The 238,556-nt window shown below is 41.5% G+C and overlaps 1 protein-coding gene across 2 annotated transcripts; it reads left to right on the forward strand.

The window, feature by feature from the left end:
* The first annotated feature begins 64,779 nt into the window (after window positions 1-64,779).
* SLC23A2 (solute carrier family 23 member 2) lies at window positions 64,780-209,563 on the forward strand. Of its 2 annotated transcripts, none has more exons than XM_055431922.2 (16): window positions 64,780-64,879; window positions 118,548-118,794; window positions 134,658-134,756; window positions 155,282-155,398; window positions 157,880-158,037; window positions 172,472-172,560; window positions 173,582-173,652; window positions 174,625-174,806; window positions 187,258-187,378; window positions 188,041-188,197; window positions 191,538-191,685; window positions 192,966-193,071; window positions 199,075-199,204; window positions 200,259-200,396; window positions 203,312-203,407; window positions 205,198-209,563. In XM_055431922.2, exons 2-16 carry the CDS (start codon window positions 118,687-118,689, stop codon window positions 205,428-205,430), a joined length of 1,953 nt encoding a protein of 650 aa, XP_055287897.1. In that variant the 5' UTR covers window positions 64,780-64,879; window positions 118,548-118,686; the 3' UTR covers window positions 205,431-209,563. The 2 variants fall into 2 exon arrangements, with proteins under 2 accessions (XP_055287897.1, XP_055287887.1); XM_055431912.2 differs by lacking the exon at window positions 64,780-64,879 and adding an exon at window positions 103,246-103,434.
* The last annotated feature ends 28,993 nt before the right edge of the window (window positions 209,564-238,556 follow it).

Raw genomic sequence — 238,556 nt, forward strand, 5'->3', positions numbered from 1 at the left:
CCAATATTTTAGAGATGCCAATCATTAATATTCAGAGTATTAATGTTTTGGAGTACTTGTGGTTTTGAGGGGAGTGTTAGGGAGAAGGCATGCGATTCAGTTCAGTTCAGTTCAATTCATTCATTCAGTCATGTCTGACTCTTTGCGACCCCATAGACTGCAGCACGCCAGGCCTCCCTGTCCATCACCAACTCCCGGAGTTTACTCAAACTCATGCCCATTGAGCCGGTGATGCCATCCAGCCATCTCATCCTCTGTTGTCCCCTTCTCCTCCTGCCTTCCATCTTTCCCAGCATCAGAGTCTTTTCTAATGAATCAGTTATTCGCATCAGGTGGCCAAATTATTGGAGTTTCAGCTACAAAAGCATTGCTGAACCCCCAAAATAAAGTGCTATATGCAGGGCCAGCTACATAATAAAGCACAAAATGAAAATGCAGGGTCCCTTGTTTTAAAATTTATATAATTTCAAGATGGTGACCACAGAACATAAACTATGCATTGGGTGCTTCTAAGAGTGGGTCCCTCTAAGATTTCATAGACTACACATCTGTGAAGCTGGCCCTGGCTATGTACAACTGATGTGGCTACATCCTCCCTTTTCTCCTGGCACAATTTCCTCACTATGCTGCCTCAGATTATACTTCCACAGGGCAGTGAGGCTGATGTTTGTGTTTCATTCATGAAGTCTTTACTCCAATGTTGCCTTCTCATTTAGGCTAACCTCCGTCCTCCATACTCCTTATTTATTTTTCTCCTGTAATACTTTTCACTATCCATCATGGTATACATTTACACATTTATCTTATTTATGTGTATCTCCCCTACTAGAGTGTAATCCATGAGGGCACATATTTTTGTCTGTTTTGGTCATTAATGTATCCTCAACACCTAGGACAGTGCCTATCATATAGTGATTACTCAGTAAATATCTATTGAAAGAGTGAATAAATGAATTTAAAGGATATCAGTAAGAATATGTAACAGGCATCCACACATTATTGGTCCACCTGCTCAACAATAGTTAATGATTTTGTTTCAAGTCACAGTATCATGTTATCCCCTTCGAATGGGGTAACAACTGCACCAAAGCATTCCCTGTCCAATAACAGAATTGGGTCCTTGGCCCATTGCTGGAAATCCTGACAGTAATTGTGAAATTGCTCATACACAGGATGTCATGAGGTTGGGACTCTATAGAACAGAGGGTCCCCGCCCCTCAGTCCTGTTAAGAATTGGGCTGCACAGAAGGAGGTGAGCAGTGGCAAGCTAGCAAAGCTTCATCTGTATTTACAGCTGCTTCCTATCACCGCCTGAGCTCTGCCTCCTGTCAGATCAGCAGCAGCATTAGATTCTCTTAAAAGCACAAACCCTACTGTGAACTGCACATTCCAGGGATATAGATTGTGTGCTCCTCATGAGAATCATCCTGAAACCAACTTCCACCCTTGCCCTTATCTCCAGTCCACAGAAAAAAATCATCTTCCATGAAATTGGTTCCTGTTGCCATAAAGGTTAGGAACTGCTGCTACAGGGAAAAAAGTCTTTTTTTTTTAATTAATTTTACTAGGTTGTAATTTACCATAAAATGCACTCATTTGATGGAGAAGGCAATGGCAACCCACTCCAGTACTCTTACCTGGAAAATCCCACAGACAGAGGAACCTGGTAGGCTGCAGCCCATCAGTTCAGTTCAGTTCAGTCGCTCAGTCGTGTCCGACTCTCCGCGACCCCATGAACCACAGCACGCCAGGCCTCCCTGTCCATCACCAACTCCCGGAGTTCACTCAAACTCATGTCCACAGAGTCGGTGATGCCATCCAGCCATCTCATTCTCCGTCGTCCCCTTCTCCTCCCACCCCCAACCTTTCCCAGCATCAGAGTCTTTTCCAGTGAGTCAACTCGTCTCATGAGGTGGCCAAAGTATTGCAGCTTCAGCTTTAGCATCAGTCCCTCCAATGAACACCCAGGATTGATCTCCTTTAGAATGGACTGGTTGGATCTCCTTGCAGTATAAGGGACTCTCAAGAGTCTTCTCCAACACCACAGTTCAAAAGCATCGATTCTTCGGCGATCAGCTTTCTTCAGTCCAACTCTCACATCCATACATGACCATGGGAAAAACCATAGCCTTGACTAGACGGACCTTGGTTGGCAAAGTAATGTCTCTGCTTTTTAATATACTATTAAGGTTGGTCATAACTTTCCTTCCAAGGAGCAAGCGTCTTTTAATTTCATGGCTGCAATCAGCATCTGCAGTGATTTTGGAGCCCAAAAAAACAAAGTCTGACACTGTTTCCACTGTTTTTCCATCTATTTCCCATGAAGTGATGGGACCAGATGCCATGATCTTTGTTTTCTGAATGTTGAGCTTCAAGCCAACCTTTTCACTCTCCTCTTTCACTTTCATCAAGAGGCTTTTGAGTTCCTCTTCACTTTCTGCCATAAGGGTAGTGTCATCTGCATATCTGAGGTTATTGATATTTCTCTGGGAAATCTTGATTCCAGCTTGTGCTTCTTCCAGCCCAGCGTTCCTCATGATGTACTCTGCATATAAGTTAAATAAGCAAGGTGACAATATACAACCTTGACGTACACCTTTTCCTATTTGGAACCAGTCTGTTGTTCCATGTCCAGTTCTGACTGTTGCTTCCTGACCTGCATACAGGTTTCTCAAGAGGCAGGTCAGGTGGTCTGGGATTCCCATCTCTTTCAGAATGTTCCACAGTTTATTGTGATCGACACAGTCAAAGGCTTTGGCATAGTCAATGAAGCAGAAATAGATGTTTTTCTGAAACTCTCTTGCTTTCTCCATGATCCAGCGGATGTTGGCAATTTGATTGATAGAGTGCCTGATGAGCTCTGGACGGAGGTTCGTGACATTGTACAGGAGACAGGGACCAAGACCATCCCCATGGAAAAGAAATGCAAAAGAGCGAAATGGCTGTCTGAGGAGGCCTTACAAATAGCTGGGAAAAGAAGAGAGGCGAAAAGCAAAGGAGAAAAGGAGAGAGATAAGCATCTGAATGCAGAGTTCCAAAGAATAGCAAGGAGAGAGAAGAAAGACTTCCCCAGTGATCAATGCAAAGAAATAGAGAAAAACAACAGAATAGGAAAAACAAGAGACCTCTTCAAGAAAATTAGAGATTCCAAGGGAACATTTCATGCAAAGATGGGCTCGATAAAGGACAGAAATGGTATGGACCTAACAGAAGCAGAAGATATTAAGAAGAGGTGGCAGGAATACACAGAAGAACTGTACAAAAAAGATCTTCACGACCAAGATAGTCACAATAACGTGATCACTGATCTAGAGCCAGACATCTTGGAATGTGAAGTCAAGTGGGCCTTAGAAAGCATCACTGCTAACAAAGCTAGTGGAGGTGATGGAATTCCAGTTGAGCTATTTCAAGTCTTGAAAGATGATGCTGTGAAAGTGCTGCACTCAATATGCCAGCAGATTTGGAAAACTCAGCAGTGGCCACAGGACTGGAAGAGGTCAGTCTTCATTCCAATCCCAAAGAAAGGCAATGCCAAAGAATGCTCAAACTACCGCACAATTGCACTCATCTCACACGCTAGTAAAGTCATGCTCAAAATTCTCCAAGCCAGGCTTCAGCAGTATGTGAACCGTGAACTCCCAGATGTTCAAGCAAGTTTTAGAAAAGGCAGAGGCACCAGAGATCAAATTGCCAACATCCGCTGCAGCCCATAGGATCGCAAAAAGTCGGACATGACTGAGCGACTTCACTTTCACTTTTCACTTTCATGCATTGGAGAAGGAAATGGCAACCCACTCCAGTGTTCTTGCCTGGAGAATACCAGGGACGGGGGCACCTGGTGGGCTGCTGTCTATGGGGTCGCACAGAGTCGGACACGACTGAAGCAACTTAGCAGCAGCAGTAGCAGCAGCACGCATTTGAATGGTATGGTTTGATACACTTAGATATATGTATATACTTACATTCTATGTTGTTTTATTTGGTAAAAACGCACAAAATTGTTTACCATAATAACTAGTTAAGTGTGCAGTTCAGTAATGTTAAGTATATTCGCATTGTTGTACAACAAAGATTCTCTAGAATCTTTTTATCTTGCAAAATTGAAACTGTATACCCACTGAACATGAATTCCTCCTCCCCAGGGGAAAAGTTTCCTTTTAATTCACCCTTATAATGAAGCATTCAGAATGCATAAAGAACTCCTTAAAGTAATCTCAAAATCGAACTGCTTCCAGAAAGAGTCAAGGAATCATTTAGTACTCTTAAGTGTAAAAATAAAAGAAAAACTATCCAATTCAAATCAACTAATAAATTAGTAAAAAAATAATTTAGAGGCTCCTGTAAATAATAGTCTTCTATCTGGGACTCAAATGATGGGGCCAGGAACAGCTTCTCTTTGCATTTCAGTTCTGTCTTTAGGTGTTATTTCCCTTCCCAGGGTGGTGGGAGCAGCACCAGCCAACCCTTTCTTCCTGGGCCTTGTGAGGAGGCTCTTCCTTCCCAGCAATCCAAACAGACGACTCCTCAATCTAATGGTAAGTTGACTTCCCATTAGATCAGTCTGGTTTCCTGCCCAAGATGGAACTAATTTCTTGTGGGCAGAGGAATGGAGTCTCTTGATAGTCTTTTTTTATTATTATTTTTTATTTTTTACTGATACACAAATGTCCTCTGAAAGCTTTTGCAACTGACAAAAAAGACCAAGAGGCCCACATGTTATGATACATTTTGTTAGTCTTAAACCAATTAGGATCCATGTGGGAGCCTGGATAGGAGTCTACCTTCCATGCACTGACTGACTGAGAATGTGAGAGCGATGATTTTAATTAAGAAAATTGAGTGCAGGTGATAAGAGGGAATGGCTGCTGGGGCAACATCAGAAAGTCATCATTGCTATGTACTTTATACAATTGTATCAGTCAATTACTTAGTATTCAGTGAGTTCCAGTTACAAAATAAGCACCTTGATGAACTTTGGTGTTCTGGATCAGGTTGTACCTGACTTTTCATTTAGGGTTTATGAAGGAAGTGTTCCCAGGAGAAACCTGTAAGGTGGTGAGGTGGGGGAAAGCAGGACAGGGAAGGAGAGGAAGCCCAGCAATAATGTTAGCCCTGGCCTGATCATTCCAGAGCTGAGAGTAAATTACACACCCAGGCAAAGGAACTGGGCTATTGTACTCCCACACCAATATTTGTCTACTGGCCATGGAGAACGGGGGAAATTCCCAGGTACTTCCAGCCCTCCAAGTAATCACAGAGGTACCTATACCCAAGGGCACTCTTCTGAGGGTTGCTAGTGGTAGCCATTCACAATGAAACTGACTGGAGATAGATGCACAGAGCTGGTCAAAGGTGGGCTTTCAACAGAAACCACTGCAGAACAGATGTGACCATGATCTTCTGTGAAAGCTGGTGCCAGATGAGGAGGCTCAGGGGTCCAACATCAGGGCAGAGGTCAAGCATTTTACCTTGAGAGGAGTTGTTACCAAAAGTGCCACACAAAGGAGTAGGATGGCACTGGGAACAGCCACCGTGAGCCTAGAAGAATGTAGTTGTGGAATAGAGAAGAGTGAAATGCAGGTGTCAAGAGGGACAGCCAGGAGTGTGTGGGGGGCTTCCCTAGTGGTCTAATGGTTAAGAATCCGCCTGCCAATGCGAGGGACACGGTTTTGATCCCAGGTCTGGGAAGATTCCACATTCGTTTTTGTTCAGTCACTCAGTTACGTGTGATTCTTTGCAGCCCCATGGACTGCAGCATGCCAGGTTTCCCTGTCCTTTACCATTTCCCACAGTTTGCTCAAATTCATGTACATTGAATCAGGAATATCATCCAACCATCTCATCCTCTGTCATCCCCTTCTCCTCCCACCTTCAATCTTTCCCAGCATCAGGGTCTTTTCCAGTGAGTCACCTCTTTGCATCAGATGGCCAAAGTATTAGAGCTTTATCTTCGGCATCAGGGTTGACTTCCTTTAGGACTGACTGGTTTGATCTCCTTGCTGTCCAAGGGACTCTCAAGCATCTTTTCCAGCACGACTGTTCAAAAGCATCAGTTCTTCAATGCTCAGCCATTTTTTATTTTCCAGCTCTTACATTTGAGAGTCCAACTTTGAAGGTCAGCAGGACTTGATTACAGAACTTCTACAAGACTGGGGAAACAGGGACTCTTGGAGGGTACACGCAAAACCTTGTACAGTAACAGCAGAAAGTAGCAGTAACCTCACAAAAGACTGAGCCAGACTTGGCTGTGTGTGCTTGGGAGTCTGGTGGAGGTGTGGGTCAACTTGGCCTACCACAGGGTCAGGGGAACTGACTACAACAATCCTGGGAGGCCAGCATGCTGGCATAAATCCCTTTGAAGGAGGTCACCATTGCCCTTACCATTGCCTCAGGTCAAACTACAGGGAGGGAACACAGCCCCATCCATCAGCAGACTTACTGAGCATGGCCTTGCCCACCAGAACAAGACCCAGTTTTCCTCATGGCCAGTCCCTCCCATCAGGAAGCTTGCACAAGATTCCACATACCCTGAAGCAACTAAGCCTGTGTGCCATAACTACTGAGCCTGTGCTCTAGAGCCTGAGAGCCACAGTAAGAGAAGAAAAAAGTGAAAAGTGAAAGTGTTAGTCACTCAGTTGTGTCCAACTCTTTGCAACCCTGTGGACTATAGCCTGCCAGGCTCCTCTGTCCATGAGATTTTCCAGGCAAGAAGAGAAACCCCTGCAATGAGAAGCCCATACACCACAATGAAGAGTAGCCTCCACTCACTGCAGCTAGAGAAAGCCCACATTCAGCAACGAAGACCCAGCTGAGCCAAATAGATAACTATAAATAAAAAAATAAAGCAAATAAATCTTTCAAAATTTTTTTCCTACTTCTTAACAACATAACAAAAATGTAAGGACAAGATAGTTCTTTTTATATTTTCTCACCTTGCACCATCAACACTCACCAACCCAAGCCTCAGATTGGCCTTGGGCTCATCCATTCCTGAGCTTGCCTGGGCTTGGCAAACTGCTCTTCATCTGGGCTCCAGAGATGCTCTCCCAATGTTGTCACTGGTGCAAGGCCTCAGTCTGAATCTTCAGCTCTATCCCTCCAGCAGTGCCCTGACAACACCCAAGCCCTCCAAGCTGGCTCCAGCAGCTAACTTTCCAGATAGTAACTTTGGCTGTGCAGCAGTTACTATCAGCGTGGCATCCAGATCCTCTGGCAGTCCTCTCACTGGTTATGTGTGCCCAGCCCTGGGGTTTCTGTTCTTTTTCAGGCCTGTGACTTGCAGGGGAGGACTGTTCTGGACTTCTTGGCGCTCTTCTATAAGCTCTAGGATTCTACATTCCCTCTGTGCTAAGGCATCTCAGTTGTGTCTGAATCTTTGTGACTCTATGGACTATAGCCAACCAGGCTGGGCTTCCTCTCCTTCCCTGTCCTGCTTCCCCCACCTCACCACCTTACAGGTTTCTCCTGGGAACACTTCCTTCATAAACCCTAAATGAAAAGTCAGGTACAACCTGATCCAGAACACCAAAGTTCATCAAGATGCTTATTTTGTAACTGGAACTCACTGAATACTAAGTAATTGACTGATACAATTGTATAAAGTACATAGCAATGATGACTTTCTGATGTTGCCCCAGCAGCCATTCCCTCTTATCACCTGCACTCAATTTTCTTAATTAAAATCATCGCTCTCACATTCTCAGTCAGTCAGTGCACGGAATTTTCTTTGATCCCTGGGTCAGGAAGATCCCCTGGAGAAGGGAATGGAAACCCACTCCAGCATTCTTGCCTGGAGAATCCCATAGACAGAGGAGCCTGGAGGGCTACAGTCCATGGGGTCTCAAAGAATCGGACATGACTGAGTGACTAACACTTTCACTTTCTTTCAAATATCTGCAGAGTTGGTTAATGTCAGATGATGACAGACCAGGAAAATAATTTGACTATCCAGCAGACACTGAGGAGCCCTTGAAGGTTTTTTTTTAATGAGGGAAGCAATACAATTAAATTTGTATTTTAACAGGATTATTTCTTGGATGGCATTACTGATTCAATGAACATGAACTTGGGCAAACTCCAGGATACAGTGAGGGATGGGGAGACCTGGTGTACTGCAGCCCGTGGGTTTGCAAAGAGTTGGACATGACTTCGTGACTGAACAAGTAGGTGTGACAAGTTGGGGATGAGAAGAGGACATACAAAGTCAATGAAAGTCACTTTCGGAACCATCCAAGTTTATGTGGTATCAGGCCCAAACGTTTCTCTATTCCATCCACCAGTTTTGGCAGATTAGGAGGGACCTTGAAGACAGGACAGTGCAACTCAGCAGGCAGAGCCACAGCCCTTTAGGAATGTCCTCAGAAAATAAGCTTCTATTTTCTGGAATTAAGGTGGACCCCAGGTCTGCAGTTTGACCCATCTTGGTACTTGTTCTTCCACTGTTTCTTGGCCTCAGCTCCATTCAGAGCTTTGTCTCTGTGGATATCCCTAGATTATTAATATCCCTCGCCCTGATTCCTGGACCTTGGGAGAGGTTAAGTTGCCCTCAAGAGTATCACAAAGGTCCATGCTATTCTGGGCATATAGATGGTCCCAATACAGACCACAGAGGACCAAAGTCTACTGACTTTGTGCAGCCCAAATATTTACTTGTCAAGCTCCCTAAAATGAGGAAACAAGAGCATAAATAAGTCAACGTGTTCTTGTGTTTATTTTTTGACCTAGTTTCCTACAGAAAGACTCAGAAAACCTCAGTGTGGCCAACTTCTGCCTATCACCATGCTGAAGTTGCTCCAGTGAGCTTAGAGGCCAAACTAAGTGAATTCTGGGTCTTGAGACACACCAAAGCAGACCACTCTTCCTGCTTGGGTGAGCCAGAATTTTAAATTTCAGTGTTTAACTTCCTCTCTCCTTTTTCTCCTTTACTTTTTAATTGTTGTTATTGAAAATAATGCAAAATTTTAAAATTGTACATAAAAATAATTACCCTCAGGGAATTCCCTGGTAGTCCAGTGGTTAGGACTCAGAACTTTCACTGATGATGACCTGGGTTCAATCCCTGGTCAGGGAACTAAGATTCCACAAGCCTTGTGGTGTGGCCCAAAAAAAAAAAAAAATTTACCCTCAGCCCTCTCCCTTAACACAATCCCACATATTTCATGTTTGATTTCAGTTGTTGTCATTTGAATATATTTTTGTATGTAATTGTATTCATAGCACACATGCTATTGTGTACCAATTTTTAAACTTGCTGTTGATTAATTCCTAGGTTGTTTGAAAATATAATCATAGTTTTTAAAGATAAGATAACCTAATGGTAGTAAAAAAAATCAAAATTAGAAATACTCTTAGTATTACCAGCTCTCTTAACTTTCTATCCCAGTCTTGTCTCAAGAATTTATTTTCTGGAGTCAGTTAATTTGGGGCTCAAATTCTGGGTCTGCCACTTAATACTTTGTGTAAGGTTACAGAAATTACTTGACATCAGATGTAAAGTTGACATAAAGTTATGAGAGCTCAGTTGGTAAACAATCACCTACAATGCAGGAGACTCAGGTTTGATTCCTGGGTCAGGAAGAGCCGCTGGAGAAGGAATAGGCTACCCACTCCCATATTCTTGGCCTTCCCTTGTAGCTCAGCTGGTAAAGAATCCACCTACAATGCAGGAGACCTGGGTTTGATCCCTGAGTTGGAAAGATCCCCTGGAGAAGGGAAAGCCTACCCACTCCAGTATTCTGGCTGGAGAATTCCATGGACTGTATAGTCCATGGAGTCACGAAGAGTTGGACACGACTATATGACGTTCACATTCACTACAGTTGTAGTAAACAGTAAATAAGAGAATGTACATGAACTATCTGGCACATTTTTTTCATGGTGAACTTTCAAGACATCTGAGTTCCTTTTCTTTGGTTTTACTATACACACATATTTCTGTAGAGTTGCAGTTATGAAATACTTGTTAGTTTCCCATTGAAATTGTATTGTAACTAATTTCAGTTACCGCAGTTTTCAGAATTACTATTTAGAAGTGGTGGAGTTAGGCTCTGAAGCTAAGCACTTCAAATCCTGCTGTCCTACTCTTGATTTTTTTTTCCATCAAATGATTTGGAAACTATATATCTCATCTTTATTTTATGTGATTACGTTTGAAATTTAAAGACATCTGAACTTATATTTTTTAGTCAGATATCGTCAATGAAACAAAATCTATTGCTTTCATTTGGTAAGGTAATTTAAGCACAATTTTTCTTCTTTCCTCTTCTCTTGCCTCCTAGTTTCTATTTAAATCATTTAAACTTTTATTATTCATAGTGAAAAATTTTTAATTATTTTAATAACTATTTTTAATCAGTAATGTTTTTAATGGTAACATAAACAAGAATTACTTAGACTTAGTTCAAAGTTTTATTAGTTTCATTGTTTATCATTATTTCTTTTTTTAAAAAATTGTAGTAAAGTACACATAACATAAAATTTGCCATCTTAACCATTTTTGGGCTTCCCTGGTGGCACTAGTGGCAAAGAACATGCCTACCAATGCAGATAGATATAAGAGACACAGGTTCAATCCCTGGGTCAAGAAGATCCCCTGGAGGAGGGCATGGCAACCCACTCTGGTACTCTTGCCTGGAGAATCCCATGGATGGAAGAGCCTGGCAGGTTGCAGTTCATAGGGTCACAAAGAGTCGGACATGACTGAGTGACTTCACTTAGTAGCATTAAGCACATTCACATTCTTGGGCAACCATCAGCACCATCCATCTCAAGAATTCTTTTCTTTTTGCAGAACAAATTCTGCACCTTTAATGGGTGCGCTAACTCCTCATTTTCCCTCTCCCCAGCACTGGCAACCACCATTCTAATTTCTGTTTCTTTTAATCTGGCTACCCTAGGTACACTATGTAAATGGAATCATACAATGTTTGTCCTTTTGTGAATGGCTTATTTCACTTAGTATAATGTCTTCAAGGTTTATCAGTTGTAACATGTATCAGAATTTCCTTTCTTTTTAAGGCTGAATAATATCCACAGTATGTGTGTAACACATTTTGTTTATCCATGGGCTTCCCTGTAGCTCAGCTGGTAAAGAATCCATCTGCAATGCGGGAAACCTGGGCTCGATCCCTGGGTTGCGAAGATCCCCTGGAGAAGGGAAAGGCTACCCACTCCAGTATTCTGGCCTGGAGAATTCCATGGACTCTATAGTCCATGGGCAAAGAGTTGGACATGACTGAGTGACTTTCATTCACTCATTTATCCATATTCAGCTCTTTCTTAAGTTCTTTTTTAAAAAAAGTAATTTATCTACTGAACTAAAAGCAAACAAATACATTACTTAAAGTTATTTTAATTATTTAGAACTTTAATATTACTTAACACTATTTTAATAATTTTGTATGTGCTGAAAATAGCACTTTGAGTTTTTTTTTCAAGTAGGGCATTTGGTTCATCTCAAGTTGAATATTTCATGCCTGGCAGAATTCTAAAGATGGATTCCCTCCACCCCAGATTCTCATCCCCTGGATAGCCAACAAACACTAACCTAGGTACTGCTGGAAGGTGATGTTGCAATTATTAATTAAGTTTCCCAATCCAGAGGAGCTTTAAAATACAGAGGTTATCTGGGTGGTCCTGATCAACTTATGTGAGCCTTTTAAAAAGCAGCAGAAGGCAGAAGTAAAAAATGATTCACAGAATAAGAATGACTTTACATGTCATCCCTGGCTTGAAGACTGCAGGGATCACATGAAAAGGAATGTGACTGGCATTAAGGAACTGAGAGAGAAGTCCCTGGTCATCAGCCAGTGAAGAAAGAGCCCTCAGTTCTCTAAACTGCAAGGAACTGAATTCTGCTCACATCAGGAATTTGGAAGAACCACAGTAGAAACTCCAGAGAAGAATGTAGCCCTACTCCCACCTCGATTTCAACCTTGTGAGACCCTGGGCCGAAAAACAAGTCAAACCTTCCCAGATACCCGAACTATAGAGAAGTGTGAGATAATAAAGAGGTGTGTTTCAAGCTGGTAAGTTTATGGTAATTTTTACACAGAAACAGGCAACTAATACAATGCTTCACTGTCTTAGTTCTCCCACGTGGTTAGTAATAACTTTTTCTTTTAGATTTATTTTTTACTTAATTTTTTTGGCTGTGGTGGGTCTTCATTGCCGCATGTGGGCTTTTCTCTAGTTGCCACGAGCAGAGCTACTCTTCACTGGGGTCCTCCGGCTTCTCTTGCTGCGGAGCCCAGGCTCTAGAGCATTGGCTTAGTAGTTGTGATGCACCGGCTTAGTTGTTCCATGGCATGTGGGCTCTTTCCAGACCAGGGGTCAAACCAGTGTCCCTTTCACTGTAACGCAGATTCTTAACCAGTGGATCACCAGGAAATGCTGGTTAGCAATAACTTTTGATGCTTCAAATAACAAATCCTTCCTCAGAGGATAAAAATCATTTACAATAAGATGAATCCATTTTATTATGGACCTATTTGTGTACTATCATTAATAAAAGAATGTGCTGCAGGTTTTGAAAGTAATGTGCATGTTAAAAAGCCTTTCAGGATCAGAAATACCCACAAAAAAGCACTACTCTGTCCTGGAACAGCTTGGTTTAAAATTGGATGTTTATCAAAGATGGTCATTTGTTGATAGTAACTATTTCACAGAAATAAAACATAGTTATATTATTAACTATTTGGGACCATGGACATAGCTTTAAAGATTTCCCCTTTTTCCTAATGATGGAAGCCCTCTACTTGCCTTGATACCCTACCTAGATGTGAGAAAACTGAAAGTGTCTGTTAGTCTGAAGCATTTCCTACATAATGTTTTACACTTTTTCTGTATCTTTAGTCCTGTCTTTTATTTTTTAAAAAACAATCTTTCTTTTGCACAAATGATACACAAATTCATTTTAGGAAAACTAGAATGTGTTTGCGGAGAAGGCAATGGCAAGCCACTCCAGTACTATTGCCTGGGGAATCCCATGGATGGAGGAGCCTGGTGGGCTGCAGTCCATGGGGTCGCTAGGGGTCGGACACGACTGAGCGACTTCACTTTCACTTTTCACTTTCACACATTGGAGAAGGAAATGACAACCCACTCCAGTGTTCTTGCCTGGAGAATCCCAGGGACGGGGGAGCCTGGTGGGCTTCCGTCTATGGGGTCACACAGAGTTGGACACGACTGAAGTGACTTAGCAGCAGCAGAATGTGTTTGATGAGCAAAAGGGTAAAACTTCTACTTGCAATATCACCATATATAGGGAAATAAACTCTCATGTATAATACTTCTTTACACTTTTCTGTTTATATCTCTCTCTATATTCATGTCCTAGTCTTTCTCCCGGAGAAGACAATGGCAACCCACTCCAGTACTCTTACCTGGAAAATCCCATGGGCGGAGGAGCCTGGTAGGCTGCAGTCCATGGGGTTGCGAAGAGTCGGACATGACTGAGTGACTTCACTTTCACTTTTCACTTTCACACATTGGAGAAGGAAATGGCAACCCACTCCAGTGTTCTTGCCTGGAGAATCCCAGGGACGGGGGAGCCTGGTGGGCTGCCATCTATGGGGTCGCACAGAGTCGGACACGACTGAAGCAACTTAGCAGCAGCAGCAGCAGTCTTTCTCCAGCTGCCCATCTCCACACCTGTTTCTTTATCTGTCCGGATAACTGTGTGTTCTTGACTTGCTCCTGCCCTGGATTAAGCCACACATGGTTTAGTGATCCATACTTTCTGAGCCAAGACATTCCCTAATGACTGGAGTCAAATATATTGCCACTCCAAGTTTTACCATCTGAGTTTTACAGGGCATCTAAGGATATGAACATCTGATTTCTGAGTACATCCTGACAACCACACCTTTGTGGATCACAGCCTTGTCATGACCAAAGGGCTTGTATAACTCAGTAAAGCTATAAGCCATGCCACGTAGGGCCACCCAAGACAGATGGATCATAGTGAAGAGTTCTGAGAAAATGTGGTCCACAAAATGGAGGAGAAAATGGCAAACCACTCTAGTATTCTTTACTTGGAACCCCATGAACAGTATGAAGAGGCAAAAAAGATGTGACACCAGAAGATGAGCCCCCCAGATCAGAAGGTGTCCAGTATGCTCCTGGGGAAGAGTGGAGGGCAATTACTAATAGCTCCAGAAAGAATGAAGTGACTAGGCCAAAGGAGAAATGATGCTCAGTTGTGGATGTGTTTGGTGGTGAAAGTAAAGTCTGAAGCTGGAAAGAATAATATGCATAGGAACTTAGAATGTTAGGTCCATGAATCAAGGTAAATTGGATATGGTCAAGCAGGAGATGACAAGAGTGAACATTGACATCTTAGGAATCAATGAACTAAAATGGATGGAAAAGGGAGAATTTAATTCAGATATCCATTATATCTACCATTGTGGGCAAGAATCCCCTAGAAGAAATGAAGTAGTCTTCATAGTCAACAAAAGAGTCCAAAATGCAGTACTTGGGTGCAGTCTCAAAAATGACAGAATGACCTGGGTTCATTTCCAAAGCAAACTGTTCAACATCACAGTAATCCAAGTCTATGCCACAAGCACTAGTGCCGAAAAAGCTGAAGTTGACCTACTACATGACCTACTTCTCTCATGATCTACTTCACTGAAGACCTACGAGACCTTCTAGAACTAACACCCAAGAAAAAAGATGTCCTTTTCATAGAAGACTGGAATGCAAAAGTAGGAAGATACCTGGAGTAACAGGCAAGTTTGGCCTTGGAGTACAGAATGAAGCAGGGCAAAGCCTAACAGAGTTTTGTCAAGAGAACACAATGGTCATAGCGCACACCCCTTTCCAACAACACAAGAGATAACTCTATGCATGGACATCACCAATGGTCAATATCGAAATCAGGTTGATTATATTCTTTGCAGCCAAAGATGGAGAATTTCTATACAGGCAGCAAAAACTAGACTTGCAGCTGACTGTGGCTCAGATCATGAGCTCCTTATTGCAAAATTCAGGCTTAAATTGAAGAAAGTAGAGAAAACTACTAGGCCATTCAGGTATGACCTAAATCAAATCCCTTATGATTATACAGTGGAGGTGATGAATAGACTCAGGAATTAGATCTGATAGACAGAGTGCCTAAAGAACTATGGACAGAGTTTCATAACATTGTCCAGGAAGTGGTGACCAAAATTATCCCCAAGAAAAATAAATGCAAGGCAAATTGGTTGTCTGAGGAGGCTTTACAAATAGCTGGGGAAAGAAGAGAAGTGGAAGGAAAAGGAGAGAGGGAAAGATAGACCCATTTGAATGCAGAGTTCCAGAGAATAGCAAGGAGAGAAAACAAGCTTTCTTAAATGAACAGTGCAAAAAATAGAGGAAAACAATAAAATGGGAAAGATTAGAGATTTCTTCAAGAAAACTGGAGATATCAAGGGAATATTTCATGCAAGCATGGGCACGATAAAGGACAGAAACAGTAAGGACCTTACAGAAGCAGAAGATATTAAGAGGTGGCAAGAATACATAGAAGAACTATACAAAAAAGGCCTTGGTGACTGGGATAAGCATGATGGTGTGGTCCGTCACCTAAAGCCAGAAATCCTGGAGTGTGAAGTCAAGTGGACCTTAGGAAGCATTACTACAAACAAAGCTAGTGGAGGTGATGGAATTCCAGTTGAGCTATTGCAAATCCTAAAAGATGATGCTGTTAAAGTGCTGCACTCAATATGTAAGCAAATTTGAAAAACTCAGCAGTGACCATGGGACTGGAAAAATTCACTGTTCATTCCAATCCCCAAAATGGTCAATGCCAAAGAATGTTCCAAGTAGCATATAATTACACTCATTTCACGTGCTAGTAAGGTTATACTCAAAATCCTTCAAGCTAGGTTTCATCAGTACATGAACTGAGAGCTTCTAAAATACAAATCGAGTTTAGAAAAGGCAGAGGAACCAGAAATCAAATTACCAACATCCATTGAATCATAGAGAAAGCAAAGGAATTCCAGAAAAACATCTACTTCTGCTTCATTGACTATGCTAAAGCCTCTGATTGTGTGGATCCCTGAGTTGGGAAGATCCCCTGGAGAAAGGAATGGCCAGTATTCCTGCCTGGAGAATCCCATGGACAGAGGAGCCTGGTGGGATACAGTCCATGGGGTCCCAAAGAGTTGGACATGACTGAGCGACTATCTCTCTCAGACATTCAGATGATACCACTCTAATGGCAGAAAGTGAAGAAGAACTGAAGAGCCTCTTGATGAGAATGAAAAAGGAGAGTGAAAAAGCTGACCTAAAACTCGATATTCAAAAAACTAAAATCATGGCATCTGGTCCCAACACTTCATGGCAAATAGAAGGGGGAAAAGTGGAAATAGTGACAGATTTTATATTCTTGGTCTCCAAAATCACGGCAGACAATGACTGCAGCCATGAAATTAAAAGACACTTGCTCCTTGGAAGGAGACTATTACAAACCTAGACTGCATATTAAAAAGCAAAGACATCACTTTGCTGCCAAAGGTCTGCATTGTCAAAGCAATGCTTTTTCCAGTGGTCATGTATGGATGTGAAAGTTGGACCATAAAGAAGGCTGAGGGCCAAAGAACTGATGCTTTCAAATTGTGGTGCTGGAGAAGATTCTTGAGAGTCTCTTGGACTGCAAGGAGATCAAACCAGTCATTTCTTAAAAATCAACCCTCAGTATTCATTGGAAGGACTGATGCCGAAGCTGAAGCTCCAATACTTTGGCCACCTGATGGGAAGAGCCAATTCATTGGAAAAGACTCTGATGCTGGGAATGGAGGAAAAAGGAGAAAGGGGTGGCAAAGAATGAGATGGTTAAATAGCCTCACCAACTCAAAGGACATGAATCTGAGCAAACACTGGGAGGTCATGAAGGAGAGGGGAGTCTGGCGTGCTGCAAGTACATGGGGTCTCAGAGTCAGGCACGACCTAGGGATTGAGCAAAAACTGACAACCACTCCGTTGCCATTCACCTGGAAACAGGACTTTGTCAGCTCCTAAGCAATAAGAAGGAACAAAAAAATTCCATACGTCTTCTGAGAAGTATATTTCTTTTCCTCTGCCACACTTGTTCCCAACAACAATAACAACAAACAAAGCCTGCCAGATTATTTGCCCAAGAGGGACAAAAATCCTTCTGTGCAAATAATTTTTAAGTCTTTTCCCATTCAGTAATTACCGCTTTTCACTTCCACTTGGATGAGTATAACCAATGTGGTGGAAGTGTGCCACCTGTCACCTGCTGCAGCCCTTAGCGCACCTGGAAAAGGGGTATGGTAGAGTAGGTGTTGGGCTGTGCTTTCTCACCAGTGAGATTCCTGGTAATCAGGACAACTTCTTCAGGGTTCTCCTCTTTAGATTTCCTGCTTTCCATGTATCACTTCCCCACTTCTTCCTGCAATTACTTCCAAACTACTCATACCTAGATCCTATCTTTGTTGGGATTCAAACTAAGACTGGTTGGACGTCAATGGGTGCACCTAGAAGTTTCAAACAAGGGCCTAGATGCATGAGAGTTGGCAGCTAGGGGCCCTAGAGGCATGGCCAAGAGATGGAAACAACAAGGTCAGTCAGGAAATGAAGACATTCCTGTCCAGGAGGGGTGATGAAAGCCAACCCAAGTTCTGTCTAATCCCAAAAACATTCACAGTAATTTAATGAATCACAGTAGGGTGTAACTCTGGAAGGAGGTTCTTTGGGTATGGTGGGGGTTTTGACATTGCTTCCTAGTCTTGCTTTTCCTGGGATGCTCCAGAACCCTAGGAGGACAAAACACCATTTCATATGCTCCATCAGGGAAAGCAGCACCTTGCAAAGAAGAATGATTCCATCCTGACAGGCCAACAGAGTGGTCCAAGGTCAGTCCAAGCCCAGTCCCTAAGAAGGCTTGTCAGGTTGGCAATGATGTGTCACCTACTTGGTTTACTGGCCTGACCATGACTTAGCAAAGCTAAGTGAACTTTTCCAGTCTAAACTAGTGTGGGTACATGGGCAGAACAGAGCAGGGGGTGAGGGCATAGGCCTGAACAGAATGCCAGAGCTGGGAAGTTTTGTGGGTGCGTTCTACTATTCCATAGCTTCTTACTCAGTTTGGCTCCTGCTTCTCTGGTCCTCAGGAATGGGGTTTCTGATGCAGCCCATCCCACATCATGGTATTGCCATCTCCAATGCAACTTCAAGCTGACCTATAATTGTGGTATCCAGAACAACAGGGGCACCACCTGCACCCCAACAACCAGTGAGTCACAGCCTGTGTGGTCCAGTGTGTGGTCTGATCACTCCATGTCCTTCATGCTGGAGCTCTGCCCCCAAGTTCAGTCATTAGATATGCCCTGGTTTTAACCCAATTATTTCAGAAGTATCCCCACCTGAGTCCAGGGGACCTAAGAACCTGGTAGCAGTTAGAGGTGTCTACTCCAGCCGCCAAGCCTCCCCTAGGCCAGGCAAACAGGCCATACCAACTGCCTCTCTTCCCTGCCTGCTAGTCTCTAGGAGATCATCAGAGTGACTTTGCTGTCCATAAGAATAAGAGCCTTTTGGTAAAAACAACAGACTGCTAAGGGAGGTAGATCAGGGAAATCAAAGAAACAGAATTCTCTGTTTCAGTCCCTCCAAAAGCACCAGCCTAATCTCCTTGTCAGGAGCAGTGTCTGATCCATCTCTCAGAGCATCTCTCAGACCACATGTCTGGTTTCCCTCTCGGGCACAACTGAGCCTGAAATGTTCCCTTCCTTAACAACAAAGGTCACAGCATTCATGAATCATTCCCGTTTGTTATGAAGTTATTCCTTGTAATGAAACCAAACTTGCTTTCCTATATTTTCCATCATTTCATATGTTTACTGTATATTTGTATTTCATTCACAAAATATTATGTTTTGTTTAAATTTTTAAATTTATTTCTATAAAGTTGTGCCAATTTTTAAAATCTATTCATATATCTATAGTTTATTCTCTCTCATCCATCATGAGGGATATTTGTTCCCTGACCAGGAATCGAACCCACTAGACCACTGGGAAGTCCCAATAATTTTTTCTTATTAACATTGTCAAATGTTATTTTTGTTTTCTCTTTTTTGCTTTGATATTAATAATACTTTTCAAACTTGTCTACTTTATTGTTTTTCCTCCAGTTAATTTTTAGTTTTCTTTGGGGATTTTATTTGTTTTCATTTTATTCATTTATGCTTTTACCTTTAGTGATTTCTTCTTATTCTTCCTTTAGATTTATTTTGCTATTCACTTGCTAACTTCTTAGGTTGAAAACTTAAATCATCTAATGCCAGTCTTTCTTGTTTTGTCCTTAATGCATCTGTGGGTATGCATTTTCCTGACTACTGCTTTGACTACATGCCAAGATGCTGACATGTAGGTCTGTAATTATTGTTTGTTTCTGAATAGTTTATTTAAAATTCCTTTTGCAAACAGGAATCATTTAGAAAACTTTTACAAAATTTTTGGAAATAAATTTTTCTTATTTTTTAATTTTGTTGCATGGTGGCCAGGGAATATGGCCCATGTGAATTTTCACTTTTCTATAACTCTCATCCACCTCAAATCTGTTCTTTGATCCCCCTCAAAGAAACTTTAGTTTCTTTTTCACGGAATGTTCCAGTGAACATGTGCCAGCAGTTCATGTGGAAGGAGAGGGGTATGGTTCTCCCCTGGAAACTCCTTCATGGTAAGCTCTTCAACTGCCCACTTTTCTGCTCTCTATCCCATCACTATCATGTGTTGACCCAGGAAAGGAAAATCTGCTCTTAGACATTCACAGTAGGACATGTGTGGTTTGCCTCTACTGTCCTGGGGCTCATCTCTGGAGATGTTTCAATCCCTCCTCAATAAACCTAGGAAATCAAGATGGCATTCATTAGTTTTTAGGACACTGGTGCCTCCTCTCTTTGCCCTGAAAACTATACTTCTCTTAATTTGTTCCAAAAGCAGCTTTCTCTTTTTCATGGCGCAGACCATAAACTAAAACACAAGCCAGTATTTCCCACACTGTGTTCCATATATCCTTCCTGAAGATATTAATAGGTGATATACAGAAAGGGTTCTGTTTGGGCACTATTGAATTAAACAAAGAGGAAATGACCACTTCAGAGCCTCTGTATTTTTTAGTGCATTAACTGACGTAATAAAAGGACAGAAGAGCATGGTTGTATGCCCCAAACTAATCTGGAAGGCAGCCTTTCTGTGGGACAACAAGGGCAATGTTTCACAGCAGACACTGTATGCCACTGCTATTTTCTTTTTTATTGTTGTTAAACTTTTTTTTTAAGTGCAGTTAACTTACAATGTTGTGTTAGTTTTAAATGTACAGCAAAATGATTCAATTATGCATGTTTATATGCCACTGCTATTTTCAAATATGCTCCTACAAAGTCTTTCAGTTCAGTTCAGTTCAGTCGCTCAATCGTGTCCGACTCTTTGCGACCCCATGAATCACAGCACGCCAGGCCTCCCTGTCCATCACCAACTCCCGGAGTTCACTCAAACTCATGTCCATCGAGTCGGTGATGCCATCCAGCCATCTCATTCTCTGTTGTCCCCGTCTCCTCCCACCCCCAATTCCTCCTAGCATCAGACTCTTTTCCAGTGAGTCAGCTCGTCGCATGAGGTGGCCAAAGTATTGGAGTTTTTTAGTCTTGGTCAAATTTTATTTATCCCAATGGTTAGAGCCAGTCCTTCACTCCACACTCTGAATGGGCTTGTATCTTGATTCTGAAATCCAGTGTTTCTGCTACCCCTCTAGAATTCTTACTGTGGGTATATCAGATCAGCTTGCCATCTATGTTCTCATGCAGTGCACAGATAACTGCTTGGGAAGGACAGGACCAAGGACAGTGCCTCGCAGTGTGTTTCTGGGATAGGGAGGACACACACATTTCATTGATATTTTTCAGATAATGCCTAAGCCATCACTTCTCATACTTACTTGTACTTGTGATCATCTGGGAATATTCTTAAATGCAGAATCTGGAAGATTGGACAAGAGTCTGGTATTGTGCATTTCCAACAAGCTCCCAGGAGACGCTAACGCTGCATGCCCCAAGACTACATTTTAAGTAGTAAGAGTTGAGGTGGATTCTAAGGCTACATTTGTACTCAGTGAGAAAGAATACCATGACTAATTAGTAATGCTTGCCATAGACAGAGGAGTAAGTTGTTAATACATGTCATCTTTGTCCTATAACTCTATTTTGAAAATGAGGTATTATTCAAGAGAGTAGAGAAAGAAGAGTCATTACATCCTGGAATGTGAAGTCAAGTGGACCTTAGGAAGCATCACTATGAACCAAGTTAGTGGAGGTGATAGAATTCCAGTTGAGCTATTTCAAATCCTAAAAGATGATGCTGTGAAAGTGGTGCACTCAATATGCCAGCAAATTTGGAAAACTCAGCAGTGGCCACAGGACTAGAAAAGGTCAGTTTTCATTCCACCCCCAAAGAAAGGCAATTCCAAAGAATATTCAAACTATCGCACAATTGCACTCATCTCTAGCACACACACTAGCAAAGTAATGCTCAAAATTCTCCAAGCCAGGCTTCAGCAATACATGAACCATGAACTTTCAAGCTGGATTTAGAAAAAGCAGAGGAACCAGAGATCAAATTGTCAACATCCGCTGGATCATCAAAAAAGCAAGAGTTCCAGAAAAATATCTACTTCTGCTTTATTGACTATGCCAAAGCCTTTGACTGTGTGGATCACCACAAACTGTGGAAAATTCTGAAAGAGATGGGAATACCAGACCACCTGACCTGCCTCCTGAGAAATCATTATGCAGGTCCAAAAGCAACAGTTAGAACTGGACATGGAAAAACAGACTGGTTCCAAATTGGGAAAGGAATACGTAAAGGCTGTATATTGTCACCCTGTTTATTTAACTTATATGTAGAGTACATCATGAGAAATGCTGGACTAGATGAAGCACAAGCAGGAATCAAGATTGTCAGGAGAAATAACAACCTCAGATATGCAGATGATACCACTTTAATGGCAGAAAGGGAAGAGGAACTAAAGAGCCTCTTGATGAAGGTGAAAGAGGAGAGTGAAGAGTTGGCTTAAAACTCAACATTTGAAAAACTAAGATCACAGCATCTGGTCCCATCACTTCATGACAAATAGAAGGGGAAAATGTGGCATCAGGGACAGATTTTATTTTCTTGGGCTCCAAAATCACTGCGGACAATGACTGCAGTCATGAAATTAAAAGATGCTTGCTCTGCAGAAGGAAAGCTATGACAAAGCTAGACAGAATATTAAAAAGCATCACTTTGCCAACAAAGGATCATATAGTCAAAGCTATGGTTTTATCAATAGTCATGTACGGATGTGAGGAGTTGGACCATAAAGAAGGCTGAGCACCAAAGAATGGGCACTTTCAAATTGTGGTGCTGGAGAAGACTCTTCAGAGTCCCTCAGACAGCAAGGAGATCAAACTTGTCAATCCTAATGGAAATCAACTGAATATTTATTGGAAGGACTGATGCTGGATGAAGCACAAGCTGGAATCAAGATTGCTGGGAGAAATATCAATAACCTCAGATATGCAGATGACACCACCCTTATGGCAGAAAGTGAAGAGGAACTAAAGAGCCTCTTGATGAAGGTGAAAGAGGAGAGTGCAAAAGCTGACCTAAAGCTCAACAATCAGAAAACTAAGATCATGGCATCCAGTCCCAACACTTCATGGGAAATAGATGGGGAAACAATGGAAACAGTGACAGACTCTATTTTGGGGGGCTCCAAAATCACTGCAAATGGTGACTGTAGCCACAAAATTGAAAGACACTTGCTCCTTGGAAGAAAAGCTACGACAACCTAGATAGTATATTAAAAAGCAGAGACATTACTTTACCAACAAAGGTCCATACTGTCAACACTATGGTTTTTCCAGTTGTCATGTATGGATGTGAGAGTTAGACCATAAAGAAGGCTGAGCACTGAAGAATTGATAACTTTCGAACTGTGGTGCTGGAGAAGACTCTTGAGAGTCCGTTGGACTACAAGGAGATCAAACCAGTCAGCCTTTTTTTTTTTTTAATTTTTATTTTTTTATTTTTTTTATATCTGTTCAAAAAAAAATAAAAAAGAATTTTATTAAAAAAGCACAAATGCAAAGAAATGAACAGAGGAAAATTTATGCGTCGAACCTGGACTGGTCACTTATGATAATATACATGCTACAATTCCATTCTCTCCAATCATTCCACCTTCACCCTCTCCCACAGAGTCCCAAAGACTGTTCTAAATGCCTATGTCTCTTTTGCAGTCTCTTATACAGGGTTCAGGTTACCATTTTTCTAAATTCCATATATATGCGTTAATATACGGTATTGATGTTCTTCTTTCTGGCTTACTTCACTCTGTATAATTGGCTCCAATTTCATCCACCTCATTAAAACTGATTCAAATGCATTCTTTTTGATGGCTGAGAAATACTCCATTGTGTATATGTACCAAAGCTTTCTTATCCATTCATCTGCAGATGGACATCTAGGTTGCTTCCATGTCCTGGCTATTATAAACAGTGCTGCAATGAACATTGGAGTACATGTGTCTCTTTCAATTCTGGTTTCCTCGGTGTGTATGCCCAGGAGTGCGATCGCTGGATCATATGGCAGTTCTATTTCCAGTTTTCTGAGGAATCTCCACACTGTTCTCCATAGTGGCTGTACTAGTTTGCATTCCCACCAACAGTGTAAGAGGGTTCCCTTCTCTCCACACCCTCTCCAGCACTTATTGCATGTAGACTTTTGGATAGCAGCCATTCTGACTGGTGTGAAATGGTATCTCATTGTGGTTTTGATTTGCATTTCTCTGATGATGAGGGATGTTGAGCATTTTTTCATGTGTTTATTAGCCATCTTTATGACTTCTTTGGAGAAATGTCTGTTTAGTTCTTTGGCCCATTTTTTGATTGGGTCACTTAGTTTTCTGGAATTAAGCTGCAGGAGCTGCTTGTATAATTTGGAGATTAATCCTTTATCAGTTGCTTCATTTGCTATTATTGTCTCCCATTCTGAAGCTTGTCTTCTCACCTTGCTTAGAGTTTCCTTTGCTGTGCAGAAGCTTTTGATTTTAATTAGGTCCCATTTGTTTATTTTTGCTTTTATTTCCAATATTCTGGGAGGTGGGTCTTGGAGGATCCTGCTGTGATTTATGTCGGAGAGTGTTTTGCCTACGTTCTCCTCTAGGAGTTTTATAGTTTCTGGTCTTACATTTAGATCTTTAATCCATTTTGAGTTTATTTTGGTGTATGGTGTTAGGAAGTGTTCTAGTTTCATTCTTTTACTTGTAAAATAATGAAACCAGTCAGCCTTAAAGGAATCAGTCCTGAATATTCATTGGAAGGACTGATGCTAAAACTGAAACTCCAATATTTTGGCCACCAGATGCGAAGAGCTGACTCATTAGAAAAAATCCTGATGTTGGGAAAGATTGAAGGCAAAAGGAGAAGTGGGCAGCAGAGGATAAGATGGTTAGATAGCATCACTGACTCAAAGGACATAAATCTGAGCAAAAGAGAGATAGTGAGAGACAGGAGAACCTGCCTGTGCATGGCGTGCTGCAGTCCATGGAGTTGCAAAGAGTCAAACATGACTTTTTGAATTTTCCATGACTTTTTCAAATTTTGAAATTTCCATGACTTTTTGATTTTTGAATATCTTTAAGAAACCACAGTTTGTTGTGATCTACACAGTCAAAGCCTTTGGTCTGTACTCTTGCCTGGAAAATCCCATTGATGGAGAAGCCTGGTAGGCTGCAGTCCATGGGGTCGCTAAGGACACGACTGAGCAACTTCACTTTCACTTTTCACTTTCACACATTGGAGAAGGAAATGGCAACCCACTCCAGTGTTCTTGCCTGGAGAATCCCAGGGATGGGGGAGCCTGGTGGGCTGCTGTCTATGGGGTCACACAGAGTCGGACACAACTGAAGCGACTTAGCAGCAGCATAAAGCAGAAGTAGATGTTTTCTGAAACTCTCTTGCTTTTTCAATGATTCAATAGATGTTGGAAACTTGATCTCTGGTTCCTCTGCCTTTTCTAAACTCAGTTTGTCCTTCTAGAAGCTCTCAGTTCATGTATTGATGACACCTAGCTTGAAGGATTTTGATTATAACCTTACTAGCATGTGAAATGAGTGCAATTATGTAGTAGTTTGAACATTCTTTGGCCTTTCTTTGAGATTGGAGTGAAAACTGACCTTTTCCAGTCCTGTGGCCACTGCTGAGTTTTCCAAATTTGCTGCCATATTGAGTGCAGCACTTTCACAGCATCATCTTTTAGGATTTGAAATAGTTCAACTGGATTTCCATCACCTCCACTAGCTTTGTTCATAGTGCTGCTTCCTAAGGCCCACTTGACTTCGCATTCCAGGATGTCTGGCTTTAGGTGAGTGATCACACAATTGTGGTTATCTGGGTCATGAAGATCTTTTTTGTACAGTTCTTCTGTGTATTCTTGCCCCCTCTTCATATCTTCTGCTTCTGTCAGATCCATACCATTTCTGTCCTTTACACAAACACTTGTATCTTTTAGCCTATTCCCTCTAGAAGATTAATGACTATGAGTGATCACGGTGGTTTTTCAGATGTTCAAAAGATTGAAATTAGATCCTCTGAAGTTTAAAGAAAATTCCAAATGGATGGTTAGGATGGAAAGGACTGTCTCACACATTTCCACATAGGTGGACTCTTAGATGAGGGATAGTATGGTTCCCTGTGGGGAGGAAGAGAATGAAGTTTAGAAGAGGGAAAAGGATGCTGATGAGGCCTACTCAGTGATAAAAGGATTTTTTCTTACTTAGTTTCTCTGCATCTCTTTCCCCATAAGCCTAAAGACCCTCCTAGTCTGGCCCTGGAGAGTAGATGCAGGACCTGGAGAAGTGTCTACATTTCAGAATGGACTATCAGAAACAGGGAAGAGGGAGCATTTACTAAGAGTGACTGAGCCATGCATGCTTTCTTTTTTAAAAAAATAATTTTATTTATTTATTTTATTTATTAATTTTTGGCTGTTCCAGGTCTTTGTTGCTGCACAGGCTTTTCTCTAGTTGTGGCGTGTAGGGGCTACTGTCTAGCTGCCATGCACAGGCTTCTCATCACAGTGGCTTCTCTTGTTGCAGAGCACAGGCTCTAGGATGTGTGGACTTCAGTAGTTGGGGCGATGTGGGCTCATTAGCTGTGGCTCCCAGTCTCTAGAGCACAGGCTCGGTAGCTGTGGCATACTGGCTTAGCTGCTTTGTGGCATGTGGCATCTTCCCAGATCAGGGATTGAATCTGTGTCTCCTGCATTGGCAGACAGACTCCTTACCTCTAAGCCTTATGCATGCTTTCTAATGCAAGGAACATGTGAGTTTAAGACTTAGAAGACTAAGTGGATCTGAATATAGGCCTAGCCCATGGGAATTGCCCTAAAACCTGTGTTTTTGGAGCTAGGCCAGGGGTTGGGAGGAGCCTTGGGCTTCCCAGGTGGCACTAGTAGTAAAGAACCCACCTGCCAATGCAGGAGACATAAAAGGCTCGGGTTGGATCCTGGGTAGAGAAGATCCCCTGGAAGAGGGCATTGCAATCCTCTCCAGTATTCTTGCCTGGAGAATCCCCAAGAACAGAGGAGCCTGGCAGGCTACAGTCCACAGGGTTGCAAAGAAGGACATGACTGAAGTGACTTAGCACACTGGTGTTATTATCTGATGTACTAACTGTTCCTTCAACTTTTGAGTCATTTACAATTTGATAAACATTTCTTCCATTTTTCATTTCAAATCACTGATTAATACATTAAACAGGCATGAACTGTACAAGCTTCCATGGGCACTTTTAAAGAGTATGAATGTAAGCCTCCATTAATAAAAGATCCACACAATTCCTTGATTATGTTCACAAGGGTATCTCAAATTCAGATAGCTTATTATCAGGAAATGTTGGGATTTGGCTTGCACTAGTACTCTTGCCTGGAAAATCCCATGGACGGAGGAGCCTGGTAGGCTGCAGTCCATGGGGTGTGAAGAGTCAGACACAACTGAGCGACTTCACTTTCACTTTTCACTTTCATGCTTTGGAGAAGGAAATGGCAACCCACTTCAGTGTTCTGCCTGGAGAATCCCAGGGACAGTGGAGCCTGGTTGGCTGCCATCTATGGGGTCACACAGAGTTGGACACGACTGAAGCGACTTAGCAGCAGCAGCAGCAGAGGATACTATGTAAGGCTATGGGCTTCTATCTTTGAGATCCATGAGTATTTTGAAATATTGTTTAGTAAATGATAATATTATTGATTAAGCTTCCCTTGTGGCTCAGATGGTAAAGAGTCTGCCTGCAATGCAGGAGACCTGGGTTTGATCCCTGGGTTGGGAAGATCCTCTGGAGGAGGGCATGGAAATCCACTCCAGTATTCATACCTGGAGAATCCCATGGACAGAGAAACCTGATGGGTTACTGTCTATGGGGTCCCATAGAGTCGGACATTACTGAGTGGTTAACACACACACACAATGCTGCTGCTGAGTCTGAAATTCTCTCCTCCTCTGGGCATGAATACCATTTTTTCCAGCCCTCAAGATTATAGGAACAACCTTTGGAAGGTAACGCATAAGGTCTACTAATCATTTGGTTGTGTTCTTTTGTTTCTCTTATCATGTAGTTATATAAAATGATACATCATATCTCTCAGTCTAGTTGTAGTCATCAGCCTTGAAGAGGGTCCTCATGATAATCACCTCATGGTATTCATGCCCTTGTGTAATCCCCTCCCAACCTGAAGCAAGCCTGGCCTGTGTGATCAGTAGAATATGGCAGAAGTAATGGTAATGGTGGATGTCTTCCAAGGCCAGATAAGAAAAGGCAACACTTCTTCTGCCTTGGTCTCTTACTTTGTTTTCTCTGGGAGAAGCCAGCCTCCATGCCATGAGGCCATTCAGCAATTTCACAGAGAAACCCATATGGAGAGGAACCAACTTGTCAACCATGAGAGAGCCTTGGCCAAGCTTCCAGGTCACTGCAGTCCTGGCTGACTGTGACCTCAAAAGAGATCCTGAGCCAGAAACACCCAGTGAAGCAACTCCCAAATCCCTATATGGCAGAAACCATGGGAGATGCCACTAAATTTAGAATATTTTTCACACAGCAGTAGTAATTAGTATATAAGTCCTTGAGTTCATGACATTAATCAATCAGTATCATAAAAGATGAAGATTTTGAAGGGAATAGTACAGCAAAAAGATACAAAGCTAGTTTAGGGACAAGCCCTGCTTACCAGCCTTCCCAAAAAAATTCTCCCAGCAGTTCCAAGGGGGGAAATCAGGTTCTTTCTGCCCCTAAAACATGTTCAGTTCAATTCATGAGAAATTTATTGAGCACCTGCTATGTGGCAGGTCCTGCATGAGATTCTGGGGTTTCAAGGACAAAACAAATTGCTTTTCCTCCAAGAGCCCACATTTGAGCTGGAAAGGCAGCCTCACATACAACTAGTAAGTGGGTAGTGAAACAGCGATTCCTAGCATTCTGTGATAATGAGGTTGGGGGGCTCAGGCAAGAATGGGGGCACACAGGTGGTGAGGCTGTGGGGAAAAGCAAATCTTCCTAGATGAAATGGAGTGCAAGGGCAGGAAATAAGCATTCATTTTAGGTAGAGAGGGCAGGCAATAAGCATTCATTCTAGGTAGAGAGGGCAGGCAACAGGAGTTAACACCCTGTGATGAGTCTGGGGGAAGGTTGAGGTAGAGCCAGTCTAGGAAGGGCCTTGAAGGCCTTGCAAAGGAATATGGACTGTCTCCTGTAAGCAAAGAAAGGTAAGTGATGAAGGATGGTATTAGGAGCAAGCTGAGTGATGGGTATTAAACAGTTTTAAGCTGGATTAAAGTTTTAATCCTAACAGTTTTATGAAAAGGCACCATGCACCACTGTACTTTAGTTGAAGTTAAAAAGAATAAAAGAAAAAGTTATTCAAATGCTGAGTTAAAAAAATTAATATCAACAAGACATATGAACAGTAAGCTTTGCTGTTATAAACAAGCACTTCATATACTATATAGCGTTTTGGGTCAAATACATTTAGGAACATTTATACTTTGGGTAGCTAGATCATTAATATTGATATAAATATATAATCTTTGTCATTGCATTATAATAAAAATATGATACACAATTGAGCTCATGAACACCAAATATTAATTTAGTTAATTTATTAATATTAATTTGGTTTACTATCTTAAACTGGTTCAGGTTCATCAAATTGTTACTGTTAAGTAGTAAAGTGAAAAAAAATTCTAAGGAAATATTTATTATAAGGATATGAGGTACATTTTTATAATGCAGAAATGCACTAGGCTGCAGAAAGGAATTGGAACCAGAAAGACAGACAAGTCAGGAATCCGGGCCACAGTTCCTCTTTCATCTTGGCCTTTCTTTGCGTTATAGCCTTCTTCTCCTTCTCTTTTGCTTCGTCCTCTCTCCCTTCCTCCTCCTCCCCACCCCACCCCCCACTTCTTTATCTCTGTCCCTGCAGATTGGCTTTCTCTGCTTCTTGGGCCTTGAAGCTGCAGTAGTATGTTAAAGTTAGCATCTTACGGATTCTTGAAAGCTAATTGCTATTTTCAGGAATTTTGTAGGCTAGTGCTTAAACACTCATTAAAAATTGTTATATAAATTAAAGATAGACATATTTTATTAAAGATAAAAGTAATAAATACTTGAAAGTCATCAATTCTTAATTATGTATTTTACTACATTTTCTATTGCCTATGCTCTGGAGGCTATTTGTGTCTATTTTATTTGTATGTTGAAAATACAGTATAATGGTATAGCATTATGCATCTCTTTCCAGCTCTGCATTTCGTTACCTTCATGTCTGTAGCCTGAAATCAGCTATAATAGGAATTTTTTCACCACAGAAATTGGCAAAAAATATAATTGATTCATTGTTTTGTTTATTGTCAAAACTTAGGAAATTAATGATAAAATGCTAATAATGCAGAGAAGACCATGTGAAAGGATTACCCATTCAAAAATTAAGCTTAAAATAGTATTTTTAAAAAATTTATTTGGCTGTGCCAGATTTCACTGTGGCACACAAGATCCACCATCTTCCCTGTGGCATGTGGCATCTTTTGGTTGAGGCATGGGGGAATCTTTGTTGCAGCATGTCAACTCTTAGTTGCTCATGGGGGATCTAGTTCCCTTACCAGGGATCAAACCTGGGCCTCCTGCATAGGGAGCTTGGATTCTTAGCCACTGAACCACCAAGAAAGTTCCAAAATAGTATATTATGAACTATAAAAATAGTATACAATTTACATATTGTTTATATGTAACCTTTGCACTGAGAATAGCAGAAAAATTTGAGGAAATATTTTTCCAGTGTTCAAAAACCGTTGTCTTTTTTAGCAAAGAAGTTTTGGGGGTTTTTTGGCCACTTTATTTTTTTAATTGAAGTATATTTGCTTTACAGAATTTTGTGGTTTTCTGTCATACATCAACAAGAATCAGCCATAGGTACACTCATGTCCCCTCGCTCCCAAACCTCCCTCCCATCTCCCTCCCCATCTCACCCTTCTAGATTGTCACAGAGCCTCTGTTTGAGTTTCCTGAGTCATACAGCAAATTCCCATTGGCTATCTATTTTACATATGGTATTATAAATTTCCATGTTACTGTCTCCATACATCTCACCCTCTCCCTCTTCCCCCTCCCCCAGGGTCCTTAGGTCTGTTTTTCTTTGTCTTTTTCTCCATTGCAGCCCTGAAAACAAATTCATCAGTACCATCTTTCTAGATTCCATACATATGCATCAGTGTAAGATATTTATATTTCTCTTTCTGACTTACTTCACTCTGTATAATAGGCTCTAGGTTCACCTACCTCATTAGAACTGACTCAAATGCATTCCTTTTTATGGCTGAGTAGTATTCCATTGTATTCATGTACCACAGCTTCTATATCCATTCATCTGTTGGTGGACATCTAGGTTGCATCCATGTTCTAGCTATTGTAAATATTGCTGCAGTGAACATTGGGGTACATGTGTCTTTTTCAGTTTTGGTTTCCTCAGGGTATATGCCTAGGAGTGGGATTGCTGGGTCATATGGTGGTTTTATTTGTAGTTTTTAAAGGAATCTCCATACTGTTTTCCACAGTGGCTATATCAATTCACATTCACACCAGCAATGCAAGAGGGTTCCCTTTTCTCCACACCTTTTCCAGCATTTATTATTTGTAGACTTTTTGATGATGGCCATTCTGACTGGTGTGAGGTGGTATCTCATTGTAGTTTTGATTTGCGTTTCTAATAATGAGCAATGTTGAGCATCTTTTCATGTGTTTGTTAGCCATCTGTATGTCTTCTTTGGAGAAATCTGTTTAGGTCTTTTTCCCACTTTTTGATTGGGTTGTTTGTTTTTCTGAAGTTGAGTTGTATGAGCTACTTGTATATCATGGAAATTAATTCTTTGCCAGTTGTTTCATTTGCCATTATTTTCTCCCATTCTGAGTGTTGTCTTTTCACTTTGTAGTTTCCTTTGCTGTGCAAAGGCTTTTACATTTAATTAGATCCCACTTGTTTATTTTTGCTTTTATTTTTTATTTTTGAAAGTCACAAAGCTTTTTTTTTTCAGGATTGATGGCAATGTATATTTTATGGGGGATGAATTTATATAAATATACAATCCATTTGCAAAAATTCAGCAAATGAACACATAATCTTATGCAGTTTGTTGTACATATATTTTATATAAAAAATTTGTAAGCAAACATTGAACTAATTTACTCTGAAAACTTTTTTTTTTAATTTTTAAAATTAAAAAGAAATTTTTTAAATATAAATTTATTTATTTTAATTGGAGGCTAACTACTTTACACTACTGTAGTGGTTTTGCCATACATTGACATGAATCCACCACAGGTGTACATGTGTTCCCCATCCTGAACCCCCTCCCATCTCCCTCCCCATCCCATCCCTCTGGGTCATCCCAGTGCACCAGCCCCAAGCACCCTGTCTCATGCATTTTTGCTTTTATTTCCATTAATCTAGAAGTTGGGTTCTAGAAGATCTTGCTTTGATGTATGTCATCAAGTGTTCTGCGTATGCTTTCCTCTAAGAGTTTTATAGTTTCTGGTCTTGCATCCATTTTGAATTTATCTTTGTATATGGCATTAAGAAGTGTTCTAATCTCATTCAGAAAAGTCTTCTTATCATTGATAAACCTGTCAGGTGTTTTTTTTTTTAAAGTTCTAAAATGTGTCTTTGTTGTTTACTTTTGTCCTCCTTGGTTACATAAATGAAAATTCATATTCATAACATTCATATTGGAGCTATCAGTTCAGTTCAGTCACTCAGTAGTGTCTGACTCTTTGTGACCCCATGGACTGCAGCACAGGCTTCCCTGTCCATCACCAACTCCTGGAGCTTGCTCAAACTCATGTCCATCGAGTCAGTGATGTCATCCAACTATCTCATCCTCTGTCGTCCCCTTCTCCTCCTGCCTTCAATCTTTCCCAGCATCAGGGTCTTTTCTAAGGAGTCAGTTTTTCACATCAGGTGGTCGAAGTATTGGAGTTTCAGCTTCAGCATCAGTCCTTCCAATGAATCAGGACTGATTTCCCTTAGGATTGACTGGTTTGATCTTCTTGCAGTCCAAGGTACTCTCAAGAGTCTTCAGCACCAGAGTTCAAAAGCATCAATCAATTGGAGCTATACTCATTTTTAATTGCAACTATAGTTTTGCTACAAATACAAGGGTTCAGCAAAAATCAATGAAAGTTTTCTGTTAGAATCAATTGGCTAAGTGGAATTTGCAATAAACAATATTGTATATTTTATTATCTATCAATTTTTTGCCACACATCCCTTATGTCAGAATGGTTTGTAATTAATTTATGTATTAATACATTATAAGCATTTATTTTTCATGAAGGCTAGTAAACATCTACCAACATACCACTTGATGGTCACCTTATTTTTACTTTTTATTTCTTTGGTGGTGCTGGATCTTCATTGCTGCACTCGAGCTTTCTCTAGTTGCGTGTGGGGGCTTCTCATTGCAGTGGCTTCTCTTATTGCAGAGCACAGGCTTTAGGTGCACGGGCTTCAGTAGTTGCAGCACTTGGGCCCAGTAGTTGCTTCTCTTGGGCTCTAGAGCATGGGCTCAGTAGTTGTGGCCCACAGGCTTAGTTGCTCTGTGGCATGTGGAATCTTTCTGGATCAGGTATCAAACCCATGTCCCTTGCATTGGCAATTGGATTCTTAACAATTGTATCACCAGGGAAGTCCTGGATGGCCACCTTACACTCCTCAAATTTCCAACCAGATTAAAACACTGCCTTTAAATTCCAATTTCATATTTCCATGGCAGGTAATCTTTCAGTATGAGTCAATTGGTTGCCTTTGGTTTAGTCAGCTGAACTGAGGATGCTGGTCACATAGTATTTAAATCTTCCCTCAAGGCCTGGAAACCTTTTCTTAGAGAAGAGAGGCGGGCAATGGGCTAAGCAGGCATTCCAAAAAAAAATGTGTACTCTAACATACTCAGTAGACAAACTCACATTTCTTCAAAAAGTAAGCAAAAGTCACACAGATGGAAATGGCTGAGATAAAAAGATAGTAGGATAAATTAGAAGAGGAAAAATGGATGAGATCAGAAAATATTGCAGAAAAACTAAAATTTAAGAACAGAATTAAAATCCATTTTGAGAATGACCTTTAGAAGCTGACCTCTAGTTTTGCTGGAGTTCACATTAAATACATTTTACCATCTCCCTTAAAGAAAGCTGAGTGCCGAAGAATTGATGCTTTTGAACTGTGATATTGGACGAAGACTCTTGAGAGTACCTTGGACTGCAAGGAGATCCAACCAGTCAATTCTAAAGGAAATCAATCCTGAATATTCACTGGAAGGACTGATGCTAAAGCTAAAGCTCCAATACTTTGGCCACCTGATGTGAAGAGCCAACTCATTGGAAAAGACCCTGATGCTGGGAAAGATTGAAGGCAGGTGGAGAAGGGAACAACAGAGGATGAGATGGTTGGATGGACATCACTGACTCAACGGACATGGGTTCGAGCAAGCTCCCGGATCTGGTGTTGGACAGGGAACCCTGCTGTGCTGCAGTCCATGAGGTTGCAAAGAGTCAGACACAACTGAGCAACTGAACTGAACTTGCCCCCAGATGACATTTATTTTTATGACATACTTCTGTCCAGTGAGATGTAAGCTGAAGTCTTCTGGGAATTACTGGGCCAGTTTTGTTTTCCTGATTTAGGTGCCATCTCTCCCTTCCTCTAGCTTCTTCTTTTTGTCTTGTTGAATTATGGGTTTCACGCTCTTTATGAGAATTTAATGCCTGATGATCTGAGGTGGAGCTGAGGCAGTGATGTTAGGATTGGGGAGTGGCTGGAAATACAGATTATCATTAGCAGAGAGGTTTGACTGAACAGAGACCGTAGTAAATTAATTGCTTTCAGACTCATATTAAAACCCTAACAGTGAGGAGCAAGTGACAATTAAGCTGCATCTGGTGGCAGACTATAGTGGCGAGTTTGATGTATTCCAGTTCTACAGTTGCATCTGCCGGGAGGCTTTAAGTCAGAACCTGAAACTTATTTTAGAGTGTGTGACCTGCCCATTATTTTACTTACCACTTCTGCTGCTCTTTCCTGCAGTGCACACTTGTCTCAGTCACAGTTTTGGCAAGCCCACAAGCTAATCCTAGCCAAAATATAACACCCTGTAGATGCTACTGTTAACACTAGGCTGATATTTGTTTCTTTGTTGATATCCTTGTCTTTTCTACCTGGACCCCATCTATTTTCTCAGATATTTTTGTTGTTTTTATTCAGGACACGGTAAGCTCTTTTATCTGCATATTTCCTCATCTCAGGATAATTTTATTCTCATATAATTTCAGTTACTAGGTCTAATCCACTTGTTCTGGTCTCCTTCTAAGAAACTAATTATAGTCATGCTAGCACAGCAGTCAGGGATTTTGAGTTCATGTTTCAGAAAATTTGGATTATTAATGGCTTAAATAAAATAGGAATTTATTTTGCTTACATAATGACATGTCCAGTGATAGGTAGTTGCTAGTCTTGGTCCGGTGTCCTAAAGAACCTAAAGCCTTGATTCTCTTGGTCTTTTCCCTCATGGTCAGAATATTGCTGCTCCAGCACCAGCTATCACATACCTAGATCCCTCACATATGCAGTTCACAGTAGGGTTCATGCTCCTATGAGAATCTAATGCCACCACTGATCTGACAGAAGGTGAAGCTCAGGTGGTAATGCAAGCAATGGGGAGTGGCTGTAAATACCGATGAAGCTTTGCTCACTGGGCAGCCCAGTTCCTAACAGGCCACAGACCATATTGGTTTTGGTCCATGGCCCAGGGCTTGGGACCCCTAACATAGAGGACAAAGCAAATGTCCTCATATTTATTGAAGAGCTGATTGTAATACCAAACAATAATGCCAAAAAATTGAAAGAATACATATAATATAATAATTCAGTAATAATCATGTTGCTCAAAAGCTTGGATTACATTATACATTTTATTTAAGATAAAGTAATGTCATTCCTAATTCTAACAGAAGATAATAGATTAAAGATTTTTATTCCCAAAGCATACTTTATTTTTATTTTTTATTATTTTTTAAAAAGTTATCTTTAACTTTTAATGGCAGCATAACTGATGTACAATATTATGTAAGTCTTGGGGTACAATATAGTGAGTCACAATTTTTGAAAGTTAAATTCCATTTAGAGTTAATATAAAATAGCAGTTGTGTTCCCTGTATTGTATCCTCATAGATTATTTACTTTACACACAGTAGTTAGTACCTTTTAATTCTCTACCCTTCTCTTGCCCCCACCCTCTTCCTTTTCTCCACTGGTAAGCACTGCTTTGTTCTCTATATCTGTGAATCTGTTTCTTTTCTGTTATACTCACTATTTTGTTTTATTTTTTAGAGTCCACACATAAGTAATATCATACAGTATTTGTCTTTCACTGTCTGACTTGTGTCACTTAGTATAATACCCTCCAAGTCCATTCATGTTGCTGCAAATGGCAAAACGTCATTCCCTTTTTTATGACTGAGTAGTATTCCATCAAATTGCTGACATCTGTTGGATCAGAGAAAAAAGCAAGAAAATTCCAGAAAAACATCTGTTTCATTGACTATGCTAAAGCTTTTGACTGTGTGGCTCACAACAAACTGTAGAAAATTTTTAAAGAGATGGGAATACCAGACCACCTTATCTGTCTCCTAAGAAATCTATATATGGCTCAAGAAGCAGCAGTTAGAACTGGACATGGAACAATGGACTGGTTCCAAATTGGGAAAGGAGTACATCAAGGCTGTATATCGTCACCCTGCTTATTTAACTTATATGCAGAGTACATCATGCAAAATGCCGGGCTGGATGAAGCACAAGCTGGAATCAAGATTGCCGGGAGAGATATCAATAACCTCAGGTATGCAGATGACACCACCTTTATGGCAGAAAGTGAAGAAGAACTAAAGAGCCTCTTGATGAAAGTGAAAGAGGAGAGTGAAAAAGTTGGTTTAAAACTCAACATTCAGAAAACTAAGATCATGGTATCCAGTCCCATCACTTCATGGCAAATAGATGGGGAAATAATGGAAATAGTGTCAAACTTTATTTTCTTGGGCTCCAAAATCACTGCAGATGCAGCCATGAAATTGCTCCTTGGAAGAAAAGCTATGACCAACATAGGCAGCGTATTAAAAAGCAGAGACATTACTTTGCTGACAAAGGTCCACATAGTCAAAGCTATGGTTTTTCCAGTAGTGATGTATGGATGTGAGAGTTGTACCATAAAGAAGGGTGAGCACAGAAGAACTGATGCTTTTGGACTGTGGTGTTGGAGAAGACTCTTGAGAGTCCCTTGGACTGCAAGGAGATCCAACCAATCCATCCTAAAGGAAATCAGTTCTGAATATTCATTGGAAGGACTGATGCTGAAGCTGCTCCAATACTTTGGCCACCTGATGTGAAGAGACAACTCGTTAGAGAAGATCCTGATGCTGGAAAAGATTGAAGACGGGAGAAGGGGATGACAGAGGATGAGATGGTTGGATCGCATCACTGACTCGATGGACATGAGTTTGAGTAAACTCCAGGAATTGGTGATGGACAGGGAGGCCTGGCATGCTGCAGTCCTTGGGGTCACAAAGAATTGGACATGACTAAGCGACAACAAAACTGATACGCATACCAATTCCAAATATGTGAAATTCTTCAGGATTTTCCCTAAAGACAATTATATTATCTGCAGATAATGATAGATTTGTTTGTTTGTTGTTTTCTTTCCAATGCTTTCACTTTTCTTCTTTTTCTTTTTTGATCTTTCTTTACTGTGAACAATGTGCTGACAGAGGCTATTCTTATTTGTATCTTTAAAGGTAAAAATTTTTCACCACTGAGAATGAGGTGTTTTTCTTTTGGTTTGGGGTTTTTTCACTTGTTTGTTTTCTTTATGGTAAAATTCTTAACAATGAAAAACAGGTTAAAGTAATTAAGTAATTCTCTTCTGTTTCTAGTGTGCTGAGTGCTGCTGCTGCTGCTGCTGCTGCGTCGCTTCAGTCGTGGCCGACTCTGTGTGACCCCATAGACGGCAGCCGACCAGGCTCCGCCGTCCCTGGGATTCTCCAGGCAAGAACACTGGAGTGGGTTGCCATTTCCTTCTCCAATGTGTGAAAGTGAAAAGTGAAAGTGAAGTCGCTCAGTCGTCTCCGACTAGTAGCGACCCCATGGACTGCAGCCCAGCAGGCTCCTCTGTCCATGCGATTTTCTAGGCAAGAGTACTGGAGTGGCTTGCCATTGCCTTCTCCGGTGCTGAGTGCAGCCCCTTCCATATCTTACAGCTTCAGGGTTCCTAGGCCCACATTCAAATACCAGAATCAGCCTCTTTGGGGTTGAGGCCTCCCCTGATCCCCCCAAAACTCAGGAAGGATTCTCTGCCCCAGTGAAGAGAATAGAAGGCTGGACTTTCTGGGGAATCACAGGTCCCCAGATCAATAATCAAGCAATGACTTTCTTTTAGGAACTGGACTATAAATCCCCTTGTTCCTTCATCCCTCTGATGGGATTATTGTGAGGGTCTGCAGTTTGTTTCCATAAAATGGTTGTTGAATTTATTATTTGTGTGTTTTTTTTTTCCTGAATCTATTGAGATGATTTTTTGCTTTTCAGTCTGTAGCTGGGTAAATTAATATTGCTATTTTCTAGTGGCTAAATGGCATCCTTGTCTTCTTGGGATAAACCCTCCTTGGGAACATTTGTTTTCTACAATTGCTGCATTTAGTTTGCTGTGCATACGTGCTCAATCACTCAGTCATGTCCAACTCTTTGTGACCCCACAGACTGTAGCCCGCCAAGGTCCTCCTCTGACCATGGTCTTTTTCCAGGCAAGAATATTGAAGTGGGTTGCCATTTCCTACTCCAGGGGATCTTCCTGACCCAGGGGTTGAATCTTCATCTTCTGCATTGGCAGGCAGACTCTTTACCTTTGTGCCACCTCGGAAGCCCCATTTGGTTAGCTGCCACTGCCGCTGCCGAGCCACTTCAGTCGTGTCCGACTGTGTGTGACCCCATAGACGGAAGCCCACCAGGCTCCCCCTTCCCTGGGATTCTCCAGGCAAGAACACTGGAGTGGGTTGCCATTTCCTTCTCCAATGTGTGAAAGTGAAAAGTGAAAGTGAAGTCGCTCAGTCGTGTCCGACCCTTAGCGACCCCATGGACTGCAGCCTACCAGGCTCCTCCATCCATGGGATTTTCTAGGCAAGAGTACTGGAGTGGCTTGCCATTGCCTTCTCCGCATTTGGTTAGCTAGTGGTTTATTTATACTTATTACATCTGTAAAGTGAAACTGAACTATCAGTTTCCTTCTTTCACTGTCCTTTCTGATTTGGTGTGAATGTTACACTAGCAGTGGTTAGTGACCTGTTGTCACTAATTTGTCTCTGACTCTTTGAGACCCCATGGACTGCAGTGGGTCAGGCTTCCCCATCCTTCACTATCTTCCAGAGTTGTTCAAACTCATGTGCACTGAGTCAGTGATGCTACTCAACCATCTCATCCTCTGTTGCCCCCTTCTCTTCTTGCCCTCAATCTTTCCCAGCATCAGGGTCTTTTCCAGTGAGTCGGCTCTTTGCACCTGGTAGCCAAAGTATTGGAGCTTCAGCTTCAGTATTAGTCCTTCCAAATCAGGGTTGATTTCCTTTAGGATTGACTGGTTTGATTTCCTTGCTGTCCACGGGATTCTCAAGTCTTCTGCAGCACCACAGTTTGAAACCATCAGTTCTTCAGCAGTCAGCCTTCAAGGTATATCTCACTTCCATACATGACTACTGGAAAAACCATAGCTTTCACTATATGGACCTTTTTGGCAAAGTGATATCTCCGCTTTATAATATATTATCTAGGTTTGTCATAGCTTTCCTTCCAAGGAGCAAGTGTCTTTTAAAATCATGGCGGCAGTCCTGTCTCCAGTGATTTTAGAGCTCAAGAAAATAAAATCTGTCATTGACTCCACTTTTCCCCTTCTATTTGCCATGAAGTGATGGGATCGGATGCCATGATCTTTGTTTTTTGAATGCTGAGTTTTAAGCCAGCTTCTTCACTCTCCTCTTTTACCTTCATCAAGAGGTTCTTTAGTTTCTCTTCATTTTCTGCCATTAGAATGGAACTATCTGCATATCTGAAGTTGTTGATATTTCTCCTGGAAATCTTGATTTCAGCTTGTGATTCATCCAGCCCGGCATTTTGCAAGATGTACTCTGCATAGAAGTTAAATAAGCAAGGCGACTATTTACAGCCTTGATGTACACTTTTTCCAATTTTGAACCAACCCGTTGTTCCATATCTGGCTGTAACTGTTGCTTCTTGACCTGCATAGAGGTTTCTCAGGAGGCAGGTAAGGTGGTCTGATATTCCCATCTCTTTAAGAGATGGTTAGTGACTAACCTCACACAAATTGGTGAATCTTGTTTCTGAGTTTGGGTAAAACAGAGTTTTTCTGTTTCTTAAAGGTGATATAGGTGCCTACAAGGACATCTAGGTTTGGTGAAGTATTTTTGTGCCTAGAATTTTTTATTTGGATTCAATTTCTTTAATGTATAAATCTGTTCAAGCTTTCTATTTCTTGAATAATTATTTGGTAAGTGATATTTTTACCAGTAATTGTCCACTTTATCTCATTTTTCAAATGTATAGTTTAAAATACTGAGTTCAGAGTTTTAGGAGAGCTGCTCATCTCTCCTCCCTTGCAGGGTTGGGTAAACATAGAAAGGTGACAAAGAAAGATGTTTTTGTTCTGTTCTGAGATAAGCCTCCAAAAGACATGGGGGAGGAGCTGTTAATTTCTCAGATACTCCTAGTTATATTCATTAACAATTTAAAAATTTTAATTGCAATTTAAAAAGAAAACATTAAATACCACATTCTAAGTGTGTAGGGTACAGGGTAAACAATGGCCCACGGGCTAGGCAGAGGCACCAAAGGTGACTTCAGGTGAAGGTGAGAGATAAGTAAGGCGGGATGCTTATTTGGCACAAAGGCCACAGCCACGTGATGGAGAGACCTAGAGGCCAAGTCAAGGAGGTAGAACTTCATCCCATAGTTACTTGGTTTCCCACCTTTTGCCAAATGCACCATTTTGGAGAGAATGGTAGGAGAAGGGTGAAAGACACAGACTTTTTCTTAGTACTTAAAAGCCTTGTTTTAACATAACTTGGGGTGAAGGAGCGATAAGGATAAGAGAGATGAAGGAGAGGCTGCATCAGTAGAGGCAGTGCCCTTAGAATAGCTAAGTCTGTGGTGTGACCAGAGTGAGAAAAGCCTGCAGTCAAGTGGGAGAATTTGACCTGGGTGTTGGGAGGAAAGGGTGTGAATGGAGCCTTGGGAAAAGAATGCTCTAGGGGTTTGGGAAATCAAGTGCTTTGCAGCTGTGTGACCTCGGGCAAGTTACTTAACTCCCAAAGCCTTGGAATACCAGAATAAGGTCTCTGACTTTCAACTGAGTTCCATGCAATTTGAAATTTCTGTGGCTAGGTCACAGGATCTGAGGATCAATGGGGTGGGTGTATTTCCGAAGGTCCCGTCTTCAACCTCAGTAGCACCCCTATTCTGTCTCATTTGTGCAGCAGGGACCCAAGCAATAGCATTGTTTGGGAAGCCAAAAGATTCTGCAGTATGAAAAATTAAAATAGTAAAGAGTAACTGCCACAGCTGATTCATGTCAATGTATGGCAAAAACCACCACAACATTGTAATTAGCCTCCAATTAAAATAAGTAAATACATACCACCACCACCACCCCCAAAAAAGAGGAACGCCATGGATATTCAAAAACCACTGGGATTTTTAAAACAGTGAAACACAGCATGCTGAAAAATTAATGCACAATGATGTGCAAATGTGTTATAGAGAGGGGAGAAACTAGAACCTTGGTTCTCAAGGAATGGTCTGTGGACCAGGAATATCAGCATGTACGAAAGGCAGGATCTTGAGCCCTGACTCAGAACTGCTGAGTCAGAATCTACATTGACTTTAGATGATTTAGAAATACTTCAAGCCTTTGTTAATGAGGGCCCAAACCAGGGACTTCAGATTTAGTGAACTGCTGGGACCAGGAAGGTCCAATAAATGAATGATGAGCCCACTGTGTGGGACTGATGAATGGCAGAGACGCCACCCCTCACCCGCCGTGGGGAAGGACCCTCAGATCCAGCCCCAAAGGTGGTGGTCATACCACAGCAGAGCTATCAACAGGACTTTTGGTTTTTCACGAGAAGCATGAAATCCTGATTCCAATGTTTAATCTTCTGACTTTTTAACCTTGACAATCAATTTTTTAAATTGTGCCTACTTTTGAGGAAAAAAAACTGAAAAGAGAATAATAAAGTTGCTTTTTTCTAACCTGGGGGTGAGTGGAGGCAGGAATTGGGAGAAGGGAGGAAGAAGGGAAGGAAGAATGGGTTAGGGCCTCCTCCCAGGTTCCGAGAGGGCTGTGTGTGGAAATCATGCTAGTAGGAAAGGGCAGAAGGAGAGCAGGCCAACCTTGGGGAAAGACAGCTGGCCCTGTTTCTGGCATGATGAGTGACTTGCAGACTGTTTGGTTCCAGAGTCCAGCTCTTCCCAGTGTCCATAGATGGGGATACTATCTTGCCCTCAACAAAAGAATGAGGAAGGGTTGGTATAGTGATACAAGGTTATATTAAGCAAATTAAGCAGGGTATGAAACGGTGTATGTGGTATACTATGATCTTAGTTTCCCAACTAAGACTGAACCCAGGCTAAGCAACAAAAGTGTTGAGTCTTATCCCTGGACCACCAGGGAATTCCCAATCATCCCTTCCTTTATGTTAAGTGGAGTCTCCAGGAGTCCTATTTAAAAAGTAACTGCTCTCCCTGAATTGGAGAAGGCAATGGCAAGCCACTCCAGTACTCTTGCCTAGAAAATCGCATGGACAGAGGAGCCTGGTGGGCTGCAGTCCATGGGGTCGCTAAGGGTCGGACACGACTGAGTGACTTCACTTTTCACTTTCACACATTGGAGAAGGAAATGGCAACCCACTCCAGTGTTCTTGCCTGGAGAATCCCAGGGACGGGGGAGCCTGGTGGGCTTCCGTCTATGGGGTCACACAGAGTCGGACACGACTGAAGCGACTTAGCAGCAGCAGCAGCAGCTCTCCCTGAATAGTCAACACAATGCAAGAGACCTGGGTCCAATCCCTGGGTAGGGAAGATCCCCCGGAGAAGGAAATGTATTTTCCTTCCTGTATTTTCCTTCTCAGTGCACAATGTCTGAGACACAAGGGAAGCCCTCCCACCCTCGCCCCACTGATGGATGAATGGATTGATAAAATGATAAGTTTTATCAAAAATTTTTAAAAAGTTGTTTCCCCACATCATCAATAATGGGACAAAACAACTATGCACTGAGAAGGATACAACATCACATTTGACTCTTGCCAAAAATGTTTAACCCAAATCTAATCATGAGGGAGTATCAGCAAACCCAAATTAAGGGACATTCTGCAAAATAAGTGCTCCAAACTCTTCAAACACATATACATCATGAAAGACAAAAAAAAAAAAAAAGCAAAGAAACTCCTGCAGATTAAAATATTAAAGAGGCGTGACAGCTAAATGCAACATACAACATGTGAACCTTAATTGGATTTAAGATCTAAAAGAAAAATAAGAAAAAACATATAAAGGACATTATTAGGACAAATAAGGAAATTTTAATATAGACTGATATTAGAGATCAATACCGTAACAATGTTAAATTTCCTGAAAGTGATATTGTGGCTGTATAGAATGTTTTTGTTCATAGGAGACTTACGGTGAAGTGTTTGGAGGTGAAATGTCATGATGTCTGCAGTAACTCCCAAATGGTTCAGCCAGGCGAAAAAAGGGAGAGACAGGAGGTACAATTGGAGGATCTAGGTGAAGTGTTTATGAGTATTTATTATATCTTTCTTACAGCTTTTCCTGAGGGTTTGAAGTTTTCAAAATAAAAATTGGCAGAATAAAAACAAAACTGGGAGTTAAAGAGGAAATGTGCCCTTAGGTACAAACTACTGTGGAGTTACAAATGTGCGCAGATGTAGGCTCAAAGAGGGCAGACAGAGGAGAGCAGAAGGACCAGATTTATCTGGTACTCTGGTGGAGTCATTGGGAGTGAGCCAGAAGACGGGGCACTAAAATGGCCTGTGCCCAAGAGGTGATGGGTTAGGATATAGAGTCACAAAAAGAGGTACAAGTGTATGATTTGCAGTCCTGATGTTTGGCCAGGCTCTCGTCTCGAAAACATCTCTGCCACCCCCATCACAGTGCCTAACAAGAGAGACATTGCTATACTCTCACTGTAAACTCTGAGCCAGTCTTGAGGACAGATGATGAAATGGTGTGATAAATGATTTGGAAAGGCCCCTTAACGTGAGCTGGTGAGGGGACAGTGAAAAGGGGGCAGTGAAAAAGGCTCCCCAGAGGAAAGTAACTGACAAGCTGGGGAGAACGACAAACTAGCTGAGGTTTATGGGAGATGAGGGTGTTAACAATGAAGAGAATGAGAAAAAAAGTGAAGAGAGAGAAGTGAGAGTTATCGATTTAAGTGAGCTTTCTTCAAGGGACAGAATTCAGACAGCTTCCTTTGAATTCTAGCTCATCACCTTAAATCTTGTGCAACATTGAGCAAGGTTACTGAACCTCTCAGGCTCTGTAATCTTAGAGTGAAAATGGAGGAAATAATGCCTCCCTCAAGAGGGAAGGTGAGAAAAATATGGTGCAAGGAGCACCTGGCACCTGGTAGACACACATAAATATTCATGTGGTATTCTCGTCTCTTCTCCACCATCCTATGTTCAGTTGAATTTGTTCCTTGCTGCATCATCTCACAAGACTTTCAGGGTCAAGTGATTCCTGGCAAGAAAAAAAAAACAAGATTTTCCTATTCCCCTAATGAATTAAAATGAAAACTGGCAATAGAACAGGAACAACTCCAAGAGAGGACATCAGCAGAACCAAACTGAGTCTATAAGGAGCCCCGCACATGATGCAAACACATTTATGTTGTGTCAAGGTCATGTGCATCTTACCATATCACTCTGAGAACATCACTAGCTGAACAACTGGATGTGTTCTATTGGGGAAATGCTTTTTCTCTTCATGTCAGTGTTTCTGCACTAGTGCTTTGGCTTGGTAACAAATATGTAAGACCTTTTGTTGGAAGAAAAAAGTTAATGTGACCTTCAGTTTCACAATTTTGCCTGAGGCCAGTTCTTGTAGTACTTGTACATGTATCTGAGAAAGTCTCAGTATCCAGAATGTCCAGAATATATAAAGAACTTTTTTTTAAAACCATGATGAAATGCTGTTTATTACCATAAAACCAATTACTAATTTTCTATAGGCACACAGCACAAATTTCCATATTTTAAGTTACCTGTTGGTCATTTATATTCAAAAAATAGCTTTATTGAATGTGCAAATTAAAATTGAGTGTATTTTACAGAGTGTGTGCAATCATGATCACAATCAAGTTTTGATCCTTTTCATCACTCCCATTAGCAGCCACTCTCCATTTCCTTCCAATTCCTCCAGCCCTAGGCAACCACTGACCTACTTTCTGTCTTTGTGAATTTGCCTATTTTGGACATTTTGTATAAATGGAATCATACAGTATGTGGTCTATTCTGACTTGCTTCTTTCACTAAGCATGTTTACAAAGTTTATTGATATTGTGGAAGAACTCAGAAATTAGTAACAAGAGGCAAATAATTTTTAAAAACGGGCAAAAGTCTTGAACATTTCACAAAAGAACATATTACAATGACCAATAAATACACGACAATATGTTAATTTTCACTGTAATTGAGAAAATATAAGTTAGGGACTTCCCTGGTGGTTCAGTGGTTAAGACTCTGCACTTCAAAGCAGGGGCATGGGTTCAATCCCTGATTGGGGAACTAAGATCCTACATGGTTGATGGTGTGGTCTAAATAAATAAAAATAAAATATATCTTAAAAAAGAAAATATAAGTTAAAATTATCTCAAGATATCTTTTATGCATACTAGATGGTTAAAAGTTTTTTTAATTAACAATATCTAGGATTGGGGGTGTGTGAAGCAACTCAAAACCTCATACACTGATGGTGGGAGTGTAAAAATAGTGCAATCACTTTAGAAATTTGATTGCTGTCTAACCCCACAACCAGTAATTCCACTCTTGGTATTTATCCACAAGAATGGAAAATATTTATCTGTATAAAAAACCAAAAAACAAACACTCGTACATGAGTGTTCATAGTAGTCTTAGTCATAAAAGCCAAAAAATTAGATAAATAATTCCAAATATCCATTAACAGTATCTTCATACAATGGAATGGGACATCTATCAGCAATGAAAAGGAATGAATGATTGCTGCTTGCAACAATACAGGTAAACCTCTAAAACATTATGCTGAGTGAAAGCAGCCAGACACAAAAATTGTATATACACTGTGTTATTTCATTTATGTGGCAAAACTAATTAGTTAGGTTACTAACTGGGAAGCAACATGGAGGAATTCCTAGAGTGATGGGGACATTCTGAATCTTGAAATGAGTGGTGGTTATGTGGGGGTATATAAGGGTAGATAGTCGTCCAGATGTCTACTTAAGATCTTCACGTTTTCTCCATGTAAATTATACCACAGGTAAAAATATTAAAGGTTGTTCCTTGACTTTGGCTGGCAGGCAACTTAATTTTGGAAGGACTAATGCTAAAGCTGAAACTCCAATACTTTGGCCACCTCATGCGAAGAGTTGACTTACTGGAAAAGACTCTGGTGCTGGGAGGGATTGGGGGTGGGAGGAGACGGGGACGACAGACAATGAGATGGCTGGATGGCATCACCAGCTCGATGGACATGAGTTTGAGTGAATTCTGGGAGTTGGTGATGGACAGGGAGGCCTGGCATGCTGTGATTCATGGGGTCACAAAGAGTTGGACACGACTGAGCGACTGAACTGAACTGAACTGAAGCACCCCAGCACCGCCCCCCATCCTGCCGCCTTCACCCTGTGCTGTACCTTTAGTTGTATACTAAAAGAAGATGGGTATTCCGCCTTTTGAGCAGAATTAGGGTTGGCTCTGACCTGGGGAGGGGGCTGGGGCTTAGGGTACCTACTCGGCAGTGCTCTACCAGGAGAGAAAAGAGATGAGTCAAGATTTAAAGAGAGTTTTGATTCAGAAAGGAAGGGACTTGCTAGAACAAAAAGTTGTGTGTAAAGCACCTGGCACTGGGTTAGGAATCTTGTTGTTTGGCCTCAAGCTTCCTTCTGCTCGTTTTCGAGGTCTTTGCACACCTGCCTCCTCTTTTTGACCATACAGAATTTTGTTGGCAAAGTGATATCTCTGCTTTTTAATACGCTGTCTAGGTTTGTTATAGCTTTCCTTCCAAGGAGCAAGTATCTTTTAATTAAATCTGTCACTGTTTCCACTTTTTCCTTTCCTGATAAAGGTCTTTATAGTCAAAGTGATGGGTTTTCCAATAGTCATGTCTGGATGTGAGATTTGGACCATAAAGAAGGCTGAGTGTCGAAGAATTGATGCTTTTGAATTGTGGTGCTGGAGAAGACTCCTGAGAGTCCCTTGGACAGCAAGGAGATCAAACCAGTCAATCCTAAAGGAAATCAACCCTGAATATTCATTGGAAGGACTACCCCTGCTGAAAAGGCAGAATACCTATCTTCTTTTAGTATTACTACAACTAAAGTTACAGCACAGGGTGAAGGGGGCAGGATGGGGGGCGGTGCTGGGGTGCTTAACCAAACAAGAATAAGTTGCCTGCCAGCCAAAGTAAAGGAACAACCTTTAATATTTTTACCTGTGGTATAATTTACATGGAGAAAATGTGAAGATCTTAAGTAGACATCTGAACGACTATCTACCCTTATATACATCTATATAACTACCAACCATTTCAAGATTCATCAGTCCTTCCAATGAATGAAGGATTTGAGGCTGAAGCGCCAATACTTTGGCCACCTGATTCAAAAAGCCAACTCACTGGAAAAGATCCTGATGCTGAGAAAGACTGTGGGCAAGAGGAGAAGCGGGTGACAGAGGATGGGATGGTTGGATGGCATCACTGACTCAATGGACATGAGTATGAACAAACTCTGGGAGATAGTGAAGGACAGGGAAGCCTGGCATGCTGCAGTCCATGGAGTCAGAGTCAGATACAACTTAGCGACTGAACAACAAATCCTCTTTTTGGTTCCAGGGCCAAGAAGCCTCTTCAGAGAGGCTGTCCTGGATGCTGTATCAACAAGGCCCCATCTCTACTCACTCTCATCTTGCTCTATTTGAATCATAAGTCACGATCTGGAGTCGTCCCCTTGTATCTGTTGACTTGTCCTTGACTCCATCTTAATTGTATACTCCAAAAGATCGAAGACCATGTCTACCCTGTGTGCTGCAATAACTTGGGCCTTAGTGCAGTACCCTTCCCACAGTAAGTCTTCTACAGATATTTATGGCATCAGTAAATAGTAGCTATTATCAAGCTGGGGCTATTATTGATATCACCTTTGTTGAATCAAAGAAGAAATAGGTGATTTTGAGAAAGAGCCTAGAGGAGGCTGGGGGGTGGCAAATGGTGGGGAAATCCAAGGTTGGTGAGAATGAGAAAAAAAATCAGTGAAATTGGAGACTGACTGGTGATGATGGAATGGGGGCTGATGGGAGATACTGAAACTCAGGGGAGGACTTTCCCGGTGGCCCAGTGGTATGGTCTTCTAATGCAAAGGTTATGGTTTTGATCCCTGATCGGGGAACTGGGGAACTAAGATCCCATATGCTGCAGGGTGTGACCAAAAATTTTTTTAAATGGATAAATAAAACCTGTTAAAAAAAAAAAAAACAAACCTCAGGGAAAATAGCTTCTTTTTAACAGAAACAAAAATCAGAAAATTTTGAAGCCATAAGACTAGGTCAGGTCTTGGCTGATTCTCCCTTCTTCTGTCTCTCCAGGATGAGGTGTCCCTGCTGCTCTGTGGCCCCCTAATATCCTCTGGGTAGATTTATGGAGATGATGGCCAAGTCTTTATCTCCAGCCCTAAGCTATCTCCCAAGCTCCTGACTCGTGTTTCTAAATATCATCAGACATTCCTAGTCTGGTGTGCCACAAACATGCAAACCTTAACAAGAGTCACACAAAGTCCTTTTCACCCTCTGGTCTCCAGCCTCTCAACCCTCCACTCACACTCCCATGTTCCCAATAATGCCATGTCATCTGTGCAGTCAACATCTAACCATCCACCAAATTGGACTTTTAGATGATTTTCATCTTTAGCCTTTCTCTCCAAATCTTCTTTTAAATTTTGTCACTCCTAATACCAGCAATAATAATAAAATTAATGATGATAATTATTATTTATGGCTGCCATTTTATTGTTTCAACAATATTTTGAGAAAGGTGTTAGTCGTGGTACCTTAATCTCTCTGAGCCTCAGTATCTTTGTCATATGGGGACAAGAACTGTGTACTTCATGGGGTGGTTGTTAGGGTTACACCAAGAATAACAACTGTGAAGTATTTGGAACAGTCAGTATCTTGATTGTAGTAAAGTGCTCAACAAACATTATTGCCACTAATTTTATTTTTTCACTATTGTTAAAATTGACCCATTTCACAGGTGATGACCAGATAGGTTAAGTAACTCTGCCAAGCTCAGCTAATTGAGTTTTTCCAGTCTGGCTCTTCATATCTATCTCTATTGCCATAGCATTAATTAATCACTTCTCATGTAGACTTTTCATCACCGTCTAAGTAGTCTTTTCTCCATCCATCTCTTTATCCACCTCTCTATCCTCCACAGAAGAAACGTCTCAAATTCCTATAAGGGGTGCTTAGTAGATGCTCTCAGTGCTCCACCCAAATGCTCAACCCACCTTGGGCTCCACTGACAACAGCCATTCGTCATTCACCTGGCTTCTCTCTGCTTTTGCTTCCAATGGCCTACATCTATTTAGAGGACTATCCTACATCTGTACTGGGCTACTGGAATTGTTCTGCCTAAAAGCACAGAAAGGACAGGAGCTTATGTCTTGACTGACAAGTACTGGGTACGAGCACCCAGCTCCCTTATTGAGATATAACTTATTCTCCAGAACTCCCCTATGAGATCAGGATGAGGCTGAGACCTTATCTAAAATCACTTCTCTCTTAGCTTCTGCTTTCCTCATTCTGCTTTCCCCACTGTCTTAGCAATTTCTCCTGGAAGCCTTTCCTTCATAAATCACCTGCCAACAAACCTTTATCTGAAGTCTGCTTCTGGGAAATCTGATCGAAGACATTGGATCTTACAAGGCTCTCAGGAATTTCTCCTGGTTTTTGTCTTTAGTTTTGTAGCACTTGACCTCTATGAATGAACTATGTAGTATTAGCCTGTGGATCACCTGGAGAAGAGAGAATTTGACTATTAGGTGAGACATCATGTTTTCTTGGCCAGCAAAGAGACTCATGGCGTAGTACAGGAGACTAACCTGAGTACTGTGGAAAAGCAGGTGGGAAGAATTGACTAGAGAGAGAAAGGTAATATGAAGATTCTAGTATATGTTCATTGCAGAAACTTCAGAACTTCAAGTACAACAAAGAAATTGAGTCACCTCTTATCCAACCAATCCATGGATAATTACTACTGATGACTGATATCTTATTGTATTCCTGTTAGTTACCTATTGTTGTACAATAAATTATCCCCAGATGTAGGGGCCTAAAACAAAACTAAACATTTATTATATAACTTCTGTGGTCAGGAATTCAGGAACAGCCTAGCTGGGCTTTAGGCTTAGGGTCTTGGGAGGTTGCAGTTTTAAGACATTAGCTGGGTCTGCAGTCAGCTGAAGGTCTGACTGGGACTGAAAAATCCTATTCCAAGATGACATGCGCACAAGGCCTTTGGCAGGGGGCCTCAGTTTCTTGTTACATGAACCTCTCCCAAGAGCTGCTTGAGTGTCCTCATGGCATGGCTGCTAGCTTCCCCTAAAGCAAGGGATCCAAGAGAAAACAAAAGACACAAGGTTTTCATAGCGTTAGAAGTCACACATTGTTCTTTCTCCAACATTCTTTGATTACACAGGTCAGCTTTGTTCATTGTGGGAGGGAACTACCCTGTAAACCATTTACCTACCCAAAAACCATTCATAAGTGTTTGAATAATAGAAGGAAAAGATCACTGGGGGCCACTTGGGAGGTTGGTTATCATGATCCCTTTCCACTCTTCTCTTTCATTTTGTATTTCTCTCTCTCTCTTTTTTAATTGTACACACTATCTTTTATAGGAAATTATACTAGTTGCTCACTCAACTGCCATTTCCTTTTTCTTTATTGTTAACAGAGCACCAACTCATTAATGTTTTATTTTTTGGGATTCTTAGAAGCAGACAACATAATCTTCTCTAGCAGAAAGTATATTGTTCACAGAATCATTGGCAGGGCTAAACAAACATGATCTATGTTAGAGGTGGGTGGCCAGCAGACTTACTGCCAAGTTTTATAAATAGAGTTTTATTAAAACATAGTAACACTCTTTTGTTTACATATTATCTATAGTTGCTTTCACACTACAATGCAGAGTTGAGTAGTTGTGACAGAGACCATACATAATCCACAAAGCTTAAAATATTTACCACTTGGCCCTTTAAGAAAAAGTCAGAATGGTGAATCCATTATAGTATGGAGGTTCTTCAAAAAATTAAAAATAGAATTACCATATGGTCCAGCAATACCACTTGCGGGTGTATATGTCCAAAAGAATTCAAGGCAGGATCGTAAAGAGATATTTGCCTACCCATGTTCATTGCAGTACTACTTACAATAGCCAAGATAAGGAAATAATCTTAATGCCATTGACAGAGAAATGGATCAAGAAAATGAGATTTACCTGGTGGTCCAGTGGTTAAGACTTGGTGCTTCCAATGCAAGAGGCATGAGTTCAATTCCTGGTGAGGAAGCTAAGATCCCACATACCACATGGCATGGTCAAAAAAAACACAAACAAGATAATGTGGTATATCTTGTTTGTTTGTGTTTATGACTCAGAGAGAAAGAGTCTTCCTGCAATATAGGAGACCAGGGTTTGATCCCTGGGTCAGGAAGATCTCCTGGAGAAGGAAGTGGTAACCCACTGCAGTATTTTTGCCTGGGAAATCACATGGATAGAGGAGCCTGGTGGGCTACAGTCCATGGAATTGCAGAGTCAGACATGACTGAGCGACTAGCACACCATCACAAATACATACAATGGAATATCACACAGCTTTAAAAAAGGAGGAAAACCTGTCACATGCTATAACAGCAATGAACCTTGAGGACATTATGTTAAGTGAAATAAGCCAGCTTCAAAAGGACAAATACTATATGAGTTCACTAACGTGAAGTTTCTAAAGTAGTAAAAAGCATAGCAACAAGGTAAAAAGTTGGTTGCCAAGGGTTAGGAGATGGGAGAAATTCATGTTTAATGGGTAGTTTCAGTTTTGCAAGATGAAAAGGTCCTAGTGATTTGTTGTACAACAATGCAAATATACTCAACATGGCTGAACTTAAAAATGGTTAAGATTTTTTTTTTACCGCAATAAAAAAAAAAGAGTCACAGAATGACTTCCCAAACCACATTGAGAACTGCGATGCCAATGACCCTGCTGCCCATGCCACAGTCAGGATATTGCAGATGAGGAAACAGCTGCCACCTCCAGAATCCTAACCTCTGTGTACCATTCCCAAGTGGCTCAGTGATAAAGAACCCGCCTGCCAATGCAGGAGATGCAGGAGAGGCAGGTTTTGATGCCTGGGTTGGGAAAAACCCCTGGAGAAAGAAATGGCAACCTACTCCAGTATTCTTGCCTGGAGAATCCCATAGACAGAGGAGCCTGGTGGGACACAGTCTATAGGACTGCAGACTTGGACACGACTGAGCAGCTGGGCACACATGCACATGCCATATTCACACCAGCAAGTCAGTCTTTCCTGAGTCCTGCCTCTCCTCCATTTGATTCAGCTTTCATTCATAGGTTCACATGAGCATTTTGAGGGGTGGAAGTTCTGATGGGTGGGAGTTTTAGCTTCTAGTCTTCTTTGTCCAGGAAAATATGCTGGAAAACTAATCCCAGTATTAACCATGACTGTCCATCAACCTCTCCCTAGTCATGTGCCACAGTCACATTTTTCAGGTATTCCCAATTCAAGAGTAAATCCTGAATAGTCTAAGTCAATGATTTTCAAACATTATAATTACCTGGAGAGTTTGTTAAAACATAGATTACTTGGCCCTACCTCCAGAGTTTATGAGTTAGAAAGTCTGGGATGGAACCCAAGAATTTGTTTTCTTTAAAAAAATTCCCAATTGAAACTGGTGGTTTAAGTATTACCCTTTGAGAACCACTGGTCTAAGTCACTGTTTCCTAACCTTTTTCATACCCTGCCCTACATCCTGGAAAGAATTTGGGTCCTCAAAGATGTTATGAAACTATTAATCAATCCTAAATCCATCCTACCTCTGGGCTTTTGTTAGCAGAGAAAATACATTTTCCTCATGCCCTTACATCCTTCATTCCTTACGCATAAATAAGATTCAGCATTCTTTGTTATTTTCAGTTAAAGGTAATTTAATTTATATGCACTTCAAACTGCTTTTGATTTATGTTTCATGAACACTGTTTTGAATCATTTGATATTTTTCTACATCGTCAAACAAAACAGTTGCATAACACTTGTGTTGAAATGTATTTAGTAATTCTTCTTGGGAATTCCATGGTGGCCCAGTGGTTAGGACTCCACCACTCCACTGCAGGGGCCTTGGGTTTGATCCTTGGACAGAGAACTAAGATCCCACATGCTGTGCAGCTCAGGCCAAAAAAGAAAAAAACAAAACAAAACTTCAAAATCTCTCTTATTAGATGTTTAGGAGATTTCCCATTTTTTATTATTACAAATTATGCTACAATAGACATCCATGTCCATAAACCTTTGCATACATTCATAATTATTTTCATAGGATAAACTTCAATAGGTCATACCTGAATGGTCTAGTGGTTTTCCCCACTTTCTTCAATTTAAGTGTGAATTTGGCAATAAGGAGTTCATGATGTGAGCCACAGTCAGCTCCCGGTTTTATTTTTGCTGACTGTATAGAGTTTCTCCATCTTTGGCTGCAAAGAATATAATCAATCTGATTTCGGTGTTGACAATCTGGTGATGTCCATGTGTAGACTATTCTCTTGTGTTGTTGGAAGAGGGTGTTTGCTATGTCCAGTGTGTTCTCTTGGCAAAACTCTATTAGCCTTTGTCCTGCTTCATTTGTACTCCAAGGCCAAATTTACCTGTTACTCCAGGTGTTTCTTGACTTCCTACTTTTGCATTCCAGTCCCCTATAAAGAAAAGGACGTCTGTTTCGGTGTTAGTTCTAAAAGGTCTTGTAGGTCTTCATAAAAGTGTTTAATTTCAGCTTCTTCAGCATTACTGGTAGAGGCATAGACTTGGATTACTGTGATATTGAATGGTTTGCCTTGGAAATGAACAGAGATCATTCTGTCATTTTTGAGATTGCATCCAAGTACTGCATTTCAGACTCTTTTGTTGACCATGATGGCTACTCCATTTCTTCTAAGGGATTCCTTCCCATAGTAGTAGATATAATGGTCATCTGAGTTAAATTCACCCATTCCAGTCCATCTTAGTTCACTGATTCCTAGAATGTCAACGTTCACTCTTGGCATCTCCTGTTTGACCACTTCCAGTTTGCCTTGATTCATGGACCTAACATTCCAGGTTCCTATGCCTGGAATGTAAAGATGTAGAGGAAAACAATAGAATGGGAAAGACTAGAGATCTCTTCAAGAAAATTAGAGATACTAAGGAAACATTTCATGCAAAGATGGGCTCAGTAAAGGACAGAAATGGTATGGACCTAACAGAAGCAGAAGATATTAAGAAGAGGTGGCAAGAATACACAGAAGAACTGTACAAAAAAGATCTTCACAACCCAGATAATCATGATGCTGTGATCACTCAACTACAGCCAGACATCCTGGAATGTGAAGTCAAGTGGGCGTTAGGAAGCATCACTACAAACAAAGCTAGTGGAGGTGATGGAATTCCAGTTGAGCTATTTCAAATCCTAAAAGATGATGCTATGAAAGTGCTGCACTCAATATGCCAGAAAATTTGGAAAACTCAGCAGTGGCCTCAGGACTGGAAAAGGTCAGTTTTCATTCCAATCCCAAAGAAAGGCAATATCAAAGAATGCTCAAACGACCGCACAACTGCACTCATCTCACATGCTACTAAAGTCATGCTCAAAATTCTCCAAGCCAGACTTCAGCAATATGTGAACCGTGAACTCCCAGATGTTCAAGCTGGTTTTAGAAAGGGCAGAGGAACCAGAGATCAAATTGCCAACATCTGCTGGATCATAGAAAAAGCAAGAGAGTTCCAGAGAAACATCTATTTCTGCTTTATTGACTATGCCAAAAGCCTTTGACTGTGTGGATCACAATAAACTGTGGAAAATTCTGAAAGAGATGGGAATACCAGACCACCTGACCTGCCTCTTGAGAAACCTGTATGCAGGTCAGGAAGCAACAGTCAGAACTGGACATGGAACAACAGACTGGTTCCAAATAGGAAAAGGAGTACATCAGGGCTGTATATTGTCACCCTGCTTATTTAATTTATATGCAGAGTACATCATGAGAAATGCTGGGCTGGGAAGAAGCACAAGCTGGAATCAAGACTGTCGGGAGAAATATCAATAACCTCAGATATGCGACACCACCCTTATGGCAGAAAGCAAAGAGGAACTAAAAAGCCTCTTGATGAAAGTGAAAGAGGAGAATGAAAAAGTTGGCTTAAAGTTCAGCATTCAGAAAACTAAGATCGTGGCATCTGGTTCCATCACTTCATGGCAAATAGACGGGGAAACAATGGAAACAGTGGCTGACTTTATTTTTTTTGGGCTCCAAAATCACTGCAGATGGTGATTGCAGTCATGAAATTAAAAGACACTTACTCCTTGGAAGGAAAGTTATGACCAACCTTGACAGCATATTAAAACGCAGAGACCTTACTTTGTCAACAAAGGTCTGTCTAGTCAAGCCTATGGTTTTCGCAGTAGTCATGTATGGATGTGAGAGCTGGACTATAAAGAAAGCTGAGCGCCGAAGAATTGATGCTTTTGAACTGTGGTGTTGGAGAAGACTCTTGAGAGTCCCTTGGACTGCAAGGAGATCCAACCAGTCCATTTTAAAGGAGATCAGTCCTGGGTGTTCATTGGAAGGACTGATGTTGAAGTTGAAACTCCAATACTTTGGCCACCTGATGCGAAGAGCTGACTCATTTGAAAAGACCCTGATGCTTTGGGAAGGATTGAGGGCAGGAGGAGAAGGGGCCAACAGAGGATGAGATGGTTGGATGGCATCACTGACTCAATTGACATGAGTATGGGTAAACTCCAGGAGTTGGTGATGAACAGGGAGGCCTGGCCTGCTGCGGTTCATGGGGTAGCAAAGAGTCAGACATGACTGAGCGACTGAACTGAACTGAACTGAAACTTCTAGAGACTTGTAAGATTAAAGTATAAGCATTTTTTGAAGATTTAAAATATACATTACCAAGGTTTCCAGAAAGGTTGTACTGATTTAACTCTTGTCAAGAGTGTGGGAGGGTTTTCATTTCTCTTGTCTTCACCAACATTGGGTATTATGCAGTCTCCTGTGCTGGTGAAGACTCTTTGGGCTCATCTCTGGGACTTCACTCCTCTCCATCTCTATACTCTCCTAGATGATCCTATGGGATTCATTGGCTTTAAATATTACACAGAGCTGATGACTCCCAAGTGTGTAACTCTAGTCCAGCCCTCCTCCCTGAGTCCATAAGAGTGAATCTGGATGTAGCTATCCAATTGTTCCCTCTTGAGATGTCACAGATAGAAGACTTTCCCAAAGCTCCTCCAGTCATCCTGTCTACGAAGTAGCTCCTCACCTATCTGACTGCCTAAGCTTCCTCCCTTTCCTTTGCGCTCCATATACAGCTTGTTAGCAATCCCCGTCATTTTATCTTCCAAGGATATTTTGAATTTGCCTCCTTATGTTCATTTCTACTGCTCTCATTTCAGCCATCTTCTTCCATCTGAGCTACTATAATTCCTCCCTGTTCTGTTTGCTTTTCTTTTGATGCACCCCAAACCACATAGGAACAGAGTGATCATCTTAAAACAGAAATGAGAACATATTATTTCCCTGTTCATACCCTCTAATGACTACTTATCATACTTAGAAACCCTGTTCCATGTGGACCTCTCATGACCTCTTCCCCAATCTCCCAGGAGGGAGAATGTGTCCCAGTCACATTCTGTGTCCCAGTCACATCAACTGCTTTTCAGTTTATCAAACATGACATGCTTTTTCCTGCCTCAGGACATTTACACTTGCTATTCCTCTTTCTGGAATGGTCTTTCCCAACTGAGTATAATTGACTTTGAGTCACAGCAACAATGTCCCCTGTTTAGTCCTTCTTTACCACTTTACCTAAGATGGCACCCCAACCTGGATTATGGTCAGCCTCTTTTATTGTCCCTTTTTAGCATTTATCACTGACACAAATTTTACTTACTTACTGGTTACCATTTCATGACTTTGAACACAAGTCCACTGGGTACCAGGAGCCCAGCTAGACATTGGGTATACAATTATTTCTCTCCTGACCTCCCATACTTACCAGTATGTAGGCTCACTGCGGCAGGTGAGGTGAGCTTTGTCAATGATGCCCAGTGCCTGCCAGGTAACATGTGACCAATGACGTGGCTATACTAACTTAGATGAGTAAGTGGAGCAGTCAACAATCTGGCACAAAGGACCTAAATTCCAAGTGACCTTATATAACTGGAGATCTTATCAAAAACAAAGAGAATGAAATTCATTACAGATAGAATGTAAACATAGCCTAGGGAAAGAATGAGTGTGTGGTATGGCTCATTTTTATGGCTCAAAACCAATTGTGGGCTCAGTTTTACAGCTAGATTAGGCCTCTTATACTAATATGTAATTTTTGTTTGTAAAGGGCTATGAAAAACATTTGTAGAAAATATGTTCACAGTAATTATATAAAAATATATTTAATCCATATACTCACTTGGTGGTAGATAGAGTAGACAGAATTATCTTAAGTTTGCAAAATGGGACACCTACACGTAGCCTGGTTAAATGGTTTCCCCAAGGTCATTCAGCAAGGCAGAGATGGGGCAGGGACCCTGTACCTTTTCTCTAAGGCTACAAGAATTTTATGTCACAATTATCCGAAGACTAAAGAATATATTCAAAATTAAACTGTCACATACTGTAGTATATATATATGCACATCACTGTTTCCTAAAGTATCTATTCCTTGAAACCACAACTTGGATCAGTTCACCTTCCTTGGCCTGAACTTCTGCCCCAGAACCCACTCTAAATTGGGGCTTCATTGCCACTTTCTTTTGGAGATGGACCACGTTATTTAAAATGGGGAATACCTGATTTATTGGATATAAATCCATTAACTGGACTTCTTTCTAAGCCTAGTTGTTGCATTTAGTTACTAAAGACTTTTCATAGTATGCTGTGTGTGTTCTAAGTTGCTTCAGTTGTGTCTGACTCTTTGCGACCCTATGGACTATATAGCCTGCCAGGCTGCTCTGTCCATAGGATTCTCCAGGTAAGCATACTGGAGTGGGTTGCCTTTCTTTTCTGGGGAATCTTCCCCAAGTAGGGATCGAACCAGCATCTCTTAAGTCTCTGGCATTGGTAGGTGAGTTCTTTACCACTAGCGCTACCAAATGCACATGTCACAAGCGTGTAGCTTAATGAAATCTCACAAAGTGAATATGCTTGCAAGCCTAGCACCCACATCAAAGCAAAGAACATGACCAGCTCATGAAGGCTTCTCCTTAATCACTATCCCCCCACAGGGTGACAGCATCCTAAATTCCAGTGCTAGAATTAGTTTTGCTTCTTTTCTACTTTAGATAATTACTGATGGATTTTTATTCTTTTTCAATTTTTTTTTTTCCCCAGAGACTAAGTGTCTCTCTGAGGGTCTAGGTTCAAATGACTCCTTTACAGAATAAAATTCTATAATTTCTTTTTACCCAACATTTGAGGCTTTTTGTGTTTTGCCTCTAATTTATGTTTCTCTCTTAGCTTCCACTTCTCCAGGAACCTAGGAGTTAATCCTGAGTAGGCCTCTCTCTTCACATCTTACCTTCCATGAGTGATCAGGCCCCATTTGTTCAGCCCAACAGCTGAGATCACTATGTGCTTACTGAACACCTACTGTTGTGAAGGCACCATTTTAGCCATGTGCAGAGTTACATAGATTAAGATCTCTGTCCTAGAGGAGCTGACAGTTAGTGACACAGGGGAGTGAGACAGAAAAACAAATCATTTCAAAAAACAAATCATTTCAATATAATTCCATTCTAGATACTAGGAATTACTCCAGGGTACACATATACCAGCTGAGGGGCTCAAGAAAGGTTTCTACAAGAGGCCAAGATGAGACTTAAAGGATGAACAAGAATGATCCAGAGAAAAGAGTCCAAGCAGAAGGAACAGCAAAGCCCCTGAAGGGCTTCTGAGGGGAAAACAGAAACAGACACAACCACACTCTCCCTATCTCCAACCCCAGTGTTTGAAGCAGGCAGGAGGAAAATGAGTCTGAGAAGAAGCAGGAAAAAAAAAAAAGATGGTCAGAGATGTATAAGAACAAGTCGGAAATGCAGCCACAAGGCCAAGGAACGAGAGCTTTTTCTGGGGGAACGTAGCACCAGCTATGCCAAATATCTCCAAAAAGTTCTAGTAAGATGTATACAGAAAAGATCTCCTGGATTGTGCAGCTTGGAGGAAATGGCTAATTTACTTGGCTGGTTTCAGAGGGAAATAGGGACAGAACCAGATTGCCAGGGGGTGAAGAGAAGAGAGATGTCAGAATGAGGAGACAGGGACTGGAAGTGGCTCTCTCCAGAAAATGAGCTGAGAAGGGGACATAGGTGCACCAACTGGGGAGGAAGTGGGTTTTTAGAAAGGAGGGGTCAATACTGAAATGCAGAGAAAGAGAACACCTGAGGGAGGGGGGTCTCAGAGGGCTCTTTAGGCCAGAGACTGGAGGAGGGGCCTCTCAAGGGTACATGGGATTGTGGATAAACAGAAGCAGGGCTGAGGGAATGCATGGCTCATGGAGAAAAGGTCTTTTGGAAGTAGGAAACAAGTAGTAGTGGGTATGAACAGATAGGGAATTTGAGGTTGCTGGGGTTGGGGATGGGAGCGGCCTGAGGCCAAGAGGGGCTGCTGAGCAAAGGGGGACATGGAGGAGGTTGAAGGGGCAGAGGACGTGTCCTCTTGAGCATCCTTGTCCATAAATCCTCGTGCCCACCAGTGTATGTTTGTGTCATTCCCAGAACTTGTCTTCTGGGTTAAGAGCATATGCATTTAAACAGATATTTTAAGATATATGTGCATTTAAACAGACAGATAATACTAAATTCTATTCCAGAAAGGGTAGACCAATTTAGACTTCCTACCACAATTCCCTTTGCCATAATCAACCTTGTTATTAATCTTTGCCAATCTGATAGCTGGAAAATGACACAACCATGTCTAAATTTTTGTCCCTTTTTGGAGAATAGAGGTCCCAGCTCTCAGAGAGGGACTGAGTCATTTTCTATAGTGATCAAACACAAAGCACAAATCTCTCCAAGCCTCAGGCCAGCTCCTTCCTGCTCGCTCACCACCTGGACATCTCCATCAAGCCCAACCCTCCTGCCAAAAGAAACCTCAGCTTCTTATCTTTGTATGTTGACTTCTTTTGAAGATTTCTCACCTGTACTCCCAGTCCCGGCTTGCACCTTGAGGACGCTGCTACCCATAGCTGTCTCTCTTGGTGTCAGCCTGGTGGTGAAGATGTCATCTTATGGTATATCTATACATAGAATATATTCTGACCTTAAAAAAGAATGAGAACTTCCCTGGTGGTCCAGTGGCTAAGATTCTGTGCTCCCAATGCAGAAGGCCTGGGTCCGATGCCTAGTTAGGGAACTAGATTCCGCATGCTGCAAGTAAGAGTTTGCTTGCTGAACTTTAACCCAGTCCAGCCAAATAAATAAATAAATATTTTTTTAAAAAGAATGGAATTCTGATATGTGGTACAACCGGGATGATTGTTCACTTAGGCCAAGTGAAAGAAGTCAGATACAAAAGGACAAATATTGTATGAGTCCTCTTAGATGATGTACCTAGAACAGGAAAATTCAGAGACAGTAAATAGAATAGTAGTTACCTGGGGGTATGGGAAGTTATTGTTTAATGGGTACAGAATTTCAGTATGGGATGATAAAAAAGTTCTGGAGATGGATAGTGGTGATGGTTACAAAACAACGTAAGTGCACTTAATGCTACTGAATTGTACATTTAAAAATGACTAAAATGGTAAATTTTATGTTGTGTATATTTTACCACAATAAAAAAAGGAATGAAATACTGTCATGCTACAATATGTTTTAACCCTGAAAACATTCTGTTAAGTGAAAGATGCCAGTCATAAAAGATAAAATGTCGTATCATTCTCTTTATATTAAATGTCCAGATTAGGCAAATACATAGAAATAGAGTGTAGATTAGTGTTTGCCAGGGGCTGGTGGGAGGCAAGGAAGGGTGAATGACTGCTAATAGGTATGATGCTTCTTTTTGGGGGTGATGGAAATGTTCTAAAATTAGAACATTAGTGGTGATGGTTGTACAGCTTTGTGAACAAATTAAAACTATTGAATTATATACTTTAAAAAGGTGAATATTATAGTATGTGAATTATATCTCAATTAAAAAAAAGTAAAGTAAGGGGGTGGGATTGGGGAGAGGGTTACATGATACTCCATACAATGCTATACCACAGTTTATTCAGCCATTCCCCAGTTAACGGACATTTGGGTATTTCTTTCCCTTTTATTCTTTATTTCATTTTAAACAATGGTGCAATGAACATCATTAAATATGCACAAAAAAAAAAGATACCCTTTCAGGTAGGTTGTGGGCCCTCCCATGCTGTGCCATGCCTAGGTATGTCTCAGTATGAGACTGATTTAGAAAGCGTCAGTTCCCCTGACACCAAGAGATGGTGTCATCTCTTTTGCCCTCCTCTCCAAGCACTTTCTCAGGGGTCAGCAAACTACAATGCATGGGCTGTTCTGGTTTCAGCTAAGAATGATTTTACAGATGAACATTTGCAATCAATTTAATGGTTCAGTTCAGTTCAGTCGCTCAGTCTTGTCCGACTCTTTGCGACCCCATGAATCACAGCACACCAGGTCTCCCTGTCCATCACCAACTCCCGGAGTTCATTCAAACTCATGTCCATTGAGTCGGTGATGCCATCCAGCCATCTCATCCTCTGTCGTCCCCTTCTCCTCCTGCCCCCAATCCTTCCCAGCATCAGAGTCTTTTCCAGTGAGTCAACTCATCACATGAGGTGGCCAAAGTATTGGAGTTTCAGCTTTAGCATCAGTCCTTCCAAAGAACACCCAGGATTGATCTCCTTTAGAATGGACTGGTTGGATCTCTTTGCAGTCCAAGGGACTCTCAAGAGTCTTCTCCAGCACCACAGTTCAAAAGCATCAATTCTTCAGTGATCAGCCTTCTTCACAGTCCAACTCTCACATCCATACATGACCACTGGAAAAACCATAGCCTTGACTAGAGACTCCAATTAATTAATTGGACCCCAATTAAGCAAAATCTCCCTCTCCATGGCCAATTCTATTCTCATTAGTGCCCTGCATTATAAAAATATTATATCGATGATTATTATATTTTGAATTTCATCAATAAAAATTTTGTGGAGATGCCACATTTAAAATTCCTAGATAGTATCCAGGAGAGGTTATCTGGAAGACAATTGGAAATGTGTGCCTAGAAGTTCAGGAAGATGTCTGTCTGGTCTGGAGAGAGATTTGGGAATCATAAGGAGATGGCTGACTTTCAGAGAAGGACAGGGCAGGGGAAAAGATGGAGACAAAGGAAATATTAAGGAAAACTAACATTTCTAGAGGTGAGCATGAGTGATTCACTGAGAGGGAATGGGTGTAGAATGATATGTAAGACCCAGCGGTATTATTGCTAGAAAAGAGTTTTGAGAAGGAGGGAGAAATCAATGGAATGTTACAGAGGCATCAAGGAAGAAAAGGTCTGTAAACAGGCAGTTGGATTTGGCAACTTGAAGGTCACTGGTAACTTTGTCATTAGAGAAAGCAAAGAGTGACAGTACCTGAGGAGTGAGGAGAAGGACAGGGAAGGAAGAAAGGTAGGACGGTGGGAGAGGCCAGGCAAGGGGAAGTTTTTCAAGATAGAAAAAACCTGTAAATGTCTAGGGAAGGAGAGGGAGATACTGAGGATGCAATAGTTAGCTCCCCTTATTCTATTTGAAATCTCTCATCCCTGGCTGAACAAAACATTAGTACCTCCTGTCCACGTTCCACAGCCCCCCAAAACAGGTTGGCTGGAAAAGGCTCTCTCTGGTATAGGAGGATGGTGTAGATGTTAAAACGGACAGGCAGTGTGAACTTTTCTTCAGGTATTGGTCACAGGATTTTTGTCTTTTATTTTCTCCATCTTCAGTGTGGATCAAAACACCTGGCCTTCCAGGGTGTACTGAGTTTTACAAGTCAACCCTTGTATTTTAAAAATACAAGTTATTAGAGAAGTAAATAGAATGACATATTGATTCTCAAAGGCTCAGACACATCTCCCTAGTTTATAAAATTCCCACAGTTGCTGGTCCAGAGAAGGCAATGGCAACCTTCTCCAGTACACTTGCCTGGAAAAATCCCATGGACGGAGGAGCCTGGTAGGCTGCAGTCCATGGGGTCATGAAGAATCGGACACTTACTGAGTGACTTCACTTTCACTTTTCACTTTCATGCATTGGTGAAGGAAATGGCAACCCACTCCAGCGTTCTTGCCTGGAGAACCCCAGGGGCCGCGGAGCCTGGTGGGCTGCCGTCTATGGGGTCGCACAGAGTCGGACACGACTGAAGCGACTTAGCAGCAAGCAGCAGCTGGTCACTACCCTCCAACACTGACATCTGTGATATCCATAATACCGAGGCCCCCAAACTGTGTAAAACAGGCAGAAATTCGATGATAAAATCTCTTCATGTAAGGTCAGACACCGTCCGCTGTTCTTCAGCTCTCTAGAGCTGTCTGGGGGCACTAATCAGTTATTACTCAATTGTAACAACAACTAGACAAACTTCAAGATGGAAGGTGCTATGAGAGTACTCATTATTAGGTTTTTGTTTGGGCTTGAGTTCAGATAGTCTTCAGCAGTGCCTCGCAAAGTGTGAACCCCACAGAACAGCATGATCATCACCGGGAACTTGTCAGAAACGCAAAATCTGGAGCCTCACTCCACACCTCTGGTCTCAGAAGCCCTAGGGGTGGGACCCAGTCATCTTGAGATGGTCAAGGTGAGGCTGCGGTGCGCTGAAGACTGACGGCCACCGATTTATTTGCGGCCTTTCCATTAAGCCACCCTTATCCAGCGGCATCGCCTGGGTGTTTTTTTTTTTTTAGAAATGTAGCCTCTCGGGCTGCATCCCAACGCACTGAATCAGAACCCGCATCTAAACACGACCCTCAGGGGAGTCTGAGAAACCTCGGTCTGCACAATGTAATGAGGACCTCTTCCCCAGTAAGTTAAAAAAAAAAAAAAAAAAAAAAACCCAAAAACCTGACAGCCTAACTGGAGAAACGGTGAAAGTGCCTTAAGACATCCAATCCACTGAGCCCAAGGCGCCGCAGATTGCTTGATTACCTTCACTGAGAGACGACAGGGCTCGCTGGGTGTCAGGCTGGGTGAGGAGGATGAGACTCCAGGCAAGCGCTCTGTAGTCCAAGTGGGTCCGCAAGAGCGGTAAGACTGGAAGGCACGAGAAGGGGCGCGCTTGCCACGCGAGGGGCGGTGGGAAATGAAAGGAGCGCGGCGGGCAGAGAGGACGACTCGGGAGGGCGTACGGGGGGCTGACGGCTGGCTCAGCTTTGCGGACGGGCGGGGAGCCCCGCCGCGGGGGAGGCGAGAGGGCGGGGGTCGGGCGCGGAGGGAGAGGTGGGTCCCGGTCCGCGCGGGGGCGGGCGGCTCCGCGGCTCCCCGCCCCCGGCCCGCCCCTCCGCGGCGCCATTTTGCAGGCGGCAGTCGCGGGAGCCAGAGGCAGCGGCTGGTGCTGCGGAGCGGAGGCGCAGCCGCAGGACGGGAGCCCGGCGAGCTGCAGCCAGGTGAGAGCCCGGCCGCCGCGCCCCCTGCCTGGCTCGCGGGCCGCACTCGCCAGGCCCGGCAGCGAGGGGCCTGCGGCGCCCACGAGGCCAACCAGGCACGGTCCCCGCGCGCTGTCAGCGGCCCCGCGGCGAGGCCTGCGCCCCCACTCCCCGGCCCCGCTGCCGGGTCCCGGCACCGGCGGGTCATTCTGGCCGCGGGACCCAGGGATGCCTGGCGACCCCCGGACCCCGCCGGGCCCCTGAGCGCTCAGCCCTGCTCGTGGCCGGAGCCGCGCGGCGCTCGGGCCCTCAGGCCGCGCGGCGGGGAGGCTAGTGGGGTCTCCCCGGGACCCAGTGTCCCTGCCGCCGCCTCCCCGGCCTTCGGCCCGCGCAGCCTGCGGATCGCTCTCCGGTCGGCCCTCCGCAGGCGGTGCGCGCGGGCATCTCTGTGCCCCCAGGAATGCAGGGCCACCAAGAGGGACGGCAGAGGGTGGGGGGGTTGCCCTTTATATTTTTGCTTTCTTTCTCTCCTATGGTGGCTGCGCCAAGTAATTTTAGGAGCTCCTGCCCAGTCCCCAGGGCCTTTCTTTCTGACAGGACTCTCGGGGGTCGGGGTCCCCCTGTTGCCACCTCTCTGGAAAAAGAGATTGACATTTTCGAGTGTGACTAGTTAATGGGCGCAGAATTTTCTCCTTGCTTTGACTCTAGATGTCCCTTTGATGGGTAGCTGACAGGAATTCGGCCTGCAGGCTGGGGGTTTTAAGCATGACTTAAAATTCTTGATTGTCAGTGCAAAGGGTAAATGAGGGCACCTGCAAGGTGAAAGCAAGTCACCCATACGGGATTTCTGGGTCTGAGGCATTAAGAGTCGCTGCTACTTTTAGTCTTGCCGTGCTGTAACAGAGGAGGGGAAGATGCTAACCCTGCTAATATTTGGACGTCTGTGTTCAGAGAAGGCTGAACAGTGTGAGGACATGGCTGGGAGTCCTGAGGACGGTCTGTTATGAGCTGTCATTAATTGCCATGTGACCTTCCTTACCCAGTTTCTTCCTCTTTGAAGCCAGAGGCTAGAGTCAGTGGTGGTTGGAACATTTTAATTTTTATATGTTTTGCATTTGGATGCTGATGGACTGAGACCTCGCTCTTGCATTTGTCTGTACCTGCCTTTTCACCTTTACATATGACTTTGCCCATTTAGCCCCTGAAGGTGAGTCTTATGAGATTTATAAAAAGAGCCTTTCAGCTCAGAATTCTGAATTCTCTGCATTCATCCAGAATTTAATAGCTTTCTGGGCACTTGTCTTTTAAAAGCCCAGCAGTGAGTGTGCACAGAGTAAGCCCTCATGGCACACGTTTTAGTTGAAAGGGGGTGAGTAGGTGTGTCCAGCTGACTATTTGTTTCAGCTGACAGCCTAAACATGAGCTATCTATCTGTTTTCTAGACTATTTACTTTGCTGAAATGGTGACCAGATTCTTTCTTTGAATCCCAGGGCATTTCACTTCTTTGCTTGGAGTAGGGAGTTAATTTTTTTTTTCTTTAAGAAACTTGGTATTTTAATACTTCTTTGTATGAGTTCTGCACCCCCATGCCTCAAATGGTTGTGTGGCAGTTGTATTTTCTGACTGTGGCAAGTCACTTAAGTCGAGTTTTTTTTTTTAATCTTTATTTTAAAAAATTATTTATTTGGCTGTGCTGGGACTTAGGTGCTGCACAGGGATATAGTTTTCTGCCCCAGGGTGGAACCCTGGCCCCGTGGCCCCCTGCATTGGGAGCGTGTAGTCTTAGCCAATGGACCAGCAGGGAAGTTCTGATTAAGTTGGATTTTAATATCTGTTAGGATATTTCAAAAATGCTTATGAAAGTACCTGTCTAGAATATTGGCTCGGTTTCAGACCACACCACCTATCTCTTTTGTGTAACAAAGGCTCATAGCATTGCAGAAATGAGTTAGGTGTACCTCAGCTAATTTGGTGACTGATGCTATTAATCCAAACATTATTGACTGAAACTTAGTCTTTGGATATTGGAAATTCTGAGTTGATTATTGCCACCCTCTTCAGTGTCTCCATAGAAAAACCTGGGATCCGTTTGGGGATTCATTTCTGGCATGACTGACGGCTTAAGGAATTTTCCCATTATGATTAAGGGAATCAGAAGTTAGCAGTCATAATTTTCAATTATATAGAGCTTGTACTTGTAAATGGAAGCTTTTAAAAAGCTGATTTATTTTTATTTAATACTCTTAGGTTATTTTAATTTAAATATTTAGCAGTCCTTCCCTGACCTGTTTCCAATTCTTGCCTAAAGAATTCCCAATACACTAGCCTGTTCCCAATACTAGGTAACCTTATTTATTCATTTTCACTCCCTGCTTTTCTTCCAGTTATTCTTTTCCTCAGAGGGCCTGACTCTGGACTTTCTTTCATTCTTTTGCTGGGGGAGAATTCCTGCCTCAGGTTAGGCTATGAGCTACCACCGTGGGGTTTACTGGTCTTTTGTGCTCCTCATGGCACTCTCTTCATTTTCTCCCTGGCTTTGCTCTTTCTGGCCTGTTGTTTTTGTAACCAGTTCTAGATTGTTGGCTCTCCAAGATTTGAGGTCTGCTTGCAGCTTACGCTGTTCCCAGTCCTCCCCACATTTAGTGCATGTATTGGCTGCAGACTGTGTGCCAGGTCATGCTCTTGGTGCTCCAGATGCTGTATGGAGATTTCCTCCACACACACAGTTCACACACGAGTGTGGAGGCAGATAATGAGACTTTGTGCTCTGAAGAAGAATCTGGCAGGATTGGGGGTAGTAAGTGTTGGGTGGGAGCTGAAATTTTAGGAAAGGTAGAACAGGAAGCTCTGAGTCATCTTTGAGTGGAGATGGTAGGAAGTGAATCATGTGGCTGTCTGGGGTAGGAGCATTCCCAGTGGAGGAAACTGCAGATTCAAAGGCCCTGAGGCAGGAGAGAGAGAGAATGATTTTGAGGTCAGAAAGACTATGGGAGTTTACTCATGGTAGGCCACAGGCACCTAGGAGGAAGGCTGTAGATGTTACTTCGAAAGCAGGGTTGGTGGTGGGAGCCGTTGGATAGTTTTGAACAGAGAGGGGATAGAGATATGCTGATTGTTGATATGTGAGAATAGACTGAAGTCTGGGTGATCAGAGTAGGTCTGCAGGGGAGCTAGCTAGTACAGGCTGAAGATGGTAACTGAGCGGAGCGGGGTGGTGGTGAGAAGTAGTCATATTGTGAGGTGGGGCTGAGGAGACTGCTGATGGACCATATGTGGGGAGTGAGAGAGGGAGTTGAGGGCAACAGCAGAGTTCTGGCCCAAGCACCTGGAAGGAAAGTGTCTGCCCCAGGAACCACACATTCCATGGCATGTTAAGTTGCCATGCCAACCTAGTGTGACCAAATGCAGTAGTATAGGGTGAATGTTTGGTGGGGGATTCTGTTACTGAGTCAAAGCTTGCTCAGCTTGCCACAGGTTGTTGTTGTTTTAGTTGCTATGTCATGTCTGACTGTTACGAGCCTGCTAGGCTCCTCTGTCCATAGGATTTCCCAGGCAAGAATATTGGAGAGGCCTTTTCCTTCTCCAGGGCATCTTCCTGACCTAGGGGGTTAGACCCTATTCTCCTGCATTGGCAGGTGGATTCTTTACTTATGAGCTACCAGGGAAGCCTGCTTGCAGTCGGACAGGCCAATAAATCAGAAACCAGGTGTTGAAGGAAGGAATAATGACTTTATTTGGAAAGCTGACAGACAGAGAAGATGGCAGACTAATGTCTCAAAATAGCCGTCTTATTGGAGTCTAGATGCTAGGTTCTTTTATAGAGGGGTGGGAGGTGAGGAAGTAAAGTAAAAAGGCAGTTAGTCTTGCAAATATCTCCTGGAATGGCCAGCCTTGTGGGGGAGGGCAGATATGTTAATTTCTTCCTTCCCTGTAGCCATCCACAGGTAGACAGGGTTCTGAACAAAGATTCAAGCAGAGGAACAGGGTTCCCCTAGGCAGACCATTATGTATGGATAGTAACCTTTTAGTGAACAAAAGCAACTGGAAGCAAAGGTTAAAGTAGAAGAAACAGGTCCAATATGGAGTCAGATTTTGTTCTTGTAACTGGTCTTCTTACGTGGAAATGTAAATCTTCTTGGGAACTTCTCATTGTCCTTTGTCTTAATTCTGTCCTCTGACCTCAGGCAGGCAAATCCCTGACCTCAGGTCTAGGTGGCCTCTAAAACCTTCCTTGAAAATTTATCCCATAAAGGAAAATTGCATCTACTTGGTTTTTTTTTTTTAATAACTGTCTCTTGCATTACTTCTTCTTCTCTTCTTTTGTTTTGCAGGCCTAGAGTCTAAAGGTAGCACAAAAAGCAAAAATCTGGATTCATCAAAAATGGCCTGTTCCCTCCATTAGGATGTGTTATAGACATGATTTGTATAGCATGCAATATATATATATATATATATATATATAGTATATTATACTATATATAGAAATATCTAAGTATTCAAGTGTAATGGGTACAGTAGTGGGCAGTGCATAATCTTATGGAGGATCATACTTAAGATTTCAACGAAGTAGTCTCACTGCCTGTGAACTTTTCAGCAACTTCAGAGTGCAACTCACAACCTCTTTCTGTTGGCTATGGTCTTGACTCTGGTTCTTTCTTCGTCATTGTTTTTCTGTAGCATTGATGAGTTTTTCAGTTTCTTCTTTTCATATGAGGTGGTCAAGGTTACATTGAACCATAAACCATGGCTTTTTCTGTTCTGAAGTCCAGAAGGCCTTCTTTAGTTATGGGTTCTTTCCATAGGCTTTTCCGAAAGCAGCTGATCCTTACAGTCTCCTTGTGTCAGTTGCCCTGGGGTGTCTCAGTGAGTGCCTGGTTTAGGCCTACCTACCTGGGTGGCTACCATTCTCATTTACATGCATGTGAATCTTACAGAGTTGAATCTTCCTATCTTCTAAGTTGAACTCAAAAGAAGTTTAAAAATTGTTCTTCTCTCCAGGAACCTCTCTAAGCAATAGAGGGGACCCAGGAAAGACCTGACAGTGCTGATGGGCACTGGCTATGTATTGAGCACTTGAGGTCATTATTGTTGATTCCAACAGCTGGCAGCCAACTGTGGTTCTGGTCTGCGTCTTATCAATGAAGAAACTGGAGCTTGGTTAACTTTTCTAAGTTAACTCCTGGGTCTTGAATTCTGCTTTTAATGCTCCGATAAAGCTTGGGTCCCTCAGTGATAGAATGCTATACCCAAGTCTTGCTTGAAGGTCTATGTTTCTTAGCTCCTGTTGGCATAGAAGAGAGCAGAGAGACTAGTGTCAGTTGGTCACCAGGTGCTTAGCCTGGCACTTCCTGTGTTCACTAACAGCATTTAATCACAGCAGCTCTGTGGAAGTAGATATTATTCTCATTTTACATCCGAGAATGCTGAAGTTGGTGGTGGTTAGCTCCTTGCCCAAGATCATGGTAGGTGAGTCAGAATTTGACCCAAGACTGGTCTGCACCCCAACTTGGAGTCCTTTATTCCTTCTGTTCCCTCATTTGTTCCTGTAGGAACCTCCCACAAGCCCTTAACCCCAACACATTCACCTTTCTTTTATAGTCTTCCTTTGAGGTGGCTTCCCTCTAACCCTTTCTTCAAGTAATGACATACATGCCCCAGTGTTAAACTTGCATGAACTTTTCCATTCTGGACCAAGATTTCATTACAAAGGTCTTGGTATAATACCTCTGTGGATGGTCTTCTCCTCCTGCTTCTGATGAAAAGCACTCCTTGAAATGCTGTTTCTGCTGTGGTTGATATTTCAGTATCCAATTTGGAGACTTTATTGTCCGCCTCTGCAGTGCTGGCTTAAATCCTTTGGTGTCTCCAAAAGGCACATCACCTAGTTGGGGGTACAGCCTCTTTTCTGTCTGACATGATAGATCTTAAACTTAAGAGTTTCTCATTCAGAAGTTCTGGGGTGAGGTTTCATAATCTGAATTTCTAACCAGTTCCCAAATGATGAGAATGTTGCTGATGGGGGAACCACCAGCATCTGTTTTTGTAAAACAAGTTTTATTGGAACATAGTTGTGACCATTCAGGACACTATATGACCAGCAAGCCTAAAATATTTGCTATCTGGCTCTTTGTAGGAAGTTTGCTTATTCCTGATTCATAGTCATATTAATATTTATGTGATCAGTACTGAAAAGTTTGAGTTCACATTTTATTGTCAAGAGCTCTTTCTATATTAAAATACCGCTTCACAAATTACTCTACAAAAGTGTGGTATAGGGGAATATTTGCATATTTTGAAGTGCTGGGAGTATGAAAACTCTGACACTTTTAATATTTTAAGTCTTTTTATCTAAAATTAATGTGAATTTTATATTCTATTCCAGAAACATCAGTACTTGGCTTAACATTAAACACTTTTCCTCTCTAATCTTTGAGTAAAGTTGATGCTAGACAAGTTATATTTGATTCTGCTTTCACTCTGTTTGAAAAATATGTTATTAAGATTTGCATTTTTTAAACAAATGCTGGAGAGGTTGTGGAGAAAGGGAACTCTTCTGCACTGTTGCTGGGAATGTAAGTTGGTATAGCCACTATGGAAAACAGTATGGAGGTTCCTCAGAACACTGAAAATAGAATTACTGTATGATCCAAGAGTACCACTCCTGGGCATATATCTTGACAAAACTATAATTAAAAAATATACATGCACCCTATGTTCATAGCAGCACTATTCACAATAGCCAAGACATGGAAGCAGCCTAAATGTCCATTGAGAAATGAATGGATAAAGAAGATGTGATATATATAAAATATACAATAGAATACTACTCATCCATAAAAAGGAACAAAATTAGGGTTTCAAAATAACTTTAATGGGCAGTTTCATTAAATATATGTTAATTTGGGGAGACTTTTCATCCTATAATATTGTTCTGTCTATGAACAAATCTTTTGATTCATGCAGATTTAATAGCTCTCATATTTAAAGTTCTCACTAATCTATGGTCTACAGATCACTTATTTATTGCTCTTTATTTTAAAATATTTGCTATTTAGAGTGAGATGATTTTTTCTCCTCCCTTCCATGTACCCTATTTCCTAATTTTATAAAGCAAGTGTAAAGAAAGTATGGATATGCAGTCTATATATCTTATACCTGACCACCTATATTATTCAGCTTAATTAATGCTAGCCAAAATCTGTACACTAACAAAGTAAAAAGTTATTTCTTGCTCACATTTTTCTAAGTGATTCTCCCCTAACAGGTGAGTTGGGAATTTAGGCTCCTTCTGTCTTACATCACAATTGACTTCAAAATCTGACCTCTAGTTTTACCAGATTTTGTCAGATTTTGTGCATGGAAGTTTTCTTATGGGCCGAGCTTGGAATTGGTAATATTTTCTCCCATAGGCCATATCCTAGATGCAAGGGGAGTCATTTGTGTGTCCACAAGGGAAATGAAATAGCACTGTGTCTGGTATACTACCTGACCAAACTCTGTTAAATTTTACTTTTCAGTCGAGTCTCTTGAGTTTCTTGGATAGACAGTCATACTAGCTGCAAAAGGTCTTGGTTTTTTTTTTTTTTTTCTTCTTCTTAAATACTTCTTTTTCTTAATATACACTGCAGAGTTGTTACAGAACAGGTCTAAATGTCATAGTGGTCCTTTTTATTTTCAATATTTATTGGTATGCATTAATGTATTTAATCTTTAATGATATTAAAGTGTCCTATTTTCAGTGTCTTTTTCACTTAATTACAATATCATACTTAGTGTTTGAATGAACAAAAAATTTGTCATCTTGAGATTGACCTTGGAATTTTGTATACCACAGAATAAATTTTTGGTAGAATCTGCCCCTGTTTGTATAATTCTCCAAATTCATTTTTTGTGCTGTTTTAAGGATGAGCTCTTGAGAAACCTATATGCAGGTCAGGAAGCAACAGTTAGAACTGGATATGGAACAACAGACTGGTTTCAAATAGGAAAAGGAGTACATCAAGGCTGTATATTGTCATCCTGCTTATTTAATTTATATGCAGAGTACATCATGAGAAATGCTGGGCTGGAAGAAGCACAAGCTGGAATCAAGATTGCCGGGAGAAATGTCAATAACTTCAGATATGCGGATGACACCATCCTTATGGCAGAAAGTGAAGAGGAACTAAAAAGCCTTTTGTTGAAAGTGAAAGAGGAGAGTGAAAAGGTTGGCTTAAAGCTCAACATTCAGAAAACTAAAATCATGGCATTGGGTCCCCTCACTTCATGGGAAGTAGATGGGGAAACAGTGGAAACAGTGTCAGACTTTATTTTTTTGGGCTCCAAAATCACTGCAGATGCTGATTGCAGCCATGAAATTAAAAGACGCTTACTCCTTGGAAGGAAAGTTATGACCAGTCTAGATAGCATATTAAAAAGCAGAGACATTACTTTGCCAACCAAGGTCCGTCTAGTCAAGGCTTTGGTTTTTCCAAAGAGTTGGAAAGATGTGAGAGTTGGACTGTGAAGAAAACTGATCGCCGAAGAATTGATGCTTTTGAACTGTGGTGCTGAAGAAGACTCTTGAGAGTCCCTTGGACTGCAGGGAGATCCAACCAGTCCATTCTAAAGGAGATCAGTCCTGGGTGTTCATTGGAAGGACTGATGCTAAAGCTGAAACTCCAAATACTTTGGCCACCTCATGTGATGAGTTGACTCATTGGAAAAGATTCTGATGCTGGGAGGGATTGAGGGCAGGAGGAGAAGGGGATGACAGAGGATGAGATGGCTGGATGGCATCATCGACTTGATGGACATGGGTTTGGGTGGATTCCGGGAATTGGTGATGGACAGGGAGGCCTGGCGTGCTGCGATTCATGGGGTCGCAAAGAGTTGGACACGACGGAGCGACTGAACTGAACTGAACTGAAGGATGAGCTCAGATTTTTGGCTGGAAGGAATTACACAATTTATACCTTTGCTTCAGGTTCAGGTTTTCTGTGCTGTTCATATCTTTTGTATCAGGGATTCTGACCCTCAGTCTTTGAAAATGTTCCTTCCCTCAGAGCAGTTTTGTGGGTTCTTGTTTTCTTTCTTTCTTTTTTCTTACCTGTGAAGATAAACTGAATATTCTAGCAGTATTGATTTTTCCTTTTCTGTTGAAGTTCTCCATTTGTACATGCTTTTTGACACCCAGTTTAAGTTGGGGACCTGTATTTCCAGCAGTGATCCTGAGCTTCCTGGGAGCAGGAGGCTCCTCTGAACCCTCTCAGAAGTCCTGGGAAGTTAACAGGGTAAGGAATCTTTTTATTCACTTGACCAGTAAAAACAGACATAAGAGTCCAGTTCACTTCTAAGTGTTTAGTTCAGTGCCTCGGGTAATGCTCCAAAGTGGTTTCAGCTTTCTTGCATTTTGTTTTCAACTCTGAGATCTTGTACTTATTGTTTTGTTGCTTGAGTCGGTGTCCATCAACTCCTAAAATATATTTTCCAGACTTTGTTTTGACTGATTCACTTTTCACCGACATATATATGTCTATGTGCGTATCTCAAAAACAAGTTTCACAAAAATATTATATGATGTATATTCTGATATTTACTTTTTCTACTTCATGGAAAAAATTAGTTGTGACTTCCAAAGTGATTTTGTGATCTGGTGTGAAATATAAGACTCTGAAGTAAGGCCTATAGGTTAGTATGAATAAATAACCTCTCTATCTTTTGGTAAAGGAACCACATGAGGTTCTGTGGGAATGACAGGGAAGGGGCTTTTGACAGAATAACCTTAAAAGAAAAGCTTTATTAAGATAGAATTCACACCCCATAAAGTCTTCACTTTGAAAGGTATGTTTCAGTTGTTTTTAGAGTTGTGTAACCATCACCACTGTCTTAATTTGAGAAACCACATTCCTATTAACAGTCATCCCCCTTTTTCCCCTCCCCAACTGGCCTTGGGAACACTAATCTGCACTGTTTCTGTGAATTTGCCTTATCTGGGTATTTCATATAAATGGAATCGTACAATATGTGGTCTTTTGTGATTGGCTTTTTACTTAGCATAGTGTATTTAAGATGTCTGCATTGTTGCAAGAATCAGTGCCACATTTTGTTTATCTGCTAATGAGTTGATGGTCATTGGGTTGTTTCTAGATTTTAGCTACTGTTAAGAATGGTGCATTGGAAGGACTGATGCTAAAGCTGAAGCTGCAATACTTTGGCCACCTCATGCGACGAGTTGACTCACTGGAAAAGACTCTGATGCTGGGAAAGGTTGGGGGTGGGAGGAGAAGGGGACGACCGAGAGTGAGATGGCTGGATGGCATCACCGACTCTGTGGACATGAGTTTGAGTGAACTCCGGGATTTAGTGATGGACAGGGAGGCCTGGCGTGCTGTGATTCATGGGGTCGCGGAGAGTCGGACACGACTGAGCGACTGAGCTGAACTGAACTGAAGAATGGTGCTGTGAACGTTGGTGTGATCATGTTTTTAATTTTCTTTGGTAAATATCAGGGAGTGGAATTACTGGATCACGGGGTAATTCTTTGTTTAACATTTTGAAGAACTGCCAAATTTTTTTGAAGTGGAGGCATCAGCAATTTATGACGGTTCTAATTTCTCCACATGTGTTATTGTCTGTCTGAGTATAGCTATCCCAGTAGGTGTGAAGTGGTGTCTCATTGTGATTTTTATTTACATTTTCCTAATGATGTGGGGCAGTTTTTCATGTGCCTGTTCACCAGTTTTACGTCATCTTTGGAGAAATGTCTTAAGTCCTTTGCTCATTTTTCAGTTGGATTGTCTTTTTATTGTTGAGTTATAAATTTTCTTAATATATGTGACATGTCCCTTACCTGAGACATAATTTTACAAATAACTTTTTCCATTTTATGGGTTGTCTTTATTTTTTTGGTGATGTCGTTTGAAAAAAGTTTCTGAAGTTTTAATTAAAACTTCTGCTTTTTAATTTTGATAAGATACTATTTGTCTTTTTTGTTGCTTGTACTTTTGTTATAATTTCTAAGAAGATTTACCCCTTTGTTTTCTTCTAAGAGTTTTATAGTTTTAGCTCATAGATTTGGGTCTTTGATCCTTGTTGTATATGGTGTGAGGTAGGGGGGCTCCCACTTCAATTCTTTGTATATGGATTTCCAGCAGCATTTTTTTTAAAGGCTCTTCTTTCTCCCCATTGAATTGTCCTGGCATCCTTGTCCAAATTTACCTGACAAATGTTTCTGAATTCTCAATTTTATTCTGTTGATTTGTATGTCTATCTATATGCAATGCAGGTCGAGAAGATCCCCCTGGAGAAGGGAGTAGCTACCCACTCCAGTATTCTTGCCTGGAGAATTCCATGGACAGAGGAACCTGGTGGGTTATAGTCTGTAGGGTCGCAAAAGAATTGGACACAACTGAGTGACTGACAGTTTATACCAGGACTCAGTTCAGTTCAGTTCAGTCCAGTAGCTCAGTCGTGTCCGACTCTCCGCGACCCCATGAATCACAGCACGCCAGGCCTCCCTGTCCATCACCAACTCCCGGAGTTCACTCAAACTCATGTCCACAGAGTTGGTGATGCCATCCAGCCATCTCATTCTCCGTCATCCCCTTCTCCTCCCGCCCCCAACCTTTCCCAGCATCAGAGTCTTTTCCAGTGAGTCAACTCGTCGCATGAGGTGGCCAAAGTATTGCAGTTTCAGCTTTAGCATCAGTCCCTCCAATGAACACCCAGGATTGATCTCCTTTAGAATGGACTTGTTGGATCTCCTTGCAGTATAAGGGACTCTCAAGAGTCTTCTCCAACACCACAGTTCAAAAGCATCGATTCTTCGGTGATCAGCTATGTTGTCTTAATTATCACAACTTTTTTATTAAGTTTTGAAATGGGAAAGTGTGAGTGCTCCAGTTTTGTTCTTTTTCAGGATTGTTTTGACTATTCTATGTCCTTTACATTTCCATTTGAATTTTAGAATCAATTTGTCAGTTTTTTCCAAAAAGGCAACTGAGATTTTTGGTAGTGATTACCTTCAATCTGTAAGTCAACCTGGGTAGTATTGCCAAGAATTACATATTATAAACAAAAAATTTAATGAGAAAATATGTATCTGTACTAGCAGTAATACATTCTGATATTTTCTGATATTTTTATTCCATTCTTTTATATATATATATATTTATTTATTTATTTGACTGAGTAGGGTCTTGGTTGCAGTACATGGGATCTTGATTGAATCATGCGGGATCTTTCCTTGCAGTGCATGGGACTAGCTCGTGGTGTCTCACAGGCTCAGTAGTTGCAGTGTGCGGTCTTGGTTGCTCAGGGGCATGTGGGATTCCAGTTCCCCAACAGGCATGGAAACTGAGTCCCCTGCATTACAAGACATATTCTTAACCACTGGTCCACCAGGGAAGTCCCATTCTTTTATTTTTATTGATTTTTTAATTTAAAAAAATTGCTGGCCCCAGTCTACTGAATTGATTTCTTTGCTCACTCTGGTATGATGTTTGGAAAAAATGCTTCAAGTCAGCAGCCTTAACAGCAAGTTAACAGCTTTCATTTCCTTAACAGCAAATTGGGATCAGCTAGGGGGTGCAGTTGATCAGAGTATAGCATATAAGTGTAGGGGTTAAAAAAAATCTCCCAGGTGATTACAGTGTGCATCTAGAATTTGAGAATCATTGCTATAAAATAATGTAGTAGTGGGAGCCTCATGTATGAAGCTTTCAGTCACTTTGGTGAAGACTATTCAATATTAGAGAGGTCGGTGCATTTCCTCTTAATACTATCACTGATGTCATTCTCTCAAGGAATGGTTTTGCTTTAGACTTCCTCCTAGGTGTGTATAGTTGTACCTGGTCTGTACAGAGAGCAAAGATAGAGCAGACTCCCTGGAGAGTGTCTGTTATTTCTCAGGAATTTTTGTATCCTTTTTCTTTTTATAATAGGAAATGGGCTGATTTGAGAAGAATATGCAGGAAATTCACAGTAATTAATTATGATATGGGAGACATGGAAGCTGTTGGTTAGAATTGCTGCTGAAGTATATGAAGGCATTGGTCAGAATTAAGAATTCCTGGAAAAAAAGATCTGAAAGTGGGACCAGTGTCCCATCTTAGAGATGATAAGGAATTTGGGAATTGTGGTGAAAACTTATACACCAAAAAGCTTAGTTTACTCATTGATGATCCCTCTTTTTTTCTGATTTGTTTGAAAGTATACTGTCTTTCACATATGCATATATATGTATGTTTATTTGTATGTGTTTCAAAATAGAGATCTCATGGGGCCTTTTATTTTTGGCCTGGCCACACAGCTCGTGGGATCTTAGTTCCCCCTTCCAGGATTGAATCTGGCCCGCTGCAGTGAAAGCGCTGAGTCCCAACCACTGGACTACCAGGGAATTCCCATACCTTCAGGGGCCTTATAAATCCCATTTTTAAGTTTAGCAATGTGTCTTAGGCTTATAACTAAATCATTAAATAGTCCCTTAAAACATGTTTTTTCACAGCTCATTTGTGCTGAATGCATCATGTTTTATTAGACATATCTTTCTACTGTTGGGTATTTAGTTTATGAGCCATTTATTTCCTCCCTGTAGTGAACAGAATACAGTGGTGAATAGCCTTGTATGGAAATCTATGTGCTTTTTTCTGATTTTTTTCTTCAGACTACATTTTTAGAAGAAGGGATATCATTTGCATTTTTAAAACTTTGATACATATGTAACATATGCCAGATATTTCTGCATCCAGGTTAGGGAATTTATCTTATTATTTAAACTTAAAAAAATTTTTTTAAACCAAGACGAACCATGTTGCTTTGCTTTGCTTTGATAACTAGTGAATTTGAACACTTTTTAATGAGTTTTTTTGTTTGACTTATTTCTTTCTCTAGTTTTTCTAATCCTGTGTTCATCTTTTTCCTTTTGATTTATAGCAGTTCTTTTTATATCCTAGATATTAACACTTTAATAATCTTGCCCGCCCATTTTTTCTTATAATTTTATGATGTATTTAAGAGATAAGCTTTTGATTTGTAGATCGTTTTTCTTGGGATTTAGTTTTCAAAATAAAAATCTCATTTTTGGAAGGAATTATTTTTCTTATGAATCAATAATCTATCAGAACATGATTTTGTTTAAAATTTTTTCAGATTTTATATTTGCTTCTCTTTAAAAATATGCTTGGGTTAATCACCTGAATTAAAAAGTAAAATTTGAACTTTAGAAGTTATCAACATCTTGCTCCCAATAAATGGGAACTTAAACTGTTACGGTCTGGAAGTTGGGTGCTCTTATTCTAAGCATCCAGAATGGGAGACTGGGTGTCATTTATAAGCTTTCCACTCAAGTTTTAAATTTGGGTACTTTTGGTGCTTAGTGCTTTTCTTAGTGCATAGGGCACATTTGATGTCTCTTTTGGGTTGATGGAGCTCTTGTGCCTTAATTCCTTACTTTTGCTCCAGTACTATTAAAAAGCAAAATCTGAGACTTTTGTGTCATACTTTGGTAATAACCTTGAGTTCATGTGTTCTAAGTCACTTCAGTCGTCTCTGACTCTGCCACCCTATGGACCGTATCCCTCCAGGCTCCTCTGTCCATTGGATTCTCCAGGCAACAATACTGGAGTGGATTGTCATGCCCTCATCCGGGGGATCTTCCGGACTCAGGGATCGAACCCAAGTCTTCCACATTAAAGGCAGATTTTTTACTGTATGAGCCACCAGGGAAGCCCATATACTTTAGGCTACTGACGCCTGCCTGCCCTAAGGATCTAGGGGCTGCAACAACTGAAGCCCAAATGCCCAGAGCCCATGCTCCACCATAGGAGAAGCCATGCAGTGAGAAGCCTGCGCACTGCAACTGGAGATGCCCACGTGCAGCAACAAAGATCCAGAGAAGCCAAAGATAAAATTAATTAATTTTAAAAATCTAGAAATTTATTTAAAAAAAAGGCATTTACAATTCATGGGAGAACTATAGACACACTGATCAATGAAATCAACATTAAAACCAGGTATCATTTTTTGCATGTCAGATTTGCAAAAGTTAAACAAATCTAGGAATGGCAAGTGAGGTTAACATACAGTTTTCTTTTGTGCTTTCTTTGTTAGCTTGTTAGTTTTTCCAGAAGAAACTGGGAAGTTTACCAATTTCCCATTTGTTTCCAGAAAGTTTAGGAAATAACTGGCCTGTGAATTGTCTGAGTCTGACTTTCTTGAGAATAATTCTTTTGCTTTTATATTTTTCTGTAGTTATTATTACTTATTCAGGATCTCAAAAGATAGTTTTACTAAAAATTTGCTCATTAATCTAGATTTTCAGGTACATACAGGTGCTTTTGTAAATCCTTTAAAAAATATAAATGTAAAAGCATGAAAAGTGTATTTTGTGTTTGCCCTTGTTTTTAGAAGATATTCTTTGTCATATTCAGCAAGTATCATTTTAATTTTAATTGAAGAAGTTTTGTTTTTGCTTTTTGAATCCAGAGTAGATGGGACTTCTCTGGTGGTCCAGTGGTTAAGATACCACACTTAAACTGCAGGGGGCATGGGTCTGGGACATTCTGCATGCCACGTGGTGCGGCCAGTAATAATAATAAAAATCAGAATAGGTGTTTTGACAGCCTGTTTGGCATCTACTGAATTGATGTAATAATTTTGCTTCTCAGAGTTTCTGACCTGTAAATGGTATTAGCTCTGGGGTTAGATTTGTCCTGCTTTTGAAGTGTTAATGTTCCTTTTTAAATAAATGGTGAATGCAAAAATGATAGTTCTGTATTATTCTCACTGCATTAAAAAATATATTTTTATTTATTTGATTGCACTGTATCTTAGTTATGGCGTGCAGATCTTCAGTCTTGCTTGTGCATGTAGGATATTTTAGTTGTGATTTGCAAATTCTTAGTTGCTGCTTGTGGGATCTAGTTCCCTGCTCAGGGATTGAACCCAGGTTCCTTGAATTGGAAGTGTGGAGTCTTAGCCCCTGGGCCACAAGGGATGTCCCTCCCATTTTTTTTTTTTTTTTTTGATGATTTTTTTTCTCTAGGAAATCAAAGTTGGAAATCACTGCATGTAGTACTTGGGCCTAGGCTGTGATGTCAGCTGTGTAGCCTTGTGTGCAAAAGACAGGTTTTCAGAGTATGGTACTTACAAAGGGAGAGTGCCACTTCCAGTGGCACTGTGGATGCTCACTTGATAACTCAGTCTTGTTTTTGTTGAGTGGCTTCTCCTGCTTAATTTCTTTCTCCAGATTCTTTTCTTTAAAATATTTGCATTTCCCCAATATTAGAACCTCTGACCCAATTCTATGTTTTGGTTTCTGATAGTTGTTCAGTGGAGTAGAAAGTGAGTTCTTGCAATCAGCTTTAAAAAATATTTTCCAAAAATATGTATTCAGAGTCATAGTTCTTTCACTTTCAGAATTTTTCTATGATATATCTAAATGATATTTTGTTAATTTGCAGCTTCGCTATCATGGAACCTTATTTTTTTTAAACAATTTTTTTCCTAACTTTTTAAAGGTTTTATAAAAGAAGTATATGCATGTTGGAAAATAACTAATTCTGACTCTAATGAGAATTCTAACTAATTCTAAATAATCAGAATTGGATAATGTAAATTTTGAAAGTCATGTAGAGTCTTATATATCTTATATATTTATAAAAGAAGCATATGCATGTTGGAAAATAACTAATTCTAACTCTGCTGCTGCTGCTGCTAAGTCGCTTCAGTCGTGTCCAACTCTGTGCGACCCCATAGACGGCAGCCCACCAGGCTCCTCCGTCCCTGGGATTCTCCAGGCAAGAACACTGGAGTGGGTTGCCATTTCCTTCTCCAATGAGAATTCTAACTAATTCTAAATAATAAGAATTGGATAAAGTAAAATTTGAAAGTCATATAGATTCTTATACCCCCTGTGCTCAAGGCAGTTTGATGTTTATCCTTTTCAGCTCATTCCTGTATCCACAAATATGGTCTGTGTAATTATGATAAAAGTCAAATGACGCTATGCATATTGTACAACTTGCATTTTTCAAAATACAAAATGTTTAATTTATTTCACTAAAAATAAGATGTTCTTTTAAAGCTTTTCTTGTTCTTTCCAGTATTCCTCTTCTTGTCTAATCTTCATTGATTGTTGCCTCCCTTTTGACTCTAAATTTTTAATAAACATAGCTTAAAGTAGATTTATGTTTATGAAGATTTAATTTTGGGAAGTAAATTATGCTTTATTTTTTTTCCCTTGTATGCAAAGTATGTTTTAGATGGAGAAAACCATAGTTTCTCTATTCATATTCTATATCATTTAAAATGAGTAGTGTCTTTTGTTCCAAACAGCAAAAGGCCAATGTTTAGTTTCTGAAGTTAAATATACAGGATCACTGGAGGCTGGACTGGTACAGCTCTGTTGGCATGTATGTACTTATTTACCTAGAGTCATCTGTGAGTGGTGATGCTAAATTGGCCTAGAATAATCAGTGATGTTGAAAGATTCACAGCCTAAATATTTCCCAGTGAAGAACTTGTTGGTATCTGGCTGAACTGTAGTCATCTCATGCATTTCTCTTTATAATGGAGAGCCAGCCTCCTAATTGCACTGGCTGTTCCAGAGATGCTGCCTGAGTCAGGCTCTGGGTTTTTATTGTGAAATTCGTGCATAGATACAAGAGTACATGAAATGGGTTCATTTAATAAACATTAAGATGATTATTTAATAAACATTAAGAAAGTGATTTTTGAGTAATTAAGTCTTCTATTTTCCTCTCAAAATATATTACCCTCAGTTTATTCTAGGGGTGGCCTTGAAGGCAGTGTAGAGTCATAATGAAAGGTGAAGGTTCTGCTGTCTCAATCCTCTTGGGGCTCTGTTCTGTGTACTGTCCCGTCTCCAGGACCTTGACCAGGAGGCCTCACTCCTTCTGGGTTTTCTTATTCGTAAAGTGTGGGCCCAGTTGTTAAGGGTTATTTGAAGATAAAATATTACATATACAATGTATAGTACAGTGCCTGGCACATAGCGAGAACTGAAATCTTTAAAAAGGTTATAAAAATCGAGGCGTTGTGTTAAGGCATATGGAGTTATCAAGAAAGTCCATTGGTTACAACGTTGCTTTCTCCTGGTGCTCTAAAATACTGTCTTCCAAAATATTTTTTGCAAACGGGGAGTTACTTTTTGAGGGACTGAAGGTGCAGTTTGTAATCCTGCCCAGGGATGGTTTAGGGCCTTGGATATTTTCCTTTGGAGGAAAGAAGGAAGAGAGCAAGTTCTAGAATTGAGCATGGCCCAGGGAAAAGTAGACTGCATTCATGCCTAGTGCCTCCTGCCAGGTTTATTATTACTTTTTATTTTGATTTACCATTTGTTTTTCTCTAGCTAGGTCTTGGCTTCATAACCGGGACTCCACATGCTCCTTTGAGCTTGGACTTTGGCAGCACAGGGAAATATATCTCGGCAGCTTGTAATGGAAAGCATATGGACATGTCTGCATTCAGGTGCATCCAAAACACAATCTTTCTTATTCTACATTTTGTGACAGAGTTGTGCTGATGGTCCCTTTGTGCTTGACTTTGCCCTTTGCACAGGTCAGCAAAGGTCTAAATGCAATCCTGGGAATAATCGTTAGGTTGGTGCTAATGATAAGGTAATGGACGTCTTTGAGGCCAAATTCCACATAAGTAGATTAAACTAGAAAACAAACAGGCACAGTCTTGCCACTTATACTAATTACCAGGTAGGAGGTAAATATTTTCATTTTCATTTACGTGGGCTTTTGACTTTTTTTAATCCACAAACATTTAAACGTCTATTGCTGTTGGAGTTCTTGGTCAGGGTCACAGATGTGAAACCTGGGGGAAAAGTATTGAAGACCTGTCGTTTTGCTTTAATTCAGGTACTCACCAACTTAAGTAGTGAGACTATGCACAAATACCTTACTAAGAAACATTTCTTTTTTTTCTCTTCTTTCCTCCTGCCATTTCCCTCATCCCAAAGCTTGATGGCCATTTAAAATTTTTTGCTGTTATAAATAATACTGTAGTGAAATTTCTTGTATGTGCTCTGAAGAGACTTTTCTTGTATGTACTTTGAAGAGAAATTTAAGTAAATTTCTGGGAGTAAAATTGTTGGGCCCAGTGATAAGATTTTCCAGTTAATTTTGATAAATTGGCGAATTGAGACACTGCAAGAATTTATACTCTTAATTTTCCTTGTTACGACTAAATTTATTCAGCACAGTGAATGTAAAATATTATATTAATGATTATGTTTAATTTTAATTTACATACAGTAAAATTAATTCACTAGGTGAAAATTTAAGAACTTTCAAAAATGCTCAGAGGGAGACTTCCCTGGTGGTCCTGTGATAAAGAATCCTCTTGCCAATGCACAGGACACAGGTTCGGTCCCTGATGAGGGAGGATCCCGCATGCTGTGGGGCAGTTAAGCCCGTGCATCACAACTACTGAGCCTGCTCTGTAGTGCCTGCGAGCTGCAACTACTGAGCCTGTGCGCCTTAGAGCTTGTGCTCTGCAGCAGGAGAAGCCACCACAACGAGAAGCCTGAGCCCTGCAACTAGAGAGGAGTCCTCACCCACCGCAACTACAGAAAGCCCACTTGAAGCAACAGAAGACCCAGCACAGCCAAAAAGAAATAAAATATGAAAAATACTTAGAGGAAATCATTCCTTTTTAAAACATTTTTAATTTTCACATGTGTTTGTTGTTCATTCGCCCAGTTGTGTCCCGACTCCTTGTGACCCCATGGATGGCAGCATGCCAGGCCTCCCTGTCCCTCCCCATCACCCGGAGTTCATTGCATCGGTGATGCTGTTCAGCCATCTCATCCTCTGACACCCTCAATCTTTCCTAGCATCAGGGACTTTTCCAATAAGTCATCTGTTCCCATCAGATGGCCACAATACTGGCGCTTCAGCATCAGTCCTTCCAGTGAATACTCAGGGTTGATCTCCCTTAAGATTGACTGGTTTGATTTTCTTCCTGTCCAAGGAACTTTCAGGAGTCTTCTCCAGCACCACCAGTTGGGAGGCATCAATTCTTTGATGTTCTGCCTTCTCTACAGTCCAGCTCTCACAGCCATATGTGACCACTGGGAAGACCATAGCCTTGACTATACGGTCGTTTGTCAGCGAGTAATATCTCTGCTTTTCAACTCACTGTCTAGGTTTGTCATAGCTTTCTTGCCAAGAAGCAATCATCTTCTGATTTCATGGCTGCAGTCACCATCTGCAGTGATTTTGGAGCTCAGGAAGAGGAAATCTGTCACTACTTCCACCTTTTCCCTTTCTATTTGCCATGCAGTATGGGGCCGGATGCCATGATCTAGTTTGTTTTATTATTTAGTCTTAAGCTGGCTATTTCACACTCCTCCCTCACCCTTATCTAGAGGCTCTTTAGTTCCTATTCATTTTCTGCCATTAGAGTGGTATCATCCACATTAGAGGTTGTTGATGTTTCTCCCGCCTATCTTGATTCCAGCTTGTAACTCAGCCCAGCAATTCTCATGATGTGCTTAGTGTATAGGTTAAACAAACAGGATAACAGCAGACTGCCCTTTTGTACTCCTTTCTCAATCTTGAACCACGCAGTTGTTCCATACGGGGTTCTAACTATTGCTTCTTGACTCGCATACAAGTTTCTCAGGAGACAAGTAAGGTGGTCTGGTTTTCCGTCTCTGTAAGAGCTTTCCATAGTTTGTCATGATCCACGCAGTCAAGTGTAGTCAATGAAACAGAGATAGATGTTTTTCTGAAATTCCCTAGCTTTCTCTATAATCCAGCAAATGTTGGCAATTTGATCTCTAGATCCTCTTCCTTTTCTAAACCTAGTCTGGACATCTGAATTTCTTGGTTTGCCTAATGCTGAAGCCTGTCATGCAAGATTTTAAGCGTGACCTTATTAGCATGGGGGATGAGTGCAATTGTCCGATGGTTATCACATTCTTTAGTACTTCCCTTCTTGGGAATTTGGATGAGGATTGACCTTTTCCAGTCCTGTGGCCACTGCTGGGTCTTCCAGATTTGCTGACATGATGAATGCAAAACCTTATGGCATCATCCTTTAGGGATTTGAATAGTTCTGCTGGAATTTCATCGCATCCATATCTTTATTAATAGCAGTGCTTTTTAAGGCCCACTTGACTTTGCACTCCAGAATGTCTGGCTCTGGGTGACTAACCACCCAGTTTTCTAATAGAAGTCTATTTAAAAATTAAACAAAAATTAGGAAGAAGAAAATATCCTCGATCCTCTTTTTAACAACAGCACTGTGAATATTTTTATGTATTTCTTTCATTCTTTTTGTTTTCTATGTGTAGTTTTTTTGACATAAGACATCATCATTAAGTTGTATGTTTTGTGTTCTTAAAGTGACAATTAGTAATGAAGAAGGAGGTGAGGGGAAGGCAGTTCTGCCTGTGGATATCTTCAAAATAAATGGTCTCCTAGCTCCCAGAGTTTCAGTTACTATTTTCATATTTCAGTTGACAGATCTTTCTCTGCTGTGTTCTTTCACAGAAGTGAAGTGTTAGTTGCTCAGTTGTGCCAGACACTGTGACCCCGTGGACTGCAGCCCACCAGGCTCCTCTGTCCATGGGATTTTCCAGGCGAGAATACTGGAGTGGGTTGCCATTTCCTTCTCCAGGGCATCTTCCTGACCGAGGAATTGAACCCAGGTCTCCTGCACTGCAGGCAGATTCTTTATGACTGAGCTACGAGGGAAGTCTTTCATAGAGCTTCTCTCAATTTCTGGTGGTCTTTGGTGGCCCCTTGTCAAATGTACATGCTACTACCAGCTCAAATTCACCATGTTCAAACTTCATTCACTACTTGCCAGTCAAATCTGTTCCTTACGTATTTGTGAAGTAGAGACAGCCTTGTTTTCCCAGAGGTCATCTTTGACACCAAGTGTTAGTGTTATTTTTGGAACTGCTCCCTCTATCTATCCCTTTTGATCCTTGTTGCTTCTGTCGTCCCACTTGCCAAGATCCATATACTTGGATTAACACGGTAGCTTCTTGATCTCTTATCTTGGTTATCCAGCGGTGGACTCTTTCTACTCTCTTCACACACCCAGTAGCTCATGTGTCATAAAGCTGTGTTGCAGTCACATGGATGTCAGGGACTTCAGTGACCATGTGAGGGGTCTTCTTCCTCCATCTCCCACTGTGTGCCCTCTTTAACCTATTTTCATGCCTACCTCTGGACTCCATGATGACCTTCTGCTCAAGACTCCATCCTTCAAGGCTGGTGCCAAGCCCCACTTTCCAAAAGTCATTTCTAACAGTTTCAAGTCCTGTTGAGTCGCTACTTTTCTGAGCTCTCCTGCACTGTTTGATAATTATGCTGTGTTTTTTTAATTCAGTAGTTGTCCCAGTCTGTCCAGTTAGGTGGTATGTTGCTTCACATGTACTCTTAATTTCCATCTCAGGGCTAAGATAGTTGTGGTGGTTCAGGAAGCTAGCTGAATAGTTGGTTTATTCCATTTTTTTTTGAGATTATCAGTACAGATGCTAAAATACTGAGCTAAGAAAAAGCAAAGGCTTAATAGTACTTTTCATTATTGTTATCAAGAGCATACAGGTGACAGTTCACTGCCTGGGTGTTCGTGGCTGAGAACAACAGCTCTGCCCAGTCCCTGGAGCCTGCAGACTGGATGCTGGTTCACATGCATTTTAGGAGTTGATTTGACTACTATAGATCTGGAGGGTCTCGGATGAATATACTAGATGAAAAACTGAGCAGGGAAGGGAAATTTCTGTTTTATTGGAGGCTGATTTCTGAGAGACCTCGCTGTGTCTGGTAATTCTGGTGTTTTTGGTTTACAAACTCTTCATGCTGTTGACATCAGTGGCCTACTTTCTCATGACTAAAAACGTCATATAGAAATGCTGTGTTGTTTATATTAATAGTTCAATCAGTGGCAACAAGAGAATTAAATATTTACAAGAGAAATTGAGTAGTTTCAAAAAACCATATAAACACTGATGATGATTACAGAGCTTGCATAAGAAAGGGAAAGAAGGAAGATGGAAGAGTTATGTAATGGTTACATGAAAGAGATTCCAAGCATATTAGAACAGCTGTGGTCTTTTCAGTTGGATATATTTTAAAATCAACATGTTAGTGTTGGATTAAGACATATAAATTGCTAAAGTTGTTTGCTGACTTTTTGTTTGGTATTGACAGTAAATATGTCCCATTCCCTCTGATGTTAATTCCTTTTAAATACAAGTATTTTGTTTTAGGTTAGCCGTGTAAAACCTGAACCTACAAGCAAAGGCTTCAGTAATTATGAAGCCCCTTTGGGGTCTCCTTGGTGGCTCAGTGATAAAAAAAAATATCTGCCTGCCAGTGCCAGAGACATGGGTTCAATCCCAGATCCCACAAGCCAAGGAAACAACTAGGCCCCTGCACCACAACTATTGAGCCTGTGCTCTAGACCCTGGGAACCACAGCTGCTAAAGCCTGTGCATCCTGGAGCCCCTTGCAGGAAGCCACCACAGTGAGAAACGCGAGCACTGCAACCAGAGACTAGCCCCTGCTCACCACCACTAGAGAGAGGCCAAGCTCAAGCAAGGAAGACCCAGCACAGCTCCCGCAAAAAAAAAACCCCTTTAGGTTTGAGCAGCGTTTACCCTTGGCTGGGCCCTGTGTTTTTATTTAGATTTATTCTGGTTCTGAGCTTCTTAAGAAGAGCTCCTGACTCCTCTTTTGGCCTTTCAGCTTGTGCTTGTTACCACATGGATTTCAGCTTTGGCATTTTCCCTTCCTCTCAGTGCTATGAGTGAGAAATTAGGTGAAGGCACTTGTTCTCATCTGTCACCATTCAGGCTGCAAAGTTGATTATGTAGGACATGATATAGGATTTGCTTTGATATTTGGACTAAGATGCCCATGTTGTGTACATGTGTATTTATAGAAAGGTGTCAGAACACACTGAATGAATCTGATTACGATGGTTATGTACTATGAAATAGCGTTTACTTTTTTCCCTGATACCTACATTTTTTAACCTCAGTCATATTTTATTAGTAGTAATACCTACTTTCTGAGACGGGTGCTGTCTGATACAATTAAAATGGAAGTCACATACATAATTTTCTGGTAGCTATGGTGAATAAAGTAAAAAACAGGTAAAATTTATTTTAGTAACATTTTATAAAATTGATTATTATCAGTAATCATTATCACTTCATTATTATTCTCAGTTGCACTGACCAGATCTCAGGTCTCAATAGTTACACGGGGCTGGTGGCACTGGGTGGCACAGCTCAAGACCACATTACTTTATCTACTACTGAGCTGTCAAGTTCTAAGCCTTTGGATTTTTGAGTATTTCATAATGGAAGCCACGTCCATCGAAGGACTGGGTAATAAAATGTACTTATAGTTTAGGATGTTTCTATCAGCTTCCCCTTTCTCATTTTTTTCCTGTCAAATGTAGAGGTTTACCGTTGTCCAGAAAACGTTACCGAACCACCAAAATTAGATCAGTTGATAGGCAGTATTTCTAGATGTTAATCCATTTATTCCCTAGCCTGAGAAGTAGAAAAAAATTATTTTAAAAATACTTATTTCACTGACTATTGGTTGCTACATGTGGAGTTTCTCTAGTTGTGGCGAGCATGCAACTAGAGAGCCTGCACTCTGCAACTAAGACCCAATGCAGAAAAATAATAATTATTTTAAAAAAGAAAAAAAATATTTAGTAGTTATATGGTTTGTTGAGTAAATTTTATTTATGCACTTTTGGATTTCTCATATTATCATAAGAAAAATTACGCATAATTCTATTCCCATCAGCAGTATAGTGAGAATCACATTAAAATAAAAAAGGAATCTTAATATGTTAGAAATTCTTACTAAGTGAACTACTTTTGAGTGTGTATGGCTAAGGTGTCCTAAAACCAGTTTGTTAGAGAACCTGCCTTCCTGACCTGGCAGCTCTGGATAGATTCTTGGGTATACCCTTCCCTTTCTGAAATCTTTTATTTTGCTAGTGCAAACTTAGGAACCAAATAGATTAAGGAAAATGTGGATTCCTTGCTGTATGAACTCAGGAAGAGCATCAGTTTGTATAAAGAATTGGTATGAGTTGTGTCATTGCTTTGAAAGGAACAGTGAAGGGAGATGAGCAGTTTAATTTGGCTTTGAGGATACTGGAAAGGAATTGCTGAGAAATTGATCATTTAAACAGAGATCTGAAGTATGAGTAGGAATTCTCTAGATGTTGTAGCGTTCCAGGTAGTGAGACTAGCTGGCTGTATTCTCTAGCCATAATGCCTGTCTGTTTGAAGTTCATACTAATTTTTGATACCATTCTCCCTTTACTTTTTTGCCATCATCTATAAACTACTTGGCCATTATGTGGCCTTGGATGTTGGCTCCTGCCTTGCTCTGTTTCTTTGCACTGTGTCTTCTAACATCATCTCTAAGTTGTTGGCTGATCCAGTCTTCCAACCTTGTGTTCCTTCACATTATCTTTTCCAGGGAGTTTTACATCCAGTTCACTTAAGCTTTTTTGGGCCTTGTTATCTCCCAGATGATACTTTGGAACCTTGAGTTTGGAGAATCTCCCCTCTACAAACATCCTGTCCTTCATACTCTTATTTGTTCTTCTCCAGTGGTCCTTGATCTTTGGGTACATGGGTGTTCTCTGGCTTCCTCTAGGCTTCCCAATCTGTCTTACCTGCTGTGGACTCCAGGGAGTCATGTGACTCTCATCTCACCAACACCTTGGTTTTCTCATTCTCTGAACTGGCTGCATAAATTGCCAGCTTTTGTCAGTGGTGCAGTCCTACTTTTGTAACTTTTCTGTCTTTTTGTTGTTGTTAGTTGCACTCTGCTGGAGAGAAATTGGCTAGCATGATGACTTTCTTTATGTATTTCTAAGTTTTGGACTCAGTTAGATCCTTGACTTTTGTTTTCCCTTTGTCAGTCATTTTACTTATCCCTTTCCCAGATTTCATCCTTGGCCTCCTTCCTTTTCACCGTGACCTCCACGTTTTAGTTCATTAAGAAAATAAGTCATCAGATAAGTGCTCCCTCAGCTTCCTGCCTCATTGAGTGTTGAGTAACAGTGAATATCTGTGTACATCTCTACCCACGTTTTTCCGCAGAGGACATGAGGCAATCACTGCAGATGGTCTATGTAGACCTGTTATAACAGATTCTAAAAGTTTTCCACCCAGGGTTACAGGAAAACTGCTTATTGCTCCTTGCTGGTATACTTAAAACTTCTGATCTCTCATTTATGGAGAGATGTTTGTGTTTTCACAGAGGGTAGGATTTTAGAAGTGGCACAACCCTTGGAGAAGGGTGGATTAAATCACCTCCCAAGATGACAGAGCTCATTCATGGCAAGTCTGGGCTGGAATCTCCATTTGTGGCCTTTCCTTACCTAAGATAAAAATACTTGAGTTTTCTTTTTCCCCCTTGGAGGTGAAGAGTACGTCAAATTTATTTGTAATTAAAAAAAATAGTGGATATACATGGAACAAAATTCAGAAAGTACATGAAAACAGACAGGGAAAGTAAGTCTCCCTCCTGTCTGATCCCAACTTACCTCTCTGGAGGCGACTGCTTTTACCAGTTTTTGTCTGTGTTTTGTGTATACTTCTGGAGATTCTTTGTTAAAAATTTGTTTTTAATTGGGACATTTCAAATGGGAAGAAATTGAAAGAATGAACCCTCATATGTCAGATACCTCAATCTAATAAATAAATGTTATCTTTGCTTTAGGGTTTTTTTTAAATAAGAAAATAAAACATTTTAAATACCCTTTTTATATCCTAGTCTCTCTCCCTCTTTCTCTCCTATAGGTAACTTTGCAGTCCACATTTTTACTTTTGTATCACGTGTTTCTATATCCATAAGCCCACATATAATATTGACTGATTTAAAAACTATAATCATAATAAAAGATTTCATGTGATACGTTTTCTGCAGCCTACTCACTCATTCAAGTATGTTTTCAAGCCATGTTGATCCAAGTAGCTAGAGTTCACTTGTTTTAACTGCTCTGTTTTATTCCACTGTTTAAACATACCAGGACTTATTTTTATATTCTCCTATTGATGTGTTGGTTGCATACTGGTAAAATGGGGAAGTGTCATTGCTGGATCATAGGGCACACACATCTTCAACCTGCTAGATGTTACCAAATTATTCTCCCAATATTTCAACTAATTTACATTTCTGGCAATGGTGGGAAAATTCCTGTTTATCAGCAGCCTCGCTTATACTTGGTATTATTAAACTCTTTTATTCCTGCATTATCTGATAGGTGTGAAATTATATCACATTTTAATTGGCATATGCCATGGTTGGTTTATTCATTCACTAGTCAAAGGTGAATGTTGTTTCCAGGTTTGGGCTATTAGAAACTGCAGTAAACATTTATGTTACAGACTTTGTTTGAGCATAAGTTGTGCCATTTTAACAAACCCATCGGAAGTATATGAGAGTTCCAGTTACTCTGTGTCCTTATTAGCATTTGGTGTTAGCAGTTTCTTTTTGTTTTAGCCATTCCAATAGGAATGTTATTTTTTTTAACCCAAAGAATTAAATTTAAAAATGGATTATATTTTTAGATGAATTAAAGTAGTTGATATTTTTGCCTTCCTTGGTCTTGCATGTTCTCCTCACCGCCTCCCCGACCCCATTTTTTAAAATAAAATTTTAAAATGGTTCTTTGTTCTATTTATTTATTTATTTGCCTGTACAGAGCAGGCATGTGGGATCTCAATTCCCTAACCAGGGATTGAACCCATGCCTCCACATTGGAAGGCAGAGTGTTAATCACTGTACCGCCGGGGAAGTCCCCCTTTAATTCAAAATCAACACTGTGTTCAGTTCAGTTCAGTTCAGTCGCTCAGTCGTGTCTGACTCTTTACGACCCCATGAATCACAGCACGCCAGGCCTCCCTGTCCATCACCAACTCCAGGAGTTCACTCAAACTCATGTCCATCGAGTCGGTGATGCCATCCAGCCATCTCATTCTCTGTGGTCCCCTTCTCCTCCCGCCCGCAGTCCCTCCCAGCATCAGAGTCTTTTTCCAGTAAGTCAACTCGTTGCATGAGGTGGCCAAAGTATTGGAGTTTCAGCTTTAGCATCAGTCTTTCCAGTGAACACCCAGGATTGATCTCCTTTAGAATGGACTGGTTGGATCTCCTTGCAGTCCAAGGGGCTCTCAAGAGTCTTTTCCAACACCACAGTTCAAAAGCATCAATTCTTCGGCGATCAGCTTTCTTCACAGTCCAACTCTCACATCTTTTCAACTCTTTGGAAAAACCAAAGCCTTGACTAGACGGACCTTGGTTGGCAAAGTAATGTCTCTGCTTTTTAATATACTGTCTAGGTTGGTCATAACTTTCCTTCCAAGGAGTAAGCGTCTTTTAATTTCATGGCTGCAATCAGCATCTGCAGTGATTTTGGAGCCCCAAAAAATAAAGTCTGACACTATTTCCACTGTTTCCCCATCTATTTCCCATGAAGTAATGGGACCAAATGCCATGATCTTTGTCTTCTGAATGTTGAGCTTCAAGCCAACCTTTTCACTCTCCTCTTTCACTTTCATCAAGAGGCTTTTTAGTTCCTCTTCATTTTCTGCCATAACGGTGGTGTCAACTGCATATCTGAGGTTATTGATATTTCTCCCGGAAATCTTGATTCCAGCTTGTGCTTCTTCCAGCCCAGCGTTCCTCATGATGTACTCTGCATATAAGTTAAATAAGCAGGGTGATAATATTCAACCTTGACGTACTCCTTTTCCTATTTGGAGCCAGTCTGTTGTTCCATGTCCAGTTCTAACTCTTGCTTCCTGACCTGCATACAGGTTTCTCAAGAGGCAGGTCAAGTGGTCTGATATTCCCATCCCTTTCAGAATTTTCCACAGTTTATTGTGATCCACACAGTCAAAGGCTTTGGCATAGTCAGTGAAGCAGAAATAGATGTTTTTCTGAAACTCTCTTGCTTTTTTGCTGATCCAGCGGATGTTGGCAATTTGATCTCTGGTGCCTCTGCCTTTTCTAAAACCTGCTTGAACATCTGGAAGTTCACAGTTCACATATTGCTGAAGCCTGGCTTGGAGAATTTTGAGCATGACTTTACTAGCGTGTGAGATGAGTGCAATTGTGCAGTAGTTTGAGCATTCTTTGGCATTGCCTTTCTTTGGGATTGAAATGAAGACTGACCTTTTCCAGTCCTGTGGCCATTGCTGAGTTTTCCAAATTTGCTGGCATATTGAGTGCAGCACTTTCACAGCATCATCTTTCAGGATTTGAAATAGCTCAATTGGAATTACATCACCTCCACTAGCTTTGTTCGTAGTGTTGCTCTCTAAGGCCCACTTGACTTCACATTCCAAGATGTCTGGCTCCAGGTAAGTGATTGGGAAACTAAATAATGATGGTGTAGTGCAGCATAACATTTGCAGGCTGCTGCTGCTAGAAAGCTTGTAAATGTACTTTTCTTGCTGCTGTCAGCAAAGTTCGTATGGTTTTGGAATCTTTGATATACTGGTGGACATTTTTTTGGTATTAATTCTGGAAAGTGTGTATTAAAAACTTTACAGTAAAGAGTATCAAGTCCTCATTTTAATAACATCATCTACCTACTTATGTAAACCACTCCCCCTCCTAGCTTTGAATTTGAGAATGCTTATTTCATTACTAACAGCAAAAGTGCAGAAACCACAGATTTATACCAACATCCTTATTTTGCAGAGGAAGACATCTGAGGCCCACTGGATAATGGTTTTCTTGCACTTACACCATCATTCATGATCTGCACAATTGTGCATGGTCTATAGTATGGGCTTCTGGATGCTCAGTGAGTTCTTTTTTCCCACCCCTTGTATTCTACGCCAAGGTTCTGGCAAAAACACACCGTAGTGCGAATCTTCAGTTTGAAATATGCAGTCTCCACTATGGATTTACTTTCAGAGTGGAAAAAGTTTATTTTTATTGCTGAATTCTTCCGCGTTGTGCTCTGAGATTATGTATGAAAGGCCAGCGTTTAAGTGTCTGTCAGTGAAACCTTTGGTAGTCAAGAGAAACAGTGAATTTATTCACCTCATGCAAATGTGTATTCTTTATTGTGATCCATCTCTGGAGAATAGCATTCAGTCAGGTTTGAAATATGTACTTGTTTATCTCCTATTGAAAATTTAGTAGCTGGGTTTATTCTAAATATGTTGGCTTATCAGATTTTCTTTTACGTGTGTTTTGTTATTTTTTGGAGATGGGGTATAGTTTTGGCTGTTTCAGTATACACAAATAAGAAATAGCGTTTCACATAATCTGGCTCCTTTTTTTCACATGGTTCAGGATGTTCGCTTCAGTCAGTGGGAAAAGGGAAAGGAGAACATGTTTATTTCAACTTCCATCCCCTTGGTCAAACATAATCACATGGCCACCTCTAGCTGCAGGGGAGGCTGGGAAGTGTTGCTTGAATTTAGTTGGTTGTGTGTTCAACTTAAAATCAAGGCTTTTTATTAGTTTAATTATTAATTGAATGGCAGCAGACTCACAAACACCTGGTTGTCTCTTGACACTTCTAATGAAGTAGAGAAGTTGCCATGTGAATCAAATCAATACATAGTGAGAAATAAGTTGGATATACAGTTAAAATGTATTTTAGTTTTGTCTACTTTTTGTGTGAAATTTTCCGAAATATTAATAAAATAATTTTCATATTTTTTAGTTTGTCTTATAAATGTCTAGAAAACGAAGTCTCTTAGTTGTGTCCAACTTTGCAACCCCATAGACTGTAGCCTGCCAGGCTCCTCTGTCCATGGGATTTTCCAGGCAAGAATACTGGAGTGGATAGCCATTTCCTTCTCCAGGGGATCTTCCAGACCCACGGTTCAAACCCCGGTCTCCAGCACTGCAGGCAGACTCTACCGTCTGAGCCACCAGGGAAGCCCTTGTAACACTAGAGGGTGCTATTAATATATTTCCTTTTAGTGTTTACAGAATTCTCTCCCCTTCTCCCCTGATGGCTTAGGGTAAAGAATTTGCCTGCAGTGCAGTATCGGAGAAGGCAATGGCAAGCCACTCCAGTACTCTTGCCTAGAAAATCCCATGGATGGAGGAGCCTGGTAGGCTGCAGTCCGTGGGGTCGCTAAGGGTCGGATGCGCTTCACTTTCACTTTTCACTTTCCACTTTCACACATTGGAGAAGGAGATGGCAACCCACTCCAGTGTTCTTGCCTGGAGAATCCCAGGGACAGAGGAGCCTGGTGGGCTTCCGTCTATGGGGTCACACAGAGTCGGACACGACTGAAGTGACTTAGCAGCAGCAGGAGTTGCAGGAGACACAGGTTCAATCCCTGGGTTAGGAAGATGCCCTGGAGAAGTCTCGGAAATGGCAACCCACTTCAGTATCCTTGCCTGAAAAATCTCATGGACAGAGGAGTCTGGTGGGCTGCAGTCCAAAGGGTTGCAAAGAGTCTGAACATGACTAAGCACAAACACTTACCTACCTTCTGCCCCCTCCGCCCCAGTTAATCTTATTACCAGAGTAGTCTTATTATGAGTAGTTTTGTCCAGTTGGTAATTGTAAACCTTTGTTGTTTTACTCAGTTTTACAAAAACAGGGACACTGAAATGTCACTATGTAACATTTATCTGGAAAGGCAGAAATAATCACCAGATGCGTAAGGTTTAAAAAAGAGTTAACATTTGTCCTTAAAGGAAAAATATAAATCAGAGATAACATTAATCAAATTAGATATTTCAAATACGTAATTATTTCTGAAGAATTAAACTTTTTTTTTTCTTTCAGTATTTGGCCATGTTTAGCCTTTTGGTTGTTTTGCCTAATTTTTGGTCCTAGATTTACTAACCATATATAGGTGCTAAGTATTGAGCTACTACTAATTTTGCCTTCTAATACATTGGGAGGGACAAAACTAAAGCTTAAATTAAAACTTTTCCACAAAGTAAAAACAGTTATAATTACACTTTACAGAGATTACCACTGTAAAGAGCTTGGTGTCATCTTTTGCTTTCTTAGCATGCTTGCATGTGTATGTATCAGTTCAGTTCAGTCATTCAGTTGTGTCCGACTCTTTGCGACCCCATGAATCACAGCACGCCAGGCCTCCCTGTCCATCACCAACTCCCGGAATTCACTCAAACTCATGTCCACAGAGTCGGTGATGCCATCCAGCCATCTCATTCTCTGTCGTCCCCTTCTCCTCCCGCCCCCAATCCCTCCCAGCATCAGTCTTTTCCAGTGAGTCAACTCGTCGCATGAGGTGGCCAAAGTATTGGAGTTTCAGCTTTAGCATCAGTCCTTCCAATGAACACCCAGGATTGATCTCCTTTAGAATGGTATACAGCACTTTAAAAGAGGGTTATCCTATGAGTTAATGCTAGTACATGGGGTGGAGTTTTCCTTTGTTCATTTGTAAATGACTACTTTTTTGAAGTATCAGATTCCAGTGCTCCTCCTCACCCCTGTAACTCATTTTCTCTGTAGACAGATCTGTGAATAATTCTTTTGCCTTTCCTTTTTATTTTTTAAGATTTTTTGATGTGGACCATTTTAAAATCTCTATTGAATTTGTTGCAACAATGCTTCTGCTTTATGTTTTAGGTTTTTGTGGGTTTTTTTGCCAGTGAGGCATGTGGGATCTTAGCTCCCCAACCAGGGATTGAACCAGCACCCCTGCATTGGAAAGTAAACTCTTAACTAGTGGACTTGCACGGAAGTCCCCTTTTCTGTTATTTGAACTTTAAAATCCTTTTCGTACTGAATTAGAACTTCCAGAACAGTCTTTTATAATGGAGACATCACACTCCCTTCTGTTTTTGGTTTTAATATGACCTTGCTGGATTTTTCAGAGAAAGTATCTCGTTGGTTTTTGGCATGAGATAGGGATTCTTTTTGAGGACATTTTTCTTCTGTATTGGAATGCATGACAGATTTCATTCGAAAATTGATTTTGAGCTTTATTAAATACCTTTTTGATTTCTGATTTTCTTTTTGGATCTTAATGGTTTTCTCCCTTCTACCTGTTAATACGAAATGTATTACTAGCTTTTTTCCTTCTCCTGTGCTTTGTCAAATGTGGAATCAGGGTTTTGCTTAGATTCTGAAATGACTGACAAGCTTGTCATCCTTCACCAGTGCTTTGGCACTGGGTAGCTTAGGAAGAAACTTCCTTATACTGGAAGGCATTTGCCTGGGAAATGCCTTGGGTTTCCAGGTTGCAGAGGGATGATGCCCTAGGACTGGGGTCTCTGGCATATGCATCTGAGCCCAGTGTGTTTTTAAATGGAAGGTCTCTATCTGCCTTGGCCTTGTGCGTGCATGCTCAGTCATGTCCAACTTTTTGCAATCCCATGGGCTGAGCCCACCAGGCCCCTCTTTCCATGGAGTTTTCCAGGCAAGAATATTGGAGTGGGTTGCCATTTCTTACTCCAGGGACTCTTCCAGATTCAGGGATCAAACCTGTGTCTCTTGCAGCTCCTGCATTGACAGGCAGATCCTTTATTGCTGTGCCATCTGGGAAGCTCCAAAAGGCTTGTTTAAGAGCCCTCTTGGATGTATTTATCAAATTTATCAACTCTGCTGCTTATTTCCTAGCTATTTTCTCTTCCTCTCTTTATTTTTAACTTTCTTTAGAGTATTTTGTTGCTTATTCTTTTTTTAATTGTAAGGATATATATTTTTTTAACAGTCTTAGTTTCACCTTTGAACTAACATGTTTGGGAGAAAGGTAGAAAATTTTGAAGTTGTTAAATATTCTTGGTTGATAATTCTTTTAAATCTGTTTTTAACATTATGATCAAACAATGAGAAGTGTTCTTTTTGAGGCTGAAATTTTCATTTGTCATGGTGGTCAGTTTTCACTAATGCTTCTTAGCCATTGAAAATAAACCTGTACTTTCTGTGGTGTGCAAAGTTTGATACTTACTATATTAGCCTTAGGTGGCATATTAAAAAGCAGAGACATTACTTTGCCAACAAAGGTCCGTCTAGTCAAGGCTATGGTTTTTCCCGTGGTCATGTATGGATGTGAGAGTTGGACTGTGAAGAAAGCTGATCACCGAAGAATTGATGCTTTTGAACTGTGGTGCTGGAGAAGACTCTTGAGAGTCCCTTGGACTGCAAGGAGATCCAACCAGTCCATTCTAAAGGAGATCAATCCTGGGTGTTCATTGGAAGGACTGATGCTAAAGCTGAAACTCCAATACTTTGGCCACCTCATGCGATGAGCTGACTCACTGGAAAAGACTGATGCTGGGAGGGATTGGGGGCGGGAGGAGAAGGGGACGACAGAATGAGATGGCTGGATGGCACCACCGACTCGATGGACATGAGTTTGAGTGAACTCCTGGAGTTGATGATGGACAGGGAGGCCTGGCGTACTGTGATTCATGGGGTCGCAAAGAGTCGGACACGACTGAGCAACTGAACTGAACTGAACTATTAGCCTTATTCATTATATTGGTCAGATTCTCTAATTGATACACGATAGAATTAACTTGGAGATCAAGTCTGCTCATTTCCCCTCTACCCTCTTGCCTCCTATCTTCTTGGAGACCAAGAGGTATATTTATAAAAATGTTAGTCATTCTTCTGTGTTGATAACCATTATGGACCTTATTTCAGTGAAATAATGTTCAGAACATAAAAATTAACATTTCTATTGTTAATTTTATAATTTAGCAATGTAAAGTGATCCTTTTCCTCCCTTTTAATCCTTTCTCGCATGAATTCCGTTGTGTCTGACATTTAAAAATAACAATTATTGTTGTTGTTCAGATGCCAAGTCGGTGTCTGACTCTTTGAACCCCATGGACTGCAGCATGCCAGGCTTCCCTGTCCCTCGCCATCTCCCAGAGACAGAGCAGCCACGCCGCTGATTTCCACACTGATGCACTAGGACTGGGGTCTTGGTAGCATGTGCGCAATTTCTTTGAAGTCCCTTCAGTTTGATCCCTTATAAATCCTGAACTTTTAGAAAAGAGCACAGGGTCTATTTCTGTTTCGTTTTTTAACCATGGGATCGCCAGGGAATTCCCCTTTCTTCATTTTTAAGGTCTACCTTAGGCGTTTATTTTTTGACAAAACAGGGAATATTTTTAATGAATTTAATTTACAGGTTTAGTTTTAGTCTGTAGTTTTAAGAATTCTAATAATGGTTTCTTTAAAAAAAAGTAGAAAACAACTTTTTTCAGTTGTCGTAGCTGAAATCTAATGATATTTTTTCCATTCCTGTCTGTCTGGAAGAGCTTCATCATCTTCTCATTTTCTGTGTTCAGTCTTTAATGTACTCTTGTTCACTCTGCTTTGTTTTTAATTACATTTTTAACTTTATGTAGTGCCTCAGATGGTAAAGAATCTGCCTGCAGTGCCAGAGACCTGGGTTCGATCTCTGGGTTGGAAGATCCCCTGGAGAAAGGAATGGCTACCCACTCCAGTATTCTTGCCTGGAGAATTCCATGGACAGAGGATTCTGGAGAGCTGCAGTCCATAAGGTTGCAGAGTCAGACATGAATGAGTGACTAATACTTTCACTTTCAGTATATGCTTAGAGAATAATTTGATGTACTGGGTATATGTTCTAATCTTGATGGTTTTGGCTGCCATACATTGTTAGTAGTCTTGTTTTTAGTGACCTCTCTGAATTTTGTCTCTTACATTGACTAGAATATAGCCCCAGGCTTTGCTTTTCTGTTTCATGCATTTCTGAAGTTTTTGGCTTTAACACACAAAGGGCAGCTTGTTTGATTATAAAATTCCTTGGGAAACCTTTTTCTCCAGCTCTTTACAGATCTGTAATTTCTTTCGACTTCTGGTATTTATTATTGCCTTGGAAAATCCTGGGGCTAATCTTAATAATTGCTACCATTTAAGTAAAGCAGACATTTTCTCCATCTCCCTGAGTGTTTCTATTTCATCCCATAGCTAAATTATTTTGCCAGGATATGTTCAAGTTTAATTTCTTCTCTTGACTTTTTAATGACTCTGGTGTGCCCGTGTGTGTGTGTACTCAGTCATGTCTGATTCTGTGACTCGTCAGGCTCCTCTGTCCATGGCATTTTCCAGTCAAGAATACTGGAGTGGGTTGCCATTTCCTACTCCAGGGGATCTTCCCGACCCAGGGATTGAACACACATCTCTTTTGTCCTGCATTGGCAGGCAGTTTCTTTACCTGGGAAGCTTGATGTGCTCATCTCTGTACTCAGATTTTTCTTAATCTCAATTAGTTGTGATTTTTTCCTGTATCTTTTGTATCTTTGTTTCACTGTTTATTTGGCTGCATCAGGTCTTAGTTGCAGCACTAGGGAACTTTGTTGTAGCATGTGGGTCTTCGTTGTGGCACTTGGGGCTTCTCTAGTTGTGGCATAGGGGCTCCGGAGCCTGGGGGCAGCATGCAGGATCTTTTCGTTGTGATGCCAAGGTTTAGTTGCCCCATGGTCTGTGGGATTTTAGTTCCCTGACCAGGGATCAAAGTTGCATCTCATGTATTGGAAGGCAGATTCTTAACCACTGGACTGCCAGGGAAGTCCTCTTCATTGTTCTTTAGAAAAAAAAATTTTTATTGAGGTATAAATCAGATACTGTAAAATTCTCCCATTTAAAATGTACAGTTTAGTGGCTTCTGGGGGTGAATCAGCCTTGGGCAACCATCACAACAATCAAGTTTTAGAAATTTTCTTCATCCTATAAATAAATCCCAAACCCATTAAATCACTCCCATTCCTGTCCCCTATTTCTACCCCAGCCCCAGGCAACCACTAATCTTCCTGTTTCTGTAGATTTGTCTATTCTGGACATTTCATATAAATGGAATCCTACAACATGACAGGCTTCTTTGTTTTTTAAGTCCATTTAAGAAGCACTGGATTATTCATGTCTTGACTTTGCTCTTTGCTTTTTTCCCCCTCCATGATACTCATCTCTGAACTGTTGTTGCCTTTCTGGGTTTTTCCACGTCTAGGAGTTTCTCAGGCTTGTCCTTTACCTTTCATTTTTCTGCTGTTTTATGCAGTTTCACTTCTCTTTATTGCTTCTAAACTAATTCTGTGCTTTTTGTTTCCTCATAATTCTTCCCCACCCCAGCTTGTTGTCTCTTGGTCTTAGACCATTTTCTTCATGTAATTGTTTGATCCTGTTTCCTGTGTTTATACTCAACTGTCTTTTTTTAATTATTATTCTTTGTTCCTTTTTTCCAAATTGAAATTTTCTTTTGGTTCCTGCAGTGGAACTTTTCTGAAGCTTGTCTTCACAGAACATCCTGATTATAGTTCTTGTATTCAGGATACTGAAACTTGAGTATTTTTTCCATAGGCTAGACACTGGTTTAGCTCACCTTGGAGCAAGGGACTACCTGGGCTTGTTGCCTGGTGGGTTGAATGTGTCACATGTCACCTGTGTTTTGCACACTCGCAGTTGTGATCTCTTGCCCCTGAACAGTTGAAGTGTTTGGCTTCCAGCCATCCCTCTGGCTTCTGCTATAGCTTCTCCCCTAGTCCAGTGGCATCTTCCTCTTATGTTCATTGCTGATTTCCTTAAGATTACTCATGAATAAGTAACACTTAATGCTGCTTTTCTCTCCAGAAGTTGTCCTGCTCCCTCTTCTGCTTTTATCTCAGGGAGCTCATCTTCCAAGATGCATCTTCTGTCTGGCTGTTCATCTCAGTTTCTTGGTTTTCTGTTCGAATTTGGGAAGTGCTGTGGTGTTGGCAAGATGAAGGCTAGTATTTGTCCTCTCACAGCAGAGGTGAGGTGCCCATTGCCCAGGTTTTGGCAGTCCTTTGGTAGGTCAGGGCTGGAAAGGACAAAGTCTGATTGCAGGTGCAGCTTCTTCCCTTCCAATGTATATCTGCCCCTTTCTGTGTCTTCATGGGCACTTCCACTGTCTGGTGGGGCCTCTGCAGCTGAGAGGGCATACAACAGGTGCCACATCCAGCTGGGCCCCAGGGGTTAACTTTCAATGTAACAGTTATTGTTGGCTCTGCCTGTCATTTAATGAAGAAATCATACCTTCAGATATATTTTTAATCTCTGAAAGTCTTTGAGTTTTGAAAACAGTTGTCTCTGGGCCCCTGATTGGGGAAATGAAAAATGACCCCCCCCAAAAGAGGAGTAAAATTAATCTCCCTTTTCACTGAGCAGAAAGCATTGTGGGTGGACTTGTTCATCTGAATGGAAGGGGTTGGAAAGATAGGTTTTAATTTTCCTTATTTGTGTAAGTTTGAGAAATGTAATCCCAGCAGTTGCTTGGTTTCCACAGTGGTATCCAGCCTGCCACATAGAAACCTGCTACAGGTTGATGGTAAACAGACCATACTGGAGGCATGCAGTAACAGTTTGTAACCAGGTGGTGGCTGTTGTGTAATACAAAGTAGGTAGCATTTCTGACTAGGTGGGGTGGTTATACAATTTTGGTGAGCCTCTGTGGGTTATAAAAACCGAAGTTCCTTCAGCACCTGAAGCGTCTCATGCTGAGGATCAGAATGATCCCATCCTTGAGCAGAGCCCAGCACAGAATTGCTGGGTGGGGGCAGTGAATACAAAGTATTTTTGGGAGATACTACAGTAAGATTTCATTCTTCAGGTAAGACAGTTTCTTGGTACATGAGCTGTACTTTGGGGAATTAGTGTCTGCGTCTGTATGTGTCTGTCTGTGCATCTGAGTTCATGGGTGTCTGTTTCCAGGCATATGCATCTGCGACTGTGTGTGCCCCTGTCTATGACTGTGTGCTGGTTTGGGGCGGCGGGGGGGGGGATTTTTTTTTTTTTTTGGGCTAATACATGGCTCCGTAGGTGGGTCAGGCACCTATAGCTTGAGTTTCCCCAGCTGGGTTACTAGAAAATCTCCAAAGTCTTTTTTGGTGCTGTCAGACATTATTTGAATATTAATAACATTAACATTTATGCAACTCTTAGAAGACAGTGCTCTTCATTAAATATGTGAGACTGCCAATAAAAAATCTAATCTGCAGTAATTAAAATGTTAAATTCAGGGAATTTCCTGGTGGTCCAGTGGCTGAGATTCTTGAGTTCCCAATGCAGGGGGCATAGATTCCATCCTTAGGTCTGTCAGGAAAGTAAGTTCTTACGTGCCAAGTATCTTGGCCCTCAAAAAGTTAGATTCAGTGTTTTTCAGGTGCTCATTTACCTTATTCTCTGAGTGAGGTCCAGTCCGGGGACTTTCAAGACCTTGTGTGCTCTTATATACAGAATTTTAGGGGTTTGAAGAAAAATAAGTACACAGACAGCAAGGAACATAGATTAAACAAACCTCAAGGAGAGCTGGAGCCTCTTTTATAGCTGAATACATCCATTTTTTAATTCTTTTAATGTTGTGGGGGTGTAAAAATGTCAGGTTTAGACACCAACAAAATTCATATATCTGTGCCATAGGATTCTAAGTAATTGCAGTCTCTGTATCAATTGGATGTGGTTCTCTTTTCTTTCTTTTTCTTCTTTTTTAAATAGGTTAGGAGGAACATGCTCGTCTGAAGGAAAAAAAAGAAAGGTATGGGATGTTTATTGAAGGTCAGGAAAAAGGCTCCCATTTAATGAAAGTTAAGGAAAAGCTGTTTCAGTCACTGTGTACTTGATGTGAGTCTGGAGAAAAATTAGTGTCCCAGCCCCAAGTATTTGCAGTGCAGTGTGGTTAAACCCTGGTGTAGCTTCCCTGGTAGCTCAGATGATAAAGAATCTGCCAGCAATGTGGGAGACCTGGGTTGAGAAGAGCATGACAACCCACTCCAATATTCTTGCCTGGAGATTCCCATGGACAGAGGAGCCTGGCAGGCTATACAGTCCATGGGGTCGCAAAGAGTAGGACACAACTGAGGGACTAAGCACATTCCGCTATTCAGCCATCAGGTAGTTCATCAAGGTAGGTGAAATTGCAGAGTGCCCCTTTTCTTATCTTGGGAGAGTCTGTGAGGAGGGGACAGAACTCTTAGTAAACTGGAATAGGGGGCAGCAGGGGTGAGAGAAAAAAATTATGTAGAAGAGATTTGCAAATGGGATTTCTTCCAGATTATAGGAAGAGAGCAGGTAGTTGAGAGAAGTAAGTGAGCCAAAGTCCAGCAAAACAGAGCAGATATAATGGGTAGTCAGGAAATTAGGGAAAGGTGGAGCTTGACCTCTCTCTGCAGGTGCAAGAAAGAAGTTTTGTTTTGGCAGCTGGGGCGGAGGAAAGGTGAGAGCATTCCAAAAATGAATGGATTAGTCTGAAGAGTAATTGAAGGAGAGAGCTGGTAAGTCAGTTTGAGCTTGAAGCATCGAAGTGCTGTTCCCAGCACATGAACAGTGCCTTCTCTTCTGCAGTGGGGGCAGCGGTGGCAGCAGCAGCTCGAGGTGACAAATGAGTCATCAGCTGTACTGGAAAGTGAGGATGAAGCAGGAGCTGAGGTGGTACTGAGGGGGCACAGAGTTAGCAGGGCAGGGCCATCCCCTGGAGATTACTTGAGCACTCAGGGTTGCTGTTGTACTGGAAATGGGGGGGGACCTCAGATGACAAAGGTTACTTGGAGGTGTAGAAGTGTTTTTTTATTCCCTGATGGTAACTGGGACTTTGCTCTGCTGCTGCTGCTAAGTCGCTTCAGTCGTGTCCGACTCTGTGCGACCCCATAGACGGCAGCCCACCAGGCTCCCCCGTCCCTGGGATTCTCCAGGCAAGAACATCTTAGGCGTTTACTGGCAGTTCATCTTAAGAGCCTTGTTCTGTTAGTCAGTCCATGAGGGAGTAGGAGCAGTTTTCATGCTCTCAGTGATCAATGTGTTTGCCACTTCCCCTTGGCTTTTGTCCAAGGGTATGTCAGCCTCTCTGTACCTCAGTTTTCGAAACTGTGGGGATAATAACAACCCCTCCTAGAATTTGAATCAAGTTAAGTGAAATTATGTTTGTATCTTGGATATGATAGGCAGTCAGTTTTGCACATTTTGTCATTAAAATTGCATGTAAAATTAACTTTTCAGTGCCCCTGTACATTAAAAATAATATTAATACATTAAAAATAGTGTTTCAGTAAAAAATATCATGTGTACAAAAAGTAACATGTTAAATCACACAGTAGAAGTAAATGCAATAAAATGCATCTTGATTCTGCTTGAGTTTTCTCAAATATCTATTTAAATTTTAATTCTGGCCCACAGGCTAGACCTTCTCCTCTGTTACCTCTCCCTCATCTTCTCTCTTTTCCCAGCCGTATGTTTTCCTTGAACAAACCTGGAGAGCAGGGAATAAGTTTTGTTTTGATTGTATCGCTAACTGGCGCTTGGAAAAATGCTCAGGTTTTCTCCATATATTTGAATGCCTTTTATGTGATGAATACTGTGTCCCTGCCTGGTTGGGGAGCTGGACCAACAAGCTATGTACCATGGAAACAGGAAAGTGGAGGGACAACTAACCCAGGAATACTTCCTATAGGAGGAGGCTTTTTGAGCTAAGACCTGGGAACTGTGCATGTCAGTATGGTTCGCATGGGTAGTATTTGGGGCAGGAGAGGCACAGTGAGGATGATGGATCTTAAGGTCTTATAATTTTAAATAAAGTTTGGGGAAAAGATTTCTGTTGGATGATACTAGCCACAGCATCTGACATCTACATTAAGTCAGAAAAACAGAGAGCAATGATAACTTTGTATTTTAGAGCCATCAGACTAACAGAACATCAGTTGCTTTGTCCTCGTACTGTAAACTTGACTCCAATTTTCCCCTAATGGAGCAACCGATGAGTCATTGTCTTTTCCAGATAGCATGACCAACAATTTTCATGACTCAGGCTGTGTGTAGACTGACATCAGCGAAACAGCCTGTCTTGGGCTGGATCTGAGCTTCTTTAGGATTTAGAGTTTAGTGGACTAGAGGTTATTCTGTACCCAGGATTTCGCAGGCCATGTCTCTGGAAGAAACCAAAGGGGTCTTCTGCATTCAGAGAATACTTTTTAACATCTATCATTTTATCATTTCATCGTATGCTCCAAAAATATTTGCTTTGAATTAGGAATGGTCTTCCTCACTCACGTCACACCATAGATGTGCCAGGAATATTTGCCATGTCTATCCAATGGCTTTGTGTCCCCTCTGTTGAGGACCCTGACTCCATTTTTAGGTGATTCCTAAGTAGTCAAGCCCCTGGAGAAGGAAATGGCAACCCACTCCAGTATTCTTGCCTGGAGAATTGCATGGACAGAGGAGCCTGGCGGGCTACAGTCCATGGGGTCACAGAGTCAGACACAGTGACTATCACTTACTAAGTAGCCGAGCAACATTTGTCCCAGGGCCTTTCCCTTCCAAGTTCCCTGTAGGCTTGCACCATAGGCTTCTCGTAGGTCCTGGGGCTCCTGAGGTTCTTAGCAGGTGGTTTCTGAGATGAAATCTGGCAGCCAACCCTGATTCCCCTTCAGAAAACCAGGTTCTATTTGACTTTTTAAAAATTCCCTTCTTGAGAACAAATTGATAAACCAAGACAGTGCTAGAAGCTTACACAACTCATTGCAATGTAAACAGATACTGTCTTGAATGCAGTTACTGAGGTGTTTTGATTTAGGGCTCTGAAAGATTTTAAAGAAAGGCCACTCTGAAGCCACGATTCTGGGCACTCTCTCCATTGTTAAGGCCAGGTGATGTTCTGTTTTGTTATCAGTGTTGTCATCTTGTATCACTTTGGCAAATTATTTTTGTGAGTATGTTAAAGTTCAGCAAATAACATGTATGAAACTGAGTGCTTGAAATATGCCTTTTGTGTCACTGGGCAGAGCTTTCGTTTACATCACTGACTTTTAGACTCTTTTTGACTGACCCACAGTTTTTACCTTGATAAGGGTTACCCTTACCTTGTGAGGTATGCTCTGAATTTTCTGTATTCTGTTAAATTTCATTGTTCTACAAATTCTGGTTGAGATTAAGTTGATTTCTTGGCCCATTAGTGGATGGTGACTTGCAGTTTGAAAAATAAGAGCAAGAGTTCTTAAGAGTGTTTTGGAAATGACTGTAGAATGATTCCCACCCCCACTAGTTACAGCCTGTGAGCCTAACTGTAATCACAAGATCAAATAATAACCACTTCTTACAGGTTCATTTCATTACTGCTTAAATGGAATAATGATAGCTAGCCAGGGTCAGAATTTTAAACTGAATTTTAAACCCTAACGCAAGACTCTATGTTAGGCAACCATTTAAGTTATTAATATTTAAAGGGAGTTTGATCACATACAAGTTGAGGATATTTTTCCCAGTAATCTTTCTTTTGGCTTGAATTAAAAGTATTTAGGTCACATGTTAGCATTTAACAGAATTTAATGGAGAGCCACAGTTCAACTATAATCCCCTAATGATAGGATTTAAGCAGAGAGCCAGAGATTGACTTTTAAAATGTGCTTTATCATTGAACCTGGCTGGCTCTGAAAGTTCTTGTTTGTGTCTTTGGAAGGACCAGACTACTGCTTGGCAAATTCAGGTTTTGAGTTTACTTATTCCAGAGTTTTCCTTCTTGGTCATATACTCTCACCTGTCTAGATATGTTTCTGCTCATAGAGAGCATAGCTTGATCCCACCCCAGGTTGCCCAATCCAAAGGTGTTGATCTGACCACTAGCATCAGAACATTTGTGCACTTGTTAAAAATGTCAGCCCCAGATTTCAATGCAGGTCTATGGAATCAGAATTTGGGGGAAGGGACATTTTTTAATGTTGGTAGAATGAGAGTTAATTAAGTTTCTTTTCTTCTAAAAAAATTTTTTTTGAGCCATAGTTTATATACAATAAATGGAAGAAGTGAAAGTGTTAGTCATTCAGTTGTGTCTGACTCTTTGATCCCATGGACTGTAGCCTTCCAGACTCCTCTGTTCATGAGATTTTCCAGGCGGGAATAGTGGAGTGGGTAGCCATTCCCTTCTTTGGGTATCTTCCCAATCCAAGGATTGAACCTGGGTCTCCTGCATTGCAAGTGGGTTCTTTACCATCTGAACCACCAGGAAGCCAATGAACGGAGCCACCAGAATCATAGCTAAGATATGGAACGTTTCTGTCACTCCATAGGTTCCTTCCTCTGCCTTTGGAGTCCCTTCTTCCTACCTTTGCTCTGTAGGCCACCATTCTCTGCTTCCAGCCACCAAAGATTAGTTTTGTCTATAGGGAATCAGGCAACACATCTTGTGTCTGGCTTCTTCCACTCAAAGTAGTATCTGCCATTTCTCCTTCTTGTTAGGTACATCAATAGTTGCTGCCTTCTAACTGCTGAGTATCCCTTTGTTTGGACCCACCATGATTTGCTTATCTGTTTGCCTGTTTATAGACTTTTCTGTGTCTTTAATTTGGGAATGTTATAATAAAAACCCAGGTCTCCTATGTTACAGGCAGATTCTTGAGCCACAGGGGAAGCCCAAGAATACTGGAGTGGGTAGCCTATCCCTTCTCCAGGGGATCTTCCTGACTCAGGAATTGAACCAGGGTCTCCTGCATTGCAGGCAGATTCCTTAGCAGCTGAGCTACTAGGGAAGCTCTGATAATGATAATAATAATAATAGCTTTGAATATTTTTCTGCCAATATTTGTATAGAAGGAATCTGTATACTGAATAAGATTCCCACTTGAGTTTTAGGGATATGAACCACTGATTCTTACTCTCTATTCTTTTCTTTCTTATTCTGTGTCATTTTGGAGAACTGTAGGTTTTGTATCTAGATCAAATAGTGGATTTGCTGTGCAGTTGTGGTTTCAATGTAGCATTTATTCATTGCCATCTTTTTGGGGTAAATGTACCTCATCAACATTTGTTGTGTATTAAGAACTCCCAACCCACCTGACAGGGGGCTTCCCAGGTGGCACTAGTGGTAAAGAACCCACCTGCCAGTTCAGGAGATGTGGGAGACTCGAGTTAATCCTGGGTTGGGAAGAATCCCCTGGAGGAGGGCTTGGCAACCCATTCTAGTTTTCTTGCCTGGAGAATCCCGTGGACAAGGGAGCCTGACAGGCTACAGTCCATAGGATCACAAAGAATCGGACACGACTGAAGAGACTTAGCACGCACACACCACCCAACAACCTGAAGGCCATACTTACTCACAATTTCTCAAAGGCTATACATGAACCTCCCTGCTATAGGGATCCCTGTCAGACCTATGTTGTGCTGTGGCAGGAGATTCAAGTCTAAGAAATTACTATTTGAGGTGGGGTTTTCTCTGTGGTTCCAAGTGCTTGATGCTATTGTGTGGAGAGGCCATCCAAGAATTGCAGGCTGCCCGACCTGGAAAACTGAATGAATTATAACCAGTTGGTGCTGCTGAAATTTGAAGGAACCTCTGGCAAGATTGAAAAGGTACTATTGAAAGAGTTGGCATTTGTAGGTGTAGCAGGATGCAGGAGTCTGGAGCCTGGACCTTTGGTAGTTGTAGTGTGTTACGAAGAGTTCTGAAGAGATGTGGGCCAAACGGAAGGCTGGTCTTGGACTGACAGTTGCTTTTCAGTCAGGTCTGCTAAAGCTTTTTGAATATAAAGATGAAGTGTTTACAGGGGTGAAATGGTAAGTCATTGTTGAAGGAGTTGACACTGACAAGGGAGAAATGGTCAGATAAAAAAATACAGTGCAAAAGAAATGATCACTGACTGAATAGCTGATGAATAGCTCATGAAATAAACATTGATTTAAAATTGTTATTCTGCTTGGAAACTTATACATTATGATAGGTAAAATACATAGCCAATGGGAATTTGCTGTGACTCGGGGAACTCAAACCAGGGTTCTATAATAACCTAGAGGGGTGGGATGGGGAAGGAGGGGACACAGATATATGATGGCTGATTCATGTTGATGTTTGGCAAAAGCCAACACAATGTTGTAGAGCAATTATCCTTCAATTAAAAATAAATGCATTTAATTATAAAAAATTGTTATTCTGCATTTGTGCATGATTATTGGTGGCCTGCCAATGCTGAAGATGCTCGAGATGCTCTATTCCTGGGTTGGGAAGATCCCCTGGAGTAGGAAATGGCAACCTGCTCCAATATTCTTCCCTGGAAAATTCCGTGGACAGAAGAGGCCGGGGGGCTATAGTCCATGAAGTCACAAAGAGTGTGGTCACAAAGAACATGCACACACACACACACACCCTCATGACTAGAGACACACATGCACACACACACCCTGATGGCTAGAGACATACACACACACCCCACACACACACACACCCACACCCCACAGACACACACACCACACACACACACACACACACACACACACTACACACCCTGATGACCAGAGAGCTGGTGGTTCAGTCTTTAGGGAACTGAAAGATTTGTTGAAGATCTGATTATTTTACTTTTCTATTTACTTATAGCAGAATTTCCCAAATTGCTATTTTCCCACCTTGTTAGCACTACGTTTATTGAGGTTGATTTATTATTTTTTTGAGTCTATAGTGATTTCTTACTTGCTCTACGGTAGTGATTTTTAACTTTGGCTGCAGGAGAGTTAAAATCCAGATGCTCAGGCTGGGCAGTCCTATTCAATAGACTCTAGGTAATTTTAAAGTTCTTAAGTGGTTTCGACATAGAGTCATGGTATACCTCTCTTATTGTCAGTTCTCTCCTTCACTTGCTAAGTATAATTTACAAATCCTTGGCTTTTCTCCATGCTCTTCTGACAACAAAAATTACTTTACAACTTTAAACATGAGAACTGTATTCTATACCACTTTGCTTTGTGTCCCCTTGATAAGGAGAAATGATCACTTCTCTGGATTTCATTCTTAATATCAGGGAAGAACTGGTTGCTGATGTGGCTCTTGGGGGAGAAAGTGAGCATAGCTTTCATTGTTAAGTACATAACTTTAGGAAATACAGAGGAATAAGAGGAAGAAAATAAGTCTTTTGCTGTCACACCAGTCAGCGTTACAGTTAACATTTTGGTGTGTTTATGCATGTGGCACACTTACACATACACAATGAGTTATTGCTGTACATACTGCTTTTCTCATTTTTTAAATTGCTTTTAATCCTTTTCATTCATTGTCTCATTTTAGAAAATTGATATTGTTATATATTACTGAGATCTACCCTCTTAATGAACTTTTAGGTGAACAATACATTATTGTTAACTACAACAGATCTCTATAACTTATTCATCTTGCATGATAAACTTTATCTCTGCTGAAAAGCAACGTCCCACTTTCCCCTCCCCACCAGTTCCTGGCAACCACCATTCTACTCTCTGCTTCTATGATTGACTGTTTCAGATAACCTCTTACAAGTGGAACTGTGTGGTATTTGTCCTTCTGTGACTAGTTTATTTCTATTAATATACTGTGGTTTTTTTTAAATACCAGTTTTCTTATATAACTTAGGGCACACATTTCCCCATGTCAGTCAGTATTTCTGTGCTATCTTTTTAATGGCTATAGTGGCATTCCTTTGTAGGATCATACCATGGTTTGGGGCTTCCTTGGTGGCACAGTGTAAAAGAATCTGCCTGCCCGTGGAGGAGTCGCAGCTGATCCCTGGGTCGGTCAGGAAGATCCCCTGGAGAAGGAAATGGCAACCCACTCCAGTATTCTTGCTTGGAAAATCCCATGGACAGAGGAGCTTAGGAGGCTATAGTCTGCAAAAGGGTCAGGCATGACTTAGCAATTAAATTGCAACAACAATCTCTTACATCACAGATGAATTTGATATTGACTGTTAATTTCCTTTTCCAAGATTTATAAAAGTATTAAGCAAGAATGATTGTTACATTATATGAAAGTGAAAGTCACTCAGTTGTGTCTGACTCTTTGTGACCCCATGGTCTGTAGCATACCAGGCTCCTCTGTCCATGGAATTCTCCAGGCAAGAATACTGGAGTGGGTAGCCATTCCCTTCTCCAGGAGATCTTCCTGACCCAGGAAAAGAACTGAGGTCTTCTGTTATATTATATGATTTACCTTTATTATTAATTTTTAGCACCATTTGTTCTACATATTTTGGGGCACGTTTAATACATGTGCTAAGTTCAGCACTGGGGATAGTGCCTCTTGTTCTGTACTGTCTGGCTGAGTAGGTAGACATTATCTTGCTGTGTTATAACCATCTTTATGGTTCCCAGATGCTATGATGAAGTGTGTTGATCAGAGGCAGGACTGATGCAGTTACCCTGAGGGAAATGGGTGAGATGAATGTGTTTGGAGCAACAGCATGTGCAAGGGCCAGAGGGCTGGAGGAGGATCTGAAGCCACCAAGGAACTAACTGAAAGATGGAAACCACAGCATAGCAGGGTCAAGTTTCATAGTAGGCTTCACAGTGGACCTGAAACCTCATTAAAGAATTTGGATGTCATTCTTTGGCTAATTAGGACACCATCAAATGGTATGGTAGTTTCTGTAGCATGGTCATTCCTGCTGCAGTAGAGCCATCGAGATGAAACAAACAGGAGGCTTTTGTGCTGTTGAGTTGATGGTTTATGCAGTGGAAGTGCACATATTTGGGAGTTCGTCTGAGGAGGGCAGGCTTAAGCTCTGGAGAAGGAGCTCTGCCATCTTGAAGCTTATGTCTTGTTTGTATAAACATTGTTAGGACAGGAATACTGATTTAAAGTTTGAGTTCTGCTGCTGCACTGCTTATACCTGTGTGTCCTTTGGCAAGTTACTTTTAATTTCTTTGAAGCTCAGTTTCCACTTTTATAGAGTTAGTGTGCCTATCAAGTAGTAATTTTTGTTTATATAATGAGAGGTAAGAGATGTCTCTGGCACCCATGGACACATAGCTGGAAAACTACTGTCATTATTATCGTTTTCATTATTGGTGAATCAGACCTTTTATCCCTCAGTCCCATCTTTCCCCTTGTCTTGGGCTCAGGGACAGGATAGCACTTGTTTAGTCGCTCAGTCATATCCGACTCTTTGTGACCCCATGGACTGAAACACGCCAGGCTTCCCTGTGCTTCACTGTCTCCTGGAGTTTGCTTAGATTCACTCCATTGAATGAGTGATGGAGTATGCAGATAGCCCTGGCGTTGCTTGCTCTCTTTGTTTTGCACAGAATAGGAAGAAGGATCAGTTGGGCACTGTGGGAGGACACTTTCCCATTTCAGGGTTTTTGGCAGATTTTGCCTTCTGTTTTACCAGAAATTCTAACATAGACCCTAAGCTTCACTGTTTAAAATGTTTTGCTGCATTTGCCTTTGGGCCTTGGCATTTCCCCACTTGAAAGTTCAACTCTACACATAAAAGACTCTCATCTCTGGTTAGTGCATGGTTTCTGGCCTTGAGGCTATCTTTATAAGTCTTGAGTACTTTGCTGTCGAGTGCTTTGTCATTTTGGGACTTTCAAGAATATATTTTTATTTTCAGTGGTCGCTGTCTTCTCCTTTTCTTCCTCTTCTTCCCTCCGTTTGTCCATCTTTTTGGACTTTGCAGCCCTCTGCCCCAAAACCTTTCTCAAACTTCCTGTTCTAATCTTTGGCCCCCAAACCTTTTATGCTCACTTGGGTCTATGGCTTTAGGACTTCCAAAGGCTACTGTTCCGTAAGAGACAGGCAAAAGGGAGTGGATGGGTCCCCTCAGTATAGCTTGTGTTGTTCAGTCGCCCAATCAGGTCCCACTCTTTGCAACCCCATGGAGTGCAGCACACCAGGCTTCCCTGTCCTTCACTATCTCACTATCTCAAATTCATGTACACTGAGTTGATGATCCATACAACCATCTCATCCTCTGTCGCCCCCTTCTCGTCCTGCCCTCAGTCTTTCCCAGCATCAAGGTCTTTTTCAGTGAGTCGACTCTTAGCATCAGATGGCCAAAGGGTTAGAGCTTCAGCTTCAGCCCTTCCAATGAATAGTCAAGGTTGTTTTCCTTTAGCATTGACTAGTTTGATCTCCCTGTGGTCCAAAGGACTCTCAAGAGTCTTCTCCAATACCACAGTTCGAAAGCATCAGTTCTTTGGCGCTCAGCCTTCTTTATGGTCCAGTTGTCACAACCATACATGACTACTGGAAAAACCATAGCTTTGACTATATGGACCTTTGTCAGTGAAATGAGGTCTGTGCTTTTTAATCCGCTGTCTAGGTTTGTCATAGCTTTTCTTCCATGGAGCAAGTGTCTTTTAATTTCATGGCTACAGACTGTCTGCTGTGATTTTGGAGCCCAAGAAAATAAAGTCTGTCACTGTTTCCATTTTTCCCCTCTCTATTTGCCATGAAGTGATGGGGCCGGACACCATGATCTTAATTTTTTGTATGTTGAGTTTTAAGTCAGCTTTTTCACTCTCTTTCACCTTCATCAAGAGACTCTTTAGATACTCTTCACTTTCTGCTGTTAGGGTGGTGTCATCTGGATATCTGAGGTTATTGATATTTCTCCCTGCAATCTTGATTCCAGCTTGTGCTTCATCCAACGCAGCATTTCATATGATATACTCTGAATATGTTAAATAAGCAGGGTGATCATATACAGCCTTGATGTACTCCTTTCCCAATTTTGAACCAACCTATTGTTCTATATCCAGTTATAACTGTTGCTTCTTGACCTGTATACAGGTTTCTGAGGAGGCCGGTAAGGTCATCTGGTATCCCCATCTCTTTCCAGAGTTTCTTGTGATCCACACAGTCAAAGGCTTTAGTGTAGTCAGTGAAGCAGAAAAAGATGTTTTTCTGGGATTCCTTTGTTTTTTCTGTGATCAAGTGGATGTTGGTAATTTTATCTCTGGTTCCTCTGCCTGTTTTAAATCTAGCTTCTACACTTAGGGCTTCCCTGGTGGCCCAGTTGGTAAATAGTCTGTTGCAATGCGGGTGACCTGGCTTTGACCCCTGGGTTGGGAAGATCCCCTGCAGAAGGAAATGGCAACCTACTCCAGAATTCTTGCCTGGAGAATTCCATGGACAGAGGAGCCTGGTGGGCTACAGTCCATGGGGTCACACAGAGTCGGACACGACTGAGCAACTAACTTTACTTTTGTACATCTGGAAGTTCTTGGTTCACATACTGTTGAAGCCTAGCTTGACGATTTTGAGCATTACCTTGCCTAGCATGTTGAGGTAAGCTCAATTGTGCAGTAGTTGTAGTCTTTGGTCTTGCGCTTCTTTGGGATTGGAATGAAAACTGACCTTTTCGAGCCCTGTGGCCACTGCTGAGCAAATTTTCCAAGTTTGCTGGTATATTGAGTATAGCACTTCAACAGCATCATCTTTAAATGATTTTAAATAGCTCAGCTGGAGTTCCATAACCTCCACTAGCTTTGTTTATAGTAATGCTTCCTAAGGCTCACTTCACTGCACACTCCAGGAAGCTTGTAAGGGTCAGTTAAACATTGGGTAGAGAAATGGAGTACAGAGTACTTGATGAAAAGTGGTCTTGTCCAGATGGAATTTTATCCCTCTCTGTTTCTGGAGATGAGGGCCAGTGAGGAGGATTGGCTCCTGGAATGGATGTATACATCTGAAACAAACATGAAGATAAAATTAACCTAGTAAAATAAATGTATTCTGTATTAAAGTCCTGTCATTTTAGCTAAAGTTAACATGGGTTCAGTTCAGTTCATTTGTTCAGTCATGTTTGACTCTGTGACCCCATGGATTGCAGCACACCAGGCTTCCCTGTCCATCACCAATTCATGGAGCTTTCTCAAACTCATGTCTATTGAGTCAGTGATGCCATCCAACCATCTCATCCTCTGTCATCCCCTTCTCCTCCTGCCTTTAGTCTTCCCCAGCAAGTAGAATAAATGTATTCTACATTAAAGTTCTTTCATTTCCCCTAAAGTTAACTTGGGTAAGTGTAGATTTGAAAGCTCTGCTGGCGTGCAAATGGCAGTGGGGCTGGATGTAGAGCAAAGAGGTTATGTTCCCTCTGGATGTGACTCTGGCAAGTAGTCTTATAAAGACCCAACAGTTTTCACCATCCTCTTTGCTTGTCCTATCATCTGGAAAACATAAGGTCTTGGCCATGGTAAAAATCTGTCAGGGTCTCTTCAGGCAGATTTTATTAATATATTTATGTATGCTTGTTGTCACACTCTTTTTTTGGTTCAGATCTTGGAAAACTGATGGATGGCACTGGCCAAATCACAATGTAGAAGACTGATGGATTTGGTTACATAAAAATAAAAACAGTTCTAAAAGATCATTCACAGAATTCGCAAGCAGGCAAAACGCTGGACTAAGATATTTGCACCAAATATAACACAAATTATTATCCTATGCATTCTACACAATGTTTAGCAGCACACCTGGCCTCCACTTATTAGATACTAGTAGCTATCTCCCAGTTGTGATGACCAAAAGTGTCTTCAGACATTGCCAGACATACCCTAGAGGAAAAAAAAAAAATCACTCCTCACAGAGAGCCACTGCTTCAAAGAGTCATGGATGTTATGTGAACAAGAATGCAGAATGTGGATGAACATTTAAGCCAAAAGAGCCACCTCAAAAATTTTTGTGTTTGTGTACCTAGGTCTATCCCATTGAGGCAACTTGATGTTCCGGCATCTATTTCTGTTATTTTCCCTTCTTGCCCTTTAACTGTTGAATTCTCAAATTTTGTGTTTGCTTATTGTTTATATTTCTGTTTTTCTCCAGCCTATCCAAAATGTTTGTTAATTGAGGGGTCTTAAGAAAATCCCTTAAACAGAAGGTTTTCTACTTGTCTTTCCAGACTTCTTGTAGGCCTGCCTTCTCATTTGCAGGACAGCTTGTCTGGCTTATTTATTCTCTGTGGGAAATTAATTGATGCTAAGATCTGACATTGTTCTAACCTGAGTGCCAGTGAATGTTTCCTGGCCCTTCTCACCTCTTCCTGCATGCGGTATTTTTTTCTGTATCTTAGGGAATTCCCTGGTGGTCCTGTGGCTAAGACTTCACACTTTGACTGCTGGAGGTGTAGGTTCAATCCCTGGTTGGGGAACTAAGATCCATACAATCCTAGTAAGTTGGCTGTGGCTGAGCTGTCTAGTATGATCACCGCTAGCCAAACTTAAATTTGATACAAATAAAGGTTCAGTTTCTGTATCTGCACTAGTTACATTTTAAAAATAATTTTATTTATTTATCTATGGTTGCGCTATATCTTTGTTGCTGTGGGCTGTTCTCTAGTTACTGCAAGTGGGGGCTACTCTAGTTGCTGTGTAGGGGCTTCTCATTGTGCTGGCTTGTCTTGTGGAGCACAGGCTCTAGGGTGCACAGGCTGCAGCAGTTGTAGCTCCTAGGCTGTAGAGCACAGGCTCAGTAGTTGTGGCACACAGGCTTAGTTGCCTCGCGGCATGTGGAATCTTCCCGGACCAGGGATCACACCCATGTCTCCTGCATTGACAGTTGGGTTCTTTACCACTGAGCCCCCAGGGAAGACTTGTGCTTGTCACATTTTAAGTGCTTAGTATCCTGTGACTAGTGACGAATGTATTGCACAAGACAGGATATTTCCATCATTGTAGAAAGGTTCTGTTGGATAGTGCTGGACTAAACGATAGATACTGTAATGCAGACAGAGAAACCCTCTTCTATTTTTTTCCTCCCTAGTATTCTGGTATTTTTGATAGTCAGTTTTGGTGGTCCCCCTCTCCAGAGGGTGGTTCATAATCTGAATGACTATAAATGAAGGTGGATGAGGACTTGAAAAGTGATTAAGTAATGGGTTTTTTTAATGTTTGGATATAACTGTACTCTGACTTTCCTGTGCAGTAAACACAGTGTCTGTGTGTCCCGTGTTGTTTGTATGCTTGACATGATTTGGCTGCTTTCTCTTTTTCTAGGTGCTAAGAAATGGCACTTCTGGGGCTCATCTATGCCTGAGAATCAGCACTGGAAGAGCTGACTCTGATCCTGGGCTCCTTGTGTCAACAAGCCTTAACTTCCGACCACTTCAGTCCCCAAGCTACTCTTTTTCTCTTAATGATGGGTATTGGTAAGAACACTACGTCCAAATCCATGGAGGCTGGAAGTTCAGCTGAAGGCAAATATGAAGATGAAGCGAAGCACCCATCTTTCTTTACTCTTCCGGTAACAGCATTCCCTGTCTTCCTTTCTTCTTAAGTCACTCTAAAGTAGTTTCTGCATTGAATAGGATTAACATTAATACTCCTGTTCTCAGCAAAGGTTAAGGCAATTGAAGAGCAAATGCTTTTCACACAAGATAGTCTTTGGGAACCCTGTTGTCTGACAATGGTTTTGGCCTGCTCTCTGCCTAGAGTCACTTGATGGGATTAACTCCAAGAAGGAAGCATGCTTTGCTGTGAACATTGTAAAACTGGCCCAGTGTTTACTGTGTACTAGAGGAGAAGGCAATGGCACCCCACTCCAGTACTTTTGCCTGGAAAATCCCATGGACGGAGGAACCTGGTTTCAGTGCATGGGGTCGCAAAGAGTCGGACACGACTGAGTGACTTCACTTTCCCTTTTCACTTTCATGCACTGGAGAAGGAAATGGCGACCCACTCCAGTGTTCTTGTCTGGAGAATCCCAGGGATGGGGGAGCCTGGTGGGCTGCCATCTATGGGGTCGCACAGAGTCGGAAACGACTGAAGCGACGCAGCAGAGGATATTGAAGGCTTAATTTTATCTCCAAAAATGTGTTTTTATGAAATAATCTGTGACCCAGCTTCAGAGTTGTATTTCAAGGTGGGAGGATGAATGAATGCATTCATTGTTTGGAACCCAAATGTCCATGACTTGTATTATGGTAATAGCATCCAAGATAGTGATATTTTACCTGGATAAGTGATATCAGAAAAGTCAGATAAGGTTGATGACACGCATTCTTTATATTCAGTGCTAATATTATTTTTCAGATGTAGGATTATGACTTGATGTGTGTAAAGATACCTAAAGTGTTGCTTTAAAAAAGATAAGAGCTCTTTAGAGGGATCTTGCCTCAGGTTTTTTCCCCCTTAATATTAGAAATGGTAATGTCAAGAATACCATTCTAGGATTCTTTAAAACAGGGTCCTGGAATTTGCTTCGCTGCAAATGACCAGTAAGAAAGATATGAACACAGCATCTTTAAGTACATTGGTTGACCAAATCTACAGTTATAGTTTGATTTTTGGTCTGTGAAATCAGAGAGATGTTCCACTGATTTTGTAAGTGGTGTTACTTGTTTTCTTTCTTCAAAGTAAAATTTTCTTTTATACTGAAGGCTTATCTAGAGGAAGAGAGAAATCAGGTTTCCAGGTTTAAACTAGAGCATCTTTGAAAAATGAAAAGGAAAGTTCATGCCTGGGTTTTGACTTGTCTCTCCTGCACCATTTGCTCAGCAGACCATTTACCCTTACCCTGCCCTACTTGAGAGACAAAAACTTTAGTTCACTTGAGTCTGCTTTGTCATTATGGTCTAGGGTTTTAGGCTTATTTTAGCATTCAGATTGTGATAGTGCACAGTTAGTTAAATTCACCAATATATGATATCAGTTTTCATATTCACTGTTGTTTTTTGTATCCCTCTTCTTCTCTTTGTTCACTTGTCTTTTAAACCATGAATGGTCACTGCCTTTTTGTTTGCACTTCTGAAAATAACTGTATTTTGCTCTGAACTCTTGAATGGACTTCTGTTAACTATACAGTAAAGCCTCCCATTCTATCTCCATTTTCCTTTAACTGCTTTCTTACGATTTATTTGTAAGTCTTTTTCTAGTGCTTCCTTCTGGCTGGATTCCCCAGTGTTATTTTCCAGCTTATTAATTCTTTGTGTACAGTTGTGTGTCTATGTTGAACTTTTATTGCCATGATTGTATTTCTTATTTCTAAAGTTACTATTCAGTTTATATCTGCCTATTTTTGGTTCTTAATTTCTTATGTGTATGTGTTTTAAAATGTTTGTGCATTTTAAAATGTACAAATGACCCTAATGTACTATTTTTCTCATTGTTCTATTATACTTTCATCTAGTGTTAAATCCTCCTGTTTCTTTTGATATTTTCTTCTCTCTCCCTGCCACTCCCTGCTTCTCTCTCTATAGTTTTGCCTTTTCTTTTCTTGGGTCCAGTCCAGAACCTGGTCTTACAGTGGGAGGTCACTGTCTTCCCCCAGTGGTGCAGACCATGGCGTGGAGGAGTGAGGAGACCTGCTGGCCCTTGTGCACTGAACCTGGTTCTGCTCCTCCCCTTGTGCGAGGACCCCTGAGCCCCTGTTTCCCCATGGAAGTTGCCTGACTAAGGTCCTCCAGGTCCAGAGCTTCTTGGGTCCCAACATCCACCCATTCATTGTTTTATGTTTCTTGCCTGTTTGGAGGTTTTCCAAATGCTGTTGTTTTTTTAGGGGTGTGGTTGGGAAGGAGTATTCCTCAAAGCGTTAATTTCCAGATTCATTTTCACCAGGTGTACAAGTACATGGGAGCTGGGAATATGGATATACTATGTAGTTAGACATAAAAATAATGTGAATATAAAGTTAATTTAACATTCGAGCAGTTTCATTTAGAGATGTTATGGAATTTTTACTTTATTCTTTGGCTATAAAAGTTAAGCATTAAAAATGGAGAAGAAAAAGAGGAGTAATAGAGTTGAAATCAATGGGATTGAGCTACTGGGAGGAATATGACATATCAAGGGGAGAAGCTGTGAAAATCAGCATGTAAGCCACCAGGATGACTTAGAACAGGGATGCCAAGAAGTGTGTTAACATGGGCTGCCTCAGTTGAAATAGAAGAAGGAAAACAGATGAAAACAAAAGCTTATCCAAAAATGTTTATGAAGAAATAGTTCATGTGTTAGAATTTGAGCTTGTAGAAAGTTTTGTTAGAAAATATTTTGTAATATAATAAAAATAGGAAGAGTATGCGCCCTTATTTAATCAGTAGTTAAATTACTTACCCTAAGAAAACTTAAAGAATAAGATAAAAGACCGTTTGAAAATATTTATTATTTTTATTTATGTGGCTGTGCTGGTTCTTGTTGTGCATGGGGGATCTTTGATTTCCATTGCAGCATGCAAACTCTTAGTTGCATCACGTGGGATCTAGTTGCCTGACTAGGGGGATCAAGCCTGGCTCTTGCATTGAGAATGTGGCGTCTTAGCCAGTGGAGCACCCTAGTGGGATTTTGAATCTCATTTTGAATGACTTGTTGATAGGGCAGAGGTAGGGGGTTAGGTTAGAGCTGGTCCCTTTTTGACAGCCAGTTGGTAGGATTATTTTGGTCACTGCCTCTCTGCTCTTAGGACATGCATCTGTCTCTCCTTCCTCATTCAGGGACCACAGTGTCTGCACACTAATTTCATAGAATCCGATAGTCTTAGAGTTGAAAGTGGCTTTAGAACTTTCGTAATGGTTCTGTGGGAGAAATGTAGGGCTTTGCCCCAAGCATCTAGCTAACGTGATGTGTTAAGTTTATCAGTTGGATCACACAGGCTTTTGTCCCCAAGGAGTTCACAGCCAGGTGAGCAAGATAGGAATTGCACATGCATTGATCATCTGAGTTTCACTTATGTTCCTGGGGATGGTCTTCTAAATAAAGAGTTGGGAGTGGTGGTGATTTAACTGCTTGTAGTTGATGCTCCAGTGGGAGCAGTGGTGAAAAATGATACTCAGTTTTGTTTCTTACAGCTACTTGTCAGTGTTAGCATCTGACTGACTTTGTGGTTCTGGTTGTGTTTTTGTTTTCTTTTCCCTATAATGTGGCCCCTCGGTGTGTTTGAGAAATGGTGTGTTGGATTAGAGGGTTAGTCCTCCTAAGAGAATCTCTAAGCCAGTTTCAAATATAGGTGATTTTTTTCTTCTGACTATATTCTCTCATGGAAAATGTGATTGCATTAGAAAAAGACAGGTGTGGGTAGAGGTAGGAGGTGTTGAGGTGGGGAGAGGACCCTTGGCTATGTTGGTCCCTGGATGCAGTGGCAGCTGAAATGGACCCTGAAGTGAAAGGAGGCAGTGTCAGAACATGTCAGGATAGTGGAGCGGGGGAGCAGTTTGAGACAAGTCAGGGGTAGAAGAGTAAAGGTGTGGAGGATGGTGTTAGAACAGTAGGCTGGAAGCTGAGATTCCCGGTAGTTCCTGAATGATTGGCTAAAAAGTTTAGAAGTTTGTATTCTATCAGTAAAAACCTCTCCAAGAGTTTTGACCAGGGGAATAACCTAAAAGGTTGTGCTTTAGAACACACTGGAGTTGGGCACAAAGAGAAGTGTCATTTTAGTCAACTCTGGCTGCTGTAACAATTTACCATAGACTGGGTGACTTAAGGGTTTTCCTGGTGGCTCAGATAGTCAAGAATCCACCTGCAATGCAGGAAGCCTGGGTTCGATCCCTGGGTCGGGAAGATCCTCTGGAGAAGGAAATGGCTACCCACTCCAGTATTCTTACCTGAAGAATTCCATGGACAGGGGAGCCTGGCGGGCTACAGTCCATGGGGTCTTAAAGAGTCAGATACAATTGAGCAACTAACACTTCCACAGACATTTATTTCTTACAGTTTTGTTGGAGTCAGGGAAGAAAAAACCAGCACATTTGGTTCTTTATGGGGACTCTTCTTGGCTTGCAGACAGCTGCCTTCTCGCAGGATCCTGACAAGACTGAGAGAAGAAGCTCTGGTGTCTCTTCTTACAAGAATACTAAGCCTTTTATGGGGGTTCTACCCTTAAGACCTTATCTAAATCGAGTTACCTTTCAAAGGCCCTACCTTCTAATCGTGTTGGGAGTTAAGGCTTCAACATAATGAATTTTGGGGGGACAAAACATTCAGTCCATAACAGATACCTGTTGCAGTTCTCATTTAGCAAGTATTTATTGAACACATTCTGTATTAGAGGTGGCCCATATCTATGCATAAAACCTTCCAACTTACTTTTTGCCCTCAAGTAGTGGGTGAGCTGGAGAAGGAAATGGCAACCCACTCCAGTGTTCTTGCCTGGAGAATCCCAGGGACGGTAGAGCCTGGTTGGCTGCCATCTATGGGGTCGCACAGAGTCGGACACGACTGAAGCGACTTAGCAGCAGCAGCAGTAGTGGGTGAGCAGGAGCAGTGAGTGGACAGTTCTAGCACAGTAGAGTGAGCGTTGCAGTAGGAATTCCTAGAGCATACAATTGGAGCCGACTGGAAGGGCCCTGGACTCTTTCGGGGAAAACTGGCTGGGGTGAGGACAGGTTAGGACAAGGAGTCAGGGAGGCTTCAGAGATACCAAAGTCTTAAGTGTGGGTAAGTGCAATAGGAATGGAAGTGAGGCTGATAAGAAGAGATGCTGAGATTTTGAGAGCTGAGAGAGAGGAGAAAGTTAAGGGTGACATTTAGACTTATATAAAGGGAACTGGTTGCGTGATGGTACTTTTGCAGAAAAGAAGGAGTACAGGGAAAATCATAGATTTGGAAGATAGGGGAAGATAGAAAATATTGGGTTACATTTGAGAAATTGTGGATTTGAGATGCTGATGAAATTCCTGCAGACACCGGGGCTGTGGAACTTGAAGCACAGAGAAGCAGGGGTGTAATAATAATAATAAATTCTTTTGAAGACATGGGGCTAAGGTGGCTGGTGGCTGAATCCAAAGAGAGCTGGCATGGGAGGAAAGGAGAGTTGAGAATTTTACTGTTGGAGATGCCTACCTGTGGGCGTCTTAGAGCCTTGGGACAAGTAGAGCCTTGGGACAAGGACATCACTGCCTGCCATGGCCTTACTTCATCCTGGCTTTCCAAAATGTAAACATTGAAAAGTAACCAATAGGGCAGCTCTGCATTTTTTTTTTTTCTCTAGCTCTGTGCCACCTCTAGATTCTCTAGCTCTTGTGCTATTAGCACAGTAGCTGCTAGCCATATCTGGCTATTTAAATGCAGATTAATTAAAATTAAATAAAATATAAATCCAGTCTCTCAGTTGGACTAGTCAACTTTTTTTTTTTTTAATTTGCTAGCTGATCAAGCCCTTCCTTGACTCTTAAAATTCAGGCTTTTATTTCCTTGTTTGCTTTGGAGTTAGAAGTTGAGCCTCAGGCTGACTAAGACATCCAGAGGCCAGTGTGCTGGGGTGCAGGGAGGTGGGACAGTGGGAACAAAGCTGGCTGTTACTCAGAACCAGGTTTGGTGATGGTCTCAGGCGTGGGTTGCTGGGGGTACATGTGGTCAGGATCTTGGGGCATCCTGTGTTAGGTAATTGCTTCCTCAAATGTTACAGGTGCTGATTTTAAAAAAATTCCTATGGAAGGAAATAAAAATTTATTTTATTCTTAAAACAAAGACTCATGACAATAATGAGAGAAAGAATAAACCATACATAGAGGACAAATAATGAATAGATCACATTAAGATCAAGAGACATGCAAAGCCCCAAGGTTTATAGAAATTAGGTCATATGTTGATATTAAATAGGAGAAAGATAGTAAAAGCTTCTCCATATCCCAGGGGAATCTTGTTAGGAAAGTTTGTGGTTTTGGAGGCAGGGTGCTGCACTCAATATGCCAGCAAATTTGGAAAACTCAGCAGTGGCCACAGGACTGGAAAAGGTCAGTTTTCGTTCCAATCTCAAAGAAAGGAAGTACCAAAGAGTCGGGAAGATCCCCTGGAGAAGGAAACGGTAATCCACTCCAGTATTCTTGCCTGGAGAATCCCATTGACGGAGAAGCCTGGTAGGCTACAGTCCACGGGGTCGCATAGAGTCAGACACGACTGAGCGACGGAACGGAACGGAACTGCATAATTGCACTCATCTCACACGCTAGTAAAGTCATGCTCAAAATTCTCCAAGCCAGGCTTCAGCAATATGTGAACCATGAACTTCCAGATGTTCAAGCTGGTTTTAGAAAGGGCAGAGGTACTAGAGATCAAATTGCCAACATCCGCTGGATCATCAAAAAAGCAAGAGAGTTCCAGAAAAACATCTATTTCTGCTTTATTGACTATGCCAAAGCCTTTGACTGTGTGGATCACAATAAACTGTGGAACATTCTGAAAGAGTTGGGAATACCAGATCTCCTGACCTGCCTCTTGAGAAACCTGTATGCCGGTCAGGAAGCGGCAGTTAGAACTGGACGTGGAACAACAGACTGGTTCCAAGTAGGAAAAGGAGTACGCCAAGGCTGTATATTGTCACCCTGCTTATTTAACTTATATGCAGAGTACATCATGAGAAACGCTGGGCTGGAGGAAGCACAAACTGGAATCAAGATTGCCGGGAGAAATATCAATAACCTCAGATATGCAGTTGACACCACCCTTATGGCAGAAAGTGAAGAGGAACTAAAAAGCCTCTTGATGAAAGAGGAGAGTGACAATGTTGGCTTAAAGCTCAACATTCAGAAAACTAAGATCATGGCATCCTGGTCCCATCACTTCATGGGAAATAGACGGGGAAACAGTGGAAACAGTGTCAGACTTTGTTTTTCTGGGCTCTAAAATCACTGCAGATGGTGATTGCAGCCATGACATTAAAAGACACTTACTCTTTGGAAGGAAAGTTATGACCAACCTAGACAGCATATTAAAAAGCAGAGACATTACTTTGCCAATCAAGGTCCATCTAGTCAAGGCTATGGTTTTTCCAGTGGTCATGTATGAATGTGAAAGTTGGACTATAAAGAAAACTGAGCGCTGAAGAATTGATGATTTTGAACTGTGGTGTTGGAGAAGACTCTTGAGAGTCCCTTGGACTGCAAGGAGATCCAACCAGTCCATCCTAAAGGAAATCGGTCCCAAATATTCATTGGAAGGATTGATGTTGAAGCTGAAACTCCAATACTTTGGCCACCTGATGCGAAGAGCTGACTCATTTGAAAAGACCCTGATGCTGGGAAAGATTGAGGGCAGGAGGAGAAGGGGACAACAGAGGATAAGATGGTTGGATGGCATCACCGACTCAATGGACATGGGTTTGTGTGGACTCCGGGAGTTGGTGATGGACAGGGAGGCCTGGCATGCTGCAGTTCATGGAGTCGCAAAGAGTCAGACATGACTGAACGACTGAACTGAAGAAGTGTGTAAGGAATGAATGCAGACCAGCACAAAATCAGAACCAGAAGAAAACAGAAGTCTTAAAGAACTGCCATACCCTAAGGACACTGGCCAGGAAGCATAGCCAGGAAGAGGTTTACTCTGCAGTTCCCCTGTGTTGGTAGCTCCTGTATCTTCTGAACCCGGATGGACATCCAAGGAAAACTAAGTAAATAGGTTGAACTTAACTGTTGGCATAGAGTGGTGATACAGTCTAATGTTTCCACTGAGCCTTAAGTTTTTGTTTTTTCTCCTTCTAACATGCTCTGTGAGAATACTTGAGTCTCCTCTCTTGGGTGCCAAGAATAGATCATTCAGTCTGGAGATATTAAGGGGATGGACTGAGGAGTAGCTTTATTAGGTTCAATTTTATCAAAGAATAGGAAAAATATTCATCAGTGTTCATACAAATCTGTTATTTCAGATTTCCTTGGTATATTTTCTTTAGAGCCAAAAAGACCAAGCCATGATTTGAAGCTTGGAAATTTCAGCCTCATACCTCATCCTCTGGAGAGAGAAGAGTTGCTGGAAATGGAGTTAATGATTGATTATGTGTACTTGAGAAAGTCTCCATACAATCCAATGGTAGAGAACTTGGAGAATTCCCAGGTTGGTGAAAATGTTCACACCAATAGGATGATTCACCCTAGCTCCACAGGGACTGAAGCTCCTAGGCTAGACCTTGCTCTCTGTATCTCTTTATCTGGCTGTTTTTCTGTATCCTTTATTATATCCTTTAATAAACTGGTAGACATAAAGTGTTTCCCCGAGTTCTGTGACCTCTAGCAAATTAATCAAACCTGAGGAGGGGGTTGTGGGAGCCTCCAATTTGTAGATAAATTGGGCAGAAGTTGTGGGTAAGGCTTGGATTACTTCTTGGGATTGACATCAAAAATAGTAGGGGGAGCACTCATGTGGAACTGAGCCCTTAATGTGTGGGGTCTGACACTCTAGGTAGACTGTCAGAGTTGAGTTAAATTGCAGAACCTCTAGCGGATTTCACAGAGAATTGTTTGCTGTGGAGAAAAATCCTCTCACATTTGGTGGCAGGAGTGTCAGAAGTGAAATATTCTGTGTGAGCAGTAAAGGAGACACAGGAAAGATGGATTAGGTAGACCAAACTGGATTTTTCTAATATAGCAGGAGATACAGCAAGTCAGCAAACAAACCGTGTTAGGGTTTGAATTCAGTGAGGGTACTGTGGGAGTGCCCATGAGGAACCCCTGCCCAACCACAGAGGAGATGACATCAGAGTCCTGAGAAATGTCTGGGTATAGCAGGTCCAGAGGAGGGAGAACGAGGATCTTTTGGCTGGGGGAACAGTGCAACCATGTCCTGCTCTGGGCACAGGTTCATTGTAAACAATACAATAGAGTTGGGTTGAGCAGTAGGGGTGCTCATGAGCGGTTGTAGCAGAATCAGTTACACTCAAGTTTTAGGGTAGAGAATTCCTGCTGTGGGCACCAGGAGGTCTGGAGATTGGAAGGAGAGTTAGGGTGTTAGAACAGTTCAGGTGGGACTGATTGTGACTTGATGTGGGAGAGCAGAAAGGAAAGGAATTCTTTCCTTCCCAGATGCTTCATGTGAGGCTGTGGGAACACAGATTCCTACCCCTGTGAAATTGATCTCCAGGTGGTGAGAAAAGACAGATGATAAATAAGCAGAAGCATCATGTGGCGGTTGGTGACAAGTTCTGTGAAGAAAATGAATCAAGGAAGGGAGATAGCAAGGGATAGAATGTGAAGTCACATTGTGGTAATTCGGGACCTGTAGACTATTGATTAATTTATCCTTTGAAAAATACTCTCAGTTATTTCCCTCAGGTTCAAAACTCTAGGGAACAGCAATTAATTAAACAGCACCCCCCCCACCCCGCGCCGACCTCACAGAGCTTTCATTCTGGCAGGGGAGACAGGTAATGTACACTAAACATAGATCAGATGTGTAGATGTATGTCTAAGTACCAAGGAAAAAATAAAACCAAGAAGAGGGATAGAAACTGCTCGGGCTGATATGTTAAACTTTCAGGTGGCCAGGAAAGGCGGCACTGGAAAATGGAAGAGCGTCATGGCAGTGTGTGAGCTGCAGGTGCAGAGACAGCGAGGCCAGAGGTGCCTGGCCTATCTGAGGAGCCCTGAGTAGGAGGTGTGGCTGGACAGAGCGTAGGGTGAGGTCAGTAGACTGTGTAGGCCTTAGGGCCCTCGTAAGGATTCTGGCTTTTCAAGTTAGATAAAAGGCTGTTAGTGGGCTTTGAGCAGAGGTGTGATGTGCTCTGCCTAGTTTTAAAGGCTCCTTCTGAGTGCTGAGTGGGAAGCCAACTGAAGAAGCAAGCAGATGAGTTGGGAGGTGATTCCCACACAGAAGGTGAGCTGACAGGGCTCCAGCTAGGGTGCCAGCAGTGTAGGGGTGGTGACAAGTGGTCGGGCACTGTAGGAGAGCTGACCTGGATGCTGAGGGACTAGATGAGAGTAGGAACAAGAGAGAGGAACCAAGGATGGTTTCAGGTTTCCCCCTGAGCATCTGGGAAATGAATTGGCCAAGTACTGAGATGGTGCAAGGCAGAGTGAGTCATGAGTTTAGTGCTGGCCATGGAGACACTGGATAGAAAGCTGGTAAGGGCAACAGGGTGGGCTGGAGCTGTTCCCTGCGTGTTGGCAGTGCAGAGATGGTATGTAAAGCCACGGGATTAGATGGTATCTCCTAGGGATAGATGCCCCTAAGAGAGAAAGAGCGTCTGAGGACCGTACACTGAAGAGATGGGGTGTTTGGAAGTATGGAAGCTGAGGAGGACAAGCAGTAGGGAGAAGTAAGGAGTGGTAGAGAGTGAGGTGGCTGGATGGCATCACCGACTCAATGGACATGGGTTTGAGTGAGCTCCGGGAGTTGGTGATGGACAGGAAGGCCTGGCGTGCTGTGATTCATGGAGTCACAAAGAGTTGGACACGACTGAGCGACTGAACTGAACTGAAGGAGTGGTAGCTTAGGAGGGAGGGAGACCTCAAGAGGTCATTGTTTGAGCGGGAGAATGACATCCTCCTTGGCATGCATAAGCAGCCAGCGAGGAAGACATTGCAAAAGTAGGTGTGGATGAAGAGTAAGGATAGATGACTTGATTTAGCCAGGTGAGCACCACAGAGGACAGGGAAGGTTTGTGCGAGAGTGACTGTAGTGATGTGCCATGGTCACAAGACGGGGTGAAGAGGGCATTAAATCATGGGCTCTGAGGCATAACATATGAAAAGGCATTTGGACCTGGCAAATGCTGAGGGCTTGGCAGTCCTGCTGAGGTCAGGAAACTGGGAATTAGGGTCCATCTTTCCTAAGAGGAAAGATGGGTAGATAAGGAACAGGCAACTTTGAGAGATGCTAAAGGTACAGATGTGACCAAATTTGGTGTTGTCTTTGGTGTGGGTGGTGAGGTATACAGTAGGAAGTCAGGAATGACTTGAGGAGGTTGGGATAGGCCACCTGGGTGTATGGTGGCACCTTTTGGTGAAGTAAGAGACACACAGACAGGACACAGGGTGCTTTTTTAATTTTTAAGTTGGCGTGAGGAAGTAATGAATTGATAGAGCAGAATCTTTAATTCTGTATTCTTTCATTATGTTTTGTGTTCATATACAGTCAGGAAAGTCGTGATTGATTCCTTTGCATCTGAGGTCTTTTCCCTCTTGTCTTCTAGCAGAAGCAGGCTGCTAGAAGACAAGCCATACTTGTTGATATATCTCCCCTTTATGCTCACAAGGGTCCTGGTTTGGTTGATATCTGGTCACTTTAATTACAACAAAAAGTCATGTATTAATTTTAGTTGTTGAGTCACTGTGTCCAACTCTTTGCAACCTCTTGAACTGCAGCGCGCCAGGCTTCCCTGTCTTTGACTATCTCCTGGAGTTTCATCAAACTCATGTGCATTGAGTCAGTGATGCCATCCAACCATCTCATCCTCTGTTGCCCCCTCCTCCTTTTGCCTTTAGTCTTTCCCAGTATCAGGGTTTTTTCCAACGAGTTGGCTCTTCCCATCAGGTGGCCAGAGTATTGGAGCTTCAGCATCAGTCCTTTCAGTGAATAGTCAGGATTGATTTCCTTTAGGATTGACTGGTTTGATCTCTGTGCTGTTCAAGGGACTCTCTTGTCTAGTACCACAGTTTGAAAGCATCAGTTCTTCGGCATTCGTCCATCTTTATGGTCCAGCTCTCACATTCGTACACGACTACTGGAAAAACTGTAGCTTTGACTATACAGACCTTTGTTGGCAAAGTGATGTTCCTGCTTTTTAATCTACTGTCTAGCTTTGTCATAGTTTTTCTTCCAAGGAGCAAGCATCTTTTAATTTCATGGCTGCAGTCACCATCCACAGTGATTTTGGAGCCCAAGAAAATACAATCTGTCACTGTTTCCATTTTTTTCCCCCTTCTATTTGCCATGAAGTGAAGGACCAGATACCATAGTCTTAGTTTTTTTGAATGTTGAGTTTTAAGTCAGCTTTTTCACTGTCCTCTTTGACCTTCATCAAGAGGCTCTTAGTTCCTCTTCACTTTCTCTCATTAAAGTAGTATCATCTGCATGTCTGAGGTTATTGATATTTCTCCCGGCAATCCTGATTCCAGCTTATGAGTCACGCAGCCAGGCATTTTGCATGATGTACTCTGCATGTAAGTTAAATAAGCAGGGTGACAATATGCAGCATTGATGTACTCCTTTTTGCAATTTTGAACCAGTTCATTGTTCCATGTCCGGTTCTACCTGTTGCTTCTTGTCCTGTACACATTTCTCAGGAGACAGGTAAGGTGGTCTGGTATTCGCATCTCTTTAAGAATTTTCCAGAGTTTGTTGTGATCCACACAGTTAAAGGCTTTGGCGTAGTCAATAAAGCAGAAGTAGATGTTTTTTGGAATTCCCTCGCTTTTTCTGTGATCCAGCAGATGTTGGCAATTTGATCTCTGATTCTGCTGCCTTTTCTAAATCTAACTTATACACCTGGAAGTTCTTGCTTTACGTACTGCTGGAACCTAGCTTGAAAGATTTTTCCGTTGGACAGCAAGGAGATCAAACCGGTTAATCCTAAAGGAAATCAACCCTGAATATTTATTGAAAGGACTGATGCTAAAACTGAAGCTCTGATACTTTGGTCACCTGATGTGAAGAGCTGATTCATTAGAAGATATGGAGTTTGGAGCATGGTTGGAGCATGGTTCTTTCTAGTAGTGAGAGTTTCATGTTGTGGACTTAAACTTGGCTGGGAGATGTATCCTGCTGGCAGCTAGTTGTGTAGGCAAGGAAATGTCACAAACCCAGCTGTCTTGTGTAAAAAGCTATAGCATGACTTAAAGATAGTTTTAAAAGCAGTTCTTTATTTGAATTAAGACTATTTTATCCTGTAAGAATTATATACTATGGTTTGAGATTTTTTTGGAATACTTTGAAACTAGCCTTATACTTGGGTTATATAATCTATATGACCTTGAATAAGAAATTAAAATTTTCTGTGGCCTTATTTCCTCAACTGCAGAAAATAGGTGGATTGAAATCTCTCTGGACTGCCTTAGCCAAGCCATGCTGCTCAGATCTTTAGTCTTTTTAAATTCTTCCCTGTTATAAAAATAAATTGTCTCCATTGTGGAAAATTACCAAAATATGTAAAGAGAAAAAGAGGGTAAAAATGGCTGCATTGATTCAAGTCTGTTGCACTGCAACTACTGAGCCCATGCTCCCTAGAACCCATACTCCGCAACAAGAGAGGCCACTGCAATGAGAAACCTGCACACCACAGCTAGAGGAAGCCTGCATGCTGCAACGAAGACCCAGCACAGCCAAAAGAAAAAAAAAGATCCAGATCCTTCTGGATCCCAGTCCAGAAGGGTTGGGAATGAAAAGGGTCTATCATTGCTCCTTGCCCTGAGGGCAACCTGTTAGTGATTTTGAATTTTCTGGATCCTTGCCCAAACATTTTGGACAGATAGAGAGGGTATTAAAATTCTATTTTTTTTTTAGCATAATCCGGATAATTGTAGGCTTACACTTGTGACTTTAAAAACAAGCCAACAGTATTTCTTGGACTTGTTTCCTTGTCAGTACATCAGTTTTATGCGTTTATTCTTTATTTTGTTTCATCATTTATTTATCTTTGACTGGGTTGGGTCTTCGTTGCTCTGTGGGCCTTCTCCTCTGTGTCAGGTAGGGGCTGCTCTCCAGTTGCGGTGCACAGGGCTCTCACTGCAGTGGCTTTTCTTGTTGCAGTGCTCTAGGGTGCACAGGCTCAGGGGTTGCAGCACAACGGGCTTAGTTGCCCCACAGCACATGGGATCTTCTCAGACCAGGGATCAAACCCATGTCCCCTGCACTGACAGGCAGATTCCTAACCGCCAGACCACCAGGAAAGTCCGTTTTATTCTTTAAAATGGCTGAATGTTGAGAATTCCTCAGCTGTCCAGTGCTTTGGATTTGTCACTTTCACTGCTTGAATTGGCCAGATTCAAGCCCTGGTTGGGGAATTAAGATCCTGCAAGCTGTGCAGCGTAGCCAGAAAAATTTTTTTAATGGCTGAATGCTATTCTTGAAATAGATACACGATAATTTAACAATGACTTTTTGATAAACATTTACGGTTTTCCAGGTATTCAGCATTTTAAGTAATGCTGTAGTCATCAACTGTGAACATGTATATTGCATAGATATCTCTGGAGGATAAGTTTCTGTATGTAAAATTGCTGGCTCCAAGAAAATGCGTATTTCAAATCCCAGTGCTAGGTTACTCTCCAGAAAGGTCATTCCACCAGGAACATAATCTCTCTACACCCTGGTCAACACCAGATTCCTCTTTTTAAATTTCCTCCTAATTTATATTTAAAAATGGAATTATATTTTGTCACTTTTGTAGTTTTAACTAAGGTTGAACGGGTTTTTGTTTCTCTCATTGGATATTTTAATTTTTTCTCCTATGGATAGATTCCTATCCTTTGGGTTATTTGTAGGTATTCTTTTTGAATTACTAATACCAGTCATTTGTTATGTGTTGCCCTGTTTTCTCTTACACCATCACTCATCTTTTACTTCTCCTTAGTGTGTTTTATAGCACTAGAATTTAAACTTTTAATGTAGTTTTTCTTTTTTTCCTCAGTATTTAAAAAATGTAGTTGTGTTGTTATTCACACATAAAATCATTTTCAGTATTATTTTTTTCAAGATAAATTTTTTAAAATGGAATCGCTAAGCTGAGGACTGAAAATACTTTCAGGTGTTTGCTGCAGTCAGCCAGGACCTAAGTTGCACCTCACCAAGGGTGGGAATGAAGGGGGTCATGACCTGCCAGGTGCCCAAGTTTTCTTTGAATCTCAGGATACCTTCTAGTCCTTATCCTGAGGGTCTAGAAACTCAATTTTGTTGTCATAGACAGCCACTTCCCATCCACATCCCCTCAGTGCCACAAAGAAGTGGACACACCAGTGGGCTAGTTTATTTAATTGCTGTGAGAAATATAAATTAGTAAATTAGGGTAACAGCAGTGCATGAATTGCTCCAACTGGCCTACATTTCTTCCCTGTAGGGACATAGAAGTTGTTAATCTGGCATTGGGAAAGGACCTTAACCAAGGCAGCCCAGAATGCTTCTCACCCGCTCAGAAACTGTAGCATTGTCCTCACAGCCAAGCCTCCCTTGTCCCTAGAAGCTGCTGGGGGTCCTACCCCTTATAGTTCCTTAGAGTGTTCCATTTCTGGTGTCCTTCAGCTGACTCCCGTTCATGTATACTCATTCTGTAGGACACATGGTATGTTTCCCTATCAGAAACATGTGTGGTAACTGGTGCATATGTACTTGTCAGGAGTTTCGTTTAAGAGAACTTAAAACTTGGCTAGTCTGATAGGGGAAATTCATGCAGTTATTTTCTTTGAGGGAGAACACTTTTATAAAACAGAGTGGTGTAGGGTGAAACAAACCTCTAAATCAATTGTTTCTCTTCAGGTGGTGATCAATGGAGGGGCCACGTCCAGTGGTGAACAGGACAATGAAGACACTGAGCTCATGGCAATATACACGACAGAAAACGGCATCGCAGAAAAGGTACCTCTTTTGTCAGCCCCATCCATTCACCCACCACTATACAGGGAAGATCCTGTATAAGGAATTGGGTATCCATCTGGAGTTTTTGTCTCTTCCTTTCTGAGTGTGTATGTGTTTATGTTCTTTATAATGGAAATAGAAGGAGTGATAAGGAGTAGTACTTAGAAATTTTTGTTATTTTAATGGCAGTATTTAAGTGAGAACCATGTAGAGGTCTTTAACTAGATATTTTTAAACCTCAGCCAGGATCCCAGAGTGAAGTGGTTAGGAGTTTGAGGTCTGTCATTAGGTCTGGGTGCTAATATGACTCTGATCCTGAGGGAATTACTTAAGCTTTCTGGGCATTAGTTTCCTCACCTCTAATATGGGTATAAAAATATCAGCATCTGCCTTAAAGTTGTGAGTATTGAAATAATATATATAAAGTTATTAGCATTGTGCCTGGTACACACTGTTCAATTCAGTTGCTCAGTTGTGTCCGACTCTTTCTGACCCCATGGACTGCAGCACACAGTATGTACTGTGTACAGTAAATAAAAGACACCAGTAGATAAGTTATGTAGACTGTGAAAATGCCTTGAACAAAGATATTTGAGAATCACACACTGAAGTGGGTGATTCCCTCATCCCATCTGCCTGACAGGTTAGTCTTTGTGACCATAGAATGTATGACCATGTTCATAGGGGCCTGGAGAAAGCTGCCCAGAGAGGGTCCGCATGCCTTAATTTCTTTTTCTCTTTGTATCTGCTACTGTGTCTGATATATATGAAAAGTATAATAACATGGAGTTTTCAGACTGCTTTGCAGCCCTTCAGTTCAGTTCAGTCGCTCAGTCGTGTCCGACTCTCCGCGACCCCATGAATCACAGCACGCCAGGCCTCCCTGTCCATCACCAACTCCTGGAGTTCACTCAAACTCATGTCCACAGAGTCGGTGATGCCATCCAGCCATCTCATTCTCCGTCGTCCCCTTCTCCTCCCGCCCCCAACCTTTCCCAGCATCAGAGTCTTTTCCAGTGAGTCAACTCGTCGCATGAGGTGGCCAAAGTATTGCAGTTTCAGCTTTAGCATCAGTCCTTCCAATGAACACCCAGGATCGATCTCCCTTAGAATGGGCTGGTTGGATCTCCTTGCGGTACAAGGAACTCTCAAGAGTCTTCTCCAACACCACAGTTCAAAAGCATCAATTCTTCGGCGATCAGCTTTCCTCACAGTCCAACTCTCACATCCATACATGACCATGGGAAAAACCATAGCCTTGACTAGACGGACCTTGGTTGGCAAAGTAATGTCTCTGCTTTTTAATATATTATCAAGGTTGGTCATAACTTTCCTTCCAAGGAGTAAGTGTCTTTTAATTTCATGGCTGCAATCACCATCTGTAGTGATTTTTGAGCTCCAAAAAATAAAGTCTGACACTGTTTCCACTGTTTTTCCATCTATTTCCCATGAAGTGATGGGACCAGATGCCATGATCTTTGTTTTCTGAATGTTGAGCTTCAAGCCAACCTTTTCACTCTCCTCTTTCACTTTCATCATGAGGCTTTTTAGTTCCTCTTCACTTTCTGCCATAAAGGTAGTGTCATCAGCATATCTGAGATTATTGATATTTCTCCCAGCAATCTTGATTCCAGCTTGTGCTTCTTCCAGCCCAGCGTTCCTCATGATGTACTCTGCATATAAGTTAAATAAGCAAGGTGACAATATACAGCCTTGACGCACTCCTTTTCCTGTTTGGAACCAGTCTGTTGTTCCATGTACAGTTCTGACTGTTGCTTTCTGACCTGCATACAGGTTTCTCAAGAGGCAGGTCAGGTGGTCTGGTATTCCCATCTCTTTCAGAATTTTCCAGAGTTTATTGTGATCCACACAGTCAAAGGCTTTGGCATAGTCAATGAAGCAGAAATAGATGTTTTTCTGGAACTCTCTTGCTTTCTCCATGATCCAGCGGATATTGGCAATTTGATCTCTGGTGCCTCTGCCTTTTCTAAAACCTGCTTGAACATCTGGGAGTTCACGGTTCACATATTGCAGCCCTTAGACTTCTCAATTTCATTTGAGTTTCATTTTGACAGATTTTTAAGACAGATGTTATTTTTTATCATCAACTTATATAATGGTGTGTTATAGTCTAGAACCACTATATTGTACTCTAGATAGTGTATACTATGTATTCTAATAACAGACCCCTGGGAAGTTGATATATACAAATATAATTCCTAGCTCGGGTACTACTGCAGTAAGTATGCAGTATCATCACAAAAATGGTAAAGAACAAAATAAATTATGTTGAAATTCTTAAATAATCAAATTTTTGTGTCTGTGATTTCTTTTTCTCTTTCTCTCTTTTTCTTTTTTTTCTAGTTTGGGAGATGGAAATTTCATTTTTGACTCTCTTTACCAATATTGCTGCTGTTTGGTCAAGCTATTATAAGTTACATGAATCTTAAGTATAGATTCATGCCGAGATGTTGAAATTTCTATAGTACTGATTTCCAAGTTGCTCCTCAGAGCACAGAGATGGGAGCAGTCATTGTTGAGGCTTTGGTCTGCAGCAGAGACTTTCCATAGGGCAGGATCTGGGCAGGGCTTACTCCTTATCTGGCTTGAGTTTCAACATCCAAGAGACATATCTTGTAGCAAAGTGCTTCTGTCTTTTACAGACTTGTTAAACTCCATCCAAACCTCAGATATTTGATCCTTAATCAGAGAGTCACCAGAATTTCCAGGCTGTAGGCTGTCATGATTTTGGATGTTTATTATCCAGGAATTGATGGCTCTCTTTTGAAATGATTGATAGAGTATTGATTTTTCAGGTTGTAAAATATCTGTAGGTGTACCTTTTACTGATCTTCTGGCAGGAAAAATGTCTAGTACGATAATGTTAGCACATTTATGCTAGACATTTATTGTTTGGGTGAACATTTTTTTCATCATCTGAACTTTGCTGCTGCTGCTGCTGCTAAGTCGCTTCAGTCGTGTCCAATTCTGTGCGACCCCACACACGGCAGCCCACCAGGCTCCTCCATCCCTGGGATTCTCCAGGCAAGAGTACTGGAGTGGGTTGCCATTTCCTCCTCCAATGCATGCACGCATGCTAAGTTGCTTCAGTAGTGTCCAACTCTGTGCAACCCCATGGACAGCAGCCCACCAGGCTCCTCTGTCCACGGGATTCTCCAGGCAAGAACATTGGAGTGGGTTGCCATTTCCTTCTCCACATCTGAACTTTAATAGGTGTGTATTTCCTTGAACACTAGTGAAATAGAATATCTTCCTATTTTAATGGGTCTTTTTCTTTTCCTATGAAATGGCAAGGATAGTAAGAATTATCGTTTATGTTGAATAGTGCCAAAGGTTTCTTTCCTCTGAACCTTTAGCTTCAGCAGCCTGTCACATTTAGTCCTCTTAGCAATCCTGTTAGAAAGGTACCATCACTATCCTTGTTTTAAAGGTTAAGAAAATGAAATATTAGGTCTTTTGTTGTCTTGAATTTGTGTAAAGAAAACTTGACACTAGACGATTTTACTCTTTGGGATCTTGCTTTTCAGATGGCATTGAAAGGCTCTCTGAACACTTGACTATGAAGTAAGAATGAACCATTCAAGGAAAGACAAAAGAACTGAAAGCAAGAGATTCTGTCCTATGTGTTCTCCATATCCGTAGGGTTTCTTAGCTATTCATGTTAACGTACTTACTTATTTTATTAAAAACTTTGCTTTTCTGATGGTCATTAAAACTCTTGAAAAATTTCTTGTAGTAAATTCTGGCTAATGTGATATTAGCTACAAGAGACTCATTTTGGAATTTGCTCAAAGGGATTTTTTTGCTGAAAAGACCAGAAGGTTAGTGCCCAGATCATCAATCATAAGTCCATAGGATGATGTTGGGACTCATGTCCAGTACTTTCTTAGTATGAACTTCCATATCATTAGGATTCTTCAATTAGGGAGGCTGAGGGTCTTGAACTTCATAATGAGGGTGTTTCCTTTTTAAGTTTTAACCTTTTTTGATTTATGAACCATGTAGATTCTCTCTCTCACAACACCGAAAACATTTTGTATTGGGATATAGCCAATTAACAATGTTGTGATAGTTTCAGGTGAACAGTGAAGGAACTCAGCCATATATATACATATATCCATTCTCCCCCAAATCCCCCTTCTGTCCAGGCTGGCACATAACACTGAGCAGAGTTCCATGTGCATAGCAGTGTGTACATGACCTTCCCAAAGTCATTAACTATCCCTTCCCCCTGGCAACCATGAGTTTGTTTTCTAAGTCTGTGAGTCTCTTTCTGTTTTGTGAATAAGTTCGTTTGTATCATTTTATTTCCACACATAAGGGATGTCATATGATATTTCTTATTCTCTGTGTGACTTACTTCACTTAGTGTACACTCTCTAGGTCCATCTGTGTTGCTGGAAATGGCCTTGTTTCATTCTTTAATGGCCGAGTAATATTCCGTTGTATATATGTACCACATCTTCTTGATCCATTCCTGTGTCAGTTGACATTTAGGTTGTTTCCATGTCTTGACCATTGTGAACAGTGCTGCAGTGAACATTGGTGTGCACGTGTCTTTTCAGACCGTGTTTTTCTCTGGGTGTATGCCCAGAAGTGGAGCTGCACGGTCTTACGGTAGCTCATAGTTTTAGTTTTTTAAGGAACCTTCATACTGTTCTCTGTAGTGGCTGTATTTTACATTCCCATCAACAGCACAGGAGGGTTCCCTTCTCTCCACAGCCTCTCCAGCACTTGTTGTTTGTGGATTTTTTGATGATAGCCATTCTGGCCGGTGTGAGGTGATATCTTATTGTAGTTTCGATTTGCATTCTCTAATAACTGGCAATTTTGAACATCTTTTCATGTGCCTGTTGGCCATCTGTATGTCATCTTTAGAGAAATGTCTATTCAGGTCTCCTGCCCCTTTTTGAGTGGGTTGTTTGTTTTGATGCTATTAAATGTCATAAAGAAAGAAAGTGAAGTCTCTCAGCCGTGTCCAACTCTTTGCAACCCCATGACTGTAGCCTACCAGGCTCTTTCATCCATAGGATTTTCCAGGCAAGAATACTGGAGTGAGTTGCCATTAAATGTCATAAGCTGTTTGTAAGTTTTGGAAACTAATCCCTTATCAGTCTCATTCTTTGCAAATATTTTCTCCCAGTCTGTGGGTTGTCTTTTTGTTTTGTTTATTGTTTCCTTTGCTGTGTAAAAGCTTTTGAGTTTAAGTAGGTCCAGTTTGTTTATTTTTGCTTTTGTTTCCATTATTCTGGAAGATGGATTAAAAAAGATGTTGCTGTGATATATGTCACAGTGTGTTCTGCCTATGTTTTCCTCTAAGAGTTTATAGTGTCCAGCCTAACCTTTAGGTCTTTAATCCACTTGAAGCTTATTTTTGTGTATGGGGTCAAAGAATGATCTAATATTTTTTACATGTGGCTGTCCAGTTTTACTAGCATCATTTATTGAAGAGACTGTCATTCCCACATTGTGTAGTCTTGCTTCTTTTGTCATAGATTAATTGACTATAGGTGCATGGGCTTGTTTCTGGGGTTTTTTATCCTGTTCTGTTGATCTATATTCCTATTTTTGTGCCAGTACCATACTGTCTGGTTGATTGTAGCTTTGTAGTATAGTCTAAAGTCAGGGAGCCAGATCCTCCAGCTCTGTTTTTCTTTTTCAAGATTGCATTGGCTATTCATGGTCTTTTGTATCTCCATACAAATCTTGAAATTTTTTATTCTAGTGCTGTGAAAAATGCCATTGGTAATTTCATAGGGATTGCATTGAATCTATAGATTGCCTTGGATAATATAGTTATTTTGACAATATTAGTTCTTTCAATCCATGAACATGGTGTATCTTTCCATCTGTTTGTTGTCCAATTTCTTTCATCCACGTCTATGGTTTTGGGAGTACAGATCTTTTGTCCCTTAGGTAGGTTTATTCTTAGGTATTTTATTCTTTTTGATGCAATAGTAAATGGAATTGCTTCTTGTAATTCTCTTTGAACTGTGGTGCTGGAGAAGACTCTTGAGAGTCCCTTGGACTGCAAGGAGATCCAACCAGTCCATTCTAAAGGAGATCAATCCCGGGTGTTCATTGGAAGGATTGATGCTAAAACTGAAACTCCAGCACTTTGGCCACCTCTTGCAACGAGTTGACTCACTGGAAAAAGACTCTGATGCTGGGAGGGATTGGGGACGGGAGGAGACGGGGACGACAGAGAATGAGATGGCTGGATGGCATCACCAGCTCGATGGACATGAGTTTGAGTGAACTCCGGGAGTTGGTGATGGACAGGGAGGCCTGGCGTGCTGTGATTCACGGGGTCGCAAAGAGTCGGACACGACTGAGCGACTGAACTGAACTGAACTGAATCTTTTGTTGTTAGTATATAGAAGTGCAACAGACTTTTGTGTATTAATTTTGTAACCTGCAAGTTTACCAGATTCATTGATGAGTTCTAGTAATTTTCTAGTAGCATCTTTAGGATCTTCTATGTATAATATATCATCTGTAAACAGTGACAGTTTAACGTTTTATTTTCCAATTTGGATTCCCTTTACTTCTTTTTCTTCTCGATTGCTGTAGCTAGGACTTTCAAAACTATATTGATTAAAAGTGGTGAGAGTGGACATCCTTGTCTTGTTCCTGATCTTACAGGGAATGCTTTCAGCTTTTCACCATTAAGTATGATGTTAGCTGTAGGTTTGTCTTTATGGCATTTATTATGTTGAGGTATGTACCCTCTATGCCCACTTTCTGGAGAGTTTTTATTGTAAATGGGTGCTGGATTTTGTCTAAAGCCTTTTCTGCATCTATTGAGATGATCATATGGTTTTTATTCTTCAATTTAATTGATTTACAGATGTTGAAAATCCTTGCATCCCTGGGATGAATCCCACTTGATCATGGTGTATGATCTTTTTAATGTATTGTTGGATATGGATTGCTAGTATTTGGTTTGCATCTGTGTTCATCAGTGATACTGGTCTCTAGTTTTCTTTCTTTTTGTCATATCTTTGTCTGCTCTAAAGTGAGTTTGAAAGTCTTCCTTCCTCTGTGGCTCTTTGGAACAGTTTCAGAAGGATAGATGTTAACTGTTCCCTTAAATATTTGATAAAATTAGCCTGTGAAGCTGTTGGGTCCTGGATTTATGTTTTTTGGGAGGTTTTTAATCATGGTTTCAAGTTCAGTGCTTGTGACTAGTCTGTTCATGTTTTCTTTCTATTTCTTCCTGGTTCAATCTAGGGGAACTGTACCTTTCCAAGAATTTGTCCGTTTCTTCCAGGTTGTCCATTTTATTGGCATACAGTTGTTCATAGTAGTCTCTTTTCATTTCTAATTTTACTGATTTGAGTTCTCTCTTTTATTTTTTGATGAATTTGGCTAACAGTTTATCAATCTTGTTTGTCTTTTCAAAGAACCAGCTTTTAGTTTCATTGATCTTTGTGATTGCTTTCTTTGTTTCTATTTCCTTTATTTCTGCTCTGACTTTTATGATTTCCTTCCTTCTACTAACTTTAGGTTTTGTTTCTTTTTCTTTATCTAGTTGTTTTAGGTGTAAGGTTAGGTTATCTGAGATTTTTCTTGTTTCTTGAAGTAAGATTGTATTGTAACTACTTTTGCTGCATCCAGTAGGTTTTGAACTGTTGTGCTTTCGTTTTCATTTTTCTCTAGGTATTTTTTTTAATTTCTTTTGATTTCTTCAGTGAACCAGTGGTTGTTTAGTAGCATATTGTTTAGCTGCCATGTGTTTGTGTTTCTTAGAGGTGTTTTCCTTGTAGTTTATTTCTCATCTCACAGCACTGTGATCAGAAAAGAAGCTTGATAGGATTTCGATTTCCTTAAATTTGCCAAGGCTTGCCTTGTGGCCCAGCATGTGGTCAATTCTGGATAATGTTCTGTGTACACTTGAGAAAAATGTGAAGTCTGCTGCTTTTGGATGGGATTCTTTATAAATAACAATTAAGTCTAAGTCGTCTAAAATATCCTAGGTGGCAAGAATACACAGAAGAACTATAGAAAAAAATCTTAATGACCCAGATAATCACAATAGTGTGATGACTCACCTAGAACCAGACATCCTGAAGTACGAAGTCAAGTGGGCCTTAGGAAGCATCACTGCAAAGAAAGCTAGTGGAGGTGATGGAGTTCCAGCTGAGCTATTTCAAATCCTAAAAGATGATGCTGTGAAAGTGCTGTACTCAATATGCCAGCAAATTTGGAAAACTCAGCAGTAGCCACAGGATTGGACAAGGTCAGTTTTCATTCCAATTTCAATGAAAGGCAATGCCAAAGAATGTTCAAGCTACCACATAATTCACTCATTTCACAGGCTAGCAAAGTAATGCTGAAAATTCTCCAAGCTTGACTTCAACAGTACGTGAATCGAGAACTTTAAGATGTTCAAGCTGGATTTAGAAAAGGCAGAGGAATCAGAGATCAAATTGCCAACATCTGTTGGGTCATAGAAAAAGCAAGAGAATTCTAGCAAAACATCTACTTCTTCTTCATTGACTACACTAGAGCCTTTGACTGTGTGGATCACAACAACCTGTGGAAAATTCTTAAAGAGATGGGAATACCAGACCACCTTACCTGTCTCCTGAGAAACCTGAATGCAGGTCAAGAAGCAACAGTTAGAACCAGACATGGAACAATGGACTGGTTCAAAATTGGGAAAGGAGTATATCAAGGCCATATATTGTCACCTTGCTTATTTAACTTCTGTGCAGAGTACATCATGTGAAATGCTGGGCTGGATGAAGCACAAGCCAGAATCAAGATTGCAGGGAGAAATATCAATAACTTCAGATATGCAGATGACACCACCCTTATGGCAGAAAGTGAAAAGGAGCTAAACAACCTCTTGATGAAAGTGAAAGAGAGTGAAAAACCTGGCTTAAAACTCAGCATTGAAAAAGCAAAGATCGTGGCATCTGGGCCCATCACTTCATGGCAAATACATAGGGGAACAGTGGAAACAGTGACAGACTTTATTTTCTTGGGCTCCAAAATCACTGCTGATGGTGACTGCAGCCATGAAATGAAAAGACGCTTGCTCCTTGGAAGGAAAGCCGTGACAGAGCTAGACAGCATATTAAAAAGCAGAGACATCACTTTGCCACCAAAGATCCATATAGTCAAGTCTGTGGTTTTTCCAGCAGTCATGTATGGATGTGAGAGCTGGACCAATAAGAAGGCTGAGCACCAGAAGTTGGTGTTTTTGAACTGTGGTGTTGGAGAAGACTCTTGAGAGTCCCTTGGACTGCAAGGAGATCAAACCAGTCAGTTGTAAAGGAGATCAGTCTTGAATATTCATTGGAAGGACTGAGGCTCACGCTGAAGCTCCAGTGCTTCGGCCACCTGATGCGAAGAACTGACTTGTTAGAAAAAATCCTGATGCTGGGGAAGATTGAAGGCAGGAGAAGGGGATGACAGAGGATGAGATGGTTGTATGGCCTCATCGACTCAGTGGACGTGAGTTTGAGCAAGCTCCAGAGATAGTGGAGGACAAGGAAAACTGATGTGCTGCAGTCCATGGGGTTGAAAGAGTCGGACATGACTGGGCGACTGAACAACAGCAACAAAGGCCTGCGTTTCCTTACTACTGATTTTCTGTCTGGATGATCTGTCCATTGTTGAAAGTAGGATATGAAAGTCTTCCACTATTAATTTTGTTACTGTCGATTTCTCCCTTTATGTTTGTTTCTATTTGTCTTACATATTGAGGTGCTTCTGTGTTGGGTGCATATATATTTATAACTGCTGTATCTTCTTCTTGGATTGAACTCTTGATCATTATGTAGTGTCCTTCTTTGTCTCTTATAACAGCCTTTGTTTCAAAGTTTATTTTGTCTGATAAGTATTGCTACTCCAGCTTTCTTATGATTTCGATTTGCATGAAATACGTTCTCCCATCCCCTTATTTTCAGTCTGTAAATGTCCCTAGGTATGAAGTGGGTCTCTTATAGACAATATATATTTGGGTCTTGTTTTTGTGTCCACCCAGCCAGTTTATGTTTTGGTTGGTGCATTTAATTCATTTACATATGAGGTAATTATTGTATGATCCTAAAAATATGTATGATCCTACTCCTATTTTGTTGTTTGGGATTTATTTTTTATAGATCAGTTCCTTCTCATGTTTCCTGCCTAGAGAAGTTCCTTTTGCATTTGTTGAAAAACTGATTTAGTGGTGCTGAATTCTCTTAATTTTGCTTGTCTGGAAAGCTTTTGATTTCAATATCAAATCTGAATGAGTCTAGTTGAGTAGGGTATTCTTGGTTGTAGGTTCTTCCTTTTTATTATTTGAAATATATTATGCCATTCCCTTCTGGCTTGTAGAGTTTCTGTTGAGAAATCGGATGGTAACCTTATAGGTTTTACCTTGTATGTTATTTGTCTTTTTCCCCTTGTTTCTTTTAATGATTTATCTTTAATTTTTGTCAGTTTGATTACCATGTGTTTTGGTGTGTTCCTCCTTGGGTTTATCCTGCCTGGGACTCTGTGCTTCCTGGACATGATTGACTATTTTCTTTCCCATGTGGGGGGTGTTTTCACCTGTTATCTCTTCAGATATTTTCTTGGGTCCTTTCTCTCTCTCTTCTCCTTCTGCTGCTGCTGTTAAGTCACTTCAGTCGTGTCCGACTCTGTGTGACCCCACAGATGGAAGCCCACCAAGCTCCCCCGTCCCTGGGATTCTCCAGACAAGAACACTGGAGTGGGTTGCCATTTCCTTCTCCAATGTGTGAAAGTGAAGTTGCTCAGTCGTGTCTGACCCTTAGCGACCCCACGGACTGCAGCCTACCAGGCTCCTCCATCCATGGGATTTTCTAGGCAAGAGCACTGGGACCCATATAATGTAAATATTGGTGCGTTTAATGTTGTCCCAGAGGTCTGTTAGGCTGTCTTCATTTCTTTTCATTATTTTTTCTATATTCCATTTTGCAGCATTGATTTCTACCATTCTTTCTTCCAGGTCACTTATCCATTTTTCTGCTTCAGTTATTCTGTGCTTGATTCTGTCTAGTGTTTTGTTCATCTCTGTTTGTTTGTTCTTTAGTTCTTCTTGGTCCTTGGTAAACATTTCTTGCATCACCTCAGTCTTCGCCTCCAGTCTTTTTCAGAGATCCTGAATCATCTTCACTGTCATTATTCTGAATTATTTTTCTGGGAGGTTGCCTATCTCCATTTCATTTAGTTGTGTTTCTGGATATTTATCTTGTTTCTTCATCTGGTAGATAATCCTATTTCTTTTCATTTTGGGTAGTTTTCTGTGATTGTGGTGTTAGTTCTAGAGGCTGATGGGATTATAGTTCTTATTTCTTCTGTCTGCCTTCTGGTGGATGAGAATAAGAGGCTTGTATAAGCTTCCTGATGGGAGGGACTGGCTGTGCGGGAAACTAGGTCTTGGTCTGGTGGGTAGGGCCGTGCTCAATGCTATTCTTCCGTCCCTGTTGGTTGTTTGGCCTGAGGTGACCCAGTCCTGGAGCCTATAGGTTTCTGTAGTAGAACTATTGATGACCTCCAAGAGGGCTTAGAGTGTCCCTGTCTCCATGGCAGGCCACTGCCAGCCCATGCCTCTACAGGAGACCCTCAAACACCCACAGGTAGGTCTGACTCAGTCTTCTGTGGGGTCATTCCTCCTTTCCTTTGGGACCTGGTATGCACAAGATTTTGTTTGTGCCCTCCAAGAATCTCTTGTTTCCCCCAGTCCTATGAAAGCTTTGTAATCAAACCCCACTGGCCTTCAAAGTCAGATTCCCTGGGGATTCCTAGTCCCTTGGCCAGATCCCCAGGCTGGGGAGCCTGATGTGGGGCCTAGAACCTTCACAACAGTGGGAAACTTCTTTGGTATAATTGTTCTCCAATTTGTGAGTCACCCACCTGGCAGGTATAGGATTTGATTTTATCGTAATTATTCCCCTCCTACCATTTCGTTATGGCTTCTCCTTTGTCCTTGGATGCTGCGTATCTTTTTTTAGTGGGTTCCAGTGTCTTCTGTTGATGGTTGGTTGTTCAATAGCTAGTTGCGATTTTGGTGCTCATATGTAAAATGAATGGGAATTTACTGCTGGTCTTGGACAGTCTCCTGGAGAGGTGAAGGTGGCTGCATTGCATGCTGGGAAGTGCCTTCTACCTTGTGAAGCTAGTGAGGGTGGGTGCCATTGCGGAGGCTCTTCCCCCTCACTTCTAGGTTTTCTTTACCTTTTAGTACCATTTGTTCTTGAGCATACTTGTTTAACATAAACAGCCCAAAATTGTATTGAAAAGTTTAAAATGTGCTGCCTCCATTCTTGGTCTACTGAGCATAATTGACAACTGGCAGTATGGTGTGTATATTCCACATGTTTTTCCACTCATGAACACACATATCTGAGTGTTGTACTATAGACAGTGAGATACTAGTCTCTACCCGACCTACATAATGTATAGACCTCACTAGGTTACTAAATGTATGTGGAATTTTTTTGTTTTAAAAAATTAATTTTAATATTTTGAATAGATAATCTCATGATTTAAAAAACCATTTGTTCTATGCTGCTGCTGCTAAGTCACTTCAGTCGTGTCCGACTCTGTGCGACCCCATAGACAGCAGCCCACCAGGCTCCACCGTCCCTGGGATTCTCTAGGCAAGAACACTGGAATGGGTTGCCATTTCCTTCTCCAATGTGTGAAAGTGAAAAGTGAAAGTGAAGTTGCTCAGTCGTGTCCAACTCTTCACCACCCCATGGACTTCAGCCTACCAGGCTCCTCCATCCATGGGATTTTCCAGGCAAGAGTACTGGAGTGGCGTGCCATTGCCTTCTCCATCATTTGCTCTATACACACCTATTATTTCTGAACTGTTTGAAAGTAAGTTACAGACATAATACTCCTTTTTCCCTAAATATTTCAGTATGTATTTCTAAAAACAAGGACATATAGAATATTCACATTGATAAAACTATTATTGATAATCTCATTAATTTTAATTTTAAAATAAAGCTTAATAATTTTCATTTATCTACCATGAACAATAACAAAATTGGTGATTTTTCTTCTTTCCCTTTTCTTTCTTCTACTATCTGATTTTGGTCAGAAATACTTCTTACACTTTCCATTATAATTGATTTGTCAGCTTTAAGTATCATCCTTTGACTTCCAACTACATTAGTCTACATGGTTAACACCAGGCTATGGTTAAGTTTAAAGACTCCTCTATGTTGGGAACGGTTAAATTATGAGGCAAGGCTGGGTGCTTTATGAACTATGCCTGTTATTACCCTTAGAGAGAGTGATTGGTGTGGAACTCAGTGGATTTGTGGCACTAATTTATGGCCTTGACATCTACAGGGATGATACGAAGGTGTAGCCTGGGATTCCCATGAATTTAAGGTCATACATGTTAACAAATTACAGGTAACCCCAACCAATCTACCATTGGTATGATCCCAGTGGGTCAAATATCTGTATTCTACTGGTATGACCATTTAGCAGCTTGTGTTTGTGAGTGTGCCTTCAATGGGGTTGGAGGATGTAATTGACCATATCTGAGCCTTGACAACTTTCATAAGCATTAAATGATAGTTACTGGGCTATTAGCCTATTGAATTCTGAGATCTCTATGATGAAAAAGGCAATGCTACACAACTGCAAGACCCTTGACACCTTACGGCATCTCAGGGAGATATCTGTGCTATAATTCAAACTGAAAGCTGTATTTTTGTACCTGATAAATCCTTTAATGTAACACATTTGAACCACATGAAAAATCATATTTCTGCTCTAAGTGACCCATTCCCCAGTCTTGACAATCTTTAAAAAATAAAACTGGTGTGGGAGGCTCATGGCTAAAATATTTACTTTTAATTCCACTAATGTTATTAACTATACCATTTGTATTTTGCTTGTTTCACAAGATTATTATTTCTTGTATTACTAAGTATATGACCGAGCCTTCAACGGAAATGATGACTAGACTTGAAGAAGTTGATCAAATGTATAGTTCGATATATGATCAATGATTGTAATAGTGTAACTCTAGAAGGCAATGGCAACCCACTGCAGTACTCTTGCCTGGGAAATCCTATGGATGGAGGAGCCTGGTGGGCTGCAGTCCATGGGGTCGCTAAGAGTCAGACACGACTGAGTGTCTTTACTTTCACTTTTCACTTTAATGCATTGGAGAAGGAAATGGCAACCCACTCCAGTGTTCTCGCCTGGAGAATCCCAGGGACGGGGGAGCCTCGTGGGCTTCCGTCTGTGGGGTCGCACGGTGTTGGACATGACTGAAGTGACTTAGCAGCAGCAGCAGCAGCAGATTACAATTTACTGCTTGCCTTTTTCTTTTTCCCTCTCACATTTTGTTAATTGTAATGTTTGTATCTTTTTGGTGCACATGACTTTTATGTATTCTGGCTACCTACTTCCTACTTTTTATTTTATTTCTACAGGTAACTTGAGTCAAACCTTCTTCTGATTTTCACCAGTAATTTCTTGGTTGACTGAAGTTCATCCTCCAGGCCCTTGATATTAAAGTGCAGTCCATGCATCAGCTTTGTTGACATCATTACCTACAAGCTTGTTAGAAATGTAGAATCTCTGCCCCAACCAAAACCTGCTGAATCAGAATTTGCATTTTCATACGATTCCTATGTGATTTGATATGTTCATTGAAGTTAGAGAAATAACACTGAAGACCTGGATCATGGAATTAATTTTGGATGAGAGTTTATCTATAGCATTTAGGCTTGAAGGAAAGTTTGGCTGGATGTAAAATCTTTAGGACATTGTTTAGATCCTGACTCAAATAAATCAGCTGTAACAAAATTTTGACATAAGATTAAGATGAAAAAATTTTAATAAGTATTGGGTATTAGCTGATATGAAGAAATTGTTAATTTGATTAGTATATGATGGTATTTCCTTTCTTTTTAAGAGTCTTTATCTGCTGAAGAGACATATATGTGTTTCTGAGCAAATGTATGTATTCTGAGGATTCTGTTTAAAATAATCCATCCCTTTACTCCAGTAAAGTTAGAATGAGATGGGGGAATAGATAAAATAAGAATCCAAGGATAATAAATTTTGAAGCTGGAGCTGAGGATAGATATAGGGTAGGCATTTCATGTTCCTTCTACCACTGTATAGTTTTAAAAAATTATGTAATACAAAATTAAGGAAATAATTGAATCCTACCTTATTGTTTGCTCTTTTCTCATTTTCTGGTATTGAATATGGCTTTGAATTACTCAGGCTGGTCTTTTTTTTTTCCCCTTGCAAATCAATATCTTGATCTTTTTGCCTTTTCTGTGGATTATTTATCTTATATTCAGTAACTTTACTGACTATCATATAATAATAACCATAAGTTTTAAAGCTGACCTTCTGTGTCAGCTTTTCCTGGCACTTTCAATATTTAGCTTCAAGTCTTCTGTTACTTCAGCAATGTTGTCTTGAATTATATCTTTATTTTTTGTTCTAGTTTCTTCTTTTGGTTTTCTTATTTGGGGACTCCATTTATGTCTGTTTTGGATCTACTTTGTCTGCCCTCTTTATCACTTCTCTCTAATCTTTTTTTCTCTTATACTTTTTTCATGTTGTCTTTCCCTCTTGTGCTCCTACCATTTTGATTTTTCTTTTTTTTTCTCCTTCTGTCCAAATTCTTAAAACTCATGTTTTATTTCCCCTTTGTCCTTAAATTTCTTGACATATTAGATTCTTTTGTTGAGTTTTCAAAGATAGCTGAATTTTTTTTAATTTATTGAGAACTTAGTGTATTTTTCTAATTTGCAAGCATATCCTTTAGTTCTTCGAAATTTTCTTATTTCTTTGATTCCATCTATTTTCTTCCATAAAAATTGTTCTTAACTTACACTTGTCTTTTTGTTATTTGGGGCACGTGTTATTTGGGACTCTCAACCCGTTTGTTGAATTTTTTTTTCCTATTCTGTTTTTAGTTCCTAAGGTCTTTTTTACTCTTTGTTTTTGTTTTTATTTACTGATTAGAGCTTTGAAAATGACATTTCTTTCCTCCCAGGTTCAAAATACTTCTGTGAAGAGACGGGTTTCACCCCCTGCCAATGTGTTTTCTTTCTACTACAATTCTTTTTACTACATAGAGGACCTATTTCCTCTGTTTGGCTCTTATTTTTGGAGGAATGTGAGGCAATAAAAAATATGATTGTAGAATCATTGTGTGTGGATAAAATTTTCTGTTCAGCCTTTCCACTGAATAGGGAAAGCTATCTTGTCACTGTAGGGTCTGTAGATGGTAGTGTTTTGTCACTGAGGCTGATCAGATATCTGGAAAGGAGTCCTCTAGTCTCTTCCTGTAGCTTCTGGCATTCTGGAAACAAATAAGGATCTCACTGTTCATGCTTGTGGGTTAAAACCACACATAGTATTCCTCAGTCTGAGGTATTTCTGATTTGTATTTTCAAATAATACATTTTTGTGTCTTGAAGGATAAGGATAGCAGTTGGCAGGCAGCAGGGTGTCTGATTGGTTTGCAGAGTTAAATCCCATCTTTTTCCCATCCCTATTCTGTCTTGTGCCTTCAAGCATAGAACATTTCTCAGCTTCTGTTGGTCAACCAGCTCACTTCTTTATACCTTTCCCCTCCAGCACCTATGTTGTAGAGTCTTTCCCTCTCCCAGATGGGTCACAGCTCATACAAATGCTCTACATATTCCATAAATAATGGGGTATAGCCAATTAACAATGTCACGATAGGGTGAATAGTGAAAGGGACTCAGCCATACATATACACGTGTCCATTCTCCCCTAAACTCCCCTCCCATTCAGGCTGCCATATAACACTGAACAGAGTTCCATGTGCGATACCCTTATTGGTTATCCACTTTAAATATAGAGTTTGTATATGTCCACCCCAAGCTCCCTAACTTTCCCTCCTTCTATCTTCCCCTGATCCTCACCCCCTCACCCTCACTGTAAGTCTGTGAGTCTCTTTTCTGTTTTGTAAGTGAGTTCATTTCTTTCATTTCTTTTTAATTCCACATAGAAGGGATATCATCCAATATTTCTCCTACTCTGTCTGACTTAATGTAATAATCTTTCAAAGGAACTTCTCTGTTGGAGGTTTTTGTTTTTGCAGTTTTAAAATGGTTCATGTTGTTCAGGCTGTGATAACAGAATGTGGTACCATGGTCTGCAGTGACCATTCTCCTTCTGTCTCAGGGAGGAGCAGTGTAACATTTGTCTGACAGGATTCACTGATCCCCTTGACCACACAGTTTCCTGCTTTTTCTTGATATCATCAGTGGACATTTACATTAATTCCATTACTGAGTTATAGAACCACCCTCATTACTAAGAAAAATTGTGCATGTATATATATATATACACACACACATATACGTTTGTGTCCACATCTTAATCTTAGCCTTCCAGATTATGAAGAGGACAGATTCAGTCTTTTCAGTTCTGTTCATGTCTTTTATAGGTAAAACTAGCCATTTGGGAATCATTAGAATAATAATGCTTACAATATTATTTTAACAGATTATACTAATGTAGTAATTGTAGTGTTACTGTACTCTGTTTTCAGACATGTGTTTTTGTTACTTTGTGAGCAGTAACACTCTCACGTGTCGGCACTATGATAGTGTTGAGTTGTCCTTTGTGTAGTGAGTCCAGTGTCCATAGTTGCATCATATCAGCAAATGGTCAACTTGGTTCGAGTTATCCAGGACTGGTTTAGGAGTCCCAAATCAGGTTCAGTGATTGGCTTGGATGACTCACACTAACTCAATGGACATGAATTTGAGCAAACTCAGGGAGATAGTGAAGGACAGGGAAGCCTGGCATGCTGTAGTCCATGGGGTCGCAAAGAGTTGGACATGACTTAGTGACTGAACAACAAGGCCAACTCATAGAATTCAGAAAAGTTTCTGGTTATAGCTTATTTGAGAAAAAGGGTTCAGATTAAAATCAGTGGAAAAACCCATGTAGGGCAGGATATAGGAGACACTGAGCAAGCTTTCATTTGTCCTCTTCCTAATGGAGTCATGTGGGCAGTGGTTAATTTCCCCTAAAACAATGTGTGAGGACACTCAAGAAGTGTCGCCAGACCCTTTGGAGTCAAACTGATACCATGTGGCCCAAGGCCCCCATTGTCTATTGCACTGTTAGAATAATCTATGAATGGTGGCTCAGGGATTCAGGTAAACAAATAAACTCTTAAGAGGAAGGATATCCAAAAACATTGAAATATCTTCCAGGTGTCAGGTAAGGACTAAACTTTTCTTTCATATGGGCAGGGTTTGAACAGCCCAGACCTGCTGAGTTAATCCTTTACTTCATATTACTGCATATCATGGCTTCCCTGTTGGCTCAATAGTAAAGAATCTGCCTGCAATGCAGGAGACCCGGGTTCGATCCCTGGGTTGGGCAGATCCTCTGGAGAAGGTAATGACAACCCACTCCAGTATTCTTGCCTGGAGAATCCCCACGGACAGAGGATCCTGGCGGGCTGTAGTCCATGGGGTCACAAAGAGTCGGACATGACTGAGTGGCTAAGCACACACACAACTGCATATCAAGTTCCTCACCATGTTTACCTTCCCTGCCACCCCTATGAACAAGTTTTGAAAGACAATATAATATGTTTAAACCCATTTAATAATGCAGACCTGCCAATATCCATTGTTTGAATGGAAGAAAAATTCTTTCAGAAAGGTCATATTCAATTCACATTTGGATTAGATCAAATGTCTGTTTACTTTTGATATTTACCTTTAGGCTTTCGAAAGTGATACTGAATTGTGTCACTAATATAACACTTTGTGCAAGAGTATTTGGCCAGTATCTGTTCAGATTCCAGTGTATGAAAAATGGAGTGATAAACAAGGAGTCAGCATCTTTCTCAGAATCTTTCTGTGGATCAAATCCATTGGAAAGTGGAACAAGTTGGGCTAGATGTGACCAAGGTTTAGAATATTGTCATCTTTATCTTTTTTTGTGGCACATCTCGTAATTTTGTTTCCTCTTAGGTGCTTTATTATTAAAAAAACTTAAAGAAAAAAGGCACATCTTGAATTCCAAGAAATTGTTTATATGGTTTTAGAAACAGGGTAACATTGAGGGTATATAGGGGAACCCCCCGAGTTTTCAGTTTGACTCAGATACTGGATGAGTTCAGAAGTGACACTGAAGCTGATTGGAAATGTCTGGAGTATAACCTGTGGTCTCTGTGAAGATTCTGGTTTATAAAGCATACAACACAACATTTTAAAAAATCTTCAGTAATGGGGGTTGGTGGGGTTATCCTCAACTATAAATACATTTTTAGTCTTTTTTGGAGCATCTTTAATTTTTTTTTCTTTTTTAAAAATTTATTTTTTAATTGAAGGATAATTGTTTTACAGAATTGTATTGGTTTCTTTGAATCATAGTATCTGTATACCTTTGCTCTCTTCACTCACTTTTGTGTCTGAGCAGAAGCGTTTTAAAAGAAGGATGTTTCCTGGGACTTCCTTAGTGGTCCAATGGCTAAGAATCTGCCAGCCAGTATAGAGGACATGGGTTTGATCCCTGGTCCAGGAAGATCCCACATGCCGTGGAGCAGCTAAGCCCATGTGCCACAACTGCTGAGCCCATGCACTGCAGTTACTGAAACCTGCATGCTCTAGACCCCATGCTGTGTGAAAAGAGAAGCCACTGCAATGAGAAGCCTGTGCAACGCAACTCGAGAGTAGCCCCCACTTGCTGCAACTAGAGAAAGCCCATGTATAGCAATAAAGACCCAGCACAGCCAAAAATAAAATTTAAAAATAAATAAGGGTGTTTAGGTACAAAAATATTTTTCCTTGCAGGAATAGGATGGGATAGGAGAGGCAGATTAGTGCTGTTGAAAGTAGTTGCTGCTGCTGCTGCTAAGTTGCTTCAGTCGTGTCCGACTCTGTGCGACCCCATAGACAGCAGCCGACCAGGCTCCGCTGTCCCTAGGATTCTCCAGGCAAGAACACTGCAGTGGGTTGCCATTTCCTTCTCTAATGTGTGAAAGTGAAAAGTGAAAGTGAAGTCGCTCAGTCGTGTCCGACTAGTAGCGACCCCATGGACTGCAGCCCACCAGCCTCCTCTGTCCATGCGATTTTCTAGGCAAGAGTACTGGAGTGGCTTGCCATTGCCTTCTCCGTGAAAATAGTTAGCATTTTATATTTCTTCATTCAGGTTACCACCCAAGGATGGTATCACTCATGCTATGGTATTACTTTGTGGTCTCAACCTTGGGAGCATCTCTCCCTATGCAGGAGGTGCCCAGGTTTGGGGAGAAGCTCTGAGCAAGCTGGTTGCTCTTGGGGATGAGTTGATGGCAAGTGATACTGAGCCCCAAAATCCTGAGAACAGACTATCCCACTCAGTGTGCTTGACATTGTGTCAAAGGTAATAAAGGCTTAATTTTACATTAGAGTGACAGCCACTTTATAAAACTGTTTTTCAGTAACAGCCTGTGCTGAGTTAACCTTAGACCTTGCTTTTATTAAACAACTTCTTTTCTCCCTTGCTCACAGAGCTCCCTTGCTGAGACCTTGGATAGCACTGGCAGTCTAGACCCCCAGAGATCAGATATGATTTATACCATAGAAGATGTTCCACCCTGGTACCTGTGCATATTTCTGGGGTTGCAGGTAAGATGATTCCTTTGGAATGTAGCCACCAGCAGATGCTTGAATTGTCTGTCGATTATTTAAAATTCAATTTTTATTTTTTACTTATTGACAGCTTTAAATTACTCTTTTAAGGATGATGAATGGTAATTGTTAATGTGAATTTCAAAACAGTGAAAGGAAGAAAACAGGAGGAGTAGGTTAACCATGGTAGGGAAAAAGGAAAATATTCAGGGAATAAACAAGAGAAAAGACATGAAAGGAAGGAAAAAAGATCATAGATGTATGCAAAGGGGGAGAATAGAGGGAAGAGAACATAGAGGAATAGAGATAAGAAGGATTAGTGTTCATCTCTCATTCCTAGTTAACCAATCCATAGTCACTGTCAACTGCCATGAAATATGGGTGACATTAAGAATTGCTGTGTTGCCATGAAAAGGAATGCATTTGAGTCAGTTCTGATGAGGTGGATGAACCTAGAACCTATTATACAGAATGAAGTGAGTCAGAAAGAGAAAGATAAACATCGTATTCTAACACATATATATGGAATCTAGAAGAACGGTACTGAAGAATTTATTTACAGGACAGCAATGAAGAAACAGAGAATAGACTTAAGGACATGGGGAGAGGGAAGGAGAGGGTGAGATGTATGGAAAGAGTAACATATGTAAAATAGATAGCCAATGGGAATTTACTCAATGGCTCAGGAAACTCAAACGGGGGCTCTGTATCAATGTAGAGGGATGGGAGATGGGAGGGAGGTTCAAAAGGGAGGGGATACATGTATACTTTGGCTGTTTCATGTTGGGGTTTGACAGAAAACAATTCTTTAAAGCAGTTATCCTTCAAAAAAATAATTAAAAAAAAGAAGTGCTCTGTTGGTCAGGACAGAAATGTGGAGGCTTCAGTCTTATTTTTAAAGGAAGGCAGGCTTGCCTTGGTAATGTGTGCTTGCAATTTCCAGTGGGAGCAGAGCAGGGAAGCTGCCAAGGAACATGTAGGAGGGATGGGGCGAGAGGTGACCCAAGCAGGTACAGGGCTTCTGCATCTTTGGTATCCACTCCCTCCTCTCCCCGCAGCCACCACTCCCTTGTTCCACTTACAATCAAAGTGGGGCTTTAGGAGAAAGGGGATGACGTGGAAGGCTCTTTGCCCAGACACATAGGTCTGGTATGTGTTTGCCTTGGTTTTGAGGTCTCACTTTCCATTCTTGCTTTCTCAAGTTTGAATGATCAGTTCATGCTAAGGAAATCAATCTCATTACCCAGATAAGTTTGTTCACTTGGAGGTGGACTATACCTGCTGACAGCTGATATTTTGGTTCAATTTCCAGGCCCTTCCCCCATCTTAGGTATTAAAACAATTGGTAACCTAGACAGAAAGGCTTTCTAATAAAGCAGGCATAACCAAGGGACCTGACTGGTTGGGCAAATAATTTCCCTAGGGCTGAATGTCTCAAACGAGGTTCAGGAAACTCGTTTTTTGAAATGTTTATAGATGTGTCTAGAAGTAGTCTTCCCTTTCAGATAAGATTGGGAAACCTTAATGCATCATTCCCTTCTTGACAGTGCGATCTTGTGAGCAGCTCTGGGAAGTCCTGGATGGGAATGTTCTGTTCCCTTCACCAAATACCTGTTAGTATTACACAGTTGATCTTTTTGGGCTGCAAGCAGCACATTTTGGCAAAAATGAGCAGAGATGGGGAACTGTTAGGAAGAAAAGAGGAGATTTGCAGAGCAGAAGTAAGAATTGAACAGGCAGGCCTCTGGGAGGAAGGGATGTGAGCAGTGAGAGCTGGAATGTCCTGCTAGGGCTGTAGGGAATGGTGGGGGGGATCCTAAAGGAGGAGTGGGACCGGCTCTTTCTGGATGATTCCCACAGCTGCTGTGTGAGCTTAGCGCTTCCCTGATTACTGCTAAATAATGCCAGGTTGTAGGAAAAGATGGAAAATGCCTTGTGTAGTGAAGCTTGTAACTTTAATCCCCAGACCTAAAAGAATTTTTTAAAAAGGATGAATTATCTCAAAACATAGTTGTAAAATTCTACATAAAATATTGGCAAATCAAAATCTCACATAACTAACTAGGGTTTGTTTCAAGAATGGTTCAGTGCCACACAATTCATGTTAACAAATTAGAGGGGAAAGGTATATGGTTTTAGCAGTTGGTGCTGAAAAGCAGTTAAAAAAACAAATATTCTCAGTAAAAATTCTACAGATAAAACATTACTGGTGTTTGTACTGCGTTTCCTTTGTGCTGGCCCAGATTCATGCAAGTAATAAGTAATAATAGAGGTGAGTTAGAAGACGAGAAAATGTAATAGGAGAAATGCTAGGGGGGAGAAAAAAACAATTTGGCATATGATGAGTGTGTACCTAAAAAAACAAATTCATGTGTGCTACCTTTAAAGAACAACAGGGGGGTGGGCAAAGTTAGGGTAACGTCAGACAAAATACCAAAAAAAGATTAACTTTTCCCCTCTGTCTCACTATCCCCACAGCATTACCTGACCTGTTTTAGCGGCACCATTGCAGTGCCCTTTCTGCTGGCTGACGCCATGTGTGTGGGATATGACCAGTGGGCCACCAGCCAGCTCATTGGGACCATTTTCTTCTGCGTGGGAATCACAACTTTGCTGCAGACTACTTTTGGATGCAGGTGAGATTGGGGCACTAAATTGGGAATGCTGACGTGCCCGTGAGGCACTGTGCACATTCACCTAGGGCTGCTTGGAAGGACTGACTGGAGTATGGGGAAGTGTGGCCTAGTGGCATTTGCCTTGCCTCTCCCCAGCCCTGTTCTGTTTCTTCTGGAGGTGGGTGGCACCACTTCCTGACCAGTTGTGCAGGCTGGAACTCGGCTCCTTCCATCCCACCAGCTGGCAGGGCAAGTTTTCTCTCTAGTACTTTGTCGCTTCCTCCAATTCCTGAAGTTCAGACCTGGACTGTGTTCTACTAGGTTTCCAGTTGGTTTCCTTGCCTCCAAGGCTCCTCTCCTCTGCCCCACTCTGTGTGCCACCCTGGTGTCATTTTTTCAATGTTTGCATCTTCCTGGGTGCTAGGAGGCTATAGCCCTACTCTCTGTTTAAAAACTGGGATGTGCCCACCCTGTAGGCTTCTCCTTTGTTCTCTGTCCCACCGCCCTTCCAGGTATGTCCCTGAGCCCTGCAATCTCCTTTCTTGCACTCAACAATAAATGAGCTCCTCCTCAAGCCCGCTCTGCTGTCTTACCATCCTGTGCTTGTGCTCCCCTGCCGCCTTCCAGTCCTGGCTTGTTCCTCTTCTCTCTGTGAAGCACCCTTGACTTCCCAACACCTCCGTTGTTCTCTCTGAATTCCCACACATGCATCTTGTGTATGTTCTTCTAATGTGACTCTTCCTCCACTTTGTCCTTTTTTGTTTATGTCTTTTCTTGCTGATTTGTGTTCCCTCAAAGTGCAAAGTTCACTTTGCATCCCCAGGCCCCAGCTTACATGGATATGGAGCTGGCATAGGAAGGAAAATAACTGTCTTCTTTTACCTTCTGCTGAAGTCTTGCTTTGTCCCCTCCTGTCCCCTTCCTCCACCCTCTTCACATTCAGCCTTTTCCTTTACTCTAGGATGTTGTCAAGGGGTGGAGCCTATGGCAACAGGACTATCCTCAGGGCAAGGACAGCACAGTAAACGTATAAATTCTGTCTCTCCCTGTTAGGGAAGTGGGAGCAAATGCAGAGGGCAAAGAAGGCAGCCTGGTAATCATGGACTGTATTCAGTGAGTCAGAATCCTCAGAACAACCTTCACTTACAGGGGACAGGAGAATATGGGAAGGACAATTTTAGGGCATTTTGGTTGGCAGCTTAAGCAATGTCCTCATAAGGAATATGACAGCTCCATAGCAGGTCAGATGACAGAAGGAAGGTTTAAAGGCTGGCCAGCTCCTGGAGTTCTCAAATCCCCAGCCCCTGCAGGACTGCCTAAAGCCACCATGCTGAGCAGATCCCTTACCTCAGAAAGGAGGGTTGTCTTAGGGGACCCGTGAGGGAAAGGCAGCGTGTTACTGACCTGTTAGGGGAAGGAGATGTATTTGGACACTCCAGAGAGGACTTGATTAATTTTCTTAATGCTCAGGTAGTTAAACTTGGCTGACAGCATCTTTCATTCTTTTGTTACAGCATTCAATATTTTGTGTTTCAAAGCCAGGGTGGTTTAGAAAGTTTTTATTGGCTGACATAAGGGCCTTACCTTGTACATGGGGAACTGGTTCTCTGGCAAAATAGTTTTCTAAACAGCTAGCTCATCAGAGAACTTGTAGCATAAATCATCTATAAATTTAGGCAGTGCCTCTAGTTGAGAATTGTTGGCTGACTTGAAGAGGGAATGAAAGATGTGTTTACTGTGGTATGGCAGGTACCAGGTACAGCTCTGCCCTGGTCTCATATCAGGAAGGCTACTCCTGACTCTACTTCCCTCTTTGTGCTAACACAACAGCACCTTTTTCTTGCCTGGGATCCTTGCCTCCAAGCTCCCATCTAGTAGGGAAAAAGTGAGAAGGTGCTCAGTGGCTTGGTTTCCAACTCCTCAAAGCCACAAGCTGTTGTTGATACATTCTTTTAAGTTTTGTCCAGCATATATTTGAGGGCCTGCTGTGTGAAGGCAAGCCCAGATGTTGAGGTGTATGAGAGGCATTTCCCTCCCTACCTGATTGGTCACCACCTCTGAGGTTGTTTGTTTTCTGTATCCCATGTCCCTGTTTGTTTGCAGGATCCCATCCCCCCATCCCCTGCATCTCCCTGTCCTTCACCCTTTTCTGTCAAAACTCTAACTCCTCTTTTCCCAACTTCCCCTTGTTTCACTGTGCCTGAAGAGGCAGGGCTACCCCTTCCAGCTGAATCACTTCTCGGATTCTTGCCCCTAGGTTTCCTGTGGCTTTTGTAAAAGAAGAGCAGAGGTCTCAAGATTGGCCAAATACCACACCCCCCTAGTATTTCTAGCAGAGCAAGGTTGTCATTCAGACCTCAGTAGAGTGGGGACCCATCCCTGGTACTCAGACACCCAGTACTTACTCAGAATGGGTCAGGGTTGAGCATCCCTGAGTCTATTCCAGGGATGTCTGTTCAGCAAAGTCAGAGCAGCAGCATTGCCAGTGTTGGTTAAAATCAAGTTGTTGACCATTGTAATGATAAACTGTAATCACATGGGCAGTTAGAATCTACAGTTCCCAATAAAGCGTTAGCTCTTGCCATGTGGCAAATGATGGTTTCTTTGCCGTTCGCACATGGGGAAGTGAAATGAGTGAGTATAAGAAGTTGGAGAGACCTATGCAGTGTTATAACTTTGGACAGAAGACCTCTCCAGCTCCCAGTTTCCTTTTGTGAAAATGATAGGAGGCTCTTCCTAAGGTGTCCTCTGGATGACATTTGCCATCATTGTGTGTTTGTAGATTCTTATATGCTTCTTCCTAAAATACATTTGAAAAGTTACAAGAGTATGAATAATATGAAAAACCTTCTAATTCTGCTGCTTACTGACATAGACCCTCATCGTCAATTTTGAATTGTCAAGTTTACATACTTGTGCATTTACTTTCTGATCACAAGAGAATCAAACAAACGGATAAAGCAGTTGGGGCCATGGAAATACAAGGGTGGGAGAGTGCAAAAGAAAGGCTGACGTGGCCAAGAGTGGAATTTATTCCCAATATCACAGCTGTAAGGATTGCAGATGGCCTCTGCATGTTTGTTGGTGTTTGCAGTTCACACTCATTTCCTTAGGTGGAGAGCTGCAGAAGAAAAAGGTTTTCATGTTCAGCTGTCATGATTTCTAGGGCAGATTTTCAGACTTTTCCAACTCTGAGTGGTTTGCCATGTGTGTCTTGAGTTCTGTCTGTTTCCTTGTGTGTTTGCCTAACTCCTGTGTAGTACCCAGAACTCCCCTGCACTGAATATCATGGGTACGTTGGACCTAGAGACCAGCGATGGCCCATGCCTCTGAGGGATGGGACCTTTATTGTGAGAAAGCTAAGACCATAATTGCAGGTCTAGAGCAGGGGAAGGAAGGGTAACCATTTCCATTCTCTGGGCTCTGGCCAGGTCATCCCTGCTCCATGTTTCACATGGGTGCGCTGAAGAGTGGTGTGCTGTTTCTGGAAAGCTGTTTCATGGCATAAAAATAACCAAAAGTGATATGGAAAAAGTGAGAGTGAAACAGAGGTGTGCCTTTGCAAACCTGAACCATGAGCTTGCAGTGCCAGCTTTTGGATGCTATGTCAAAAATACTCCTTTGGGGGTGTGTTTTCCATAAGCTGGGCTGGCTAAGGCCACAGAAAATGTGTCTGATGCAGCACGTGCTGCAGACCCTCCTTCCTTCCCTGAACGTCTCCCCTGGCATGAACGTGGTTTCCTTTCTTCCAGAGATCATGACTTGTTTTGGAATGGAGATCATGTGTCTCAGCCCCAATTGTGTGACTTCTGTGGCTTCAGTGCTTCCCAGAGCCTCTGCCTGTTGGGGATGGGATGTTTCTGTGACAGCTGCTTCTTTCATCCCCTTCCTTCCATCCAACCTTTTCCTTCTTCCTTCTTTCCTTTTACTTTGGTTCCCTGCACTTGGCTTTTAACAAGGTCTTTATTGCTCAGTGCCCTTGAGTGAGGTTTCAGCAGTTCTCATTCTGGTTGATTTCAATCCACCTTACCCCTTGGGGTCTTTCTAGGATTTAGTACAAAGCCTTTAAAATCCCATGAGTGGACAAGGGTCAGAATTCCCCAACCCAGGTGTTAACCAGCCCACAGCAGCCATGCCTCCCTGGCTTTGGGGAGGACTCAGTTAATGCATCACTTTGGCTGCCATTGTCTTTTCTATCAGAGACCAAGCCTGGGTAGCAGCTCTGAGCTTCCCAGAGTCCCCGCCATTGATTGCAGGTGTTAGTGCATGGCTGGGGATGAAGGCGGGCCCTCTGGGGTGGACCCTGCCCTTTGCGCACCATGCTGACCTTTTCTGACCTTCCCTGAGGTGTGCAGGTGCTGTGTTTAGGGACCACATCCAGTCTTTTTTTCTAGGTTCCTCTTGGAGTGCTTTCTGTCAGCTCTCCAGAAAAAGAAAAAATTGCAGGCTGAGAGGCCCTTTCCTTGAGAGCCTCTCCTGGCTATAAGAGGCCTGCTGGAGACTCACAGAACCTTCCTTTCTGGGAAAAGGTAGGGTTTTGGCTAAGACAGTAGCCTAGCAGCCTCACCTCTAACAGAGTTGTCTGTCCTGAGGAGAGAGCTCCCCTGTTTTTCACCTCCTTGCGTTCCAGGGCTGGTACATATTGTGTGCTCACTAACTATAGAGGGTGGCTCCAGGATACTTCAAGATCTCAAGTCTGAGGCTTGAACTCTTAACTTGATAATATTTAGAAGAATGGAGAGATGCAGTGCTTAGATTGGGATATGGGAGACTGGGATTTCCCTCACATTCTTTCTCTGTATATACATTTGTGCTGGGGTATATATGCAACCTTTTTAAATAATTGAGAGTTTTAGGCAGCATGGTGATGGCTCACTCCTAAATACTCTCCTAGAAATGAGAGTAAATGTAACTATTTACCACACCTGAGAAATTTGAGTCATATCATCTAATACGCAATCTATATCTAATTTCCCTGCTGCTGCTGCTGCTGCTAAGTCGCTTCAGTCGTGTCCGACTCTGGGTGACCCCATAGATGGCAGCCCATCAGGCTCCGCCATCCCTGGGATTCTCCAGGCAAGAACACTGGAGTGGGTTGCCATTTCCTTCTCCAATGTGTGAAATTGAAAAGTGAAAGTGAAGTCGCTCAGTCGTGTCCGACCGTTAGCGACCCCACGGACCGCAGCCTACCAGGCTCCTCCATCCATGGGATTCTCCAGGCAAGAGTACTGGAGTGGCTTGCCATTGCCTTCTCCACGAGTTGATACTTCTATACATTAAAAAATGATTGCCACAATAAGTCTAGTTACCATTTGTCACCATACAAAATTATTACAACTTTTATTGACTATAAAATTGTGATTATTTTATTTATTGACTCCTGCTATATATTTCATCCTAGTGACATTTATTTTGTAACTGAAAGTTTGTACTTCTTTAACTGCCTCACAAGTTTTACTCATCCCCTCCACCCTCTACCTCTAACGATCACCAGTTGTTTTCTGTATGTATGAATCTATTTCTGTTTTGTTATGTTTGTTCATTTAATTTGATTTTTATGTGTTCATTGATAGATGAATGGATAAAGACATGGTTTATACACACACACACACACAGATGCATATGTATGCACAATGGAATGCTACTCATCTATAAAGAAGAATGAAACCTTGCTATTTGTGACAACATGCATGAACCTAGAGGATGTTATACTAAGTAAATAAGTCAGATAGAGGAAGACGGATAGCGTATGTTTCCACTTATAGGTAGAATTTAAAAATTGAAATACATGATCCTCTTTTTTAACGAGTCCAGGGCAATTGTCTTGTTGAACATCCCGTGGTCTGAATATGTCTAATTGTGTTCTTGGGGATGGTATTTGATTTGTTCTACAATTCTGCTACTTGTAAACTGGGAGATGGGGCCAAAGGCATGGTTGATTCAGAATGAACATTTTTGCCAGTGTTACTGTATAGATGATAGTGAGTGTACCATGTTAAGTAGGTTCTTAATAGCAAGTGTAGGTTTTTCCTGCCTCCACGTTAAAAAAAAATACACACACACACACACACACACACACACACACACTGTTTAACTCAAAGAATTTTAGGTAGTATATTAAAAACATGGGTATCAGTGAAAAACTGGAGGTCACTACCTTGGAGAAAGAGGGGAGCTTTGCCTGGCTCCCCTCACCAGCTGTATAGTGGGGCTTTGGCTTCAGAGGTGACATCACTCCCATTCTACTGTTTACCAGCTGTCTGGCTTTTTAAAAAACATTTATTTATTTGGCTGCATTGGGGCTTTGTTGCAGCATGTGGGCTTTTCATTTACGAATACAAGATATTTTGTTGTGGCAGGTGGGCTTCTGTAGTTACAGCAAGCGGGCTTAGTTGCTCTGTGGCATGTGGGATCTTAGTTACCCAACCAGGATTCAAACCCACATCCTCTGCATTGGAAGGTGGATTCTTAACCACTGGGTCACCAGGGAAGTCCTCAGCTGTGTGGCTTTGGCTAGTTGACTGGTCTCAAAGCCCCTTCTCTCCTCTCTAAAATGGTAATAGTAATAAAGTTGTTCGTAAGCATCAAATAAGATAGTGTCTGGCACCTGTCCACACTTGCCTGTTGGTGCTTATTATTTTAGGGGCCCCTCCAGAAGGGTGTGTAGGTGAGGCAGATGAGGGTGCAGTGGGCAAGTCTGGGACACCAAATGGAGCAGCTCGTGCTTAATGACATGGCAGGAGTTGAGTGTGCTCCTTGGCCACACGACCACTGGTGAACTCCTTCAACTCGAGCTTTTCTGAGTGGTCTCCCCCTTCAGTTAACATGTCGTTTCTCTGTTTGCTAATATTTCTGATGCTTCAGATGACTAGGAGACTAAGTCCTCTTATATGTGGGGTTAATGAATTTAGTTCCCCACAGTCTTTTTTCTTTGACTGTCACATCTCACTTGCTCCTTATGTTTCCACGTGTTCTAAAATGCGCATCTTCTTCCTCATGGCCCACTGACTCTCCGTTTTATCCTTCCTTTTCAGGCAGGTGGACTGCCTGACAAAAGCTGCACCGGGATAGGGCAGCACTACATCTGAGCCACAGATAGAGCTTCTCGTCAAATACCCAGAGTGAAGCTCTTTTCTTTTTCTTTTTTAATTTTGTGTTTTTTGTAACTATTTGATATAACTCTAGCATTTTAAGGAATCATCCCCCCCATTTCTCCTGCAAGAAAGACACTTTATAGACAAAAATTTTTTTAAGTCAGTCTACTGAAGGGTAATTGACATAGAGTAAAATTTGCCTTTTTTCCTGTGCATAGTTAGATGAATTTTTACTCATGTGTACAGTCACTTAATCACCACCACAACCAATAGATAGAGCACTGTCCACATAAAAGAATTCCCTCATGCTTCTCTGTGACTGACTAGATATTTAAGTAATGTAATAAACTTTTGACTTGAAATAGTTAATAGTATCATGCTTGAAAAAGAGATTATCAAAATTGGACCCAGCCAGGCCCCCTAAATTCCTGTCCTCTGTCTGGACAAAGCTTCCTGCTGGGAGAGTAGCCAGTTGGCTGCTTTCTACTGAGTATCCCCCAGGAGTGTGTCTAACTGAAAGTGTTAACTGAGCTAATTCTTATAATTTTGATATTTACATATAAGACCAGAATATCATGGACATGAAGATAAATGTTAGACTTGCCTTTAGTTAAGAGTTTTCTTTGAATCAACTCAAAATGGATTAGAAATCCAAATGCAAGAAATGTGAAACCATGTAAGTATTAGAATAAAACCAGGGTGAATTCCTTTATAACTTGAGTAGGGAAAGAGTTTTAAAATAGGACTCAAACTCTAGAATCAATAAAAGGATGAAAATATAATACCATTAAGTGTTTTAAAATTTTAAGCTTTGCATTGTAAAAAATATTAAAAAATGGCAAACTGGAGAAAATATTTGTAATACAGGTAAGTTCTAATATCTCTTAATTGGGGCTTCCCAGATGGCTCAGTGGCAAAGAATCCGCCTGCCAATGCAGGAAACTCAGGTTTGATCCCTGGGTCAAGAAGCTCCCCATGGAGAAAGAAATGGCAACCCATGGACAGAGGAGCCTGGCAGGCTACAGTCCATGGGGTCACAGAAGAGTTGGACACAATTTAGCAACTAAACAACAATGTGTCTAATATAGAAAGAACTCTTACAATCAAAGTTAAGAAAATACCAAAAAATATATAGAAAAAGCAAAAGACACAAATAGACAATTTTCAAAAAAGCTATAGACAAAAAGACACAAACAGACAATTCTCAAAAAAGCCCTTCATCATAGGAAAGGATCAAATTGACTTTATAATAAGAGAAGTACGAACTAAATCTACTCTGAGACACCATTTGTCTCCTTTGTCAATTGACAAAAAATAATTTTGACAAGCTACTCTGATGGCAAAACTGAGAGAACGGGCATTGTTATACATTGCTCTCAGGAGTGTGTGGCTCAGACAGTAAAGAATCAGCCTGCGATGCAGGAGACCTGAGTTTGATCCCTGAGTTAGGAAGATTCCTTGGAGAAGGGAATGGCTACCCACTCCAGTATTCTTCCCTGGAGAATTCCATGAACAGAGGAGCCTGGCAGACTACAGTCCATGGGGTTGCAGAGTTGGACATGACTGAGTGACTGACACTTTCACTTTTTCAGAAACTAAATCTACCCTAAGACACAATTTGTCTTCTTTGTCAGATTAACGAAAATAATTTTGACAAGCCCCTCTGATGGAAAAACTGTAGAACAGGCATTGTTACACATTGCTGTCAGGAGTGAAAATAGTTCAGTCCCTATGAGGAGGGGTGTTACAGTATTGAGAGCACATATTACCATTTGACCTAACAGTCCTACTTCTAGAAATTTACCCTGCAGATATGCTCCCACAAATGCCAAATAAATGCAGAAAGTTTTTTTTACTGCTGTGTAATTTGTAATGACAAAATAGTTAACACAAATGCCCATATGTAGGAGACTATCATACATCACAGTGAATGCAGCTCTGAGAAAGAATAAGGAAGATCTTCTTGTACTGGTATAGAGTCAGTTCTAAGGATATATTGGAAGAAGCAAGTTGTAAAACAGTGTGTATGTTTGAAGAAATAAGGATAAGTTAGAAATTAATAAAAATGGTTAATGATAAGTAATATTTGGAGGGTGGAGGCGATAGGAATGGGAACCATATATTTTATGGTTTTATGTTCAAAACTTAAACTCTAAAAGGATGAAGAAACACAAATCCTAAAATTGAACACAAACAGAAACAAGTGAACCTATGACAAATTGTTGGCCACATGGGAAAAGAATTAATTCATAGACTTTAGAACATAGTACTTTGCACTCTCTGAATGAAATATATTTCTAAGGGGGGGGAAAGAAAAGAGAAACCTTAAACTTTCAGTTCGGTTCAGTCGCTCAGTCGTGTCCGACTCTTTGTGACCCCATGAACCGCAGCACGCCAGGCCTCCCTCTCCATCATCATCATCCCGGAGTCTACCCAAACCCATGTCCATTGAGTCAATGATGCCATCCAACCATCTCATCCTCTGTCGTCCCCTTCTCTCCTGCCCTCAGTCTTTCCCAGCATCAGGGTCTTTACAAATGAGTCAGCTCTTTGCATCAGGTGGCCAAAGTATTAGAGTTTCAGCTTCAACCTTAAACTTAGTAGTCTTATTAGTAGTGACATTGGTATAATTCTGGAACTGTGGTGCTTTAGGCAAATTTGGGACAGTTTATATTAAAAAGAATAGTCATGGAAATGTATTATTAAACTGAATAAAAAATGAGTCCATGTGTTTATGATGATGTTTTCTTTTTGGACAAAAAGAAAAACTCTTTACAAAAGGACACTAATTAATATCAATGGAATGATAAAATTAAAAATTATAGTTTTTAAGCCACACTGTAAGAATGTTAATAAGCTAGTGAGACTATATTTGTACAATTTAAGAATCACCTTATAGATTATTTATTACAAAAGGAAGAGGTACTTTTAAAATGGAGAGTTCCAGTAGTCACTACCCTGACCAAGTTTTCTTACCTCATGGGACATTCTGACAGGCCTCCTGATGTGATGCTATAAGAAAGGTATGACACCCGAGTGGTCTTTGCCAAAAGTATTTGAAAGTGAAAGTCGCTCAGTCATGTTCAACTCATTGTGACCCCATGGACTATACAGTCCATGGAATTCTCCAGGCTGGAATACTGGATTGGGTAGCTGTTCCCTTCTCCAGGGGATCTTCCCAACCCAGGGATCAAACCCAGGTCTCCTGCATTGCAGGCGATTCTTTACCAGCTGAGCTACCAGAGAAGGTATGACACCTGAGCAGTCTTTGCCAAAAATGTTTACCCTGACTCTAAATATGACGCACGATAACCAGCTGCAGTGTAGAAACTGTAATAGGATATAAGCACTTTTATAAACAATTAAGGACTTCTGTTATGGTCTAGTGACAGGTTTCTGGAGAAGGCAATGGCACCCCACTCCAGTACTCTTGCCTGGAAAATCCCATGGACAGAGGAGCCTGGAAGGTCGCAGTCCATGGGGTCTCACAGAGTGGGACACGACTGAAGTGACTTAGCAGCAGCAGCAGCAGTGACAGATTTCATCTTCTAGTGCAAGGGGTGGAAGTTTGATCCCTGATTGGGGAACTAAGGTCCCACATGCCTTTGGCCAAAAAAATAAAAAAAATATAAAACAGAAGCAATATTGTAACAAATTCAGTAAAGACTTAAAAAATGGTCCACATTAAAAAAATACCTTGAAAGAATTTGGAGAATTTAAGTATGGCCTAACTATTAGGCCATGTTATTAAAATTCATGTCACCTTTCTTGGGTGTGATTACGGGGCAGGGGACAATGATGTGGAAGGATTTATTTATTCTTAAGAGATGTCTGCTAAAGTGTTTGGGTAGAGGACTCCATGCCCACAAGCTCCTTTTCAGCAGTCCAGCAGATACATACATACATGTAGGTATAGTAACCAGTATGGAAATATTTCCAATTAAGAAAAGAATATTCTTTGACACATCATATTTTACTTTTCTTAAGGCCAAACTTGCAATTGTGCTGCAGTTTAGATTCAAGTAAATGTTTACTTGGTGATGAAAGTTTTTGTACCAACTTGATTACTTTCTTGGTAGATAGAGGAAGCCAGGCACAGAGTGTATTCTCTGTGCTGTTGAATTATGTGTTTGCTTTATTCATTTTCATTAAATGGTTTAGTTCTGGGTAGATGCATTTTATCCCTTCTTGGTGCTGCTTGTGGGACTGTTTCCTTTTAAACTTTTTGATACCTTTTCCTTGATGGCACCATGGAGGACTGCTAGTGAGCAGTCTGGGGCATGGGGGAGTTACCTGATTTTATCTTGAAAATTCATGCACATTCAACTCTCTACTCTCTACCCAGTGCCTTTAATCTTAAAAAAAGTTTTCCCCCAAATTTTCAGTAAAAATCAACATGGCAGAAAGGCATAACCTCTTATTTCTAGTCTAATAAAATTCCTCTCGAAGGATATTTGTTAATAGTACCTTCAATTCATTAATTACTAAACAAAAGTTAGTGCTGGGGGCCCAGTGATGGGTAAAAAGGCTCAGCTCCTACTCTCAGGGCGACACCACCCCCTTGGGGAGATGAGCAGGTTAGCAGCAGGGAGCACTTCAATACAGAGGCTTCAGTGCTGTGAAGGGAGTTGTAGAGGCCGAAACCTGAAACGGGCAGGCTGGCCATCCGAACTGCCCCCACAGGATGGGTGGCGTCAGTGAAGCAAGGACCGCTGACCAGAGCTGTGTCACAGCCTCTTGGAAGGCCTTGGGAATAGTTCCGGAGTTAAGGTCAACTTTTGCGTTTTCCCCCCAGAAGTGATCCTTTCAGAGCAGGGTTCTTCACTAGTTTTCCTCTTGTCTACAAGAAGATTACGAGGCATTTGTTCTTTGGTCCCCTCTGACCTTCACCACACCAATTCCCACCCACAGTAAAGTATCTGCAATTCTTTGAGGGTTTCTGGGTCTGCTTTGTGGCTCTCATTTGCATCTGCTCTCCTCTGCCTGGATTACTAACCTCTTGCTTATGGGCCGAAGTACTTATTGTCCTTCAAGTGATTACAGACTCCCATGGCATCTTGCACCGTCTCCCTCACTACCCTTCATGTATAGCCGTGATAGATAATCTCTTTCACACAACAGAAGCCCCTCAAGGGCCCAAGGGTGGTTTTTCCCATTGTCTTATCTGTTCATAAGTGTGCCTGTGTCAAGCAGACACCCAGGAAATGCTCATCAGGAGACCAAAATGATAAATGCCTTCTTCTGTCATAGGGCTTGTCTTTGTTGCCTGGTGCCTCAGCTGCACCCTCAGAGACTCCACCTGAGACTCTGATTAACTTGCACTGAGTGAGATGAAGAAGTGTTCGTTTGTAACCAGCGCCCCCACCCCCACCCCCACCCCAGGGAATCATGAAACAGTTTCCCGACAACTTGGGGAGTAACTTGTAGAAATCATGGCCAGAATGTCCTAAGTAGGGGAACACATTGTAGATCGTTAGGAGAGCCAAGAATAATTCCTGGAGAAAATGGTATTTTCTGTGTCCTTTAAATGTTGAATAGAAATGGAGCTTTAATTGATGACAAGAGATAAGCAAAGGCTCAGAGGCAAGAACGTAGACTGCTTGCCTGGAGTGCAAGTGTTTGACATGATGGGTGAGAGACTAGACTGGGAAATGGATTCAGGTCACCTGGATGCTCAAGAGGAAATGAGGCACCTCCAGCAGAGTTTTGAACAAAGTAAGAACTTGTGTGGGGCTTGTTAGGTTCTTTTTCTCTCCTGGGGCTACAAAATCTGCTCAGATGTTTTTCTTAATGACATCTAGTTGACACTATTTATTAACTTTAAAAATGTCTACTATAAAAAAAACTTCTACATTTTTGAGGTATTTTCACATATTTAAGATATACTTTCCCTGTAGTCAAAGTTAGCAATTTTATTTTTTCTGTAGTGTGTTAACCAGTGAATATTTTAGGCTTTGTGTTCCCTGTTATAACTATTCAGCTCTACCATTGAAGCATAAAAGTAGATACAGACAGCTCATGAATGAGTGAGGGTGGTGGCTGTGTCCCAGTGAAACTTTACTCATAAAACCAGGTGGTTTTCCAACTCCTTGTGTAAAGAAAAGCACAGTTTAATTTGTTTCCTTTCCAGTCATGAGTACAGAATAAAAGAGCAGGCAGTCCTGGCTGCTTGGAGAGCCCATGGATCTGAAGTTAGATGGTTGTATGGGAGAAGAGCCTCACCTACCTCAGAATAGTGTGTACCAGCTCTGTATTTGTAAAGGGGCTCTGTGTCCTTCAGTCAGAGCCACTGTTTCTCAATCCAGCTACTGTGTCACTCAGGGCAGGACGTACTGTCAGCTCAGAGGAGAGCCTGGCTAGGCTCCTATCCTACTGGCCAGGACACTGATTCAAGGCTGCTTAGGAGTATTTTAAGAATGATCTGGATATCTGGAAGTTCCAAACCCTGCAAACCAAAGGGCTAGTTTCATATTTTACCCTCAAAATAATGTTAAAGATAGTGATTGAGTTCCTGTGTTAGCCCATTAGAGCCACCTTAATACAACTCCAGTGGAAAATGCTCTTATTATACTCTAATAATAAATAACAAAGTCTTTTGAATTTAAGTAGCACCAGTGCTCATAAAATCAATATGAATTATCTAGAATGTAATTGAATGATGGTATCTGAGGATCTCTACATTTAGTTTAACAGTGTAGGCAGGAAGTTTAACAGAATCTACAGGTTTTCTAGGTCCTTTGGAAATAAGGGTACAAGCACTTTTTTGAGTATTTTTTATGACTAAGCAGAATATTTTATCTACTGTTGACTTGTAACGTGCAGTTTTCCTTTTTCTCAATAGATAGATAACTAACATAATCTTAATGCTTATCCCCAGTGATTCATGGCAGTTTTTTACTTACAAAATGGAATGACAGGGGGAGATAGGTTTTTCTCCCATGATAACCAATAAGAATTTGAAAGGGAGGAGGATGATAAAATAGAAGAGATACATTGATGTTTAATAAGGAGCTCACAAACTCAGCAGGACAGAGATACCCAAATGCCTGCATTCCCCCCACCAAGGGGAAAGGTGGTAATGTCAGGGGCTGGTGTTGGGGTGCTGGCGCTGACTACAGAGCTCCCCCAGAACCTACCCTGGGGCTCTCTGGGGAGAGAGCATTAGGAGGGGAGAATGGAGAAGCCAGCGTCCCTGGCTGCATGGCCAAGAATATCTTTGCAGACTGGGGCTTTTTTTCCAGGTGTGCCTACATTTACTCATGTGCTGTTTGTCTATGGAAAAGACTGTTAAGCTGTCAAATAGTGAACTACCTCGGTAGTTCCTGATGCCGTGATCATGGTTTTGGTCTCGTTTCTTTTAGGTTACCCCTGTTTCAGGCCAGTGCTTTTGCATTTCTGGCCCCTGCTCGAGCCATCCTGTCTTTAGATAAATGGAAATGTAACACCACAGGTAATTGCAGTTATTTCCACATATGTCATTGGGGTCCTTTAATGCAGGTGATAGAAGGGAGGCCTGGATGTGCTGCCCCCAGCAGTGATAAATCCTTTCTGGAATCAGGCACAGAACACACAACCAACAAAACAGCTTAGAATACTCCAATCTGTGGATCGTGTTTCTGTCTCTCTATATATCCACTCATTCATCCCTACCCCCAGAGCAAGTAAGGACCAGTAAAGGACCTCATTTCTCTGTGCTAATGAAATTGATAAATATGGAAACAGAATAGAAGAATATTTGTGCTGTTTTTCTGCCTCTTTCTTTCAGTGGATTTTATGAACCACCAGTAGTCACTCTCTTTGCTGCATCAGCATCCTTTCTCTGAAACATCTTTGCTTTTTAAGGATCTGGCTGCTTTGGTTTTCTGCAAATGACTTTCATTCCACCTCCTATCCTCCTCATAGTGATTGCAAAGATCCTTAAATAATCCAATAAGGTCAGGAAGAGATCAGATAGGGGTTTTGAGGAAAGCAGACAGACCTGTTGTACTCTCAACATACTGTTAAATTTTTAGGTTCTAGGAGCAGAATTTTCTAGCCCTTATTTCCTTCCTTGCTCCTAGGAGTTACTTTGTGACCACTGATTTGATTTAGGAACAGAAAAAGGGCCTCAGTTTTATCTAGGTTTTTAAAACCTCAGTCAGGCAACCTTGCTATTGGTCATTTCAATGAGCTGCTTGCAAAGGTTGGTCTTTGTATGAGACTGGGACTAGCAATGTGTATCAGCAGTTCAGTCAGCTTCTGGAGAAGCCAGGAGCTCTCATTGGTGAATAAATTTGGTTATATTAGCGATAGGGAATCCACCTTTCAGTATGATACGCAGTACTGTTGTAACTTGAATTTTAGGGTTGGGTATTTATACAGATATTCTTAGAACAGGGAGGAGATACTTCTTAAAAAGAGTAAAATGAATATGTCCTGTCAAACATCAGTGTCACTCCAAGAAAAATTTTGTCTTTGTTTTTGTTTTCAAGATGTTTCGGTTGCCAATGGAACGACAGAGCTGTTACACACAGAACACATCTGGTATCCCCGAATACGTGAGGTAAATGATGAGCATTGTCTACTTACAGCTTCTTTGTGTTTCTTCTCATTTTCAGTGTTGGTCGTGCCCAGTATATTGCAGTTGCTTACACTAAGCTCTTTTTTTTTTTCCCAGCTACTGATATGTTCATTTGTGTTGTGAAATTCAATTTAGATGACATCGCTATAAAATAAAGCATGTAGAAATGCTTTGTGCCACCAGACAGTATTGTTTCTTGCCCTCTTTTCTGTCCTTCTTTCTCTTCCTCCTCTCTTATGCTGCCACAGACCTGTCTGCTTACACCCACCAGCATAACCAGCCGATGGACATGGCTCCCTTTGGAGGGAGCCACAGAGTTGATAGGTTGCAAAACTATTTATTCTGGCCTCAGTGTTTGCCTGTGTTGGTTGAAGGAATTAAAGCCATTATCTGCTTCAGTGCACTTGAATAAAATAGGGTATGGGAGTCCTTAGATACAAAGAATGACTGACATTTTATCCAGATCTTCCAAAACCTGTAAAACCGTTCACCTTTAGTTCAGAATTAACACAGATAATGACCATTCTGTACAATAGAAATATTCCTTTAGAATTTTTGTCAGTAACACTACCTTTTAAATTTCCTACAGGAGCTTACTTCTTAAAGTCAAGAATCTTTGTACTGCATTGTACCTTTGAGGCTTGTTTTGAATGTTGTGTCTTAAATGAGAATGATAAATTACATCTGTCTCGGTCAGTGGAATAGGCAAGCTTGATTTTGTGTCCAGTGCCCATTTCAGTAATAATCTTACATCAGTCAGGTCAAACTTAGGTTTGCTAGGTCCCAATCACACCCACTGGTATCTTTACGGTTTCCCAGGAATTTCTCAGCTATGTCATGCCTATTTTATAATAGCTTGATTTTACAGAATTATCAGTTGTGGTTGCAGGTGACATTTAGAGTGTGTGATTTATAAGCAGCTTGCTCTTATGTCTGTGTCCTCTCTTGCTCCAGATCCAGGGAGCCATCATCATGTCCTCATTGATAGAAGTGGTCATCGGCCTCCTAGGCCTGCCTGGGGCTCTGCTGAAATACATCGGGCCCCTGACCATCACACCCACGGTGGCCCTCATTGGCCTCTCTGGTTTCCAGGCAGCAGGAGAGAGAGCAGGGAAGCACTGGGGCATCGCCATGCTGTAAGTGTTACAAGGCCACTCAGGAGTGGACAGTAAAAAATCTCCCTTCTTCCCAACACTGAGGGCAGCTTCTTTGAATGTTTTGAACATTTATACAGACTTCAGGAGATATGTAAGAGTAGTCTGATAGTTTAAACTTTATTTGTTTCGTGCCAGGGAATTATTAAAGTGCCATGCAGTCAAGGTATTCTAAAGATTGGGAGGGTTGTAAGGTTTTAAATTTTGAGAAAGGAGTAAGATGGTGGCGCCATTAACTCTTGACTTTTGGGGTCATACCAAGGCTCATACATGGAAATTGAAATACCAAGAAGCTGAATCCTTTAAATGAGACTCAAAAATACTTCCAGACTGGCAGGAGACAGAGCTGTGCCCTGCAGTGTTGGCATCAAGGGTGATGTGGCTCTCAGGTCAGACAGCTCTGTACACCTGTCACAAAGCTGTCATTTCTGCCAGAGTCCTGCTGATCAGTGCCAGTCCTTTCACACAGTACTTGAAGTGAATTAAATATGTCACTTACCCCTTTTTTCAGTAATGTCAGTAAAGACATTCAGAACTTTATAAGATTGATTATTAGAGCCACAGCTTTCTGTGTACCACAGATAGAACCCACAGTCTCTGCATATCTCTGTAGAGCATATTTCTATAGAGCATATGTAAGAGTTGACCACATCATAGGAAATGATTCTAAGACTCTAGAATTTTAGCAATCAGTCAGATTTCTTAAAAAATTAAGTAACATAAGAGGATTTCTAATTGTTTTTGTTTTGTGAAAACTTCTGTAATTATTCAGTGAAAAACAGTGTTTATTGAGCCTACATATCATGCTTTACATAACACTGCTTGTATGTATTATAAACTAAGGTAGGTACCAGTGTTATCCCTGTTTAACAAGTAAAGAAATCCAGGGACAAAGATGCAGTGTTGGTTTTTCAGGATCACACAGTTAGCCAGGATGCTTTTCAGAACCCAAATAGCCTGACTCGAACTTAACCCATAACATTTAATTCTGCCTCTCTGTGTTAGAATGTGGTTTACAAATAAATTGAATCCTTACATAATTGTAATCCATATATCATTATAAATTAAAGTATAAGAAAATATCCAGTGTTGTTCTTAGTTTTCTCATTTCACCAAAGGTTGTCAGTATTTCCAAATCAGGATGGGTATGTTGAAGGCACGTGAGAATGTTCACTTAGTGAAATGCAGGAAGTTCCAAAAAGGAGAAATTGTGCTTACTGTCTTGCTGTAAACTTTAGGAACCAGTAACAAAAGAATGAATTAAACCCCCAAACCACTTAGAAGCAAGAGAACACCATTATAAATAACTCAGAAAAGAACTCCTAACTTTACAATTGCCGACAATTTAGAAAATGATGATAACAGCACTTGTCACACTTATTGAGCAGTCAGTTCTCAAGAAGAGTCAAATAGAAATAAAGTACTTGAAGAGCTTATCTTCAGAAATGAGAAAAACAGGATGAAAAATGAGTGCAGTGAAAGCAGGGGAAAACATTTGTAGAGAAACAAAATATATGCTAGCAAAGTAATGCTTAAGATCCTTCAACCTAGTCTTTAATGGTATGTGAACTAAGAACTTCCAGATGTACAAGCTGGATTTAGAAAAGGTGGAGGAACCAGAGGTCAAATTCCCAACATCCATTGGGTCATAGGAAAAGCTAGAGAATTCCAGAAAATATCTGCTTCATTGACTACGTTAAAGTCTTTGACTGTGTAGATCACAACAAACTGTGGAAAATTCTTAAAGAGATGGAAATACCAGACTTCCTTACCTGCTACCTGCCTCCTGCGAAACCTGTATGCAGATCAAGAAGCAGCAGTTAGAACTGGACATGGAAAAACGGACTGGTTCAAAATTGGAAAAGGAGTTCGTCGAGGCTTATTTAAAAGCATCCTGTTTTTTAAAAAGCAGAGATGTTACTTTGCCTACAAAGGTCTGTATAATCAAAACTATGGTTTTTCTAGTAGTCGTGTACAGATGTGGGAACTGGACATAAAAATAGGCTGAGTGCTGAAGAATTGATGCTTTTGAACTATGGTGCTGGAGAAGACTCTTGAGAGTCCCTTGGCCTGCAAGGAGATCCAACCAGTCCATCCTAAAGGAGATCAGTCCTAAGTATTCATTGGAAGGACTGAGGCTGAAGTAGAAGGTCCAATACTTTGGTCACCTGGTAAGAGCCAACTCATTGGAAAAGGCCCTGATGCTGGGAAAGATTGAAGGCAGGAGGAGAAGGGGCCGACAGAGGATGAGATGGTTGGATGGCATCAGTGACTCAGTGGACATGAGTTTGAGCAAACTCTGGGAGATGGTGAGGGACAGGGAGGCCTGCCGTGCTGCAATCCACAGGGTTGCAAAGAGTCGGACACAACTGAACAACTGAACAACAAAATAAAAACTAGAAAACAAATAGAAGTGATGCGTGCCAAAGCTGGTTTTTTGGAGAATGGCAAACATGTAGACAGACTTCTGTCAGGGCTAATTAAGGTGAGAAGGGAATGCACACACAAAGCAGTGTGCTACAGGGAGGCTGAGTTAGATCTATGTTCCTGCCCCTAAATTTATATATATATTAATAGAATAGGTGGTTTTCTAGCTGTTTTTTTGGTAAATAATCAAAACTGACCCCTTCTCCCCCAGACCTCTGGATGTTGGGGTCCTCAGCACTTGGACCTGGGCTTCCTTCTGTCTCCATTCTCTTCCTCTGGGGTATCTCATCGAGTTCATGGCATCAGCAGACATGCATTATGCTGGTGGGCTCCACATGAACCTGTAACCTGGACCTCTAAACTCACACTTTCAGATCGAACCCCTGACTTCCCCTGTCCATTTGCTGTTACACAAGACACCTCAAACTTTAAAGGAAGAAAACTCCAAACTTTGACTCCGTCCTTGCGCGTAAACCAGTTCCTTCTGTGGTCATCCTCGCAGAAGCACAGCCACAGGTGCAATAGTAGCACAAGTGCTTAAGCCAGAAGCCCTGCAGTGATCCTTTGTTCTTCACTTCCTCATTCACCATGCACAACCCATCATTCTCTCCTACCTCCAGAAAAAATCCCGATTCTATCCTTGGTCATCATTGCCACACTCAGCCATCACCTCCAAACTGGTCTCTGGTTTATTTTTTTCTCCCTTCCTGTGCATTGTCAGTCCTGTAAAATGCTTGGTCATTATCTCTTCAAGACTTTTCTCTTTCATCTCCAATTTTTGCTGGATTCTAGAATCTTTTAGGTCTTCTTGTCATCACGATGTCTGAAATCTTGCCTGCTGCTCTTCGGTGGTCTGTTTACATCTCAGGCTTGGCACTCTGGGCTGTTTTATTTTGTAATCTTGGGTGTTCATGGGAAGTGATCTTGAATTATTTCACAGATGCTCCCCCTCCCTTCCATCCCTGTTTGTTTCTCTCTTGCTGGAACTTCTAGGATGTTGGTCCTCCCAAAGTTGTCCTCTGACTTTCCTCTTCTGTCTTTCATCTCTTTGTTTTTTCCCTCTGTTCATAGGAATTTTCCTCAGTTTTATCTGTGACTTCTTCTCTTGAGTTTGTTTTATTTCTGCTGTCCTGTTTTTTATCTTCCAGAGCTCTTCTTTTGTGCTTGATGTCAGCCCTGTGAGGGCAGGACCTCAGCTCTGACCTAATCATCATGGCACCGCCAGTACCTGGCTCACTATCTGTCCCAGAGCAGGGGTATTATGTAAGAGCATTGTGAATAAGTTAGGGGTAGGGCGGGAGGTGTGACCACACCCTTGACCGTGGGAAGAAAAGTCAAGGATGTTGTGGAAGGACTTTCGTTCCTAAAGGATGTGCTCTACTGGCTAGGCATTGAGTATATTACATCTCCAAGGAAGAGAGAATTCCTGTACTGTTTAAACTGTACTGGAGCTTTGAAAAAGAAGGGAAACGTCACAGTTTTATCTTAATGGCAGATCCTGACAGAGCTAATGCAGAAGGGAGATCCTGGACCAACTTTTTCCTTCCTCAGTTCAGCTCAGTCCCTCAGTCATGTCTGACTCTTTGCGACCCCGTGAATCACAGCATGCCAGGCCTCCCTGTCCAACACCAACTCCTGGAGTTCACTCAAACTCATGTCCATAGAGCTGGTGATGCCATCCAGCCATCTCATTCTCTGTCGTCCCTGTCTCCTCCCACCCCCAATCCCTCCCAGCATCAGAGTTTTTTCCAGTGAGTCAACTCTTTGCATGAGGTGGCCAAAGTATTGGAGTTTCAGCTTTAGCACCAGTCCTTCCAACGAACACCCAGGACTGATCCCCTTTAGAATGGACTGGTTGGATCTCCTTGCAGTCCAAGGGGAGTCTTCTCCTAGGGTTGTAGAAAACCCTAAGGAAATATGTTCAGGTAGTAGCATCTAAAGCTCAGTGTCTTAAAAGGCTCGATACAGTCTCTAAGATGCAAGTGTATAGAAAACTTTCAGAAAAGGGCCTTACTGTACAGCTCTTCACATACTTAATTTTTTAAGTGCTGCATCTATAAACATATCTGAAAAGAATGTTCCTTGGAACATGGTTTGGAAAATGCTGCTACAGATAATACAGTAAAAGGGCAATATATTTATCATTTCAAGAACTCAAGGATGATTAAATATTAGAAAATTTAATTTTATTAAAATCCACTCTGATTTTTTATTTAAAAACCATGGTGATGATTTTTAAAAATTGATCAACCTATGTTCTGACTGCAAACTGTTAGCAGTGATAAATATGATTTTTAAATGCCCCATACACCTTACTTGCCTCCTAAGAAACCCGTATGCAGGTCAAGAAGCAACGTTTAAAACGGGACATGGAACAATGGATTGTTTCAAAATTGGGAAAGAAATACGTCAAGGCTATAAATTGTCACTCTGCTTATTTAACTTATATGCAGAATACATCATTCAAAATCCTGGGCTGGATGACTCACAAGCTGTAATCAAGATTGCGGGAGAAATATCATCAGCCTCAGATATGCAGATGATACCACTACTCTACTGGCAGAAAGTGAAGAGAAACTAAAGAGCCTCTTGATGAGAGTGAAAGAGTGAAAAAGCAGACTTAAAACTCAACACTCAAAAAATTAAGATCGCATCTGATGCCATCACTTCATGGCAAATAGATGGGGGTGGGGGGAGTGGAATCAGTGACAGATTTTATTTTCTTGGGCTCCAGTATCACTGTGGACGATGACTGCAGCCATGAAATTAAAAGAGGCTTGCTTGGTGGAAGAAAAGCTGTAACAAACTTAGATGGCGGATTAAAAAGCAGAGACATCACTTTGCCGATAGAGGTCTGTATAGTCAAATCTGTGGTTTTTCCATTGGTCATGTACAGATGTGAGAGTTGGACCATAAAGAAGGGTGAGTGCTGAAGAATTGATGCTTTTGAACTGTGGTGCTGGAGGAGACTTTTGAGAGCCTCTTGAACAGCAAGGAGATCAAACCAGTCAATCCTAAAAGAAATCAACCCTGAATATTCATTGGAAGGGCTGAAGCTGAAGCTCCAATACTTTGGCCACCTGATGTGAAGAAATGACTTATTGGAAAAGACTCTGATGCTGGGAAAGATGGAGGGGAGGAGTAGTGGGTGACAGAGGATGAGATGGTTGGATGGCATCATCGACTCAATGGACATGAGTTTGAGCAAACTCTGGCAGATACTGAAGGACAGGGAAACCTTTCGTGCTGCCGTCCGTGGGTTTGCAGAGAGTCAGACATGACTTAGTAACTGAATAACAACATACGTTAATGGTGAAAGACTTAAATTATCAGAATTATTTAAAGTTCTGAATGTACTAGCCAATAAATAAGACAAAATAAAATAATATGGATCAATGCAGGAATAGGGAGAAGGGCTTGATGATTTGCCCTTAACAATAATTAAAGCACATTCTAGGACTTAACACTCTGATCTGGGACAGGGTAGACATTGATAGAGTAGGACAGAAAGGATAGAAACATAACCAGTAAAAAAATTAATACTTAGTATATGATGTTTGAAATCAGTGGAGAATGAACTGTGTAGAAAATAATTATTTGGAAAAAAGTTAGATTTCTGATTTATATCAAATTACATTTCAGTTGAATTAAAGACTTAAATGTAAAAAATAAAACCACGAAAGGGCTATAAGGAAAGCTATATTAAATAGGTTAGATGAAGAAAAGAGAAAGATTGATTTTACCACTGATTAATTTAAAGCTCATGTCAAAAACCATTGAAACTAAATTTTAAGTGTATCTGAGAAAATAGAGCAAATTCCGTAAGAAAGGCTAATGTTCCCAGTTCATAGAATTTCACCAATTAATTTAAAGGAGAGAGAGTCCTGGTAGAGTAATGAATGAAGGATATGGTATGAACAACCACTTAACAAAAAAATAGTAATACAAATAACCAACTAGTGTTTAAAAAGGGCTACCTTCACTAGTTATCATTGTGCATATTCACATGGAAGGGGACCCTTTAGCAGTAGGAGTATTGGCGGTGGGTCATTGTGGTCTCCTAAGTCAACCAGTAGATGTGGCCTTTAGAGACAGAGTGTCTCTAAAGGGAGAGTCAGTGTGGTAAACCACTACCTGCCATTTCTAACACCATACATAAATTCTGAGTGGGAACTGTGTTTTTCCTGAAAATATTTTTCCGTTTACTTTTCTTATAGATAACTTAAAACCTATTCAAAAGTAGAATAGTTTAATAAATTGCCGTGTACCATCACCAAACATTCCAGAAAAGTCTCATTTTACCTATATCCCCAAATTCGTTGAGATTCTTGGCATTTGGAGTTTAATAATAATTAAACAGAGAAATCTAAAGTAAAATAATAGTCCCTCCCACACACCCCATCCCTCAAAAAAATCTTTTCTTGAATAACTAACAATAATGTAGTGTTTATCCTTCCATATTTTGCATTATTGCTGTAGAAATACAAACGTACACATTCACAGCTTTATCGTTATTTTATAATTTTTCACCTCAATAATTTGTTGGGGTCACCTTCCCAAGACAATCTGTTTAGATCTATTTCATTCTTTGTACAACTGCACAATGGTAAGTAGTATCAAATAGTCTATATTAAACTACTCCCAGGTGATGCAACAGTAAAGAATCCACCTGCCAATGTAGGAGATGCAGGTTTGATCCCTGGGTCAGGAAAATCCCCTGGAGGAAGAAATGGCAACCTGCTTCAGTATTCCGAATCCTGGGAAATCCCATGGACAGAGGAACCTAACGGGCTATAGTCCGTGGGGTCACAAAGAGTCAGACATGACTGAGCACGCACACGCACACAAACCATTTCCCAGTTGATACACAAGCATGTTATTTAAAATATTTTCTGTTGCAAACAATGCTGAAATACCTATTTTCATGTTAAAGAATGAATATTAAAATAAATGATGATAGTGTTTTTAAATTGATTAAATTGGTAGGGATTTAAAAGTATAAAGGGCTTCCCTGATAGCTCAGTTGGTAAAGAATCCACCTGCAATGCAGGAGATGCCAGTCCTGGGTTGGGAAGATCTCCTGGAGAAGGGATAGGCTACCCACTCCAGTATTCTTGGGCTTCCCCTGTGGCTCAGGTGGTAAAGAATCTGCCTGCAATGCAGGAGACCTGTGTTTGATCCCCGGGTTGGGAAGACCCCCTGAAGAAGGGAATGGCTACCACTCTAATATTCTGACCTGGAGAATTCCATGGACTGTATAATCCATGGGGTCGCAAAGAGTCGGACATGACTGAGCAGTTTTCACTTTCAGTTAAAAGTATAAAACCCCCTGCTACAGTGAGTAGCAAATGGACATTTTTAAAAATATATTTCACAGATACGTAGTTTATTTACAGTTTTGGTTTATTTCTAATGTATAGCAGTGATTCAGTTATATATATATGTGTGTGTATATATATATATATACACAAACACATTCTTTTTCATTATGGTTTATTACAGGGTATTGAATATAGTTTCCTGTGCTATACAGTAGGACCTTGTTTTTTTGTTTGGTTTTGTTTTTTTCTGGCCAGTCCACGCAGCATATGGTATCTTAGTTCCCCAGCCAGGGATTGAACACATGTCCCCTGCAATAGAAGGATGGAGTCTTAACCATTAGACTGCTAAGGAAGTCCCAGGACCTTGTTGTTTATCCATTCTATATATAATATTTTGCATCTGCTAATCCCCGAATCCTAATCCATCCCTCCCTTACACCACTTTGACAACTACAAATCTATTCTGTATATCTGTGAAGCTGTTTTATAGATAAGTTCATTTGTCTCATATTTGAGATTCCAGATATAAGTGATAATGGTATTTGTCTTTCTCCTGACTTATTTTACTTAGTATGATAATCTCTAGATCCATCCACGTTGCTGTGAATGGCATCATTTCATTCTTTTTTATGGTTGAGTAGTATTCCATTGTATATGTATGTATCATATCACTTTTTTTTTAGTATGGGTTATTTTAATTTTGGGCTTCCCTTGTAGCTTACTTGGTAAAGAGTCTGCCTGCAATGCAGGAGACTTGGGTTCGATCCCTGGGTCAGGAATATCCTCTGGAGAAGGAAATGGCAAACCACTCCAGTATTATTGCCTGGAGAATCCCATGGATAGAGGAGCCTGACAGGCTACAACAGTCCATAGGGTCACAAAGAGTCGGACATGACTGAGCTACTTTCACTCAATTTTAATTTTAATTGAAGTCTAATTGATTAATTTCTGTACCACATCTTCTTTGTCCATTCACCTGTTAATGGACATTTAAGAGGTTTCCATTTCCTGTCTATTGTAAATAGTGCTGCAGTGAACATTGGGGTGCACGTATCTTTTTAAATTTCTCCAGATAGATGCTCATGAGTGGGATTGCTGGATCATGTAGCAACACTATTTTTAGGTTTTTGGGGAACCTCTATACTGTTTTCCGTAGTGACTGTGCTAATTTACATTCTCACCAAAGTGTGGAGGGCTCTCCACACCCTCTCCAGCATTTGTAGACCTTTTTTGGTCTGATCTTCATATATATTATTTGTGGACTTCTTGATGATGACCATTCTGACCAGTGTGAGGTAATACCTCATTGTTGTTTTGATTTGCAATGCTCTAATAAATAGTGATGTTGAGTATCTTTTCATGTGCCTGTTGGTCATCTGTATATATTCTTTGGAGAAATGTCTATTTAGGCCTTCTGCCCATTTTTCAATTGGGTTGTTTTTTTGTTGAGATATATGAGCTGTTTGTTTATTTTGGGAATTAAGCTTTTGTTGGTCACATTAGCAAATGGACATTCTTGGTCTCTGGATGTGATTGTGAATTCACCCAACCTTTCTGTATGTATTTAATACTTAGCAGTTTGTATCAAAACACTTTTCAGTAAGGTATTCACTGTTCGACAGGTCTGTTCTAGTCCTGAGAACTTGTCATAAGCAGATATTCACACTGGTGCCAGGGAAAGATGATCCATTGCAGTTGTTTATGTTGCTCCCAATGTCATACTTTAGGGGACATGTTGAAGTAAGATGTGGTATGGTACAGCCACTAGATGGAATGCTAAGCAACCACTAAGGTTCTGATGGAGGTTGCCATCTCTCGAGGTCAGGCTGTTAGCTGGGACTGCAGGCTAGTTGGGAAGCAGCATGTAAAACATGATTGATTCCTCTTTGGGCCAGTTGATGACCTGTTTGTGCTCCAAGGTCAAGGATGACATCAGATAGTCCTGTCTCCCTTTCTAATCCTAGTGCCTGGGACCCAATAACATGCTCTAAAAACCCTGGGATTCAGTAGACCAGAGTGCTGCATGCTTGTCATCCAATGTGAGATGATGAGCAGTCTTCAAGATTTTGTGTCTTTCTTTTCGCTTATCTGCCTTTTATAGTTTTTCTACATTTTAGTAGTATTGCTTGCATAATATAGGTAAAGTTAAAACAAAGGTAGACAGATAAGCAAAATGTCCCATAAGATGGAAATCCTGGATGGTGGACAGAACTGTGACCTGAGCATCAAGGCTCAGATCCTGTCTCTTCTATGCTGGGCCAAGTCTTGTGAACTCTGACACGGCATCCAGTGCCGAGCCTGTGCTCTTGCCTCTCTTCAGTGGGGCTGCCTGCCCTACCTGTCCCACAGGTGTGTTTGAAGATTAAAATTAAAACAGAAGAATAGTGTTCATCTGCCCAGTTCACTTACTCAATTTCAGTTGCCAGATTTGAACCTGAAATCTGGGTGTCCTTCCTTGGACTCTGTTATGTGTCACCTTTCCCTTTTTAAACGTGCTTTGAAATGTGAACGCATAACTGTCAGATGTAACTGTCAGGTGAGATGTCACCTGACATCAGTAATGATAACAGTAATAACAGATACCAGGCTTTTTGGATCTTAGTATATAATTGGAAGTAAATCAGTAACATTTTTTAAGACGTGAAAATTTATGTTGATCTAAGTTTAAAATACACCTCTTTTAGTATCCATCATTGTCATACTGGTTTTGTTAAACATCACCATTCATGGGGGAGTTGGAATACCTTGGGCACCATGTATGTTTTCTTCCTTGAACTGGTACTGATCTGATGACTTTGTGGTGGCACCAGGTCAGTGAGGTGCCTGCATAGGTGAGGAAATGGTAGAGTGGCAGCTAGCTGCAATCCACACCTCATTTGGAGTGTGACTGTGAAGCGACACTTGACTGGCTGTCAATGGAACTGATAATTCCATTTCAGCAATTAGAACTGTTCCCAGGAACAGTTAAGCTTAACTTTGAGAATCCTCTCTTCCTGTCAACTCCACCTTAGGGTATAAGAGAAAGAAAGAGTCCCTACAGATGATGATGAGACATATAATGGTATACCTTCATTGTTTCAATATGGGAAGCTATCCTACACCTGCCACACATGGGGCACCAGACACATGAGGATGTGTTGGGTTGTGCTCCAGGGGGTCACCGGACCACCTGCTTCCTGCAGCATTCAGCATAGCTGGATCAAGAGTGTAGGACTTGTTACAGAGAAACTTTTGAGTCAGCCCAGACATCCCTGCCCTCACAATGTGGCAGCGTAGTTCGGAGCCCAGGCTGTAGAGCTAGACCCCTGGCCAACATAGCTGCATGATCTTGGACTGCTGGCTTTGTCTGTCTGTAAAGTGAATGATTATAGAAGCTACTGTGGAAGGGTAGGCTAATAGGCAGGAAGACCAGTGCATAATGTCTTGAGATAGAAATCTCTCAGGAATATTATTTATATCTGAATATATTGTATGAGCTTCCCGGGTAGCTCAGCTGGTAAAGAATCCACCTGCAATGCAGGAGACCCCAGTTCAATTCCTGGGTTGGGAGGTTCCCCTGGAGAAGGGATAGCTAGCTACCCACTCCAGTCTTGGGCTTCCCTGGTGGCTCAGATGGTAAAGAATCCACCTGCATTGCAGGAGACCTGGGTTCGATCCCTGGGTTGGAAAGATCCCCTGGAGGAGGGCATGGCAACCCACTCCAGTATTTGTGCCTGGAGAATCCTTGTGGAGGGAGGAACAAGAACATGGCAGGCTATAGTCCATGGGGTCATAAAGAGTCAGACCCAACTGGGCAACTAAGCACACATGCACATATACATGTATATGTATATAATTTTTACAAACTTATTTTTGGCTGTGCTAGGTCTTTGTTACTGCTTGGGCTTTTCTCTAAAGCAAGGGCTGCTCTAGTTGCAATGTATGGGCTTCTTATTGAGGTGGTTTCTCTTGTTGCAGAGCATAGGCTTCAGTAGTTGAGGCTCCTGAGCTCTAGATCACAGGCTCAATAATTGTGGCACATGGATTTACTTGCTTTGTTGCATGTGGGATCTTTCTGGATCAGGGATCGAACCCATATCTCCTGCATTGGCAGGCAGAGTCTTTATCACTGAGCCAAGCTAGGAAAGCCCAGGAATATTAATATTGAATGCTATTGTATATATATTGTATATAGCTTTCTTAAATATTTGAATTTAGTTTTTGCTTTTTAAAAGTAATTTATGTTCCTTCCAAGTAAATCAGAACATATAGAAAAATGGGGAATAAACCAATCATTGTGAGCATTTGGATCATGTCCGTCTTAACTGTTCGCATTCATGCATATGTGTACACATGCACTCTTGTGTGGTAATTGCTTGTTTTTTAGTTAATTTGTAGTTGTAATTTTACTATGCAGTATGTTATATCTGGCATCTTGTCTTTTTCTTCACATAGCGTGAACTTTTCCTATCAGTATGTACATTCTTTGGTTTTTCTTGATCTATTAAGGAATATTTAGCTGAAGCCTTTACATGACAATCTCATTTCCATATCTAGAAATGTTAAGTTCTAAAAATGGCATTTCCAAAAGACATTTCCCAAATAATAGAGGAATAGCAGCTTTCTAGAGAAATGAATTGAACACATGAGGTCAGTTTTGTAGATGTAACAGCCTTTAACCTAGTTCATTTTCTTTCTCTCCTCAGGACTATTTTCCTAGTATTACTATTTTCTCAATATGCCAGAAATGTTAAATTTCCTCTCCCAATTTACAAATCCAAGAAAGGATGGACTGCATATAAGTTACAGCTTTTCAAAATGTTCCCTGTGAGTAATTACCTTTTTTTTTTTTTTGAGACAGTATTGCATTTGGTTCATATGTAAAATGTTTATAATGAGAAGAGGGGGTTAAGCAGATTGTCCTGAGGGACCATGTCTGTGTGATGATATCAGAGCACTAATGACCACCCAAATCATCATGGACCTAAATTTTAGAAGTAGTAGAAGTGTCCAGTCCTGGAGTCCTTTTCAGTTCAGTCGCTCAGTTATGTCTGACTCTTTGCAACCCCATGGACTACAGCACACCAGGCTTCCCTGTCCATCACCAGCTCTCAGCTTGTGCAGACTCATGTCCGTCAAGTTGGTGATGCCATCCAAGAGTCCATGGAGTCTTTTTAACAGTATGTAAGAGGACATTGATTCTCCTTGAAACTGAGGGAGGTCAGACTCCATGTGGCCTTCTTAGGCCCATTGTCCGTTATTCTTATTTTACTAGCTAGTTTCAAACTAAATAACTTTACTGTATGAGATTACTCTCTCTAAATGTGATTCCATTCAAGGAATAGGTTTTAGGCAGATCCTTTATGTGTTTTTTTCTGCAAAGTACTGATGGGCTCTGAGATATAATAATCCCACTGCAGGAAGGCGTATTTTGCTAGCAACCACCACTTCTGTTGGCCTGACAGAGCTTTTTCCTTTGACCACTTCAGATCATCCTGGCCATCCTTGTGTCCTGGCTACTCTGCTTCATCTTCACAGTGACAGATGTCTTCCCTCCAGACAGTACGAAGTATGGCTTCTATGCTCGAACTGATGCCAGGCAGGGTGTGCTTCTGGTAGCCCCGTGGTTTAAGGTCCCATACCCATGTAAGTATTCTGGTGGCCAGGAGTGGTCAGGAGCCCACAAGGGTGCAACCTAGAGGAGTTGGGAGTTGGCAGGAAGCTCTGTAACACCAAAGGCCTTCTTTGTTGCAGAGCATACCCTGAAAGTTGTACCATTCTAGCCTTCAGAGGATTAAATAGCAGAGAAGGGAGGCAGGAGGCTCTGTTTCCAGAGGACTGTAGAGACTAACCAGCTCTCTTCTCAGTTGTACCAGTTGATTCTTTTGGTTCCATTAGGACAAAATCCCAAGCTCAAGGAGCCTCTTGCCAGATTTGAGCTCTAATGGTCAGGATTTGAGGTCAGCTGCTTAGAAAGGCAAGTATAGAGCTGCACAGTACCCAAACCACTGAAATGAACAACCTGAAGATTAGTAGACTGCTCAAGCCTGGTAGAATTTGTATAATCTTTCAATAGGTAGCCATAATCATTTTTTTTTAATTTGGTCACACCTGTCAGGTAAACTAATATTCACAAACATACAATGGATTTTAATTTATAATTTCATTGTTGGGTAACTCTTGGCCAAGAGGTGGTAGGGGTGTATGATCCCCAGCTGTGAGGTATCACTTGGATTCATGTGTAGCATTTTCTGGACCCCAGCCCCAGAAGTGTTTTGTGTTAACCCAGTGATTATTACATGCTTGTTGTAATGTGAAGACTCTGTTCCCAGCATTTAAGGTTTTTATTAGAATAAAGCCTAAGCTTAGTCAGATTGTGCCAGTTAACACCCCTGTCCAGTTGTCATATTTTCATATTTTCTGACAATGAGGGAAAGCCAAAAACATTAAGATTGGGTCAAAGATAAATGTTCTAAGCATGTTAAATGATAGTGATTCTGGCAGTTGTTCCTCCTGGTCTTAACACATTTACAAAAACTGTAAAAAGTTTAGTCTTTCTGAAGCATTCCGAAGCTCATCAGATAATATGGTATAAGCATGTATTTATGTATGCCTGTCCCCTCCATACAAGGTTCATAAACATACATGTAATCTGAGATAAAATGAGATTAAAAGTCAGTTGATGAGGGAGTCAGGAGAAGGCATGGGAGGGCAGGTAGGAGGAAGCCCCCACAGCACATATGGGTGGTCCTCTCTGCCTGTACATGTGGTTACCAAGATGAGCACAAGTATTAATAGAAACACAGAGCGGGCTGTCCCGGAGAAGCAGCTGTGCATGTGTTGAGAGATGAGACTTTGCTCAGGGACCATGGGGCCTCTGCACAGGGAGGCATAACTAAGTGGACAGGTCCTTAACATTATGATTGCAGAGGGCGCTCTCTGGTTTCTTTTCACAGCGGCCCTTGAGTGCCACGAGTTCCTCTGTTGCCAGAGCTTCCCTAGATAAAGAGCTACTCCCTGAGCCAGAAGGGTGTAGTCTTACGTACTTTCTAATCCAGAGACAAGTTTTCATGTATCTTAATCCAGAGACAAGTTTTTATATATCTAGACCAGTGGTTCTTAGTCTTTAGTATGCTAGGAATTACTTGGACTGGTTGTTAAAATACAGATTTCTTGTCCAAAATGTAAAAAGTACCAGGCTGAGAAACCCTGCTATCAAGTAACAAACTAAAAATTCTAGATAAAAAGAAAGATGAAATAACAGGCTTAAATAGAAGGCTGGAAGCCAACAGGTTTAAATTTTAAATAAATAATCTGAAGGAAAAGGGGTCCACAATTAAGATTATAAATTTTAAATGTTGAAGTAAATGGGATAAAGATTTTAAAAATCTTGCTGAGGATTTCAGGCAAAGTGTAGGGGATAAGAAAGCAATTAAAGTAAGAAGTCTGAGAAAATAAAAGGCAATTTCTGATAAATAATAAATGGCAAAATACAATAAGACTCCCACCCCAAAATCTAGACGCATAAATGAAACCATATCGCTGCCTTAGTAAAAATAACTGTATCAAAGGTTATTTAGAAAACACAAAATGTTGCTTGATAAAGAAATCATCTGCATGAGAAGAATCCATTCCAAACCAATCCAGGGACGAGATGTTGACCAAACCAGTTGCTGGTGGGTCTGTACCTTGAACCCCTGAATACAGACTGCCTCAACATCCCCTGGTCAGCTACCATGGGGTAAAGTGAGCTCCAGGAAGGAAAAGTTCTGTCCATACACACACCCAAGGGATATTCTGTCCATCTTATTTTATGTGTTATCTTTCTCCTCCCAAACTTGGGGTTATTCCCACATCCCAGTAGACAGAGCCCAAGCCCCTCCAGGGGGTTGGTCAAGGCCTTCCAAACCTACCTGCCCCAGGCCTCCTCTGGTGAGAAGTAGCCTATTTCTCCCTGGCTCTGTCCATCCACTGATTGCCCATCCAGAACGCCTTCTCCACTCTGTCTCCTGCTTTCCAGAGGAGTTGAAGAGTCCCTTCTTCAACAGGGGCTTTGGTACTTCCTGACTTCCTAACTGGTACTGATTGCGACCTGGTTTGGGTCACCTTCACTTGACATCCAACCACTGTACTGTTCAAAATCTTTTAGTGTCCTGATCCCTCAGTATATTGTTGGCCCCTGCACAAGACACTTGATACATTCCTCTTCATGTACTTTCTACTTAGTAGCTCTGTAATAACTAATGGTTCAGGGAAAGAAAGTCTAGGTACTTTACAAAGAAGTCTGTTCATTTTAACAGTCAAGGTTCCTCCTGCTGTTTTTATTAAATAAGATCAGTGGTTTTCAGTGTCCAAATAGATATACTTTTAAATCCAGATACTCAAAATGAATCTACCTGGGGTCTTTGCTTTGCTTTCTTAAAGGAAACTCTTCAATTTTCTGTAACATGGTGTACTTAAAAAAAAAAAGCGCTGGTATTTTACTAGAAAAGGGATGTCTACACTTTGTGCCATGCTCTACTGTTGGAAATTAAATTTACGTGATGACTTTTCACTGCTTTTTCATTTGATGTCTCCCTCTGGACAGGAGCACTATTGTGTACCATGCTTTGCACAGCAGGGCTAGACATTCTCTGCATATAAATGCCCATCCCAACATAGCAGGCTGTGTTAAATTCTAGTTTAGCAGACAGTGAGTGTGGCTTTGAAGCAAGAAAGAGGAGCACCCACCTCTTCCAGTCAGACAATTTCTTCTTTTAAATAAAGCAGACCAACCCTGATTATGATTGTTTTCATTCAACTCGGGAAATATTCCCAGGCATTTTGCACCGATGACGTATGTGTAAAAATAGTTACCATGAGCTTTAAAAACCTGAGTGGTTCTTGTAGAGTCCTCTGACATACTGAATGACTCAATATCCTGATAACTTTTGCCTACCCCTCTAAGAAAGTTTATGAGGCTTTTATGCTTATTTTTCTTCCTTAGTTCAGTGGGGACTGCCCACCGTCTCTGCAGCTGGTGTCATCGGCATGCTCAGTGCGGTTGTTGCCAGTATTATCGAGTCTATCGGGGACTACTATGCCTGTGCAAGGTTGTCCTGTGCCCCATCACCTCCCATCCATGCAATAAACAGGTGGGTTCCTGAGAAAATGAACTCTTCACTGGGCCCAGTGCCTCATACTTTGCTCTTTGGTTAGGACAGTCAGGAGTTTCAACATGAAGTAGCCAAGCATCTGGGCTCTTTATTCGCTGTTTATTTCAAATAAGTAACTGCCCCTATTTTGCTCTCATTTTCCATATCCAAATAATATAGAGCAGAATTCCCACCCTTCTTTCTCATGGTGACAATCATATAAGACATTCTCTGTGAGATCTCTCCAGACCTTAAACTCACCAAAACAAGTGCCAGACACTGCCAGTGTTCTTTGCTTGGTTTGGGGTCATGGATGTATTGTCCCCTTTGATTTCTTGTTTTCCCTACTGTTCATTTCACAGTTACAATTCATATAGAAAGAGACAAGAGCAGGAATAAGTGAAGTCTGTAAAATCTAGAGGTTTATGAGCTGTGACGTTTATATTCTCAGTAGATATAGTCTTCAGTTTCTCGATGCTGGGGTTAAATTGGGCCCTACAGAAACTGTAAAGAAAATAAAGTAGCCCAGATCATCTCACCTTTCCCAGCCATCTGCCACCCTTCCAGAAGGAATTGTGTGTGATGAGAACAAAAGGGCTGATATCTCTGCATCTTTTGCATTGCTTCTGTTGGTATTTAGAGCCCTAGTTTTTCCATTTTTCTCTAATGGAGCTACTGCATATGAGTAAATTATTTATATATTGGTTCTTTTGAAAGTTCCAACATTTATAAAATTACAAAGCATTTTCTTTCTGATAAAACTTTAATAGGAAAGGAATCAAATCTAATGATGACCTATGTTGTCTTCAGTTCAGTTCAGTTCAGTCGCTCAGTCGTGTCCGACTCTTTGTGACCCCATGAATCACAGCACACCAGGCCTCCCTGTCCATCACCAACTCCCGGAGTTCACTCAAACTCATGTCCATCGAGTCGGTGATGCCATCCAGCCATCTCATTCTCTGTCGTCCCCATCTCCTTTACCACAAATGATTATTTTCTGGCAAAAATATTTTAATTTGGAATAATTTTTAAACCCTTGTGTCTAATGTGTGATTCAGAGATGTGCTTCTGAAAGTTGAATGAGCATGGAGAATCCTGTTAAAATGCACGTCTTCAGATCTGGGGTGTGGCCTGAGATTCTGCATTGCTAACCCCTCCTGGGGAGAGTAGAGGCTACAGGTCTGTGGACCCTGTCTTTGGGTCATAACCATTTAGACTATTTCAGAGTATTTCTCCCATTGAATTAATGTTTTTCTTTACTCCATTCCTTTACATTTTAGGGGGATTTTCGTGGAGGGTCTCTCCTGTGTTCTCGATGGCATTTTTGGTACTGGGAATGGCTCTACTTCATCCAGTCCCAACATTGGAGTTTTGGGAATTACTAAGGTACAGATATTTTTATAATTAAATGGTTGGGCCTCTAAATGTTGATCCATTGGCCACTGTCAGTTCCAAAAGGATGGCCTCCAATTCTGAGATTGTCTTCCTCCCCATCTCTTTTTGATTCATTGATGAGTTTTTTGAATGCTGATAGAGGTCTCTTTCCCCTTGACTGGCCTGGGTAGGCAGGCATTCAGGTGCTATTCCTTCATGCATTCTACAGATTTTTATTAAGCACTGACCCTTTGCCAGGCCACTATTCTAGGTACTTGGGATACATCAGTGAATGAAAAAGAAAAATACTTCCATTGTTTATGGAGTTTACATTCTATCAGAGGAAGACAAGCAATAAATAGTAAACATAATAAGTATGACAGAAATATGGGGCAAAATGGGCAGATCAGGGGGATAAGTTAGGGTGGTCAGGCTAAGCCTCATTGAGAAGGTGACCTTGAGCAAAGACCTGACAGAGCTGAGGGAGGGAACCATACAGGTACCCAGGGAAGGGGCATTCAGGCAGGGGGCACTGCCGTGCAGAGCACTATCACAGAACCACCCTGGCATGCTGCAGATCAGGAAGGAGACGAGTGGGACAGGAGCAGAGATGGGAGTTGGGGTCGTTGACTAAGAGCAAATGAGGTTCTTGAGGTAACTGAGGACCAGGTCATGCAGGCCTTAAAGGCTGCCAAAGGCTAAGTGGAAGTGGTCAGGGGCAGGGTCCCGCAGGGTGTGAGTCCATCTGGTTTTGTTTTTGTTTTTTTTCTAAGAATTACTGTGGCTGCTCTGATGAAAGTAGACAACTGGGGTCTGGGAAGAGGGTGGAAACAGGAGACCAGTTAGGAGATGGCACTAATTCTAGATTAGAAATTGCATTCTGTCTGTGTCCTTAGTTGCTCAGTCATGTCTGACTCTTTGCGACCCCTTAGACTGCAGCCCGCCAGTCTCCTCTGTCCATGGGAATACTCCAGGCAAAAATACTGGAGTGGGTTGCCATGCCTTCCTCAAGGGGATATTCCGAACCTAGGGATTGAACCCAGGCAGATTGCAGGCAGATTCTTTCCTGTCTGAGCCACCAGGGAAGCCCAAGAATACTGAAGTGGGTAGCCTATCCCTTCTCCAGGGGAACTTCCCGACCCAGGAATCAAAGCAGGGTCTCCTGCTTTGCAGGCAGATTCTTTACCAGCTGAGCTACCAGGGAAGCCCCAGAAATTACTTTACTCATTACAAATAAATCAGTCTTACAGTAAAGAATTAATGCAGTTTTCAGACTGTAGCAGCATCATTCTTCTCTTTCAGATGAAATCTGTTGTGGAGTTAGTGAACAAAACAAGCCATAGCAAGTCACTCAGGTTGAAGCAGTACCTGGTCTGAAGTCCTCCCCACTTGTCTGTCCACCAGCCCCACTCCAAGCATACATACCACAGTCTAGCTTCAGGAGCAAGGAGGCTGCTTCTTGGCCTTTCAGATTTACTAGGAAATAAATTTTATATCACAGTTGCTTTGGGCCAGTGCTTGTTGTTTGCCCAGGGTGTTGAGGAATGCAGCTCGGCCCTGGCCATTGTATGCTCGCAGCTAGACGCGGTTAGAACTGGTTCACCGTCATCCGGGGTGGACTGCACGAGTCAGAGGTCTCCCTCTCCTCAACCTTGTCCCTTGAGAACTTGGGGGTGAGTTGGAACATTCTAGAATCCTTTGACCTCTTTAAAATTAGAAATCTTCCTCCAGCTCTGCACAGTTCTATAACCAGGAAAAAGAAACCAGATACTTAGTTTGGTTTATTTTAACCGCAAATCCAGGTGGGAGGGAGTAGAGCATACATTGTAAAAGCCTGACTTGCTGGTTGGTTTTTCTGTAAGTTGGCCAGGCCATCACAGAGCTCAACATTAGGTGTGCTAGTGGCCACACCTGCTGCCTGTCTCTCCTTGCACATGACATGTGAAGGCTGCCTGATGGGCATTTCCTTCCAGGATGCCTGGGTCCTATTGCTGCAGATACTGAGCACACAGAGCTAAGGAAAGGGTCAAATGGGCAGCACATGGGGTGTAAGCCATTAACTCTCTAGCCAGTTTGCTGCCATGAACCTGTAGACCTATAACTAATCCAAAATAACATAATGGTAAAATTATTATAGATGGAGGGACTCTTGGGGAAACAGTTTAATAAGCTAGCTCTCTTTCTGCACCTCTTTAAAATATATCACAGATAATTTAACTAGAGTCACTATAGGGAGTAAGTCATCAGGGTTCCTTCTAAAACATTACTGAGATGGTTTGAGGAATTACCTTTATTATAATTTAGATGGTGCTGGCTTATTCTGAAAAGGCACCCTGTCAGCATTTTTTAATTGAGCCAATTGATCTTCCCTCTGAATTCCTTTGGAGCTACTTCCCCTAGCAGAGGCCTTATTGATTTGAGGGGCAATATCGGCCCTGGAGTTAGCTCCATTACCCTGACTCACAGGGGGCTATAATTGAGCCATCTACACAGATGCCTTGGGGTTGGGAAGTAGGACTAGTACCAGAAGCTTCTCTGTGGCCTAAACCATGTGGCTCATGGAAGATCCCTGCCCAGGAAAAAGGAAGCAGAAATTTCAAGGCTGTATCCTGCCTTTTATGCAGCTGAAGGGCTTGGGACAGTTGCTTTTCTGATAAGAACTCGTATGTGAAATCTAGCAATTCTAGATCTAGATCCGTGTTGTCCAGTATGGTAGTCAGTAGCCACATGTGGCTGGTGGATGCCAAAGGAAAGCACAGATACAGAATATTTCCATCATTGTGTGAAATTCTTTCAGACAGCATTAGTCTGGACCATTGTTTCAGTCTTCCAGAACATGTAGAAAGAGGGCGATGTGTGGCTCTTTCTGAAGATCTGTCTCCATTTCCTGGCAACTCTACTATTTGCTACCCTTTATCCAGTTATGACATTCCATGTGCAGACATGGACATTCTGACTGCTTGATTAGAGGTGAGGCTGCCTGCCCTGCTGTGTGCTCTGAAGTTCTGCAGGTTGGATGGGCTGGATTCCATGTGCAGGACTGCTATGTTGAAAGTGTTCTACTGTCTGTTCCACAGAAAAGGGCAGCATGACACGGTAGGGAGGTGGTTGCTTTGGATTCAGCCCTGGCTCCATCATGTTCTTCTAACATGACCACGGGCAAGTTACATCACCTCTCTGAATTTCTGTGCCCTTGTCTATTAACAATAGCTTGCAAAATTTTGGAATTACTTCATGTAAAGCATTTAGCATGTGGTTAGATAAGTAAACTAGAGATATTTGTTACACAATATTTAGACGTAAGTTTATTTCTAGGAAGAGTAAACACCATCTTCTCGGCCATACTATCTTTTTTTTTTTTTTCATACTATCTTTTTTGATGGCATCCAAAAGGTGATCATTTCTCTTCTGAAGCATACCACCCTGTTGAACACTTTTGGAAAGTCAGAAATGCAGTGTCAATTTTTCAGTGGCCCTGGCGGCAAAGCTGCAATTCAAGAAGGAGATCAGAAGGGAGCCTAGGAAGTGTGCAATGAGAAAGATGTGAAGGCTTCACATAAGTACCAGGCGGACAGGGATTTTAGGGCTGTGTCTCTGGTGTTTAGAATAGAAATGTATAATAGGCACTTGGTTAATGTTTGTTGAACAATAGAGTGACTAACTTGCTGCTTTTTTTGGACAGCGTCTAAGGGAGATCGGCCCTCCAGGCATGGTTTTCATACAAGATTTATTGTTTCAGGCATCCTTGGGGCCAGCCCAGTCCTCCCCACTGCATCTAACAGGGCTGACTCTGCTGGGAGATGGATCCCTCTGTCTGGTTGCTCTTTGTCTTACTCATCCCTCAAGACCGTCTCTAGGGAATCCTGCCCAACTTTTCAGAGTTTTTTCTTCCCACTGGACAACCCACAACCTAATAATTGCACCAGTACCATTATTTGATCATAAGCTTGTGACTTACTTCTATTTGTATCCATCACCTCCCCCTCACTCCGAAGTGCTGGTCCTTGAAAATGTTTGCTGAAAATGCTTGCTTTTTGTAAATGAAAGGCTTCCTTATCATGTAATACAGCCAAGCCTAAGTCATTTTCGCTCCATTGCCAATATGCATGACCCTTTTTACTGCATCCCTGCACTTAGTGGCGGTATAATGGGATGAGCTAGCTGTAAATTGGAATAATGGAAGTTAGGCTCCAGCATCAGCTGTGACTGATTCTAGCTGGGTAGCTTAGTAAAAGATTTGCTTCTAACTCTGAAATTGACCCTTGGGTTCATCAAGAAGCTCTTGGAAGGTCTAGCCCAGCATCAACCAGGAGAATGGTGCAGTAGTAGAAATGTTCTGTACTTGCACTGTCCCCTGAGGGAGCCCCCAGCCACTCATTCCTACTGAACACTTGAAGTGTAGCTAGTACAACTGAGTGTTTTTACATTTCATTTCATTTTAATTATTTAAATAGCCGTTTCCTATTCATTGTAACTCACACATAAAGCATTGTGGATACTATTCCATTTCTGGAAGCTTTTATTCAGTTTATGTTCTCAGGATGTTCTCTTGGGAGGGGCAGCACAGAGTAGAGATCAATAGTGCAGGATTCTTGAGCCCAGTGCCAGTTCCGTCTCTTGCTACCTGGGTGACAGTGGACTAGATGGAAGCTTCTAGAAGGCAGAGCTCAAACTTAACCAATAAAGTTGGGACCACATGGGAAATGCTGTATGTGATGCTGCAGAAGTCCAGTGTTTGGAGAGTCGAGCCTTGGAATGAAAGAAGGCTTTGCAGAGGAGGTAGCTTTAGGGTAGTATCAGTACTTTGATGTGTGTCTGAGAACTGGGCAGGAGGGGAATGAGCACCAGAAGACTTAGGCAGGGACCTGATCTCCTAAATCATGATGTTAAAGAGGTTACTCCATTACAGTGGAGAAGACAGGTGGGCAAAAGAAAGGCCAGAGGAAGCAAGTTCAGGTGGGAGGCTATCACATAACCTAATGCTTGCCAGGTGTTGTTCAGACTGTTTTGCTGCTGCTGCTAAGTCACTTCAGTCGTGTCCGACTCTGTGTGACCCCATAGACGGCAGCCCACCAGGCTCCGCCGTCCCTGGGATTCTCCAGGCAAGAACACTGGAGTGGGTTGCCATTTCCTTCTCCAATGTGTGAAAGTGACAAGTGAAAGTGAAGTTGCTCAGTCATGTCCGACTAGTAGCGACCCCATGGACTGCAGCCCATCAGGCTCCTCTGTCCATGTGATTTTCTAGGCAAGAGTACTGGAGTGGCTTGCCATTGCCTTCTCCGTCAGACTGTTTTACATGAAGCTTATTTAATCCTCAAAGCAGAAGCATACTGTTCATTATTACGGAGAGGAGGATCCTGCCACGCAGAGAGGCTAATGCCAGTCATATGGTTAGAGATGGAGCAGAGATAGGAGTCAGGCCTCTGGGCTCTAGAATCCTGCACACGGTGGTCTCTAGGCTGTGCCACCTCTCATGATTAATATGCCAGGAGGAGAAGTTCCAGAACTGTTTTGTCTGATCTGCCAGAACCCAGAAGAAAAGCAGGGGCCAAGTGTACTTTTCTCATTTTGGATTTGAGACATTGCAAGATCATCCTGGCTGGTGGCTGTGGGCATTAAGAAACCCAAGACCACAGCGTAGGAGTAAGTGCAAAGTGAGGTGACACTGCCCAGGGCTCAGAGACCCATAGGTCAAGCCCTGGGGTCCCCATAGTCAAATGAAGCAGAGGAGTCAGCTTCCAGCAGGAACCAGATGGGATGGGAACAAGGAAAGGTGGTGAGAATCTTTTTACCCTGGATGTGTTTTTAATAGTTATGTATTGATATCAATCCTCATTGTAAAGTTAGACTAAAGACTCATTTAAAGTTAGACCCTCTTAACTAAAAGTTTTAAGAGTAATCTAGATTTTGTCTATGGGTTTTGGTCACATTTGCCTGCTGGGACCTGAGTAGTTCTGTGTGCTCTTGGAGGACCTCAAGGTGAATGCCTGTCTCTGCCCTCTGTGTGTCCTGCAGGTTGGCAGTCGTCGGGTGATACAGTACGGCGCAGCCCTCATGCTCGCGCTGGGCATGATCGGAAAGTTCAGTGCCCTGTTCGCCTCCCTTCCAGATCCTGTGCTTGGCGCCCTCTTCTGTACTCTCTTTGGTAAAATTCCATTTATTTGATAGTTGGCTTTCTTCTCAAGCTCCTTTTCTTTCTTCACATTGCTAAGGAATTCCTTCAGTGAGACTGAAGGTAATGATAAGTTTCTATTTTAAAATACAAAAGGATATACCTTATAAACATATAAATGCATATCACTTTCTGAGTTGAATTGATATTAAAGGTAGAATAACTGAGCTAGGAAAAAGCAGATTAAATTTTAGTCTCTAGTTGCCATTTTTTTAAGGTTTTTATCATGCTTTATTGAAACCATGCTGCCTTGAATATCCTCTGCAGATATCTTTGATATCACGTTTTTTAATGTGGTATAGAAGCTGTTTCTTTTCTTGTATCTGAATTATTCCATTATGGATTTAGTTGCAGATAAGACCTTCAGGTGCAATGTTCTTTTCTTTTCTCTTTCATTTGTCCATACCATACAGCATGTGGGATCTCTCATGCCAGTACTAACCAGGCCCGACCCTGCTTAGTTTCTGAGATCAGATGAAATGGGGCATGTTCAGGATGGTATGGCCATAGACAAGCATGTGGGATCTTAGTTCCCAGTTCTCTGACCAGGAATCGAACCCACACCCCCTGCACAGTCTTAACTACTGGACCACCAAGGAAGTCCCTAGTTGCCATTTCTAATTGATTTAAGCTCAGATGTCTTCTCCCTGTGAGCCATTTAAAACTGTCAGTTTTTACAGAAGGGAGTCAATTTGATCTCTGTGCCATTCAGGTTAGTAATCAGGGACCTGATATTCAGGCCCATATCCTAATGTAATTGAAAAATTTGGATTGAGTTTTTAAGGGGAACCATTGTCTTTAGTTTTCTGCCTGATCTAAAGAAAGTGTTTATGCCCCTGAATAAACCCAGATAGTGCCTAAGTCAGGTGGTCACATTCTGATTCCATCCTGACACTACACAGGTCTCCCAACTTATTTCTGATGGGACAGAGAAAGGCCATTGTAGGGAGTCTGCCCTGGACAGCGTATTTGTCATCCATGCCATAGGTGAGATAATGGAACTTGTGGTCTGATGTTTTCTCTCTAGGAATGATCACAGCTGTTGGACTCTCTAACTTGCAGTTCATTGATTTAAATTCTTCCCGGAACCTCTTTGTGCTTGGATTTTCAATCTTCTTTGGGCTCGTCCTTCCAAGTTACCTCAGACAGAACCCTCTTGTCACAGGTAGGAGAAACAGGTCTTGAATCTTGTCGCAAAATTGGAACCACAGCCACCAGTTCATGGAACTTCAGGAATCATTTCCATGAATCTGTGTATTTCCTTGCAGTCCCACTTGGCCAAAGTTTAACTTGAATCCCTTTGCACTCCCCACTTGAGTTGGCACATGCGTGTAACTGATGTGCATGGCACCGTCTCCTTTCCTTCCTTTTTTCTTTCTTCCTCTCCCTGCTTCCATCTGTTCATTTTGTGAAAAAAAGCCAGACAAATCAGGACCCTACCCTTTGGGAGAATGCCTCTGTAAACCTTTTGATTTTTCAGACTAAGGCTATATTAAAATTTAAAATTTCTTGAAACTCAACTTCATACACTTTGCTATACATGTTTTTCTGTTGGGATTACAACTATTTTGAGTTCAAGATCAACCTTTTTAAAAAAATTTTTTATTGAAATGTAGTTGCTTTACAATGTTGCATACATTTCTGTTGTACAGCAAAGTGAATCATTATACAAATGTACATACCCCCTCTTTTGTGGATTTCCTTCCCTTTTAGGTCACCACAGAGCACTGAATAGAATTCTCTGTGCTATACAGTAGGTGCTCATCAGTTACCTATTTTATATATAGTAGTGTGTGTATGTTTAATTCCTTTTTTAAAAAGTTCTTTGTAATGTGGACTATTTTTAAAGTCTTTATTGAACTTGGTGACAACACTACTTCTGTTTTATGTTTTGACTTTTTGGCCACAAGGCATGTCGGATCTTAGCTCCTTGACCAGGGTTCAAACCTGTAGCCCCTGTATTGGAGGACAAAGTCTTAACCACTGGACCACTGGGGAAGTCCCTAATTCCTTTTTATGTTAATACCCAAATGTCATAAAGAATGAACAAAGGAAGAACATCTTAAGAAACAACTTTTGCTGCTGACATTTTATGCAGAATTGGGGATCATTTTATATATGTGTGTGTATTTTTTTTAGCTGATGTTCACATAACATAAAATTAATCATGTTAAAGTGAACGGTTCAGTGGTATTTTAGTACATTTACAGTGTTATATAATCACCACCTCTATCTGGTTTCCAAAACATTCTCATCAGCCCAAAATAAAGTTTCATACCCATTAAATAGTTAACCCCCATCATTTCCCTTCCTCTCAGCTCCTGGCAACCACCAGTTTGCTTTCTATCTCTATGAATTTACCTATTCTGGATATTTCATAAATGGAATCCTACATTATATGACCTTTTATGTCTGGCTTCTTTCACTTGTCAGAATGTTCTCAAGATTTATCCATATATAAGTATTTCATTTCTTTTTATGGCTAGATGATATTCCATTGTATGTGTATACCATAATCTGTTTATCCATTTTTCCACTGATGCACTTTTGGGTTGTTCCTACTTTTTGACTAGTGTAAATAGTACTGTTACGGACATTGATGTGCAAGTACAGGCAGTTCTCACTCATGGTAGTTATGTTCTATAAAATCCCCGTGAATATGGACCTAGCAAATCCTTAACCATTGCTCTTGGGAGAACACAGTCAGTAGCACTAGATCTCATGCCTGAATGACATTCATCTCACGTATTTTCTTCATTAGGCACATCATGGCCGTCTTGCAATGGGGCTGTTTTAAATAGCGAGATCACCAATGAAGAAGCACAAAAATTAAAAAAAAAACAAAACAATGTGGTATTATACAGACTGCTAAAAGAATATTGTTTACAGTCTGAGAGCTGAAACCAGAAGGCAAAGCATTACCTTGTTAACCTCAGCTGGGAACATGTGTGTTGGGTGACTCAAAATTTTCACTGCTTTGTACATGTCTGTGAATGACTAAAAGTATCACAAGTATTCATTTTGGGTTTACAAATAAATTTTAGTGTATAGACAATTCACAAATAACAGAATCTGCCTGGTAATGAGGACTGTTTGAGTACCTGTTTTTAATTCTTTTGGGTATATGCCTAGGAATAGAATTGTTGGACCGTTCTGTTTAACTTTTTGAGGAACACCTGTTTTCCATAGCAGGTGAGCTATGAAACATTGCTCACAACATTCCCATCAGGTACGTTGAACACAATGATTTCTCTTTTCCACATTCTCACCAAACATGTTATTTTTCTGTTGGAGATCATTATATTTTTAAATATAAAAAGTGTGTGAATTTCTATTTTAATGTATCTCATTCATATAATGACATCTTTAGAAATAAATTTGCTCTAAATTAAAAGCAGCTAAGCACTAATTAGTAACCCAGAATTCTGAAGCCCTTCATTTGATTACTGATCTCACAAATATTTTTGTCATCATGTTATTCACTTTGTAAAGTTTTCAACCTTACAGCAGCCATCTTTTATATTGATTTTTTTTTTTTAATCTGCAAGCAACACTCCCCCACACCCCTGACCCTGAAGGCTTCATAGTTTATTGCAAAGTGAACGTCACTCTATTAGATTTGGGGTGGGAACTGTGCTGGCTCTTAGTTGCGGTACACAGGGTCTTTCATTGAGCAGTGTGCAGGTTCTCTAGTTGCGGTGCAGAGGCAGAGTTGCTCTGGGGCATGTGGGATCTTAGTTCCCTAACTAGGAACCGAACCCTCGTCCCCTGCATTGGAATTCTTAACCACTGGACCACCCAGGAAGTCCCCTCTGTTAGATTTACTTTCTGTGAATCATTGTTAGAAATTTTCCTTATGGAGATAACTTGATTATTGTCGAAGGTAGTTTAAATAGTTGATTTACTATTATTGTCTTAGTAGTTTAAGGGATTACTGGCAAAAATTTATACATGCACAATAGAAATTTACACTTTCAAGCACTGCATTGACTGGCAATTAGGGTCCACCCCAGTGTTCCTTTCTAAGTCAAGGCCAAGTCTGTTCTGCCTGTCTGTGACCTCTTGCTATGTTGTTTTTAGGGATAACAGGAATCGATCAAGTGTTGAATGTTCTTCTCACAACTGCCATGTTTGTAGGAGGCTGTGTGGCTTTTATTTTGGATAACACCATCCCAGGTATGTGGCATATATCAAACATGCTTATTACATATGTGACTTACTTTTTTGCCAAATAAATATGGGAAGCAGGAAGCATGAATCAGTTCAAAGCCATCACTGATTAAACTTTTCTAAAGTTGTTAAGATGATACCTTGAGCCACCTTTCGTGAATCACTTTTTTGCTAGTAAGCTTAGTTTTTTTTCCTTCTTGCTGAATTATTTCTGAGAGAAAAAGGGGAATTCCTTGTATATGGTGATATGGCAGCAGGATGCCTTAAGCATGCTCCAGCTACCTGCCCTCCTGCTCAGCCTTGCCTGGAGCCCTGCAGTTTGGCTTTCATTGACTTGTTCACATACTTCTGAGCCAGCTGCTACCAGCAGACAGCACTTCTCCTCCTTCTATGCCAAGTTCTGGGTGACAGACTTAAGATGGGATGTGGGGCCTGCCTTGTGGCTTCCTGGAGAAGGCTACTTGGTATTGTTGTAAAATGCCACCATGGACACACTGGTAGATTCATCCTGTCAAGGAAGGGTGATGTTTATTTTTGAGCTTAAAGCTTCTGTTGAGATTTTGCCCTTAATCTACCTCCAAAAGCCTCAATCAAGAAGAGGTTACTGGGGAAATGAGAGATGAACACATTGGGCAGAAGGAATCACACACATGAGTAGGTGGAAGGTGTTAGATTTGTGGGAGGTCAGTAAAAAGGAGTCAGGCAGATGGAAATGGTCAGTTTCATTACTGAAACGCCCATGGGAGGGCATAGCTTATATGTGTGAAAATAATGAGAAGTTAAGCCCTGCACTATAGGATAGACCTCATCACCCAAGCTCAGGCAGAGAAATATATTGTTAGGGCTCCCATGGAGCTAAAAGCAGGTACCAGTGCTATCTGCACTGTAAAGACTTTGGAAAAGGAGTCTAGGAGTGCTGAACCATGAAGATGCAGCTCTTTCTCGATGACTCATCTGTCAGTGTGCAGAATTGCCAGGAGTGTGACACCAGTGGAAGTTTATCCTCATAGGACCACAAGTGGGGAATTTGTGACAAATGCACCCCACCCCCGAGTAAAATGGAGCAAAGCAGTATAAAAAGTGGTGTGTCTAGATAAAGAAAGCTGAGTGCCAAAGAATTGATGCTTTTGAACTGTGATGTTGGAGAAGACTCTTGAGAGTCCCTTGGACTGCAAGGAGATCCAACCAGTCCATCCTAAAGGAGATCAGTCCTGGGTGTTCATTGGAAGGACTGATGGTGAATCTGAAACTCCAATACTTTGGCCACCTGATATGAAGAACTGATTCATTTGAAAAGACCCTGATGCTGGGAAAGATTGAAGGTGGGAGAAGGGGATGACAGAGGTTGAGATGGTTGGATGGCATCACCAACTCAGTGGACATGAGTTTGAGTCAACTCCGGGAGTTGGTGATGGACAGGGAGGCCTGGCCATGCTGCAGTCCATGGGGTTGCAAAGAGTTGGACATGACTGAGCGACTGAACTGAACAGAACTAATGTCTGGATGGGGGGGTGGTGGGTGTGCAGTGACCGAGTAGTAAAGTCATTGTGAGATGTAATAAGGATTCTGATCCTATTTTGCAAGATCAAATCTCTGTTTTAGAAATATTTGTTTTAGTGGCTAGTGATTCTTAGATTTCTGGTTTGTTCATCAACTACTTCCTCAAGTGCTCTTTTCTGTCATCCTATTCCATTCGATCTACGGGACAACAGAAGCAGAGAATCTCAATTTTTGGTGGAACTGTTTAACTAAACATTCCATTGTTTTGTTTTTGTTTTGCTGTGTGTGTTCCACAGGTACTCCAGAGGAAAGAGGAATCAGAAAATGGAAGAAGGGCGTGGGCAAAGGGAGCAAGTCTCTCGATGGCATGGAATCCTATGATTTGCCGTTTGGCATGAACGTTATTAAAAAATACAGGTGTTTCAGCTACTTACCCATCAGCCCAACCTTTGCAGGCTACACATGGAAAGGCCTCGGGAAGAGTACTAGTAGCCGGAGTTCAGATGAAGACTCACAGGCCACAGTATAGCCGTAGCTCATCCTGTGGCCTGGCCACAGCGAGGCATGAACCTGTAGTTCCTTGCTGAGTAACAAGCAGTAACATATATGTTTGTAGATCTGCATTTACATTCTCCACCCCAGAGCTAAGACAGATTACAGGTAGCTTTTTTCTTGTGGGTTGTGATCATGTCTAATACGATGTCTCATCTGTCTTTTTATTTAAGCCCTTGAGAACATCCGTTGATGGTCATGGTCACTGAATTTGAAGTTCCTGCTCTCCTGTGAGAGTGGATGCTTGAAGTCTACAGTGACTCCTTGTTTTCAGTCCCCTTCTAACACCCTGTGCTAGCTTTCTTACAGGCCACCTCCAGGGTTCAGGGGCTTTCTGTCCTTGAAAGCACCAGGACCTGCACCTACAGAGACCTCCTCTGGTCAAGGGGTACCAATATCCTTGCATTGTCACAACTGACTGGTCAAGTGTGATTTTATGATCCCTGATACTGTGTATAGGTGGCTGCTGGCCAACTGAAAACAGTGACGTGCTTTACACTGTGCCCAAATCTGTGCATGGGTAAAGTCTGTACAGATAGAATGGAAATTGGGGGTTTGGACAGGAAGGGAAAGTACCTTGAAATCAGTTTCTTGGTGCCACCCTGGCCCAAGCTAGGCCAACCCATCTCTTATTGGTCTCCTTTTTACTACTAGCTGAGACACTCTAGTTGGTGTTTATCACTCCTGGCTGGTGTGATGGGTATAGAGTGCCACACAAAGGCACCAAGCAGATGTTTATGAGGATCTTGGCTCTGCTGACATGTGGATGTCAGTTATCGTTATGTGTATTTGTAATTACAAGATTTTATTCCTATTTAATGTTACTGATTATGTTTTTTTTTAATCAGTATTTTTCCATGTGACCCTCTTAATTTACATCCCTATTACTTGTCCCTCATCTCCTATCCCCCATTAAGAAAGGAACCAGCATTTGTTAAAGCTACGGACACCAACAGGGAAGTTTGTTGCCATGGCTCTAGAAGGCCAGTAACCATTATTGTGGTTGTGTTTGTATTGCTTGATACCATGAAAGTGTAAATACATAATGCTTAATCTGTTTATCAAACTGACTGCTGGACCAGCGCCCAGAAACCATGAGTTAAGTTATACGTTGATTTGTTTTCTGAAGAAGGGAAGCCAGGGCAGGTGACAAAACAGCTGCCATATTGAATGGTTTGGCATCCTGGTAAATTAATCACTGCAGTTAAGTTGCCATTCACATCTCGCAGTTAAGGCTTAACGAGACTTTCTGTGGGTTGTCATGTTGAGTGTCCTCTGGATTTTTATTTTCCAGAGGGGAAGACTAGATCCCCTGACCAAATGCTGCCTTTCTTGTTGAAGGGGTAAGAAAAGCAGCTAGCTGTCCCCCTCTGTTAAATTCTTATTAATAGCATTAAATTATTTCTGACAAAAATGACTTACTGAATTTGGTTTGAAATTTTCAATCAAAGGAAAAGCCTGACTGACCTTGAATTTCATAAGATAGTGCTTCTTAAGTGTTTATTTAACTGATTGTTTACAGGCAGTGGGCACATGGCTCTTGGCAGCCTTGAATCCACATGGTGAATTTCTGGCCCCCACAACTGGCCTCCTTGACGCCTGTAAAGTTTGGGGCTTTAAGGCCTATTCTGGCAAGAACACTCCAGAGCTACTGCATTGTTTTGCCAAAACCTTATTGCAAATTAAGTAAAGAAAGACTCTAAATTTAAATTTGCATGGGTTTTTTTTGGGGGGGAGCATATTTAGAAGCACACTGGTTAATGATTTTCATCCTGTTGACTTGGTAAGCCCTGAAGACTGACAGCCCTAGTTGTCACCTTAATTGCCTAGTTTATTCTGTTTGTATTTTGCTTAGCATCTCCAATTTCTCTCCTCTGAACAGTGGGGAAAACTGTTAAACATCCCAGAGATTTGCAGTATTCTTGCTCTCTAGATGAGCAGAATGACCAAATACCCAAATGAAAGCCTCTGAACCATTGGTAATTCAGGAACAAGTTCCCTTCAGCTTAACTTGACCCAGGCATCTTCTCTCCCAATGGGTAACACTCAGGACGTATGCAAGTCTTCAAAACGTGCAAAGAAGCCCTGTGCCCACACCTCCTATTGGAAAAAGAGGGTTTTCCCCCTTCTCGTTCCATTAGGGCCAACTTAGATTCTCTGTCCATGGTGGGGGAAGGGGACAGGAGGTTAGGAAGTGTCCCCTTGCTTGCAGATACACTGCAAAATGAGTCTGTAGTTGAAAAAAAACTATATCCATCTGCTTCTTGGTTTGAGCACATACCTGAAAAGGAGGTTTTGGGGGATACTGTGCCTGTGCACCTGCCATGTGCATTATTGGGGCCACATACACCCCATGCTTTGGCCAGTTGAACGTTGTAGGATATTTTGAATGTGAATGTCCTTGGACAGAGCATTCATTTTCCAGTTCCCACTTGAATGCCTTCCCCCGCATTTTCACATTTATATTGATGATGATGATGTGAAAAGTAGAAACTTACAAATAGGACAAAAGACGCTAGAGTATCACTGGTGGGGGGCAAGGGAGAACCCACACTGGTTTTGATAAAATATCTAACGTGGATCATAGAAAAGTGGGAAATGGCTCCAGTCTTTGTAGGCAATTTTCATTCTCATTCTCACTAGCGAATTTCACATAGATTTACTGATACAGAATCTTTCTTAAGAGGGCTTCAGTGTTAGATTGTAGTAAGTTTCTTGTAATTGATCAGGCAAGGGAATGGTGTATATCCATGGGTCCTGATGGTTTCCCGTTTTCATGGTAACAAGTTCATATACAGAATTTGCTTCATACTGTAGAATACTGACTTTCATGATGATAACCTGGTTTATGCATGAATATTACAGTATTTCCATATATTAAAATAATATTTCTACCCAGGATAATAGTCACAGTTTTCCAGGGAGGGAATGATAATTTTCATGACAATGTCATGTGATGATAGAATTTCTCCATTGATGAATCTCTAGTATGTGTTTATACTTTATTTACCCACACATGTATTTTATGACCATGAGCTAAGTTGTTATTTCTTTAATTCATGTCCCTGCTGAAATATTAGTACTAGCAACTTAGACTTGAAGTTGACAGCTATAATCTTCCATAATAATGAATGCCACAAGAGTGGTCAGGCCAGATAGGAGATGAATAAGGAACCGTGGCAGAAGCTTCATCCCAGAACCTGTCTGGTGTACAGAAAGGCAGCATCCTGCACAGCTTGGGGTATACACACAGCTGCAGGCAGCATACCTGGCATGACTGTTGCTGCCTCCTGGTTTGCTCACCTGGCTGTGCCCCCTGAATGCCCTGGCAGTCTGAGCTCTCACAGGGCCCACTTCTCCACGGAGCCACCCCTTGGTCTTAGGGAAACACTTGGGGCCTCACATGTTAATTGTATTGTGCTCTGTCCCCTTACAATTTTGACACAGAGAATAGGACCTCTACCCTCCATTCCTCCTGCAGTCACAAGTGGAGTAGTGCAAGACGGTTGCCCATTTTTTGCCAGCGTTCAGCTTTTGCCCTTGGACTCTTGAAGCATGTTAATGCTGAAGATCCCTTTTCAGCAGCCTCTCACACATTCCTGTCCTTTTAGGCTATTCTTGACCTCCTTGTCCTCACCCTACACTGGTGACATCCAGCCTCCTTAGAATTGCTCTGTGTGTTTCCTGGCACTTAGGACACCCTCCCCAGTGGTGCCATGTTACTGACAGTCAAGTTAAAACCGTTTTTGTTCATTCGTAGTAACCTTTGTCACGTTAGTCAATTTCTGACTGTTCTTAGTAGGGATGCCTATATTTTCCTTAAGTTTTTGTGGCTGGCTTTGGCTATATACCTTTCTGGGATTTTGTTTGGTTTTTATTTTATTTTGCATATTGAGGGTATTTGGGGTGGGGTTGTTTTTTATGTCTAATTCTTTTATGGCGTTTTTAAAAAGAATTTTCATATTGTTTTTCTAACATACCTTCATTAAACGTTTAAGTATTTTAATATGTAATATTTGGACCAGATGTTGTGAATAATAGTAGAGATAAAGCTATTTTATTCTGTATTTTTAAAACTGTTCCGTACAAATAAAAGCTCTCCTGGACGCAGTTCTCCTGTTCATATACTTTGGCTAGTCTTTAAGAAACTTGTCATTAATTAAAAGTCATCACCTAGGGGAGGGAAATCAACTAATAAAAATTTCAGTTCAACAGGTTCAGATTCATTAATAACTCAAAGGAGGATAGCAGTTGCTGAGGTGTCATTGGCCCCCATGGCTAGAGAACATTTGTCTCCTTGGGAGAATGCCCAACAGGGAAAGGAGGACTTTGTTGGAAGATACACACTCATGCTGGGCTTTGGGGTGAAATTATGAGTCTCTTAGTAAGTTAGTGACATCTGGAGGATGTAGACCTTTTAAGTATTGGTAACCGGGAAGACTGTCATGTCCACACAGTGGAATCTAAGGTTCCCAGAGCAATCTTGGCCCCTTTAGGGTTGAGGCTGGTACAGGAAATGCTGAGGTGTGGGTGCCAGAAAGATCTCAAAGCCAAGCTTGAGAGCTGCTCATTCAGTCAGAGGCATGGTTCCCAGTGGAATATGAAGACAAATCCAAAGGTGTTTTGGGGCGTGTTTCTTAATTTAGAGCAGACTTAGAGCTCCTCCATCCCCATCTTTTCTCCAGCTGCCTTCAGTCTTTCCCAGCATCAGAGTCTTCCAGTGAGGCAAAAGGAGAAGAGGGTGGCAGAGGAAGAGATGGTTAGATGGCATCACTGATTCAATGCACATAAACTTGGACAAACTCCAGGAGATGGTGAAAGACAGGGAGGCCTGGTGTCCTGTAGTCCGTGGGGTCTGAAAGAGTCAGACAGAATGACTGAACAACAGCAATAAATCCACGTCTGTATCCCTCATTTGTCCCTGGCAGTCTGAGCCGTAGTGAACACCACGGCTACTTCCATAGGAATTCAACCTGCTGCTTCCGGTTCCCAATATCCTGACCTATGTACGAGTCACTGCTAAGCATCCAGTTACAAGACGAACTGTTTCGCCTTACACCACTATATGCATGAGGAAAATACATGGGAGGTATTGCATACCCATGTTCTCACCCCCAGTTGGGACAGCAGCACATTTCAGTATTAAAGCCCCACCCCCTACCCCATGGACCTCTCACCTGGTACACGCCCATTCCTCCCCAAGAGAGGCCCATTACCTGGATTTTGGGTTTATCTTTTCCTTGCTTTTCTTCACAATTTTGCATATATATACATTCCTATACCACTTACTGTTTAGTTTTGCGTGTTTTCGGACATTTAAAAGGTGTATGTGTGGTCACATTTTACTGTTGTGTGATTATTTCATGTTAGTTAAGCTTCCAGAGAGAATGAGCAAAAACAAAGCCCTTTAGAGCTAGGATCATCCCATGAATGCCAAATTTTCCATCAACCCTGTTAGTGGAGTTACATTTTTCAGTTCAGTCACTCAGTTGTGTCCAACTCTGCAACCCCATGGACTGCAGCACACCAGGCTTCCCTGTCTGTCGCCAACTCCTGGAGCTTGCTCAAACTCATGTCCATCAAATCAGTGATGCCATCCAACCATCTCATCCTCTGTCATCCCCTTCTCCTCCTGCCTTCAATCTTTTCCAGCATCAGGGTCTTTTCCAGTGATTCAGCTCTTCACATCAGTGGCCAAAGTACTGGAGTTTGAGCTTCAACATCAGTCCTTCCAAAGAATATTCAGGACTGATTTCCTTTGGAATTAACTGGTTTTATCTCTTGCAGTCCAAGGGATTCTCAAGAGTCTTCACCAACACCATAGTTCAAAATCATTAATTCTTCAGCACTCAGCTTTCTTTATAGTTCAACTCTCACACCTATAAATGATTACTGGAAAAGCCATAGCTTTGACTAGATGGAACTTTGTCACCAAAGTAATGTCTCTAGTTTTTAATATTCTAAGTTGGTCATAGCTTTTCTTCCAAGGAGCAAGCGTCTTTTAATTTCATGGCTGCAGTCACCATCTGCAGTGATTTAGGAGCACAAAAATATAAAGTCCTAACTGTTTTCCATTGTTTCTCCATCTGTTTGCCATGAAGTGATGGGACCGGATGCCATGATATTAGTTTTTTGAATGTTGAGTTTTAAGCCGACTTTTTCACTCTCCTCTTTCACTTTCATCAAGAGGCTCTTTAGTTCTTCTCTTTCTGCCATAAGGGTGGTGTCATCTGTCTGTCTGAGGTTATTGATATTTCTCCTGGCAATCTTGGTTCCAGCTTGTGCTTCATCCAGCCTGGCATTTCGCATGATGTACTCTGTATATTGCTCTTTACAGCATCGGACCTTGCTTCTATCACCAGTCACATCCACAACTGAGTATTGGTTTTGCTTTGGCTCCATCCCTTCATTCCTTCTAGAAATTTCTCCACTGATCTCCAGTAGCATACTGGGCACCTACCGACCTGGGGAATTCCTCATTCAGTATCCTATCATTTTGCCTTTTGATACTGTTTATGGGGTTCTCAATGCAATTATACTGAAGTGGTTTGCCATTCCCTTCTCCAGTGGACCACATTCGGCTGTGGTCCATGTGATCAGATCGACGAGTTTTCTGTGATTATGATTTCAGTGTATCTGCCCTCTGATGCCCCCTTGCAACACCTACCATCTTATTTGGGTTTTTCTTACCTTGGTCGTGGGATATCTCTTCACAGCTGCTCCAGCAAAGTGCAGCCGCTGCACCTTACCTTGGACGAGGGGTGTCTCCTCAAGACCGCCCCTCCTGACCTTGAACGTGGAGTAGCACTCCTGCACCCACGCAGCCACTGCCTACTGGACGTGGGGCAGCTCCTCTGGGCCGCAGGCCCTGGCCTCAGGCATGGGATAGCTCCTCTCGACTACACCTCTTTGCGTGGTTGGTTGCGCCAGAGCCGGCATCCCTCGCGTTGTCGTCGGTTGCGCTGGAGCCGGCGTCCCTCGCGTCTGCTCCAAAATCACCGCGGATGCTAATTGCAGCCATAAAATAAAAGAAGCTTACTCCTTGGAAGGAAAGTTATGACCAACCTAAATAGCATATTAAAAAGCGGAGACATTACTTTGCCAACCAAGGTCCGTCTAGTCAAGGCTATGGTTTTTCCCATGGTCATGTATGGATATGAGAGTTGGACTGTGAAGAAAGCTGATTGCCGAAGAATTGATGCTTTTGAACTGTGGTGCTGGAGAAGACTCTTGAGAGTCCCTTGGACTGCAAGGAGATCCAACCAGTCCATTCTAAAGGAGATCAGTCCTGGGTGTTCACTGGAGGGACTGATGCTAAAGCTGAAACTGCAATACTTTGGCCACCTCATGCATCGAGTTGACTCACTGGAAAAGACTCTGATGCTAGGAGGGATTGGGGGCAGGAGGAGAAGGGAACGACAGAGAGTGAGATGGCTGGATGGCACCACCGACTCTGTGGACATGAGTTTGAGTGAACTCCGGGAGTTGGTGATGGACAGGGAGGCCTGGCGTGCTGTGATTCATGGGGTCGCAAAGAGTCGGACATGACTGAGCGACTGAACTGAACTGAACTGATTCTGTATATACGTTAAATAAGCAGGGTGACGATATACAGCCTTGACCTACTCCTTTCCCAATTTGGAACCAGTCTGTAGTTCCATGTCTAACGGATTCTAACTGTTGCTTCCTGACCTGCATACACATTTCTCAGGGTAGGCAAGGTGGTCTAATATTCTCATCTCTAAGAATTTTCCGGTTTGTTGTGATCCACACAGTCAAAAGCTTTGGCGTAGTCAGTAAAGCAGAAGTATGTTTTTCTGGAACTCTTGCTTTTTTGATGATCCGGTGGATGTTGGCAATGTGATCTCCTTGCATTTTTAAGGACTGGAGGATAAAGAACATTGAACTTGGAATTTTATGTCTAGCCACTCAAAAGCTCCCATTTAAATACTTTGGCTGAAGTACTTAAATACAAGGGAAAACAAATCTAGGAAATACTGTAGAAGATAACTGAAGGAAGGTAAGCAGTAAGGATCTGGGTAAACTTGGTGTCTTGGTTCGTTACGACTATGAGAAAACCATAGAGTGGGTAGCTCGGAAACAAAAACATTTCTTACAGTTTGGAGGCTAGAAATCATGGCATGGCAGATTCAGTATCTGGTGAGGTATCTTCTGCTTCCTGGTTCAAAAATAGCCATCTTCTTACTGTGTCTTTACATGTGGAAAGGGCAAAAGATCGAGCTCTTATGAGGGCACAACTTCCATTCATGAAGGCTTCAGCTTCATGACCTAGGATCAGTTCAGTCGCTCAGTCGTGTCCAAGTCTTTCGACCCCGTGGACTGCAGCACGCCAGGCTTCCCTGTCCATCACCAACTCCCAGAGCTTACTCAAACTCATGTCCATAGAGTCGGTGATGCCATCCAACCATCATTCTCTGTCATCCCCTTCTCCTCCTGACCTAACTATCCCCCAAAAGTCCCACCTCTTAGTACCAATACACTGGGGATTAGGTTTCAATATATAAATTTGGGTGGACGCAGTATAGCACTTGGTTGTTAAAATGTAGTGAAGGCCAAAAAAAAAAAAAAATGCAGTGAAGGCCAAAGGAAAGAAAAAAATATGCTCAAATTATAATTTCAGGCCATATCAACTTGGTGATGGAAGGAGAGAGACTGACAGAGATGAGAGAAACAAGCCCAGTGTACCAATAACAATAAGTGGACTAAACTTGCCAATTAAAAAGTAGATTGTTAGACCAGGTAGCAGAATAAAACTCCTGATCATATACTGTTTGCAACACTGAGTTCATAAGTGTGGCTGTGATTGTTGAAGGCTGCAACAACTTATGTCCAGAAGTTGATAAAGCTATTTGACGGTCATTTTTATATGTGTTGAATCCAGTACTAAAATATCTGGCCCGTAGTTCGCATGTCTTTAATTCTAGAAATTTATTTTTTGATATATTTTATGAATGTCTTAACCTATAATGGATTGGGAAAAACAAAAAAAACGATCCTTCATTACAGATATGTCTCAGTTCAGTTGAGTCGCTCAGTCATGTCCAACTCTCTGCGACCGCATAAATCGCAGCACACCAGGCCTCCCTATCCATCACCAACTCCCGGAGTTCACTCAAACTCATGTCCATCGAGTCGGTGATGCCATCTAGCCATCTCATTCTCTGTCGTCCCCTTCTCCTCCTGCCCCCAACATTTCCCAGCATCAGAGTCTTTTCCAGTGAGTCAACTCGTTGCATGAGGTGGCCAAAGTATTGGAGTTTCAGCTTTAGCATCAGTCCTTCCAATGAACACCCAGGATTGATCTCCCTTAGAATGGACTGGTTGGATCTCCTTGCAGTCCAAGGGACTCTCAAGAGTCTTCTCCAGCACCACAGTTCAAAAGCATAAATTCTTCAGCGATCAACTTTCTTCACAGTCCAACTCTCACATCCATACATGACCACGGGAAAAACCATAGCCTTGACTAGACGGACCTTTGTTGGCAATGTAATGTCTCTGCTTTTTAATATACTGTCTAGGTTGGTCATAACTTTCCTTCCAAGGAGTAGGCGTCTTTTAATTTCATGGCTGCAATCAGCATCCACAGTGATTTTGGAGCCCCCAAAAATAAAGTCTGACACTGTTTCCACTGTTTTTCCATCTATTTCCCATGAAGTGATAGGATCAGATGCCATGATCTTTGTTTTCTGAATGTTGAGCTTCAAGCCAACCTTTTCACTCTCCTCTTTCACTTTCATCAAGAGGCTTTTGAGTTCCTCTTCACTTTCTGCCATAAGGGTAGTGTCATCTGCATATCTGAGGTTATTGATATTTCTCCCAGCAATCTTGATTCCAGCTTGTGCTTCTTCCAGCCCAGCATTCCTCATGATGTACTCTGCATATAAGTTAAATAAACAAGGTGACAATATACAACCTTGACGTACTCCTTTTCCTATTTGGAACCAGTCTGTTGTTCCATGACCAGTTCCGACTGTTGCTTCCTGACCTGCATACAGGTTTCTCAAGAGGCAGGTGAGGTGGTCTGGTATACCCATCTCTATCAGAATGTTCCACAGTTTATTGTGATCCTCAGAGTCAAAGGCTTTGGCATAGTCAATGAAGCAGAAATAGATGTTTTTCTGGAACTCTCTTGCTTTCTCCATGATCCAGCGGATGTTGGCAATTTGATCTCTGGTGCCTCTGCCTTTTCTAAAACCTGCTTGAACATCTGGGAGTTCACGGTTCACATATTGCTGAAGCCTGGCTTGGAGAATTTTGAGCATGACTTTACTAGTGTTTGAGATGAGTGCAATTGTGCGGTCGTTTGAGCATTCTTTGGCATTGCCTTTCTTTGGGATTGGAATGAAGACTGACCTTTTCCAGTCCTGTGGCCACTGCTGAGTTTTCCAAATTTGCTGGCATATTGAGTGCAGCACTTTCACAGCATCATCTTTCAAGATTTGAAATAGCTCAACTGGAATTCCATCACCTCCACTAGCTTTGTTTGTAGTAATGCTTTCTAAGGCCCACTTGACTTCACATTCCAAGATGTCTGGCTCTAGGTGAGTGATCACGTTATCGTGACTATCTTGGTCGTGATAATCTTTTTTGTACAGTTCTGTGTATTCTTGCCACCTCTTCTTAATATCTTCTGCTTCTGTTAGGTCCATACCATTTCTGTCCTTTATCGAGCCCATCTTTGCATGAAATGTTCCCTTGGAATCTCTAATTTTCTTGAAGAGATCTCTACATATAAGTTAAATAAGCATGGTGACAATATGCGGCATTGATGTACTGCTTTCCTGATTTGGAACCAGTCTGTTGTTCCATGTCCAGTTCTAACTGTTGCTTCCTGACCTGCATACAGGTTTCCCAAGAGGCAGGTCAGATAGTCCGGTATTCTCATCTCTTTAAGAATTTTCCACAGTTTGTTGTGATCCACACAGTCAAGGCTTTGGCATATAAAACAGTACGCTTCCTCCAATTGTGCTTGACATTAAAATAGTCGCAGTCAAATATATCTCAGTGAAATAATGAAAGTGCTAAACCTAATGCATGTATATTTACCACTTTTTGTCCTACATAGGCAGGTATCGCCTAATAAATGACATGGCTTGTTGGATGAAGTCTTCCAGAACATTCTAATAGTCTTTTTTGGTATTTTACATGGGCTATATATCCAATATCTATTTCTCTGCATGTGTTGTACAGACTAGATATTTATTTTTATATATTTGTCTTATATCTAGTCAAATACGATTAAATTCTTTTCTTAATCACTTTAGTGTTTTTTAATTAGTCAGTTAAATTTTCTTTTTTTTCTGACCATACTACAATTACTAGAGTTCCAAGGTGATACTGCATAATAATAATAAAGTTGGGAATCTTCTGAAGTTGCTGATTTGGGTTAAGTGTTTGTTAATATTCATCACTGAATCTTGGTAAATTGTCTTTAATATATATCTAAACAGTTTATAATTGTATTTGGCATTTTTAATTGAGTGGCTGCTCACTTTTATCACATGGGTTTTCACCATTTAATTATTTATTATATGGTCTTGGTACTTTAATTATAATGAATTAAATTGCCCGATTTACTGATTTTGAACTGGCTTTCCATTCTTCAAATATATCACACATTGTCACAGTGTCACACTCCAGGTACATGGATGAGTTCTATTTGCTAGCAATCTTTAAGGATTTTTACAACCATATTCACAAGGGCAATTGATTATAGTTTTTAGTTTTTGTACTTTCATATAAGAATAAATGTTCAGGTTATTATGGCTTCATGAAAGAAATTCAGTTCAGTCACTCAGTCATATCCGACTCTGCGACCCCATGTACTACAGCACGCCAGGCTTCCCTGTCCATCACCAATTCCCGGAGCTTGCTCAAACTCATATCGGTGATGCCATCCAACTATCTCATCCTCTGTTATCCCCTTCTCCTGCCTTCAATATTGCCCAGCCTTAGGGTCTTTTCCAGTGATTCAGCTCTTCACATCAGTGGCCAAAGTATTGGAGTTTCAGCTTCAGCATCAGTCCTTCCAATGAATATTCAGGACTGATTTCCTTTAGAATGGACTGGTTGGATCTCCTTGCAGTCCAAGGGATTCTCAAGAGTCTTCTCCAGCACTATAGTTCAAAAGCATCAATTCTTCAGCACTCAGCTTTCTTTATAGTCCAACTCTCACATTCATACATGATCACTTGAAAAACCATATCTTTGACTAGACAGACATTTGTTGGCAAAGTAATGTCTCTGCTTTTTAATGTGCTGACTAGGTTGGTCTTATCTTTTCTTCCAGTTCAGTTCAGTTCAGTCGCTCAGTCGTGTCCGACTCTTTGCGACCCCATGAATCACAGCACGCCAGGCCTCCCTGTCCATCACCAACTCCCGGAGTTCACTCAAACTCATGTCCACCGAATCGGTGATGCCATCCAGCCATCTCATTCTCTGTCATCCCCGTCTTCTCCCACCCCCAATCCCTCCCAGCATCAGAGTCTTTTCCAGTGAGTCAACTCGTCGCATGAGGTGGCCAAAGTATTGCAGTTTCAGCTTTAGCATCAGTCCTTCCAATGAACACCCAGGATTGATCTCCCTTAGAATGGACTGGTTGGATCTCCTTGCAGTCCAAGGGACTCTCAAGAGTCTTCTCCAATACCACAGTTCAAAAGCATCAATTCTTCGGCGATCAACTTTCTTCACAGTCCAACTCTCACATCCATACGTGACCACAGGAAAAACCATAGCCTTGACTAGACGGACCTTGGTTGGCAAAGTAATGTCTGCTTTTTAATATACTGTCTAGGTTGGTCATAACTTTCCTTCCAAGGAGTAAACATCTTTTAATTTCATGGCTGCAATCAGCCTCTGCAGTGATTTTGGAGCCCCCAAAAATAAAGTCTGACACTGTTTCCACTGTTTCCCCATCTATTTCCCATGAAGTGATGGGACCAGATTCCATGATCTTCATTTTCTGAATATTGAGCTTCAAGCCAACCTTTTCACTCTCCTCTTTCACTTTCATCAAGAGGCCTGTGAGTTCCTCTTCACTCTCTGCCATAAGGGTGGTGTCATCTGCATATCTGAGGTTATTGATTTTTCTCCCGGCAATCTTGATTCCAGCTTGTGCTTCCTCCAGCCCAGCGTTCCTCATGATGTACTCTGCATTATAAATTAAATAAGCAGGGTGACAATATACAACCTTGACATACTCCTTTTCCTATTTGGAACCAGTCTGTTGTTCCATGTCCAGTTCTAACTGTTGCTTCCTGACCTGCATACAGGTTTCTCAAGAGGCAGGTCAGGTGGTCTGATATTCCCAACTCTTTCAGAATTTTCCACAGTTCGTTGTGATCCACACAGTCAAAGGCTTTGACATTGTCAGTGAAGCAGAAATAGATGCTTTTCTGGAACTCTTCCTTTCTTCATGATCCAGTGGATGTTGGCAATTTGATCTCTGGTGCCTCTGCCTTTTCTAAAACCTGCTTGAACATCTGGGAGTTCACGGTTCACATATTGCTGAAGCCTGGCTTGGAGAATTTTGAGCATGACTTTACTAGCATGTGAGATGAGTGCAATTGTGCGGTCGTTTGAGCATTCTTTGGCATTGCCTTTCTTTGGGATTGGAATGAAGACTGACCTTTTCCAGTCCTGTGGCCACTGCTGAGTTTTCCAAATTTGCTGGCATATTGAGTGCAGCACTTTGACAGTATCGTCTTTCAGGATGTGAAATAGCTCAATTGGAATTCCATCACCTCCACTAGCTTTGTTCGTAGTGTATGCTCTCTAAGGCCCACTTGACTTCACATTCCAAGATGTCTGGTTCCAGGTGGCTGCAGTCACCATCTGCAGTGATTTTGAAGCCCCCAAATATAAAGTCTCTCACTGTTTCCATTGTTTCCCCATCTATTTGCCATGAAGTGATGGGACCAGATGCTATGATCTTAGTTTTTTGATAGTTGAGTTTTAAGCCAACATTTTCACTGTCCTCTTTCACTTTCATCAAGAGGCTCTTTAGTTCTTCTTCATTTTCTACCACAAAGGTGGAATCATCTGCATATCTGAGGTTATTTATATTTCTCCCAGCAATCTTGATTCCAGCTTGTGCTTAGTCCAGCCTGGCATTTCGCATGATGTACTCTGCATATGAGTTAAATAAGCAGGGTGACAATATACCCTTCCCAATAAAAGAAATTAGGAAGGTTTAAATCACTTGTCCATGATCTAAAATAATTTAAATAACATTAAAGATTTTCTGTCTTTAGAGATAAATAAACATGACTGTGAATCCATCTAGTTCTGATGCCTTTTCCCCCCCAAGTGGTAGAGCTTTAATTACTACTTTTATTATATAATTTGTCTTTTATTATAATTATTTTGTCTATTCAAATTTCTACTTTGGGGATCAATTTTGCTAGAAAATCCTGTTTTCTCTAAACTTCAAATATATAGAATTGGGTAAATATTCTTTGATAATTTTTATTTTACACTTTTCTGTATCCCCTTCATTAATCAACATTTCTTTATTAATTTCTTATTCCTATTTTCTTTTTCTTTAAATTTTTTGCTCTTTTCTAATTTTTAAAAACTGATCACTATATTCCTTTATGTTTCTAAGTTAATAATGAAATTTTAAGACTACACAGTCTATTTTCCTTTGGATACATTTTTTTTACTACTAATAGGTTTTGATATGAATTATTCTCCTCTTTATTTATTTCTAGATAGTTTCTAATTGCTCTATTAATATCCTTGGATATCTAGAAATCTATTTCTTAATTTCTAAGTAGTAAAATTTTGGTTAATTACAATTTTATTGAATTATGATTAGAAAATGTAGTCAAATACATGATCAGTTTTTACAAATGATCCATGGATATATAATCTATTCTTTATTCAAAAGATTTAAGTATGTTGATTGTATTATACAGTTACTCTATCACCTTCAATTTACTTTTGTTAGGTCAAAATAAAAAGTTATATTTAAATCTCTAACAATAATTTTTTTCTTAATATATATTGTATTGAGATATAGTTGACTCACAGTGTTTCAGGTGCACAGCAAGGTGACTCAGTTTCCTATACACATGTATTACTTTTGAAATTATTTTCATTGCAGGTTATTACAAGATATTGTCTATAGTTCCCTGTGCTATAAAGTTAACATTTGTTGCTTGTTGCATATCAGTTTTTTTTTAAATTAGAAACCTAGCATTCCATTCATACTAAGTCAAACTAGTAGAATCAAAATGTCATAAATTTTTAGTTTTAGGCAAAAGTTCATAAGTTTTCTAAAATGTATGTATTTTACATATTATTTATATATATGTATGCAGAAGCTTTTCTACTATGCTTGATAAAGTCTTGAGAAAGAACATTAAAGAAAAGATGGAAAATTTAAAAACATAAACTAAATGAAATAGAAGCACTGATAATGAAACAGAAAAAGTGAAACAAACTAAATAAAAGTAAAAGAACCTCATATAGTCCAGCTGTTTTTACACATGATTGCTCATTAGAAACATCTCTGGAGAAACAAAAAGCAATGTCTGGACATTTGTATTTTTCAAAAAATTTCAAGATAATTCCGATATGCAACTGGATTTTGAAAAGTAATTACAGGTTTTTCTATTAAATCCTAGTTTTGGAGATACAGAGTTTTATTATTATTTTTATTGACCAATCATGATACAATGGTATTAAGTGAGCAGTGGTTACATAATCACAATAGTGAAAGATGTTGTCAGTTTTCACAATCAATAGCCAGACAAAAAATAAAAGATAATAACAATTGCAAGCCATAAGGGGAACATGATTAACTTAACAATATAAAATAATTACATACAATTTGGGGGATCAAGCAGACTGATATGGTAAGTGGAAGTGCGTGCATGAACAAGTTTTCAGTCTATATCTTTTGGTTGGTGCATTTAATTTATTTACTTTTAAGATAATTATGTATGATCCTATTACCATTTTCTTGTTTTGGGTTTATTTTCTTTAGGTCTTTTCCTTCTCTTGTGTTTCCTGTCTAGGGTGGTTGTTTTAGCATTTTTGTAAAGCTGTTTGGGTGGTGCTGAATTCTCTTAACTTTTGCTTGTCTAGAAAGCTTTTGATTTCTCCATAATATCTGAGTAAGAGTCTTACTGGGTAGAGTATTCTTGGTTATAGCTTCTTCCCTTTCATCACTTTAAATATATAGTGCCATTCCCTTCTGGCTTGTAGAGTTTCTGTTGAGAAATCAGCTGATAGCCTGATGGGAGTTCCCTTGTATGTTATTTGTCATTTTCCCTTGTTGCTTTTAATATTTTATCTTTGTCTTTAATTTTTGTCAGTTTGATTACCATTATCAAACCGGTGTGTTCCTCCTTGGATTCATCCTGCCTGGGACTCTCTGTGCTTCCTGGACTTGGGTTGACTATTTTCTTTCCATGTAAGGGAAGTTTTCAACTATTGTCTCTTCAAATATTTTCTGAGGTCCTTTCTCTCTCTCTCTTCTTGTGGGACACCTATGATGTGAATGTTGTGTCATCCCAGAGGTCTCTTAGGCTGTCTTCGGCTGTCTTCATTTCTTTTCATTCTTTTTTCTGTAGTCTGTTCTGTGGCAATGATTTCCACCATTCTGTGCTTCAGGTCATTTATCCCTTCTTCTGCTATTGATTCCTTTTAGTGTATGATCCATCTCTGTTTGTCTGTTCTTTAGTAATTCTTGTTTTTGTTGTTCAGGGGCTCAGTCATGTCCAACTCTTTGTGACCCCATGGACTGCAGCATGCCAAGCTTCCCTGTCCTTCAGTCTGTCCTATAGTTTGCTCAAACTCATGTCCATTGAGTCAATGATGTCATCCAACCATCTCATCCTCTGTCACCCCCTTCTCATTCTGCCCTCAATCTTTCCCAGCATCAGTCTTTTCCAATGAGTCAGTTCTTCACACCAGGTGGCCAAGTATTGGAGATTCAGCATCAATCCTTCCAATGAGAATTCAGGGTTGATTTCCTTTAGGAGTGACTGGTTTTATCTCCTTGTGGTTCAAGGGGCTCTTAAGAGTCTTCTCCAGAATCACAATTCAAAAACATCAGATCTTTGGCACTCAGCCTTCCTTATGATCCAACCATCACATACATACATGACTACTGGAAAAATCATTGCTTTGACTATATGGACCGTTATCAGTAAACTGATGTCTCTACTTTTTCATACGCTGTCTAGGTTTGTCATAGCTTTTCTTCCAAGGAGCAAGTGTCTTTTCATTTCATGGCTGTGGTCACCTTCTACAGTGATTTTGGAACCAAGAAAATAAAAGTCTGTCATTGTTTCCCCATCTATTTGCCATGAAGTAATAGGACGGGATGCCATAATCTTGGTTTTTTGAATATTGAGTTTTAAGCCAGATTTTTCACTTTCCTCTTTCACCTTTATCAGGAGGCTCTTTAGTTCCTTTTCACTTTCTGCCTTTAGGATAATGTCATCTGCATATCTGAGGTTATTGATATTTCTCCTAGCAATCTTGACTCCAGCTTGAGCTTTATTCTGCCTGGCATTTCTCATGATGTACTTTGCATCGAAATTAAATAAGCAGAGTGACAATACACAGCCTTATGGTAGTCCTTTCCCAATTTTGAACTAGTCCATTGTTCCATATTTGGTTCTGTTGCTTCTTGACCTGCATACAGTTTTCACAGGAAGCAGGTAAGGTGGTCTAATATTCCCATCTATTGAAGAATTTTCAGCAGTCTTGCTGTGATGCACACAGTCAAAAGCTTATTGTGTAGTTAATGAAGCAGAAGTAGATTTTTTCAGGAATTCCCTTGCTTTTTCTATGTTTCAACGGGTGTTGGCAATTTGATCTCTGGTTCCTCTACATTTTGATCTCTGGTTCCTCTAACTATGAGCTGCCTAGGACCACCCAAGACAGATGGGTCATAGTGGAGAGTTCTGACAACGTTGCCCACTGGAGAAGAGAATGGCAAACCACTTGAGTATTCTTGCCTTGAGAACCCCATGAACAGTATGAAAAGGCAAAAAGATATGACACTGAAAGATGAACTCTTCAGGTCGGTAACTGCTCAATATGCTACTGGACAAGAGTGGAGAAATAGTTCCAGAAAGAATGAAGAGGCTGAGCCAAAGCAAAAACAATCACCAGTTGTGGATGTGACTGGTGATGGAAGTAAAGTTGAATGCTATAAAGAACAATGTTGCATAGGAACCTGGAATGTTAGGTCCATGAATCAAGGTAAACTGGAAGTGATCAAACAGGAGATGGCAAGAGTGAACATCGACATTTTAGGAATCAGTGAACTAAAATGGACCAGAATGGGCAAATTTAAATCAGATGACCATTATATCTACTACTGAGGGCAAGAATCTGTTAGAAGAAATGGTGTAGCCCTCATAGTCAACAAGAGTTTGAAATGCAGCATTTGGGGGCAATCTCAAAAATGATAGAATTATCTCTGTTCATTTCCAAGGCAAACCATTCAGTATCACAATACTCCAAGTCTGTGCCCCAACCACCAATGCCAAAGAAGCTGAAGTTGAACAGTTCTAAGAAGACCTACAAGACCTTTGAGAACTAACACCCAAATAAGTTGACTTTTTCATCATAGGCAACTGGAATGCAAAAGTAGGAAGTCAAGAGATACCTGGAGTAACAGGCAAATTTGACCTTGGAGTACAAAATGAAGCAGGGCAAAAACTAACAGAGTTTTGCCAAGAGATTGCACTGGTATAGCACCCACTTCCAACAACACAAGAGACAACTCTACACATGGACACAACCAGATGGTCAATACTGAAATCAGATTGATTATATTCTTCGCAACTGAAGATAGAGAAGCTCTTTACAGTCAGCATAAACAAGACCAAGCTCAGATCATGAACTCCTTATTGTCAAATTCAGACTTAAATTGAAGAAAGTAGGGAAAATCACTAGACCATTCAGGTATGACCTAAATCAAATCCCTTACGATTATACAGTGGAAGTGACAAATAGATTCAAAGGATTAGATCTGATAGAGTGCCTGAAAATCTATGGACAGAAGTTTGTAACATTGTATAGGAGGCTATGAGAAAAACCATCCCCAAGAAAAAGAAATTTAAAAAGCCAAAATAGTTGTCTGAGGAGGCCTTACAAATAGCTAAGAAAAGAAAAGTGAAAGGCAATGGAGAAAAGGAAAGATATATCCATCTCAATGCAGATTTCCAAAGGAGAGATAAGAGAACCTTCTTACATGGTCAATACAAAAAAAATAGAGGAAAACAATAGAATGTAAAAGACCAGAGATCTCTTCAAGAAAATTAGAGATACCAAGGGAAGATTTCATGCAAATATGGGCTCAATAAAGGACAGAAACTATATGGACCTAACAGAAGAGAAGATACTAAGAGGAGGTGGCAAGAATACACAAACAAGAAAGATCTTCATGACACAGATAAACCACGATGGTGTGATCATTCACCTAGAGCCAGACATCCTGGAATACAAAGTCAAGTGGGCCTTAGGAAGCAGTAGCATGAACAAAGCTAGTGGAGTTGATGGAATTCCAAATGAGTTATTTCAAACTCTAAAAGACAATGCTGTGAAAGTGCTGCACTCAATATGCCAGCAAATTTGGAAAATTCAGCAGTGGCCACAGTACTGGAAAAGGTAAGTTTTAACTCCAAACCCAAAGAAAGACAATGCCAAAGAATATTCAAGCCACCACACAATTGTACTCATCTCACACACTAGCAAAGAATTACTGAAAATTCTCCAAGCTAGGCTTCAACAGTATGTGAACTGAGAATTTCCAGATATTCAAATTGGATTTAGAAAAGGCAGAGGAACCAGAGATCAAATTGTCAACATCCATTGGATTGTAGAAAAAGTAAGAGAATTCCAGAAAAACATCTACTTTTGCTTCATCAGCTATGCTAAATCCTTGACTGTGTAGATCACAACGAACTATGGGAAATACTTAATGAGATGGGAATACCGTACCATCTTATCTGCCTCCTGAGAAATCTGTATGCAGGACAAGAAGCAACAGTTAGAATCTGACATGGAACAATGGACTGGTTCCAAATTGGGAAAGATGTATGTCAAGGCTGTATATTTTCACCCTACTTGTTTAACTTCTACGCAGAGTACATCATGCAAAATGCCAGACTGGATGAAGCACAAGGTGAAATCAAGATTGCCTGGAGAAATATAAATAACCTCAGATATGCAGATGATACCACCTTTATAGCAGAAAGAGAAGAGAAGTTAAAGTGCTTCTTGAGGAAGATGAAAGAGAGTGAAAAAGCTGGCTTAAAACTAACATTCAAAAAACTAAGATCATGGCATCCAGTCCCATCTCTTCATCGCAAATAGATGGGGAAACAGCAGAAACAGTGACAAACTTTATTTTGGGGGGCTCCAAACTCAGTGCAGATGGTGACTGCAGCCATGATATTAAAAGACACTTGTTCCTTGGAAGGAAAGCTATGACCAACCTAGACAGTATATTAAAAAGCAGAGACATTACTTTGCCAGCAAAGGTCCATCTAGTCAAAGCTATGGTTTTTCCAGTAGTCATGTATGGATATGAGAGTTGGACCATGACGAAAGCTGAGCACTGAAGAACTGATGCTTTTGAACTGTGGTTTGGAGAAGACTCTTGAGAGTCCCTTGGACTGCAGATTGACTGGAGATCTAACCAGTCAATCCTAAAGGAAATCAGTCCTGAATATTCATTGGAAGTACTGATGCTGAAGCTGAAACTCCAATATTTTGGCCACCTGAGGGAAAAACTTCCTCATTGGAAAAGATCCTGAGGCTGGGCAAGATTGAAGGCAGGAGAAGAAGGGGATGACAGAGGTTGAGATGATTGGATAGCATCACCAACTCAATGTTCATGAGTGTGAGCAAGCTCCAGGAGTTGGTGACGGACAGGGAACCCTGATGTGCCACAGTCCATTAGGTCACAAAGAGTTGGACACTGAAGAGCGACTGAACTGAATTGAACTGTACATCTGGAAATTCTCAGTTCATGTACCATTGAAGCCTAGCTTGAAGGATTTTGAGCATCACTTTGTTAGCATGTGAAAAGAGCTCAATTGTGTGATAGATTGAACATTCCTTTGCCTTGCCTTTCTTTGGGATTGGAACGAAAACTGATTTTGTCCAGTCCTTTGGCCACTTCTCAGTTTTCCAAATTTGCTGGCATATTGAGTGCAACACTTAAACAGCATCATCAGGATTTGAAATAGCTCAGCTGGAATTCTTGTAGGTCTTTGGTAAACATTTCTTGCATCTTCTCCATTCTTTTCCTTATATCCTGGATAATCTTTACTATCACTATTCTGAATTATTTTTCTGGAAGGTTACCTATCTCCACTTCATTTAGTTGTTTTTCTTGGTTTTTGTCTTGTCCCTTCATCTGGGACATAACTTTCTGCTTTTTCATTTTGATTAACTTTCTGTAATATGGTTTTTGTTCTAAAAGCTGTGGGACTGTGCTTCTTCTGTCTGCCATCTGATGGATGAGAAGCTAAGAGGCTTGTGTAAGCATCATGATGGGAGGGACCGGTGATGGAAAAAACTCAGTGTTTCCCTGGTGGGCAGGGCCTTGCTCAGTAAAACTGTAATCTAATTATCTCTTGATGGGTGGGGTTGCACTCCAGTTCAGTTCAGTTCAGTCACTCAGTTGTGTCTTTGCGGCCCCATGGACTGCAGCATGCCAGGTTTCCCTGTCCATCACCAACTCCCGGAGCTTGCTCAAACTCATGTCAGTGATTCCATCCAACCATCTCATCCTCTTTTGTCCTCTTCTCCTCCTGCCTTCAATCTTGCCCAGCCTCAGGGTCTTTTCAAATGAGTCGGTTCTTCGTATCAGGTGGCCAAAGTATTGGAGTTTCAGCTGCAGCATCAGTCGTTCTGATGAATATTTAGGCTGATTTCCTTAGGATGGACTGGTTGGATCTCCTTGCAGTCCAAGGGACTTTCAAGAGCCCTCTCCAACACCACCGTTCAAAGCATCAATTCTTCGGTGCTCAGCTTTCTTTATAGTCCAACTCTCACATCCATACATGACTACTGGAAAAACCATAGCTTTGACTAGACAGACCTTTGTTGGCAACGTAACGTCTCTGCTTTTTAATATGCTGTCTAGGTTGGTCATAGTTTTTCTTCTAAGGAGCAAGCATCTTTTAATTTCATCGCTGCAGTCACCATCTGCAGTGATTTTGGAGCCCCCAAAAATAAAGTCTATCACTGTTTCCATTGTTTCCCTATCTATTGGGGAAACAAGATGGTGGAGGAGGTGGACGTGGAGTACATCTCTCTCCACGGATACATCAGGAATACATCTTTAGACACAGAAGTGCATGCAGAACACCAGCTGAGAGTGGACAGGAGGACCTGATCAGAGGAAAAGAATATATAGAACCATGCAAAACTTGCTTAAACGTCTGGACAACTTACTGCTGAACAACTGTCAACAGGAGAATGTTGGATCCCACCAAAAAAAGATAGTCCACATCTAAGGGCAAAGGAGAATCCCCAGCAAGATGGTAGGAGGGGCGAAATTACACTTAGAATCAAACCCCATACCCGCCAGAGACACTTGGAGGGCTCAAAGAAACCTTGTGTGCACTGGGACCCAGAGACCCCCACAGAGACTGAGGTAGACCTGTGTCTCAGTGTCTCCTGCAGAGATACGGATCAGCAGTGGGCTGCTGCAAGGCTAGGGGCTCTGGGTGCAGTAGACCTGGTTATGGCATGTCTTGCAGGAGGTCGCCATTAACCCCACCATAGAGTTGCCAGAACTTTCACAGGACTGGGGAAACAGACTCTTGGAGGGCACAAACCAAACCTTGTGCGCACCAGGACCCAGGAGAAACAAGCAGTGACCCCTCAAGAGACTGACCCGGACTTGCCTGTGAGTGTCCAGGGGTCTTCGGCAGAGGCGTGGGTTTGTGGTAGCCTGCTGCAGGGTTGGGGACACTGCATGCAGCAGTGCATGCATGGGACCTTTTGAAGGAGGTCGTCATTATCTTCATTACCTCCACCAAAGTTTGGCCTCAGATCAAACAACACGGAGGGAACACAGCCCCACCCATCAACAGAAAGTTGGATTAAAGCTGAGCACCGAAGAATTGATGCTTTTGAACTGTAGTGTTGGAGAAAACTCTTGAGAGTCCCCTAGACTGCGAAGAGATCCAACCAGTCCATCCTAAAGGAGACCAGTCCTGGGTGTTCATTGGAAGGACTGATACTGAAGCTGAAACTCCAATACTTTGGCCACCTCATGCGAAGAGTTGACTCATTGGAAAAGACTCTGATGCTGGGAGGGATTGGGGGCAGGAAGAGAAGGGGACGACAGAGGATGAGATGGCTGGACGGCATCACAGACTCGATGGACATGAGTTTGGGTAAACTCTGAAAGTTGGTGATGGACAGGGAGGCCTGGCATGCTGCATTTCATGGGGTCGCAAAGAGTTGGACATGACCGAGCTGAACTGAACTGAGCATGGCCCCACCCATCAGAACAAGACCTAGTTTCCCCCTCAGTCAGTCTCTCCCATCAGGAAGATTTCATAAGCCTCTGATCCTTCTCCATCAGAGGGCAGACAGACTGAAAACCGCAATCACAGAAAACCTACCAATCTGATCACATGGACCACAGCCTTGTCTAACTCAATGAAACTATGAGCCATGCTGTGTAGGGCCACCCTAGACAGATGGGTCATGGTGGAGAGTTCTAACAAAACGTGGTCCACTGGAGAAGGGAATGGCAAATCACTTGAGTATTCTTGCCTTGAGAACCCCATGAACAGTATGAAAAGTATAATAAATTAATTATTTATCCTGAGGTGACCCGGCCCTGGTGTCCACTGGCTCTTTTGTTAGGGTTAATGGTGAACTCCAAGAGGGTTTATGCAAAGGGGTGTCTTCCTGACCTGATGCTGCCAGTCCTCCCGTCCCTGTGGTAAGCCCCTGCTGACACATAACTCCACAGGAAACTTTCCAGTACTAGCAGGTAGTTTTGGTTCATTTGCCTGTGGGGTCACTGCTCCTTTCTTCTGGGTCTTGGTGTGTGCAAGATTTTGTTTGTGCCTTCCACTACTGGGGGAGTCTTCATTTTCCCCAGTCCTGTGGCAGTCCTGTGTTCAAATCCCACTGGCCTTCAAGGCCAGATTCCCTGGGGATTCCCACTCCCTTTCTCAAATCTCAAGGCTAGGAAACCTGACATGGGGCTCAGAACCTTCACAACAGTGGGAGAACTTCTTTGGTATTATTGTTTTCCAGTTTGTGGGTCACCCACCCAGTGGGCATGGGATTTGATTTTATGATGATTGCCCCCTCCCATACCATCTCTCTGTGGCTCTTGTTTGTCTTTAGATGTGGGGTATCTCTTTTTGGTTGGTTCCGGCATCCTCCTGTTGATGGTTGTTCCATAGTGAGTTGTAGGTTTTGTTCTCATAGAAGAGATGAGTGCATGTCTTTCTACTCCATCATCTTGAACCAGAAGTCCTCTAACAATCATTTTAAGTGGAATTCTCCTCACATTTCTAATAATTTTTGTTTTATATCTTTAGTTTCCATGTTATTTGGTGTTTAGATGTTTATAGCTTTCTAAAGAAGACGTATCTTCTTTAGAAAGTGTGACTTCTATCATGATAATCTTCTTTATTCTACTTAGTGCTTTGAATTTTAAGTTTCATGTTGTTCAATATCAAAATCACCACTTTATTAGTAGTAGGAGGAAGAAGAGGGGTATTTGTGTCTACTTGGTTTACCTTGCCCATCCCTTTATTGTCTGACTCTTTGCAACGCTATGGACTGTAACCTACCAAGCTCCAATGTCAGTGGGATCTTCCCAGCAAGAATATTGGAGAGGATCCTATTTCCTCCTCCAGGGTATCTTCCCAACCCAGAAACTGAACTTACATCTTCCTGCATTGGCAGCCTGATTCTTTACCATTGAGCCACCTGGGAAGCCTTGGGCAAGCACTAATAAATGGGCAGCCTTTCAGCCTGTTAAGAGATGATGTTGCTCCCCCAATATCATCTCTGTCCCCTCACCCACTTGAGTTCCCCCAGAGCTGCAAAGGAAGATAGTTTCCAGCACACTGATAGCTTCCTACCACCATAAGCATCTGTGTATCTTGCTTTTTCTCTGCTTAAAACTTGGAAATCATGAGCATTTGCTCAACTGAAGGCAGCTGTACACAGAAGTGGATTCAGGGCTTTAACTTCAACCAATGCAGGACTGGTACAGTTGGCAAATGCCCTAGTCTTCCACCCTCCAATGAGATAAGTCTAAGGCACATTCCACACACTTTCTCAGTGAATTTGTACAGTTGAGCTCTCATTGCCCACAGGGGTAGCCTGCTTATTATCACAACTTTAATTGGCCTTACTCTTCTCCTTGATCCAATTATCCACTCCCTCACTGGTGCTTTCTAGGATTACCTCCCGAAGAATCCACCTGCATCAAAATTCTTGTCTCGGGGTGTAGTGATTTCAGAATTCTTTAACACTCCTTCTTTAAAGGTAGACCTAATTTACCTCCCCTTGAGTGTGGGTGAATTTCATAAGTTAGTTCTAAAGACTGCAATAGCAAAGACAATGTGTGTTTTTGAGGCTAGGTCATGAAATACTTTATAAGTCCTGCCACTTTTTTCTTGGATCATTCTCTCTGGGAGAAGCTAGCCACCATGTTGTGAGGGCTCTCAAGCAACCATATCAAGAGGTACATGTTTTGGGGGCAGAACTCAGGATCCTGACAAGTATTTCACTAGAATGGAAATTCCATGAGGTATAGAGACAGGAATTTTTGTCCTTTTTATTTACTGCTATGTCCCCAATGTTTAAAATAATGTGTGGTACCTGGGAGCTGCCTATAAACATTCACTGAATTAACTGCTAAAGAAATAGACCAGCTAATACAAACATATCCTATTAATGTCATTATAATTCAGAGATGAAGATTCCATTGCTTACCTAGCAAAAAAGTCAACTTATCCTTCAGTTCAGTTCAGTTCAGTCGCTCAGTCATGTCCGACTCTTTGCGACCCCATGAATCACAGCACGCCAGGCCTCCCTGTCCATCACCAACTCCCGGAGTTCACTCAAACTCATGTCCATCGAGTCGGTGATGCCATCCAGCCATCTCATTCTCTGTCGTCCCCTTCTCCTCCCGCCCCCAATCCCTCCCAGCATCAGAGTCTTTTGCAGTGAGTCAACTCGTCACATGAGATGGCCAAAGTATTGGAGTTTCAGCTTTAGCATCAGTCCTTCCAATGAACACCCAGGACTGATCTCCCTTAGAATGGACTGGTTGGATCTCCTTGCAGTCCAAGGGACTCTCAAGAGTCTTCTCCAACACCACAGTTCAAAAGCATCAATTCTTCGGCAATCAGCTTTCTTCACAGTCCGACTCTCACATCCATACATGACCACGGGAAAAACCATAGCCTTGACTAGATGGACCTTTGTTGGCAAAGTAATGTCTCTGCTTTTTAATATGCTATCTAGGTTGGTCATAACTTTCCTTCCAAGGAGTAAGCGTCTTTTAATTTCATGGCTGCCGTCAGCATCTGCAGTGATTTTGGAGCCCAAAAAAATAAAGTCTGACACTGTTTTCACTATTTCCCCATCTATTTCCCATGAAGTGATGGGACCAGATGCCATGATCTTAGTTTTCTGAATGTTGAGCTTCAAGCCAAACTTTTCGCTCTCCTCTTTCACTGTCATCAAGAGGCCTTTGAGTTCCTCTTCACTTTCTGCCATAAGGGTGGTGTCATCTGCATATCTGAGGTTATTGATATTTCTCCCGGCAATCTTGATTCCAGCTTGTGCTTCTTCCAGCCCAGCGTTCCTCATGATGTACTCTGCCTATAAGTTAAATAAACAGGGTGACAATATACAACCTTGACGTACTCCTTTTCCTATTTGGAACCAGTCTGTTGTTCCATGTCCAGTTCTAACTTGCTTCCTGACCTGCATACAGGTTTCTCAAGAGGCAGGTCAAGTGGTCTGGTATTCCCATCTCTTTCAGAATTTTCCACAGTTTATTGTGATCCACACAGTCAAAGGCTTTGGCATAGTCAATTAAGCAGAAATAGATGTTTTTCTGGAACTCTCTTGCTTTCTCCATGATCCAGTGGATGTTGGCAATTTGATCTCTGGTTTGCTGCCCCTAAAATCAAGCTGGCTACAAACTTCAGCACAGCAACATTCATAGTGAGAAGACAGTCTTGCACCTGCTATGACACCATCAAGGCTAGCAGTCTGAGTGACGATTAGTGGGTGTCTCCCCTGTGCCTGGCTGAGGAGACAGAAAACATAAGGGTTCAGAGAGGGACTTGAGATTCATTTCCCAGGTTCATATTCCTGTTCTAGCACCTACTGGCTGTGGTCGTGAGAAAGGTACCTAGCCACTCTGTCCCTCAGTTTCTTCATCTATAAAATGAAAATAAAAATACCCCCTCCTCCTAGGGTTGTAACTCATTAAATTAGTTAATGCTTGTAACTTGGCAAACAAGGAAATACGATTCATTTTTTCATTCATCAAATATGTGTTGAGTACTTACAGTGTACTGGAAGTACACTGCAGATGGAGAAGGAGATGAACTGATAAATAAGACACCAACTTGGTTCTTGGGCTCGTTGACCCAAGAAAGTGGTCCTTGTAGATGCATTTTTGAAACAGTGCTATGAGAATACTGAAGAATTCATGGGGTGAGTGGGGCCCTCATGGAGAGGGGCACTGCTAAACATGAACCTGGGCTGCCAGAGGTGTAAAGGCCAACAGATGTGAGATGAACAGATGATGTGGCCACTCAGTAGAGACTAAATACTTTTCCCATCTGTGCACCCATCCCCATTTTGAGAAGTCCTGGCCCTACCCTGCTGCTGCCCACAGAGACTGAGTGTGTTGATGTTGGGTGCAGGATCTAAGTGCTTGTAGACTTAAAGATGTTCATCTGGGCAGATGTGGAGAGATGGCAATATAAGAAGCAAGGAGGAAGAGAGGAAGGGAGCAGGTAGAAACAGACAGACAGGCATGAGTGCGCGTGCACACACACACACACACACACACTGAATCCTGTAGGTCATATTCTGAGACAGGCATGAGTGCGCGTGCGCACACACACACACACTCTCTCTCTCTCTCTGAATCCTGTAGGTCATATTCTGGTTCATTCTGGGCCTGGCTCACTTCCTTCCCATGAGTTCTGCAAGAAACTCTTGTTTCTTTAAAATCACTTCCTTCCCATGAGTTCTGCAAGAAATTCTTGTTTCTTTAAAATCAGTCTCACTGACAGCAAAAGAGACACAGATGTAAAGAACAGACTTTTGGACTCTGTGGGAAAAGGCGAGGGTGGGATGATTTGAGAGAATAGCATCGAAACATGTATATTATCATATGTGAAACAGATCGCCAGCCCGGGTTCAATGCATGAGACAGGGTGCTCAGGGCTGGTGCACTGGAATGACCCTGAGGGATAGGATGGGGAGGAAGGTGGGAGGGGGGTTCAGGATGGGGAATACATGTACACCCATGGCTGATTCATGTCACTGTATGGCAAAAACCACTACAATATTGTAAAGTAATTAGCCTCCAATTAAATAATTTAAAAAATCAGTCTCACTTTTTCCTAGGCTGGTTCAAATGACTTCTCTTTTTTGTAACCAAATGATGTGGTGAGTTGATTTATCTAAGTCTCAATTTCTGAGCCTGCCAAATTACATTATTTAAGCAGATGCTTCCTAATATTTTTCTGGGCTCCATTATTCTTATTTTTTATCATGCCTAGCATGGTACCTTGCATACAGTTGATGTCTAGCAAATATCTCTTATATGAATATAATTTTGAAAGTATATTTGATTTGTCTTATGACAGGGTAACATTTTCACACCAAGTAATTAGTATTTCAATACAACCGAAAATGGGAAGGGAGCTTTGATGGAATGACTGTGAAGAAAGCTGATCTCTGAAAAATTGATGCTTTTGAACTGTGGTGCTGGAGAAGACTGTTGAGAGTCCCTTGGACTGCAAGGAGATCCAACCAGTCCATTCTAAAGGAGATCAATCCTGCGTGTTCATTGGAAGGACTGATGCTAAAGCTGAAACTCCAATACTTTGGCCACCTCATGTGACGAGTTGACTCACTGGAAAAGACTCTGATGCTAGGAGGGATTGGGGGTTGGAGGAGACGGGGACGACAGAGAATGAGATGGCTGGATGGCATCACCAACTCTGTGGACATGAGTTTGAGTGAACTCCGGGAGTTGGTGATGGACAGGGAGGCCTGGCGTGCTGATTCATGGGGTCGCAAAGAGTCGGACATGACTGAGCGACTGAACTGAACTGAACCTTGGGGTTAAGGAAACTCTGATGGATTCCTAGAAAAATCATGTGTAATCTATCTAATTTGAAACATAGTTCAATGACCAAATTCTATTTATAAGCACTTTGTTTAGAAGAATACCTGCCCAGAGAGTTTAGCCTTAAGGTGCATCACTAAATACTTTGTGTGAAAAGAGACACATTTCCTGGAAATAAACTAGTCAAGTCCATGTACCTTTTTTTTTGGTTGTTTTTGGCTGTGCTGGGTCTTTGTTGCCACACACAAGTTCTTCATTGTGGTGCACAGGCTTTCTCTAGAAGCTGTGAATGGGCTTCTCATTGTGGTGGCTTCTCTGGTTACAGAGCACAGGTGCAGGCTCAGTGGTTGCACTGCACAGGCTCTCCAGTTGTGCCACAGATGCTTAGATACCCAGCAGCAAGTGGGATCTTAGTTCCCTGGTCAGAGATCGAAGCTGCATCCCGTGCATTAGAAGGCAGACTCTTAACCAGGGAAGTCCAGGTCCATGTACTTTGAATCCTTTTCCCCTCTTACCAATCCCTCTCTGCACTTCCACTGGAGGGGGGAAAATCTTACAAGATATGGCTCCTGTCTGGGAGCATATTCCTGAGCTTGAGATGCATATTCCTGAGCTTACTTAAACACGAAGCAAACAGAAACGTTAATCCACCCTCCTTATCTCTGAGGGTGAATCCAGATCCTGTTCCATATAGGTATTTTAGATGCTATGAAAACTTCTTGCTGCTGCTAAGTCACTTCAGTCGTGTCTGATTCTGCGTGACCCCATAGACGGAAGCCCACCAGGCTCCCCCGTCCCTGGGATTCTCCAGGCAAGAACACTGGAGTGTGAAAGTGAAAAGTGAAAGTGAAGTCGCTCAGTCGTGTCCGACCTTTAGCGACCCCACGGACTGCAGCCTACCAGGCTCCTTCATCCATGGGGTTTTCTAGGCAAAAGTACTGGAGTGGCTTGCCATTGCCTTCTCCGATGAAAAGTTCTTAGCAGTGGATAAAGTAAATTCTTAATTAAGATAGTCCTTCCTCATGAAAGATAAACTTGTGGAATTTCAATGATAAAATCTTTGTTACTAAAATGTCCTTTAGTTCCTCCATTTATAAGAACAAATGGGATCACACTAACAGTCATAAATCTAAATATTATCAGCTCACTCAGGCTTTGGCCATCTGAAAATACCTCTATATTGCTTTGGAAGGGGATATATGTGGGAGGAGAGTTCCCCAGGTGCATCTGTCTCACAGGCTCATAAATAATCCAGAGGACTCCAGACTTTTGTCCACTAATAACCCAGTCATGTCATCCATGGATCCTTTATCCTATTCTTTTTTTTTTTCTTTTATTAAAGACTTTCATTTTTTGTGTTTCCTTTTTCCCCAGCTTTATTGAGATATAAGTGACATGTGGATTTAAGGGGTAAAGTGTGATGATTTGATGTACATATATATTGTAAAATAATTACACCAATATAGTTAACAAATCCATCACCTCACACAGTTACCTTTCTAAAAAAAATCCTGCTAAGTTCTGAGGCAGGAGATAGATGGGCCCCAGGCTGAACAGTTTCTCCCCTGTGTGTAGAAACTCCATAAAAGCAGGATGGTGGAGGAGGCTGGGCCCTGCTCAGATAAGAGTAAAAGACTTCACTCTCCAAGTTAAGGCGACCTCCTGACTACACATGTGCAGGAAGACTCCTTGGAGGTCAGAAAGGGAAGGGGCATCACATCATAGTAAGTGATTACAACCACCAATAAGCCTCTTCACTAGAATCCATCTTGACTAAGAGATAAACATGCACATATGGGAGGTTCTTGAAACATATCAATTATGGCCTCAGAATCAGGCAAATCAAAATGATTGGCCAAAGGAAAACTGGAAGAAATGTCCCATAAAAGTAATTCAAATTGCCACTAGGGCGTGACTCAATGACACAAGTCTGCCCATGTGTCTGTTCCCACATACTGTACCGTTTTTCCTTCTTGTTTCACTATTTTCCATTTTTGTGGGAATTTTTTTTCGGCTGATCACTGGTCCAGTGGCTAGGATTCGGCACTCTCGGTACTGTGACCTGACCTCAATCCCTGGCCAGGAACTGAAGTTCTACTTTGAGTTGCTATAGGCTGAGGCCATCCAAGATCACAATTACCTCAAATTTAGTAACTTAGAATAACAACCATCTATTTACCTTATGCTTTTATTGGTTGGCTATTTGGGCTAGACTCAACTGGGCTCCCCCATGCATCAGTAGTCAGTTCTGGGTTGGGTAAGGGTCTTTACTGATCTTGTTTGTACTCTCCCACACACCTGGGGCCTTGGATGACTAGCTGGGCTGCCTTTTCTCTGGGACATTCTCCAGCCAGCTAATGCAGGTTTATTCCATGTTCCAATAGAGCAGAAGAATGCAAGGTTTCTTGAGGCCCAGGTTCTGAAAAGGTGCAGTATGATGTCTGCCACATTCTACTGTATTGGCCAAAGCAAGCTGCAATGTCAACCCAGATTCAAGGTGGATAAAGAGACTCTACCCCTTTGTGAGAGGAACTGCAAAGTGTATGCAGAAAGGGGATACTTGTAATCATTCTGGCAATCCATCTACCACTTTCTGGGTAATGTTGTCAACATACCAAGACCTTGAAATTGAGAAGCTGAGTGTTGGAGTGTTGGTTCCTTAAAGATTACTTAGCAGCAGGATCCCCAAGCATGTCTGGTTGAGCCCCAGAGTATCCCTGAAGTTTATGAACCAATCTATTCCTTTAAGTTGTGACTTAGAACCTCTTTTATCTTCTCAACCCCTCCCCTCACTATTTGTCCAGGGAATCAGGTTGGAGGCAAAACTCAATGACAACCTCACCTCCTTTCTTTCAACTAAAGCTTTGTTACTGGGCCAAACTTGGTTTCTTCTTTCTCTAGAATGAAAATTATCTCCCAAGAGGACCTGTTTTTCACCTCTCAAACAGATTTCTAGCTATCCCACTATGCTAGTGTGCCAGACATGTCCAGATGTATTCAGGTGCCAGGGGCAGACCTCACTTAGGCTTCCCTATTTCTCTATTAACTCACCGGATCTTCCTTTGCAGATTCTCACCTCCTACATAGCAGATGGAAAAAATGGAGTCTGATGTGATAAACAGTCCTGCTGTTCTTCTTAGGTTAAAAATTCTGAGTTCTTCCTCTCTTTCCTGCTCTCTCCAAGATGGATCTTTAGGGGATATTCTCTTCCCTTCTCCTGTGGAGGCATTTGAGGCTGGTGCCTCAGCTCCCTTGACTGCCCTGCAGAGGGACTGCTTTGCACCATCCGTTGAAAGCAGAATGCTGAGGGGTGGTGTCCCCATTCATCAGGGTTTGGTTGGCAGATACTGCTAATATCTGCAGCTTGTATACCTCATGGTTTGGGTGCTCCATTCTCCTTCAGAGCTCTGCAGTGCTCCCTGTCTTCTCTAACCTTAACTCAGCCCTCACCAGTGGGCTGATGATGAGTCCCCATCATCTTCCAGGGTCAACTTGCCCTCTCCAAGTTGGGTCTTAGAGCAGATGTTTTGTGTCTCCTTCCCTCAGCCCACTGTTCACTGTTCACTCCCAGCATAGCTGGGGTGGGCAGCTCCGTACACAGTAGTTCATCCTACCTCAAGTGTCAATGACAGTGGTTCTGGCTTTTCTACCTCAGATGTTTCCTTGAGGTCAAAGATATTCACGCAACCAGGAAGTAAGAAGAGAGAAACTTTCTTGGGAATAATCCTTAAC

The sequence above is a fragment of the Moschus berezovskii genome, chromosome 15 (assembly GCF_049115385.1).
Source record: "Moschus berezovskii isolate FMDL1 chromosome 15, NW_MosBer_1.0, whole genome shotgun sequence".
Classification (NCBI taxonomy): domain Eukaryota; kingdom Metazoa; phylum Chordata; class Mammalia; order Artiodactyla; family Moschidae; genus Moschus; species Moschus berezovskii.

Excerpts from the sequence above, each read along its gene's own strand:
- SLC23A2 (XM_055431922.2), top strand. The coding sequence starts at position 118,687 with ATGATGGGTATTGGTAAGAACACTACGTCCAAATCCATGGAGGCTGGA. Across the intron at positions 173,653-174,624 it reads GGTATCCCCGAATACGTGAG|ATCCAGGGAGCCATCATCAT; the intron begins GTAAATGATGAG and ends CTCTTGCTCCAG. Across the intron at positions 191,686-192,965 it reads CCCATCCATGCAATAAACAG|GGGGATTTTCGTGGAGGGTC; the intron begins GTGGGTTCCTGA and ends TTTACATTTTAG.